Source organism: Ostrinia furnacalis, unplaced genomic scaffold (genome assembly GCF_004193835.3).
Source record: "Ostrinia furnacalis isolate ACB-3 unplaced genomic scaffold, ASM419383v2 OfSCF7157, whole genome shotgun sequence".
Taxonomy (NCBI): domain Eukaryota; kingdom Metazoa; phylum Arthropoda; class Insecta; order Lepidoptera; family Crambidae; genus Ostrinia; species Ostrinia furnacalis.
The window spans coordinates 185,028-402,148 of NW_021137396.1; the positions used below are offsets into that span (position 1 = coordinate 185,028).

Sequence of the window (217,121 nt, forward strand, 5' to 3'; positions counted from 1 at the left end):
CCTGATAGCCTAGTGAGGCTAGCCTGGGGAGGCTAGGGGCTCGTCCATATTGGAGAGCCAAATCTATATCTACTATATAAAAATAAGTCGGGTTTTCCTCCCTGACGCTATAACTCCAGAACGCACGAACCGATTTCCACGGTTTTGCATTCGTTGGAAAGGTCTCGGGCTCCGTGAGGTTTATAGCAAAGAAAATTCGGGAAAAGGGGGTAAAACAGGATCCACGCGTACGCTGCCGCTAGTCTATACTAATATCATAAAGCTGAAGAGTTTGTTTGTTTGTTTGTTTACTTGAACGCGCTAATCTCCGGAACTACTGGTCCGATTTGAAAAATTCTTTCAGTGTTAGATAGCCCATTTATCGAGGAAGGCTATGCTATACAACATCACGCTACGATCAAGAGGAGCAGAGCAATAATGAAAAATGTTGCGAAAACGGGTTTTCACGCGTACGAAGTCGCGGGCACAGCTAGTGTGAACATATTTGTAGTATTGTCAGATGAAATGAGCAGGTTTTTAATACAGAAGGTTTTGTCGGGAGCGCGATGGACCTGATAGCCTAGTGAGGCTTGCCCGGGGAGGCTAGGGGCTCGTCCACATTGTCGAGTCAAAATAATATTATTCGCATTTTGTCTTATAGATTACTAGCTGTGCCCACGACTTCGTACGCGTGAAAATCCGTTTTCGCAACATTTTTCATTTTTGCTCTGCACCTATTACTCTTAGCGTGATGGTATATAGCCTATAGCCTTTCTCGATAAATGGGCTATCTAACACTGAAATATTTTTTTAAATCGGACCAGTAGTTCCTGAGATTAGCGCGTTCAAGTAAAGAAACAAACAAACTCTTCAGCTTTATAATATTAGTATAGATAGTAGCGTAGCGTATTAATAATAGTAGTATATGTATGGAAAATAGCCAACGGATAGAGAATAGCCTAATGTGGCTAACCCGGGGAAGCTAGGGGCTTGTCCATATTGAGGACTCAGTGTCAGATGGAATAGGAAGGTTATTAAAGGGTGGCGTATGTCAGGAGCGCTATGAATTTGATAGCCTAGTGAGGCTGGCTCAGAGAGGCTAGGAGCTTGCCAACATTGGGAAGTTAAGAGTATGCGCACACCGTTGATTTTTAATTGGCCGATAGTTGTGCCCGATTTTAATTTGTATGAAGATTCGGCCAAATCGAATCGGCGTAGTGTGCACACTCCCATATGATACATGTCCATACTGATCAACTGCCCGACTAAACTATCAGCCGACGAAAAATCAACGGTGTGCGCCTACTCTAAATGTTAACTTTATATTGTCATGTGGAATAGGAAGGTTACTAATTGTGGTGTATGTCAAGAGCGCAATGGATTTGATATCCCGGGAAGGCTAGGGCTTGTTCACATTGGGGAAACAATGTGTCTGTAGTATCTACTTTCAAGGTAATTAAATAAGCCTATAAATTGTATAGGGTGAAGTATCCTGGGAGCGTGATAGAGCTGAGTGAGGCTAGCCCGGGAAGGTTAGGAGCTTTTCCGCACCTGTAGTTTATTCATATTTTGTCCCCTTTCCCCAGTAAATTAGTAAACAAAAAAATAACTTTTTGCACTGTAAACACATCCTCACAGCCGATCGCGTGCGGTACAGCCGAAGAGAACAAATAAATCGATCCCCATATGGTCTACGAATTAATTCGCTCTTCGTTGTGTGAATAATCGTGTCGCTCGCCACCGTGTTAGATTCGAAGCTTTCTAACGAGCTATTCTAATTAATGGTGTTATAATTAAAATTAACTGGATGCTGGAACAAGGGAAGCGGTGAGACAATCACTTACACGGCGCGAGTAAAGAAGCTTTGTTAGATTGTTTGGAGTAAGGAAAGTGGGTATTTAAATTAAATTAGATAAGCTAATTATCTAATTAAGACATCAATCTAGCCATCAGTTCAATTCAGCCATGTCTGATACCTAGGTTAGTTCTCAAATCTGAACTAAGTATCAACGATCTCATTTGTTAATTAAATGTAATAATGATATTTTGTTTATTTATTTCACTACACACATAAGTATAAACATACCTAACGGTTATGTCCTAATAATCTTTTTACGTATGTTTGATATGTCAGTAAGGTTCCAAATACGCCTAAAGTGTGTAATAAAAACTATTATTAGATAGTTTGTTGTCTACTTTACCTACTTTTGATGCTAAAAATAAATTACATTTCAAAACTGAAATTACGTCTGCATCTAATAGCTCAGACTTCCTTATTTCACAACAATCGCGGAGTGCATGCACAAGACTCAAACCCACATACCCTGAGGTGATACTCAAGTACTCACTCGGACCAGAGTAAATACAAATGAGTAGGTCATCTTCATAGAAACACCCGAGCGCAGTTTGTATGTGAGCGCGCCAATACGTATGCGGCGCGCGCTCACATACAAACCGCGCTCGGTGCATTTCTATGAAGATGACCTACCTACTCATTTGTATTTACTCTGCTCGGACTGCAGTACAAATATTAGGTTTGAAAGCGAAAGAGCAAATGTTTTTTGTCGCAACATTNCCCGAGCGCAGTTTGTATGTGAGCGCGCCAATACGTATGCGGCGCGCACGCACACACTGACAAAATTTAGCGTTGATTAGCGGTGAGGTGCCCCGAAATTTGTCAGTGTGTGCGTGCGCGCCGCATACGTATTGGCGCGCGCTCACATACAAACCGCGCTCGGTGCATTTCTATGAAGATGACCTACCTACTCATTTGTATTTACTCTGCTCGGACTGCAGTACAAATATTAGGTTTGAAAGCGAAAGAGCAAATGTTTTTTGTCGCAACATTGTTTGGATAACCCCAAAATATAGTTGCACACAAATATTGTTGTGGCGACGCGTGACATTTGTCTATGTGTGTTTTAGGCTTTAGTAAATTTAATTTTGGGTCCTTTCATTTGTTTGGAGAGATGTTCGTTTGTTTTTGTTTATTTTTAGCCGATCTAAATAGTACTACATACTAAGGCTGAGTTGCACCACCTAACATTGACCATAAATTTATCGATAACCGGTGTTTTTTGTATGGAGTTTGACAGATTTTTGACGTTTGTCAAAGTTAAAGTAAGATGGTGCAACCCAGCCTAAAACTATTAAATGAAAGAGTAGGTTTTTGTATGTGAGAAGAAAGCAATGTAAAGGGGGACATTTGTTGATATGACAAAGTTTTTCTTTAAAAACATACATCAGAATGTACTTAGGTACAACCTCGTACTTCGGAAGAACAACTAAAATTTTACAGAAACGACCCTCTCCCGGATTTCCTGTAAGAAAAAGCTTCCTAGCGATAATATTGCCTGGATTGTGTCATTCTATCATTGTGTCAAATTATTGTTTGTCTCATTATTATTAGTCTCATAAAGATTATTATTAATAAAATCAAGTTATTGAGTACGACAATGTTGCCATAATAAGCAAATTGAATTCATTAAGACGTTGATATATTTCAAATAGTTTTTTATCCTTTGCGGTTAATATAATCGGTGTTAACAGCCTCGTTTGTTAATGTTACCAGTAATAAAAAATGTTTAAGACACTTGGGGTGAATTTTTTACACCTTATTATCAATGATGACGACACTGAGAGCTTTATAGCCGCTTTAAGTTTTGCGTATCACTCTTGGATCGGTTTTAAAATGGTTTCTTTTAAGGCGAAGTGTTTTAACGACTTTTCGTAAAACGTAATTGGTTGTTTTTAGACGACTTAAATAATATTATATTAGGTTAGGTTCAGTTGTCGATTCTAATTTTAGCTTTTTTAGCTTTGGATAATAAATTACAACTCCTAATTTAATAAAGCTCGAAATAGTAAACAAGAAACTAATGCGTAGTAGGGATTTGAATCATAGGTTATTATCAGAGGGTATAAATTGACATTATATAAAAAAAAAAATAATAAAAAAAAAAAAAATTGTTTATTTGGCACAACACATTAAAATTACAAATTAAAACTTAAAACTAAAAATAAAATTGTACCAAACAGGTCCTCGCTCAGCATATGCCAAGGCACGAAGTACCTCGACGCTGATATTCTGCGAGCACCGTTTAAAGAGAGGGCGTCCATCCAGCCTTACAACAATGAAAAGACAAACTTTATAAAATTAAACAATAAACACAGAACAGAATACGTAAAAAACACACTCATATCGGTTTGCTCCAACATGCCATTGTTTCTTTTTATTTAATAATAAATTCAACAAATAATATAACTACTATATTAAATAACCTTATAATTTATACTATATTAAAGCATATTTTCTAATTACACTGCACAACAGCATTTCTGATGATTGGGTTATGTTACATGATATTAGTCCAATTTTTAATGACGATTTTAAATCTGTGATTGAAATATCTGTATCAGCTCTGGTTAAAAAAATATGACACTTGGGTCTTTTTGTAAAAAAACACTCTTTTTTTAGAGATGATCCTATTTTATGAAGTTGTTAAGTTGAAAAAACTTTCTTTTATTTGATTTCCTTGCTGATGCTGAAGGCAGACAGCTCTTCTGAATGATTCAACAGCAGTCAGCCATCATGTCTGCATTCCAGTGGCCCTGATAGCGTCCCTCTATCGTACGAAGGCCCTGGTGGATTTGCTCGCCATGTTCTTCACTTAGATCCTTAAGAGTTGTGATAAAATTGTTCAGGTGATTGCGAAGAGAGTGTAATTCGATGTTTATATTACATCCAACCAAAAAAACATGTTTGTAAGTGACTCATACGTTGTTCGATGTGTAAGAATAGTAAGATTTTTCGGATTTTCCAGAAAAAAAAATTAAAATGCCAAAATAACTCATTCCATGTCTTTTCGGAAGACTTGAAGATCCTAAATCTCTTAAACGATCATTTAAACCATCTTGGCTACATGGTTTTGAAAATTTCGGGTCACATTCAAAGTCTCTACCACACTGACAGTTTTCGCCTCAAAATCCTCATGTGAAGTATCAACATGAGGTTCAGGTGACTTCTTAGGGTTGAAAAGACGTCTACATGCCAAACGTATGCAAGGAATTACTATTTAGTTCAATATTTTTTGGTTAATACCATTTTTGTTCAAAAATAAAAATAACAGTCGTCGCGATGGTTCAAGGGTTCCTTTCAGATCATAGCGGTTTCGTACCTAAATCTACACATATTCTTATTTGTTTATAAACGTAAAAACTCAACGCATCTTTTCCACGCCTTTTGCGGAATTCAAGGCTTATCTTTCATTTCCACTGGGTCCCCAAACTANTACATTCGATCCAGGAGCAGTTCACCGAATCCACCATGCATTCTTGTATAGTGTATCTTATAAGAATGGGTATACAAAATTGCGTGGCATATTAAACAAGGTAGTGACGTGCTAATATCTAGACTTACAGATTACATACTCAAATACTAGTAGAAATGACTCGCATACATAAGTTGGAATAACTTGGATTGACCAGTCCCCGAAAGCAGCGCCTGTTCACAGACATGACGAGTGAACCAGCCATCGCTTCACTCGACCATATTAGAGGGAATGTAACATAAATGTAAAAAAGGAGAGCCAAATCAATACAAAAAATATGCTTGACTGTGGGCTTCGCCGCAAAAAGAATGGAGATCTAAATGAGTGCTAAGTTCTATGCAATCTAAAGGAACAAAATAACATTATGAATAAGTATTAAACTATATTTTTTTTGATTTATTGGATACCTAATAACAATTGCTGTTATTTAAAAATGTAAGATCGTTTTACTTAACATAGTTTTGCACAAAATAATACTTATTAAAGCAATACAAGATGTACAGGGAAATTCATTCCCGACTGTAGCAATATTACATTTCAGTATTGGTAATGGTAATACCCATTACTACGGTTCCATCAAACCACTACAATACAGTGCTAAAGTAATATAGACCAAGTTTGTTAGTCTAACTCAAAGCGAAGTTGTGTCCAGATTTAGTTTACAAAGTATCAAGTAACCTTTATTATTCCTGACACCAAACGCTATTACGTTTGCTATAAGGAAAGCTGAATGGCTGGCTCTGGCAGGTTCTCAGTTTGATAAAGTGAACTATCTTAAATTTGCATTCACAGACATGAAAATCAGCTGAAGTTTAGGATAGCGAATGAAAAATTTTACAGCTTGGAAAAGGTTTACGTCAGATTCAAAAAATTCTCATTGCTTTAAAAGCGTTTATCACGATTGGTCTCCTTAACACAACTCTTATTATCGTTACAGTCACTGTGAAGGTCCTAATGTCAACGTTCACTCAGTAGCTTTTTGCGTATCATCAAAAAAATGGTCCTTCGAGCCGGATCGACTGAACTTCGGCTCGTCCCTAACCACATCCCGATCATAGCGTCAGGTCGCTTTTGCGTCGATTCATTGCGAAGACGAATCGGAGGAAATTTCCGTTTATTTTGTCGACATATTACCCTCTTAGTTAACTAGCTAAGAAGGTTAATCCGGCCTCTGTCGGGTTTAGTAATTAGAGTACGTTTTACGGTGGGTTATCTTCGCTCACGCGTCGTCGTTCGACTACATTATTTACACTGATAGCTCGTATCAAGTCTTAATATGTGTAAACGAATTGCTAGCGAATGTTTGGCTATTAGTTAAGTTTACAGCGCGAGTGAAATGTGTAGTCAGTCGTTAAACTGTAACAAATGATTCATCGGAATAATGTTTAATTTGAAGGAAAATTGGTGGAAATACGAGTAATTTCAACGATGTGCTTAGACGTAATTTTCGTAAGGAAATAAGAACCATTTGGCATGTGTATAAGATTTCTACAATGTAAGAGGTTTCTTAGTAAAGGGTTATTCGTTTCGACATAAGTATTGTTTGTCTGTCTGTTTATGCAAATTATGTTTTGGATTAAATATCCAATTTCAATTTCGATCAGTCATATTATTCATATAAGTTGTTTTAATTTATTTTCACCATGTTTATTTTAATATCAGCACCCAGTACAGAAATAAGTATTAAGCAAGTAAACAATAAACCAAAAGACGTGCAAACAAAACTGAGCCTAATCAAAGCCTGTAATTTCAACAGCGTAATCTTGTTAAAGCTACTGCAAATTTATACCCTGATTGTAAACAACTTAACAAAATTTCCAGTATGAAAGAAATCCGGGCCGAAAATTATGAGAGATCTAATTTATTCGTGGAACGTCCGAAAAGAATTATCCTGGCGAAATAAAATGGCGTCGATTTAACAAGTCTTTGCACTTCGTACGATAAATACGAGTTATAAAATTGTTGGCGGCATGTTTCCGAATCTGTTATACAAGGCAAGAAAGGACAGAGGGACTGTTACTAACTTACATGACCTTGAAAACGTCATACGTGCCAAAAAAGAAATCTGAAATACAAAGTAGACATAAGAAGGCAAAACAGTATCTGTTTTGATGGCAACAGTTGTGTCTGTTTTGTTACTATAGTATGGTACTACCACAAGAAGAACTTATTACGATGAACCGAACATCTTTAATATCCTTTGGACAATTTCAAACAGCGCATCTAACCCCAAAGTAAGCAACTAATATGTACCTATAAAATTACCATAGGTATTACCTATTACTTGGTGTAGTAAGCAAACTAATAAAAACATACCCTCCTTCTGGCGCAGTGGGGTAAAAAGAAGACTAAACGCATTGACTTTAAGCCATGTATCACACATTGGCTTAAAGTCAAATCAGCCCTTAACCTTAGACCATGCCTTAATTTTTATTTCACTGATTAAACTCCCTTCCACAGTTACAGACTCTACTGCCCACACGTGTATTGTATCTTCAGTGTAAATACTGTCCCCCATAATGATTATTTGAACGAACAATTAACATCGGAAGGCCGTCCGACGCGCGCTGATTCGATTAGCCGTGCGTGCGGCAAACAGACGCCGCCTGTCTGTCGTGCTCATTAGCCAATAAAATGAATCGGTTTAATTACGTGCTCGTGTGTGAGATTGGTTGATGCTTTTTTGCACATTGTTGTTTTTTGATGTTTAAGGCTGCGTTGATTTCAAGGGACATTGAAAAGTTTTCCTACACGAATTTTATAAAGAGGAAAGATTTGAATTGTTTGTATTGAATAGGCCTTAAAACCATTCAACCAACCATCCTAGACTGCATCCCACTTAACATAAGGTGCGATTGCGGTCAAATACCTGCCTTGTTTTGCATAAAAAAAACTACTAGACCGATTTGAAAAATTCTTTCAACATCTTACATTACTTCTGATGAAAATCGGCGGAACTTCGTTCAGCTAAGTGTAAAATAAAGCCTTTCAAAGGTTAAAAGTATTCTTAAAAGATATTAACACCAATTCATTCCTGTTCATTATTGCTCGATGTGGTGTTGTGAGTTGTGAAACAACCCAGAAGGGCATTAGTTAAAATAAAAACAAGTACTTACAAGTACGCTCCGTATTTTATTCCAGTTACATTCCAATACCATTCAGACTGTCTCGCGATGGCTCAAAAGACATTATTAAACAACTCGTCTCGTACGCTGCATTTTAAAAGACAAGTGAATTGCGCTTTCTCGCATTCCTCGGATGCCTTCCTTTGTTTACTCGTAGCTCACATGAGAGCACTTTGCTCAGCATAAACGAAATCAAGCTACCGTGGGATCGACGCTTCTACTAGCTTATAAAATATTATAGAGAACACGTTCGATTAAATGGGGGCAGGATTTTTGTCTCGAGGAGGCACTACTCTATGAAGCGTAGTGTAAGCTCTATGTAATAATAATAATGTATATTTAGTTTTTTTTATAATTTACATTGTAAAAAAAATATTAAAAATAAGAAGGAAATTGAATAAAGAGATAATAATAATAAAAACGTTTATTTGGCACAACACAATACAAATTACAAATTAAAACTTAAAATTAAAATAAAATTGCACCAAACAGGTCCTCGCTCAGCATAAGCCAAGGCACATAGTACCTCGACGCTGATATTCTGCGAGCACCGTTTATAGGCAGAGAGGGCGTCTAGCCTTACAAAAACAAAAACAAACTTATAAAATTTCAGAAAATGAAATAAAAACAGAACACCTACGTAAACACAAAATATTTTCGAAAATATATACCATACATACTATATTAAACGAACATCTTTCTAATTATTTACAATTATTATTTATTATTAGTTACAATTGCACATTATATACGTAATAAATATACCTATAGATCATAATTTTATTCGGATTTTTGCGTCTCCACCAGATGTCTTTTGTATTTAATTTTGAATGATCCAATGTGCGTGCATTCTCTGATGGGTGGAGGGATATTATTCCAACACTTTGATGCTGAATATTTAAAACTGCCCCTAAACGCCGCTNGCTGTCGTCATACTGACAAAGTGACAACCTGACAACATTTACCATGGCTAATTTATCCATGGTAAGAGCTAGCGGGGTAAAGACGAATACGTCACTCGTTACGAGTCCAGTGGTTTATTCGTCCAAGGTCACGCCTCATCCTCCCGCGAGTGTGCGTGTGCACACGCGGCTCGCAGACAACTCACACATGCTCCGCTCGCGCCACCCTTCGCTAACCGAATGCAATACGCTTTTAATATGCATGGACCCGTGTTAGGCTGAAGGCACACTGACTGGCCACCCAGTGAGTGTACTTACCAGATGGCCACTTAACGCACCCACTTAATCGCAACGTTTGCTCGTTCACCGCTTTAGAAAAACAAAATATTCTGTCAAGACTCCCAGCGCTGCAGCGTCCCAGATGATATCTGTACAATCAAAGACCTATATTTAAAATCGACTTTTAATTATTACGACGCGTCGCGACGTTATCTTCTGTTGCCTACGCAATCGTTGTAAGGCTAATTAATTACCTACTTACAATGTAGAAATAGCATTTATTGAAGGTAACATAATCGCATGTATGTCTTCAGGATAGTATTTTTAAAACCATCTCGTCATAATCAAGTAAAATTCTTGATTCCCTTTACATTAGAGTGAACCCATCTGATTTTTTTTGCCTAAAACAATACAATCTATCATATTATGCAGAACGTTGACCAATCCCAAAGTCATATGCTAATCATTGAAAAGTTTGGGAACCAAGCACCATATTATATAATAAAAATAATAAATAAAAATAAAAAATTGTTTATTTGGCACAACACATTAAAATTACAAATTAAAACTTAAAACTAAAAATAAAATTGTACCAAACAGGTCCTCGCTCAGCATATGCCAAGGCACGAAGTACCTCGACGCTGATATTCTGCGAGCACCGTTTAAAGAGAGGGCGTCCATCCAGCCTTACAACAATGAAAAGACAAACTTTATAAAATTAAACAATAAACACAGAACAGAATACGTAAAAAACACACTCATATCGGTTTGCTCCAACATGCCATTGTTTCTTTTTATTTAATAATAAATTCAACAAATAATATAACTACTATATTAAATAACCTTATAATTTATACTATATTAAAGCATATTTTCTAATTATTTATTATCAGTCCCTGTGCTATGACATATTATCAAATAATTATAATTGCACAATATTATATACCAAATAAATAATTATAATTGCACAATATTATACCTATACCAAATAAATACATAAATACCTAATTATTTTATTCGGATTTTTGCGTCTCCACCAGATATCTTTTGTATTTGATCTTGAATGATCCAATATGCGTGCAATCTCTGATGGGTGGAGGGATGTTATTCCAACACTTTGATGCCGAATACCTAAAACTGCCGCGAAACGCCGCTGTACTGTACGTTGGGCACATTAGTCTATCATTCATGCGAGATTTTCGTTTAGTGAACTGTAATTTTTTAAACAAATATGACGGGTTCCCCTCTTTTATAACACCAAAAAGCAAAGTTGCAAAATGTAGCTTACGTCGTGTTTCCATCTTCATCAAATTATTGCTGTTTAGATACGGCGTTATGTGAGATCTACGGGGTATGGAGAAACAAAAACGAGCGCAAGAATTTTGAAGACGTTGAATAACTTTTTTTGTACGGGCTAGTAGACACAGTCCAATCAAAGAATCCGCATAGTTCATCTTTGACAGTATGAGCGATTCGCAAAGGTAAATTCGCATCTCTGTGTTCAGGTACTGCCTTACCTGGTATAAAACTCTCAGTCTATAGTAGCACTGCTTAACAACAGCACCAATATGCCTTTCAAACTTCAGACCGCCATCCATCCAGACACCGAGATTCCTAGCTTCGTCTACTTGTTCAATGTTGGTGTTTTTCAATTTAATTTCTAAAGCACAAGTATTGATTTGGTTGACTTGATACTTTGAACCCAAAATCAAGAACTTGGTTTTATCCGGATTCAACACTAAGTTATTTTCTTCAGACCATTCAGCTATATTTTGAAGTTCTTGGTTGATTTTACATACGGCTTCGCTAGTTTCCGACGGCTTAAAAGAAATGTGTATCTGCAGGTCATCTGCATATAAATGATGTTTGGTATGCATTATTGTTTGTGGCAGGTCAGCAGTATAAATAATGAAGAGTAAAGGTCCGAGTATGGAGCCCTGTGGGACACCCCTATTTACAGGGGAAGTACTAGATACATGTCTTACACCACTACTAGATATAACTTCTACTTGCTGCGAACGATCAAATAAATAAGTTGAAAACCACTTAAGTGCAATATCGTCAAATCCGTAGTATTTTAGTTTTGCAATAAGCAATTGCGTGTTAATAGTGTCGAATGCCCTGGAATAGTCTAACAGCACCAAAGCCGATCCCCGCCCTACGTCCTGTCCTGCCAAAATGTCATCAACAACGTCAAGTAAAGCTGTCACCGTACTCCGTCCTTTACGAAAGCCCGACTGCTTCTCTGGTAAGATGTCATTACCACGCAGGTACTCATTAATTTGTATGTTTACTGCCTTTTCTACTATTTTCGACATGAATGGTAAAATACTAATTGGCCGAAGATCTTTTAGTTGTGTGGGATTATTGATTTTAGGTAGCGGCTTAACTATCGCATTTTTCCAAGTATCTGGGAAAATACCTGTTTTAAGGGATTTATTTATGATAGCAGTAATGAGGTTCAAAGTACGCGGTAAGGTTAAAAGTATCATGTTAAGCGTTATCCCATCCACACCTTGAGCGTTGGTCGTGATGCTTTTTATAATCTTGAAAACCACTTCCTCATGCACTTGTCCAAATGAAAATACCGAATCGTTAAAACGCTGAGAAGTGAAATATGCAATCCGAGAATTATTAACCCTATCATCACCGGGGACATTCAAAAAATGATCATTAATGACACCATTGTTCTCAAATATCAATGATTTACATTCTTATTGTATTCCTTACAAGACTGACAAGGAAAAGCGGAATGTTCATTCTAAGACCTAATTAAAATCCTTCAAATACTCCTAATAGTATTTTTAAGCTCTGCCACAGTAAACGCTCTACCCACGAACTATTTAATGCCATCATAACACAATGAAATAACCGCTAGGCATTTCTTTTCAAGGAAAGATCCTGTAAATCAGTAATTTCCGCAATCAGTTCCTTATAATAATTGAATGCAACAAAATTCGAAAGTGCAATAGAAGATGTGAATGAACCAGGAAATTTCGTAACGTAATTCTCATGAAATTAATTCTATAGCCACTTAACAACTTATAAATGTAATGACAAACTGTCGTCGTAGCCATTAAGAGCTGCTTCCATGCGGTAGCTGCACTCGGGAACATGTCATGTCACTGAACTTCTTTTTGCGCGAATACGATACTTGAAGTCTAATGAGTTGTGTTGATCGAAGATTAAAAGGTTGTACAAGTAAAATGATGTTGGACATGGAGGAGTTCATGTCTACAAATTAGCAACTTTGCCCGTTGTAAAGAGCATAATAAAGGTGGCCAGAGTGTAAATGACTCGAGACTTCCGTAGGAATCTTTGTGATGGCTCGTTCATTAGCGGCGGGCCCTCGGGAAAACAAAGGACGGTAAACAAAACAATGGTACATCGAAGCAGTAATTCGAGGCACGTCGATTGTCCCCACAGTGAACAGTGTTGAGTTTCAGCGGTTAGCCGGTCGGGTGCGCGGCGGGCGATACGACTGACAAGTGCACATGTTGTGGTATCGATTACCGAGATTGTTCCGAGATTGTTACGATCTAATGCGTTTGCGCTGATCTGTTATGGCGCTTGAAGGATTGTACCTACTTTGAAATAATAGCGTTTATAGAGCCAGTTTCTTCTGTTAAATAATCTTCTTTTGAAATTAATTATGTTTTTGATTTTTTCTCAACGGATATCTCTACCAATTCAAAGACTCCACTTTGAGCGAAATGTGATTGGTTTCTCAAAAATATTGTCTATCAAATCCGCTGTTTGTTTATACTTCGTACTACAGATATTGTCCGTTATCATTGCGACCTTCCAGCCCAGTGGCCTAGTGTGCCCTTACATAAGCCACTCAAGACTCGCTCCTCCGAGTGCAGTCGAACATGCGCTGCGAGTGGTGCGCGATAAGGCGAGCGTCACCAGCGCAGCGCCGATTACGGCTGCAATAATACAATAACAATACTACGTGACCGCCAATAAGGTTTCCTTCCTTGTTTTCATCTTTGTGTCACTTGTTTCAAAATGGTCATAATTTAACCGGAAATTTCATCTCTATCCAAGCCGTAAAAAGGCATTTCTTATCTTATTTAACTACCTTTAAAAATGCAAGATGATTGAAATCATAAAACGTGTCTTTTTTAGATTTTCTCAATAGATGTCGTAAATGGTCGTATGTTATCTTTTATACCTATCATGATTTTAGCGATATCCTAACTTATGGGCTTTGATAAAATCTGTGGGTTGATACATACAAAGTTACATATTCGCATAATATTTCCTACTATTTTTTTTGCTATATCCCAGTACACATAATCATGCCTTCTCTAAAAAAAAATTTTTCCCTAACTACGATTTTCTTTTCAGCATTTTTCTAAACCGAGTAGGAATGCCAACGTGTTGCTTTATACATAGTATTTATAAGATTACTTGGAGACTGAATCATGCAATTCCGATCATCTTACAAAAAGTAAAAAGCATGTTGATAGTCGTCCAATTATGAACGCTCGCAGTCCGAAAACCTAAAATACCATTCATACTACGTAATAGACATTTCATAATAATGGTCCCATAAGTGAAATTCATAACAGGATATGGTACATGGAAAAAAATTGTGCTAAGTAGCCCTTCAAACTTAATAATTGTACTTATAATAGGTAAACATAATTTTCTTTATAGCGATCATTCGCGTGGCATTGCTTGTTTTTGATGTTTATCAAAATTACGTGTCTAAGAATAACTTGGGCAGCTACCTATCTAATCTATAAATGTTACGCATATTCAAAGTCCGGCTACCTATTTACATTAAACACACATGTTGCTCAGTGTAGTTGCAATCAAGGGTCCGCATTCAAGGGTCAATCTGTCCAGTATGACCGGTGTCCCGTAATATTCCGAATGCATTTATGAACCTTGAGGTTTTCGTTCCCAGAGAAATGCTCGCACCAACCTGAAAGTAAAACTAATGTGGTGTCGTTATCGAGGCGCACGTGCGCTGTGTGAGCACGCGCACGCGCAAGCAAACGCGTCCACACGGCGCTCGTGTAAACATTACCATTTCGGGCCAACCACAGACACATGTGTCATTCAAACGGCCCCTGTTCCGAGGAAGTTGGTATTCTTGGATTAATTGTAGGAACTGTTTACATTATGAACGCTCGTAGCTGGTTACGGACAAATCATTAGAATTATGAAAGAAACTAGCCAAGCTAGTGCACGGATTAGCGCTGGCGATGGTGGATACCGGCGGAAACCAATTTAACTCTACCAATCACTTTCTGTTAACTTGACCGCTTATTACTGAATTGCGTTTAAGGATTAAAGCTGTAGCTTCATAATACCTGTGCTAAAAGTCGAAAAAAGGGAAGGTTTTAAAATCGGTACATTATGTGTAGGTATTGTGCATCAAAGTTACGACTTTGTTTATTTACTATTACTGCGCTTCCGAAACATCGAATCGGAATGTCGACTCTTATTTGACCAACTTACCGTGCTGGGTTTCCGACATACTTCTTCGAACGCCTCGCTGGAACGAATTGACGCATAGGCGGAAACACCAACTAAATGCTTCATTGGACACAGTTATAACTTTTCTGGCTTACTAATTATAACCTAATTTATTTTCCACGCATTTGTACACGTTTGTTTTCAGAGTCCCACTAACGGCCAGTTCATAAGCACTACATTTACGACTACTTACTCATCTCGATTTAAGCCCTATCCATTTCAAGACTAGCCTATGCCCACGGCTCCACTCCACTGGCGTGAATTTTGCTCACAGAAACTATCGTGCATACCAGATGCACATAATAGTTTCAATTAGTAAGGAAATGTCTATTTGGTGATTATCACGATGATTGAAATAACAACGTTAGAATTTTTTTGTTCTTGTGTCGGTAGCATTGGGCGTAGCATCGTCACGTCAATTCCATAAGTGTTATCTGAATTTTTATAACGGTAATCCACGATAGTGTTCGTTCGCGTTAATCCCTGATTGCGGTAATGCGCCCGCGCAGCCCTCGCCAGTGGCCCGCGCGAGGCTCGTCGTTGCCGGCTGAAATTGCTTTCTTGTGCCTACAGTGATATATGCGGTTATGTTCACTGTAAGATGTTTCTCGCGCGATACTCATCGTTTTTCATGCAAAAGGTACAGTTATTGATTTGGATTGTTTAAGCTTGCCACGCTGACTGAAGCGCTGCTATCGAATCATTTTTGCCTCCACTATAATTTGTATGTCTGAACTAAGAGCAGTGTGTAACACAATTTGAAGATTTCGATGCTACCGATTCCACTGGCTTGACCTGACAAGGTGATAATTTCTCACATAAAGCTGTCTCACGTAAAACACTCGATGCAATATAAGATGCGCGGGCGCAGAGAGTGCTGGCAGCTAATTATAGCCGAAACTAATGATGCACGGCAATTAGCCGATCGGACGATCACTTGCTTATTAATATAGAAAACGCCTTTTAATAATGCGAAAATAATCACCAACAAGAGTGGCCAGTGTGAAATTATTATGACAGAAGTGGAACGGAATAAAGAGTTAGATGGTAGAGAATATAGTGGAGACGCGATTATTGCTAAGCCAACAAAGCCAGTCAAGTCACGTCACAGCACAGCAAAAGGCGGTAGAACTATATTTTGACTCGCATATCTCCTCGTAATTTACGTAGGTCCCTTTTGGATATCCAGGGTGGACATGCGCAGCTGTCTGTACATATATTTTTCTGAATCCTGCAGATATAACGCCTGGAATGGAACAGGCTTGCCACCTTCAATATCAGTTCAAATGAGTGCGAAACTTTCTACTTTCAATTCTAATAGGTAGGATACGCTCTTATATTTCTGATAATAGGAATTTTCTGGTAAAACAAAATAATAATCCCTGACAATACCGATTACAAAATCGTTACCTAAGTTATATAAACAATGCATCGAAACAAACCGGCTCTAATATAAATATTATTTTATACCTACTGTCGTTTATTTTATAGTTATTTATATTATGAACTAGCTTTCCGCCCGCGGCTTCGCCCGCGTGGAATTTTGTCTGTCACAGAAAAACTATATCGCGCGCGTCCCTGTTTCAAAAACCGGGATAAAAACTATCCTATGTTCTTTCCCGGGACTCAAACTATCTCTATGCCAAATTTCATCAAAATCGGTTGCGAGGTTTAAGCGGGAAAGCGTAACAGACAGACAGACAGACAGACAGACAGAGTTACTTTCGCATTTATAATATTAGTTGGGATAATAGTTGCTGAACTCGAATTTAATCCCAATAACAACCGTAACCAGGACAATGCACTGTAAATTAATTATCATGAGGAAAATTGCAATAATGTTTAAAATATTCCTCTTCTATTAATGGAACTATAACGTTAGAAATACCAACATTTGCCCGCGTTACATTTAAGCTACGTAAACAGAACTATAGTAATTGCACAAGTGCGCATTCCTCTTGGCGGATTGGACACACGTAGCACATAGCTCTTGCTTACTGTTCATTTGTCCTAGATAATGAAACCTTCCGGCGATTTCATAAAAAAACGATAGTTACACGAGTTGCAGCTCTGTGTTTTAATTGCCATAGATTCTGATCTGATTAATGATTAAACATGAAAAATAATTATTTATTGAGTTACCTTTTCCCTTGGTTAGATCTTTATAGTCTTCAGTAAAAATTCAGTTGGTTACCACTAAAAAATTATTTTTTCGGTACCTTTGCTAGTCATCTACCAATACAATATCTATAAGCTGACTCAGAGAAGTTTGCTATAAATTCTTGTTTTATTTTTTGATTATCATGCTAATAAGTTTACCTGTATGTTTCTCCCATGGCGCGCTGTTATCGAGCGGACGTCCACTGAGCGATCGTGATTCGGCGACGACAACGACAACGACCGTCTGAATTATCGAGCATCCGGTTTCCACGACGTCGATACCGTATGATACACGAATGTGGTGAAAGAACGTTGTTTGCCCATCTCTCATGTTTCCAAAGATAACAGTGTGGTCATATCCTGAATGAATATGATGCCAAAATCACGGAAATACAAAAAATATTACGTGATTAGAAAGGTTTTGAGAGGTTTTCTGCTTATAGGAGTAGGAAATTCATAGTATCAATATTCTATGCTACATACTTCTATACGATTATCTGTATATTCCGTGTCCCTGTGGACAATTAATATGAGTCGTGTGCTATAGGTATTTATTTGAAATCCAAATACAGGAGTGCAAACGACTATACCCAGTTGTTTCTTCCGCCACTTCTTCTCAGCACCAGCCCATATGTTGTCCCGAAGTGGTAGTAGGGCAAGCAATATTTGGGACGTGTATAAGCACCCTGGAAATGGCCTTGTACTGAATAAACTATTTGATTTGAGTAATAGAGAGTTTAATGTTGTGTTATGGTGTTTCCAGGCCGGCGAGCCGGGCGTGGTGGTGCTGAACCCGGAGGCGCTGGCGGCGGCGGCGTCGGACGAGGAGTGCGAGTGCGACGGGCCGCCCTCGCCCTGCGCCGTGCGCTTCGTCAACGACAACGTGCTCATCAACGGCCGCTCCTCCATGCCGCCGCGCCCCAACCGCGACCGCATCGCCAAGGTACGGAGCCGCTAGCGCCGTCATCGTAAGCTCTTTAGTCTCCACAGGAAACACAAAGAATTACACCGAACTAATTCCACCAGCCCCCTTCCATCATCGGGGAACCAGACGCAGGTTAGCGTACCATCCCTATATTGTAAACATTCCACCAGCTCGCACTAAGCGTTTCGATGACTCTTTAGGTTAGGGACTGGAATTCGCTGCCTGCTGCTGTCTTTCCCGAAGACAGACTATAATCCGGGTCTTTTCAAGGCGAGAGAGAATAGGCACTTACAGGGCAGATATGTACCATCCTAGACTGCATCCCACTTAACATCAGGTGCGATTGTGGTCAAATACCTGCCTTGTTATGCATAAAAAAAATTGAAAGATGGACTAGCTAATGTCGTCCACTGATTGGACAAGCCCTTCCCCGCAGTTTTCCACAACGACCGGTTCTACGTTGTCTGCGCCCAGATGCTTCAGACACCTTAACCAGATCGTCAGTTTACTGAGTGGGAGACTAATCTACAGAATTGTCAAACTTGGCTCTTAGAACTGATAGCGATCGAAACAGAAGAGTTCTCGACCACGTATCAGAAAATGTAGCGTAAGCAGGATTAGCTCGTATTTGGTATTTGACAAAATTCACCACAATACATTAACGCTTTCTTTTAATCCCAATTTCAGCTGAAGCTCCAGTTCGACGACTCGCTGACGTGCACATTTGAGTACCCATCCGAGACGTCCCTGTGCGAGGAGCCCGAGGACGCGGCGCACGCTGGCCAACCCACGCACGCCTCGCTCACCTCCAACACGCATATAGGTAAACTACTAAATACTCTTCAAAGCTGCAAGTGAGAATAGCATAGTAAATCCAGGCTTTAAGCTTAAAATATTTATTCTTGTTTTTCAACAAATATTATTTTAATACTGTGTAAGCGCTCCTGCACACGACGCCGCCGCCGCGCCGTCAAAGCCGGACCGGTGAAATTATGCTTTGACGGCGCGGTGGCGGCGGGCTTTACGCGGCGCGTATGAACAGTAACTAAGGGAGTTTATATCGAATATGGATACTTTTAGAATGTAGCAGGACACTTGCGCGAGTTGCAAGCGAAAAAAGCCATTACTTTGCGCGCAGGGGTACTTAATGAGGCTTTCCCGCAAATATATTTTCGTGCATGTGACTTAACGCAAGTGTATCAGAGGGCTTAGTGTGAGATTGATGTAATCTCGTCACACGTCGTCACTAGTGAGCGCGTAAAAAATAACATTAAATATATGACGGATTGTACAGCGCCCCTAGCGGAAACTTTCAAGAACTAAAATTTTCATATATTTTTTTAACGCGCTCACTATTGAGGAAATTTGATGTACACTCACACTAAGCCCTCGGAATCATTTAAAACGTTACCATTACTTAATATTGGTGGTCATTTACTGGTACAAACCACCTACCACCAATAACATGAGTTTGGGAACCGTCAGTGTACACCCGGCGCGTGCGCCGCCGCATCCTATTGCGAGCGCCCTCCGCGCCCGCGCCGCCCCCGCTGGCCGAAGAGCTGGTGCCTGACGAGACCTTCGTCTAGCGCCCCGAGCTAGACCATAAGGCTAGCAGTATTGCGTTGTGCCAAATCCTTGCTAAAGCCTGGTCCGTGAGCACGTAGAATTTTGTCCAATGACCCCAAGCTACCCATCCTTATCGCTCGCGCGTAATTATCGCTCGCACACTCACTGCGGGCGCCCGTCGCACAGTCGCGACAGCAATATAATTACGCGCGAGCGATAAGGATGGGTAGCTTGGGGTCATTGGACAAAATTCTACGTGCTCACGGACCAGGCTTTAACAATGATAGCGAGAAACTCCACAGTCAAGCTACTACTTTAGTTGAAGGAGTCTCTATCGTGAATTTAAGCTAGCTTCATACATCTCTAAAACATTAAAAATATCTGTCTACTACTAGCACCGCTCGTGGCCTAGCGGTGATCCAACAAACGATTACTTGGCTAGACTCATCATAATCGACACACATCAGTCGCGAACAATCAATCCCAACTAAGCTACCCTCTCTTTGCAAACAGTAACGCTGAGTTTGGCACGCTCCGCCCCACTCAAGGAACGTCCATATCATCTATCGGCCCTTCAGTTACCTTTCACGTGGACACTCGATTGCCACTTCACTTGTTCATCCTATCTGCTATTACATTTCGATATTTCCTAGCTAGAAGTATTATCAGTACCTATAATAGATTCTTCAAAAGTGACAATTTGTGTCCATCAAACATATTATTATCAGTAAAATAGACACTAAGTTGTACACGTGTTTTCTCTTCATAACGGATCGCCAGTCACAAACAATAGGAATACAAATTATTCACTTATGCAACATTTGTTCAGCTTTAGCCAAATGTGATAACGTAATCGTATTTGAACTGATCCACTGCCAATGAAACGGATCTTTCTCCAATAACACCAAATTTAATGCAAAAATCGGTTATGAATTTTATTAGAAAATATGAAAGTCATATCAATGTTATGCCGTTCCATCATCTCACTCAGGCAACTTAGGTCGAGTAGTTGTGGTATGGAAAATTTTTCATTTGTCTGTCCAACTTGTAACATAATTAATTTGTCATGTAAGATTTACCCTTGCTATGTCTATTGGCCTGTAGTTTAACTGAGCTTGTAACAACGATCAATATTCATTTGATTCATTTGCAGATGTCAGATCACAATTTTCTTCGTCACTTTGTAATTATTTACGCTCTCGAAGATAATTTGTATATTTGAGAAGATATCAATCGATCGACTCAGTTAGACTATAGACTCCTTCAGTTGTTACTACGAACGATTCAGTAAAATGAAGAGAATGATGAACTTAATATTATTCTCAAAAAGTTGCTCACAACAGTTGTAAATCTATTCTAACTCAAACATCGTCATTGGTTGAATCTCGCATCATTCTAATCAATTTACCGACTCTAATTTGGGGCCACGAGGATCATAGTGGCCTAACTAATTTTTTTTACATTTTTGTGGTTTGTTTCTGTAAGTTTTTTGCCACCCTCATCCCCCTGGCCCCAGTAAGCTGGAGCGTAGTGTAGTGTAGTATAGCGTAGTGTAGTGTAGCGGTAGTGACGAGTAGTGGCGTGTTGTAGTGTCGGCGGCGCTGGCGCGGTACACGCCGCACAAGACCGTGGCCGACGCCTTCCAGCTCGGCGTCACCAGGCACTCCTGCGCTCCAGGTATGTACACTTTGCTTTATACCATAGACTAGCGTAAGGACAGGAAGAAGCACTTAAATAGCCAATTCTCAAAGACGCTCCAATAAATCGAATTTGCTGTATTGAAAACCTAGTACAGATCCTAGATTCAAGTTCCAGGTCCCGGCCAATCGAAAGGTCTCCATCGACAGGTCGGCCGATTCCGACCTATTAGATTTTATTTATTTATTTATTTTATTTTATTCGGATAACCAACAGCAATACAATACAAATAATGAGCCTTGTGCATTGCTTCATATTTCCATACGTCGTCTTCTGTGTTTCCATACGTCATATGACGCGACTACGTTATATCTGGCAACGTCAACGACTGGAGCTAACTTTTTTCAACATAAGTTTTCGTTTCACATAATTACTTAGTGCGTTCAGATCACGTTTAGTGGCCTATCATGCACGCTAACATGTCTCGCGTCGTGTCCGCAGCCCCGGAGGCGGTGAGCAACGGCAACGGGTCGGCGGCCGACGACGAGGACGCGGGCGACGCGCGGCCCTGCCAGCCAGCCAGCGCGCGCTCGTGGAGCGAGGCGCGCACGCTCACCACCGACCTGCTGTTCTAGCGCGAGGTGAGTCCAGGCCCGGGCTCGCAGCAGGACGCGGGCGACGCGCGACCTTAGTACTTAAGTCGCTTAAGTGTCTTCGTGGGAAACCCTGCCAAAAACCCCTCAAATGGACGAAACTGGAGGCAAGTTTCAAGCCCTTCGGTTCAGACTGCCCATCTCTTGCCCAGAAGCTAGATACGGCCATGTCTTGTAGTATACGTTCTAGATTAGATTTTCAGTGTAACTTATCTTTCCAGGTCGGCGCAGTCCCCCGAGCGCGACCCGCGCGAGCAGCGACTACCGCCGTTGGAACGGACTATTGGACACTGCTCAAATTATACAGTCCCCATTTAGAGTAAGGAGATTTACATACGAATCGACCTATCAGCCTGATACCTAAATTTTGTAAAGGTTTTGCAATTTTTTAAACAAATGCAACATATTTTTGGAAACTTTTCCGATTTGTGACATTATTGTATTGTAGATGCATTTTGTAGAAGTATGTACTTAACTGCGATTACTTAACGTGGATATGATGTAAAAATTGACTGGCTTTGTTATGAATGTGGGCGTATACAGAAACTTGCTTAAATTCGTTCCTTTTGACTTTCGAACATGAGTAAACTTAGTGCCTGGCCTTATGATGCACGGACTCATCTCTATCGACAAATCTGGTCCACTTTCTCATAGAAAGGTCCGTTCACATTCGTAAGAAAGTCGCTCGCTATGTAATTTAAAAAATTTGACTATTTTATTTAATGTACTGATATTTCCTGTCATATCCGCAGACTAACGAAGCTCGACTGATTAGCTGATAAATTGATAACATAACTTTTGATAATGTTTTAGCACTTGACTCGATAGACGATAGACGAAACACGTGATACTATATACTCATTCCCCAAATCATTCCTATATGGCAATTAAGTGAATTATGTGTTTTGGTATACTTTATAAATGAAGTATGACAACATTGACAACAAGGCTGAGCATGTGTGAGCTCATTGAAGCCCTGAAGGCGTGTAGCCTCGTAAAGATAGAATAGTTGTATATGTTATTTTATATGTTGCGCGCAGGTGCGCTATAATCTATGGAAACTGGATTTTCATTCATAATAATTTATTGGAAACGTTTGTTTTGTATTATACAGGAAGCCAATGTTGAAAACGACACGTGTGCGAAAGAGAGTGCTCTACAAGTTAATAATTAATTTTGTACAGTGCCCTCTCTTTCAACGTTACACAAAATAATAATGGGTTATATTCACTCAAATAGGTAGGTTTTAGTGATCCTGACACGCTTGCTTTGAGTGTGAAGCGTTCCGCGTAGTTATTAATGTTGTGCTAAGTGGCTGCCTCCCTCGCGGACGGCCCGCGCTGCAAGCGGGGCCCGGGCGAGGAGGCCGCGGGGCCCGCGGGCCCGGGCGAGGCGGCCGTGGGGCCCGCGGGCCCGGGCGCCGGCCCGTAAACAATAAGTGCCTGTGGGTGGCGAAGGAGGCTCGTGAGCATTTATATCGAGTAGTGTAAGTTAGCATAGCTGATCGTTCCGGCACGCTGTAAGAGTGTCATATACGTTCGTACTAGCGGCACGCCCACATGCGCGACTGTTNCGGTCGGGGTTACTTATGTCTTCCGGTAAGTCTGCAAGTTCAGTTTTAAAATCTACAACATTTCGTTTAATATTTTTCCAGAGTGTGCGGGGGTCCTTTAAGTTTTTATTTATGCAATATTGATAATACGCAGTTTTTTCACGATAGATGGCCTCGTTGACTAAACGTTTCAGTTCTTTATAGTAGTTCTTATCACTTTCAAGCTTTGTTTTACGACTTTTGGATTGTGCTTTATTTCTTAATACAATCATGTCTTTTATGGTCTGTGTTATCCACGGGTAGCTTTGCTTCTTTATACAAATCTTCTTGACTGGGGCATGAATATCGAATAGTTCTATGATTTTACTATTAAATGCAGCGACGGTGTCGTTAACAGAGTCAGAAAGTAACTGTTCCCAAGCTATATCATCTACATGTGTATTAAAAAGATCTAAATCGATATCCTTTAACGGCCTATACGAAATAAATTTAGGCTTCAGTTTCGGCTTTTTTACATTAATTTGATAAGAAATGAATGCGTGAGCACTAAGTTCCGGTATATGATCCACTACCAAATTGGTTACTTTAATACTACTGCAAACTAAATCTAGCAGCGTTTCAGAATGCCCAGTAAAATGCGTTGGCTCTGTCACATATTGAACCAAATTCATACTATTGAGCAAAGCTATGAGTTTCCTTGAGTCCGACTCATCTGTACGCAGCATGTCTATATTCAAATCCCCCATTACAATCACTTGATCAAAAGTTGAAAAATATGTAAGCGACTCCGCCAACGCATCCAGCAGTGTATCCACAGACTGCCAAGGCGGTCGATACATGGTACCCACAGCAATTTTAATGCCCTTTAACTTGATACCAAGCCACATTTGTTCCACCGCGTGGTCGGCGGGGTGGTCCACCCGTGCATAAAGACCTCTTTTCAGGTAAAAGCCTACACCTCCACCACGTGATCGTACATCTAAAGGGCGTGGTATATGTAATAATTTGTAACCTGGTGGGGTAGGCGCCCGCTTCTCCTCACCATCCCTAAGCCATGTCTCGTTGATAGCCATAACATCCACGTCATGCCTTTCCAATGCCACTAAAAATTCGTCATGGCGGGTACCCAGCGATCCCGGATTAAGAAGTCCCAATGTAAGGTTTTTGTGAATTACGAAGCGGAGAGCATTCGCTTATAAAATATCAATATAATTACAATTGTTAAGATACTCCCTCAACACGGTTACATGGCGCCGACTAAGCTTATATATAACAAAAATAATAACAATGTACACATAAGATAAATCCAAGGATAAATACTGTGGTAATAATTTATAAATATCTATGTAACTACTAACAACAAACCTCGTGGTTATAACAATAATATTTTGAGTTTCTTTNTATACAAAGTTATGTCGTTACTTTTGATGACAGCTGTCATTCTAATCAAGCTATGTTGGATAGACTATAGTATAGTTTTGGTGCAATTTTGACGATGTTTTTATACGAGATACGAATGTTTTTGTACGTTATCGGTGCGCGTGTGCACAATAGAGGTCCGCTCAGTAGGTCCCCACAGCTGTGCAATATAGACCTGTTCAGTTGTAGTTTTATTCCGCACTTTACAAGTCGTAAACCATTCGCAGTCGTCTAGAATAAATAATTGACGCGAATCAAAAATCTAAGTTTAGTGGACCTACTGAGCTGCGGCGTGTGGGCGCGACGCGGCCGCCCGGCCAACACTTGCCAATGCCTAGTTATTATACTTATGCATATTATGACTATTTAGTGTACGTTAGTGACGGAGTATTGTAATTCAGGTATGTAAGATTTGTATCGTTAAGTAGCCTGCGCGCGAGTCGAACGAAATGCACACTCTTCATTTATTTTCAAGAGGATACTACCTATTCGCGTAGATTTCAGTTTGCAAATTAACTGTATAAGTTCATCGCCGATGAAATAAGTAGTTTGCTAGTTACCTCGAGCAAAGCGATTTCTGATGACATCGTACAAATACTCACCTGTCTACTCGCGCGCAGGCGATGGAAGAATTGCGGCTCGCGAGTGCCGCGTTGTTGGTACAAATACAAGGTTAGCCGGCTTTAGCGCGTGGACGCCAACGGTTCCCAAGCGCAAGACAGTTGGGAATATGGGAATCTAGACACAACATTAGACGATAACAATAATTTATTATGTATTCACTCGGCTCGAGTCTGTAGAGCACCGTCTCTGTCAAGTATTCATGACGTATAACTTTTGCATCTCTACTGTTTTTGTGGATGTCGATGAAGGAATTAAAGACAAACATTACGGAACTAATGCTACGATATATGTTAGTATTATATTACAACTTGTCCCATATTCACTATCTTGAAGGGGAATACCCATACTGTTACTACTAATGTAAAATTGCGATGCACAAGTTTGCTAGTCCTCAGTTGACTATAAGCGTTTATATTACTGAGATTGCGCCGATGACCCAACGATTGTTCTACAAACTCGGCTCTTGTGCTCTCTGATTTTTACTCAAGTATCCTTTGTTGCCGAGTTCTAATTTGTGTTAAACAATATTTATTGTGATGATGATAGCCTATAGGTACTTATTTGTCATAACTTAGAGGTTATCAAAAGTATTATGTACTTACGAACTGAATTTTTAGTGGCCGAGACATGACAAAAACATTCATCTACATTCCTTTGGACTAAAATAAATATTACTTTCATTTCATCTAAGTACCTATTGAATAAGGTTTCCCCTTAAATTATTGGGAACCGGTGGTATTAATTTAAGCCCCGTCAAACGCCGTAACGCGTGCGGTGTAAACACCACTTAGCCGTGTTTGTCTATGGTTATACTACCGGGTGCTCAAACTGGTGCATGACTACCCCCGGCTATAGGTAGCGGCCAGGTATTTAAATTCAATCTAGCAACTGTAGTGTATCCTGAGGATATGCGGTCACTTTTTGCGCGATTGTTGCAGTCAAACTAAATACATTCATAATTTTAACAATCCGAGTTTGAATCGATATCCTTAGTACTTGGTTTGACGGCCGATGTCGTATAATCGTGACGTGTAAACGCCGCGCGCTCCGGCGTCGCTTCGCAGCTTAGTCATTGCGCTGCGTTTAATTTAATTTAATACTATTACTAGATGTATGCTGAAGTGGCAATAAAATATACACAAATATTGATGAATTTGTTTTCCTTCTTAGCCTTTACCCTACTCCTTATTATATCACGCCATTTTAATGTTTGGGACAAAGCAAACCAACAACCCTCTCATTATGGTGTCCAGTGCAGATATATTTTGTTAGGATAGAACCTCGATAAAATAAAAAATAACATTTAAATCTTGTAACATACAGGTTGTCCCAGAATGGGTGAATCAAACTGCTAGGGGAGGTAGCTCTACTAATGTACTATCCCTAAAAAACATTTAAAAAAAAATTAGTTCGTTTTTTTTTAAATAAAGTGCTCTGTACCTCTAGTAGGAAAAACTTTCGAGTTCGTTTTTTCGTACTAGAGGTACTAAACTCATAATCTACTCATTATTTTCAAAAGTTTGTTTACAGATAAACGAAGCGATCATGTACATACAATTAATATTAGTAAGAAAAAAGTACAAATAAACTCCAAACGCAGCAATTATAGCCAGATACTTAGGCAAAGCTGATTTATTTTAACTTTTTCAAAAAAAAAATTGTTTGTGTCCTTATGCGCTTAATTTTTTTTTCATATTTTTAGGGATAGTACATTAGTAGAGCTACCTCCCCTAACAGTTTGATTCACCCATTCTGGGACACCCTGTATATAAATTATACTAAATAATAAATTTTTCAATGGGCTAAATAGGTACGGATCATGCCACAACACAAGTATACAATAGCTCTAGCTTTACTTATGATGCGAGAAAGTACGCGTTCTACTTTGATTTAGAAGTCATATAGGATTCTTGAGTGCAGCTCTTATTATGTGTTTTCAGGCCACCCATATGGACTTAAGGAAATAGCATTAATTCGGAATTTCTATCATTCAGTCCTTGCAAAAGCCTTTTTTTTTTAAATAGGTCACAATGTTACACCACGCTGTTACCACACTGTTACTGCACAAAGGAGGCATAACACCACGCCTGCGCGCTGTATATAGGTCACTCATTGCACGTACAGGCGCAGTAGGCACCTCCTCCCACAGCCTTCAATGCAGTGTCAAATGTGATTAAGGAAGAGTGCCACCAAAGCTCTCACGATTTTAAATTAAACAACAATTTATTTGCTATCAATAAGCAAAACTGTGGAGTAAGTATATTGGTCACGCAACGAAAGGAGGTGAACAAATACTCAAAATGATGTAATATTTGAATACAGTACCTCTAGTAGGAAAAACTTTCGAGTTCGTTTCGTTGCGTATTCAAAGTGTCATCGAAAAATTTTGTATGAAAAATTAAACAGCGCCCCCTATATTATAGCCGCCCTAGGGGGCGCTGTTTAATTTTTCATACAAAATTTTTCGATGACACTTTGAATACGCAACGAAACGAACTCGAAAGTTTTTCGTACTAGAGGTACAGAACATACAACAAATTATTTTGTCCCCACTTGCGGGAATTTAATTAATCAACTAAGTATTTTTTATTATTCCCGCTTCTATCCCCACCCGGCCGTCGAACCTTAGACCAGGCATACGGTGATACGGCTAGGCAATGTAGTCGTGCAGGAGGATACAAGGAAGAGGGGCAGCCACAGTTAGAGATNCGCAGCAACCGCAGTTAAGGAACGGCTGGGACGAACAAGGATAGGCGCATCCAGCTCGTAAGCCTTGATAGGGTTACACTGGTTGAGGCGCTCCTTTTCAAGACTTGGAAGCCTGCGGGTAACGAGCCATTGGACGTGGAGAGGGTCATTAATTATACACATATTTTCTACTTTGCCGAACATTTGCACGAGAACGGTTTGTTCAAAACATATGAATTTGGTCTTATTTAATCCAGGATTAAATGCCCTTCAACCGTCAGGAAGACCACTTTTCGATAGGGTAAGTCCTTTACGCGGTATAACCGGAAAATCGAAAAAGCGCCCCTTTCGGGGGCCCCCACCACTTAAGCACAACTCCGTCGAAGTCGAAAACCTAGGAGAGTCTTTATGGGCAACTAATGAAGCCATTAAAGCACTAAAATCTTTAGTAGGAAATATTTCCGATTTAATTCAATTTTGTGTTTAATTCTACTGGCCTATCAAGCGTATATAGATACGAAATTATTCGCTTGTGTGATGTGATGACTCTCGTTGAGAACCTACTGATCCTAGAAAGTATAAATTGTTTGTTTTTCAATATACAAATGTTGGTTTCCGTAATTCCAATACATAATAAAAATTATTTCGAGAAATCAAAATTAAAAGCCGCCGCTACGGAAACGAGACTTAAAATGTCTATGGTTAACTTTTTTATTCTGCACAGCGGAAGTTATGTCAGACGCCAGTCAGCTGAGCATGAAAGCTAACAAAAATATTGGAAAATAACCGGAGATCCAAAAAAATTGTGCTTATCAATTAGAACTGCAGAATCTACGAGACAGTGTTAATCGATCAAGTAAAGATTAGCGGAGTTTTCCAGCAAAAGCACTGTAGTGCAGTGTTAACGATTTACATCACAATAAAGCAATAATTCGGTGCCATTTCGTTTCGTCACAAAATGTGAATCAGTGTGAAGGTCAAACTCGCCGCTCCGTTGCCAATTACCGATACGATAGGGCCGTCAGTAACCAAGAGGTATTTACTCGCATCTCTAGGTCCGAATATTTACGTAACCCGAAAGCGAAACGCACTTTTGAAAAACTCGATCGAATACCAGTGAAAAGTTCCCGAAGATGTTGTCCGTATGTACGAAGACCCTCCGCGGGGCGCGCTCGCTGGAACGGGCCGCGTCGAGCATCGTGGAGCTGCCGAAGTTCCAGGACTTCGGCGTCCAGAACGAGCCCATCCTCGGCTACCGCGAAGGCAGCCAGGAGCGCCGCGAGCTGGCCGAGGAGCTCAAGCGCACCGCCGCCGTCACCGAGGACGTGCCCATCGTCATCGGCGACCAGCTCATCAAGGAGGGCGACGTGCGCTACCAGGTCATGCCGCACGACCACTCGCGCAAGCTGGCCAAGTTCTACTACGCCAGCGAGAAGACCATCCAGAAGGCGATCGACGTGTCCGTGGAGGCGCAGGCGCGCTGGGACCGCACGTCGCTGGAGGAGCGCGTGCGCGTGTGGCAGCGCGCCGCCGAGCTCATGGCGGGCGAACACCGCCAGCGCCTCAACGCCGCCACCATGCTCGGCCAGTCCAAGTCCGTCATTCAGGCAGAAATTGACTCCGCCGCCGAACTCATCGATTTCTTCAGATTCAATGTCTTCTTTTTGAAGGAAAACGCCAAGTACCAACCTATTTCAGAAGACCCATCAGTCACGAGAAACTCGCTGAGATTCCGTGGAATAGATGGCTTCATTGCAGCTATAAGTCCTTTCAACTTTACGGCCATAGGAGGCAACTTGGCTTATACTCCTGCGTTGATGGGAAATGGTGTTGTGTGGAAACCATCTGACACTGCTCTTCTTTCAAACTGGCGCATTTTCAACATCATGCGAGAAGCTGGTCTGCCGGCCGGCGTGGTCAACTTCGTCCCTGCCGATGGTCCGACGTTCGGCCGCACCATAACGGCCTCCCCTCACTTGGCAGGTGTTAACTTCACTGGTTCAGTTCCAACTTTCAATTGGATTTGGAATGCTGTGGGTAAAAACCTTGACAAGTACCGCAACTACCCAAGGCTGATAGGAGAATGTGGAGGTAAAAATTACCATTTCATTCATCCTTCTGCTGATGTACAATCTGTTGTAACGTCAACAATTCGCTCAGCCTTTGAATATTGTGGTCAAAAATGCTCAGCCTGCTCAAGAATGTATGTTCCTAAATCACTGTACGAACCAATCAAACAAGGCTTGCTGGCAGAGAGGGCTAAACTGAAAATTGGTAATCCTATAGATTTTAGTGTTTTTGCTGGTGCAGTGATTGACGATAAAGCTTTTGCAAGAATCTCTGGTTACATTAAAAATGCCAAAAATAATCCTAAGAATAAGATCTTAGGAGGAGGTGAATGTGATGACAGCAAGGGCTACTTTGTACAGCCGACAATAATTGAAACATCAGACCCTCATGACAAGCTGATGACAGAGGAGATTTTCGGACCGGTGCTCACTATCTATGTCTATGAAGACCGAGATCTCTTAAAGGCACTCTCCCTGGTTGGTTCATCAACCAAATTTGCATTAACTGGTGCAGTTTTCTCTCAGGATAAGCAGTTCCTTGAGACAGCTTTAGAGGAACTTAAGATGACAGCGGGTAACTTTTACCTAAATGATAAGTCCACTGGGTCAGTGGTGGGGCAGCAGCCCTTCGGCGGAGGCCGCATGTCGGGCACCAACGACAAGGCTGGCGGCCCCAACTACGTCATGCGGTGGACCTCGCCCCAGTCCATCAAAGAAACATTTGTACCGCTGAGGGACATTGACTACCCATACATGAGAGATTAAATTGGTCACTGTTGCTGGGAGTTAGTTCCTTGAAATAACATCACACTAACAATATATCAGTACAATAATAGATAATTCATAATGTATGTCACCAATAAAGAATTGAAGTAATGCTTGTTAAGATAATATCTACTTGTAAGTAGTATAATTAGTTATGATAGTCACAATGATGTAACTTTATTATATTTTTGTGATTTTATGTATAAGTTTGCTTCTTTGTACAGATAGGATTTAAAAAATGTTAGACATTTTGAGTTCAGTGGAGTTCAGGCTCCACCATTGGATTTTGAAGAGATTTCTACATTACTATTATTATTAATGTTAGAAAATCATAAAAAATATTTATTGAACTCAAAAACATAATAATTATTTCTTGTTGTAAACAATAAGGTAGATTAAAAATTCAATGACATTAATGACTTGGTAAATAGCTAGTTGTTAAAATTTAAAATGATGTGTAAAATCACTGAATAAGCATAAATTTAATAATAGATAACCAAGTCAAATGGATTACCTATGTTGTAACAATAATTTATGTAGTTGTATGTTGTGAGATGTTATTTACCTTGAAGCGATAGGGTAGTTACGCCTAGGATGATGTAGTCACAATCGTGATGAATACTGTTGTTATGGAATTTATTTTAATTTGTAATATGCTAACTGGCGTGTCCTCTGCCCCTCAGTCCAATACTAGCACTTATCTGGTATTTGCTTCCCGCTTATCAACGCCCGCCCTTATCAGCCGCGCGCTCTGTCTGGCCGGCCTGCTCTCTGAGACAACTTGCTGCATTTAAGCCTATATTTTAACACGTTATGTTTATAAGTTTATCTCGTATTGAGCGCAATATCTTATCATACTTTTCAAGTGTTTAACTTTTATGTTTGTATTATGTTAGTCTGACTGACAATCATATTTAAATTCCATTATTAATAATAAAATAAGTTATTAAATTGATTCGTCTTTTATTTACGGCTTATCAAATTAAAACAGCCCCTTCCGTGGAGGCAATATCTCTGGAATATGACTTCGAGCAGATGGATAAGTCATTAAGTCCTCAAATCTCCTATTATAGATTAGAGAAAATTCGAATAATTTACTTATTTGCATAACATTCATTGAACAGAAATAGAAGCTGTAATTTATATTTTCTGTTTGATTTTTGTGATGAATACAGCAGTGATGGAATTGATCTTATTGGGACTACACAATTCCACATACTGGAAAAAAACCATTACTTGCTCAGTGATACTGGACTGTGTACTGGACATACTCTCTCATCTGTGGACTACTCTACCCACATTTCTGTACCTACCTCGTCTAGCACAGACGCCTTGTTAATAATAAATAAAAATAATATCTGATGGTCAGAGCGCTAAGCAATCATATATGGTAAGGAGTTGCTGAACTATCTTTCCTAAATATCTACATTTTTTTAATAACGGTGGAAATTAAGTTTACAGTTACGAGTTTATTCGTATTCTGCATAGAAAGAAACTTGGTGCGAAAGCCAAAAAAAAAAAGAATCTTGGCGGGAGGGAGGAGTTTGGCGCGGGAAGCAAAAGTTTAAAGGGCTATTAGCTTTGTGTTTGTGGATCAATTAGTTTTTCTGGGTGATTATTGTGATTGTGCAGTGGAACAGTTACGTAACAAAGAACATTAAAGAAAAATCAGAAATACAAAATATACTTCGGATCGATGTTTCTGCGTAAAACCTCTCTGGTAAATCTCTCTAGCATTGAAATACAATCGTAATTCGTAATTTGATGAGTGATTAAGTTTAAGTTAGGATAATTTAACTGAGTGTATACTTATTCATTAATTTATTTATTTAGGTACAGCAACAGAATACAAATTACTTTTTTGAATAAAAAAATAACATTAGAAAAAGATGCATCAAATAAATTAGCTGTATTATTGCATTTCAAACCGTCGCGGCCAGTAAATCGTCAGGTAAATAATAATTAACACTAGCGTTCGTTTCAAATTAACTCAAAAAATTCTACTTTGTCGTCTTGTTGTAAGGTGTATGCTTAGATTAATAAAATCTAAGCGTGTATGACATCATCATCATCATCTCGAGCAAAAATATCAAGGTCTGGGTGTTACTATGTATAGCCTGACCAGAGCCCCGATTACGGTAACTTTTAACGTCAACAATCCAGACACGCTTCTCGATTCTGCGATACGATTGGTCGTTCAACAGCGTACGTCAGCTGTTTTGACCAATCGTATCGCAGAATCGAGAAGCGTGTCTGGATTGTTGACGTTAAAAGTTACCGTAATCGGGGCTCAGGAACATANTAAAAAATATATAAGTAGTATATCCGTAAGCTAGCACCCATAACACAAGCTTATAAGTTGCTTACTTTGCAGCTTTGGTTGGAGTGGAGCTATCTGGCGCTGTATGAAAATCGTATAAAGATACCGACAGCAGCGCCACCTACATTGTTTTTAAACCATACAAGTTTCAATTAAATCGGTCCAGCCAAAAGGAGTTAGGAGACAAACAATTTACAGTTTTTCTCTTCGTAAAATAATGCAACACGTAAGCTTAAAAATCTCTTTTTTATCTTTTTACTTGACAATGGCGATTGGCTATATGGCTTTGTGCAAGGGTTTTTTATCTTGATTGAAATTTGAAAAAAGAAAATGTCAATAAATGTGATTGATCGTGTTCTTATTCTCCGACCCTGTCCCTAAGTTGATACCTTCAATATCAAAGCAGTAAATGTTTCATAATTATACTAAAATTGTGAACATTCTATGCGCAAGTGTAAGAGTTATAAAACAAATTTGAAGATACTAGAATATTCTCGACAAAACAGGCAGGCCGGAGGTTATGTTTATATCTTTTGTATTTTCTTTGGGTAAACGTAGTGTTTTCTTATAAATAATCTAATCATGTCGAACGTATTCGGTTTGCTAGTGTCTGGGAGACTGGTAAGTGTTTAGATTTGGCAGATTTCAGTGATGTTTTTCGTATTCGTTGCGGTATATCTGTGGTTGCGGTCGAAGGTCCGGTGTTAGTGAGTTGCATTTTTGGTGATCAGGTGCAGACGGACTTCACGCAGATATCGGAGACGCAGTTCCTGGTGACGATCCCGGAGGCGGACGCGATCAACCACGCGGCCGTGTTCCTGACGGGCGTGTCGCCGCTGCCGCCGGGCGCGGCGGGCATGGTGTACTGGAGCTGGCCCGACCCCTCGGCGCCGCCCAACTGGCAGCTCCTCGGGCACATCTCCAACTCGAAGCCCTCTGCTATATTTAAGATAGGAAGCCTGAAAAAGTTACATGAACTCTCAGGTAAGGTCCCGTGCCTCTTACAGAGTAAATGCCGATTCCTTACTTTGTACTTACGAATCTAGCTCGAAGGCTCGAATCAATAGTCGAGATTTAATATTATATTGTCTACAGAAATTGCTCTTTCTTTGCACAGACTTTTTATAATCTTTTCCTTTTGTAATTTCAGAGGAAAACAAATTCAGCAGTACATTCGGAGCACAGAAGATTTGTCATAATGCCCAGATTGGCATCTCCATAGAACCAGAAGACAATATACAATTATTAGCTTCTTCAATTGTAAGTATTTGCATATCAAAAGGACATCAACCTGTAATATCTGTTTTTAATATCTGTAAATGTTTCTTGACCTCTTCTTTTCAGGCAATTCAAACAAACTCTAATATAACATTTGCACAAAAAATGTTAGAGAGCTTAGTAAACTACGTAGCCTCGTTCTCCGTGACACAAGACCAGATGACCCCGACCCCCGGCGTGTCGTACATCCCCCTCAACACGCTGCAGACGTGGTACCAGAACTTTGAGCGACGGCTGCAGCAGAATCCCAACTTCTGGAAAGACTAACTTGTTTGTAATGTAAGATTTTTTAAGTTGAATTAAGCTTATTTTTAAGAATGAAATGTTTTCCCTAAATTATTTTTCACAAATAATACCCTCATTGTGATGTGATAAACAGTTTATAAGTTTCCAGGGTTGTGACCTTGTTATGACCCACAGAGTTCCATCAATAGACTAGTTACATTCCTCGTTTTGTATCCCGAGAGGAAATATTTTAACTTCAAATTTCTTGATACATAATATTTTTTAACCTGCTGCTTCCATCAGCATTGCAACCTATCTTAAAAAGTAATGCCTTGTCTGGAAGAAATGTTCACCATCTGCTACTGCTCAGGGAAAAATAATTGTAGACTCTATGAATCTTTTCAGCAGGAGATAATGGATTTTTCACTTTTGTCTTGATTGTACCATTTAAGGTCACAAGCTTTTATTTGCTAGCAAGACAAAAATATTTCAATGTCATCTCTATGAATTATGGCCTCATTAATTAAATACAGGGCCATACTTGTGCTTATGTATAGTATTGATTTTGTGTAGGTAAATTGTATCCATAAGTCTAATTTGATTTCATGGATGAATCTTTTGTGCATAATACTTCAAACTAAACTAAGAGCTAGTTTAACTAATTAGTCTTCGCTAGTGTTTCTACTGAGAAGAATACATTAAGTTTTCAAAAATTTTTTCGAATTTGTGACATTATGACATTTTTGGTTATATTTATAAATGTTAAAGACTGCTTATATTTTAAACCAAATTATTAAAATAAATCGTTAAGATTTTTAAACTGGGTTTAAATTACTTACCTATGCATGTATTGCAAATGTAAAACCGCTCCATCCAAGGATCTATTCATCCATCCATCCCAGTCATGAACACCAGAAATAGAACCTAGTAGTCTATTTAGAATTGTATTTATGATGATAAATCGCCTCCTGGGACATAAACAAATTATATGTTTGTCTCTCTTGGAGTTTTTATACAATATTGTGAGTCAGGCGCGGATCCAGCCCTCAAAAAAGGTTGTGGGCACAGCCACCAAAAATTAGCAAAGTGAGAGTTGGATCACTACATGCCCGGACATACATAGATACATGCCCTTACATGCCAATCGATCTTATCAATAGATCATAATTAAAACAAGCAAATCAGGGTTGTGGGCATGCCCACAGTGCCTACAACGGTGGATCCGCGCCTATGAGGTAGAAGATAGAAATTAAAGACTTAGTTGCAAAAATAACAGGTATGTTATTAATTTATTGGTTAACAATGGTAACAAAAGTTCTTAATTCTGAACACAGCTTGAAGGCACTTAATAACAATTTAAGGTCAGCTAGTGCCGGGCGGCTTAAGATAAAGTCTTGGCCTGTAGCAGGAATAATTTTGAAATCAAGCTTCTGTACACTTGTTTATAAATTCTCATTATTTCCTAAAACAGGAGTAGCGCTGATAAAATTTACCTTAGGTTTACTGTTGGTGCAATTTACTCATGCTACAGGCTCGGTTACTAAACTACTTTGTACTCTTTACAATAAATAATTGAGATCCTATGCGCAAGAGTGGACGCGTAGGTCGAGCGTCCCTTCAGTGAGGAGCCCGACTAGAGCTGCACAATAAAATGCACATTGGTTACAATACGCCTACGTAGAGTAGTCTACAATGAGTTCTAAAGCTCAATATATTTAAATAAGATTGGCTTCACAGAATTGGATCCAATGTGTATTATTACTGTTAGTCTTTGAAAAACATTACACAAAGCATTTATAAAATTGTAAAATGAAAATAACATTTATGAACGAGAAAAAGAGACAACAGATCACAGAATTAAGTTACACCCTAAAATATTAACTTACTTTGGCAACACTTGTTCATTGTTCAGTTTGTAAGATTTAGGCGAGCTCTTTATTTAAATGTATAGTATTACTACACTAGGGCGATATGTGATAAATAGAATAATACTCTTTAACTAAGACTAACGGGGTAACCAAAAAATCAAAGCTGAGTGGCAGCTGTGTGTAATTTATACCGACAAGAAGAAGCAAACTTGCATATATCATTTTTATACTAAATTCATGTGCTGTCTCAATCATGACATGACCAATTCATCAATATTTTGAAATTAAACATTCGAATTAATGAATGGTGACTGTACGTAAATGATTAAATAAAATAAGATGTTTCAAATACCTCATTTGCATTAGACTGTAGAGTGGCATGGAAGACCGATAATGTTGCTTATTATTATTAATATAGATCTTAATTTACCACAGCATAAAATTTCATTGATGTACTCAGCATCACCAACTCTGTAGTTATTGAAGGTGTGATGATGATTTAACCCTTAACCAGGCCTAAAAAAAGTTATTGATTTTCAATTGTATCTTCACGGCATAAAGTTCAAATTGATGTGGGCTCTGTGGATACCAGAGCCTGGTTAAGGGTTAAGGCAGCACATCGCGTCGCGTCACTTTTCTATCTGCAGCGCAAGCTTAAAAGCACAGGGTCCAAGTTCGATCGACGAACCATAAATATGACACTGGTCCTCTTAATCGAGTCAAGCACAGAAGTCGTCGAACGCGATCCTACAATCGTATCGAAGCGGTCAGAATCATGTTTTACGTCTCTTTTGTTGTGTAAAGGAGAGACAGAGGCGGCTAGCGTGTGTCGGCGGCGGCGGCGGAGGGCCGCGCGGCCGGCAGCGGCTGCAGCAGGCTGGGACTAGCGGCGGGCAGCGGCTGCAGCAGGCTGGGACTAGCGGCCGGCAGCGGCTGCAGCAGGCTGGGGCTAGCGGCCGGCAGCGGGCGGGCGGCCCCAGTCGCGCGCCAAGAAGGGGTGCTGCAGCGCGGCGGCAGCGGAGGGCCGCGCGGCCGGCAGCGGCTGCAGCAGGCTGGCGGCCAGCGCGAACGCCGCGTCCGGGAACCCGCACACCCAGCGGCCCTCCTCGAATTCCCACGCCTGCCGGACGCACCACAATGTTGCAACGTAAGGCCCTTTTCACACGTCCCGGTTGCCGGCTAACCGGCGCCGGGTACCCGGTCGTGAAGTGTATGGGCATAATGCCGGATTAATTACGCCGGAACATGTGAAAGCTACGTACCATGCCCATACACTTCACCACCGGATACCCGGCGCCGGTTAGCCGGCAACCGGGACGTGTGAAAAGGGCCTTAGGCCCTTTTCACACGTCCCGGTTGCCGGCTAACCGGCGCCGGGTACCCGGTCGTGAAGTGTATGGGCATAATGCCGGATTAATTACGCCGGAACATGTGAAAGCTACGTACCATGCCCATACACTTCACCACCGGATACCCGGCGCCGGTTAGCCGGCAACCGGGACGTGTGAAAAGGGCCTTATTGTTGAACAAACCACTTGACAGGTAAGAGCTATGAAGTATTATTTGATTTTAAAAATATACGCGGTGGAAGAGATTGAGAGCCACGGAGACGGGCAGGACACATTTATTGCACGGATGGTACACGATCGCTGGGCCAGAAAAACCTTGAAGCGAAGACCCCGCAATAACACCCGCGGCAGAGGAAGACCGCCTAAAAGATGGACAGATGACGTCCGGCAACAAGCCGGAATAAACTAGATGCATGTGGCCAAGGACCAGAAGTCGGTGGAAGGTTGAAGAGGAGGCCTAAGTTCGAAGACGAACCCCAAAGGCAGATAAATGTATAGTCTGGTCTGAGAGCACGTAGAATTTTGTCCAATGACCCCAAGCTACCCATCCTTATCGCTCGCGCGTAATTATGTTGCTGTCGCGCTCGCACACTCACTGCGGGCGCCCGTCGCACAGTCGCGACAGCAATATAATTACGCGCGAGCGATAAGGATGGGTAGCTTGGGGTTGGGGTCATTGGACAAAATTCTACGTGCTCACGGACCAGGTTTTAGATGCATGTGGGACAAGAAGTCGGTGGAAGGTTGAAGAGGAGGCCTAAGTTCGAAGACGAACCCCAAAGGCTGGTTTTAGTTTCACGCGGACCGTCCGGTGCGGACCCGCTCCGCACGGCCAATCTGTATGAACTTCTAGGGAGCGTTTTAGATTAATGCGGTCCGGAGGAACCGCTCCGCTCCCTAGCAGTTCATACAGATCGGCTGTGCGACAGTCCGCGTGACACTAAATGACACTAAAACCAGCCAAAGGCGGTTAAAGGTAGACATAGTTACATAGTTATAGAGTGCATACTTTTTTCCCGTCGTCCCGGCACAGGCAGGCGGCGCGCGGCGCCTGGCACGGCCCGCAGCGCTCGCCGCCCGCGCCCGCCGCCGGCGCGCCGCCGCGCAGCCGCTGGCACAGCTTGCGCAGGCACAGCCCGCGCCGCGTGCTCGACGCGATGATGCGCCGCCCTGGAATGGTGCAACAGTCGAGTGAAGACTTGGCGACTGAAGTAACTGGAATATCTATTGAAAACTACTGCGCTCGTCGATAATGGTACTCGATACTTCTTTTATAAATTCCAAAATCGTATGGGGAGAAAGCGACACATCTCAATTTCCTAGTCAGTCGAAATTTTTATTCCGTACTTAGGCTGTGCTTATATGCGTCCCAAATATAGCTCGCCCTATCACCACTTCGGGACAACATTATGGGCCGGTACTGAGAAGAAGTACAGATAAATGTGGTGAATAAATAAACGGTCGATGTTCTAGAACTAGATATCAAAAGAAAGAATAATACTTCATACATACTGTCTTCAAATCCAGCTGCTTGTAAAATAAAAAAAAATGTGTGTAATTAAAATCAATTATTTTAAAGTCGAACACCAACAATCCAAATTCAATATTGTTTTATCAAGTCAATAACATTATGATCCTTCATCACATTACGATGCATGTATGTTATCGTTCGCTGTGTATGCGCGGATTCGTACGAATCAATAGCCGAGCGGGTTAAGGCCTCCGCTACACTAGCGCTTCACGAACGTAGCCATCTTGCTAGCGCCGGCGTAGCGTAGACGCGGTGCACCAACTTTCTTTAAACTAAATAATGTGACGCCAGCGCCGCGTCCAGCGTTCGACAGGCGCCCAGCATTAGCGTCGCGGCGTCACTACTAGTGTGGGGAGCCCTAAGGAGGACACTAACCCAGCTTGGCGGCGGCGGCCTGCAGCGCGTCGGTGCCGAGCAGGTCGGCCAGCTCGGCCAGCGCGGCCACGTCGTCGGGCGCGCGGAAGAACGGGTACCGCGCCGTCAGCGCGCTCGCCAGCACCACGCCCGCCGCCCACATGTCCACCGCCGTGCTCTGCGCCGGCGACTTCAGCAGCACCTGACGCACATAAACAGTCTTAGGACCTTCGCCCACGGCGACTTTTTGTAGCGATGCATTCGCGCTTTTGTGGCGCGTTGGCATCACTTCTGTAGTGACTAACGCGCATTAGTAGCGATGCTGTCGCTCGTTTACGAAACGCGCGACAAAAAGTCGCCGTAGTCAAGAGCTTTTATATCCAGCTAATACTTCGTCTGCACGGTGGGCGAGCAGTCCGGGCGGAAAGATCCACTCTCTTTTCGAGGTATCACAGTTATGAAGTTCAGAATTCATTTCTTACAGTGCAAAGTTGAAGTGTGTAAACAATAAACAAAATATTAAAAAAAAAAACACTAATTAACTATTCGTTTCATCCACGAAGTGGCGCCTCACCATTTTTTGTCGAAGGAAGCGGGACGTTTTATCCGAGTAATCTGAGCATTGTAGTGTGCGTGTGCACTCATGGATATTTTAGCGTGTACCGATAACACTCAAATGAAAGAGAATGATGGGGCGCGTCTTCATTCATAAAACGATCTATAATACATTTCACTTATCATACTTCCGTCTCAGCTCAAAACTGGCAACAGTAAAAAGAACGACGAATTATGTTATACAGTGTGAGTCACGTTAATTTTTTGAGATTTTTTTTAAATTTTTTATAGAATTTTTTTTCTTCCAATTACTTATTGTAAAGAAAACGTAATAACTTTTAAACTAAGCAGTATATCCTGATAAAATAAAAACAGTAATAATGCTAAATAACAGGGGATACTAAAAAAATACATACAATACACAAAAAATGCCAAAAAATAATAAAAAATGATACTCTTTGAAAAAAATCTGCTTAAAAATTCGTGTTTTTTTGGTTATTTGATAAATTTCTCCGAAAAATGCCCCTATAACAGGAGGTTTTTATTATTTTGTATTATTCTCTATTGTATTACCTTTGTAAAACCAAAAATTGCATGTCTCTATCCCTATCACAACATTTGCTATGATCGTTTGAACTAAGCCTCTCCGGGCGCGCCATTCAACGCTTCGTTAACAACGAAACTGAAAATGGCTCTAGATTTGTAATTTTGATAAAGACAAGCCCCAGCACGCGCCCGCCCCGCCCGCGACCATACCTCCGGGGGCCTGAAGCCCTGCGTGCCGGCGCGCGGGGCCCGGGCCGCGGGGCGCGCGCTGCAGCCCGCGCACACCGCGCCCGCGCCCCAGCACGCGCACGCCGCGCCCGGCGCCCCCGCGTTTGTACCGCCCGCGCCCGCCGCCCCCGCAATCGCCGCCATGTTTCTCTACAAATACAAACAGTTTGTTCAGTACATAGGCCTTTTCCAGGGCACTTATACACGTCCCAAATATAGCTTGTCCTCCCACCGCTTCGGAACGAACAGTCTCAGCCTCTTTTTCAAACAAATACTGTAATTTATAACTTGCATGACTCTGTATACATAGTTTTACCTGAGACATCCACTGTTAAACAAAGGTTTACATTGAATTTTAAAGAATGTTCTAAATTTTGATGTTTCGTATTCAAATTAAATGTAAGTAAGAATATTATTGTTATAACAAAAACTTGCCTTCGGCACGGAGACCCTAGCGGTGGGCGCGGTGGCCCTCGTTATGGGCACGGTGTGCGTGGGAGCCACGGCGCCGCCGGCCACGCTGGCGACGATGTCGGCGGCCACGCTGGCGGCGCTGTCGGCGGTCCGTCGGGCGGCGGGCGCGCGCAGCGACAGGTCCAGCGCCGAGCGCTTGGCCGACGGCGGCGACCCCAGCTGCCGACACAACACGGTCACGGCACAGCCGAATACGACTTACAAACTAGTAAGGGTTCGGACAAACCAACGCGATCACAGCGCGATCAGCCGGCGTGCAGCGATGGCGACCAGACCTAAATGCATTGATCGCCATCGCTGCACGCCGGCTGATCGCGCTGTGATCGCGTTGGTTTGTCCGAACCTTAAATGATAAGTAGCGTTTGGGACAGACAAGTTATAGACATGAGAGCGACAGGAGACATTGAAGTGTAAAAGAGCACTCACGTCCTCTCTCGGCCTCTTGCGCAGCCCGTTGGAGTGCGCGGGCGGCGGCGCGGTAGGGGCGGGTTCCCGCGTGCATATGCGCTGCGCCAGCCCGAAGTCCACCAGGAAGTAGCTGCCAAACAAAACCGTACACATTACCAACCGTTGACAGGCAACAACCACACAACTGTGTCTGGCAACCCAGACACAGACACCGGTCTTGACGTTTTCGGTGACAGCCTCCCTAAATTTAAGTCAAAACTCAAGCCTGTATTCGGAACGACTTAGGCACCGAACAAAATGAACAATTACTAAATCCTTTATATTGTTCGGTGCTTAAATTCTAAACTCTATTCAATTGATTTTTGTTTTTACTAGTGTATAATTACCCTAACATTGTAAAAAGAAATGCTGTGTATACCTGTAATTGAGGTCATATACGTATCATGTGTTAAACCATGTTAAAATGTATGAACTGTATTATGTATGTGACTTTGTTGGTGTACCTAATAAATAAATAAATAAACACGACAGTTTCTCACGGCTCGTACTCACTTGTTCTTCTCCCGCTCGTACAGGAAGTTGCTGGGCTTGACGTCGCGGTGGATGACGCCGAAGGAGTGCACGCGGCGCAGCGCCGTCAGCAGCGCGCGCATGTAGCGCTGCAGCTCCGCCGCGTCCATCGCGCCCACGTACTCCTGCCGGCACACGCACCACGTCACGCTGGTGGCTTGCTTACATTGCTTAACATGCCAGACTAAAATTTGCTCTTTCATACCGGTTTCATGCAATAAATAGTGGTTGTTGTGGCAGTCAACTTACGGAAAACTTTCTATGAGGTATGTAGGGCATTATAAAAACGATGGTGTCCAAATGACGAAGACACAACTCCACATTGATGACATGGTCTTTCCCTCTGAAAGCAATAATCATATTTAATTTTCATAATATTAGACTTATTATTAATTCATAATAATATTATGAAAATACTAAATAAAATTACGACCACGAGCTGGAAGACGTAGCGTGGGCAGGCCTCCCACTAGGTGGACCGACGATCTGGTGAAGGTCGCGGGAAGTACCTGGATGCAAGCGGCGCAGGACCGGTCTTTGTGGAAATCCTTGGGGGAGGCCTTTGTCCAGCAGTGGACGTCTTTCGGCTGAAACGACGACGACGACGACGACTAAATAAAATAATTTTTAATTTCAATTAAGTAACTTATTAAAAATGACCCCATGTCTTGCAGACACCGCAGCTCGTGCTCTACGCGGGCGGGATGCGCGGTGGGTACCAGGTGCTTGATGGCGAACCATCTCTTCTCCGAGTCGTCCAAGTGGGCATGCTGACGCAAGGAACCCAAGTACACTGAACTGAATGTGCCTTCCCCAATCTTACGGTGTACCTCAAATATTTTATCAAGTTTTGGCAGCTTCAAGAGTAAATCACTTATCTGCTGTCCTGGAAAAGTATATACCTTAATTGTTATAATCTATTTTAGAAAAAGTTGTACAAAATAGGTTATTTTTGCCAATTTACACATTATTACAATTCTAGCAATACTCAGGATGGACTAAGCAAGCAACCCAACTTATAAATAAAGGCTGCATTTATTAAAATACATACTTTCTATGTCATCTTTGGACCTGGAGGACTGATCGCCATTGCAGGCAGCTCTCTTGGCGATGTCGCTACATCCACTACGTGTTTGCAGTGCATCTTTTGGCGCCCGAGTTTCAATTCCTCTAATTCTAGACATTCCTTGTGAAATCCCTAGATTAATTTCATCTTCTACGTCAGCCTACAAATATAACATAACCTTTCTCCATGAAAGCAAAAAGGAAAAAACCGGCCAAGTGCGAGTCGGGCTCGCGCACAAAGGGTTCCGTAGCAGCAAATATAATAAACTTATTATGTCAATTTATACACCTGGTGAATGGAGCCTAAACTCTCCCGATATTTTGCCTTGTACTTTTATGTATGAATATTAATTTTATATATGTATTTATAAATATTCCGAGCTAAAGAGGTGGCAAAAGCAATGGCAAACAAACCACAATCAATAGTATTCGGTTGTCGCTGAACACTTGGAAACTGAATACATGACTCCGATAGATACGGAAACAAGGCTTTTACATATATTTTTTGCGATTTTCCTAGAACACCAACAAGACTATCGTACACACGCAGTATTCCATTAATGTAATAAATACAACTCCAGTGCCCCACTAATCCCACGTCACCGTCATAAATTACTTGAAGGTGCGTCTCATTTTTAGGTACAGGTTCAATCAGTTCAGGGTGTTGAAATAATTCTAGCTCACGCGGTCTAAATGATGTGCACCGAAGTAACTTTTCATGAAATGCGCGAACCACATCATCTTCGATAGGTCATAAAGTAGCTTTAACAACATTACCAAAACAAGTATCAAAATTACGTAATTAATAAAAACATTTTTTTTATCGATTTTTAAAGTCAATAAGTTTAGCAATGATTTACCCTACAACGGGGAAATTTTCAAAAAGCGTTAACACTCTGTCGGCGCGCGGCTTTTTTTAAGACGCTGGGGGTCATGACCTTATGACGTCGCTACGCGTGCCGGCGCATCTCTACCCCTCCCGCGTACCCTCTACACTGCAGTTCGGATTGCCATGTAAGCTTTTTTATTTTTGTAAATTTTGTATTTATTTTTCATGGGGTATTTTTTTTATAATATTTTATGAAAATTATTACACAAATGGAATCTTAACTCGATACCTATTAACACCTTAATGGATCGGACGGTGTTTCCGTTACACATTGTAGAAGCAGCTGAAAATTCATTGATTGATCAGCTGATTTTGACATTGACATATTTCCGTTCTACTTTCTGAAGTTTCAGAAAACCACAAAAACACTGTGTGACGATGTTTTGTGAACATTAAAATTAAGGGTCAGAGGGTAAAAACCATTGATAAAATAACGTTATTTTTGTAAATATTTGTAAAATTCCTCAAAGTGTGATGTTTATCAAAAAGCTGGCTAGAGCTCTACGAAGAAACTTGGTAAATAGATAACCACAATCTATCGTTTACTTTTACATGACTACTCATCATTTACCTACTTATACTCATGGTCGAATAAAAACTTATTAGGTATATTATGTAATTAACTAGTTTTTACCATAGCGAGTAACATAGTAATATTATGTAGTTTCAGGTAAATTATGGGACTAAGCCCGACATTCCAAATGAGGTTGTATCAAAAACAAAACCATACAAGGTGATGCTTGAAATGGGTAAGAAATACAGCTGGTGTGCGTGCGGCCACGCCAAGACAGCGCTGTGTGACGGCACACACAAGGATCAATCCCTCAATATTAAAGAGAGGTAATAACATCTTGTTTAAATCACTACAAAATGATAAACAGCTACTAATTTATTCATAATATTGTCTCATTAAATAAGTCATTATAATCAATATTGATAACTTTCTTGTTTTTTAAAGCTAAATATTTAGCTTAAAATTTATTTACAAGAAAAGCATTGTTGTAATATCCTGAAATTCAAACTTGCTTAGCACTTTAATAATATTATGCTTTTATAATATTTTTCTGTTTATTGTTGATTATTTAATTTTTTTTTGCAGGCCCATTAAATTCTCAGTAGATATGTCTAAGGATTATTTTCTGTGTACCTGCCGAAAAACTAAAAATATACCATTTTGTGATGGTTCACATAAAACAATTAATGTTAAGAACCAATAAGTTGAAAAACATTTTTAAAATCATCATTTTGATGCAAAAAAGCTCCCATTTACGACGCCACAGTGTAGTATAATTTGCTTGATTGCTTTTATTTTAAAGCCTTCATTAGTTGTTGTAAAATACTTAGATTAAGTTAAAAAGTGTTATTAGATTTATATTTTTATCTTATGTTATTGTTGAAATAAACCTTGGACTTTGAAATATAAGTTTTTTTAAGAATATTAGTAATTTGGAACCCCTCGCTAATAGTACGAGAGCCCACGACCAAAATTATTGTCTCATAGCAATACGGCCAAAACCGCATCAAATCGATAGATACGATTATCCTGAACTCGAAAATACCAATATCAGACATTTTCCGCGTAGCGTTTGATCTGACCGAATTTTCAAAATTGTCAAAGAATTTTACCGAACTGCATCATAGCAATATGTCTGATTTGCAGACTGTAGTTGAATGATAGTTCTGAGATACCGGAAACATTATTTTCAGACGTTAGTGGTGTAGCGCAAACCCGTAAAATCACTTAAAAAAATAAAAAATGAGACAAAAAAAATGTCTCATAGCAATACGTCTGAAAATCTTTTTTATTAGTAAATTTTGGTTATTTGATGCGAACAAAACAATTTTCAGACGGAAATGTGAACGCATTAAATTTTGAGACCGTTTTGAAAATGTTAACAAATTTTACCGATCGGTATCATAGCAATATGTCTGAAAATTGTTGGACATGATAAAATAAGTTGTCCACATGTGCAAAANTTTCACTCAAGTTTTGTTCCAACTTTGCCCTCCATTTTTATCTGTAGCTTTATGACTCAAACTCACTCCTTTAGACATACTCTCTAATGATCTAATCTGTGACTCACTCACTTGACAGCTGTCACTGTCACGAATGTGGTCACGAAAGAGCGATTTATTAAATTTGTATTTTCCAAGTTATTTACACAAATAAAGAATATTTGAAAACAAAAGTAATGTTTACTACAAGGCTTATTCCAACACTCAAGCCATATTCCCTTCAAAAGGTATTTGATTGATGTTTTTAATGAACATAAGGTTAAAACTCTCCAAAGTGATTTTTCGATTATTTTATTGTTTTGATAATTTTCAAGCCTTATATTAGCTTTTGAGTTTATATATATGGTATAAGTAGAATAATGATGGGGCTTCCAAAGGTCAGATTAGATTTTTTAATATGTTTTCATGTTGTAGGTTAACTATGTAACAAAAGCGGCCAAGCCGGAGATTCCGAAGAATCCGCTTCGCGATGTTTACTCGGCGTCGAGCCAGTCGAGCAACGGCATCGTGTATGACCGGAAGCCGTTCAAGGTGACTCTGGAGGCCGGCAAGACCTACAGCTGGTGCCTGTGCGGCCGCTCCAAAAACAATCCGCTCTGTGATGGCACACATAAAGATATCTACCTCAAAGTCACGCAAAGGTATAATATTTATATACTAGCTTTCCGCCCGCAGCTTCGCCTCGGGTTTTCCCAGCTAACTTCTCGCTGTAAAAACCATCCTTGAACTTCAACAAACATTAAAAAAAAGGATTGGTAAAATTGGGCCAGGTGTTGTTGACTTATGCGATTACCAACACATTTTATTAGTTATTATTTCTCAAAATTATTTACTAGCAATATTTTCTTTCAGGCCAATTAGATTCACTGTGGAGAAGACAAAAGAGTACTGGCTGTGCAACTGCAAGCAAACCAAGAACAGGCCCTTCTGTGACGGCACACACAAGTCCAAAGAGGTGCAGGAAGCCACCAATGTCAAAGTGGGCTAGCATGCATTGCATAATTTAGTAGAATTTCTTTTAAGACCTAATGTATTAAAAGATCATCCTAGTGCTTAATTTATAAAATAGATAGAATATTGTGAAGATTGTTATTATATTGTTAAACATACACATCTGTAATGTTATTTGGATCCTGTGTTAACAGCAAAGCAAGTAATATAGCCTGTGTTGAGCATTGAACAAAAAAGGGATAATCTTTGGAGTTCAGAAAGCTTTCAAATTTTGAAATAAAATAAAAGCTCCATAGTCATAGATCCCCAAGTACTACCTGTTGATATTAAACTAATTTATGAGATACCTAGGTACTTTAGTTTACCAATTATTAGCCTATAGTTTTGGAGCCTTATATGACGAGGCGGTTGAGCTCTTACATGGAGAAATCATGGAATTTGTGACCTATAATGACATTAATGACCTAAGTGATTGTTTGCTATATTTCAATTTTTTTATATTTTTTAATATTAAAGTGATACTTATCAAGTATTAGTATAAGAACTTAATTATTGCTAAATTATCAAGAATACAATTATTTTTTACATATTACTAGGTATTTGCATTAACTTATTTATATCGATTATTCAATTGCCTTCTAATGTATTAATGGCCAATGGCCATTCTATTAGAATACACATCACTAGCGGTTACGTCAAATTTGACATCGTCAATAGCATAGAGAAAAGTAATACATAGGAAATAGAGAACCCTCTCTGTCAAATTTTTGAGCCTACTAATTGACAGCCTGGTGTTAAATTCGCTGTACTTAACCTACGTACGTAACGCTCACATACACACATAGTACACGCACACATACATACATAAAGTCCACGCACACTAGGCCCTCATAACCTTCAAAGAATTATTGTTTTTATGATGTACAATGTAGAATTTTNTTCCTATTGTTGATCTCTTTATATTTGATTTTTAATTAAACTATTCAATTGATCTCACAATATTATGTTCAGAACATGTAACTTCATCTTGTCAAACTAGAATATAAAAGAAATAAAATTATTTTTATAATAATTTGCAGCATTTTTATTTACTTACAAACAGTCGACCCGAAAAACCCGAAAAACCCGAAAAAACCGGTTTAGTTCGGTTTTTAAAAATAAAAACCGAAAAAACCGGTTTTTCCAAACCGCTCGGTTTTTGCATGCCCTATTGCACAGTCATAACTTATGGACACTGATTGCTTTTGATTCACTGCTAATAACAATAATTGTGGAAAAAATATTCTTTTTCTGTTGCTTGTTATTTTTAAAATAGTTGGAATTGTACATAAGATATTACACAATTTATTAATCCGACACTACAAGTAGGTACATTGGTGATAAGAGGTCATGGAGATAACTGTGGAGTAGTAAGTAATTAACATGAGCACTTAGTGCTCATTGAACACACTGATTTAGGACCTATTGTAATTATAGTATAGAATAATTGTTTATTTGCATAAAACATGGTATACAGTAATAATAATAAATATAATAATAGTATGCTAATATCATTCAGTTAATATTGTGAGAAATAAGAAGCAAGTACTTTACTATTAAAGTTATTTTAGTAATAAATAGTACTTTCCTTAATAATGTCATATACTTTTGTGAAAAACATCTTCTCAAAAGCATCTCAACAGAAATGTAAATATCTTTCTGCAAAAACATACAATGAAATAAAGAAGCCAATAATTTATAATATCAATGAAATAATAATTTGTTTTAGAATGTAGGTCACCCTTTTTATGCAGGACAAGGCAAGGATGAAGTCTAGGATGGTACATATTGTCTGCGTAAAATATTTTAATTTAATTGAAATATGTTACAAATAATAATATTGTCATTGAACTTATATCAGCTGCAATATGAATTAATTAATGTTCTAACTCAGTGGTTCTTAACCGGTGGTTCCTGGAGGCATTCCAAGTGGTCCACAAAGACATCGTAATAAACAAGTGACGTGACGTGATGAGTTGAATCAACACAACGCAAACGGCGCACAGTGGGAGAGAAATCGACCTCCCCTTTCATAGGATTATGAAAAAAAAAATAGTGGTCCCTGACAAGACAGAAATTTGGTAAAATGGTCCCTCGTGACTTATAGGTTAAGAACCACTCTAACTAAAGAATACAAGCCTGTTGAAGTTTGAGTTGAGAACAACACTACCTTCCCAATATTTTCAAAATTCAACTAGGTATACCTATTTATTATTATGTCCCATCACTAATATCTTTATTATTATCCTTTTATGATAATAATAATGTTTACATTTATGGCAGACATTGCAAAATAAAAAAAAACATCAGATGACATTAGGGCTAATAGACTTTGAGGATCAAGTTATTAAATTATTTATCCATCTAAAGATAATAAAAACATTATGGGCCTTATTACAAATAAGGTAAACACACATTTTAAACAAGTGATCAAGGCCCTATGAGACAAAGTATTAGGATCTGTTTGCTCTGTTAATTTTTTATTATTATACCTACACATATTATTGCTTTACAACAATATGAATTTTGTTCTGAATTGTATCTTTTTGTAAGAAATCTTTAAATTGCAAGCAGATGTACAGAGACAGCACATTAGACTATTCATTTTTGTTGCAAAATCGCCTCCATTACAAATGCATAAGATCCTTCAGTGTTTAGCTTAATGTGCTGTGGTCTGTACATGAACTGTGTAAGCACATTTTTTTCTCATGTTTGTTAGACTTCAATTACCATTATTGAGGTCAAGTTCAACAGCATAGTCAAGTAATACATATTTTTGGGTCTGAGAGGTCTTGAGAGCCACCACCATTTTGATAGACACAAATACTTATTAGAATTATCTAAACCGGCTGTGATCTAATCAGGATAGAAGTCTGCCATTGACTGTTTTGAAGCTCGAAATTCAGGCTTGCCTCGCGCCTAAGGTGCCTTCAAAGTACGGCATCCCGCATGTGCGCTATACACGCACGCGCCACTGAAAGCTATGGCTGACAAGAACAACAGTAAAGATGAGACTACGTGCGTCATTGTGAAAAAAAAAACCCAGAGATTCGAAAGACAAAGAATACTACAGCTTACGACTTACTACAAATCACTTAAAATATCATTAGCAGGACACATAATTTGTGAACCATTACTTAATTAACCAACCATAATAAATTACTCAATTAAATTCGTAGATAATAAAATCGTTAAAAATAATCGAATAATAATTGATTTATAAATTGGAATGTTAATGTTAATTAAAATCAGAATGATAATTAAAATTTTCCCCCAGCAGAAGTGAAGCAGCCGCTAGCCACCCCCAGGTGACTGACTGAACAAATTAGTTGTTAATACTCTTTAGTGGTCGGTGCCGCCGTGGGCTTCGGCCACTTCACTTAATTAGTTACGCTGCTCTATGATTGATTAGTCATGCATTACGTAACTTTATATTTCCGAAGCAAGAGTTATCCTCTTACATTTTCAAAATATGTAGTAGGTAGTTTAAGTAGGTATTTGTTTTAAATTCTAATAGCCCTCGACGGCCCAACGGTGCCGCGGTGTCGACATCGGACTGCTGGCTGTGCCTGTGATTGAGAACGTTGACAGTTGATCTATAATTAAGTCCTTTTAGACGGATTTAGTAGGAGGATACACTATTAGGTTTCATTTTTGGCTAGAGTTTAAGTATGTGCTTTTAGGTCACCGCGTTAATAGTTACGTTTTTTTTTTCATTTAACAATTTAATTTACATATTAGATTACGTAAACTCGTTAGATATCGGTTTCCGAGGTTTTTTTCTAATGCCAACGTAAGGCGCATCGTCGTCGTTAGCGCGAAGTTGTAGCTTTCTTTTTGCCTGATTGGATCAGACGAATTAATGTTCAAACTAACTAGCAATTACCCACTTTTCATCTTCTTAACGCTCAATCAAGAAGACACATAAACTTCATCTGCATCTTATTAGATCGAATTGTTTGTGATCGTGACTGTGATCCGATATTGGCAGGTTTTATAAAGGAATGTCTATTCACTGCGCCCCTCGGTCGGGGAGGGATGGAATTTCTCATTTAGCGGCGGGGGCAGATATTGAATTATGCAGTCCTGCTAAGTGCCGGCATTCCGGCGCGATTGTCGCTGCGTTTGCGTCACAGCTCACAGCAACTCACGCCCTCGTTCAAATTAGAAGTAACTGACACTGTCGTATTTCTCCATCCATAACTTTGGCTACTTTGCGCAACTCAATGAGACCCCGCCCTAAATAGACAAAAGCAAATTCGTTTTATGCAAGTAGGTACTTCATACTTGAATGGGTTCGGGTTTGGTCCAGAAAGAAAACATTGGGTCATAGGTCATAGCCACCTCCGATCAATAAATGATCGGCGAATGAACGTAGATTATGTGGTCCATTCTGTGTCATCCAAAGATTTAAATTTAACATTATTTAGATTTTCTTCTTATTCTTTACGCTCTTGGCAGAGCGGTCGTGGTCACGTTGAGGCGTTGTTCACATCGGTTGTAGAGGCGGATACAACTCTCCGCACGATCTCCCGCCATCTCTCTCTATTGGCAGACTGTCTGGTGCAGTACTGCAGTCACATACACCGTCTCCCACTGCCGATTTCACTTGGTCGGTGCAGCGCATTGGTGACCTGCCACGCGATCGGGTTCCTTCGACTTTTCCTTGGACAACCAGTCGTTCTATGGAGTTGTCATCCCGCCTTGAAACATGTCCGAAGTATTGCAGTATGCGCGACTATACTACGTTTGATAAACGCTGAGTGACACCGAGCTCCTGGAGTATGGACACATTGGTACGGAACTCTGTCCATGATCCATGTCCATTTTGATTTTACAGCTTTGCAAAATTGCGATCAGTATACTGCGAAGAAAAACAACAATACAAAGTTGGTTTAATCATCGCTCCTATCTGCACTGAAGTCTTGCATAGAAGAATCAATTACCTACCTACAAAACCAATCAATTACGACAAAGGCTATTAATAAACAATCTGATAAGTATTAATCGAGGCTGATAGTTGCTGGTTATAAAGTGATTTCCCAAGTCATCTATCTGTAAGTCATCTGTCTGTCTTTGTTTAATTTAAACATGTTTTTAATTAAACATGATCAACTTATAATCTCATTCGCTCTGCTCAGTTCGGGCTGCTCTCTGAAATAAAAATGCTTTGATGAAACAGACAAAAAATTGTCACCATTAAATTTTATCATTTTGCACGTGAAATCGACAACTTATGTTTAAATCTCAGCGGGCGCGAGTGATTGCGCAAACACGTGGCGGTCAACCACACGGAAACGTGTTCGTGTGACGCAGCGCGCGGACTTTACTGCTGATTTCCTCATGACCGCCGATTTGACCAAATTACCTATGATTATTTTGATTTCATTCTAGCTTATTAAGATTTACCATCATTCACGTAATGGAATAGAATCGTAGTTCGTTCTTAAAACAACTGAAAAGCTAACAGCACAACAAAGTTAAAGTTACGTATGGTTACGTGCATATTTCTAGTGTTTTCTTTATCCACCGCTGACACAGCGTCAATGACAGCGGATAAGATCATGAATGACGCAGGAGAACCTCCATTTTATCTTTAGCTGAAGTCAACTTTTTGTGTATTTCACCTTGACCCAAGTACCTACAACAACAAAATAATACTATGTAATTATGTGCATACCTCACCATTTTCAAGATGTTAACACATGTTTTTAATATTTCCTTTGATGTCCGACAGCAGTTTTTCATCCAATAGTAAGGAATATGGACCCAGCCGGGCACTCGGCCGTGGCCGTGTAAAGAAAACAGAAGAAGCGTGTGTTTGAATTCCGCCGCGGCTGGTTCTATTCACTGCGGTGAACCCACTCATTACACAAGCTTATTTAGCCTACTATGAAGGATTAACAGAACTATTTAAAAAATACAAATATGACTTAATAATTGCCTTGGGCGCGGCGCAGAGAAGATTTGAGGTGGTCGCAAATCGCAATCACAATGTCGCAGGTCATTGCCAATGATAAAGCATTTTACACCCCGAGGTCAGATAGCGATCTAATTTGTCTCGTTTTGTCGCTTTGTAGATACTTGTGACTTGTTAGTGTCTTTTTTTACCTTCGAATGATTTTTTATTGGAGTGATGTTTAATGTTGTTGCTGTGCCTGCGATTTTGTCTCTGCTGGTATGATTTTCCAGTGGACTTCAGTACCTATTCACAATCACCTTCTGTACTCACTTAGATACTTAAAGGCGAATAATTTTTGACACATAAAAAAATCCCGTTCGTAATTATTTTCTAGCATTAATGAGGCTTTTGAAAGGTTGAATTTCAACCTTTAGACCATTCACAGGACAGACTAAGTCTACATTTAAGCGTTGTTTTGTAATAAGGACATTTCGCATACTCAATCGTTTACGAATGGCGCAAATTCGCAAGCATTGGATCTCGAATTGCTTGAAAAATACATCGCAAAGATGAACCGAACCATTTGTGGCCGTGCCAAGAAGTAAAAAGCTAAGGTCACTGGGCCCACTGACAAAGTCAAACAATTCGTCAAGAACCGCACAGATACAGAACTCTAGATTAGATGTTGATGATAATAGCGCGACGATTTACAGTTAACACAATAATTATTGTGGCAGTAAAGACAAAAACCAAACTTGGTTCAGTTTGCGTAATTGTCACCTAAATACGAGTTGTTCTGAAGGACGTTATGTTTAGTAGTTGATTTCTGTTGATTCAATGCGTAATCGCTATTGAAATCGCAGACTGAAAGAAAAGATTCAATTGTTGGCCAACCGACCCGAAATAAGTTTCAAACAGGTTTTACTTTGGCTTGCTTAGTTATGTGAAAACAACAGCTAATGTTATTTTTATACTCCAACAGCACCCGGGCGGAGAAGAAGTCTTGCTGGAGAAGGCTGGACAGGACGCCACGGAGCCTTTCGAGGACGTCAGCCATAGCTCCGATGCCAGGTGAGCTGGATAGCATATTTTCTATCTAGAAATCTTCAATTAGATTAGACGACGTGGTTACTTGGAACTACGAAACACAACGAGCACAAAGTGATCACCCAGAGTACCGTGGAATCTCAAACCTCAAAGATTTTGAAGACGGGCAGCAGAACACTTTTCTGTACCTACCCTGAACTTTTCCTGTTATCTCATTTTCTTTGTCTTGCCCATTTGTTGAAACCAAACTTTTAATCAGAACCTCCTACATTATACGCGCAAACAACGTGTACTTTTCTTATGACAAAGAATAACTGTTATTCTCTTTTCCAGGGCCTTGATGAAGAAGTACAAAATCGGCGAGCTGGTGGAGGCGGACCGCACGCAGAGCAAGGCGGGCTACGACGCCACCTGGAGCAACGACCAGCCGCAGGAGCAGGGCAAGTGCGTACTCGCGTAACCCGGTAGCGTGTAGCGTGCGGCCGGCACGTAGCGTGTAGCGTGCGGCTGGCACGTAGCGTAGCGTGCAGCGTGCGGCCGGCATGTAGCGTAGCGTTCTAGTCGTAGCGCGCTAAATCCTAGGCACAGCTTTGTTCAGTCCTGCTGATGAACAGAACCAATCAATACAATAATGATTATTCACTTGATTGATTATACTTATATTTAATAGATAAAAGGTTATAATAAGGAACTGCTTAGAGTAGGATTTTGCGGTGGGTACTTGTTTCCTGAATTTCATATTTTTATCGGCTATTTTACATGTTTTATTTAGTTTTTAGCTAACTTTAATGAAAAAGAATAATTTACATTCTTATCTGATAATAGAGCCAGACTGAATTAATTAGATAGCGTAATTTTTATGATAACAAAATTTACCGGCTGTTTTCTATTGTGTAGTTTTAAATTTTTTATTAGATGTGTGCCAGACGTTGAGGCGTCGTTAGGCTAGCCAATAGATTCTGTGCATTACTGCGAATACGATCGACAACCCCAGGATGGGAAAACGTTTCACACAAATCAAGCAACCAACCACCAATTTTACTGTTTGTGATCTTGTGAAATGATCAATTCTTTCCGATTTTTGAGCTCACCTGCCGTGACATCGGAATATCAGATGCCTATAACAAAGGACTGTTCTACATTAGGCGTGTTACGGTTCTATGCCGTACGTAACACTTACAGTTCTTCTCACAAACATAACACCTTTCATCAGTTTCATCATTGCCCACTCCTCCATCAGTCTAAGTGAGAAAGAATCATTTCAATATCGCATTCCAAAAGTAAATCCAAATGAGAGTAATGTTTTGTTTACTATGCTCTATTATCAATCGTTTTTCTTGCACTTTTTCATCACCTTTTAGTTTAGGTAACACTTGCACGTAAGCACATGGCTCTGTGTAATGAATAAGCGCTTAAATGATAAATTAGATTGAAAATATGTGTGATTACCTTTTAGATCTGTGTCTTATTCTATTTTAAGCAAAAGCCACATGTATTCTACATGTTTATTAAGTTACATAATATACGATCTCTATTATGTATGAATATTTGGATTAGGTAGGTCTATAAATAAAATTGTTCCTTCATATTTTTGTGTACACTATAATAAGCTTAAAATAGATGCACAAATTGTTTTGGTGCTAATACATAATTTTCTTAGTTTGTGCACATAATTATTTGAATTATTTTTATTAAAACATGCTACAGTTGTCATCTTGTTTAATGTAAATTAAAGTATTTTTATTTATTATTTTTTAGCACAAACAGTATAAAATATAAATCTTTAGGCAGGCAATACATTAGATGTAATAAAAATATTTTCCCAAAAAATAAGTACTGTAGAGATATCGCCTAGTCTATTTCGGTGCTTTGTTTTCTATATAACAAGTATTTTTACGCTAATCGATGTATATTGTGTGTTGATCAATAAATCTCATTTACTGAAAATATTGATTCCTCATTTTATCCGATACCCCTTTTTGGTTTACATTACACAGACCCATGCGCCCTCCATTTTTTCACGTCATGTATGACATAAATATCGTTTCATAGGGTGTAAAGGACACAGTGATACACACGCTAAGTGCTAACCTATAGTGAAATAGGATCATAAATTCAATGTCTCTTTTCCATAAATAAAGATTACCAAACTCTACATTGAAAGGTGTGATCCCTTACACCCTGTACTCTCCATCCTATATTAATCACGTGCATTATATTTATTTTTACTGATAACCCGCATGCAGCACATTTATTGACCAGATAAGGAATTTGAAATGAGTAGGTATCGAGTGAAATACTCGTACGAGCTCGTGACCAGTTGGTGGCGATAACTAACACTGTGGTTAAAATCTAACTACTCATTACAAAAATTTAATATTTGTCATGTTTTATTTTTGTAATGAGGAAGTGTCAGTATCACACATAGTAATTAATTTTTCATTGAAATAAATACCTAACAATTGTTGTTTGTTAAGAACGTTCAATATAACAATAAAGTCTCGAGCTCTATATGTATGTAAATTTGTAAATATTTGCATAATATTGTCAATAACGTGTTCACTGTATGTGTAGGATATATGTAGATAGACAGCACATATCTGATGTCATTCATGCTTAATATTCCTGAATATATTCAGGACATTTACATGCCAACTGCCTTCCTTATGCTGACTACATAACTAACTCTATATTACCTACATACAGCCTGTAGAGACACACATACACACGCAGTAATGTGGAGTGCACGCAAATCTCCGCACACAATATAACCAACCTTAATTCAACCTATCTTTAAATGTAATGTGAATGACCAATGTTCTAATAATCTAATTGGTTAGCCCTGTAGGTTATTTATTACCCCAATCGAATGACGAACCTGGGTCAAATGTTACATTAGCCTAACCAGTATAGTGGTGGATGAATCGGTGGTAAGAGCTGCAGTCATCGAGGTCATGGGTTCGAGCCCATTTTTATGTTTGCAATAATACACAGGGCTTCAGGAACCGACTAGTGCAAACAAACACCAGGAATAAGAGTTCGTTTTAAAACTAGTTGTATATTTTAGCGCTATTCTTAGCAGTTGAGAAATAATTACCAATACAATGTGTCGACATCAATCCAACAAAAGAAAAATGAAAAATATACTGTGTGGGTGTACCATCGGCAACAGTGTTAACTATCCATTGCCTGTCATGTCGTCTCGTTCTATCGCAAAGAGCAAAAACGGAAATGGATAGTTAACAGTGTGGCCGTGTGTTCTGTGGTGCTCCTCACCCTATAATACGTATACCCTTTAACAGAGTGTGGTAGCTGGATATTGTGTGTAATAAGGGCTATGTTTACGCAGCGCGTGGAGCTCGTGGCTGACGCCGCTGCTGCTGGGCATCGCCGCCACCATCATCTACCGGTACCTGTTCGCGTAGTGCCCCGCCCTCCCCCGCCGCCCCGCCGTCCGCGCCCGACCGACCACCTGCAGACAAACGAAGTCGCCTCGCTTCTACTCAGCGCTGTATAGTTCTGAAGCAGAAAGGTTTGGTTACTGAAGTCTACCTTTAATTCTTGGAGCCATTACAGCTAACCGAAAATGTAATGTTTTTGTAAATAGAGAAGAAAGAAGTCGCCAAATTAACAATTATACACAGCAATATACTGCTATAACAAGACATTTTATATGTACACAGTACACGGTACACCCTTAGATTAATCTACGAGTATGTGTGTACTTACAATATTAGAATGTCGTCTATGTACGGTATAGACGACATTCTAATATTGTATTTTTCATCTTTAGCAAGAATTTTTGGAGAGATGCTAATAAATAATAAACTAATATTTTTATGATAGCGCTGGACGTAGCAATCTACATCATCATTCTCCTTTATAATAAAAGTTAGCATAAATGTAATTGAACTTTTTAAACGTCCGTATGAACTACTTGTGATTATTATATAATATTTGAGGGCTGGAGCCGAGTTGCTTAGCAATAATTACACTAAACTATAGCGAAAAATTGGAAATGTAGGTGGCTTGGTGCCTCTGGATGGAAAAGTGCCTCGCGGCGCCAGCGCTTGCGTGGCCGCGCTTAGTTGAAGTATACTATTACATAACCAGTAGAGATAAGCGGACCTATTAATTTAGTTATACTACCCAATAACTTTCTAATGTTAATTTCATATTTATGACTTAAGATATATTTTACGTGCATTTGCACGTTGGATGAGGGTATTATAGGTGCTCTTTTGTGTGGAAATCGCCAGGAGTGTTAGTCAATTATTATGATTCTATGCTGTCTTATAATATTGTTTGATTGTGTTGATATGATATTTTGTACTTTTAGCACAAATCTTTTTTTTGATGTCTGATGGCATGGCACTCTTAATTAATATTAATATGGTACAAGTATGTATTTTTTTTGTTTTTGGTCTAAATGTCAAGTTATACTTTAGCACAGGCGTAGGTTGTGGAGCTGAACATACATAATGTATAAATGTATGGTGGAAATAGTACAAGTGTCCCAGCTTGCAAGCGACGAAATGAATGGCCTCATTGTTGTGATTACTGTTATTGCATATTTGTACTTCAAAGAGCATTTTTTAAATAATTTTATTTATTTTGGGCATTAATGTATGAAATATTATGTTTTCAGAACTGAACAGGCTAAACAATTTGTTATATTTTATAAATAAAAGACATGATGTGTGTAATATTTTATTTTATTTACCAATTATTTTGAGCCTTCTTAGAAAACCTTAACTTAAATAGCTAACAGTCTTAGTAAAATCTTATAAGGTAACAACAAACATTTGTTAAATAATAAATACTATATTTTATTTCAATTTAAAACAGTGCTAAGCACTTCCTCAACCATAGCAGGAGACACATATCTTGGAGCCCTCAGATCTGGAAATATTAAAAGGATTATCTCTTAGATGGTGCAAAATTAGAATAATATTATAAATTAAATAACTGTTACATTACATACCAAGTAAGTATGTAATATTCATACAAAAATGTGATAGCTTTATTTGATCTGGAACCCTATTTGTAGTTTTTCTAACTCACCCTGTAAAGGAGCAGCAAGAGCAATCTGGGGGCACGGCAGTGCCCCCGCCAAGTCGAGCGCGAAGCAAACACTGCCGTACCATCCTTTACTGGAACCATTTCGCCGCATTTTCAGGCCCCTATTTGAGAACCTCTGGATAAGACCAGAACGCAGAAATTTTCGTCATCTAGTAAGCTATAATCACATACTTTAAATCCAAAATTTCAAGTCTGTAGGTCATTTAGTTCCGAAGTTAAGCGAAAGCAAAGTTTCGCATTTACGACACTCACTCACTCACTGATGATCATCAAAATAGAACTAGTACTTCCCATTAACTCAGAGGGCTGAAATTTGGTACAGAGTTAGGGTTTAATGGCCACATAAAGGGAAAACTATAAAAACTAGGAAAATCGAAGATCTGGAGTAACCACATTCATAANTAGAATTTATCGCAGCACTCGCAGAAGTGGCGGCACTCCGCGCACAGCGCCTTGTCGCAGTACGAGCACGCGCTGGCGGCCGCGACCCCGCAGCCGCACTCCAGCGAAACAAGCGAACTACTCTGTGCCTACAAAAACATTCCCATAAATTAATCATTTTAAATACGTCAATAAATAAATATATTTTTTGCTAAACTAACTTATTTACCATTGTTCCGGAGTGGATGAGTGAACCATCCTTCCCAATAAACAACTGTTTCATTTTTTCCTTGCTTTCAGGCACAATGTTAGGAAGTTCTGAACTTTCTTCTATTGCGCACTGTTTCTTAGCGCCTTTATAGAGTAAGTTCAATGTTTTTTCTGAAAAAATACATTTAAAAACAGAGTGAAAACGTAATAATTATTATAAGTAAAAGATTTTTTATTTGTAAACATGTTGTAAACATACACACCATACACTTTTTTAAGTCTATCTTCATTGTTGTTGAACTGCTTTGCGCCAATATGAACTTTACATTGTGGCATGAAGGCATCAGTAAAAGGATTAGTTCTTTTAGCCATTTTTACGAGTAAAACAATAAAGGAAATTAGATTTTCTTGATAAAAATTCAAAAGTAACCTCACATTTTTTACATTTTGACATTTGGCATCACATATTTTCACGATTCAACGTCAGGTGTTTGTGACAGTAGAGGGGGCGCTAATTCCAAATAAAAAATGCATTGACATTTATTATATTATGGGTCGTGCTTACATAAAAAACATACGTGCTTAGTACACACGGCCACAGTGTTAACTATCCATTTCCATTTATGCTCTCGCTCTCATCAAATGGTGATTCTTTGCGATAGAACGAGACGACATGACAGGCAATGGATAGTTAACACTGTTGCCGATGGTACATAAAGGATTTGGGAAAGGAACATGGCCGCCGCACGCAATATAGGCTAGGCAATCAGTCAGCTCAGCAGTCCCTTCTACTACACAAGTGGCAAAATCACAGATAAGAGAGTAGGTATGTGGGCAAAATGTAACAGTTGTAATGTCGAAAGATGGTTGAAATGGTTGAAAGGCCTTTTGAGCGATGTAATATTCTTTGGATTAATATTCTTTGGATGTAACTCCATCATACAAAAAAAAACGCCGGAGCTAAGGCATTTTTGCCACTTTTCTAGGGAGGCAGCTGTCAAAGATCAATAGGCGATCCATGAAGCTAAAGATAAAATTCGAATACCTACTTGAAGCATAACCTATGTATCACTATCTCGCTCTCTGTGGGCAGACTCTCTCTTTCTAAATAAACAAAAAATATAAATTTGCTCAAAGTCAATCAAACTCAATGTAAAATCTTTATTTCTTGACATAGGTATCATTAAATAATAAGTGTATTATACTGGTAAAACGTTTTAGAAAGAAATTACTGTGAAAAATGTTTACAATGATCCAATGTCGGAAATCACGAAATAAACACTTACGCGTGAAATCTTAAGTCACTTCGGGGACAGCACGTACTACCGCAACCACGCACCACAAAATTTTGCACCATTTCTTGTGATAAAACAATGATTAGGTCCTGTACAAAAACATAGTAAACAAAAAAGTAAACAACAGCCATGATGGGCTGGATTGGGCCGATGTTGCCACATGGTACCGATTCCTCAGGAATTGGGATTGTAATTCCCTAATTCGCCAACACATTAAGCCTAAACGGCCGACAATTTTGTGATTTTTAATTTAACTAGGTAAACGTAGTTCATATTTTAATTATTTATTAGTGTAACTTCTGATTTGGTTAGTTAATTGGCTATTTCGAAGAATTTACTAGGAGATTAAAATAGGGTATTTCGCCGAAACAGTAAATTTTCTGTGTCCAGGCAGGCGAACACATGTTTTTTTATATCTATCTGTATAAAACTATTTTTATGAGAAAGTTCATCAAAAGTTTTATTTGTTTTTGCTATTACAATAGCAGAGACTACAAATAATACCGTAGAAAAACTTAATCAAAAGTCGTTTTTCTAATTTCCTTGAAATGTCCATTACTGTTGTTTGCCAAAATGAAGGCTCATTATAACAAATTGAAGCGTAATTTAATTCTTATAGCACTCTCTTTACATTTGAGAAACGTTTGGCTATCGGAAAATAAAAACTTTAAATGTCAAATACTTATAGGAAGAAAATAAAGTGAAGTTAAGTTCTTGTCCAGATCAAAAGTATAATTTCCCTGGGTCTTCGTTTCGACCATTGTTGTAACGAAACGAAAAAACTTAGAATGTAACGCACTGCACCACTGCACTCGGCCATTTCGTCCCAAGAGGCCATTGAGGCAGGACAGCACGTCGTTGATCAGTTTCGCGACAAATCGCATAAATAGGTCCCTCCTTGGGTTTTTGTTTACTAAAAAGTCAATTTCTTTGGACGGTTTTTTGCAACTAAACAATGGATTAATTTTATTGTTTATTTACACAAATGTAGTGTCTGTAGGGGTAAACCCATGATTTAAATAGTAAATGTATAGGGTAAATAGGTTTTTGTCTGTGGTGTCTTTTAGGCATAAATCTAATTTCTTTGGTCCTAATTTCCTTGTTTTCCGTGGCATAAAATGACCTAGGAAATTATAAAAGACCATTAATAATTCGGCGTAAAGTCAAATTTTGAGTATTTCTTTATTGGAATAAGTTTAATATTTAAATTTTAAGAAATAGGTATCAGAATAGATATAGAAAAACTTGTTTTTAACTTTTAACTCAATCTACTGCATTTATCTTCCTTAGTTGTGTAAAAAGGTCGTAATGATATAATATTCATTGGCATGTTTGCTTGCGAAAGTACACAAAAATAGGTCGAACAAAAAAAAAGCAAACCACAGAAGAAAACTTAGAGAAAAAAATATTTATAATAATTTCCTTGGCTACCAAAAAATTATGACCTCATAACTTTGTTTCTAAAACGAATTATGACACCCCTTCTAGATATATTAGCTTAGTTTTTACTACTTAATGCAATGGGAAACTAAAAATAGTTAAAAACAGAAATAAAAATCGTGCCAAGGAAATTAGGCAAAATTGACCATTTTTGGCGAAATACCCAATAAGGAGATAGCAATACTACAGTCCATACTGAAAAGAGAGGTCGGCCCACAGAGAGCGAGATAGAGATAAGTAGGTATTTGACTCAAGTTTTTGTTCCAAGTATGGCCTCCATTTTTATCATTAGCTTCATAGGCGTCTCATTTGGTAACTCCATGCAAAAATGTCAGTCTTTATTTAATGTGGCGCGTTCTGGCTTTAAAATAACGCAAATTTTCGTTCGTACGTTCGTCTGTACTCGGAATTAAATAAAAATTATTTAATTTAATTAATTTTTCGTTATTTTTATGCTAAAAGGAAAATTAAAATTAATTTTTGAAAACAATATTGTCACATGAAAAAAATAATAAATTAGTAGCTTAGTTTCAGCATGGCGACACTGCCAACAGGGCACCTTCGATCGATGGGTTGCTGTCAACAATTTCTTTCTAAAATATTTATGAAATAAAACCAATATCGACCGTGGATAACTCAGCTAATATCATAAGTGTAACTGGTTTCGTATCCAAGAATTAATCCGGTGGTCAGCTCTGTGCTAAAATTTTGCAAGCAGTGAGAGTGAAAGTGTTCGATGTGTCTCTCGATTCCATGATAGTGACGAGGCTATTCGCAGCATATGTGAGCGGTTTCCTCGCGAATGTTACGTAAGCGGTGGTAGCCGTCATGTCGTGGATGAAGCGGCCGCAGGGCGGCGCGGCGCCGCCCGGGCCCGACCCCCAGCCCTTCGCTGCGCCCCAGGTGACTGCCGCATAGGTTACATTCTCTGCGATACAGACGTAAACAATGACGTGGTCCAATCCATACAACTAGCAAATTTCGATCATATGATTGTAATAAACGTCTACAATGTCTTACCTTTCAATGTAAACACACCATAATGTTTTTCTACAAGATTAAAAAACTGTTATGTTTTTTACTTTCAGACATTCAGTAATCCGCAAAATATGTATGGGAACTATCAAGGTGGCACTCCTGGAAATGCCCAGCCACAGCAGCAATTCTGGCAGATGCCAGCTCAACAGCAGCCGGTGTCTCAGCCGCAGCAGTACAACCAGCAGTACGGGCAGGTGTACCAGCAACAGGAGTATGCCGCCAATGCCAACCAGTACTACCCACCACCTGGACCGTACCCCCAGGGCTATAACCAATCCTATGCCGGACAACAAGGATACCAACAAAATTACTACCAAAATCAAGGAGTGCAACCGAACTATCCTCAAAACAAAACAAACACAGATGGCTGGGAAGACAACTGGGACTGGGGGTGGGATGACTCGTCAAAGCAAGGCCAGAAAGCTCCAGGACCCAATGCTGCTCCGTTGACGGCTCCTCCACCGGCACCGCCGCAGACGCAGGTTTTTAATAATGCTAATGTGATTGAAGAAAGTTTTGCAACCACTGATAGTTGGAACTGGAACACTGAGGATAAAAAAGATTCAAATGACTCGCAACATGCTCCTGTCCCTCCGCCTGAGAACAGCCAAATGGCCACACTACCTGTACAAAATACTCCCATTGACAATAATACTGAAAATGAAGCAAATGTACATAGTCAAAGAAGTCCTAGTAGTAATTCAATACACCAACCTACAGAAGAAATTAAAACTCTCAATGACAGAGACATAGTTAAGGAACGTTTACCTAATTTGGCTCTAGGTAAGCGATTCCATTTAGACAATTTAACTCCTCAGTGGTCAATAGAATCACAAATGTCACAGGAATCTAGTGACGGGCCTCACACTCATTCTGAGGGCACCTACAGAAGTGAAAACCAATCTAGAAATTCTAGTAAAAGTAGTCCAGGTCTGAATACCGAAAGTTCAAACTTTAATTATTCTCAATCTGGTATTGAGGAATTGTATCCGCAAAATAGTGAGTGGTCAAAACATTCAACGGAAGAACCCACTTTAGTCGACCAAGCACCAAGCGGCAACAGCAGGCGAGAGAGTCACGACGAACTCTCCAATTCATTACAAGAAATGAGCATAAGTAATAGTGAGAATCCTGCACCTGATACATCGTCTACGAACAAGGAGGTGGAGTCAAGGAGCTCACAAGATAATGTAGGAGTGACTTTGCCTCCTCCGCCTTCCATGTCCCCAGCAAATTTTCCTCCTCCTGCACCATTAAGCCACCCTCCGCTGGCGGCGTCCTCGGCGCACGCGGTCGGCGCTGCTGCCCCTCCTCCAACTTCATCCTCCTCATCATTGCCTCCACCTTCGAGTTTTCCGCCTGTGTCATCTCAAAACCCCTATAAACACGCAGGACCATTCTCACACAAGAATTTATCAAAAGTTCCATCAGGTACTCCATCTCCAATGCAGCCGTTCCCTCCTCAGCCGAATTTAACATCCCCGGCGGTAGTTAGTAAAGCCTCCCAGCACAACAGAGTGCCCGTAGGATATGGGGCTAATTTAGAGACTACCCCTGATAATTCGGAGAGGCCCGACCAGCCGCAGGTTGCACCCTTTAGACCGATGCCTGTGGCGCCGCAGGTCCCCGACAACTTGGAAGTGGCACCTCGAAATGATAGAAACGAATATTTGCAAACTGCACACCTGTCGAGCGGAGACTACGGCGAAAATACCGACTTCAGTCGCAACGCTCCACCACCAGGCTTAAGAAGAATGGTAGTCGGCCAGCAGGAATCCGAATATAGCCAAAATATAAGCCTAACATCTGATGAACCCCCACCGGGTTTCGCGAGGATGGTTCCCGGACAGCAGACCGAGTCTGAGAGTTCATACAATCAACCTAACGATAATTATATGGATCGCCATATTGACGGCGGACCGATAGAGGGTCCCGCACGGCCCTACAGGCAGGCCGAGGGTCAGCAATCAGACGTTTACACTCAACCTCCTTCCAATAGGAACAACGACAGGAGACCGATCGGGTTGGACAGAATGGTGCCCGGGGAGCCCAGCAACGACGACTACTCCCAATACCAAGGCGCGCCGTACGCGGGATCCAATGAGCAGAGGGTCGTGACGGGACTCGACCACGAGTACTCTGTGCCCGCGGAGCCCGGTCCCTCGGACGTCAGGGAGCAGAATATGGATGGGTCGGACTACACAGAGCAAACCGTAAGAAACCCGCCCAGAAGCGTGATCGGCGCGCGGGAGTCGAGCAACGACGTGTCGCCCGATTACGGGAGCAGACCGGAAGAACAGCAGAGGGAAGTCGTGATGGAGGGTGAGAATTTACAGGACTTGAGCGTCATATCGTCCACGGAGCTGTCGTTCTCGCGGGAGCCGACCTTCGACGGCTCGGACGTGCCGGCGCTCGACGCGAGCTCCGACAGGAAGGCCGACGCGCCCGAGAGCTCGGAGCATTCCAGGAGCGGCTCGAGGCGGCAGTCGCTGAACCACGCGAACACCTCGGGGGACGACTCCGAGAGGGACAGGCTGCTGAAGTCGTCGCCGCGGAGGGACAAGCACAAACCCTCGCGGGACAGGGACAGGGACAAGGAGGGGAGGTACTCCAGAGGGGACAGGAAGTACGACAGGGAGTCCGAGAGAAGGTCGGGGCGAGACGAGCGGAGGTCGGAGCGGCGCGAGCGGGACGAGCGGCGCGCCGCCAGCCCGGACGCGCGCCGCACGCGCCGCAGCACGCGCGAGCGCGACGCCAGCCCCGACGCGCGCCGCGCGCGCCGCAGCACCAGGAGCCACCGGTACGAGACCGACACGGACTACTACAGCGACAGGGAAAGATACCAAAGGTATTTCATGCATGTTGACATTACAATCCTCACTTCAGAGTTTTACGTTTATGAATCAGGATTTATGACCACTACGACGCGTTTCAGTTTCAGATTTACGATTGAATGAGTGACGTTGTCTTACGTTAAACTCGCATAACCTCTTGCAGACGGCAACGCGAAGGCTCGTACACCTCGAAGCCCCCGCGACACGACGGCGAGCGGCGCTACCGCGACGAGCGCGACCGCGAGCGCCGCTACACGAGCGACCGCCACCGCGACCGCCACGACCGCGACCGCGACCGCTACGAGACGCACTACCGGGACATCGACCCCTCCAGGAAGTATGGCAACTTGCGCAAGGAGAGGGAGGACGACAGAAAGAGAGGTGAGCCAACTTGGAATAAAGTTACGGTAATAAGAACCACATGTGAAGTTACTGTAAACAGAATTAAATAATTAAGTTCGAAAACAATTTCTTTCTGAGATGGCAATCGAAACAAAAAAAAAATAAGACGAGCATAGTTATTTTATTGTGTGTGTCCACACATAACTCATAACTCAACTGGCAGTCTGCTTAATTTTTGCACAAACAAATCCAAAAATATGTAACCTTTGTCATAATGTAAGTTTTAATAGGAAGAATACAAGAAAAATCCGGATACACATTTATTCAGTCCACTTTTTCAGATACATGAAATTGCTCATGAGAGTGTTCTTTCATTCACGCACTTTTAAAACTGCCAGACCTAGCTGCTACCAGTATAAAGTTGGTTTAAATAACATGAAACATAATACACTGACTACTGAGAGATATCAATCAACATGCTTGGATTTATCTTAAAATTAACTATTTATTTGTGATGGGTTTATCGTTCCTGCTGCGAGCATACCGACTGACGCCATTAAAATTTGTTTTTCAGTTGTGACATTCTCGAGCGATGCGAAATCTAGTGATAGTAGTAGGAAAGAAGGTACCACTTGCTGTACTAGAATGCGTGCCATGCCAGCACATGTATGATATGCATGCCACGACCGTAACACGCAGGACTTGCTACATGTGAAATGCTTTCTTTAAAAAATGTGTTATTTGGATTTTCTTTAAACAAATAGCTTGAAACTCATCTTCCGGCAATCATTATCGTCCGATGCACTCAATAATCTACAGATGTGGCTCAGGTGTCTCAAATACATCACACTATCAGTCCATGGTTGTCTCGCTATCGACAATCTCATGATTTAGTTGCGATAACAAATAATACTTACTATCTTTTTCATTTTCGGTACATTCTCACTGTGGTTTCTTAATGGTTTGTTTTTGGTCTTTGAATAATGTCGTCAGAATGCAGAAAGTCTCGGAAAACATTTGCCATATTTTTTATGATTATTAACTGAGTTTAAACTTAGGCTGGGTGAAATAGATATTAGAAAAACATAATAATAGTTTTGTTGTCTACTACAGGCCGTGTATTTGATTACAACTGCTTTTTAACCTACTGAAATTATTCCTTTGAAAGATGCTTTTTAAAAGACGCGATAATTGTTTACCATTCTCCATGTTAATGTTTATACTTTTTGCGGCAAGCCCGTTTAAGTTCAGTGGCATATCCTACTTGACTCGTGTTGGTCCTACTGCTCAATTCTACTGGGTAGAGAATTAAAAAAAAATACATGAAACAATTTTATCAAAAAATACTTCATTATAATAACTGTATAAATGTTGTTACTTTTCAATTGACTGTAAGGTAAGATTTATTTAGCGATTTTAGTTGCTTTGAAGTCAATACTTACATTGTTAGTCAATTGAATTCGCGAGCTCTTGACGTCGTAAGCCCATAAATTAACAAAAAAGTTTCGAGTATTAGAGATACGAGAGAGTTGCGTTTTGCTCACAAAAAACATGCTAATGAGGGCTATCGTTTTAGCGCTCACCAGTTAGCGCCACTGTAGAATAAGGTCCTGTCACTTGCTAGTAGCGAAGACAGTGGCGCCAACTTGTGAGCGCTTAAGTGGTAGGAGGACTATCGCATTTGCACTCATCAAGATGGCGCCACTGTAGAGTAAGGTCCTGTCAATCGCCAGGGGTGCCAACTGTTAAGTATAAAAACGATAGCCCTCATTGGATAGCGTGTCTACTACGTTCTATGATATTACCAGTAGAACTGAGCAGTAAGGCCGCTCTCAGCGCAAGTTCCATGGTATTGAGATGGTTGTGTCGGCAGGCGAGGCGTACTCCCCGTCGCGCGCCGAGTCGCGCGAGCCCACGGCCACGGACGACGAGCGCGACCCGCGCCGCCGCGACCGCGACCGCGACCGCCGCTCGCGGCACAAGCGCCCCGACCCCTACTACGATGGTGAGGACCGATGCTCATGTTGCTCTAGATGGCTTCATTAAAGTCCGGTCGCCGAGCAAATAGAATTTCGTGCAATGACCCCAAGCTACGCATCACCTTATCGCTCGCGCGTAATTATATTGCTGTCGCGCTCGCATACTCACTGCGGCCGCCCGTCGCACAGTCACGACAGCAATATATTATTACGCGCGAGCGATGTAAGGACGGGCAGCTTGGGGTCTTTGGACGAAATTCTATCTGCTCGGCGACCGGACTTTAGACAAGTGGGCACAGGATCGTAATAACCTTGAACATGAGGCTTAATAGTTTTGTTGTGTTCCAGTGTACGGCAGCGGCGGCGCCGGCGGCTACCCCGGCGACCCGTACCTGCTGCAGCGCCAGCAGTACGAGTACTACGAGCGGCTGCGCGCCACCGACCCCGCCGCCTACATGCAGCTGTACAAGCTCATGGCGGGCCAGCAGCCGCCCGACTACATGCACGCGTACGAAGGTGAGCCGCCACCGACCCCGCCGCCTACAGGCAGCTGTACAAGCTCATGGCGGGCCAGCAGCCGCCCGACTACATGCACGCGTACGAAGGTGAGCCGCCGCCGACCCCGTCGCCACCGCCGACGCTAACTGCACTACGGGAACTACAAGATTGAACTTGTATTCATTTTCTTACAAATAACACATGGACATGTATGTGTGACGATTCACAGCTTTATTTAATATTTACGTAGTACCTTAGCATACCGATACCAATACGTATTGGCCGATCGGTCGACGTATTGACCGGCTTAGGGTGAGTTTACATCAAACATTTTCGCTAGCGACTGCGTAAAAAAATAAATTAAATGTATGACAGATTGTACAGCGTGCCTAGCGGATACTTTCAAGAACTAAAATTTTCATATAATTTTTTGACGCGCTCGCTATACACTACCTTCAGTGCAAACATGCACTAAGCACACTGACCGAGGTATAACTACCGTAGAGTGTCAAAAAAGTTATCGCTCGCCCAATGACACAGTATTAATATCCGCAGGCTACGGCGGCGCGGGCTACGACAGCGCGGGCGCGGCGCGCGAGGAGCGGGCCAGCGTGCACTCGGGCCGCTCCAGCACCGCCGGCCTCAAGGGCAACGACACGTGAGTCATCCCCGCCCCCCACCACACCTCGCAGCGGCCCCTTCAATGGGAACCACTGCGGTTCATGCGCAGTACCACAGAACATAGGAAGAGATCCTCTTTCTATGTTGTGTGCGCAGTACACTCGCTTGCTTTGTTTACACATGTTTGAAAAAGCTTCATTGTAAAGCTCGGTCTCCGAGCACGTAGAATTCTCACTGCGGGCGCACAGTCGCGACAGCAATATAATTACGCACGAGCCATAAGGATGGGTAGCTTGGGGTCATTGGACAAAATTCTACGTGCTCGGCGACCAGTCTATAGTAGGGAATAGGATTAGGGAGAATTTTACCAGAACATTAGATAAACTCGTGTAATGGGTCAGCTAACATAAGTTGACAGATCTTGTTTTAGTTTAAACATAAAATGGTAAAAATGCTTATAAATAGACTTTTATAGAAACTAGCTTCAAATAGAATAGTTGTTGCATACTAGTCTAGACTAAACAACTTATAATGAGCTGCCAAAACAGTATTCTACTTATAGATTTTGCATCGCAGAGATGACGCCACTTTTTTTCCGATTGAATTGATTTATTTATTGATGTCAAAGTTCTAAAAAATCTCATTCTACTTAATTGGAAATTAATTGGTCTCGAGAATTGGAATTTGGGATTCTCTTCGATTAGTTGTGCCTTGAAATTATTAGTTAATGATGTCACCTGCCCTAATGTTCAACTTTATGGAGCTAATGGATTAAATAGTTATTCATCATCGACCTTCTTTATGTGATACTTTTTTTTTTTTTTTTTTTTAATTTATTGTCTCATAAAAGTTACATCGATTTTACTTAATACTAATCTGCCAAACTGCTTAACAGTTTGTCGGCAGTCGTTCTCGTGCTAACTGTTATAAATGTAACTTATTGTAACTAAAGTTCTGCGATAGTATGTTTCAATAACATTGTTCTTTCAATTAACAATCTATTGTCTGTGTCATGTTTACACAGTGTGTACACTGAGGTTGAAAATATTTAGAATGAAACAGTTCAGAAGTGGCACAGCAACTTACTTACGTCAGGGCCTAAAATGCAAATGCTACCGGCGCAACGTGACCCAGTTCCGCTGACCGGTGAGAGTGCCACACATTGTTATTCGCCTTGCGCCACTCGAATGATTATTTAGCGATCAATATGGATTGCGATGTTCTGTCTGTATGGTAATGAGATTGGGTTAGGCAAGGCATTATTAGTAAAGACCGTTTGCTAAAACTGGTTAGGAAACGCTCCGGAGTTCAACACTTTGGTTTTTATATGGTTCAATGATTTAAATATTGTTTGAGCACTCTTACACATAACATTGCGGCAAGACACTCCGCAGTGGCCGGTTTTGTAATTTGAACAGTTATTTAAGATGTATTATAGCTTTATGGTATATGCACATTACGATATGGCGGGCGAGAAACGTTATCCTGTTCTCCCAGCATAGCAAAACCCAATCGAAGGGAAAATGTATGAATGATCTAATGCAAATAATATTTACAAAAAGTTTCTTAGAACGTGACACTTTCGTTCCGCGCACCTTCTGTCGTAATGTGATTATACTATCATACTTGCAAAAGGCAAGCTTTTATGCGACTAGCATCAATCATAGTGTTATCAATTGTATAAATAAAATGTGTACTGGGAATATATTTTCATCGCTATTCTTTGCGCCAAATGTAAGGATTAATCTACAAACAGTATTGATTTTTGATCCAGTACGATTTATTATTTACAAACTATCTTTTTTAATGATATACGATATACATAGAAATCAATACTCTGTATTTTAATGTTTATTTCGCCTGGGGCGTAGCTTCCATGCCATTACTACTAACACGCTTGAAGCACCACACCGAGCTTCACGCGCCGTACGACCGTGCACTCGCAGGAGGCCTTCCAATGAGAAATATACACATAATAAACCACTGTAAATGTTAAACCTTGTATCCACTTGAGCATGCTCAGGCGAATGAGCGGCTCGGCCAAATGACCAAGTGGATATGATAACGTGAAATTCTGAACTCCGTCAGTTTATAATATAACTCGTGAGATTGTAAACAGTGGATTATTTGATTAATGCTTCAACCACACCAACGCGTGCAGATCGCCGATCGCTTGCGCGATAATAGGAAAATGACAAGTCGCGTGAACTGTCATGGGTCGCGCGAACTGTCATTGGCCATTGATCGCGTCGGCGATGGCGATCTGCACGCATTGGTGTGGTTAAAGCTTTAGTTAGTAACTACGGTTAGATTGTAATCCCATCCCTATCGCTCGCGCGTAATTATGTTGCTGTCGCGACTGTGCGACGGGCGCCCGCAGTGGATGTGCGAGCGCGACAGCAACATAATTACGCGCGAGCGATAGGGATGGTAGCTTGGGGTCATTGGACGGGATTCTACGTGCTCACGGACCAGGCTTTACGTCAGATTTTAATCTGACGGAATTCACAATTTTGCGGTGACAGATACAAGGATTTAATAGTCAAAATTTTAAAAACCTCACTCCAAAGTCAATTGAAACATTCTCAATGGAAGTCCCGTGCACGGTGGTGCGGCCACCTGGTCACCTGGTCACGCTTGGTCCCGGTTGCGGCTGTAGGTACTTCGCGCGCGACGCGCCCGCCTCGCTGCTGGACGCGCCGTCGCTGCGCACCGACGTCTCCGACAGGTAACACGCACTACTCACACGCACACTGCTACTGTACAACATTGAACTCAGCTTACAACATACAGCCACACAATAGCCGTGCAAAGCAAGAAATGAAAAAAAAAAACAGGCCTAAGCTTTTGGTTTTTAAATCGTCTTAAGGTGCGTACGGATTGCGTGTACCCTGGTACGCGTACAGCAACTACTGTCATATTGTAACCGACCTAGTATCAGTATAGAAATTATTTCAGGGGTAGATTTGTTGTTTGTAATTTTGTATTATTGCTTGCCAAGTGCGGAATGCACATTGAGTAAGCTTACCTCACTGAAAGCTATAATTATTCTATAATAACCAGTTCACTCACCACCACTAAACAGTTATCTTTATACACTTTACATACATTCCTAGTTTCTTTCAGATGATCTGTTTTGATGTATTCTGGTTGATGTCATAAATACCATATCCGTTACATTATATGGGATTGTTTCATATCATTAAAATACTAACAGCAATGATTCATGATCATAAATCATAGGTTTAAAAAAGTCCTCAAAGTATTTGGTCTAAGTTTAAAGAATGTGTAGTCCATGCTACTTGATGAAGCTTTAATAAGGCTCTGTTCACGATTGCCACAATAATTTGAACCTACAATATATGAATAAGTGAATACACTTATTGTAAAGTTGAAAAAAATGAAAGTTAACAGCTGTTCTGGCTACAGGGACTTGAACACGGACGCGTCGCTGAATCTGCAACTGGAAGAGTCCACCGTGCGGTCGGAGCGCATGACGCCATTCCGCTACTCCACCGCGCACATCAAGGTACACTATTATACTCATTGAAATGTACAAGAAAGTCTCTTTTTTCTTAACAAAATTAAGGAACTTTGATAAGTTGTATAAACTGCTATATCCATTGTAACTGTGAATTTGAATTAGCTTTAATTTCTGGAGGTGAACAAAGATTTGAGTATGGAGTCTAAGCGCTCCTGCACACGACGCCGCCACCGCGCCGCACCGCGGCGGCGTGGTGTGCAGGAGCGCTAACAGCTTAAATCGCTCTCCCTTTGCAACGTAGATAAGTATTTCCAACATTTCGAACTCCTATGTTTTATTTTTTATTTTATTTTTATTTATTATTAGGCATACACAACAAGTAACAATCAATAAATAATAACAATATTCTTTTGTTTGAATAAATTTTCGTGTGGAGTGGTGTTAAAAAGTGGCGGGGCTGACCCCACCTCTTTCTCAAGACTAGCCTTGTATAACCTACACTGTTCGCGTGTACTATAGCTTTTGGTTTGAAGTAATACTCGTGTCCACAGGGCAGCATCTCGTCGCGGCACCTGGTGGTGGTGTCGGCGGCGTACCCGGTGGACGGACGGCCGGCGCGCGTGACGCTGGCGTCGCTGGCGGCCGCGCTGGCGCACACGCCCTGCGCCGCCGCGCTCGCCGCCTACCCCGGCCCGCTCGTCAAAGGTGGGTGCTAGCTTGACCACGCCCACTAAGGGCCTACGATAAAACTTGCGGGTACACTCTGGTCTTCAGTCCAGACGTTCCGCGGCGTGCGCCCGTCTCGTGCTCTTTTGTAAACTCGTCGCACGCATCAATCAACAATAAATTCTATTTACTAATACACTACATTTGCAATACACTATTATTAATAAAAGTTACACCCTAGTTGAACTCTGGTTTAAATTGTCAATGGGCACGTTTGGCCGGAAATAGCGCTTGTTAGAAATTTATTAGCAAAACCAGCTTTTGCCCGCGGCTTCACCCGCGTGATATTTAGTGTCACAGATCGCCATAAATTATAGTCTATATGTTACGGTCAAAGTGATAAATGTGAAAATTATGAATAATCGCCGGTTATTATGAATAATTACCGCATGATTTGGTAAATGTGATTAATATGAGGTCATTTATGTGTGTATAAAACTAAATAGGCGGCTTAGAGGGCCACCCCCGCCGCACCTTAACCTATTTTTCACTTTAAATCAAAACACTATGTTATAGGCGTCATGGAAAAGTAATATTATGCATGAAACATTCAAAAGTCATTATGCCAAATTATATTAATACAGTGTGAGTCACGTTAAAGTGTACATATGAAAATAGATGAAACTAGACCTATTTTTATCGACAAAAAAGAGGTCAAAAATTTTTTGAGATTTTTTTTTAATTTTTTATAGATTTTTTTTTCTTCAGATTACTTATTGTAAAGAAAACGTAATAACTTTTAAACTAAGCGGTATATCCTGATAAAATAAAAACAGTTATAATGCTAAATAACAGGCGATACTAAAAAAAATACATAAAATACACAAAAAAGGCCAACAAATAATAAAAAATGATACTCTTTGAAAAAAATCTGCTTAAAAATTCGTGTTTTTTTGGTTATTTGATAAATTTCTCCAAAAAATGCCCCTATAACCGGTGGTTTTTATTACTTTGTATTATTCTCTATCGTATTATCTTTGTAAAACCAAAAATCGCATGTCTCTATCCCTATCACAACATTTTCTATGATCGTTTGAACAAAGGCCTGCCACAACATTATTCTCCGCTACAGGTAGAAACAATTTTAATTTTAACTAAAATGCTTATTTTACTTCGAAATCTTTTGTTTTTATTTGAAATCTACCGTGTCTTTATCAAAATTACAAATCTAGAGCCATTTTCAGTTTTGTTGTTAACGAAGCGTTGAATGGCGCGCCCGGAGAGGCTTAGTTCAAACGATCATTGCAAACGTTGTGATAGGGATAGAGACATGCGATTTTTGGTTTTACGAAGGTAATACGATAGAGAATAATACAAAGTAATAAAAACTACCAGTTATAGGGGGATTTTTTGGAGAAATTTAACAAATAACCAAAAAAACACGAATTTTTAAGCAGATTTTTTTCAAAAAGTATCATTTTTTATTATTTGTTGGCCTTTTTTGTGTATTTTATGTATTTTTTTAGTATTGCCTGTTATTTAGCATTATTACTGTTTTTATTTTATCAGGATATACCGCTTAGTTTAAAAGTTATTACGTTTTCTTTACAATAAGTAATCTGAAGAAAAAAAAATTTATAAAAAAATTTAAAAAAATCTAAAAAAATTTTTGACCTCTTTTTTGTCGATAAAAATAGGTCTAGTTTTATCTATTTTCATATGTACACTTTAACGTGACTCACACTGTATATGATATCAAAACGTTCAAAAGTTTGGCTGTACACGAGCTCGTACACAAGATGTTGTTCTCTTTTATGAAATTTGTTAGTACTAAGGTTGAATTATTGAATAATCACTGTTAAATGTGATTAATTTATCACTTTTACCGCGACTGTCGGTAATTATTCATAATAACCGGTTATTATTAATAATTTTCAATTTATCACATTAACCGTAACATATACATTAATTTGGGTTACAAACAATAATACTGTAGTTTCAACAAAATCCGTTTAGTAGTTTTTGCGTGAAAGAGTAACAAACATCCAGACATAAAAACTTTCGCATTTATAATTTTTTCGCATTTAAAATTGCCATAGCAACCGTCGACATTTTTGCATGTTTTCGGCGAGGACACGTTTGCTAAACTTCAAAAGTGACGTTTCCTATGCATTTTTTTGACAGTGACAGTACTTACCACTTAAAGGACGCCATTTTTCTTACTAGCGCTAGCTAGCACTATTTTCTGCCAAACGCGTGTATTTAGTAAAGAAATATCATTTTAATGTGTTCATCCCAGGTGTAACTTTTTTTATTAATAAGGGGATAAAAGACAAGATAAAGACGTAGGTATGTTAAAATGTAATCATATTGTGTGGAAATTAACGTCTTTATGTCTTGCAGGTGTAACGCACAAGAAAAGCGTGATCGAGTACTGCGAGGCGCGCGTGCGCAGCGCGGCGGGCGCGGGCGGCGGCGACCCCGTGGGCTACGCGCTCGTGTGGGACCTGCTGGCGCTGCTGCTGCGCCAGAACGGGGTACGATACTTCTCATCATCATCATCTCAGCCATAGGACGTCCACTGCTGAACATAGGCCTCCCCCAATCATTTCCATATCAAAGTCAAAGTCAAAATTTCTTTATTTGTTTAGACTAATTAAATTAGTTCTTGCAAATCGTCAAATGCTCTTAAGGAGCCTATACATGTCTTATTCTTTTTTTGCCCTACCAGCGCTTTGAGACAAACATTTGGCAAGTGCTGAGAAGAAGCGCCGCAACAAACTCAGTCAACTTCTCATCATCATCATCGTTTCAGCCACAGGACGTCCACTGCTGAACATAGGCCTCCCCCAATGATTTCCATATCGCCCGATTGGTAGCGGCCTGCATCCAGCGCCTTCCTCCCACCTTTATGGGGTCGTCAATCTACTTTGTGGGTAGACTGACGCCACTCCTGCTGATAGTTATTTTGTAGTATTGGCTTGCTTGAAGCGAGCTTGTACAGAAGATGTATTTTCAGATATTAGGACTGTAACGCCCCTGGGTCTGCGGGTGTCTATGGGCGACGGTAATCACTTACCATCAGGTGATCCGTCTGCTCGTTTGCCTCCTATCACATAAAAAAAAAAACTTTATCATTCCGATCTACTAGTGTTGGAACTTGTTTTTTTAGAGATTTTCTGGGTCTAAGGACTAATTCATGCGCACGCATATCAATGCGGCGTGTGATTTTTTTTCTAGTTTTAAGATAAAAAAATGTAGTATCTTGTATTGTTTTATCAAGCTTACCTATCTATCAAGAACAATCATCAGTCGAGTGTCACGTCCACTTTTGAGCTGCGTGTCAAGCTCGAGTGTGTATAAATGCAGCCTTAGATAGCTAAAATAAATGTTATATTTATGCAGGTGGTCGTGGGCACCGATATCGCCGAGCTGCTGATGAAGAATACGCGCGAATATGAATACCAAAAGCAGTCCGACAAGTCGGCGAGACTTGGTACGCACACCTTTGATTTTTTTCTTTTTATTCCGTCTGAATTTTGTGCTATTACATGTAAGGTCCAGCCTTCACAACTTCTGTGACTTGTTTAATGCGCTGCGGATATCCTTAACTTGTACTATTTTTTTCTTTTATGTACTTTCATACCTGTTACATCTGCGTACAACGGCGTATGATCTAGTGCGTAACTTTTATTTGGTCAATGGCATTGAAAACAGGTCATCTGATTTGTTTGTTGACGGGGCACATCTTGGAATTCCATCTGCAGTATTTTCTTAATTAATTTTCAATCCTAATCTAAATGCATAAAATTCGAAATACTGAAGGTATCATCCATTGGTAGAGTTAACCCGTTGGCGACCACTATCGTGTCAGATCATACGCGGTGTAGCGAGTAACAGTGTGATTTAATTTCTGCTGGTGTATGTGTTGGTGTCGCTTTACGTGTGTCCCGACGTGTCCCTAGACTCGCGGCGGGAGTCTTCGCTGTCGGGCGCGCGCGACGACGAAGGGCCGGAGGCGTCGGACGCGAACGTTCCACTGCAGCTGCTTGAGCAACCTCGTGAGTAACCATATAGAGTAACTGGGTGACAGAGATGACATACAGAGTAACTGGGCGACAGAGATAACAACGATAGGAAAAATATTTAAATAGGCAACAAAAAAACATTAATTTGACAATTGACTTGATAAAGAGATGGATATTATTAATGTTTTTTATCACATTTTGTCACTACGGGCGTGTGACAAACTTTGAGTTATTCATATTGCTAGTTATCCTAAGGGACGTGTATTATTTGCCGTGCAGGTGCCGAATCGGCGTCACCGCGGGCGGCCACGGATGAAGTCGCGGCGCTCGACAAGCTTCGGGAGTACCTCACGTACGGAAACAAACAAGAAGCACTAGGTAAGATACTCCATTTCTATTTTTGACTGAATTTCATGACGGTCGAAAAACTTTTATTTGAGGGCTCCGAGTTTCCATGTACGACTCTAGGTTAAGTTTTATTTTTGACATTTTGTGGCGTCACATCTGGGGGTTGCTTATGGGCTCTTAGTGTCCACATTATGGCATTTAAGAGGTTAAGCACTCTCTGTTTTTGACATTGACTTTACATTTTTGGGTCCAAAAATGAGCTATCTATCTATGTCAGCCTTTGGGTTCGCCTTCGAACATAGGCCTCCTCTTCAACCCTCCACCGTTTTCTGTCCCTGGCCACACGCATCCAGTTCACTCCAGCCCGCTGCCGGATATCGTCTGTCCATCGTTTAGGCGGTCTTCCCCTGCCGCGGGTGTTGTTGCGGGGTCTCCACTCCAGGGTCTTTTTGGCCCAGCGATCCTGGTTCATCCGTGCAATGTGCCCTGCCCATCTCCATTTACGGCTCTCAATCTCCCACCACGTCGCTGATCCCCGTCTTTTCTCTAATCCACTCGTTCGTTTTGTGCTCTTGTAGGGAGACGCCAAGCATCTGTCTTTCCATTGCTCGTTGTGCGACTCGGAGTCTCTCAGCAAACTTGCAGACCAAAAATGACCATGTCCATTTTTTTTATAGTATATTTTTTGAATTAACTTTTACAAAAATGTATGTTTGTTGTGCGCAGAGTTCGCGATGAACAATCACCTGTGGGGGCACGCGCTGCTGCTGGCGTGGTACGGCGAGCGGCGCACGCGCGCGCACGTGGCACAGCGCTTCGTGGGCGCGCTGCCGCACGCCGACCCGCTGCACACGCTCTACGCCGGCCTGGCCGCGCGTCTGCCGCCCGTCGCCACGGTGAGGCGCTGCTGCTACGTGGTCCTTCGAGCCGGATATCGTCGTCGTTTCAGCCGAAAGACGTCCACTGCTGGACAAAGGCCTCCCCCAAGGATTTCCACAAAGACCGGTCCTGCGCCGCTTGCATCCAGGTACTTCCCGCGACCTTCACCAGATCGTCGGTCCACCTAGTGGGAGGCCTGCCCACGCTACGTCTTCCTAAGCTCTTCGCTAAGAATCGAGCCGGATATACGATACAAAAAATAAAATCATTTATTCAGTTTAGACCACAAGTGGCACTTATGAACGTCAAAAAAATAAAAAAATAAAAGGTAGCCCTTATGGGGCACTTTACATGTCTCCTTATCTTTTGGGCCCTACCAGCGCTTCGAGATAAACATATGGCAAATGCTGAGAAGAAACGCCGGAACAAACTCAGTCACCACTTATTGCGAGTAATTATCAAACATTGTTTTGAAGTCAGATAGCCGAACGGTGAAGGGGTCGGACTGGCCATCTCGTGAACCGGGGAACGCGGGTTCGAATCTCGCCGCCGCTCGACTATTGCGGTGAGCCCACTCGTGACATAAACATTTAGCTTAGTACGAGGGGCTAACGGGACTATTAGTAATTTGTGCAATACAAATTCCACCTTAGTTTCCTTCAGTGGTCAATCTACATATTCCACAGATGAATCTGTCAAGCTTAGCTTAGCTTCACATTCTTCTTTGATTTCGGAACATTAGAAGAAGGAAATGTGTTTATATTTGTTTTTGTTTTAGTGCGTGTCAGACGAGAACTGGGGCGACTGGCGGCCGCACGCCGCCATCATCCTGTCCAACACGTCGGCCAAGCCCGAGCAGGACCGCCGTACACTCATTCAGCTCGGTAAGTTGACCTTAACCATATAACATTATTTAAAAAACTGCATGTCAAAAAAAAATATTATTATACTTCCAAAACACTGAACTGTCCTATCCATGACATTGACAGTGGGGCGCCACCGTCAATACCGGATCGCTGGTTCCGATTTTTGCCATGTTTAAAACCATATAGTTGAACGATAGTAGCGCCCCCCTGTCATTGAGTTTGGTGGGACAGTTCAGCGTGGGTCATCTATAACATAACTGACACTCTGGGGTTCTGACTGAAACAGTGCCTTATACGTTTTTATTTTAATCTTACAGTACAAACAGGTAATCGTATAAAATACTGCTGTTTAATATAGCTAGCCGAGTTGGGGTATTAAATAAATAAAATGAATATCCTTGGACATTTTACACTGTGCTTCTAGTCCCAAACTAAGCAAAGCTTGTACTATGAGTACTAGACAACGGATATAAACATACTTAAATACTTATACATACTTATCATATATAGAAAACACCCAGTCCAATACAAACAAATATGTTCATCGTTCATGCACACAAATGTTTGTACTGTGCGAGAATCGAACCCGCCACCTCCGGAATAGTAGTCCGTTTCGAACCACTACACCAAACGGCCGACGATTAAAATTTAATTTTTACGTTGCGACGTTGAATAAAGTGCCCGATTAAGCACCCGCTACGTCACCCCACAGGCGACACGCTGGCATCGCGCGGTCGATCTACTCGGCGCAGTTCTGTTCGCTGTGATCTATACTATAATATTATAAAGAGGAAAGATTTGTACCTATTTTTGTATGTTTGTAATGAATAGGCTCAAAAACCATTGAACGGATTTTGATGAAACTTTACAGTATTATTGTTCATAATCCAGAATAACATATAGGCTATAATTTATGACGATCTGTGACAAACGAAAAGACAATGCCGGAAATTGGCGTCTTCTTTTTTTCGCGCGGCCATCGACCAAACTTTGTTTTTTGATGCTTTTTGCGCGCAAAGTTTTGTAAGAAATTGCAACAAACTAGTGAGATTGTATGTGTAAACAAACAAAAATATCTATTATAGGCTCCAGACATCAGTATGGAGCAGAATCAGCGCAATAAAAAAATAGCGCAATATTTTGTTGCAATTTCTTACAAAACTTGCACACAAAAAGCAAATCTAGTATGAAAATCATCAAACTTCTAATGCTCGTAACTCAGTTCAGACTGAGTTTAGAGGTATACATGCCATAGTAAGTTTGGTTTGTGTAATACAGTGTGAGTCACGTTAAAGTGTACATATCAAAATAGATGAAACTAGACCTATTTTTATCGACAAAAAAGAGGTCAAAAAATTTTTGAGATTTTTTTTTAATTTTTTATAGAATTTTTTTTCTTCCAATTACCTATTGTAAAGAAAACATAATAACTTTTAAACTAAGCGGTATGTCTTGATACAAGAAAAACAGTAACAATGCTAAATAACAGGCAATACTAAAAAAATACATAAAATACACAAAAAAGGCCAACAAATAATAAAAAAATATACTTTTTGAAAAAAATCCGCTTAAAAATTCGTGTTTTTTTGGTTATTTGATAAATTTCTCCAAAAAATGCCCCTATAACCGGTAGTTTTTATTACTTTGTATTATTCTCTATCATATTACCTTCGTAAAACGCAAAATCGCATGTCTCTACCCCTATCACAACGTTTGCAATGATCGTTTGAACTAAGCCTCTCCGGGCGCGCCATTCAACGCTTCGTTAACAACAAAACTGAAAATGGCTCTAGATTTGTAATTTTGATAAAGACAAGTTAGATTTCAAATAAAAACAAAAGATTTCGAAGTAAAATAAGCATTTTAGTTAAAATTAAAATTGTCTCTACCTGTAGCGGAGAATAATGTTGTGGCAGGCCTTTGTTCAAACGATCATAGCAAATGTTGTGATAGGGATAGAGACATGCGATTTTTGGTTTTACAAAGATAATACGATAGAAAATAATACAAAGTAATAAAAACTACCGGTTATAGGGGCATTTTTTTGAGAAATTTATAAAATAACCAAAAAAACACGAATTTTTATTCAGATTTTTTTCAAAAAGTATCATTTTTTATTATTTGTTGGCATTTTTTGTGTAATTTATGTATTTTTTTAGTATCGCCTGTTATTTAGCATTATTACTGTTTTTATTTTATCAGGATATACCGCTTAGTTTAAAAGTTATAACGTTTTCTTTACAATAAGTAATTTGAAGAAAAAAAATTCTATATTAAATTAAAAAAAAATCTCAAAAAATTTTTGACCTCTTTTTTGTCGATAAAAATAGGTTTAGTTTCATCTATTTTCATATGTACACTTTAACGTGACTCACACTGTATTTTGTAATCAAAAAACAAAGTTTGATCGATGGCCGCGCGAAAAAAAAAAGACGCCACTTTTCATACAAAATCTGGCATTGCCATTTCACGCGTGCGAAGCCGCGGGCGGAAAGCTAGTGTTGAATAAAGTTAAGCACATTCACTTCCACAGGCGATACGCTAGCGGCTCGTGGGCTGATCTACTCGGCGCAGTTCTGCTACATCTCGGGCGGCGTGCAGTGGGCGCCGCACCCGCTGGCGCCCCTCCCGCCCGCACCCTCCCCCGCTGCCCCCGCCCCGCGCCTCACGCTCCTGCTGGCCGACCCGCGCGCGCAGACGTTCGGCCAGCACGCGACCAACGAGGCCATCTTTGCGACGGAGATATATGAATATGCGCTGTCGCTCAACCAGGACTACGTTATTAAGGAGTTACAGGTCAGTTTAATTTACAACTATACGTTTGGTTGTGGGGCCGATGGAGCTGCAAGGTTCTGGAGTGGAGGCCGCGTACCGGAAAACGTATGGGAGTAGTATGGAACGTCGTATGGGATGTCTGTTCACAAGGTGGCCGACGACATCACAAGGTGGCAGGAAAGGTCTATGTTCAGCAGTGGACATTCTACGGCTGAATTGATTTGGTTGTGAAGCCCAATGAGGGCTATCGTTTTTATACTTAACAGTTGGCACCCTTGGCGATTGACAGGACCTTACTCTACAGTGGCGCCATCTTGATGAGTGCAAATGCGATAGTCCTCCTACCACTTTAGCGCTCACCAGTTGGTGCCACTGTCTTCGCTACTAGCAAGTGACAGGACCTCACTCTACAGTGGCGCTAACTGGTGAGCGCTAAAACGATAACCCTCATTCCATTTTCAAAGTCTAAATAAAACATGCATGTTTGTCCTTAGGTGTACAAACTACTGCTGAGCACGCGTCTAGTGGACGCGGGACTATACGAGCGCGCGCTAGCGTACACGGAGCAGGCCGCGCGCGCCGTCACGCGCTCGCCGCGGGATTACTCGCCGGCGCTCTGCCGCAGCCTCGCCTCGCTCGCTGACAGGTGAGATAAACCCATAGTACACAATAATAATGTGTACTAAAGCCTGGTCCGTGAGCACGTAGAATTTTGTCCAATGACCGCGCGCGCTCGCGCGTAATTATATTGCTGTCGCGACGGTGCGACGGGCGCCCGCAGTGAGTGTGCGAGCGCGATAGCAACATAATTACGCGCGAGCGATAAGGATGGGTAGCTAGGGGTCATTGGACAAAATTCTACGTGCTTACGGACCAGGGCATCTACCATCAGCTGATCTGACATTAGGCATAGTCTGGCTTTGTTATTCAATTTTCAACTGTATTACCTTGACAATCAGTTCAAAATTGATTACTAGAAAATTATTTGACAGACGATTTCTACTCTCGACAAATGCATTTGAATTAGCCCCCAGGCTTTACATACAAAAAGATTTCTTAACGAAGATATTTGAAAAAATGTCTACTCAATTTCTTCAACAATATGGTGCAATTTGGCTTGCCTCAGAGTCAAGCACCGTTTCGTTTACATACGTCAGTGATCGGTACTGTACCCATGCGATAAGGATGACTGCTACAAGAAGCTACTGATGTGTCGCCATCTAACGCACCACACGCGTTTTTTTTTTCTTTCCAAAGTGAATATTTTACGTGCGCGCGCTCGTACCGTAGTACGTCACTCACTACTCGCTCGTGAATCCCTTGTGGATTATACCCGCCGGCGGGTACGCCACGCGTGTTTTGTTTTCGTTGGCTACTCGGGGAGACGAACAGGCCTGTGGCCTAATGGTCTTATTTTGACAGTCAAGATCTCGTTGATGACGTTCAGAAGTCGTCCCATTGAAAAACACTTCTAAATTCGTTTTCACAAGGTCATAGAACGATTACTCGATAGGATCGGAAGTTCGGAACTCAGCGATTTGTTTTCATTGAAGTTTTGTTACGTCGTCCCATTGAAAAACAGTTCTATATCCGCATTCACAGGGGTCATTTTACTCGATAGGAACGCAACTCAGTGTTTTGTTGTCGTTAAAGTTTTGTTACGTGAATAAGGCCACTGGGCAAGCTGTGATGGCAGTGGTTAATGGAAATTTGTCGCAGGCTACGGTACCACGACCCGGTGCTGCAGGAAGACCCGCCGCTGGTGGAGGAGGGCGGCGACAGCGAGCCCTCGCCGCGCCACCAGCAGTGGCTGCACGACGTCACCAGCGTCGCCGACGCGCTCACGGTCAGTACACAATTTATAGAAGAATAGCATTTTGACAGTTCGTGATAAGGGACCCCTCACCTTAGCGCAGTGATTCTTAACCTTTAAGTCATGAGGGACCATTTTACCAAATGGCAATGCCAGATTTTGTATGGAAGGTGGCGTCCAACCTTTTTTTTTATTACAAAATAGTGTGATAAACCAAACTTACTATGACATGTATTGTAACTTACTATGGCATTGTCTTTTCTGTCTTGTCAGGGACCACCTCATAATCGGTCAAAACCAGTTTGACTGCAAAAACCAGTTTAAAGTGGTTTTGACCAAGGTGTGCAAGTGCACATCGTGGACCACTTGGAAAGCCTCCAGGGACCACCAGTGGTCCGCGGACCACCGGTTAAGAACCACTGCCTTAGCGCCTTTTGAGCGTCGTCGACTTGGCAGCGGCCGCGCAACGTCGACGCGGCGTGTTTTATTTTTCGGAAAAATCACGCAATCTCCCTCGCTGCGCGCTTTGCTCAGCGTTGTCGACGCTGACCTAAGCAATAAGCATGTCAATTGATTGCAGCGGTCGACATTTATAAGTTTTGCGTTCAATCACAAAATTGTATTATATGCGCATTTTCTGTTTATTAACCTGACTATTAATTTGAATGAACACTGTGTGTCGTACTCGTACGTAACCCAGCATGTGTAGTGCGTGCCCTAACCGATATTCGTGTACTAGGCGGAGGCGTCTGCGCACAACACGCCGCAGCACAGCGCGCCGGACGGATACTATGCGCAGCAGCAGCCGTACGCGTGGCAGGAACAGGTGAGCGAAATGATGTTTATGTTGTTGTGTTGTAATTGATATATTTTTTATGTAAGACAAGACAAGGCAGGTATGTGTTTTAGCCATATTTTGAAAGGATGTTTTACACAAATACCCCCACTTTGAAAAAAGTATTTTCATCATCATCAAGTCATTTAGTCTCACTGCAGGACAACTTGCCCTAACTTACAAAGCCAAGTGAAGGATTTGGTCTTCATTCCGCACGCGCTGGTTAGATTAGATGGGATGGCCCCTTAGTCGCATATTTCTCCCGTCGCCTTTTACTTTAAATAATATACTATTCCAGGCGCAGCAACAGCAGCAGCCATTCCAGCAGCCCGCGGCGAGCTTCCCGGAACCAACCGAGGAGACCGCGGACTACCCGAAGTACTACGGCCAGGCGGACTACAGCCAGGCGGACTACAACCAAGCGCCCGCGCCGCCCGAGCCCGCGCCCTACCAGTACGGCTACGAGGACAACGGCTACTGGCAGCCCGAGCCCCAGCCCTATGCTTACGCAGAGGTGGGTGCCGCAGCTCCCGGGCGGACGGTGACTTTCTGTGGCAATGAGGAAGGCTTACACAATTTATCAAAAGTTTTTCCTTCCTTTATATATGCCTTCTTATCGATATTTTTTGGGAGGAATTTTTATCAGAGATTATCGCTCATGTATAAATTATAATAATATACAGTCAATGCTATCATTATTGCTACAAAAAGTCACTGCAATTCTTAGTTGAACACATTTTTATTAGAATTAAAATATTGTCACACTTCATTTCGTATCGACACGTTAATTTATTTAATGGCAACGTTTATCTTGCTCGACGTGGTGATGGTGTTTTCGTAGTTGATTTAGATTTATGTATTTTTTGACATTGATGTTTTAAAAGTAAAATTAAAAAGGAAACAAAGTAAAACACTACATTCCTGAGATTATACAAAAGCGTCTTTTTTGTCGCTCATTGTCCGCATTTGCAGCTATTCAGCTGACGTGCTCGTATTTACATACAAATCGGAAACCTCGCGCGGAACTAATTCAGAAAAACGAAGTCGCAAGCCGGCATCTCGTTCGAGCACAATCGTCAATTTCACACCTCACACGCGCGCGGCCGCGACGCCGAACGACCGTCCATTCCGAGTCGATCCGCGACGAGCGATGCGCGACCGAGCCGCCGGCAAGTCTAACGCAGTGTTGTGGCGGCGGCAGGAGACCGCGCGCCCCGACGTGCTGGCCCCGCCCGCCCCCGCCCCCGCGCGCCGCCCGCCCGCGCCCGACGTCCTCCACGCGCCCGGCCTCCGCCGCCGCCCGGGGGCTGCGGCCGGGGCGCGCCGCCCGCCGCCCGCCGGCCGGGCCACGCCTGCAGCGCGTGCTGGGCTTCCTGCGGCGGCTGGTGGCGCGCGTCAAGCCGCGCGAGCCGGCGCGGGAGAAGCTCGACTGAACGAGTCGCCTGACCCCGCCGCCCCCGGGGCGCCCTCTCTCTGAAATGGCCCCAGAATAACCGATGACCTCCCCCGCTGAGAGTGCCCGTGATACCGAACCGATCCTCGCTCGAGTGTCCCGATATCGTGAAACGAATTAACCGATGAATTAATGACTGTACTGTTTAGTTGTAGTGCATATACGTCCCGCGCTGTGCTAATATTTATTTTATTCGCTGTGATATCTATGAGATCTGAATTATTGTTGTTGTCGATGACTTTATTGATCGGCATAAATTATATTGATGTCTATTCGCTAACGCTTGTGTCTGTCTGATCCAGAATATTGATGTTGTAATAGTTCAACTAAAAATACTAAGTGTCCATTTATATCGAACTAGAACTACCTACTAAAAAAACTAGAATCTCTAAACTAAAACTACTTCTAAGTATTCTCCATTCTTCTATGGTAATGTATCTTGCTTCACCTTCGGCTATAAGCTATAAGTATCCTGATGATTTGCGTGCCACGGGAGACGAGAGGGCTCTGCGAGAGCCATTCGATGTGGTGTGCGGGAACTGAAAAATAAAATAAATTGTAAGACCTATTAGCCGTAATCGTACACCTCCCGCGACACGTACTTCAACAGAATGGTCTTGTGTAATAATTTCAGCAATACCTACTACTAAAACTTAATATCCATTTAAAAGAAACAGTTATTTAATTACTTTGAAATCAAATAAATTGGCTTGGTGTTTCTTTACCTGTTGATTCACCAACTATTGCAGGACAATAAACAATCATTCCTGAAAATGTTCACAAATCAGGCATTTGACGCATTTACAAGACAAACTAATATTGTTGTTAATTTAATATCATTCATACCAAACATAGTTAATTATGGATATGAATCTATGTGAGATTGAGATATACAATTATTCAAAATAGTTTTTGTGGCATTAGTTAGATCAATAATGCTTCGTTGTTACTCGATATTGTGTCCATGTATATTACTGTTCACAAATAAATGTTTAGTTGAAAATATACTTTGTTATTTATTTTCAATAATTTTTCGCGGTTATTTTGTTAGACGCACTATTCACTACGGTACCGGTTCACTGTGTTGTTGTTGTGTATAATGAGTTTTACGTCGAAATTAATTAAAACGTTATGACGCTATAAACTGCGAAGAGCCTTATCAAATCTATACCTCTTTATGGAAACACTTTTATGTCATTCTGGGAACAAATAATAGAATACCAGCTTGATAATGTCGTAGCCCCCATGCAAACGGATACATTACTACACGACTTATGTGTGTGTATATGTATAAATTTGAGGTATGTAAAGAATATAAAAAGTAGTATAATGTTTAACAAAAACGCGTAATTTTGTGATTTGCGATTTTTGTAATTTAACTTAATTTTATTTTTCGCTGGTTTCGGCCCTCTGTCGGTCTTTCTACTACTGAAAGCAGCTTCATTCAGCATACGACTCATGACTTATAAAATTACGTTCACCTGGGAACCCAAAACGATAGGTATTATCGTCAGTGGACTGCTATTCTCTCGTGTGAATGTTTCCTGGGTATAAAAGCAAGACTTGAATAGTCCGTTAGTTATAAAAAAATACTCGACATGTATTTTTCACTTTTTCAAACTAGTGAAAATTTAAAGAGATAAAGCGCGCCAAAGTTCAAGAAAAGAGGAACGTTACGTCAAGGAGTTCTTAAAAAGTAGCACAGTGACCTCACGCGGAACTTCATCGCACCATAACTTTGTAATTACTAGTTTGATTGACAAATTAAAATATACGTGTCCAATATTTTTTGATAATATAATTGATGAACTTATAAGTTTTTCAAATTCAATTCAAATTTTTATTACATGAAGCACGGTACATAGGTTGGAACACAAAATTGATAATACAACTAAAGTACGGCCAACTAGCAGCGATACAAAAGGTCGATTCGACTGTCAAACTGACAATCTATTCTCTCTTCCCATCTTGTGTATTTGTCGTAATGTCTCGTTCTCCCGCCAAAATATGTCAAAGTCAAACCCCTGCTATTCCAAATGACCATGACTAGGTTAGGATTAGGATAGGTTTGTTTACATTTGGTATCGCTTCTCGTTGGCCGTACTTTATACAGTTCTCTTCTTTAGGAAGTTATTTTCTTTAACCTTTGATATGTTAGTAGTTAAGCAAGCCAGTGTTGTTTCTAGCAGCCGGGCGGCGAGGCGGGCGGGGCGGCGGGGGAGGGCGAGGCGGGCGCGGGGGGCGGGGGCGCGCCGGAGCCGCGGCCCATGATCACCATGCCGGGCGCTGCCGGCGCCGGCCTCTACGCATACGACGACGACCGCCCGCCCAGCCAGGAGGTGAGACACTTGTACCAGGCCTGTTCATCTCCGCGAGTTTACATCGAAAACAAAACACGCACGATGGCCCACAAGCAGGATACTATTCGACAAGGCCTCACATACGAGCGAACGTTGACTCACGCACGCGTATTCTTGTGTATGATGGAAGAAAATAAAGAAAATGCTGTACTAAATACTGTGCAGTATTTAACTGCCTAAATAATAATAAAAACACAGAATGTACTTTTTTAAGTTGCCTCAAGACACTGAGAGGTAAATAAGTAGTTAATATTATTCATGATAATTCATGCTAAATCATGTATATCCCTCCGCCATTTTCCGCAGTTTGGCACCTCACGTCACATCATTTTACCGAAGTCAGCCCTATAGCTTCGGCGCAGTGCCGATCACTGACGTTTGTCAACAAAATGGTGCTTGACTCTTGAAACAGGCTAAATTACACCATATTGTTAATGACATTGAGCATACATTTTTTTAAATACCTTCGCGAAGTAAAACTTCTGTACGTAGTACTTATTATTATTCTGTGCTTGTACTAGCACCGATGCACTTGTGTAGTAACTTGTTTACATGTGTCACTAGGATAACATTATTACTGCTAAAGGAGGCCTTTGTCCTGTAGGCCTAAGATGCGCGCCGTGATAGGCGGTTATCACGCCATTTTATCGATTTTACCCATACAAATTGACGTCGATAAAAGTTATCACGGCGCGCATCTTAGGCCTACAGCAGTGGGCGTCATTTGGGAGAAACGATCGAACTGCTAAGGAGGGGTACCGACCTGCCAGTGTTTAGCCAAACTTTACCGAATAAAAATATAAAGAATATTCATTTTTCAATGTATGAGTGTTTAATAATATTTGCGATTAGTTAACGAACAATTTAGTCTTAATTTAATGTGAGAGGAAAAAGGTTATTACATCTTTCACTTAGACGTTCTTTTCTATAGTCTGGTCTGTGAGCACGTAGAATTTTGTCCAATGACCCCAAGCTACCCATCCTTATCGCTCGCGCGTAATTATATTGCTGTCGCGACCTAGCGACGAGCGCCCGCAGTGAGTGTGCGAGACAGACCGGGCTTTTGTCTAAATCAAGTAGAAACACGTGGAATTTAAAATGTTACGTAGACGTTTCTATGATAGTAGACGCAAAAACTTTAAGAATCAATAACTTACGTCAATTTCCCTGCAGACTGACCGCGAGACGGACACGCCGAAGCCGAGCAAGAGCGCGGACAAGCAGAAGGAGTCCGGCGACAAGCGCTCGGGCTGGCTGGGCGGCATCCTCACGCGCCTGTCGCTGCGCGCGCCCAACCAGATGATCCTGCCCGACGACAAGAACCCCACGGTGAGTCGCGCTCGCCAAGCCCACGGCAGCTTCGACATGCCCACGCTCTTGTGAGCCGGCTTTTAGGCTTGATTTCTTCATAAGCTGACGTCTGTGACGAAGCACCGTACTGCAACGCTGTTGTCAGTGGCAGATGATTACATAGAACTAGTGTAAATCGTACGCGCCGCCGACGTCGGTCACCAACCTCAGTCTAAGAGGAAATCAAACCTTAGAATCGCGCTGACCGCTCGCTGATCGTCGGCGCTGACAGATCGATATGTATGTAATTAAAGGAAATGTTCCTGAGTGACCCTGATCGCTCAGCGCCAACTTACATTTCGGTTGTCAGCGTGCGTCAGCTCGATTCTAAAACCAGTCTAATTTGTGCTTGCCGCAAACAAAAGCACTTACAACAACTTTATGACACGACTTGTTCTGATTCTGGTATGCACGCCACGATACTAAATGATGTCCTAATCGATTTTAAACGACAAATGCTTTGACTTATTGCCTAAAATCGATAATGTCACTCGATAGGATTATATCCTAGCGCGTATCGTAGTCATGCAAGTTTCAGTTTTGAAAATGTTAAGTTTGCAATCGATGCCATCATCTCAGTGACCAAGGCGTGGCCTATTAAGTCCATGCCCATTTTTAGCGAATACGTCATAACCATTAACATTGCGAGTACTTTTGTAAAGAATGCACCTTAACTCGATGTTCTTTCCTTCTACTATACTCACATTTAAGTTTCCCCGGTTTAGCTCATGTTTATTTGTATATCCTGCTGTATAACGATTGTATGTATTTTATCCTAAAGTGTCTATTCATAACCACCCACATTTGTTAGCAAGAGTTACCTATTTTGTTTTATTACTTGAGAAATATTATAACTCTCATATGTTTAGTTTATGTATGAAACTCATTTGTTTATTTATGTATATTGGAAAACAAAAAAAAATTCTTACGAAAGTTGTTGGAACAGGATTGTTAAAAAATATTATTATGTTTATTTATATGTTATATTTTTTCTTTGCAATAAATTTTTGTTATTATATTTTACTTCTGTTTGGAATAAAGGCTTTATTTGGTGTGGGTCTTTTATTTCGATAGCTTCTATTCACACAACACACGCACGTAGTTGACACGCAAATGTAGGTAGGTATACCGTTTGTATTTGATTTTCAGAGGTGAGTGCGAGTGTGCCTTGTTTCATGTTTGCTGTACTGATTGTGATTGTTTTTTGGATTTTGATCACTTGCAAATTGCTTAAGTTTCTCAATCAATTAATCTTTGTGACTTAAGAAATACTTTTTATGAGATTTGAGCTTAAAGATAAACATTGTAGTTTGTTAAAGCGTCATTGATGATACGGATATCATTTATTCATATCATGAGTGTGGTTTTGTGTTATCCGTTTTTGTATGACTTATACGAGTGACATAAATGACAAAACTAACTATGTAATTTCTTTAGTACACCAATGTTGCCAAACGGCACTTAACGAGAAACGGACGGTGGCACATCAACCTAAACACTGTAGCATCTTATTTAGTTGTAATAGGTGCAGTTTTACAACAAAAATTGTAGTTTGATGTGCTGTCGTCTACACATTTTGCCTCTAGTTGAACATTATCCATCGCGTGTTCTGTAAAAGAGTATTGTTATAACATTGGGTTCTGTGGGTGTCCGCAGATCGTGTGGGACGCGGAGCACAAGCGCTGGCGCAACCTGGACGCCGACGACGACGCCGCCGCCGCGCCGCCGCCGCCGCCGCCGCGCGCCGCCGACCTCGCGCCCGCGCTGTGAGTCCTATTTACCAAAACATTTTGCTCGCGACACACTAGGGTCACAGAGCTGAATTAAAAAACTGAAACAGCATCATGTTAACGCATAGAAACTACCTCTTGACTGGAGGAGGGGGGCGCGTCTCAAATAAGTTTGGGAACCAATGACCTAGAGGATCAGGAATTGGACACACCAGCCAATGTGACTGATTCTTTTAGAAAGAAAGAAAGAAAGAAACATTTATTGCCATGGACATCACAGAAGACAAAGGATGTAAATAATAGAAAAAAAAAGTAAATAAGACATAGGTGACATAAAATAATACATACAATGAAAGTGAAAGTAAAACTGAGCAGTGCCACCCTGTCGCACAGCGATGTCCATCGCAATGGGACCCCACTCAGCATATGCCATGGCCCCCGGTGAGGGAGGCCACGACGCTGGTTTTCAGTGTGCCCCATGCCGAGTGGGAGNAATACCTGCATGCCAAATTTCAAGCGTCTATCTCGCTTTCATTTCATGTACGGAAAAAACATTTGTATGAAAAAATCTAAACCGCGTAGGTTTAGATTTTTTCATACAAATGTTTTTTCCCGCTAACTCCCGTTTCCATGGGAATTTTGAAATATCCTNCTTATGTGCTACGTCGTGATTACTTTTAATGATAACGTTTTAAGAATTATGAAAGTTGAAAATGGCATATATTATATGCCAAATGCAGTTTTCACAAAACTTTCATAATTCTTAAAACAGGCAGTTTAGATCATATTATGATCTAAACTGCCTCATCTATTACATTATATGCTGTTTATATTTCACGAAATGAATAAAAAAATGATGTATTATGATAGTTAACAAATGTCAGCATGACTATCGTACGTTGTTCGCAGGGCCGCGACGCAGCCGGCCGGCGCGCCGCCCGGGGGCCCGCCCGCCGCGCCTACCTCCAACATCTTCAAGATGCAGAAGGGCAGGCGTGAGTATCCCTTCTAATTTAGTAATGGATGAAAACTTTTTCGTTCATTCTTTCTTTCAGCCACATGACGTCCACTGCTAGACAAAGGCCTAAAGTTCTACGCTACCCGCATCCAGGTTCTTCCCGCGACCATTACTAGACCGTCGGTCCACCTAGTGGTAAACTGTTTATATTAGTCATATTGACTACATATATCTCTTGACCACCATCGGTGAAGACAGGCCCAACTGTGGAAAACGTCTTTATTAAGAAAATGACTACAAAAAAAAAAGAATAAGCTATTCTCAGCAGAACTAAACTTTGGGACTCGGATAACCAGTGGATGATATTGAAGTATTCCACGTTTGACAGTCGTTATAATGTCACCTTGCGCTTGCAGACATAAAGAAGTCGTACGTGGACGTGTTTAACCCGTCGGGTGCAGCCACCAGGCCGCTGCCGCCCGCCGCCGCCGTGCTGGGGCCGGCCGCGCCCGCCGCGCCCGCGCCCGCCTCGTACTTCGTGCCGCAGCCCACGCACCAGGTAACGCCCACTAATAGTCTAGGAGCCTGTGAACTTTTGTCTCCTCTCATCAATCCACGAAAAATGTCCCCCACCGATCCTATCGCAGCTCCAGGTCTGAGGAGTCAAAGATATTAGCGTGCCATTCCCATAATGGTGCTAGTACACTATGCAGGAAGTTGACTAGACGAAGCGCGAGTCTGTACCCTGAAGTATGGGCGACGTCCAGCGAAATTAACCGAAGTGCATGTTTACACTACGTTTCAATCAATTTCCCGAATAGTGTACTTGCGCCATATGGGCCATTCTAATGCGAGCCACTGCGTCGAACTGAAGATTTTCTAGATCGCTCTATCGTAGCCAAAACTATCTGACTGCCGACTGGCTACAATTAATTTATAATTATTACCTTTTCTCCACCAGTATTATGGAGATCTAGCATATTATCTTTTTAATCCGACTGACTCGGTTCAGTAACAGTATAAAGAATAAAAATAACACAATATTAAAGCTCACCCAGCCCTAATTCCAACTCAGATACAAATAGAAGTGTTGTCCACTCCCCGCGCCACCCCTCCCCCGTCCCTCGCGCCCTTCCCGGACGAGGTACCCCTAGTTCTATTCAATTTTTTGTAATTTTATTATATTCAGCGTCCTCAGTAGTTCATGAACTTGTTATTAACTTGTTTTAATGTTGTACACGCTGCCTAGGAAGTAGAGAATATTCCTAATGGACACTAGCAGGTATGTAGTAGTAGTAGTAATAAAGTAGTGATATTAGTAGTAGTAGAAGTTGGATAGCTGACACCATAAGCACCAGCTGTAACAAATAACTTTTAACTGACATAACTTTTTATGATCTGATTTGATTTTGTGACTAAGTTAAATTTATTTTACAGTTAATTTAAAACTAATGAAGAGTAGTTATGTTACGGAAAGGTGTCAACTACCCTATTTAGTAATTCGAACTGTAAAGAGGTGTACGGCGAGATGTAAACTCGTGTAGTCATGGGATAGCGTTAGTTTTATGGCCGTTGTCTTTCTATATGTTTTACTGAGTTTATAAATAACTAGCTGACCCGGCGAACTTTGTTCCGCCTTAATGGCAATAAATAACGGGATAAAAAGTATCCTATGTCCTTCTCCTGGCTCTAAACTATCTCTCTGTCAATTTTCAGCTAAATCGGTTCAGCCGTTCTTGAGTTATAAGTGGAGTAACTAACACGACTTTCTTTTATATAATAGAAGATAAAAATATTGAAGTGTAAGGTAATATTTTATTGGATAGCCATCTCAAAATAACTGAAATCGTTTGCAGAGCGGCATCTACGACCCGAACCAGACGGCGACTGAGGACGACAAATTCACCTCCGGCATATAGCCGGCCCCCCAAACAACAAAATGACCTCTCCGGCTCTACCCATCTCGCTCACTCACAGCCACATCCCCGAGCGAGTGAGGGAGGCGGACAGAGCCGACGCCGACGTCCTTCTGTGGACCGGACCAGTTGATCTCGCGACACGACTCACGACTCATTCCGCGAAGACGCTCCACATTTGTACTTTCATACACCTCATCGCAGGTCACATAGTGACACTTACAATATTGTATTAGTAGTCCACGGGAGCGCCTTAAGGCCACACCGAGCAGCTTAGCAACTAAGTGACGTTAGTTGTGATGTAGTGACGACCGCGGGGCGCAGGCTGCTGCGCTCTCCCGCCATTTTATTCCCGAATCAGTTTTTTCTTGACTAAATTATAATGAGACGCGTATTCCCTATTCTTCACCAATTTTGCAATAATCGGCTGTTTGATAATTTAGTGTGAAATTTTAATTATCGGAATTTTATTTATTTTATTTTATTCCTGTGGTAATGGTTTAATCATTTGATGTATTTTCTGACTTCGTATTATGTATTTTTTAAATTCTATTGATAATTATAATTATTATATTCTTTTATTGCAAAATTTATATGTAATCTAGTGTTTATTCTATTTTAGCGTAACGTGATGAGCATATTTACACCGTTATGATAGAATCTTTTCAGTTTGTTTCTCTTAGTGTTATTTGGGTGCAATTCTTTATTTTTCTATACTGTAGACAATAATATCATCAGATTTATCTACTTATCTCGAAGAGTTTTATTATCTTTGCTTTTCATTTCCATGTTATTAGGTAAGGTGTACAGATAGATAGAAGTGTAAAGGCGGTAGTGGTGGATAGTCAGGTTGTATAAACTATGCCTTAGAGGGGCGAGCGTGTCTGTATATGTTGCCGCGGGGGCTCGCTCGCGATGTATTCGAAATGTATTATATTGATTCAAACTTACGGAAGATATTTAAATAAACTGTTTACGTTAATGCTTACATTCGTTTTATTATTACTTTTTATTTGTACTACCCTTCATTACTAAAATACACGTGACAAACGAAATCACTACAAGCGACATCGCTAACAAATAAAAGCATTAATAAATATTCTCAACGGCATTTTCACGTATCGCACGGCACGTAGAGACAAGCACATACAAAAGATCGATTGCAGCACTATAACGTGTTATCACGGCGTATGCAAGCGCCGCTGATTTCTGTGTAAAGCCTGGTCCCTGAGCACGCAGAATCCCGTCCAATGACCCCAAGCTGCCCATCCTTGTCGCTCGCACGTAATTATGTTGCTGTCGCGCTCGCACACTCACTGCGGGCGCGCGTCGCACAGTCGCGACAGCAATATAATTACGCGCGAGCGATAAGGATAGGTAGCTTGGGGTCATTGGACGGGATTCTACGTGCTCACGGAGCAGACTTTAGGCCCCTCGTGCTACCGATGCGGCTAGGCGTCGTAGTCCTCGGCCTTGCCCTCGGCGCCGGCCAGCAGCTGCAGCACGGCGGCGGCGACGGTGCCGGCCACGAACACGCCCATCACGATCGAGCCCGCCAGCAGAACCTTGTTCATGGCTCTTAGTGTATCTACGTTTATGTATAATTATTATTCTGTCTAATGGCTTTGAAGCACACTGGTTTTGCCAATGTAGAGTGTTTAGAGAGACACGGTGGACAGTGGAATTAATGTATTATTTGGGTTGTTTAATTGAATTGTCATTGGTGAAGTGATTGAAATCTAAAGGTGACGGTTGGTGACAGAAGTATTACGCCCAGAAACCAGAGTATTCACAGAGTAAAAATCTTTATTTCTGGGCGTTGTTTTAGGCAAATTAACGGAGCATGGATTGGGTTTTCGTTTTGTGTAATTCGTAGACGCATCTTGTAGGTCCTAGCGGCGACATTAGCCAAGAAAACAAAGTCTCATTGATTTTCCGTTTATTGCATTAAATTAGATTAAGTTTGGTCGTCCCCCGCGAGCAGCGCGTCGAGCCAGGCCCGCGCGGGCGCGAGCGGCGCGTGCGGCGCGGGCTCGCAGTCGCCGCAGCGCGCGCCGGCCCGCACGCCCAGCACCAGCCGCGCGCGCACCAGCGGCGCGCCCGCGCAGTAGTTGCACGCGCCGCCGCGCGCGTACAGCGGGCCTGCGCAGATCTGCACAGTGCACACGCTTCCATTCACACGTACTTCTTGGGTAAATGGATACTGAGGCAGTAGCGGCGTAAGAGGGGGGCGGTGGGGGCGGTCCGCCCCGGGTGCCAAGCATTAGGGGGTGACACAAGACGCGCAGATTAGTACTCACTGGCACATCTGTATGGCAAAATCTGCGGTCTATGTAATGATACGGGGGGGGGGGTACGATTGTATTTCAATCTTCGAATCAGTAGGTAACGGTACCAGGGGGTGCCATAGGACTTATGACGCGGGGACGGGGGGTTGACCGCCCCGGGTGCCAACTCATGCTACGCCGCCACTGAGGCTCTATGACCAAAATTACATAAAAGTACGTAGGTACTTCAAAAATAATTTCCTTTACGACATTATCTTTAACCAACACTACTTATTTATTAGCAGAAACAACGGGCCATTGTGCGCAATTTGTGGTTTATCTTCCTACTCCAACCACCCTTGGGATTTGCCCCCAGAAAGCAAGCAGCCTATCTAGGCTGCCACAGGCCTCCTGCAGCGACTGGGTGGAGAATTTGAGCCCGTTGTTCTACGCTTCTGCCTTTTCCTTCTTCTTTAGTGTCGTATCATCAAATAGAATTCAAGATAAGTACCGGTCCGATGGCGCCGGCGGCGGGCAGCGCGGCGCCGGGCCGGGCCAGGTGGCGCGGGCCCTCGCCCTCGCACGCCTCCGCCGGCAGCGAGTACACCGCCGCCGCGCGCACGTGACGCTCCGCCGTAGTTTCCTCGGGCGTCCTAACGATTAGGCGTTTGTTAATATACGTTACAAATGATAATATTGCGGAACGAGTTTAGGTAGGCGATAGGTAGGTTTAAATAAGGTCATTCATCATCATCATTTCAGCCATAGGAGGACGTCCACTGCTGAACATAGGCCTCCCCCAATGCTTTCCACGTTGATCGATTAGCCTGCGTCCAGCGCTTCCCTGCTACCATTACGATGTCGTCGGTCCACCTTGTAGGTGGACGTCCCACGCTGCGTTTTCCGGTACACGGCCTCCATTCCAGAACCTTGCTTGCCCCATCGGCCGTCAGTTCTGCGTATTATGTGCCCTGCCCATTGCCAGTTCAGCTTGCTAATCCGTCGGGCTATGTCAGCGACTTTAGTTCGTTTACGTTACTTTTAGTTAAATAAGCTGCTGTTATGTAATTTTTCGAAGCGAGCGAACGAATAAGTCACCTGAATTTGCCATATCCAAGCAGAGAGAACCGTTCTCCTATCGTGACGAGCGAGTGGTCCAGCACGGTGGGCAGCCGCGGCGCGCCCAGCGGCCCGAGCCCCAGGGGCGTGTCGCTGCGCAGCGCCGCCAGGTCGCGCGCGCGGCCGGCGCGGGCGTAGCCGGGGTGCACGCGCACGGCCGCCACCGCGTGCGCCGCGCCGCGCCACGGGCCCGCGCCCTCGCACATCGCGAACGCGTCCAGCGAGTCCGCCTCCTCCACCGCCTCCACGCAGCTGGCCGCCGTCAGCGCCCAGCGCCGCGACACCGCCGTCAGCGCGCAGCCGAACTGAGGCTCGTGCGCCGGCCGAATCTTCACCAGCGCCAGCACGAAGCTCGCCGCTCCCTCGTCGACCTCCTCCCCGTCGGAATCCTCGGTCGCGGCCGGAACCTCCAGGCGCAGCGGGTTGGGCTCGTCTGCGGACGCGCTGCCGGGCGTGCTCCCCGCCCCGGCCGCCGGTGCCCCGTCCTCGTAGTAGTGCGTCGTCGCCGCCGTCTTCTGCGACGGCTTCCACGTGCACTGCACGTCGGCGGATAGGGTCGTTCTCGTTGATTTTGAAACGGACGACGAGAACGATGGGAACTCAGTTGGTGGAATGGACACTTGACGGATCTCCGGTTCGGAACACGCCAGATAATGCATGATCAAAAATGTCAGGAACGCCACGAATACCGACAGCAAGATTGCCTCTAAAATCGACAAGAGGGCTTCGGTTCTCGTGAACGATTTGCACCATCCTCTGAACTCTTTGCAAAACACATTGCACATCGTTTTTGAGCCATAACATTATTTACAATGACTGATGTATCATGACCTACTCGATTTTATGTACTGTAATTGTAAAGACTGAAAATACGGATTTATGGTAATAGTGTTTATTAGGATATAAGAAAGGGTCTCCTGAAGGGTCGGTCCCTGCAGCCGAAGCGCAGCTGGCCGGCCTGCTTGCGGCCGCCGAAGCCGCCGCCCAGCCGGCGCGGGCGCCAGCCCCGCAGCCGCCGCTCCGCCTCGCGCTCCACCAGCACCTCGGCTCCGTCAATATACTCCTTGTGCATTTCCCGTAAAGCTTTCTCCATGCTGCTGGACGACTCGTATTCTACAAACGCGTATTGTTTCGATTTCCCGGTAACTATGTCTTTTACTAGGCGACACGACAAGACTTTACCAAATTTTGAAAATTCTGCCAATATTGTATCCTGAAAAAGAAAAGTACAGTTTTGAACTTTATTTTAAACTTTATTATGGAATAGGTACATTATAATATTCAAACGAATGTTTTGTTATGTGAAATACCTGTGTAGTTCTAGGATTGAGTCTGCCGATGAAAATCGTGTAGTGTTGGTCACCTTGTACCAGTTTATTAGGCGTGTACTCCGAGTTCAGCGCCCGTACGATGGCTCGGTCGTGAGGCTCCGTATCAGTGCCTAGTGAGTGAGGTAACATTTAGGTATTTGAAAATTAATGGATTCACCAAACATTATTAAATTATCGTTTAATATGTACAAATAGAAACAAAAATTCAAATATTATACGCCCTAATGCAGTCTTCATGCAAGGACTTCGTCGTAGTGAGGCAAAACTCATAAATTAGGTCATCGTAACGTAAGGAGAATTAGTTATTAAGTACTTACCATCTATAGAACCAATTTTGATGGGGTTATAGTCAACAGCATATTTTTGAAAATCAATATCATCTTGAGCTTCCCGAGACATGTCTTTAAACACGGATCTGTTATGTAATTTAATGTAATTAAATTATTTTTTACACAAAATTAAATGGACGTGGAAAATAAAAATATCAATCGGCCTACCAGCTGTAAGATGTTTGTTTGTTTATGAACTGTCACCCATAGAGAAAAGTAATACATCTGTCACCCAAAAAAAAAAAAAAAAAAAAAAAAAAAAGCTGTCACCTGTCACATAATGACATTTATAGTTTTTTTTTTAATTAAGTGCTGTAAAAAACCGGTAAAATCAATTGGCGAATGAAATAGTTCTATGAATGAAATTGAAATATCGATTTGTAAATGTACAAAACCTAAACCCATTTTTTGTCAATAAATATCTTACAGATACTTACCTAAAAACACGCAACTTTAACACGAGAAAACCATTATAAATTCCCAACGCCCAGAGCGGAGCGAAAAAAGACTTGTCGCGAGTTCTAAACTCAAATCCCATCGCCAGTGCCTAAGCATAAGGCTCGCCATACGCGGACAGCTTGAAGCAGCTAGTATCAACAGCTTCGATCTGCCGCAGTATAGCACAAATTACAATATTCTACGTAGTACACATACACGGAATCGCTCGAGCAGTTGCTTGCGATAGTTGCGATGCGACTAGAGTTGCGACTGTTTCGGGCGGTTAGCAGCAGAGAAGACCATGAAGTTGAAATTTTTACACACGATGTATATTTCTGTTACCACTCTAACAATAACTACTAAACACATCCAATACAAGCAACAGGTTTGAAATATTCACAGAATATTTAGTTGTATATTCACTTTAGATATTTATGAGATGGCTCATGAGAATGGAACCCCTCGTGTGCGAATCCGACTCGGCAGTCGACCGGTTTTAAGGTCCATGGTCCATCTTACTAATATTACATGCGAAAGTTAGGATGTCTGGATGTTTGTTACTCTTTCACGCAAAAACTACTGAATGGATTTTGATGAAACTTTACAGTATTATTGTTTAGAACCCAGAGAACATCTGTGACTGACTAAATTTCACGCGGGTGAAGCAGCGGGCAAAAGCTAGTTTAAGTGAAAGAAACTCCTTCCATAAAAAGTCAGCATACACTGAGCGTATTTTGGTTTAGATTAAAAATGCCCATGCTTAAAATTGCTTGAAAATTGGAGGGTAGTATGGATAAACAATAAATATTTGCTGTTGAATAAAAACCACTTTATAGTTAAAAAAGCATGTTACACTATTTATGTTATGACTAACTGAAAATATATTTTATAATTATAATCTTTATAATGCGACACTAATGTGCACAGCTATTTTACATGAGTTTGAAAAATAATATGTCAATACATAAGTGTATACTCAAGTACAAATTTTGTACAAACCAAAGTTAAAATACATTATTTATTTAAAATCACATTTTTTACAAGTTTCACAAAGGATCGTTGTTGGATCTGAAATCAAGAAGTTACTAAAAAATTAGGAAACAAAAAGAGGTGCCAGGAACCAAATCAGTTGTTGGTGATTGTAATGAAAAGAAAGAAAGAAAGATACAAAATTCATGAAGTCAAATGGTCTCATTGCATTCAAATATTGCTTTAGGATCCCACCATACAAACTACTTGTTGACAAAATATTTCTCTTGTAATCAAAAGTAACCATTTTTTACAACATACAAATTGATATTCTAAATATCTTCTATCCAATTTTTATAAAATAAAACTGTATTACAAATGTTGGTTCTACCACTTTTTAGATTTAACAATGATACAAAAGTAAATTTCCTGAGATTGCATGGCTGTTTACTGGTACAGTAAGAGGTACTTTTAAAAAATTATGAGAGCTTGTAAGGAAAATGGGGAGGCACTTAAGGAGGTAAAATCATGTAAGTACACTAATGCAAAAGCCTGCAATAACTGAAGAACAATTTAAACATGATCACCTCGTATAATAATACTTGGCAGAGCATACTAATATCTCTCACTCTTATGAAACAGCACAGCGAACAATAAGTTAGCAGTTCTATGTTTACTTGATGTCTGCTACGTCTAAGTGGATGTTAGCAAGGCCAGTGTTCATGATGTTGGTGCTGTGGGTTAGGCGACAGTGGCAACCATGACCATTCATATCGAAACACGATATATACATTTAACATAATTTTTTTTAAGTCCAATTAGGTATAGATATAATTTGTGTCACAAATTTCAACAATGGAGTTGGCTATAAAATACCATTAAATTTAACAGTTTTCACATCCGCAAGAAGCTTATTGCTTAATCGATCAGATCACTCTCTGCACAGGTAGTCCGCCGAGCTAAACTAGCTTACCCGACTTTAAACTAATTAATCCTATACAAAATGATATCATATCACTTCTAAGAGGTCACCGATTTATGCAAAATAGCTGCTCATACCAGTGCAAAGACTTCCACATGGAGCCCTCGTTTTCCGATACAATTTATACATAATACAATAAAGTAATGGAATTTTCGACACATTTTTGACATCCAATGTGTGTTTCGATACTTCCTCACTGCGTCACAGTACGAGTTCAAAGTCAAGGGTCGTCAGTGGGAGGCGGGGGCGTGCGCTAATTGAGCGAGGGCGAGTGGCCGTCGTCCCACACCACGTCGATGCTGGGCCACTTGGTCTGCAGGCACGTCAGCATGGCGTCGGCGCTGGCGGCGCGCAGCGGGCACTCCAGCAGCGCCGCGCGGCCGCCGCGGAAGCGCACGCGCGCGCCCGGGTTGGAGCGCGCCAGCCCGTTGTAGTGCTGCAGCGGGAACGTGTCGGGCGCGCCGCGCTCGCAGCCCGGGAAGAACTCGTCCATGAACGAGCTCAGCAGGATGATGCCCAGGTTCTCCGAGTCCAGCTTCCGCCGCATCAGCTCCACGTACTCGGGCTCACTCACCAGGTCCGCCGCGCACAGCACGTCTTGCAACGCCGCCGACGGTATGAAATTGTTTCCTTCCGGATCGAACGACCGGAAAATACGTTCGGCCGATTCACCGGCGGTCTCGGGTGCGGCGAGTCTTCGTTCGAGTGAAAACAACACTGTTAGATGTGTTTCGGAAGCGAGCACCCATACGGGATGTTTAGGATTCTTGTAAAATGAGCCCACCGTGCAGTATTGCATATGTTCCATTATGGTCAAGAATCCGATGTCATTTTGCCTTTCGATTCCTCGCAATCTCAGTCCCCCGACGACTTGGTCGTGGTCCCACACGTGAGCCACGGCTCGGCCCGTTAGCATCAAATTGATGAGTCCCTGAGATCCATAGCCATAAACGGAATGAATGAGAGGGTCCGACAGCTCCGCCAACTCTGCTTCCACTGTTCCTACACCCTTACTAAGAATGACACTATACAGCAGTAACAGCACACCATATTTGTCTTTCAAAATACGAATATTTCTTGTATAGAACGCTTCCACTTCAGATAACGTTTGGAACGGATGCACCTCAATCCTTCGATGGAACTGTTCAATGGCGTCACACGATTGTTCTTCTACACTGACATTGTGGTCGCTGCTGGATTCCGCATCGGTTTCATTCTTCCTATACACGGCCACATTGTACTTAGGCGCTAGACACTGGCTTAATATAGTACACACGGCCCTAACAAGCAGAGAGTTGCATTTCTCCGAAGTCAAGTCCTGAAAACTGTGTCCGGGCGTTTCGGACAGCAGGATCTTGAGCAGGAAGCCCTGCACGGGCGCGATGGCGGCGCACGGGCCGCCCTCCTGCTGGATGAGCGCGCTGGGCTCGTCGGCGCTGAACACGAAGCCCTGCGCCCAGCGCCGGAACACGTCCTCCTTCACGCCCGCGCCCCACAGCAGCCGCCGCGCGCCCGCCAGCTCGCTCTCCACGCGCGCGCTGCCGGCGCTCATGTTGCGATCCGAGAGCGTCGAACTGTCGAGGATGTCGTTGGATCCTTTCAACATTTGCATGAACGGCCGAGAGATGTCTGTGCCACCTGGAAATTAACGTCATGCGTTACGACCGCACAGGTACACGATAAAAATAATCGAGCACGTAGAAATAGATTGACGATGACGATACGTAACGGGAAAAAATATTCGATCTGCAAGATTCTAACCACGTAGTACTTACTACAATACGAAGTGCATGACTCTCGACGTCTGATAGTTATCTTATTGCTTTGTTTATCAGGTTACCCATTGGGATTGCTTCAAAAAGCATTATAAATTGTCCGTAAACTGGTAATAAAAACTTTTTATTACGTTTAGAAAAGAAAAGCTTACGACATGAAGGCTGCCATTTTTAGGAAAATAGCAGCATATTTTTTTTCATTTTATGTAATTAATTTTTATTTTTATTGTTAGAATGCCGTAAAATATCATTGCGCGCGATTAAATGCACCTTTTATTTTAATTTAATTAAATTTTTAACCATAAATGCAAGCTTTATAAATTATGAAATTAACTCAAAGCAGTAAAATATTTTGTATAAAATATGTGTAATGCATGAAATGAAACGTTCTCCATGTTTTTTTCTGTCTACTAATTTCACAGATAAAATATAACGCAGATTGTTTATAACGGTATGAAATAACGCTGAGGATTTGAAAATTCCCCCTCGATCGGGCCCACTAGAGTGAGACCACCGTGTAGGTTGGACTTTGGTCCAACACCGCGGTGGGCAACCGTCTAGTTGGGTTCGCCACTGATCGGGTCGGATCGCGAAGCCCACACTCGGTCGCGTCGGCTCGCGCACCGACGATCGCCAAACGGCTAGAGTAACTTCTGTACTCGCCACTCTACCCGGTGAAGCTGGAAAAGCTCTTCAAGCTACCAGCGCGCTTCCCTTAAAAAAAAAATAGAGGATTTGAAAGATGAAGCTTGATAATCCAACCAATGTTATAGGCTTTATTGTTGATGGACTGTTCCCAAACCTGTGTAGCTGCATAAAAATAACGAAAGGTGAGGTCAGCCGTAACGTAAGGCAGGAATTAAGCAAAAGTTGCATCGTGAAATCGTATAGTTCCAAAATACTGGACTGTCCTATCGATGACATTGACAGTGGGGCGCCACCGTCAATACCGGATCGCTGGTTCCGATTTTTGCCATGTTGAAAACCATATAGTTGAACGATGGTAGCGCCCCCCTGTCATTGAGTTTGGTGGGAGTTCAGCGTGGGTCATCTATAGTAACTGGTAACGGTATTGTTGTAACGTCCACGAAAGCAACATTCATTCGTTCCATTCATTCATGGTCCTCCTCCGTTTTTCATTCATTCAATCAATCAGTCAGTCATGAGCTGTGCAGGGTGAAGTGTCGCAAACTTTTTTTATTTTATTGTTTGTAAAGCTTTGTGTTTTTCGTATGATTTCGTTTATTTTATTTAACGTTATTTTGCCACAACCAAGTGAAATATGTTTTAGAAAACTTTGAGTGTTAATTTGATGTAGCAGTTTGTTTATGTGTGTTTTGATTATTTCGACATAAATGAAGGTGGACATAGTTTGGAGGCGACGCGCTGCCGTTAACGTCGCAGGTAAGTCGATTTTACTCGTTTTCACGAGTTTCTGCATTCACTTCTGCCACTGGTTGAACGTTGTACCTGAAAAACTGTAGTACTTGCAGTAAAGTGGATGTGCAATGTGCAGCAGTAAATGGGGCGTCTGTGAAAGGGCGAGGTGAAGGCAGGCAATTATACACTGACTAATAATAAAAACTTTGTGTAAAACCTCCTACTAGTATTTGAGTAACTAGAGCAAAAAATCAAACGATCAAATACAAAATTCTTAGGGAACATTCCTGGAACATATGATTTAGGGTCAATGCCCTGTCAAACTAAAAAATAAGTGATTTCTGATGCAGAATCTGTATCTTAGACTGAACAACAACTGTGAATCCTTGTTTTAAAAGTAATATTATATTTTTGTTTGATTACATTGCACATAATGTTTTTGTTATTTAATAAATAAATGCTTTAAAAATATTGTTTCTGGAGAGAATTAAGAAACTTGTAACATGTAGTCATAAAGTATTAGAGATACACAAATTACCTACCTACTTTTATTTAATTTCTTTATATGTAGTACCTATTAACTCACAATCATAATTTAAAAATATATCAGTAAGCATCCATAAGAGATTTATCACACACAGGTGTACTAGTTCATTTTGAATATACTGTCATGCTTGTTGACTCTCATTTGGACTAGATAGCATGTGCACAGCGAAATAATTTACAAGTGTGGCAAAAGTGAAACCCACTGGCTTGGCTCTCTCAAATGAAAGCACTCATTGTTGCTTTGGAGCCTCAACAGCAATGGAAAGTGTTTTGTTTCTACTAATCTTTAACACTTTCTGGTACTACTGTATTTAAAAAAAATAAACTACACCACCAACTACTTGCTGAAGACCTTTTGACCAATTAAAGAGGCAATGCATATTTTTTGGAAATATTTTTAAATATTTTTAATGGACTTGCCTTGATCTCTATCTTATCCCAGAAATCACCAATTATAATTTGAAAAAGTAGCAAAACAGAAAAAATATTAAAATGAAACATGATTAGAACAGATTGATAAAAAGTCTGTTAGATGTTGTAAGATTGATCTTGTGTGTTAAAAATCCATAATTATTATGTAATGTAATTACTTATCCATAAAACTTTGATGGTACATAATAATTTTGATACATAGTGCAGGTATTTATTTGTGGATTCTCGTTTTCATTCACACAGGTTCCCTCGAAAATGTTCCTTGTTTTATTCAAACAAACTTAAAAAGCCTGCAAGTAGGTACCCATCCAATCGCTGTACCGCGCGATCCCGGTATCCCGTGACGTCGTACAATACGAGATTTGCGATACCTACTGAAGGAAAGTACCTACATAGGAACTGGGTCTTGATTGAATGCTGTGGTATTTTAGAAGCCCACAAATCCCGATATTACCGTTATCTTGTCGATGTTAAGCCATTCTCGTTTCACTCCCTCTGCTCACTGGATCTCCCCAATAAATAATATGATTGAATGCTGCCTGTAGCTACTATCTTTGTGACTAGGAATAAACATTGCTTGTCCAGTTGTATATGAAGTAACATTTACAAAAGCCAAACCTCTCTTCTGGCAAGGTCAGCCATTATGGGTTGCGCTTTTTTCTCGGCCTATTGTATTCCCGTGCCTGCTCTGCCTAAAAGGGCGCGGAATGCGAGGGCAGGTTTCACCCACCTGCAGGCGCGCGCCATAGCCAGGTGTCGCCGCCAGTCGCAAGAGCAGGCCCTGTTCCAGAACAATCGATTTCATTCATATTCTAGGTATTTTGGGAAGGCTCAAGTCGAATCGGACTCTCGCATCTTTTTCTTTGTTTGGTTAATTGTAAGCTACGGTAGTCGGTAGTCGGTAGATTTGATCATGTCGTGTAGCAGATTACGGTCTTCATTCTGAAACGAAGCTTTAGAATAATATGACACGCTAAGAATAAACTCAAGCCTGTTTAAGCTTATCAAGAGGTCAGCCGAAATACGTCCTTATTTAAAAAGTCACCTGTTCATATTCGATACGATAGCAAAAAAGAAAAATAAACTAGGCAAGAAAGAAGCCTAGTTTGGCAAAGTACGACAAACGACAAGTAATTACAAGGGATTCAAGGTTAGCGTAATATAATTTTGTTGATGCAAATTGGTCTCCAAGCAACCCGCCAACCAAGCGTGACGTCAGCGCCTGCCTGCACCCCTTATTACTCATTAATCTTTGATTTTGGGTGTATTAATGCTGCAAGGAGAACTTGAATACATAATTTAGTGACACCACGTAGTTCGTTTCATCAATCTTGTTGTAAAGAATCATAAACTTGTTGGCTCAAAAAGATTTAAAAAATCGTCACTTCGTCCATTCCCGTCAGATTATAGAGATTTCTCCACCGCTACTTTAATCTGCTATTGCTATGAATTGCTCCACGTTGACTGCACAGGGTGCGCCGAACTATAAGTCATTCATAACCGGACGGTCCGAGTAAATATTCTAACTACATTATCAACTCTTAAGTCTAATCTCTTCTAACCGTTACATTCTGTAAGGTAGGTAGTAAAGCACTAAAATAGTTGTAACCAACTGACTACTGAATAATATTTATTCTTAGTTCATCTGCTCTTTAGATTCTAATGTTTACTGCAGACAAACTTCATTTTCCTTGAGCTACTAGGTATACTGTATACTTTATTTATTACGCGGAATTTTATACCACTTTGTCAAAAGCAACACCTTAGATAGAAGTAGGTATGTTCATAACTTCATAATTACCTCGGTGACCTCTTCCAGCATGAGCAAAATCACAATCATTTGGTGGATACGTTTGCGTTCATAAATAAACAATGGACGTGACGTCGCGTGTGCCTTGCGGAGTTTCACGGTGAGAGAAACGGCAGTTCTTTACCACTCTGAGTGTGTTGGGTTACAGAAACAAGAATTAAATGTTTAGTTTACTCGAAGACCTAAATGAAAGCAACTCGAGCACATGAATAAGACAATGGATTGCCAAAACGGACATTGTGTAACTTATTCGAGCGTCTGCGAACTGGTTCTCCGCCGGTTAACGAGCTGTAGTGCATTCTGCTGTGTATTCGACTAGTGACTAGATGCATCTTACTTTGACTTCCAATTAACTCTATAATGAGCTGCTAATAAAGTCAATTTAGAAAAGTGCACGAACTTGTCGTGTAAAACAAAAAAGTCGTTTCCTTCCCGTACATGGGAAAGATAGCTTGTTTTGAGAAAAAAAACTTTCATCTTTAAACATAAATTCAAAATGCCAAAGTATTTGCTACATTAAAGCGTCCCATAAGTCGTTAAGTATAAAAATATTAATATATCGTGAAAACTAGACAAGCTAATTTAAAAAGTCATGGTTCAAGTGGATTTTGTTACAGGCGTTACGGCTGCCGGCACTTGACATTTTTTTCCCTAATGAGTTTGTTATGTTCTTCTTCTGAGAAAGCAGTTATAACGGCACTGGATGGGGATTGTGATTTCACGTGTGTCGAGCGATAACGACGAGATCAACGTACTCGAGTGCGGCATCCATAATTCCCTTTAGCATCCACTTCAAACTCATAAACGTCATGAGAACCTTTTCTACTTGAGTTCCTCCTCATGATTTGCCATTGTTACTTGTATGGTTTATGCCGCTGCTATAGTGTTTCCAATTATTTTAATTGTCTAATGTCTCGGAGCGTATTTAATTTGAGTTAGAGGCGAGGTGGAAAGCGTGTTATTTTCGGGGCCAGCAGTGCCACGCGGGTCGACCTGTACTTCGTAGTAACGTTGTACTAGCTAGCTAGCACTAGCCTGTGCTATGTAGAGGCCAGCCAAACAGCCCCGCCCTGCAGCCGGTGCACCGGCCGGGTTCCATGGCGGAACAATATTATTATATCGCGTATTGATTTCCAGTGCACTCTGTTTTGCCTGGTGGGACTGGATCTCCGCTTTCACGTGTAACGTACAAACAAGCCTCATGGTTTTCTATTTGTGCTCTGTATTGACTGAAATCGTAAAATATTCTCTCGCTCGAGAATTTATTGATCAAAGTTGCCGTTTTGTTTTGTGTTTTAAAAGGTCGCCAGTCAAGTATTTTTATTTTTTACAATATTTTAACCAATAATAGTCCAGTCATTATAGTAAGTTCACCTCGGAATTCGAGATACCCAGCTGTAAGTCTGTAAATACGTGTATATTGACACCCTAAAAGTTGTCTCAAAACCTACATATGGTAGGGTGTAAGCAACTATTAAATGGCAATGCCAGATTTTGTATGGAAAGTGGCGTCTTTTTTTTTTCGCGCGGCCATCGACCAAACTTTGTTTTTTGATTACAAAATAGTGTAATAAACCAAACTTACTATGGCATGTATACCTCTAAACTCAGTCTGAACTGAGTTACGAGCATTAGAAGTTTGATGATTTTCATACTAGATTTGCTTTTTGTGCGCAAGTTTTGTAAGAAATTGCAACAAAATAATGCGCTATTTTTTTGTTGCGCTGATTCTGCTCCATACTGTTGTCTGGAGCCTTTAATNCGCTTATAATAAAAATGAGACCGCTCGGACACCGAGCCCACAGCGTGGTAGGGGTGGGGTTGCCCGCTCTTTTGTTTTTTACTACTACTACGCTGAATATTGTGTGCGGATTGGGTTGTCGTACAGGGGTACTACATGGTAAAATAAATCTCGGAGGCGAAAGCAGGATAATAGGGTGTCAATATACAAGTATTTACAGACTTACAGCTGGGTATCTCTAATTCCGAGATTCTTACCTAATTTAAGCTTAAATGACTGGACTATAATCTATGACAAATTGTTAGGTTTATACAATATCTCATTATTCGTACACCATTGTACACTTTTTCCACTTGTTTCATTATGAGACATTATTTGAAAATATAGACATCCCAACTTATGAATAATCTAAAGTAGCTTTATCGGTTTAGTATAAAAATCCCACCAAGAACCTAATTATGTTAGTGGTGTTTCTACTGAGTGAGACCAACTACATAATTTTAAATTTCTTTGGGTTTGGCAAAGTCATCATCAGCTACATAAACCACTAGGCAGCTCAGACATATCTGTGGTCAGTAGTTAGTTAAGAATGTTAGCTTCTACTTCTATGGGTTGAGTAAGATCTATGGGAGTACAATCTATTGTTTTACTTCTCGAACCGTAAGGAACAGTGCATGAGCACTGCGATGGTGTCGCGGCGACAGACTGCGAGTCGCGCAACGGCACCGCACTACCGTTACATTAGCTGTGGCCCACGACAAAGACATTGGATTTGCTCTGACAGAAGAACTGGTTAAGCAAATGTAGCTAAAAATACAATAACCCTAATAAGAGATTGGGTCCTACTCGCATGAATGCTGTTGATTGTCAGGGTATGTTATGCTAATGAGCTTCTAATCTTGCGGCTTTCCAAGTCATGTCTTTTCAGTTTCATGCGATTCAAAATTTCTTCACCATTCTACCAGATTTTGTCACCGTATATAGCTGGATATATCTAGCAATAGATCTATCCAGCTACTTCCAGCAACCATAACTTGCTGCATGGATACGTCCACATCTTAAGATATTTTATAATGATATTGTTGGGATCGCTACCGCATCAGTGTTTGACTTGGAAGTTGGTGTTCGTTTTACTCGAGCACACTCTTTCCACGATTGTTATTTTGCTCCAAAAAGGAATGCAGTTTGTCCGCGTGTTGTTTTATTATTCTGCCTACCTACCTCTTGTTGTATTGTTGACAACCTCAAATTCTGTAGAAATTTTTAATCGAGAAACATCAATGTTCGTAGATTTGGCGGGAGCGTGAAGGCCGCTATTATGGTGGATTAGATTCGCTAGATAGTGGCTGTGTAGTAGCCAATTTTAGTCATACAGCGTAAAATATGTCCAATTGTGGGCAAATGAAAGAATTACATTAGAAAGCTGTTGGTACTGAAAATTTCAATAAAAGTGAGTACGGTTACGGAACTAATATTCCGTTCTATGAGCTCCATTGCCTCCGTATTTTGTCACTTATTAGCAGTTGCTGTGAAAGTGGGAATGCCCGATGTGAACTCTTAATCAGAGTCCGTTAAATGTAGTCATTGGTTTCCGGAAGGCGAAGGCACAGGCCGGTGACTCACGCGCCGGTGTGCGGCGCTACCTGCCTGCGTGACGTCACCGCGCCGCTATGCGCATGACATGGGCGATGAATGACTTGAAATCGACTTGCCCGATAAACTTTTATTGTGTGTGAGAGATACTTAAAACTGCATTATAGTATTCTTTTGTCGATAGCTTTTGTAGATTCTTTAGTGGAGGGTTTTCCCAATTTGTTTACGTCCAGTTCAAATCAGCCGAATCGAGACGTTCTACAACGGCTGAGGTTGTATGTAACGGCCTATTGTTGTGTCGAATAACAATAGTATCTTATCAGCCTTGCGTGTGTGGCAAGAGAGTTCACTTTGGCTGGTGGTACCACATTACAGTGGTCGCGTTACTGCGAATGTCGCAACTCGCAAGTGCAGCCTCGCTCGCGTCGGCGCCTACGCCGGCTGCGGCGGCGGAGCGGAGGCCTAAGGCTGACAATTCTATTAGCGGCCCGCTACTCCTCCGAATAATAGAGGTTCACGGCTATGTCGCTGGGAATCTGAAAACAATTTGCCTCTGTTATTTTGCTTACAGTTCTTCGCTCCAATTTTGCGCTTTGTTATCGTTCCTGGCTAACGGTATCGGTATTACACGAGTATGAATGACTTTACTTGCCAGTTTCATTATGAATACATTCCAGCTTTGAACTCAAGTATCTTCTAAGGCCATATTTTTTGTTTATTTTTGAAATAACTAAGAACGCGTTTGCGATTCATAGTTCCATGACGAATGAACTGAGTGTGCAAAAACCGAGTTCTCAATAGAATACATCAGTACCTCTTGACAACCACACATCCGCCCGTTGTTCTAGCTAGTACGCTGCTAAAACTTCAAAACTCTTGGTCACTGGTATATCTCCATTTTGGTATTATTGTACTGTGTGTAATTGTCTCAAGAGTAGATGATACACTGTTCCTGTCGTCTTCAATTGGTAATTGTTCGTCTTCTACCATTGATAAATTCGGTTGCATTGCATCAAGCATCGGTTGGCGGTGCAGTCATTGACAGCAGTCGCAACAGCCGCGAGCGTTGCGTGCCAGCGCTCGCGCAACGCACGCGTGTCGCTGATATGCCGTGCAATTGCATGCAGTCGAGAATTTTATTGACACGCGATTAACATATCCCACGGCTCGATAGACTGGTTGTAGACTTGTTTTTGCTATACATGTACATGAATGCATTAGATTAATTGCAACGTCTACAGAAGTTGTGGCGAAAGGTAGCTAGATTAGCTTGTGCTTGTATTTTTGATCTATTACAGAAAGTACCTAATGCATACAATCTATGTTCATCTTCTAGGTCCAATAGCCCCTCGTAAGAATCCAAACTAAATATTCGCGTTATCCTTGAGGCACTCATTTTTTGACTAACGGATTCATAAAAAAAAAAAACATACGGGTCGAATTGAGAACCTCCTCCTTTTTTGAAGTCGGTTGAAAAACTTACAAATAAGTTTTCAAGCGCTTACATAAAATGATGAACAGCCGTTGAAAAAATATAGCCGGCTAAGTGGCTCTACTATTAAAATGCTCCCACGACTGAAACAGACTTCAAAGATTGTATAGGACGGATCTTAGACATTGTTAGTAATGATACAGTCATCGCATTTAATTAAACTTGCCGTTACTTTGTCTCTTTAGTTTTAGAAAGATACGGTTAAATTAAAATTGGTGGAATTTCTGCGAAGTGATAGTGCGGTACCATGCAATATACTGCACAGTTATGGATTAGACACGGATCGACGACAGACTCGACGTTTTCTAATCGATAAGAGCTTTCATCGCTTGTGAATTGAGTTGCGTGTATCGATGTTGAGCGGCGCGAATCGATCGTAACTCGATTACGCAGGTGCTGTGGTGTCCCTAATTGGATTCCTGGAGCATCACCGGAGTCAAGGAACTGAGTGACATTGGCCGCTGGCCAGCTCTATGCAGCCGTCGTAAGATTTCTACAAACTAAATTAAATACCCTTTGTACAATTTAAACATGGTGGTCACTCTGCTATACTAAATTAGTTTTCTCTAAACTTCTTTCACTTAAAGGTTCTTGTTAACATGCAGTATCAGATATGTAATTAAAAACCTACTTATTTGAGACTTTAATGATGGTTTATTTCTTAAATATGAATTTAAAACTTACTATTAAACATTTTCAAACAAGTCTACTAAGTCTATCCCGTGAGTTTTGTTTAAGTATAGTCTTTGGCTAGTTATACATAGTTGTTTAAGCATAAATGCACCTTCCGATGTTATAATGTGGTATTGTTGTGGTGACAGGTATCGCAGTAAGCAATAATTAATTCTACGCACGCATACATTTTGTTCTTATGGGTACAACACACATAATATAAAGTTTAGTCACCCAGTACGAATTTGGTGATGGTAGTTCATATTGGAAACAAGACATCGCCAAACTACAGGAAATAGAGTAATTCAATGTGTGTGCAAACATGAATAACGGATTAAATATTTTAACTAGGTATTATAGTTATGTAAATGAATGTGGGAGACAAAGCCTGTTTATATTTTTTTTTTTGGCATGTATTTAAATGATCTTTTTTAATTAGCTAAAATGGCAAATAAAAAAATCTAAATGGTCATCTATTTTAATGATTGATCCTCTTTCTTTGAGACATATAATAAATGAAATCGATCGATATTTTAACCTCTTTTGAACTACGCAAAAAAATTTTGAGACGTAAAAATTATATCTGATCGTTACTTGTTGGTCCTCAAAAATAAGAGAAATGAGCACCAAATATTCAATATTGTGATACTTTTTTAAATAATTTGATTTGTATAAATTATTTTTTTGTCTATATCAAATAATCTTCAAAATAATTATGTTATGGTACTTATTTTTATTAAGTTGTAGTCAAAGGATGGAAACTATTTAAAGGCACCTGATGTTCAAAGATTTATTTTTTATTAAAAAAGCATACTTAACACGTTCACACTGCGTTATCGGGTCGAATTGACCTTAGGTGCTGGATGCGTTGCTGCGGGATGGATATATTCGGTCTTTTCAGTAGTACGAAAAATAAATATTGTTTTGCAATTGTTTCGTCAAACACAGTAAATATTTGGAAAAAAAACTTATCAGGTCCTTACGACCCGATGTCGCACTAAAAGTAAAAAAATATCGTTTAGTACTTTTATCGGGTCTAATCGACCCGTTGACAGATGACTCTATGGTCACTGATCACGGTCGAGATCGGTATACTAAGAGAAAATCACCCTTGCGATTTGAAAAAATAAATAAAGAGGTAAAAATTATGATGTCAGGTTCAGGGATGCCAGAAGTATAAAATTATTTTACATAGCGCTTCTAGTCCCAAACTAAGCACAGCTTGTAATTTAAACAAACATGGCAATGTACCATTCTGCTTGCTTATTGGCCGCTAAGCCCTTGGCCAACTCAGTAAACGACCAATGACGGACGATTGTCACTCAACCACAAAGTACCGAGTAAATTAAGAGATATTTTTTAATTAAAAATATTAACCAATAATATTTTTAGTTAGATCAAATATATTTTATAGTTAAGTTATACTTAGATCGAAATGTATTTATTAGATGATCAATATTAAAAGGCAAACTTGATATAAAAATCATCAAATAAATAAAATTAAAGATCAATAACTAAAAAAGAGGATCAAATATTATTTTTGTTTACTAAATATTAAAAGAGTATGTTAAACATAAATATTATGTTACCTTAAATGAAGATCATTCATAATTTATCCGTAGATCAACTAATATAGACCCAAACATTATTAAAAAGATAAAATATAATAAAAAACATCATTTATTTTTAAAAGTGCACATACAAAAAAGATCAATTAGTTTTTAGAGGATCAAATAATATTGTCCCTTTTTTTTTTATGCATAACAAGGCAGTTATTTTACCACAATCGCACTTGATGTTAAGTGGGATGCAGTCTAGGATGGTACATAATTACATATCTGCCCTGTAAGTGCCTATTCACTCTCGCCTTGAAAATGCCCGGATTATAGTCTTCGGGAAAGACAGCAGCAGGCAGCGAATTCCAGTCCCTAGCTGTTCGCATTATATGTAGGTATAAAAGAGTCATCGAAGCGCTTAGTGCGAGCTGGTGGAATGTCAACAATATAGGGATATTTGGTTTACCTAACTAAACTTAGGTGATACTTTCTGTGCCTTTCAATTCTAGAATAGAATCATGTCTAGAAAGTTATTTAAACTTTACTTATTAGTGGTATAATACAATCATCATCATCATCATCATCATCATCATTTCAGCCATAGGACGTCCACTGCTGAATAATACAATATTATACTTATGAATTCATTCAAAAATGATTAACTATCTTTTTATTAAAAAAATATTACAACTTGAAACATTAAAAAACATGCGTGTGTACTGTAGGAATAAATTAATACATATTTTATCTCATGTTACTTAATAAGTATTTATTATTTAATTTAATTGTTGAGGACAAGAATAAGGAAAAATTAACAATACAATTCAGGAAAATACACGGTTAAATAATTGCAAATCAGAATTAATAAATTGGTAATTGATATGATTACGTAATTTATCAATTTGGTACGTATTTACCGAGTTAGAAGTCTTTATTATCCTGTTACCAGTAAGTCCGCTCGGAGGCTGCGGTACTGTTGCAAGATGCGGGTCTCACGTTGTGTTCAGCAGCAGTAAATCCTTAACCTTAACCGACTAACAATGTAAAATAACTCGTACTGCGTAGGTACCATGTATCTTTATACAACAGAGTCCACTATTCCCCAGTCGACGAAGCACATGATGTCGTGCCCTGCTTGCCCAAATAACTGCACGCAGGAAGATATAATGAAGGCTACTGACACCGCCACTCTTGTGGCAGAGTTTTGGGCTGACGCTGTGTAGGTTTGTTGTCGACACGACAAGAAGAAGAAGAGTCCACTATAAAAAAATAATGAGCACATCGTTAACCTGTGTTCGTCATTGTTGCAGGCAGCTTGGCGCTGCTGCTATGGGCGGCGACGGCGCGCGCGGCGGACCCGCTGGGCCCGTCGGACCGGCCCGAGGCTTACTTCAACGGCAGCTCCTACATCCACCTCTCCCGCCCCATATCGCTCAAGCAACTCGTAGGACTTAGCTTTAGGACTTGCGTTGGTGAGTATTGTAGTCTTCATTCAATTAGGTTTTTGCTGGTTATAAAATTGTATGATTGACAAATGAATATGGCTACCAATAACTTGCTCTTGTTTGAGAGACACTTGAAGGCATCAGGTAAATGAAATCACGGGAACTGAAAGCGATCATAGGAAAATGGCGGTTAATCAGACTTGCGTATGTAACTACCTGGACGTAGGCACACTTGTATTTTTAATCCAATTTATCATGGAATTGATTGGACGTTCAAAGAGGGCATAGCGGATCGGAATTTGATACCTACAACGAAGCTGGCAGTTGGCTCGGACAGTCTTTTATTAGGCGTATTTCCAAAATCAAAACAAATGGACTGGCAGTAATGTAATTTCTTTGGAATAATCTCGATTCTGGTGGCCGCTTTTCCATAATGATTTCCATTGGCCACCAACGTCCGTGGTCCTCCAACTCGTCACGTTGTGCAATCGGAAAAGTGTCCGCCGACCACGGCCTCTAACCGCAGCCAGACGACCGCCAACGGTGCTGTGATCGACTCAATTCTAGCGGCACGTAAAAAATGCACCGCTCGCTCTGACATAACTTCAAATATTTGCTATTATAATTTAACTGCCTTCCTTTTGTAATGTAACTAACTAAACACCATCATGTACCTACGTACAATCAGCGTTGTATGACTCATATTCATTAGTGATGTGATAATTATAGCAATTTATGGCCAGACCAAATGCAATTACTAGTAAAATCACGCTGATTGCTATTAAGTTGCGGCCCAAAGCAGTTGTGGTTGTATGATATTTTCTGAAAAGAAAAAAACTTATAATCTCATCAGAACGAGATGTACCTTGTGGCCTTAAAGTTTAAAAACAAATGTGACTTTTTAAGCGGCACAAGTGCGAGATGGAATTGCATTGCAATGTACTTGACTCGGACGAGTTATTTCCACTAATTTGGAAACACCCAGACAACTTTTTTCCTTATTACAATGACTATAAGGCATACGGGTCAAAATCAGACTTTCTGTTGCCAACGTACACAGCCTTAGCCAAAGGTCGCACGAGGCTTGCTTTCATTTCACGTCACAAAAACTATCGCGGTTGCGGTGTCGCATCTCGGAAGTGAAAATATTCACCCCCTCCCGCCACGGGATTCCTTACAAGGACAGATTAAGGCGATNCCTTAAGAGCTCTACAAAATTTCTGATAATACAATCACCTTCGACGGTGACGTTGGCCCTGAAGAAAATCCATCGCACCATCAAAAAAATATCAAAATTGCATCACGAGCCAGTTGGAGCGGACATCAATCAAATTGTCGTGTCTTGAAACTCATTACGAGGCTGCATCTGCGATTTTTTGCTGATCAAGCGCATGCGTGCAACTAGCGCTACTGCACGGCCGCGGCGCCGGAATGCCGCAAATGAGAATATATCGGCATTCATTTGACACTTGCCCTACTCATAAATACGTACTATTGAGGTCATTAACAGAATAATAGTAACATTGCTGGCTTTGCTTTGTTTAGGTAAACAGCGTTATTTCAGACCATCCAAAACTACATGAGTAAAATAACATACGAGTGCAATAATATGTATTATGTACCTTTGGAGAATGATTGTGATAACATTTATTTAGAGATTTCCATCAAAATAACACACTTAGTGGACTATTACATAGCACATTACTCCAACCTGAAAATTGATTTTGAACTCCACTAACCCCTTGCCGTTAATGTAAAATTGATAACTTTTACAGTTGAATAACAGCACTGCGATGCTATCTGTTGAGAGTTGAGACCTCAAACCCAGCGACAACTTAGAATGTGTGCAGTTGCATCATTGCCTGGTGCGCAAGTTCAGATTAGCCGGAGCCGGCTCGGGCCGGGCCCGCGTCGGCGTCGTTACGTCACTTGCGTCACGCTCGCGGTGCGCGCGCGCCTGCTCGGCTCACCGTAATCTGCTGGGAATTATGTCGCATACCAGTTATTGAACCGCACATTATCATAATATCGCTCTGATATTGAAATATCTGTAATGTTTCCAATCGGAAACCCGTTTCAACCTCCAATCCAGCGTTAAATCAACTTACGTTTCTCAAATTACCTTTTCGATAAGCCCGTGATGCAACGCCATGCCTAATGCCTCAGATAAAAGCAAATTATTGTTAGCACAAGGCTGATTTGACTATTATTACATGGCATATTAATTCAATTAATTCAACGCGAATCAGTTTCGCATGATAATACTCGTAATGTCGATTAACATTAATCCGATGTGTACCTACTCAACCGCATGTTTCATTTCGCCACGCATTTCATATTTCATTTTGCATTATAGAGGACTCGTGCAACTCATCATCGAACATAGGTACTTCAGCTTACATTAACCCGCTCCACGGTGTGGCTTCCGTCTTCCGAAGAAGTAGTAACCGTAACGATACCTTGAGGTCGTTAGGGATCACTACTGCTAGTGAATTGCCATTATTACCAGCTGACATTTATTTTGATAACCGTGAAGAATAACGAGAAACTTTCGCTGTGGTGTTATGATGTTATTTGAGACGGCATCAAATATTATATTACCGACCATTATTGTCCATGCTCTGAATGTTACTTGTCAGATGTTTTAGTCAACGTAAAAGTATCGATTACTACTTCTTTGAGATATTGGAATACCTTAATTGATACCATTGTCTCACTGACGCATCCAGTCTGTGTTCCAGACACCGTCCATTAGCCGTAGAATAGAACCCGCCCACTAATTACTGCATTCTAGCAAAGTATTTTGTTTTACCATACACGCCCATTGTTCTAAGCCAGTGTTGATACAAACGACTAACGTTTTCCATTATGTTTCCGAAGGGTCACTGCTAGTCACCTCCCTTCTAAGTAGGCCATGTGATGATATCTTCACTTTCATCATGTACGATGTTTGTTGTAGATGACACAGCTGTTGTTTCAATAAAGTGACACGAGCTATAACAAATTCACTGCCTCACATGTGAGACTAATAAGAATTATTCGTGCTTGATCATCCTTTGTTCTAGCGAGTATAAACGTTTATGGCGAAAACTTGTAGTACTCAGATACTATTCAAGTTCCTTTTGTTATTGCACGTGCCCATTTTTATTGCGAATAAATTGTCACCTTCATGACATTTGCGCATTTATGACCATGTGTACGAGGGCGGCACTGAAAATTTCGGGAATCAAGGGAGTGAAACAACATTACTATTTAAAAATGTATTTATTGCTTTTTAAAGTATTCTCCGCGAAATTTGACACATTTTTCCATACACGAAACCAATCATTGAAGCAACCACTGCATTCGGAAGTTTGGGTCTCCAAAATGGCCGTTTTGTAGGCTTCCACAGCTTCTTCAGGTGATGAAAATCTCTGACCACGCAATTTATTCTTTATTTTAGGGAAAGTATAGAAATCATTAGGGCTTAGGTCGGGGCTGTACGGCGGATGGACTAATAATTCTATGTTTTCTTGCTCTAAAAACTCTTTTGTTCAGTGCGCGGTGTGAGAACTCGCATTGTCGTGATGGAGGATGATGCGGCGGTTGCAGTTCTCTTTACGGAGTTCAGAAACGACCTGTGGCAAACAAATGCTAGCATACTAATCTGCATTAACCGTTCTTTGTCCCCCAAGAGGAATAGTCGCAACATGGCCGGTTTTGGAGACAAACGTGGCCACCATTTTTTTTGCAACACTCCGTGAACGAACTATTTTTGTTGGCTTTAATTCATTTTCGAACACCCAAACTCGTGACTGGTTTTTTTTTTTTTTTTTTTTCCTCTTAATGTTAATTAGTCAGACTACTACGGATTACTTCTTCAAGCTTCGACGTACTTGTATTTTAAAAGTGTTTTTTGAGCAAGTAAACAGATCAAGATTTGATAGTTTTTAGTCAGCACGCGAACGGGTTTTGACTTAAGTAGTTGTGTTATGAACGATGTTATATGGATTTATTTTTTAATTTGAAATATAAAGTAAAAACACAATATGAATATTTAGGAACTCTATTGAATCACTGTTACGTATTAAACTTAAATTGTATTTATTGTTACGTAAGCTTTGTATAAAATTTTATAAATTAAGTTTTGCTCAATAAAAGAGAATTAATGATTTTCAACAACAAAATTATCGATTTTGTTAGACATAATTGAATCGAATCAAGATGTAACAAACAGATTTATACGTAATTTCTACTTTCACTTCAGCTGCTTGTGAATTTTGATGAGGTAGTTCAATCAACTGCAGAAGTCTATTGTTCTGAGACATTTTTCGATCTCAGATAACTGTACAATACATAAATACAGTCTAAAAACCAGGGATAGTAGATTCTAATTAGCTCTGTAACTAAACTAAGTAAGGGTAATTTAGCATTGCTTAAACGTAGCATTAGGTTGTGACTTGTGACCTGACCTGACCGTAGGTTTGCGGTGTGCAGTCCATCTTAGACTTGTACCTTAATTTTTTATTTGCAATATTTACATATTTCAAAACAAAATAAATTCGTATCACAAGCGCTAATTAAGTTGCAATATTTAGATATTCCAAAAAGAAGTAACTGTGTATACCTGTGACTGAGTTAATTATACGCACCATGTGTTTTTAACCAAGTTAAAAATGTATGCACTGACAAACATGTGATTTTGTTGGTGTACCTAATAATAAATAAACAACGTGTGTGTGCGTAGGTGATCTCGAACGTGACGTGGAACCCGGAGCTGCTGTCGCCGGAGGCGCTGGAGGCGGGCGGCGCCGTGCTGCTGGTGGGCAACGTGTTCAGCGGCTGCATCCACGAGGGCCCGCAGCTCGAGTTCCACGCCGCCGCCGCGCAGTTCCGCAACGTGCACTTCGGACACTGCCCGCTCACCACCGACGAGTGTCAGTATACTCATTCAACTCATTTATTTTCAACCGACTTCAAAAAAGGAGGAGGTTCTCAATTCGACCCGTATGTTTTTTTTTTTTTTCTATGTTTGTTACGCGATAACTCCGCCAATTATGAACCGATTTGAAAAAATCTTTTTTTGGCGTATAGGTAATACCTCAAGGGTGGTCCCATTTAAATTTAATAATAGAAAAAACAACCCCCAAGGGTGGAAAATTGGGGATGAACTTTTTTATACGCAATATCTCCGCCGATTATAAATCAATTTGAACGATTATTTTTTTGTTGAATAGGTATTATCAAAAGGGTGGTTTCATGCGAATTTGAAGAAAATATTTCACCCCCAAGGGTGGAAAATTGGGGATGAACTTTTTTATACGCAATATTTTCAATTTTTAGTTTTTTTTTGTGTTCACGCATTTGAAGTCGGTTTTATTTTTTTAAAAAGTTAATTATTGCAAGTAGGCTTTTAATACTGTTAGGGCTATATTTCACCGGGACACCATGGCGGCGCAACCAGTCGCCGGCTACCAACAAAATGTATGCAGCTTTGCGCAACCAAACGGACACCAGGTGAGTAACTCTCTATAGAGCTGCATACATTTTGTTGGAAGCCGGCGACTGGTTGCGCCGCCATGGTGTCCCAGTGAAATATAGCCCTTACACGTTCCAGTATTAACCCTACCATTACAATTGCTTCGGGACAATAAATGGAAGCAGCGCAAGAAACTCAGTCACTATTATCCCTTCGTGTCAATTAATGAAGTCCACTGCTGGACAAAGGCCTCTCCCATTCATTTCCACAACCACCGATCCTGCGTTGCCCGCATCCAGATATTTCCCGCGACCTTTACCAAATCGTCGATACAACTCTGCTTGTACTTGTGTCTGTCTTGTTGGTTGTCCTAAATAAATAAATAAAATAAACCTAATGGGAGACCTGCCCACACTACGTTTTCCGACTAGCACTAGTTAACATTGCTAATCTGCAATTAGATCTTGCTCTTGACCTTTGGTGATCTTTCCTAATTACATTAACACTTTTTTAAATAATTGACAAAGCTTCTGATCAACTAGCTAGTCTACACATGAGTTTATGTTTCATCAGCTGCCCGCCCAACTAGCCGGTACCCGACCAATTTTGTACCCTGCCTCTCATATGTAGTTGTAGATCTTTCTTTAATGCCAAATGCCATTGATGTAGGTTCAAAAGTACGTGTGAATTATAACGGTTTTTATTTTGCAGGCAAAGACAGAAAAGACGTTTTAAGAATCCCACCTAAAGACCACTGTTACAATGAACCCTGCTTGCGACACGGAACGTGCATATCACGACATGACCGGTGAGTGTTATCTACTAATAATTGTTCCACTAGCAAGGCAAGAGCTTGATTTAACAATTTAACTGTGAAAATTATTTTACTTTATTAAAATATTTTTTTTGGATAATTTTTATATTCGCTAAGTGTCTCATCGTATTCTATGGCAATGTGTTCTTATCTTTCTTGACGTTGGCGTTGTTCGCCAGATGGTCCTTCGAGCCGGATGAGCGTGAGTGCATATCCCGAGTTTTGACTTATTTGTATATTATTTCAGGTACGAATGCCACTGCACAGCGCGCTACACAGGCAACAACTGCGAGGTGGACGCGGGCGACCCGTGCCGCTCGGCGCCGTGCCAGCACGCCGGCCGCTGCCTCGAGACGCCGCGCGGCGACTACACCTGCAGCTGCCCGCCCAACTACCACGGTACCCGCCGCTCTTGTACCCTGTACCCGTGGAGTAAGGGGAGATAGGGGAGAACAGCAAATTCGGGAAAGCTTTGATACCAGCTCAAAACCCAACTCCTATCGTTCATTCGTTTGTTTCAATGACGTCCACTGCTGGACAAAGACCTCCCCCAAGGTTTTCTAAAACGACCGGTCCTGCGTTGCCCGCATTCAGGTATTTCCCGCGACCTTCACCAGATCGTCGGTCCACCTAGTGGGCGGGTCTGTCCACACTACCTCTTCCGGGCTGCGGTCGCCACTCGACAACTACTTCTCCAGTGATCATCAGCTCTACGAGTTATGTGTCCCGCGCACTTCCACTTGATTCTAAACTCCTATCACCGGTGTCTATCTGTGAAACTTATTACTGTGTTTGAGTGAGCGTTCTTTGCTCTATGTCTATGAATGTACTGAATGGATGTGTCTCCCGCAGGCCAGCACTGCGAGCTGGAGGTGTCGCTGGACCCGCTGTGCATGGAGGGCCCGTGCCGCAACAACGGCAGCTGCAGCGTGCCGCCCGGCGCCACCGACTACGAGTGCGCCTGCCAGGAAGGTAATACCAGAGTAAATACAAAATGAATGTTGGGAACCGATTGGTGGACCAACCTCTTTTTTATATTGTCTATGTTTTTTATACTTTTTTTTATTACTTTTGATACCTTTTGTTTGGTTTGAAGTTGATGTTTTTTGATAGCCGTTGTGGGCATTTATTTGCAGGAATACATCTTCATTTTAATCCGAAGGTTTTTCTTATTTCCGCACGCCCGAGCGGCTGTCCGCAACAATGAAGATGACCTAATCTTCATAGAAACGCACGGGCGCGGTTTGTATGCGGCGCGCACGCACACACTGACAAAATTTAGCGGGGAGCCAGTCGTGGTTGCGCTGAATTTAGTCAGTGTGTGCGTGCGTGCCGCATACGTATATTGGCGCGCTCACAGACAAACCGCGCTCAGTGCGTTTCTNCTCTGGTAATACACTTACCCTGCTGTTAGTTAGCTACCACTATCTAGGAGTTACAGACATAATTTAGATTTGATGGAGATATTAAAAAACTTGTCTACTGAAATTAAACCCATGTTCGCAAATAAAAATGATTAGATTTTTTTTGATTTGACATTTCTATTCTAGTCTAGACTAAATGAAAATGAAATTCTGCGACACAAAACAACGTGGTGTCGAAAAGGACACCACGACGCTGAGCTTCCGTGGATACCTAGTATCTTCCTGCACAATATTAAATGCTGTTGAAACATTGTTAAAAAAATAAGATAAAAAAAAACGGACGGGGTTAATAAACATATTTTTATGAGTTGTCAGAACGAGACTCTCCCATAGATTTTATGTGGTAGGCCTCATAAAGCTTCAAAGTGAAGTGTTACATTATTGTTGTTGTGTCGCAGGCTACACGGGGCGTAACTGCGAGATAGATGTTGACGAATGCGCGAGCGCGGCGGGCGGCACGGGCTGCCTGCACGGCGGCCGCTGCCTCGACGCCGTCAACAACTTCACCTGCGACTGTACTGGCACAGGTGAGCTCATCAGATACTTGTCTCAAGGAAAGAAAGAAAGATACATTTATTACAATGGACATCACACAAATACAATGTTTGACATATGGCTTAACCGAGGAGCTACTTGTAGTACCTATGTAATCTAAGTTTTAACCTAAGTATTTTTAAAAATTTTATATAATATAGCAAATTGTTAATTTATTTAATTATTACTTAATTACATAAATTTTACGTGTGAGCTTTTTTCGCCTGAAACACAGGTTTTTAACCTAGCTCAGGCTACAAAAGACTATTGAACTATATGTAAACTCTAGCATAATAAGTTCTTATAATGTTCTTATTTTAATGAATAAATTATTATATTATATTATTATTATTATTAAATACAGGCAATTACATAGACATGACAGTGGCACATGATAATGGAAGAAGAAAAAAAAAACATAAAAACAAGAGTAAACTGAGCAGTGCCACCCATTCACCAACAAGATGCCCACTGCAACGGGACCCCACTCAGCATATCAATGTTTTAATGGTCTAAAAATATTTTGTTACACAGCTGTAGCGGCAGCATTTGGTGAAACCGCGCTAGTGACAAACAACTAACTCAGTGAGGGCTATCGTTTTTAAACTTAACAGTTGGCACCCTTGGCGATTGACAGGACCTTACTCTACAGTGGCGCCATCTTGATGAGTGCAAATGCGATAGTCGTCCTACCACTTTAGCGCTCACAAGTTGGCGCCACTGTCTTCGCTACTAGCAAGTGACAGGACTTTACAGTGGCGCTAACTGGTGAGCGCTAAAACGATAGCCCTCTTTGCGTTAACGTTCGATATTAAGGCGGAGTCCGCACTACGGTTTTTCCCGCAAGCGGAAAATCGCCAAACCGCGAGACCGCCGGAAACGTATACGTGGGAAAAAGCCGCAATGCGGACGCTTGCATTAGTTTTATTTGGTTATAAAATTGGTGGTTTAGTCGTAGTGCGGACTCGGCCTAATGTTTCTACATTTCAACATATTGATCAGTAATTTTGTATTGTAGGTTACACTGGCGCGCGCTGCGAGGTGAACGTGGACGAATGTGCGGAAGACCGCACGGTGTGCGGGCACGGCGTGTGCTACGACACCTACGGCGGCTTCGTGTGCGCCTGCCAGCCCGGCTACACTGGCGAGCGCTGTCATATCGTAAGTGCACATCCGGCTCGAAGGACCATTTAGCTTACGATACATCCGATTTTTTTTGTGTGGTAGAATTCTGATAGACGATAGAAATGTAAAAAAGACATTATTTTTTAAAGAATCCCGCTGACTTCTCATGGTAATCTAAAAATATGTTTGTGTTACGATTGGGTTCACCACAATAGTCTAGCGGCGGCAGGGATCGAACTCGCGTTCCCCGGATCACAAGTCCACCAGTCTTAAACTTTCATCGTTCGGCTATTGTTACCACTAAATTGGTAATAGCATTTTTTAAGTAACCTAATGTTGGTCCTGTCTATGAGCGTTGACGTTTATATCAGTTTGCTAAGCGCCATAATGTTTGCAGATGTCAGCGTGCGCGTCGGGCCCGTGCGGGCTGGGCGGCGCGTGCGTGGAGGAGAGCGGCGGGCTGGGCTTTCGCTGCGTGTGCGCGCGGGGCTGGGCGCCGCCGCTGTGCACCACGCCGCTCCCGCCGCCCGCGCCCGCCGCCGCCCCCGCCGCGCCCGCCGCCTGCGCTGACGTCACGTGCCCGCCGCGGAGCCACTGCGCGCCCGCGCACGCTGCCGGTGAGTGCTCGCTGCTACACCCCGCACACTATGCGCCGGGCGCCGCCGCTGTGCACCACGCCGCTCCCGCCGCCCGCGCCCGCCGCCTGCGCCAAGTTTGTCGCCATAACAACAATGTTAACAGCATTGTTGTGTTCCGGCAGTTAGAGGTAAGATAGCCAGTTGCTCCGTGGTTGAGGATTCCGGGCGAAGCTCGTTTCCACCTTCGGGCTGATCATCACTTACCATCAGGTGAGATACAGGCCAAGAGCTTCCTCGTTGTGTATAAAAAAAAAAAGTCAACCTTAAATTACTCACCGAAGAGAAATGGATAATTCTAAAATTTAACACTTCAAACAGGATTAAAAATGATGAAATTTAAAGCTAAATTAAAATAACCTCTTATTTGGCAAAATGCATTTATTCATGTTACTTTGGTCTGGTATTAATTCGGTACTATTTTGTTTCAGGCATGCCAACAATGATGACCGGCGTGGTGTTGAAACAAGTCACTTGCGTTTGTGATGTTGGATATTTTGGTAAGAATTTTACCATGTGGTTTCCTATTCCTTGATTTCAATATTAGTTTCATTCAAGACCAGTAAGGTTAATCAACCACGTTTGAACATTTGTTCAAACGTGATTGAAAGAAGGTATCTAATGCACAGGGGGTAAAGCCTGGGTCCGTGAGCACGTGAGCGCGCTCGCACACTCACTGCGGGCGCCCGTCGCACAGTCGCGACAGCAACATAATTACGCGCGAGCGATAGGGATGGGTAGCTTGGGGTCATTGGACGGGATTCTACGTGCTCACGGACCAGGCTTTAGATTGTGGCGTGTTTATCAATCACAAACAGGGCCGTCTTTAACCTACTTGGGGCCTGGGGGCGTAGTGTGAATCTACTTCAAACGCATTCAATATCGACTGCGTAAAAAAGTGACATAATGTATGATGGATTGTACAACGCCCCTAGCGGAAACTTTCAAGAACTAAAATCTTCATATATTTTTTAACGCCGTCGATATCGAATGCGTAAACTCACACTACGCCCACTGATCACAAAATCGTTTTGTAATGTTTCCTTTAGACCTACAAAGTTTAGAAACTTCATTTTTGTTGTATCAGGCGCCCCCGGCCCGTCTCCGAACTGCAGCACGATCGAGGCGGCGTGCGAGGCGGGCGCGTGCCTCAACGGCGCCACGTGCGCGCGCGCCGGCGACGCGCTCGCGTGCGAGTGCGCGCCCGGTTTCAAAGGTACGGCACACTGGCTGTAGGCCCGGCTTTGCACGGTTTCTCTTTCTATTAATGTTGTTGTTCTTTTTTTCCTAATTAAAAGTTGTTAGTGCAACTATAGGTCTAGCGCTTAACGGAGTCAGTGCCTGAGGTATGGGAACGGCGCGGGAGGGTATTTTTATGACGTCAGTGACACTATAGTCTGGTCCGTGAGCACGTAGAATTTTGTCCAATGACCCCTAGCTACCCATCCTTATCGCTCGCGCGTAATTATGTTGCTATCGCGCTCGCACACTCACTGCGGGTGACAGTCGCACAGTCGCTACAGCAATATAATTATGCGCGGGTGATAAGGAGGGGGTCATTGGACAAAATTCTACGTGCTCACGGACCGGGCTTTAGATTTCCTTCAGATTTCTATGTGACCCCTCTCGTGCTGCTTCCATACCACATGCATTGATTCAGTTATGCGATAGACTAGAATATTGTGATTTTGTTGGTTTTACTATACTCTTAGGATTTTTTCATGCATCTGAAATTTGCTTCGAGTAATAAGTTTAATTAATTAGATTTTTTCTGTACTCATTCGTGAATGTGGCATTTTTGTTGACATTAATTTCTAGCATTCTGAGATTACCTAAAAAAATATTTTTGTTATTTGCCCTGCATGTTTTGTTTTCCCGTCCCGTGTATGCGTGTTTGTGGCTCAATGTTGTGCGGACAGGCGCGTACTGCGAGCAGGCGGTACCGGCGCCGGCGCCGGCTGGGGCGGGCGCGGGCAAGGCGCTGGGCGAGCTGAAGGTGGGCGGGGATCGCTGCGCCGCCGCGCCGCCGCCCTGCGTGCACGCTAAGGCCTGCCACGACCTGGTGAGTAGCGCTGTGGCTTCTAGTGCAGTGTAGTGCGGTGTGTTGTAGTGTTGCTCCCGTCACGTTTCACGCTGTATCACCCCAGTTTTACATTGTACTCAATACGCAAGTGTTTATTGCATTTCACAGTGTGTGCGAGTCTTACATATAATTTTGAACACTTACAAAAAAAGTAGTTTTTTATTTGCTCAGATATAAGTAAAAATAAATTCAGAACATGAAACTGAATCTATTTTGATATTACACTTAAATACTTGCAATCACTTCTTTTGACTATCGTTTTGGCACAAAAACAGACACCAATTTTGTGACATGCACTGGATCTTTGTGCATTTATTACCATTTCTAGTCAGTTATCATTACGACATTCTCAACAGCCGCTAGGCTTCCGCTGCGAGTGTGAGGCGGGCTGGACGGGCCCGCGCTGCGACGTGGCGGCGGCGGCGGGCGAGGGCTGCTTGGCACGGCCCTGCCTCAACGGGGGCACGTGCCGCGAGCCCGACGCCGCCTGCGAGTGCCGGCCCGGCTACGAGGGCGCCGCGTGCGAGCTGCCTGCCGACTGCCGCGCCGCGTCCTGCCCGCACTACCAGGTGTGTATAGTGCCGCGAGCCCGACGCCGCCTGCGAGTGCCGGCCCGGCAAGACAACTTAGTGTTCACAAATGCAGTTGGATTCATTAATGACTAATTTTATTTTAATCTTTTTAGTTAAATAACATACATTTTTGTAAGCTACTTAAAAAGCCCTTTGTTTTTTTGATACCCTACTCGATAGGCTTTGAGAAAAGAACTTTTTTTGAAAACATTATGGCGCCTAAAATCCGCCCTTTTGATTTTTTCCAATTTTAATCCAGCCAGTGTCATTCTCACGATTAAGACGAATCTAACGACACCTCTCACGCTAAAATCGGTTTAGCCGTTTAAGCTGTAGCCCGTGCCAAAGAAATATAAGGGAGAGTCCGCTAATTTGGACCAGTTTTTTTCAATCCCATTTTACACATAGTTTTCTTTTGTTTTTGCTAATGTCCATGGTATATAATAAAAGATACATTATTCAATTTACTATTTCATAAGTATTAATTAACATGATTGTTGTATATTTAGCACAAATCAACAAAGTACGAGTTCAGAGCTTCGGTCCAATTTAGCCAACCGGTTCGATAATTTGTACCACAGGGTTACTAAATTGGATTTCAATAAATTTCAAGACTATAAAAAAACTATGGCAAAATATTATACGATACATTCTTAACAAATTAGGAAACGAAAAGGAACAGTAGTTAATAACATAGACAATCGATATTGTTTTACACGTTATCACGATTTTGAGTACAAGTTTTGTAATTCCAAATTATCGTAACGCACACTTGTACCTAATCTACTTTGCCAGTCTTTTGCTNTAGCCTGACCAGGAACATAAAAACCCTGGCATAGAGGCGCGTCAATTGCATTTGATAGTGCAACACTGAGTACAGTCGTACCTGTGTTAAATTAATAGGCTAACTTTATGTATCAGGATTCAGGATTACGGGCTAATTTGATATTTTCCTAAATTAACGAAAAAATATTATTATAGGTAACCTGTTAAAATAAATTAAATGAAACCATCAATCGAGCTAGTAGGATTTATTTTATTATTCATCAATAATCAAATTCAGAACTTGAATATTCAACTGCAATGTCTGCTCATGAACGCTTCAAACTCGGTACTTCTTTCCCAATTCCATAAAATTCAACACTTAGAAAGTGACTAAAAAATTTAAAATTGGTAGTTGAAATGAAACAAACCACAGCTAATTTTCATAGTGGACTGTACTATACGATAAACATGTCAGTCAATTTGACAAGCTTTGTCGGAAACATTATTCAATGAAAATATTGTCTGAACCCTTAGTATTTCTCTTCGCCAAATACTTTAACACATTGTGAACCACTTTTCTTTCACGACTATAAAAAGATTTTAGCAATTTAATTCACAAAATCAATTGCGCACATTTAAAATAAAGTTTGTTTACACTTTGACAGCGATAGACTGACATGCAAGGTGACATGTCAATGAAGTTTTCAGTTACTGTTGCCATTAAAAGAAATTAGTACCATTAGTTTTCCGCAACATGGCGAGGGTTTTTATGTTCCTGGTCAGGCTATACATGAAACCAAGAATAGATAAAGTCAAGAAGATTCTTAGTAATATTACACTCCGAAAAGTTAAAAAAGTATAAATTTCATCCCCACTCCTCTGTTTTTTTTTACTTGACTCGGCTAATATCCGCATAGTGTAACAGCAGCATAAAACTTGATTTCTTTGCCCACAATTTTTATAATCTGTGACCGACTTGAATTCAGGTAAAAAAAAAAACTGGCCGGCCATTTTTTTCCCGCGTCAAAGTTTGGTATGCTCGTTATTTTTCACCAATGTTTTTCTCAAGCTATTTTTAAATCTTAATTTATTGAAGAAATCATTCTTTTGTTTTAAAATTATCAAATAAATAGTTATTCATTACATCCTTCGGGTTCTACCTGCACGTCGATTTCTCAGCATTGTTCTCAAATTAGGCTTCGGCAAATAACTTGAATTTCATCGTTCATGAGGTAATTTTGTCTTATTTCGTCTTTGTCCGCCTGATTGTAGTCTTATTTTGAGATATTTCGGCATATTTAGTGCAGAAATTGTGTGATTTATTGCAATATTTAATTTTGTAATAAGGCGGTAGTTGCAAACCGGGCGTGTCCTGTGTGTGATTTATTTTGCATTTGAGTGCTATTTAACCTTATCGCCTTTAAGTATTCTGGTTTCAGTTCCTAGCTTTTAGTTACAACTTACAAACGCGAAATTTCATAAAAATATAATAAATTCTTCAGTCTACATATTATGTTTGTCCCTAAGTTAACAAGCATTTGTTTTTTCCTACATTTACTAAAATAATTCCGAAACAGCGTTGTGAATTCCCTAGGTTTTTAAAGTAAAGGGTTGTGAAAATGAACAAGTTTTCGTGAATATTTTGCTTGTGTGCAGGAATGCGTGGAGCAGAACGGCGCGTGGCGCTGTGCGCTGGCGCCGGCTGAGAGCGCGTGCGCGTCCTCGCCCTGCCACAACGGCACCTGCCTCGCGCGCGACAACACCTACCACTGCCAGTGTCCGCCCGGGAACACCGGTGAGTCCACGTGTTATCACAGCATGATCTAGGAGTGTGCCGGGATGAAATAGCGTAGTTACGAACGTCGCTGATGGAAGAGCAGACTTTAACCCAAGCTAAACTTAATTTCTGTATCTAAAATACTTTTTTGGTAAAATTTAAAATAAGTGCAACATGATGTAAATTTAAGATTTTTATTTATTCAACTACATAGTAGGTGACGATTACAATGCTACTTAAGAATTTATTCCCCAATGAATGGCTTTCCCACCATATACGCGGGAGTGTCGCGAACTCTTTTCCCTTTCAAGTTGACGGCATAAGGTAGCAGGGAAGGGTATCTTCGGTGTACGCCGCGTGCGCCGGGCGTCCACGCGATGACTCTACAAATAGACCCGCCCTTTGCCGTCACCGACACCCAAGCCACGGACGATAGCACGATATCGCCGCAGCACATCTTTGGTCCCTCTCCTTCGAACTCAAAAACCTCCCTTTTCTTCTCTAACCCCGGCCAGTTGCTCAGTCTCTTTGCTCCTCCGGTTGGCACCGCGAACAACTCTGTGCCCACGAAGCTGTCGTACAGCTTGTCCGCGTCCTCGGTCCTCGACACGGTGATGGGTAAGCTCTCCGCGCAAAAGATCGTAAACCGGCATGGATGCAGGCATTCTATATGATCCAACCGAGCCAAACCACCAATCAATATTGTATAACCCTGATGCAGGTAGTAAGTCTGGGGCTTGATAGTCTGTTTCGGAATGGTGAGCAGTAATTCCTCAGTGCTGAGGAGCGACAACATCTGGTCGGGGTGAATGACCCCGGGCGTGTCGTAGAACCACTTGCTGTTGACGAACATCTCGTCTCTCTCGTCGAGGCCCATCATGCGGCGGTGCCGCTCGGCCACGTCCGCGCCCTCGCGCGCCGGCGGGCCCGTGAAGGAGCGCCCGATGTGGCCGATGAGCACGGGCGGCTCGGCGGGCGGCCTGCCGTTCGACAGCGAGCTGCGAATTTCTTTCTCCATTTTTATCAGCTTACGTTCGGTTTTCAATCTCTTTGTTCTGGTGTATATCTTCCAACCTGAAGGTCTGTTGATGGGAAATTTCAACAAGTGCAGTGTTGTCCCGGGCCATCTGCTGACTGTGGCCCTTTTGACGATGTCCACGGCGTGCACCTTGCAGTAATCTGACTGCAGCAGAGCGTTGAATAGGGAGCTTTTACCGACATTTGTGCAGCCGACTAGGAACACATCCCCCTTGTACATCCACTCCTTGAACATGACAGTTATTAAATCTTCCACTCCATAACCAGTTTTGGCAGAAATCAGAGAAACATATTTGATATTTGCTTCTGCAAGTTTGGTTTTATTGATTTCTGTGAGGAGAGATTCTCTTACTCTTTTCAAATAGCCAATACTGTCCCCAGGCAAAAGGTCCACCTAAAAAAGAAGCGCTCATAAAATATAGGTTTTAGGCATATGACTTTTGTACAAAATAACAGTTTATATTTGTTTGTTCTCACCTTATTTCCTACGATTATAATAGGTCTCTCTGTGCCAATAATATCAACTATCCCAGGCCAAATGGAGCATGGGAAGTCTAGTAAATCAACCATAAGTACTACTAGTGACTTCACATACCTGAAATGAATACAAATATTTTAAATAGGTTATCCAGTGCCAAATGTTGTGAATGTAAAAGTAAAGTATTATGTCTTACCTAATAGACTGTAATAGCTTTTCATATTCTTCTGGTTGCACAGTTACATCTAAGGCAATATTATACTCCTTTAGGAAATGGCATCGCTGGCATTCCATGCTTTTCAGTTCTTCCTCTTTCCTATGTCGCAGGATTTCACTTGGCAAATATCCTGGTATAGAGGGCTCGCTGCAGTGCAAAAGTGCGCCGCAGCCCCCGCACGGAACCTGGGTGATCCCTATTCTGGGGTCGGGAGTCCCATACCGTAGCGACCACTCATCATCTGAAGTTTCAAACTGAGTATCATCATAATGCTCATAGTTTATCATCCACTTGTCCACATCGCTTTTGTCAAATTCAGAGTTTTCTGAAGTGACAGGTTTTGAAGTACAGCTTTCAGATTTTGCTGCAGAGCTTTCAGTGTCATCTTTTACCAATTCAAGTGGTGTAGTTTTAGCAAAAGGTAATTGAAAAACTTCCTCGCCTGGTTGCTCTATTGGTTCACTTTCAGCTTCCAATAACTTTTCTTTATCCACAATGTATTGTAATGCTACTGGTAGAGGCGGTAGACTCTTCTTTATGTGTTCTTTTTCACTCTCAATTTTAGCAGTTTTCAAGGTTTTTAAGTGATATCTGAAGTGACCTAGTTCTAACCTTTCATGTTCTAAATACGAGTTGAAGATTATTTTATCCTGATTTTTCTGTAATAATGTCTTGAAATCCTTCTCTTCGCTGCTTTTCTCGGCATTTTCCTTATTATTTAATTCACTTGTAACACGAATATGGTTTAGTCGTTTCTTTTGTAAAATACATTGTGTTCGACATAACCTCAAAATGCTACGCACTGAATATATCATACTGTTGACTCACACTATAATTGTAGCCCTTTATTACTTTTTCTACATTGTTATTAAATTAATACTACTCGAATAATTACATTAGCCAAACAATCTAGGGCATTGTTGTGACAGAAAATAGGGAACGCCAAAATGAAAGCATCGCAGTAAATGACAGTGACAGCTGACGTGAATAGTGATGTACCTCAACCGGTTTTAAGTTAGAACATAAACAATCGTATCCGGTTTTAGAATCGATTAGCAATCGATTACATGATACAATGCAATGTTTTTATTTGAATTTTAATTTATTGCTTGTTGCATTAGTCATGAAAGGCAATTGCTAATCGAACGTAAAGCACTTGAAACAATAATGTATTCGAATACCTATCCGATGAAGTGGGACAGAGTATCTCGCGCGACGGACGGGTTTGGATGTACACTTGAGTAAACTCCTCTGCAATACAATGTGACAAATTTTATTTTAAAACTTATTTAACAAATAACTACACATTAAATGGTATTATATTATTATAAGCTAGACATATTTTAAACATGACGAATCCGCGTCGATTGTTGATTATTTGGTTAATTTTTATTGAAGGTGAGATAATTAAGTAATTATTGTAGTTTTTCAGTTTTGTTCACGACTGAAGTGCATAATGTATTTGTTCTTAGGGAGATTGTGTGAGTTGGACATCGATGAGTGCGCGCGGTCACCGAAGATCTGCAACAACGGCGTGTGCGTTAATGTGCCAGGGTCGTATCAGTGCTACTGCCGGCCAGGTAACGTGATCATAAAGTTAAAAACTTTTAATACACATAAACGGTACATGTTCTGTTTACATGAACTATGTTTTGTTAATAGGGTACACGGGCGACAGCTGCGAGCAAGACATCGACGAGTGCCTGTCGTCGCCGTGCAAGAACGGCGGCACCTGCCAGAACCTGGAGAACAACTACGAGTGCACCTGCTTGGAAGGCTTCGAAGGTCAGTGCCGTCTGCCACCTGAACCGGCCAGCAGTCATTGACGACTGTCGCTCACGCGTGTAATTACTCGCCAATCGATTTCGCACGCTTTCTGCGATGGAACATGAGAATTTAAGTACGAATAATATCTTTTTAATCATCGTGGAAGTTAATTGTTGGTGTTCCTCATCGAAGTCGAAGTATTTGTTTCTATGGGTATTTAATTTGAGTATGACGTGTAATGACCTACTGACATCGATCGACGCTAAAAAGTTAGTTTTAATGTTTCTAGCACATAAAGCAACACAAAACTAAATAGACAATAGGTGAAAAGAAATGTGTGGTCTAGTTTTGCTACCGTTGTTTTTTTTTTTTTTTTTTTTTNATGGTGGATAGGTGTTTTGCAAAAACGTTGGCTTTTTCTTTACTTGTCCTAGTCCAACCAACCTGTGCCCTTAGGGGGCATTTATATTGCTGTGGCCTATTCAACTCCTTTGTAAACTTCCAGAGAGAGTACTCTGTGGATTTTGTGGCAGTTAAATTTTCCAGTTTGTCCCTCAGTGTGGCATCATTTATAATATCTATTGAGTTTTTCAACTCTCTAATGGCTTTGTTTAGTGCAGTCTTGTCACTTTTATGCCCAGTTTGGTGCCATATCCTACGTAGTTTTCTCTTCTCTAGTATTTGGCGTTTGATCTCGAGAGGTAAGTTCCCACCCACTTTGCAATTTGGTTCTTTTTTTAGGGGAGTGTTGATCCAGCAAGCCCTTTGTATTAGATTAGTAATATATTGGGTTGCGTCATCTATCTCGTCTGGTGTTTTCAGGGATACTTTTATCTCGATGCATTCGTCAATGTATTCTCTGAAGCCTTCCCAATCAGTGAGGTTGTTGCACAAGGTTTCAGATTTCTCATGGCTAATGATAGTCGTACTAATAGTAAGAAGAACAGGAGTGTGGTCGGAGCTACTGTCTAAGCTGGATTCCGCCTTCATGTAATTTGCCGAAAGTCCCTTTGTCACGAAAAAGTTAGCTACCGTTGTTTAAAACGAATATTTTGAGTGACAATATAAATTATAAAATGATCACGCGTTTCTCTTGTTATTTTTAAAGCAGGATCTTGATGGTTAACACGTTTGGCGCCATATAGATATTTTAATTATCACATTACATAGGTACGCAAGTCTCGCGTGCACTTCAAATTCCATACTTGGTCTTGTGAATAATGATGGTGGAGTTAATGTTGACCAATTAATTCACCTTAGAAATGTTGTGAATTACTTTTTCCTCGTGACCTGATGCCCACATAATGTGCGACGCAAGGCTTCTAATACTCATCGACCTTTAGAAAAATGAGTCATTCATGAGCCGCCTATGATTTTGCTGTCGTAAAAGTACTGGATGAACAATCATACATTATATCTTACATAATAGGTAATAATATGACGATCTGAAGTAGAATATAATTATTCCTTTCGAGGTGTTCGTAAATGAATTAACACAATTGGAATTTATCCAATTTAAGTTATTAGTCACAGGTCAAATGTCATTATGCCATGTTCTGATTTTAGTTGGTATTTCAAAACCTTACGTATGGGCCACACTTCCAGCTGCTCATTTCCAGTCATGCATGTTGTCTCTTTCTATCACAAAGAATCGCCATTTGATAAGAGCGGGAGAAAAATCCGAGATGGGTAGCTGGAACATCTGTTTCCGTAGCGTATTTGTTGTGGCTCGTTCTAAGCATTCGGCGCGGGGTCATGTCTATTGGGGCCAATGAACACCACGTTGTTTTCAGGCGCCGTACCGTCGGTCACACTTCCAGCTACTCATTTCCAGTCATGATGCTGTCTCGTTCTATCGCAAAGAATCGCCATTTGATGAGAGCAGGAGAAAAATGGATAAAAACGCGGTGTGCCTGGGCCTTTAGTGTTTTACGTTATGTGCAGGCAAGGACTGCTCGGTGAACATCGACGAGTGCGAGGCGCAGCCGTGCGCGGCGGGCTCCACGTGCGTGGACGGCGTGGCGGGCTACAGCTGCGTGTGCCGCGACGGGCTCACCGGCGCCAACTGCGAGATCGACATCGACGACTGCGAGGTATGGATACAGGGTGAACCCATTGATCACGTGACCTAAGTACACCCTTTGACTCATCCCGCCACCTTCCCATGGCCATTCCAACCTTGCTATTATAACTGGCCGAATCGAGGAGTGCGTGGAGCACCGCCGCATCATTACTTTGGACTGTAGCAGTTTGTCTAGAGGTAGCCTTTCAAACTAAGCGTCACAGACGCAGTGTCTATAACTTTGGTCTTGTGCCACCAACGCCGCGTCACTAACTCGCTTCGAAAGGCTTACCTTTTAGACCGAAACTAAAGACGCTGCGTCTGTGACGCTTAGTTCGAAAGGCTACCTTTAGGGCTTCCGCTAAACCTCGCGCGCCCGCACGCGGATCAGAATCAAAGTTATTATGGGACGCCGGCCGCGGGCGTGTTGTTCCATCAACTCAGCATAATGTCAGCGATTTGTTAGACGTGTATTTATCAGCGTGATGTGTTGCAGTCTCAGCCGTGCTTACACGGCGGGCGCTGCGTGGACGGCCTCAACGGGTACACGTGCGAGTGCGGCGGCACCGGCTACAGCGGCGCCGACTGCGGCACCAACGTGGACGAGTGCGCGCCGCAGCCCTGCCGCCACGCCGCCGAGTGCGTCGACGAGCTCAACGCCTACCGCTGCGTGTGCCGCCCCGGCTACACCGGTCAGTGACCCCCCGGCGGCACCGGCTACCCTAGGCAATTTAGTCCGATGACCCCAAGCTACACATCCTTGTCGCTCGCGCGTAATTATATTCCTGTCGCGACTGTACGACGGGCGGCTGCAGTGAGTGTGCGAGGTCACAACTCAACGTCTTCGCATTTTTTTTTTTCTATTTATTTGGCACAAAAACAGTCATTACAAATATCACTTCTAAACAAAAACAGTAACTAAGCAAAAAGACGAGTGCCCAAAAGTAAATAGTAGAATACCTGCATAAGAATAATGACCCATGCACGTATCTAAGACACTTTTTATCCATTGTATTCTTAATAACAAAATCGCTAGTTTTCCTCGTACGCATCCGTTATTTGCAATTAATTTTATTTATACACGTACACCATTATAATAACTTAAATCAATAATAAACATACCTCAATGGCATGTTCGCGTAAGTTCTTTACAAAGTAATTACAGCCTATTTATTTGCTGTTCTCCTATTGTATTAAATTTATTTATACATTGACTCCTTTAATGGTGTTATTAGAAATAGTTGCATTCGTTATTAAATCAATTTTGCACATGATCACGTGTTATTTGCGATTAGGTAGAATCGATTTTCCATTCATGTTCAGTAAATATGTTTGTAAAATTTTCCGCTTGTAACAAAGCCGATTAATCTGAGGGCTGAGTGTGTTTACATCAAACGCGCTAGTGAGTGAGTGCGTAAAAAAATGACATTAAATGTATGACTGATTGTACAGCGCCCCTGGCGAAAACGTTCAAGAACTAAAATGTTCATAGAAACATTTTTTAGCGCGCTCACTAGTGAGCACGTTTGATGTAAACTCACACTCAGCCCACTGATACTTTCCTTAGTCACTTGTTGACATTCGTCTATAAATTGAAATGTGACATGCAATAAACGTTTTGAATTTGAATTCGATTAACTGTCGACTATTCCCCACAGGCAAGGACTGCGAGATAGACATAAATGAGTGTGAAGGTGAACCTTGCAAATATGGCGGCATTTGCCTGGAGCGCTCCAACGCCAGCCTGTACCGGCCCGCGGACGCCCCGCCCGTCGAGGTGGGCCCGCAGCCGCATATGCTGCTGCCCCGGTCCTTCTACCAACCGTTCTCGTATGAAGATGCTCAAGGGTGAGTCTATCAGCTAAGTTCAGGCAGGCAGTCGCTCAAGTATGGCGGCATCTGCCTGGAGCGCTCCAACGCCAGCCTGTACCGGCCCGCGGACGCCCCGCCCGTCGAGGTGGGCCCGCAGCCGCATATGCTGCTGCCCCGGTCCTTCTACCAACCGTTCTCGTATGAAGATGCTCAAGGGTGAGTCTATCAGCTAAGTTCAGGCAGGCAGTCGCTCAAGTATGGCGGCATCTGCCTGGAGCGCTCCAACGCCAGCCTGTACCGGCCCGCGGACGCCCCGCCCGTCGAGGTGGGCCCGCAGCCGCATATGCTGCTGCCCCGGTCCTTCTACCAACCGTTCTCGTATGAAGATGCTCAAGGGTGAGTCTATCAGCTAAGTTCAGGCAGGCAGTCGCTCAAGTATGGCGGCATCTGCCTGGAGCGCTCCAACGCCAGCCTGTACCGGCCCGCGGACGCCCCGCCCGTCGAGGTGGGCCCGCAGCCGCATATGCTGCTGCCCCGGTCCTTCTACCAACCGTTCTCGTATGAAGATGCTCAAGGGTGAGTCTATCAGCTAAGTTCAGGCAGGCAGTCGCTCAAGTATGGCGGCATCTGCCTGGAGCGCTCCAACGCCAGCCTGTACCGGCCCGCGGACGCCCCGCCCGTCGAGGTGGGCCCGCAGCCGCATATGCTGCTGCCCCGGTCCTTCTACCAACCGTTCTCGTATGAAGATGCTCAAGGGTGAGTCTATCAGCTAAGTTCAGGCAGGCAGTCGCTCAAGTATGGCGGCATCTGCCTGGAGCGCTCCAACGCCAGCCTGTACCGGCCCGCGGACGCCCCGCCCGTCGAGGTGGGCCCGCAGCCGCATATGCTGCTGCCCCGGTCCTTCTACCAACCGTTCTCGTATGAAGATGCTCAAGGGTGAGTCTATCAGCTAAGTTCAGGCAGGCAGTCGCTCAAGTATGGCGGCATCTGCCTGGAGCGCTCCAACGCCAGCCTGTACCGGCCCGCGGACGCCCCGCCCGTCGAGGTGGGCCCGCAGCCGCATATGCTGCTGCCCCGGTCTTTCTACCAGCCGTTCTCTTATGAAGACGCTCATGGGTAAGTTGATCAGCTAGGTGTTTTCTGCGTCGGAACTTATGTAGAAGCTTATTTTTTATACATTCCTAGGTGTGAGTTACGAGCGTTTGATTCTGGTCATATGTCCTATTTGCTTCTGTGATTATTATGTACTCTAGCAAGTAAATTATTGAATTTGAATTTATTACAAGTATAGTGTTGTTTTGATTGCGTAGGTTCGAGTGCGTATGCGTGGCGGGCACGATGGGCGCGCGCTGCGAGGTGAACATCGACGAGTGCGCGTCGAGCCCGTGCGGGCACGGCAAGTGCGTGGACGGCGTGGGCGCCTACTCCTGCGACTGCGCGCCCGGCTACGAGGGCGCGCACTGCGAGACCGAGGTCGACGAGTGCCAGCGGTGCGTACTGTGTCTATGTCCCGTGAACATCGACGAGTGCGCGTCGAGCCCGTGCGGGCACGGCAAGTGCGTGGACGGCGTGGGCGCCTACTCCTGCGACTGCGCGCCCGGCTACGAGGGCGCGCACTGCGAGACCGAGGTCGACGAGTGCCAGCGGTGCGTACTGTGTCTATGTCCCGTGAACATCGACGAGTGCGCGTCGAGCCCTCTGTCTGTCTGTCTGTGAGCTCCATCAGTTCTTCCCGAAGGTGGCCGGTGGGCTCAGCGTGCGCTGGGTCCGACCGGACTATGTAACCTCGCAGATACTCACTGGACACGGGTGCTTCAATAAAAGGCTGAGCGACATGAAGCTGCGAGAGGGGAGTATGTGCGAGTGTGGCGAGAGTGAGGAGGACAGGCACCACGTTTTGTGGTACTGTCCTTTGTATGAAGACCTGTGGAGATGCTGAGCGGGATAGCGCTTTCGGAGGGTTATGCCTGCATGGTATCCGGATCTGGTTGGCTCGGAGGCGAACTTCGCGCGGCTGCGTGAGTTCGCGCACGCGTGGTATAGCAGGCGGAACAGCCAGACGCCTAGCGGCCAGGCACCGGACGGTGCCCCAGAAGTAGAGTCCATGCCCCAGAAGGGGGAGACGAGTGGCAAATAGGGACAAATGGACGAAGAATAAAGAACTTGTAGAGAGTCGAGCGTTGCGCGCGGTGGAGTGCAATCTGCTCTAGGTAGCCGCAATGAGGGCTATCGTTTTAGCGCTCACCAGTTAGCGCCACTGTAGAGTAAGGTCCTGTCACTTGCTAGTAGCGAAGACAGTGGCACCAACTGGTGAGCGCTAAAGTGGTAGGAGGACTATCGCATTTGCACTCATCAAGATGGCGCCACTGTAGAGTAAGGTCCTGTCAATCACCAGGGGTGCCAACTGTTAAGTATAAAAACGATAGCCCTCATTCCGCGCGCATTTCTCAAGATTCGGCCACAACAACCGCGAGGTTGGTATGGCCATGGGTGGTGGTGGGATTTGTATCTATGTATGTATGTATCCGCAGTGCGTCACATGAGTCCCTGTTAGAGATGGGTTATACTAGGTAAATTTGATACTAGGTGCACCTGTTCCGAGTATTTATTAATACTCGATCCAAATACCTATTCCACCTAGTACGTAGTAATTTAGCATACTTGACGCGACTAGTGCGGACTAATCCACGTAATATGACTTTAAAATAAATTTTTTTTTTAAAGATACAATGAATAATGCAATTTGAAATTGAATAATAATTACTCCCTTCATACTTCAACAGGCTTTGGACTGTCAACTTAAAAGTTGGCGTATTTTAAAGATATCAATTTCATAAAAATATTTACATATTTTTTCTTATTTACATGAATATGGTTTGACTACGTTTGTGTGCGTTTGCTTCGTCGCGCTCAAATTTGTTCGGTCAGACAGAGACGGAGCGAATCTCTACGTTCGCACATAAGCTTAGCGAGAAATACTAGGTGCGCGTAATACACGACTACGGATTACGCAATAATAACCTCTATTACTTTGATGGTAGGGTCGGAAATCGTGTAATTTATAAAATACTAGGTGGATCAAGTATTTAAAAAATTGGAATAGGTGCCGCCTAGTGCTGTAAAATACCTAGTGTGTGGATCTGTTCTAGTAAATACGTGTCATCTCTAGTCCCTGTGCAGGTACCAGCCGTGCGCGCACGGGCGCTGCTACGACGGGCGCGCGACGTACTACTGCTCGTGCAGCGCGGGCTGGGGCGGGCGCAACTGCTCCGTGGTGCTGGCGGGCTGCCGCGACCAGCCCTGCCGCAACGGCGGCGCCTGCCTGCCCTGGCTGCAGCACGAGACCAAGCACCTCTTCAACTGCTCCTGCACGCCCGGCTACCACGGGACCACCTGCGAGCAGGTGCGTTGCTTGTCTGACACTCAGTTGGAGCAAGAGTGATAACACAAAATTACATTTTTGCTTGTCTTTACAGAAATCCTCTCTGTTAATGCAGAGTAAATACAAAGAGTAGGTAATTAAATAAATAAATGAGTAGGTCATCTTCATAGAAACGCACCGAGCGCGGTTTGCAAAATTCGGCGTAACCACGACTGGCTCCCCGCTAATCCCCGCTAAATTTTGTCAGTGTGTGCGTGCGCGCCGCATACGTGCTGGCGCGCTCACATACAAACCGCGGCCATGCGTTTCTATGAAGATGACCGTGGCATATTGGACGTGGAGAGGGTCATTAATTATACACATATTTTCTACTTTGCCGAACATTTGCACGAGAACGGTTTGTCCAAAAAATATGAATTTGGTCTTATTTAATGCAGGATTAAATGCCCTTCAACCGTCAGGAAGACCACTTTTCGATAGGGTAAGTCCTTTACGCGATATAATCGGAAAACCGAAAAAGCGCCCCTTTCGGGGGCCCCCACCACTTAAGCACAACTCCGTCGAAGTCGAAAACCTAGGAGAGTCTTAAAGGGCAACCAATTAAGCCATTAAAGCAATAAAATCTTTTGTAGGAATTATTTCCGATTTAAAAGCTAATTCTACTGGACTAATTGCAATCGTTTTTAATCCCTATCCCTGCTTCCAGATAACAACAATGTCTCTCGAAAAGAGCAGCTACGTGGAAGTGAACACGAGCCGCGAGGAGGGCTACGACATCTCGTTCCGCTTCAAGACGACGCTGGGCTCGGGGCTGTTGGCCATGGGCCGCGGGCTGACGTACTTCATCCTCGAGCTGCTGCACGGCCGCCTCAACCTGCACTCCAGCCTGCTCAATAAGTGGGAGGGCGTGTTCATCGGCTCCAAACTCAACGACTCTAAGTGGCAGAAGGTATGCTTCGGTGTCACTAACTAGAAACGAAAAGTCGACGGTAGACGATACAATGAAATGAAATCAGTACATAGGCCCTTTCCAGGGCGCTCATACGCATCCCAAATATAGCTTGCCCTACCACCACTTCGGGGCTGGTGCTGAGAAGAAGTAGCGGAAGACAAGCAACGTCAACTATGATAACCGCTATCGGACACAACGACTGTTTCCTGAAATGGAGTGTGATGTCGACAACAATACTTATCTACGTTCTGTTTTAAGAGCCCGCCTCTTATCAGATAATGATCTGGTCTGGCCTGAAGAGAAAATGACTTTCTAAAGTCTGAAGAAATATTATGTCTGGAGAAACACTATAATCCGGGCCTTTTCAAGGCGAGAGTGAATAGGCACTTACAGGGCAGATATGACCATCCTAGACTGCATCTCACTTAACACCAGATGCGATTGCGGTCAAATGCTTGCCTTGTCATGCATAAAAAAAGGATTCCTGATAATATCTATACTAATGTTATAAATGCAAAAGTAACTCTGTATGTTTGTCTGTCTGTCTGTCTCGCTTTCACACCTAAACCACTGAACCGATTTTGATGAAATTTGGCATAGAGATAGTTTGAGTCCCGGGAAAGGACATAGGATAGTTTTTATCCCGGTTTTTGAAACAGGGACGCGCGCGGTGAAGTTTTTCTGTGACAGGCAAAATTCCACGCGGGCGAAGCCGCGGGCGGAAAGCTAGTAATAAAATATGTATCACTTTACTTCAAATGTAAATTTCTAATCTGGAGAAATACTAAAATATCTTTTATCAATGAGGGCTATCGTTTTTATACTTAACAGTTGGCACCCCTGGCGATTGACAGGACCTTACTCTACAGTGGCGCCATCTTGATGAGTGCAAATGCGATAGTCCTCCTACCACTTTAGCGCTCACAAGTTACAGGCAAGTGACAGGACCTTACTCTACAGTGGCGCTAACTGGTGAGCGCTAAAACGATAGCCCTCATTGGGCCACTTTTTGTGCAGGTGTTCGTGACCATAAACTCGTCGCACCTGGTGCTGGCGGCCAACGAGGAGCAGACCATCTACCCCATCAGCCAGAACGAGGCGTACAACTCCAGCGTGACGTCGTTCCCCACCACGCGGCTGGGCACGGCCGGCTCGTCCTACGCCACGCTCACGCACGGGCCCAACTTCTTCGTCGGCTGCTTCCAGGACGTCGTCGTCAACGGGCAGTGGGTCAGTGACATATTTCATACTCATTTATTTATTGAATTACATATGTATGTACAGTAAGGTCTTATAAAATAGGTAAGGTAAACATGTGGGCCCAGCTAGGGGAATTGCAATTAAATTACAAAGATATGTACCATCCTAGACTGCATCTCACTTAACACCAGGTGCGATTGCGGTCAAATACCTGCCTTGTCTAGCATAAAAAAATAACTAAAGATTCTAGTTTCCATTTGGTACCTGAGGAGCTGAGGAGGACTCGGAAACGCTGCTTATGTAATTTCGGGTCTGTCTGTCACCGTCGCTCATTGTGGCTCCTCGCTTTGCATGAGAGGAACGGCAACATTCGAACTTCGGATTATGTATTTTAAGAGTAGCCTCGTTGGATTTGGGCAGCACAGGACTAGTTGTTTTGGAACTTCGTTGGAGAGGCTTGTCCGGCATTAGACGGAATTCCGTTGAAAGGACCGAATATTATGTGCAGGGTTCGAAAATATCCTTATTAATATCCGATATACAGGGTGTTAGGTAAATGGGTATATGAGCTGACACCTAGCCCATGTTAACATGGGCATATAAATGGTATGGTGAAGTCAGAAATTTGAAATCATCATTTTTTTTAATTTTCATACAAAATAAATTTTATAAAATCGATGGCTCCTACGTATAAGGGCGAAACTGCCGCTTACGTCTTTTTCCAATTATTTAAGCAATTATTTCACTTTGCTCTAATCTATAACATCAGTAAGAAAAAATTTTTTTTTTTCCATTAGNTACGATTTGTAAGAAAAATAAAATAATTAAAATGAAGATATCAATTTTCTGACTTCACCATACCATTTATATAACCATGTTAACATGGGCTAGTGTCGGCTCATATACCCATTTACCTAACACCCTGTATATTGGATATTTATAATTATATCAGATATACAACGTGTCCCAAAATTCAAGGATAAGCCGACGCCACAGGATGGAGATAGTCATGACTACTTTAGGAAAAATAAGGAAAAAAATCTATCTTAATTATTTTTTAACTTACATAATAAATTATGGAATTTGACGAAAATTTACACCCCTTATGATATTTTACATTACCACGACCACAATTTTTCAAATATTCCTGTTTTTCTGTTTATATCGGCAACTTAAGTAGTGCTGCTGTTCACCCCAACTCTTAAAACCCCCAGAATCCTTGCAGTTTTTACACAAAAGTTAATCAAAATATGTTATTTTCTTAAAATTTTGAACGATTTTTACTTTCACTCCACTTTGACTCATCGTTTTGTAAAAAAAAAGTATGAACACTACTGCGGCAAGTTCTTTATAAAGTTGACGCAACTATCCAAGATTCCAAAATGGTATAATACTCTAAGAAACCTAGTCGCAAAAAAGATATGCGTACCATTTTTATAAGCACTTCGCTTGTTAGTTAGTATGGGATAAATCTTGCAACTGAATTTAAAACCAGTTCTCATTGACCAATTGAGCTGAAATTTGGTATACTTGTGTAAGTACGATGACAATGCAATATTATGGTACCATTGAGCTGGATGGAGTCTGAAGGTGGCCATAGGAACTCTTAACGAAACGGCGGAAATGCATCTAGTTTGGGTTCGTTGGACTTGTCTTTTCGAGCACTTTAGTGCTAGATGATGTCCAGGGTCCTGATGATGAAGTCAAGAGGTGGCAGGAGCTGGCCATAGGAACTCCTAAACGAAACGGCGGAAGCTTATCGAGTTTGGGTTCGTTGGATTTGTCTTCCCGAGCCCAAGTGGCCATGAGATTGAGAAATAACTAAAAAGTTTAAAATAAAGTTGTAATAAAAATATTTTTTTTTAAAAACAAGCTTGACTTCGTTTGGAAATTATAATTGACTTCATCATCAGGACCCTGGACATCATCTAGCACTAAAGTGCTCGAAAAGACAAATCCAACGAACCCAAACTAGATGCAATTCCGCCGTTTCGTTTAGAAGTTCCTATGGCCACCTCCAGTCTCCATTCAGCTCAATGGTACCATAATATTGCATTTTCATCGTACTTACACAAGTATACCAAATTTCAGCTCAATCGGTCGAGGAGAACTGGTTTTAAATTCAGTTGCAAGATTTATCCCATACTAACTAACAAGCGAAGTGCTTGTAAAAATGGTACGCATATCTTTTTTGCGACTAGGTTTCTTAGAGTATTATACCATTTTGGAATCTTGGATAGTTGCGTCAACTTTATAAAAAACTTGCCGCAGTAGTGTTCATACTTTTTTTTACAAAACGATGAGTCAAAGTGGATTGAAAGTAAAAATCGTTCAAAATTTTAAGGAAATAACGTATTTTGATTTACTTTTGTGTAAAAACTGCAAGGATTCTGGGGGTTTTAAGAGTTGGGGTGAACAGCAACACTACTTAAGTTGCCGATACAAACAAAAAAACAGAAATATTTGAAAAATGGTGGTCGTGGTAATGTAAAATATCATAAGGGGTGTCAATTTTCGAAGAATTTCGTAATTTATTGTATAACTTAAAAAATAATTGAGATATATTTTTTCCTTATTTTTCCTAAAGTAGTCATGACTATGTCCATCCTGCGGCGCCGGCTTATCCTTGAATTTTGGGACACGTTGTATATCGGATATTTTCCGAATTTATGTACATTTTAGCGCAACATTATTGCTTGATGTTCCCTCGTAAGCTAACTTCAACCACTATTTTGCGACAGGTCCTACCTGAAGACACGAACAACACCAGCTCAGAGACCACAACCGAAGTATCCAGCTCATCCGGCATAGAGGGCGAGGCGGGCTTACCAGATGACGGCGAGAGCGGAGTCGCGCGCATCTTGCACGGCGTGCAGGCGCACTGCCCGCGCACGCCGCAGTGCAGCCCCAACCCCTGCCAGTCCGGCGGCGCCTGCGAGGACCACTGGACCACCTTCGTGTGCAGCTGCCCGCGCCCGCACCTCGGCGGCACCTGCCAGTACAGTGAGTGTGGTGTACACGGGCCCTTAGCGACATGCGTCATGGGCGTCGGTGACGCGACAAAACGCGTGCGCAACCAATAAAGAGCCAGGGAGACGAGATAGGGAGGGGGTGCCACGGTACGATGACGCTGTGACAGACAACGCAACGCATAGATATCCAACATGGAACCGTTCCAGCGATGACATTGTCAGGAGGGCTCCACAATCAATACTTTATTATTCCGATTTATGTCACGTCGATATTTATAGGAGAGCGCTACTATCAATACTGGGTTGTTAGTTTTTGATGTTTGCATTTTGATGTTTTACAATCGTGGGACTAAAGCAGAATATTTTTAAAATATCGAAGGTGACAGCTATCAACAGCCAGTCGCCTGGGACTTTTCTCTGTACGACTGAAAAATAGATGTGCTTAAGAGTAGGCGCACACCGTTGATTTTTAGTTGGCCGATAGTTGTGCCCGATTTTAAATTGTATGAAGAATCGGCCGAATCGAATCTGCGTAGTGTGCGCACTTCCCATATATGCCCAATTGCCCATACTGATCAACTGCCCGACTAAACTATCGGCCGACGAAAAATCAACGGTGTGCGCCTACTCTAAGGCCCTTTTCACACGTCCCGGTTGCCGGGTACCCGGTGGTGAAGTGTATGGGCTTGGTACGTAGCTAGCTTTCACATGTACCGGCGTAATAAAATAATACTACAGGACTAATTTTGTGATACAACTAATACACTAACGTAAGCTGAATAACTTTTAATGGCGCTCTGGACTGTAAATAAATACTTAAAATATAATATTATACTTACCTACAAAATAAATAATTATATAGCATGCATGCAGCCCTCCAAAAAATTTGCAATACCTAAACTAGGTTACTAAATTTTAAGCACTGTATTTAGTTATAAGACCTTATGTACCTACACTTAGTGAGCAAATAAATGAATATGAATAATTAATCTGGCTTGCCCATACACTTCACCACCGGGTACCCGGCGCCGGTTAGCCGGCAACCGGAACATGTGAAAAGGGCCTAACAGTGCAATGTTCCTCCTCAGACTACACGGCGGCGACGTTCGGGCAGGAGTCGGCCAAGCCGCGCTCGGTGGTGGTGGTGGCGGTGGGCGCGGCGGCGCGGCGCGCGGTGCACGCGGCGCTCGACATCTCCATGTTCATCCGCACGCGCAAGTCCACCGGACAGATCTTCTACCTCAGCTCGCTGCCAAGGTCGGTGCTCGCCACTCTCTGCTCTGTAGGCCTAAGATGCGCGCTGCAATAAGCGGTTATCACGCCATTTTATTGATTTTGTCCATACATTTTGACGGCGATAAAAGTTATCACGGCGCGCATCTTAGACCTACTGGACTTATTTTGGAAACGTTTTTCGAAGTGTACAAAGTTGTGGGCATAGTTGTATTTAAATTTCTTTGACCATTGTGTATTTTGCCAGTGATGACATCGGAACAGAGACGTGGTCGTTTACTAAGAACCTTATGACTTTATAGCCACGAAAGCCGAACGGAGGAGTCAGAGTGGCCGACGCCGCTCGACTATTGTGGTGAGCCGACTCGTAACACAAGCTTATTTAGCTTAACACGAGGGGCTAAACGGGGCTATTAATAATTTGGGCAATACAAATTGCCAATAATCTTTTTTTTTTTTTTAAAAAAGCTCAAGGGTAATGGAACGAGATATACTTGGAGTTTCCCTATGTGATCGAATCAGAAATGAGGAGGTTCGTAGGGCAACCAAAATAATTGACGTAGTTTTCGAGTGGCGACCGTAGGCTGGAAGACATAGTTTAGGCAGGCGTTCCACTTTGTAATAAATGATCCGATGAAGGTTGCGGGAAGTATCTGGATGCGGGCAACACAGGAGCGATCGTTGTGAAAATCCGTGAGAAATGTCTTTGTCCAGCAGTGGGACCAGCATTTGTTTGAATCAAATCAAATTAAATCAAATATAATTTATTTGCATTAAATAGGGTTTCACAAAGTGGGTGTTATTACATTTTTAAGTTATTATACTTATGCCTATTTAGCCATACTTAATTACAGCATGCAAATTTTAAATTTTGTCCTACATTAATTAACTAAAATTATAATTTATTTTATTACAATGTCCTATTTTTAAGAAAATCTCCTATGGAGTAAAAACATTCCTCTATTAGCCACTTCCTTAACTCCATTCGAAATCTATTAAAAGGGAGTAACTTTATTCTCTCAGGAATCTTGTTAAATATTTTTGGCCATCACATAACCATTATTATTAAACCGGATCGTTTTTGGTAATAAAGCATTAATGAATAGTTTTTCGCGTGGTTTCAGGGAGGGCCAGGAGGAGACACAAGTGAGCGCGTCGCTGTTCGGCGGCGAGCTGCTGGTGCACCTGCGCTTCAACCAGACCTCCGAGAACTACACCGTGGGCGGCACGCGCCTCGACAACGGGTACCTGCACCTCATCGAGGTAACGTTCACAGCCCTGCCGCACTGGCGGGTTACAAGCGTTTTCAAAGCAGAGCGACGCGCGACACTCCCACTTGACACTTGGTCCCTCTTCTTAACTCGTCCCACACTCACATGAAAATGGCACAAATCAAGTCGGCCTCGACGAGTATTGCCAAGAACAAAAAAGAAGAAGAAGACGCGACACTCGAGTATATCGTACGCCACTCACTCGAGGCGGAAACGTTATTTATCCGAGGTTCTTTCAAATTAGACGTTTGAGCCGGACGTTTGTCGTGCGTTTGCAAGACGGAAAAAGTTTTTTTTTTAGTGAGCTCGAGACCATACCACCATTTAAAGACTTTGTTCATGTTGTTTACTAATCGTTCGGTCCAAATTAATCCATTTTCTGTATTTTCTCAGGTCGTGAGAAATGCCACTTTGGTGCAAGTGAAGCTTAACGGTACCGAATACTTCCGCAAATCTATATCGGCTGCTAAACAACTCGATGCACAGGTAAATACATCTACGACTATCCACGGAGGCCACACAATGCATACATTAGCCCTCCATAAAGCACGTTAGGCTCTATTTCCTTTTATGCTGACGTCGGTGACCTACGTCGGCGGCACGTGCGTACGAATATACACTAAAGTCTGTTCGCCGAGAGTTGATAAAAAAAATTAAATATCAGAGGTTCTAAACTCATTATAAATTGCGGCCCGCTAATTATTTTTGTCGATATAATGAAAAAGTTGGTTGATTATCATTATTATCTCTTTTAAAGTTACGGGAATTATTCCGTTTAGGGTATACGTGGGGATACGGATCAAACACGTGGCGTGCATGTGTTGGATAAAAAGTATTTCATTATTATCAAGTGGCTTATAGTGTATCCCAATGTTGGGCAAAGCCCTACCCACTGTCATACCATTCATTTCGGTATTATGTAAAATAAATCTATTCAGTTTCACACATTGCGGCCCGCCGGCCAGGGCGCTTGACGACAGCTGCGTGGCTCGTACCATGGTACTCAGTGCGCGTTGTGACAAACGACGCCCGCCATACAGAATGCGATAATTAAGCGACAGTCGCTATTGCAAGACATTTCATAATATTTATCAACTCTCGGCGAACAGACTTTAGTTCTATGTAATCGTCTGCCGTTGACGAACTAGTGTATACTCGTACGCACCGCTGGCGTTGGTCATCGATGTCGGCCTAAAAGGAACATTGCTTTTCAACTTTATGATAAGCGAGTAAAGTTCAAAATAAGAAGGCATAGGTTAAGAGCGTTTACGCCGTTTGGCGCAAAAACAGTACTTTTTCAACCCGTTACAATCATTAACCAATTACATTACAAATATGTTATAGGCAGGCATAAATAATTAGGCAATTTCGTCGTCTAAATAGTCAGTTGAGAAAATATTTCGATTAGTATAGTATTTGAGAATTCTATCAAGATAAGTCCACACAGGTTTTCAAATTTCCACTTTAGCGTCAGTTTACAAGCTGAAATTTTTATAAAAATACTGTGAAAACGATATAACAAACATTTATATCCTATAGCATAGGTCCTTAGGCAAATAGTTAGTTGAGAAAATTCTTAGATTTAAGCATTTTACAATGAGAAATCACAAATTCAAAGAACGTGAAAAACCCAAAAATCAAAGTGATTTTTACACCATTATTGTTCTTTAATTCAACATAAAAATAGCTTAATATAATAAAATAACATCTTCTTTAAAATATTTACTTTGAAACGATATATATTTCATTGTTATTGTTTTGCTATAAACATTTGAAAAGTATTAAAAAACGCCGCGCGCGAATCATTTCCAATGATGCCCCTTGAAACGCCGCGCTTCGCGTAAACTATCCTAATGAGGGCTATCGTTTTAGCCCTCACCAGTTAGCGCCACTGTAGAGTAAGGTCCTGTCACTTGCTAGTAGCGATGACAGTGGCGCCAACTTGTGAGCGCTAAAGTGGTAGGAGGACTATCGTATTTGCACTCATCAAGATGGCGCCACTGTAGAGTAAGGTCCTGTCAATTGCCAGGGGTGCCAACTGTTAAGTATAAAAACGATAGCCCTCATTAAACGTTGTTTCACTCGCAGGTGCTGTACCTGGGCGGGCCGCCGCCGGCGGACGCGGCGGCGCACGGCGCGGCGCCCGGGCTGCCGGCGCCCGCCGCCTCCTCGCCGGCGCCGGCGCCCGAGCCCGCCGCCGAGCCCGAGCCCGCCGACGACGCCGCCTACTTCAAGGGCGTCATACAGGACGTGCAGGTGACGATTTGACCACATTTATTTATTTATTAATAGATACAGTTACAGTATTGTAGAATAAATAATAACTTTATTTGTCCAAAACACAATCGTGATGTTAAATAAGGTACATGTTAAAAATTTATGTAGTACATTGGTAGGCGAGATTGACAACTACCCTGCGCGCTAGTAATAAAACTGTGTTGCGGCAGAGTAGTGACAGCACGTCGTCCATGATAGCCACATAGCACGATCAAAACAGACAGTACACATTCGCTAGGTTTACTCGAATGTGCAATATTTATAAACAAATTATTGTGATAAAATAAAATATTGTATCAACCAAATGATGCAGTTTATGAGCAAAAGGATATAATGATAAAATGAATACGTCTTATTTAGTAAAATACAAAATTATTATTAACCAAGTCATACCAAAAAGCAAATTCGCTAAAAGGACATCTATGTGATATTACAGATTTATTTCTCTGAAATCTTAAAACTCATGTTTCTTCGATAGTTCTTATTTTTATTGTGACATGACAACTCTAATGCACATGACAGACGAAGAAAAATAATAAACATGACAAAGAGGTTTTAACGACTTGAACAGAACAAACGCTAAACGTTAAAGCTAAACTTTACAATTACTGTAAAATTATACAACTTTATCGCATTGACATCTCTAAATACTTACCCCTTATTAATACGTTCGTTGAATAATATTTTAAAGTAAAATGTAGTATGGAAATGACATTTAAAAACAATGTTAGACCAGTGTAACTTAGGGTTTTGGTCATTTAAGGTGGCAAATGTTACGTCAACATAATATAATTATCTTTGACTTGGAAAATCTATGGAACAAGCTCATTATGTCGATTAACTTCGTGCTGTCACCTATTATCATATTATTGTGAGTGTAGAATATTGAAATATACTTTGAAACGTATGGTATCTCAGGTGTCGAACGGCGTGAACGTGACGATCGTGGAGTTCTTCCCGCTGCAAGTGCCAGGGCTGTCGCTGCCGCCGCCCTTCGGCGACGTGTGGCTGGATCCTGCCGGCGTGCTGGCTGGCGTGCATTCCGACGATGCTTGCGCTTCACGCCCCTGTCAAGTGAGTGCTCTGCTCCTAATCTTTTAGATTTAAAGCTAGGCTGGAGTAAGTACCTAAAATTATGCAAATGATTGGAGTGTGGGAACGCAACGCAGAGAAAAATAACTAGCGCGACTGAGCGGCTGAATCAAAACCCACTACTGGCAGCTCAAAAAATTCGTCGCGTGCTCGCTACCTAGCTCCATTCTTCGAATAATAGTTCACAACTTAGTTCTGAATTTCCTCTTTAATTAACTTTTTAATTTGTGGACTCATCTTTGTATTATTTGCGCAGCACAACGCGTCGTGCAGCAACACATGGAACGACTACTCGTGCGCGTGCCCGCGCGGCTACAAGGGCAAGCAGTGCTCCGACGTGGAGTTCTGCCAGCTGCAGGGCTGCCCGCTCAGCTCGCACTGCCGCAACCTCGACAACGGGTGAGACACGTTACTTATTGCCTTACCTCCTCTTCGAGACAACATATGGGCTAGGTGCTAAGAAGAAGTGGCGGATGAAACTCTGTCACCTTTGTCAGCCTCTTTTTAATCACTAAAGAAGAACGGTCATCTGTGACCCAGGCCCGACAGAAACGAGACATACCTCAGTTTTTTGTCATGTCTTAATTAGTTAAATTGTGGTGGGTGGGTGGGTGGAAACGAGAAGTTACAAAATCCAAAAAATCAATGTTACCAGCTTCCATAATCTGTAACCTATTATTGGTACCATTTGAAAGAGCTCGTGAAGCACTTTCAGAATCAGTAACTAGTTGTTCGATATCTTGTATAGTTTAGAAATAATCGAGTGAGATCACTTATCGTTCCATATGTATAACCACCCTGTATAATCCGGCTGCATCTCCAGGTCACCGAGATACATTCCATAGCAGCTGTAATAGACATTTAGGTACATACATTTACCAATTTTGGTGATAAATAGGCATTTTGTATTAGTTTTTGTATAACGCCTGAACAAAAACAAAGGGTAATATTTTGGTGTTATACATAGATTTCGATTATAAAAAATATGTAATTTAACTAATTAAGACATGACAAAAAAACTGAGGTATGTCTCGTTTCTGTCGGGTTTGGGTTTTTTTTTGTATGGGGCGTGACCGTTCTTCTTTGGACTTTAAATGAGTTTTATTATGGCTTTTTGTTAGTGACGTGTTTTATTTGGCAGGTACGAGTGCGTGTCGGACGCGACGTTCGACGGCGTGAACACGACGCTGTCGTACAAGATGCGCGTGCCCACGCCCATCGGGCTGGCCGAGCCGCCGCCGCGCCCCGACCCGCCCACCTCGCTCACCATCACCTACAGGTATGCCGGTGTTCTCTAATCTAACAACCCTATCAAAGATACATATGATAAGTTTCTGATAGCTTGGAAGAAGTTAATATGAAAATTACTAATCGACGGTTTTTATGTTAAGGAAAAATTGGTGTTAGTGATAGACAAGTTACGGGTGAGTGGTAACAGCATCCTAAGAATGTTGACAGAGGATTCGCATGCTTTATTATGTTATTAAGTTTTATTTTAATGATAATCGAAGTAGAGCGGCTCCTTCGGGTGTTGTCCGTATGAGATGTCTCCGAGGTACATTACTATATTTAAAATTAAAAAACCAAAATAAAACAGTGTAATTTTATTTATTATTATTTTAATAATGTAGCAATTTTAGTTATAATAATTCCATGTATGCGTGTTTGTCTTGTTTAATTAATTTTTTAATTTGTGTTGAGCGGCTATTCTAGTTCAATAAAGTCCTAGTATCACTGCGACCGTTATCGATCTATTGTGATCGCCGCTGTTTTCCTTACAGTTCGCCTCCGAGTCCTGCATCCATTAGGAAGTGCAGTATCTTTTGAGGGGCGATATGTTTTACATCTTGTGGGCTTAGGATGTGTTTGCCCAGGTGTAAGCTCCGCTTGCGCATCAGAGGTCCGCAGTCCGTGAGCATGTGTAGTGGCGTTTCATCTGCCTCTTGGCACATCCTGCACGTTCTTGTTTCGGACAGTCCCATAGTGGACAAGTGCTTGTTTAAGCTGCAGTGTCCAGTGAGGGCTCGAACTAAGATGCGCATTTTGGTCCTACTCAGTCCTATGATCTGCTTAGAGCTTTTTCGATCATAGGCTTTTATGAGAGCTTTGGAATGAGTTAATCCTGGCGTGTCTGACCATGCCATAAAGGATTTGTTTAAATAGATGTTCTCCAGGGTCATTCGAGCGAGACTTTTGGGAACACCACAAAAGGGTTCTGGACCATATTGTGTTCCCTCCGCTCCCGCTCTGGCTAGTTCGTCGGCATTTTCATTGCCCTCGATTCCCGCATGACCTGGAACCCATCTCAGCGTTACTCTGTTTCGTTCTCCTAGAGTATTTAGTCGACTCATGCAGTTTTCTACCAACTTTGAGGTGATTAAGTTGGAGTTTAAGGCCAGCAGCGCGGCCTGACTGTCTGAGTTAATGTAAATTATGTGGTTGGCATAATTTTTTCGCAGGTTAGCTTCCGCACATTCAATAATGGCGTAGACTTCTGCCTGAAAGATAGAGGCAAATTTGCCCAGGCTTTGAGATAGCCTAAGCTTCGGCTGCTCTCCATACACGCCAAAGCCTACGTTAGGGCCCATTTTTGACCCATCAGTAAACCATATAAGGCTGCCCTTCTCACAGGTGACTTGCTTGTTCAGCCAGTCCTCCCTGTGTGGTATTTCCACTTTGTAGTTCTTTTGGAAGCTACAACTTGTCTTGTTGGTTGTCCTAATAAATAAAATAAAATAAAATAAATTAACAAAAAAGGTTCTGTTTTATGTGAAATAAATGTTTTTACACAAACATTTTATGACCTGACTTATGTATTTACCTGTGATTTCACAATAAAAACAATTTGAATTTGACTTTAATTGAATAACCACAATTTGTGTCGCAGGACCAAAGTGGGCGGCACATTATTCCACGCGGAACTTCGGGACCCAGCCGGCGGCGAGCCGATGTGGTTCACGGTGTCGGTGTTCGGCGCAGTTGTAGGCGTTCAGTGGCGTCTCGGCGCGGGCGTGCCGCGGGTGGCGCGCCTGCGGGCCGGCGCGGCGGCGGGCTGGACGTCGCTGCGGCTGCGGCTGGCGCGCCGCGAGCTGGCCGGCTACTTCGTGGACGCCGACGGCCACGAGGAGCTCGGCATGAAGGCGCCCGTCGACGCCGCCGCCTGGCAGCGCCTGCTGACTGACGGCGATCTGCACCTCGGCGGCGTGGGGCCCGCGCCGCCTACGTCTGCGCCGCCTACTACACTGCCGCCGCAGGTATTCAACTTTTACTCCATTAACACCCATTTATAGGTAGAAAATACCTACTGATATTCTATCTATATATACAGGGTGTTAGGTAAATGGGTATATGAGCCGACACTAGTCCATGTTAACATGGTCATATAAATGGTATAATGAAGTCAGAAAATTGATATCTTCATTTTAACTATTTTATTTTTCATACAAATCGGATTTTGTAAAATTTATTTTGTATGACAATTAAAAAAATTAAAATCATGATATCAAATTTCTGACTTCACCATACCATTTATATGCCTATGTTAACATGGGCTAGTGTCGGCTCATATACCCATTTACCTAACACCCTGTATATATAAAAGACAGTCGTGTTAGTTACTCCACTTATAACTCAAGAACGGCTGAACCGATTTAGCTGAAAATTGTCAGGAAGGTAGTTTAGAGCCAAGAGAAGGACATAGGATACTTTTTATCCCGTTCGAAATTAAAAAAAAAGTCTGCTTATTTATTGCCATTAAGGCGAAACAAAGTTCGCCGGGTCAGCTAGTATTTCAATAATGGAAGCGAACTTATCACTCAATAAAATGGAGCACACTGAAAACCAGCGTCGTGATTTTCCTCACCGGGGGCCACGACATATGCTGAGTGGGGTCCCATTGCGATGGGCATCGCTGTGCGACAAAGTGGCACTGCTCAGTTTATTTTCTCTTCCATTGCATATTTTGTTACCTCTGCTGTCTTGTTTGCTTTTTTTATTTACCTCTTTTGTCTTTTGTCATGTCCAAGGCAATACATGTTTCTTTCTTTCTTTCTTTCTAAAGTTAATTTAAAAAAATCTTTCAACATTTATCATGCATACAAGTAATTATATTTTTTTTTCTAGATGGATAACACAACGGACCCCACTATGTGGGAAAACTCGGAGGGAGAAGACTTCGCCGCTGATAACTCTGTTGGACTTTACTTCAAGGTATTTCTATTTATTTTCATTGTAAAAATAAGCTGATAAATATTTAGTATTTGTATTAGTAGTAGTAGTAGTTAGTATTTAGAATATAGTGCAGATTAATAATCTCCCAAATCTGGCATGGCGCCACTCCATGACGTCACTACATTTAGTAATTGTGCGCAGGGCTGCATGGGCGCGGTGCACGTGGGCGCGCTGCTGCTGCCGTTCTTCACGGAGGAGGAGCTGTTCGTGGGCGCCGCCGCGCAGCTGCTGGCCTCGCAGCCGCACTATGCGCTGATGTGAGTGTTCTATAGTCTGGTCCGTGAGCACGTAGAATTTTGTCCAATGACCCCAAGCTACCCATCCTTATCGCTCGCGCGTAATTATTCGCGACTGTGCGACGGGCGCCCGCAGTGAGTGTGCGAGCGCGATAGCAACATAATTACGCGCGAGCGATAAGGATGGGTAGCTTGGGGTCATTGGACAAAATTCTACGTGCTCCCGGACCAGGCTTTAGATGCTATGCGTCTGACAATCAACCGACGAGTCTCGTGACGCGTAGTGTCTGCATGTGTGGCCTACTTTATAACGTGTCATGTTCCTTCCTCAGGTCCGGTCGGCCGTGGGGCGCGGCGGAGGGCGTGGCGTGCGCGCTGTGCCTGGAGCAGGACTGCCAGCGCGGCGGCCACTGCGCCGACCTGCGCAACTCCTACGCCTGCGCCTGCCCGCCCGGCTACAGCGGCGACTACTGCCAGGTAACTACAGAAAACAGCAGTTGCAGCTGCCACAAAATCAAAAATATTTTATTCAATTTAGACCACTGGTGGCACTTATGAACGTCAAAATATAGTAATAAAAAAAGGTAGCCCTTATGGGGCACTTTACATGTCTCCTTCCTTATACAGCGCAGGAAGCCGAGCAGCCTGCGTTGCGTGCTGTTCCACTCATTTTATTGTTACTTTCGTGTCCATGTTGACCAACGATAAGCTCTTGGCCTGCATCTCACGAATGGAAAGTGGTGATTAGGCCGAAGGTGGAAGCGAGCTTCACCCGGAATCCTCAACCACAGAGAAACTGGTTACCTTACCTCTAATTTTTGTCACTGTCACTCATCAGCTACATATGACAGTAATATTTTGTCCTGTATTCTACAGATCGACATAGATGAATGTGCGGAGAACCAGTGTCAAAATGGAGCCACGTGCCAGGACGGAGTGGCTTCTTACACTTGCCTGTGTCCCGAAGGCTTCGACGGAGAAATGTAAGTTACTTTTGTCTATTTAAATTAATAAACTTACTCTTTTGTTTTCGATATAATTTACTTGTACTTTTGATCGTTTCGCTTGTCGATGCCGTCAGCTTGGGTTAGCTACGTTCGGGGATCGTTATCGCCCGGGTTCTTGTAGATGAGTAAGTGAGGTTTGTGCGCAGGTGCGAGCGCGACATCGACGAGTGCGAGAGCCAGCCGTGCCTGAACGGCGGCGCGTGCAGCGAGCGCGCGGGCGGCTACACGTGCGCGTGCGGCGCCGAGTGGAGCGGGCCGCGCTGCGCCACGCCGCGCCACCGCTCCTGCGCGCACCGGCCCTGCGCGCCGCACGCGCTCGCCTGCCGCGACCACCCGCCAGGTACACACGAGCGTGCAGCGGCGTGCAGCGAGCGGGCGGCTACACGTGCGCGTGCGGCGCCGAGTGGAGCGGGCCGCGCTGCGCCACGCCGCGCCACCGCTCCTGCGCGCACCGGCCCTGCGCGCCGCACGCGCTCGCCTGCCGCGACCACCCGCCAGGTACACACGAGCGTGCAGCGGCGTGCAGCGAGCGGGCGGCTACACGTGCGCGTGCGGCGCCGAGTGGAGCGGGCCGCGCTGCGCCACGCCGCGCCACCGCTCCTGCGCGCACCGGCCCTGCGCGCCGCACGCGCTCGCCTGCCGCGACCACCCGCCAGGTACACACGAGCGTGCAGCGGCGTGCAGCGAGCGGGCGGCTACACGTGCGCGTGCGGCGCCGAGTGGAGCGGGCCGCGCATACGTACATACCGATACCGCATATGTACGGTCAACAGCACGTCAACGTAAACACTGTTGTATCTTACGTAGTTGCGATAGGGGCGACTTTGCAACGAAAATGTATAGCTTGATGTGCTGTCGACTGTACATACCGAGCCATGTAGCGGCGCGACACGTGGCGTGACAATGTAGCAAAGGAAAATATGGCGCCGGAAGATTAATTTTTCTTTGCAGGTGGACGTATTTCTCATACAGGATGTCCCTAAATTAGCACGTCACACTGACACCAAAGGTAGAAAGGTAGGCTAATTTAGGCCATGCATTGAGATGCAGTCTACAAAGAAATACCCGCCGACCCGCCGACATGAGTCGTTGACACTTTGTCAAGTACAATGCGTCGACAGTTTTTGAAATAAAGTCACCTACACTAAGCCGCCGCGAGCTGTCAGCGGGCTTGGTGTAAAGGCATAATTCCTTATCCTGTGTTATAATTCGTACGCACTTTTCACCCACCGTGTGACTAACGTTTATTCTTGTGCGCAGAGCCGGCGACGGGCAACAACTACACGTGCGTGTGCGCGGAAGGCTGGGAAGGCGTGCACTGTGAGGCCGCCTTCTGCGAGCTGACGCCCTGCCTGCACGGGGACTGCGTCGTCGATAACAATGTGAGGCGCTGTTCTGAAGTGGAATTGTGTAAAGCAATCTTAATCATTTGACAGTTCATAACGTACGAAGAAGTCAGTTATACAAAGCGTTTGACAGAATAATCGTACGCTATGAACTGTCAAATGATAATGATTGCTTTACACAATTCTACCTCTGTACTTTAATGACAAGCCATAAAGTACATTATGTAGATGCATATTGTGAGAGTATACTACGGACCTTTCTGAGCGTGCAATTTAATAGTTTAGAAGACGCCCGTTTTCACCATCAATCCCTAATTTTTAAGTGACCCCTATGAAAACCAAATTCCTATTATGTGTTACCGTAAAGGTCATTTAAAAATTAAGGATTGATGGTGAAAACGGGCATTAAACACTCAACATTGCGTACTTTGATAGACCTTTTTCCGGGCAAATACAGTCTTTAAAATATAATTCAATAATTATATATTATATAACGATAAATAGTAATGTTGATGACCTCTCTTTAACCGCAGCGAATCTATAAAACGATTATGAGGAAAATCGTAACTTTAATGCAATTACAATTAAATATTTCCTCGCGTTTATTTAGACATCAATTGAAGGTTGAAGGAAGACTACATTTGCATAAGGGTGCACGTGTACCAATCTTCATTTAAGCCATGAAGCAAACTTGAATCTATGTTTTCGTATGGCATACAACCTGATCGAGCTAACTGTATACTTCGCTGGAATGCGATTCTCCCTGTCATTTACCCGTACATTTCCCCGCGTTCGCCCCGTCCGTACCAGATCGTCAATGTATAGCCTGACCAGGAACATAAAAACCCTGGCATAGAGGCGCGTCAATTGCATTTGATAGTGCAACACTGAGTACAGTCGTACCTGTGTTAAATTAATAGGCTAACTTTATGTATCAGGATTCAGGATTACGGGCTAATTATATATTTTCATAAATTATTGGTTTAAATAAATTAAATGAAACCATCAATCGAGTTAGTAGGATTTATTTTATTATTCATCAATAATCAAATTCAGAACTTGAATATTCAACTGCAATGTTTGCTCATGAACGCTTCAAACTCGGTACTTCTTTCCCAATTTCATAAAATTCAACAATTGGAAAGTGACAAAAAATTTTAAAATAGGTAGTTGAAACAAACCACAGCTAATTTTCATAGTGGACTGTACTACGCGATAAACATGTCAGTCAATTTGACAACCTTTGTCGGAAACATTATTCAATGAAAATATTGTCCGAACCCTTATATTTCTCTTCGACAAATACTTTAACACATTGTGAACCACTTTTCTTTCACGACTATAAAAAGATTTTAGCAATTTAATTCACAAAATCAATTGCGCACATTTAAAATAAAGTTTGTTTACACTTTGACAGCAATAGACTGACATGCAAGGTGACATGTCAATGAAGTTTTCAGTTACTGTTGCCATTAAAAGAAATTAGTACCATTAGTTTTCCGCAACATGGCGAGGGTTTTTATGTTCCTGGTCAGGCTATAACGTTACGGTCGCAAGGTACGCAGTTAACTCGACCGGGTTGTAATTAATTCGACTTTGGGCGGTGACACGAGACACGAGTGGCACAAATTGTCCTCGGGAACACTCACGGCCTAAAGCCTGGTCCGTGAGCACGTAGAATCGCGACTGTGCGACGGGCGCCCGCAGTGAGTGTGCGAGCGCGACAGCAACATAATTACGCGCGAGCGATAGGGATGGGTAGCTTGGGGTCATTGGACGGGATTCTACGTGCTCACGGACCAGGCTTTAGCTGTGCTTTGGTTTATGTGCTATTGACATGTTTGACATTGACGTCTGTTTCGTGGCAGACGGTGTCGTGCGTGTGCCAGGAGGGCTACAGCGGGCGGCGCTGCGAGACGGAGCGCGACGTGTGCCTGGAGGCCGGCGCGTGCCTGCACGGCGGCCGCTGCCTGCCCGCGCGCCGCGCCGCCCACCGCTGCGACTGCGCCGGCACCGGTGCGTATACGGACCCGCTGTAAAACGACCGAAGTATCCCATATAAAGTCTGGTCGCCGAGTTGCACAGTCACTGCTAACGCCCGTCGCACAGTCGCGACAGCAATATAATTACACGCGAGCGATAAGGATAGGTAGCTTGGGTTCATTGGACGAAATTCTACGTGCTCGGCGACCGGACTATAGACGTGTTTATTGACAGTATAAAGCCGGGTCTCCAGCGCGTTTTTGCCCTACACAATCAACAAAAACATGTCAACATTTTTGTAGGCAATTTTGTTGAATGTTGAGATGTTTTTGTTGATTATGTAGAGCAAAACACGCACTGGAGACCCAGCAAATAACTAAACATAATTTATTTCGAAATCTAAATATCACACCTAGGTTCTACATCTGTTGTTGGGTATTTATTTCATTGAGCAGTTAAATCGGAACACTTCAAAAGTCGATATTTTGACTCTTATCAAAAAAGCATCACAAAAATGGTTTCATCAGCCCAAACACAGAATGCGTGTCACGAAACAATATGCGCGCGTATGTTATCAACGACGCGTCGCAATCTTATCGCCATCGGCCGTGATACTGGCCGATACTGCAGATAGCAGCGCCACCGGCTCCCAAACTGGGAACTAAAACCAATGGTATTACTTTACTGTAGCATTTTCCGCTAAGATAAAATTGAGGACACGCTACTTTATTATCTTTTTTATGATAATTACTTTTGTCAGTGTCATCCGACAATACTATGATTCACTTGTGTTGAACAATGTCTAAGAAATAATATTTCTCAATTTTAAGTGTTATTCTCAAAGTTAATATTGTTTGTGCTTTCCTGATTGTTATAACATTAACCATTAAGTAAACAGACACATATAAAATATGATTTATTCCGACTAGTAAACAGTAGCGTAATGTGTCACCGGGGAATATGAATGAGTGAATAATCGCTGACGTCAGCCGATATCTCCAAACCCGCGGTTTGCCAACCGCTGGCCGCGAGGTTACTGGGCGTGAGGCTTCGGCTCCGTGTGTCACAGTGTCGCAGGCGGAGCGTCTGTGTGTCAGGTGTCTAGTGTTATCACCTGGATCGTGTCGGAAAGTGACTGTGTCAACACTGAAACTGTGTCGGTGGGACAAGTGGAGTGGATAGATAGTTCGAAGGAATGTGATCGATTTAGAACATTGGGATAGTGTCATTGTTAGCATCCTAATTAAACACTGCCTACGTGACTATGATTGCAATGCAAATTGAATGTTAATTAGTTGTTGTTTTCTTGGTGGCTGTGCCCGTGGATTTGGTGTGATAGTGGAAGTGCAGGGACGATGATCACAAGATGGCAGGAGCGACGACGATATTTATTGCTATTATAGTTTTGGGTATTAAGTAGTTTTTTTTTAATTAACGTGTTATATGATACTCAATATGAAATAGTTTTGTTAAATTTCTTTTATCATGAAAATACAGGTAGGCAGTAGTCATCACAAGTGACATTGATTCGATAATTTGTTTAGATAAACCAGCCGATAATAGCGTATAAATTGAAATTGTAACACTATCACTTCATGTTAACAAAATTTGAGTTACCATCCTTTGTGGTGGTATGACTAACTTGAAAACTTTTAATATGTGGATGTGAAATCCCCAATTAGGGCAAGATTTTCATTATGAATCACTCTGTCATGTTCACACAATTAGAAAACCGATTTTGTCCGAATATAACCTTGATTTCTAGAGACGTATAATAGGGACCGTCGTCGTAACTTTATTGTATCGCCAGCGCCTGCGCAGCGTTTACGCGGCGGCTGCTGACCGTCGAATTTAAGGTCGTCTTTCGAAGTAAGCGTCACAGACGCAGCGTCTTTAGCTTTGGTCTACGCTGCGCTGGCGTCGCTGTAGCTGTATTTAATATTTTTTTTAAAGTTTCGTGTGTCACGCTGCTTAGGCACTGGTGATGTGGGGATTCCTTATATTTTGTAATACTTTATCAATTAAATTCAGATGTATTTTACAAGCTTTTATTATATTGATGACTGTGTAATCGGGTATTGTTGTGGTTGCAGGCTGGACGGGCGCGAGCTGCGAGCTGGACGTGGACGAGTGCGGCGCGGGACTCGTGAGCTGCGGCCCGGGCGAGTGCCTCAACCTCGAGGGCAGCTACACGTATGTATCATTGAATTGTAACTAGTGGCCGTGGTACATGCGAGAGGAGAGTAGTTCACATAACCGGTAAACTCCTTCACTGGGCATCATACATAATGTACAATAGTATGTTCTAAAAACCCTTACCCATGTGACCTGCAATAAATTATTTAAATTTGAATTAAATGGACATACTTTTTGGGAGATGTTAAAATGTGACATTCAAAATCGCGAATCTTTCATAGATTTTGTATGGAAAAGATAAACTACCCCATCACTTCCTCATCAACTCAATGGACCTTATTGTGCTTTCGAAGTTACTAAAACCATATTTTGCACTAAAATAGAAAGACACGGTTCTTAACGCTAGTCTGCTTGAGACCACGGCGGCAGAATAGCAACCGAAACGTCAAGCCGTGAGTACATAATGTAACTCATTAATATTTTAAATGTCACGTTAAGACCCGTGTCTTTCTATTTTAGTCGAAATGGAACGCGAAAATTAAAAATCTTATTTTGCAGTCATTCAAAATGATTTTTGAGAGCTAGCTTAGGCAGAATTTAGGCTAGAATTGAGTGTAAAGTACGGCCAACTAGCAGCGATACAAAAGGGGTCGATTCGACTGTCGAACTGATAATCTATTCTGTCTCTTTCCATCCCAAATTGTGTAATTTGTCGTAATGTTTCGTTCTCCCCCAAAATATGTCAAAGTCAAACCCTTAGGCTGGGTTGCACTATCTTACTTTAACTTTGACAAACATCAAAAATCTGTCAAATTCCATACAAAAAGCACCGGTTATCGTCATAGTTACCGTTAAAGATATAGGTGGTGCAACCCACCCCTACTATTCTAAATGACCATGACATTGGGTTTGTTTACATTTGGTATCTCTTCTCGTTGGCCGTACTTTAGTTTAACGGTCTACCACCCAGACTATAATATTATTTTCATGTCCACAGATGCATATGCGCGCCGGGCTTCTGCGGCAACGAGTGCGCTTTACGCGACCCGTGCTTCGAGCCGGCGACGGTGACGGTGACGGACGAAGAAGCCGGCGGCAACACGTCGCTCGGCCCGTGCCGTCACGGCGGCCGCTGCGAGCAGCGCTGCACCGCCGCCGCCGCATACGTCTGCCACTGCGTCGACGGCTGGGGCGGACACAACTGCACGCAGCAGGTCGGGAATAATCATTGTTGATGTGTTGTTTGTTGCTTTGGAGGGATGTGCTGTTGTGGATAGAGATAATTCATAATTATTATTGAAAGTTTGTGGATGGGAGATAATGGCGAAATTCATAATTGAAAGTTTTTTCTGTCTGTTATGAATTTACAGACCTGTAAAGATCCAAACGTATTATTCGCTGGCTTTATTGGATCGACAAAATAATTACTAATAAATTAACAATGTATTACATATTATGGCTACGATACGTTTACAAAACAAAGCAAAGTATACATTTTACAGTGTCATTAGGAATGTTGGTTTAGCATGGTACGAAAGATGACCTGTAAGGAGGACCAACGTAGGTACTATTTTTGTGGTGACGTATTTGGCCAATGGAATCAACAATCTAATGTATTTTTACGTAAGTAAAAGTGCTTTTCTAAAGCCTATATGCATAAATAAATTAGTTTTATGAGTATTTTGATAATATTACTATTTTGAAGATGGAGGAGAACACCACTGATTTTCGCGTAATGTTTTGATTCCCGGCTTGACAAAATATTATGTGTTACAGGCGGTAGCAGCGGGCTCGGAGAGCGGCGCGTCGGCGCCGGTGCTGGTGGGCGTGGGCGCGGCGCTGCTGGCGCTGGCGCTGGTGGGCGCGGGGCTGGCGGCGCTCGCCGCACAGGTAACTACGCTCCATTACTAGGTCTTAGGCGGGCTTTAGAATCGCGCTGACCGCTCGCTGATCGTCGGCGCTGACTGATCAATATGTATGTAATTGAAGGGAACGTTCCTGAGTGACGCTGATCGCTCGGCGCCGACGCTTCATACACTTCGGCTGTCAGCGCTGACGGTCAGCGTGCGTCAGTTTGACTCTATAACCAGCCTTAAGCTGCAATCAAACCAATGTGTGCAGATCGCGTCGGCGATGACGATCACTGCGCATGCATAGGCCAATGACAAGTGTCGCACGTTCTGTCATTGGCCTATGATCGTCATCAACGACGCGATATGCACGCGTTGGTAAGGCTGAAAATTTATCTAGCTGTAGCGTTCGATTTGCGATCAGATTTAAAAGTTATGGCACAAAGGACAGTCGACTAAAGCCTGGTCCGTGAGCACGTAGAATCCCGTCCAATGACTCCAAGCTACCCATCCTTATCGCTTGCGCGTAATTATGTTGCTGTCGCGCTCGCACACTCACTGCGGACGCCCGTCGCGCAGTCGCGACAGCAACATAATTACGCGCAAGCGATAAGGATGGGTAGCTTGGGGTCATTGTACAAAATTCTACGTGCTCGCAGACCAGACTATAGTCAACAGAAATCATGACAGATTTAATGTTACGTTACGGCAACTATAATGAACCCTACTATTTATAAATATTGTTTTAGAAGTAACATTTTGATTGTTATATCCAGGCGCGGCGCAAGCGCGCGACGCGCGGCACGTACTCGCCGTCGGGGCAGGAGTACTGCAACCCGCGCGCCGAGATGATGCACCACGCGCTCAAGCCGCCGCCCGAGGAGCGCCTCATCTAGCGCGCCGGGGACACGCGGTCGAATCAAGCCGACGCACGACATGTAAGGCTTACTGATCTTACCAGGCCTGTTCATCTCCGCGAGTTTACATCGAAAACAAAACACGCACGATGGCCCACCTACAGGATACTATTCGACAAGGCCTCACATACGAGCGAACATTGACTCACGCACGCGTATTCTTGTGTATGATGGAACAAAATAAAGAAAATGGTGTACTAAATACTGTGCAGTATTTAACTGCCTAAATAATAATAAAAACACAGAATGTACTTTTTTAAGTTGCCTCAAGACACTGAGAGGTAAATAAGTAGTTAATATTATTCATGATAATTCATGCTAAATCATGTATTTCCTCCGCCATTTTCCGCAGTTTGGCACCTCACGTCACATCATTTTACCGAAGTCAGCCCTATAGCTTCGGCGCAGTGCCGATCACTGACGTTTGTCAACAAAATGGTGCTTGACTCTCATAAAGTTAATATTCCTTCGGAATAGAGCAACAATCACGAGCTGTCAAACGAAACCAAAAATGAGATGTCATATGTGTGTGTAAAAATAAATATGTGTGCATGTCAGTGATGTATGTATGTCGTTACTTTTCACATGAATATCGATATCGATGAAATATTAATTAACACCTAACAGTAATAATATTAATAGAACTAAGAAAATAAAAAAAAAACTCAGAAGATTAAAATTATTAAACTTATTATATTTGAAAGAGTGATAGTTACAAACATCAAGACATCCATACAAACTTAAAAAAAAATAAACAGGATTTTACGATATTTTTATAAAAAACTATGAATTGAAATTTTCTTTGTGCCTCTTAGTGTCACTGTCTGTCAAATCTTTTGCAAAAATGGTTCTATTGACGTGACGATGACAGCATCACACATCTCTTTTTATCACACAGGGTTGCAGATAGTGACATCTTGCTCTATTCCGAAGGAATATTAACTTTATGGTTTAAATAGCATTTGTTATGTTCCAAACCTACAAGTTGGTCAGCGCGACCTTAAGGTGGCTCCTTCCCCGAGCGTGTGTCGGCTCGGCGGCGACGAACAAAGCGACGTCGGCGGACGTCCACTCAACCAAATGCTGGTGTACTTGTGAAACGTGCGAGTGTAATATTTTATACGTGTGTGACTGTGTGCGTGTGGTGACTCAACTCGTAGGTTAAGGTCGGAGCGGGCCCGTCGCAAATAAATTCGCAGTGAACGGCTGCGAATCGAAATCGGTGGGCCCGCTCCGTTTAGTACATAAGAATAGACAAATTTATATACTGACAAAAATAATTTTATTAGTATCGAATCTTTGCGCACTCCGTGCGACCCGTAGTACATAATATATCCACTCGATCATGTACCGATTGAACGATGTGCCTGAAATGCAAAATTTTAAATTTTTACTTATAATTGTAATGTATTGTGATCGTATGCAAAGCTGCGACTATGAAATATTAGTGTAACGTAAGATAGGGACGGGTTTATGAGATGGTAATATCAGTCGCGGTGAATACGGGGATGAGCGTAGATAGTAAGGCGTCGGTGTTCTGTACACGCCGCGCCGGGCCCGCGCGGACCTCGCTCCACTACTGCTGCCAGCGTTGCCAGACGTCCCGATTTTTAAATCAAATTTAAATGTCCCGCGCGGGACAGGCTCGATCCCGCTTTTCGGAGAGAGACACTTCACCAGATTATTGTTTGAAACGCCATATTATTCTAAAGAATAAAACTTTTTTAATTTCTATTTTTGAAGACGAATTTAACGATAGAGTAAATCTGATTTAAAATATTATTTTTTTGTTAAAATACATTTTCTATGGCTACTTTTGTTATCTATTGTCACATAACGTAATTTTAAGTCTAATAAAAAGATAAATATTTGAAAACCTTTGATTATATACGTTTTTTTACTATCCGCTTCTGACGGAAGAATCCCGCTATTTTCACTCAAAAAGTACCAAAGTCCCGCCTTGGCGAAAAAAAAAAACTGGCAACGCTGACTGCTGCGGAGGCAGCTCGCGCCGACAACAATACTCTGTGATAGCATACATCATAAGCGCAGGCCGCCGCGGGCCCCGGCGAACTTAGCCAGTAAGTTAGCTGTAAGGAAACGAAAAAGCGTGCAACATTCTAAATTACATTGTAGTGAAGGCGGCGCCGCACACGCCCGCGCCCCGCCCGCCCCGCGCACATCTGCTCTGCTGCTCTCATACTTGCGCTTCTACTGTTCTTAAAATCTAAGCCGACATTTATTTATTGCGACACTAACTTGGGGGTTTTCAGTTTGAAACCAGCAAGCTCAAGTGTTGAGAGCATCACTGTATTAAGGGCCGATTCTACAATTCTAATAGCTAATCACTGAAACCTTCTATGGGACCACTGTTTTAATATTACTTGCATAATTATCATAGGTGTAATATTGTAGTATTGGTAGTGTTTCGTCGGCCTCCTCGAAAGGTTTGCGGGTTGTAGAAGCGGCCACGCGTGCGCGGCGCGCGGGCGGCGGCTGCCCGGCGGCGCCGCTAGTGCCTTAACCACAAGTCTGTATATTGAGAGTTCTATACACTTTTGTAATCACTTTAGGCCTCGCGGCACTCTCTAGTTCGTAAGTACACTTATCTGTACAGTAAATTATGTAGACTCGTAGGGTAAGGCGAGGAGGTATATAGAGGACATATTTACCCGCGTAACCGAGAGTATTATCTATGAATTTGTACCTTTAAATTTGCTCAATCGAGAGTACTTATGCATTCCGACTTGTGAAGTTTTATTTAGAGATCTCCAATGAATTGTTTTTAAGTGACAGATTTTTTATATTGTGATATTATGTTTGAGCTGAACGGACGGACTATACGCGCCAATAGACGTTGGCAACTTTGCAAACGAGTAAAGCATAACTTTGTACTTAGTTATGTGTATTAACTTATTTCTGTATAAATCTTAAGATCACAATAATTCTATTTAAATAGGATTTTTTCATATTATAATTTTAAAAAAAGTCTATTGTCGAGGACTATACTTAATTATTATATTTCTTGTGTAACCTTTATATGCATTTATTTATTGTAGCCTCTTGTCGGTTATTTTCTTTTTTGTATATATTTTACTCATTGTACCTTTCAGTTTTACAGTTACTAGAAAAAATAATGGAATAGATTTAACTGGCCTTGTTCAACGAGGTTCATGGTATGTACTTAATTATTAGTAATTGTAAATACTTTGCCTTTTACTATTCTGCAGATGTATAAATATTATTATCAAAGTACCTGTAAGCCACAATAAAAGACTATTCGTGCAAGATTACCATGTAAGATTTTAATAAAAGGCGACGTAACAAAGTGTCGTCAAGAGAAATCTTGCACTAATAGCACATAGTAAACGTAGTAATCCTGGCACTGCGTCCTCTTGCATATAATTGTACAATCAATAGTTCGTAGAGTCTGTGTGACATTTGTGTCGGAATTGACCCATCTGCGGAAGAGGCTACTGCAAGCAATGTTACCGTCCACGTACGTAGCTCGATGATGTGTGTTATTGCACCTGCCTATTGGCGTTTACTCATTAAAGGACATTCTGTACAATTATTGTCTATTTATTGATCAACTGTGCACACAAAGGGTTTGTAAGGATCGAGCTCGATCCAGAGATTATTTACAGCGCAGATATTGAATATTTTTTCTGCGATAGGAAACATCTGCATCGAGCTCAATCCACGAAATAAAAGCACTGCATTTTAGTTCTAAACACGTCCTTTATTCAAATACTGTACAGGCTGTATACATAGACATATGATACAATAACAACGCGTGCCGAGTTCGCTCGCCGAGTATCATAAGTTCCTACAACTAGCTACGATATCACAGCGTCCACAGGGGCGCCGGCGAGCCAGCGGGGCACCACCAACCGACACAGGTCGGTGGCGCAATCGTTGTGCTCACGGATATACCAATATAACATATGCCGATTCGACTGGTCAGTTTCTTTGATGATCTCTATCGATCACTTACATTTCAGTTAAAATCCGTAGGCCCAAAGATGGCAGCACCGCTATGTCGCCGAGTGGCGGCCGCGCGCCCCTCTCATGCGCCTATCGGTATACAGGTCGGTCAACGGCAAGCCACGCGCTCAAGCTACCAAACGCAAAGGAATGACTTAGATTTACCCCCACTTTGAACACCTACACTCCGAGCGACAACGCGCCCTCTTTTGGCACCACGCGGAACTGTTACGTAAATCTCGCGGAAAACATAATTATGGAGGGACTCGGGAAGTATCTGTTATCTAACGTTAGACTGTCGCGTGGAGCCGAAGACGTGGACATATACAACGCCCGGGCCCTCGCGGGCGCCGGCTTAGCACCAGTTTGTGAGCACTTCATTGCGAATTATTTCTAATGTAACGGAAAGAATCTAGGCGTCGCACTAGAGCGGCGGGAAATAAACGATAGTAGAGGTACTCTGATGCCAAGTGTCGCGCTAATTATATCGATATACTGGAAGTACCGGGTGAGAGCGAGAGGTAAGACGTTTCATAAGCATCGTAAGGCCGCGGTCGCTTCGCGGGGCGCGCGTGTTGCATTCATACATATCGTTCGTTTAGAAAGATATCAACTTAACCTACAATAAATAATATAATACAGCAACACGCTCGCCCGCTGCGGCCGCGGCGAGAGACAGGAGGAAGCACTGACGCTACGCAAAATATAGGAACATTCAGTCGTCGTGTAGGTCGTTATTACAATTGAAAAGTTTCCTACTTACATTATAAATAAAAACATTGTAAATCATACAAAACCGATTGCACGAGCACAACCGTTCCTAAAGAATCGCTAGTGAATAATAATAATAATCAACATTATTAAGTTACAAATTGTAAAACAATGTATGGCATAATTTATATAATAAAAACAATAAATATGCATTGTTTCGTCGCCGAGCGAGCTGCGCCGCGGGGGGCCGCTGCCTACTCTCACGCCGTTGGCTACCTGCGGGCAACACACGAGTCAATCACTTGGGTGTAACACATGGAAGAACATGTTCAACAAGTTATGTAGCTTAGGATGCTGAAGTGACCGCGAGCAAGGCACCAGTACGGTCACACGGAATAGTGCTTAAAGGGTAACCTCCCGACTCAATGAGGGCTATCGTTTTATATTTTAACATTGGCACCACTGGCGATTGACATGACGCCATACTAGAGTAGACAGTGGCGCCATTTCGGTGTGCGCAATGACAGAGTCCTCTTATCGTTTCAGCGCTCACCAGTTGGCGCCACTGTCTTCGTGATTAGCAAGTAATGGTGACCTTAATCTACAGTGGCGCCATCCTGGTGAGGGCTAATATAACAGTTCTCCTTTCCTACCGCTTCAACGTTCATTAGTTGGCGCCACCGTTTTCGTCATTAGCAAGTATAGATGACCCACGCTGAACTGTCCCACCAAACTCCATGACAGGGGGGCGCTACCATATGGTTTCCAACATGGCAAAAATCGGAACCAGCGATCCGGTATTGACGGTGGCGCTCCACTGTCAATGTCATGCATAAGACAGTTCAGTATTTTGGAACTAACAGTGATCTTACTCTACAGTGGCGCCATCCTGGTGAGGGCTAATGTGACAATCCACCTTTCCTACCGCTTCAGCACTCACTAGCTGGCGCCACTGTCTTCGTCATTAGCAAGTAACGGTGACCGTAGTCAACAGTGGCCTAATGTGATAGTTCTCTTATCGCTTCAGCGCTCACCAGTTGGCGCCAGTGTCTTCTAGCAAGTGACGTGACCTTTACAGTGGTCCTAATTGGTGTGCGCTAAATCGATAGCCCTCATTGAATAGAAAATGTTATTCCCTGGGAACGAACCCAAACCCTCGGGGTCTGCAACAGGTGGTTACAACAAGATGCAGTCGATCCCGACTGCCTTTAGACGGCCGAGCTCACGCCTGCAACAGTCCGTCGTGTATAGTCTGGTCTGTGAGCACGTAGAATTTTGTCCAATGACCCCAAGCTACCCATCCTTATCGCTCGCGCATAATTATGTTGCTGTCGTGCTCGCACACTCACTGTGGGCGCCCGACAGTCGCGACAGCATTATAATTACGCGCGAGCGATAGGGATGGGAAGCTTGGGGTCATTGGACAAAATTCTACGTGCTCACGGACCGGGCTTTAGTAAGTAATACCTGTTGTCGTGCGGGTGCAGCACGACGCGCTGGTAGTCGCGGCGCGCGAGCTGCTGGCGCTGGCGCGAGCCCAGCTCCGCCGTGCCGTCGCGCGAGATGAACAGCTGCAGCCCCGACGCTGCAACACACAAACACGTTATGTTAATGAGGGCTATCGTTTTAGCGCTCACCAGTTGGCGCCACTGTAGAGTAAGGTCCTGTCACTTGCTAGTAGCGAAGACAGTGGCACCAACTTGTGAGCGCTAAAGTGGTAGGAGGACTATCGCATTTGCATTCATCAAGATGGCGCCACTGTAGAGTAAGGTCCTGTCAATCGCCAGGGGTGCCAACTGTTAAGTATAAAAACGATAGCCCTCATTAGCATGGCATAACGCACTAAGTTTTTTGTCACTACAAAAAATACCCCATGAATTTGCTTTGCACTCCAAAACTAAAGTTGCAGTTTATTTTGTTCAGTTCGCACCGATGATAACACATTATTTACGTCACTTGAACCGCTTACAATACTATTTTCGGCCAAACGCACGTTGTAATGAGGATAATCATTTTTATACTTAACAGTTGGCACCATTGCCGAGTGACAGACAGGACATTGACAGGGGGCGCCACCGTCAATACAGGGTCGCTGGTTCCGATTTTTACCACGTTGGAAACTTTAATAAGTTGAACGATGGTGGCGCCCCCCTGTTTATGTCACGGGTGGGACAGTTCGTTATAGTTCATCTTTATCTTACTCTGTAGTGACGTCATCCTGATATCAAAATATTCTTTTTGTAAGCGATTAACAATGATCGAGTACGTACTCTCAGCGGCGTCGTCGACGGCGTGCTTGAGGTCGGTGGCGGCGAGCAGCTCGTCGATGAGCGAGTCGGGGTTCACGCGCGTGTTCTCCACGCGACACGACGCCGTGTGCTGCGAAACAATGCAATGCTATCATTAGTCTGCTCACATCTGCAGCAGGAATTTAAATCAAAGTTTAGTTACAAAAATTCTCGATGTTGTTTGGATACATAGATTTATGCTGGTTTTCTTTATTCAATCCTAATCCAAATTCGTCCGTCAAGTGTCAAATTTCAATATGTTTTTCGAATGTTGCCATCCCTCTCACACGAAGTGAGATGTTAGCATGAGCGACGCTGATAGATAGACCCGAAACTACGTAAACAGCGTTTCGGACTAGCTCTGCAGGTCTCGGGGTCACAAAAAATAAATAAGTAAGTAAGACAAAAATTATGACAAAATGAGATGCATCTTTTCGGTACAGCCAACGGCATATCTAGCCAAACATTGTGGTATCTTTTGTAGTTCTAACAGGATCAGAGGTCTTAGTGCGAGTTTACATCAAATGTCCTCACTAGTGAGCGCATACAAAAATATATGAAGTTTCCGCTAGGGGCGCTGTACAATTCGTCATACATATAATGTATTTTTTTACGCGCTCTCTAGTGAGGACGTCTGTGATGTAAACTCACATTAAGCCCTTGGGAATAATGTAGACTTTAAATATCGGCTGTTTGAACCAAGACATAACAAATGTGAGTATTATAAAACTATCACTTCACGGGATTTTACAACAAAACTTTTATGACGGTAAATAAGATATTTTATTTACCCTCCAGATAGTAAAAAATGCAACATAACAGTTTAAGGCTGGTTTTAGAGTCACGCTGACCGTCAGTGCTGACATGAGGCGTCGGCGCCGAGCGATCAGCGTTACTCAGGAACGTTCCCTTCAATTACATACATATTGATCTGTCAGCGCCGACGATCAGCGAGCGGTCAGCGCGATTCTAAAACCCGCCTAAAATATGAAATGTGAGTGTTACCAGGCCTGTTCATCTCCGCGAGTTTACATCGAAAACAAAACACGCACGATGGCCCACCTACAGGATACTATTCGACAAGGCCTCACATACGAGCGAACATTGACTCACGCACGCGTATTCTTGTGTATGATGGAAGAAAATAAAGAAAATGGTGTACTAAATACTGTGCAGTATTTAACTGCCTAAATAATAATAAAAACACAGAATGTACTTTTTGAAGTTGCCTCAAGACACTGAGAGGTAAATAAGTAGTTAATATTATTCATGATAATTCATACTAAATCATGTATTTCCTCCGCCATTTTCCGCAGTTTGGCACCTCACGTCACATCATTTTACCGAAGTCAGCCCTATAGCTTCGGCGCAGTGCCGATCACTGACGTTTGTCAACAAAATGGTGCTTGACTCTTGAGACAGGCTAAATTACACCATATTGTTAATGACATTGAGCATACATTTTTTTAAATACCTTCGCGAAGTAAAACTTCTGTACGTAGTACTTATTATTATTCTGTGCTAGCACGCTAAATAAATACTCCGCTCAAGTTGCTAGAAAGCATTAGCGGGTCGCGAACCGCGGGACGGTCAAGTCCGCTGCGGCACACTAGCGCGATCTGTTATCACCAGTAGGCAACAAACGAGCCAGAGCTTTTTCAAGATTTACGTCGGCCACATTTCGAGTATGGGATGATGCATCTGTACTAGTATTATATTATCTGTGGTATTGCCATCTGGCAGATTTTTCAAACGAAGCGAAAACCCTCATTGGAACTTAAATTAACACAAAAGATGCCACAATGTTTGGCTAGATATTTAAACCAAGACATAACAAATGTGAGTATTACCTGCGCGTCGTCGGGCGGCAGCGGCTGCGGCGGCGGCGGCGGCGCGGGGCCCGCGAGCGGCGCCTGGTGCGCGGGCCGCAGGCGGCGCTCGCGGGCCGCGCGCGCTCGCTCCAGCGACCCGCCCTCCGACGCCGACGCAGACGCCGACAGCGAGCCCGATGACGGGTTCCTGCAACCATAGTAGTTCTAGTGATGCGCTCGGATTACAGCTAATACGAGATAGGGAGATTAATTGATTGAAACTGGATATAGACAATGCCAATGAAATTAATTGATTCATATTCAAAAGAAAAGTCAATTTTTGATTTCCACCTTAGAAAACTTAATAAATTAACAAATTAATAAACAAAATTTTGAAACGATTCAAAAGTTAACTATTGACACATTATTAAAATTAGATTCTTTATGAATGTACGCTATTGACTGATCAAAAAATTTACAAGAGTTTCTACAATTTCTCAAAATCACAAAACAGATATTTTGTTAAAAATAAGCACAAAGCATAGTTTTCACCTATTACAATAATTTACATTATGCGAAAGTGCAATAATCAATAAAATTAGGGATTAGAAAATGTTTAATTAGGGATTAGAAAATGTTTAGCAGTCATTACACACAAGCAAACTGTGTTGAAAAATGCATAAATAGCGGTTATAATTAAAAAATCTTATAATTTATAAAAAAAGATTTTCCATTTATATTATTGCACTTACGGAAATAAATATGTTTATATTACTTTTAAATAAAGCGTAGCGTAATTCATCATGCAAATTGATAACCCGAATATATTATACAGACATGCACTCTTCATACAAAATATACAAAAGCGTTTTCAGAACTGAAATGAAGAATGATTAAACCCATGCACAATATAATAATATGTATTTCTAAACAATACAGCAGCGTTTGTACTTATAAACTATGTACAATATCAAAACAACGAAAAACAAACACTAACGAACTCCAATTTATTACATTTTATAATAAGAAGTAAACAACAATAAATAAATTACTTAAACTATTTAGGCATTTATAAAAACGACAAAAGCGAATGATTTAGGGACCATTAGTGGGAAAATTGGAATTTTTTTTTTACAAAATGGTCTCTCAATCATCAATATCACAAAGTGTATCATTATTTTACAACCAATGTTTGATTATACATTTCAAATAATACATCCCAATTCAAGTTTTTGATTTGACTATTGTGTATCACATTACAATATTTTGTTTCGTGTTTTTTCTGTTATTTAGAATTTGACAAGTTTTTCCGAAGACCGAGTGTGTATTTTGTGTGATACAACTCTGCGATAGATGTAGGGTGATGTATAATGCTTGTATATTGATAAGGAACATTGATACGAGACAACATCTAAGTTTTCATGCGATTCGGGACACTGTATTTACGATTCCTATGTGCAATATTTTGTCTACTTTTAGTTTGCGAATTTTTATTCTCACTCGACTTAGTCTGATGTTGTCTTTTTTACTACAAAACCATTTTGATTAACTTTATTGTAAAGCAACTTCTATATTATGCCAAAAACTTCTTCCATCTGAATTCCTGAACAATTGTTTTTCCCATCATGTTTACAAAATGAAGAAAGTGAAGGTGCCAAATTAGAGCCAATGAGGGTTTTCGATCCGCTAGATGGCGGGACGTAGATGTGGGGTCTGACTGCTGCGTGATTGGTGGATTTTGACATATCTGTCAATTTCATGTCAAAAATAACCAATCGTGCAGCATTTGGACCTCGCGTCATCGTATTGCCATCTGGCGGATTTTTCATACGCGAAAACCCTCGAATAGAGTTCAGTAAGTAATACGAGTATAGTCGCGATCAGTGTCCCGAACCGCGGGTGTTACTGTATGGGCTGTGGACTGACAGCGCCGAGCTGGGCCGGCGCGGCAGCGAGCCCTCGCGCCGGCCGCACGTGCACGCCTCCGCCGCCGCCGCCGGACCCGCCGCCCTGTCGGGTCACAGCTTAGCCACGGGCGGACAACGCACAATGCAATACACCTTGCGTCACCGACGAGAAATACAGGGTGATTTTTGTATCAGTATCCAAATTTTCAGGATCGACTCTTCAGTAACTTAATTGATTTACGTAAAGAAAACAAAACTTTTTTCTCCATAATTAATTATTTTCATCCGCTGCGCGCGGTTTCCAAATTGACTCACGTGGAAAATTTGCTTCGTTCATGGAAAAAAATGTACACACAGTTTACTGCAAAGCTTAATAGACATAACGGTGAGCGAAAATAAGCAATAACCTTTAAAACTTAAAATATGGGCACCCGCGAATTAGACTTTCAATTTTTTTTCGCGAAAAATACCACAATAAAAATAATTACGATAAAGTTGTATTGTCAAATTGTTCTAACGAGCTTATTAAAAAAACTTGGATACTGATAACAAAGTCACCCTGTATTGCGAAACAATACGCGTAGTATATCTCGTAAATTATACCAACTGACTACATCTCCCGTTGAAGGTATATTCTCAGAGGCGTGCGTCAAACGAGTGAGGTTAGTATGTGACGCACTTATAATACACACAAATACGCATACGCATAAATACGCATATAAATACGCATTCATACAATGTCGCAGGTATGCGAGTCTCAAATAAAATAATTTATTCTGATCACAAAAAGCAACAATACAATGTGTAAGAAAAAAGTAACATATTGTTGCTTCACGTACTGTTCAAGCGTGAGGTGCAGTCAGTGGCCATTATTCACCAGCTTCTATCTTAATACTATTTGAACGCAACATTATTTCATAGCTTATAGAAGTTTATGAACGAGAAAAAACGTGATATGCTAAAGTTGACCCAGCTCTCTCACCTGTAGACTGGATCATGGTATAAAACAAACGTAAAATCCAACGATGTGTTGTTGTATAAACGGTTTTAACCCAACGTTATGTATAAATTGCACTCTCACACACATTGGTTATCACAAAAACACATTAACACTTGATATTCACATATTTCACCACACGATAACTTAAACTCCTTTAAAAAATATTAATACCCACATTTTAATATCACAGAACACAAAACATTTCTTACAACTACCGTCACCCATATGGACAGAAGAGAGCGAGACAGAACAGAGGACAGAGCAGCCCGACCGGTTAGTGCGAGGCAAGCGGGAACGCACGAGTCGAGTTTAGCCGCCATTCAAATTTTGAATATAAATAAATAATTAACTTAGGAAGAAAAATATATTTACAGGAACAAAAAAAAAACACTAAAATGATTAAAAAAATATATTAATAAATGAATTAATATAATAGTTGACTGGAGAAGGCAATACTCGGCACAAGGTTTGCAGTTTTGAATGCATTTTACTGCCGGCAGTATCGCCTTTGTTCCCAAGTCCACTATTATCTCACGTTGCCAAATTGATTCTTAAAATTACAAAAATTACACACAACACTGGTCCGTATGTAAATTTTTCTTCCACATCATCGCATCGTCGTGAGTAAGAGATCAGTGATCCACGGCTAAATTCGAGTGTTCGTGGCGGCGCTCACCTGGCGTGGGCGGTGTAGCTGTGTCGCGCGGGCGCGTGCGGCGTGGAAGCGGCGGGCCGCAGGCGCGCGCGCAGGTCCTCGGCGGAGCCCCAGCCGTCCAGCGACAGCTCGTCCTCGAGGCAGCCCGACAGCCGGCTGGCGGCCATGGCCAGCGAGCTTTTGCGGTGCGCGAGCGGCGTCAGGAACGGGAAGTTGTTGAATAGCTCCTCGTTCTTGCGGCAGCGCTCGAGCAGCGCCGGGATCGTGTTCAGCGACTTTTGCTTGAGGATGTGGAAGTTTGTGAGAGGTTCGGCGGCGGGCGTGGGCGGCGCCGGCGCTCGCTTGCGGTCGAAGTATGTGGGCATCGTGGGCACGAGCGTAGCGTCTGGCGTGCGATACTCGTCCGAAGCGGGCGAGCAGGGTTCCGGACGAGGCACGACGTCCGGCACGAGCGTGCAATTCGGCGTGAGGAACACGTCGGACGCGTCCGAGGGCCCGCTCGGGGGGGAGGGCATGAAGAGGGAGGTGGTGGTGACGACGGTGGTGCGCTCGATTCGCACGCTGCGCGCGGGGAGGGATAAAAACATAAAACGAAATTAATAAAGCGTAGACGGGTCGGACGACTGTTTTTTGGCACGGTTCTGGCCCTAACACGCTTTTTAATATGATGTGAAAAGTATGAAGTATGATAAAAATGACTTCCCAAATATCAATATGAAAATTAATTATTAACGCAATTTTCCCCAAAATGTGAAAATGAAAGCTTGTGTACAAATCATCATACAAACAATAAAATAAACAAATCAGTTGATGAAGCACCCTGAGTGCCCACGCAATTGCACACAGGAGGATTTAATTAATGCTGCTGACAACGCCATTATTGTAGCAGAGTTTTGGGCTGATACTGTGTAGGTTTGTTGTCGACGCGATAAGAATTAAAAAACTAAATTAAAAAAAAGCAGTCAATGTTGCACATGATGTCATGCCCTGAGTGCCCGAGCAACTACACACAGGAGGATTTAATGAATGCTGCTGACATATTGTAGCGGAGTTTTGAGCTGACACTGTGTAGGTTTGTTGTCGACACGATAAGAAGAAGAATAAAAAAAACGTGCAAACAGCATTGAAACTACCCGTAGAAATCAGGAATAATGTTTTCAATTTACAATGCTCAATAATCATCTTAACCTCTTTCTTATTTCCACAAGAGTAAGAGTGATCAGATACTATACAAAAACCATTTGTTATTTTCAGATGATAGTCCAAAAAACAGTTGACTGACCCAACTACAGGGCGGTAAAATAAAATAGGGTTAGTGACGTGCGGGTGTTGCGTCTGTACAGTGCGCCGCGGGCCGGGGCGTCGCGGGTCATCGCGGGTCGTGGTGGGGTGTTGGGGGGCGTCGCGGGTCGTTGCGGGGCGTAGCGGGGCGTGCGGGCTCACCTGTTGTGGTGCGGGCGCGCGTCGGGCTCGCCCTCGGAGCTCTGCCGCGAGTGCGCCGACGCACCCGACGCGGAGCTGCCGTAGCCTGACGCCTGGAAGGAAACCATTCAATTGAGATGTTGTACGATATGTCCTGTATTCCGTATGCGACTTGTCGCCACTCGTGGTAGCTATGTTTTAAAGTATTACGAGCTGCGTCATCTGTTGGTGTGATATTTACATTTCCTCGTGGATTTAAAAGTTTGGGACTACGAAAATCTCTGATAAAGTTTTATATTTTAAATTACACGCTAATTGAATATACTCAAAGTCAAAGCTTTTCCAGGGCGCTTATACACGTCCTCAAGTATTGTTTGCCCTACCACCACTTCGACAACATATGGGCTGGTGCCGGGAAGAAAATATGGCGGAAGAAACTCTGTCACCTTTGTCAGCCTCTTTTTTAATTAGATACAACTGTGTACAATTTCATCTCCCGTCACTTTTAACTAGTGTTCAACTTTCGTTCGAGTTTCAATTATAACTCGACGTAGACTCAGGGCAGGCGGGGCCATAAGTAATTTTTGAAACAGAGATGCACACTCGCCAATATTTTATTAATTAATTAGTACGTATTATAAACAACGCTATGTTCATTGCAGGAATTTGAGTGACGTCACCCATAACCAGTGTGTGAGAGAAAATGTGATATGCACTGTTTTATGTTACACCGCCTGCCACGAGTCTTTGCGTCAAATGAAATTAGGGATTAAGAAATTACTGTTAAAAAAACTGATTCTGTCTCACTACAATTTAATAGGCTGATAACTAGTTGTCCAGGCACGTACCTTGCTGCTCATGTCGCCGGAGGTGTTGGAGGAGTTGCGCGAGTGCGTGTGCGCGCACGACGCGCACGGCGCCGCGCCCGCGCCCGCTACCGCGCCCGAACCCGCCAATGCTAACGCCGCGCTCGCTGCCAAACAAAAGAAAACAACGTTATGGATGTCCACCACTGAACCGTCCCAGCCACTAAGAAACTAAAGGGAGATGTGACTAGGGGGCGTGGCCGGTGTCGCAGCAATATGCCCAAAAACAGAACACATCTCTCGTGAATACAACAATGATGACAGCAGCGACGTTATAATGTAAACAGTTTACATTGCTTGCGTAGTACTAAAGATTATTCGAACGTGGAGTACTGATACTGCAGTGGATAATGAGCGCATATTTTGATTACTTTGTGTGCGTGAATTTCTAATGCGACACTGAGTTTCAAACTCAACGCATTAGTTGGGATCTCTCTATATCTATGGTCCCAGCTATGAAATTGTCAGGAGGGCGCTACTATCTAGACTGGGTTGTTAGTTTTTGATTTTTGCCACTTGACGTTTCAGAATCGTGGGACTATATTTAGAGTAGAATAGGGCGACCTCCATTCTTCCAGCGGGTGTTATAAGTGGCGGCTGAGGGAGAAATATTATGCGAACATTAGACCCCCTAACCGCAGGATCTGTGTAAGGAGTGTAGGTCAAAACCTCCTTTTAGTCTCTGGTAAATTAATTTAGAAAGGGTCGTCCTCCGGATAATGTTACCCTAGAATTCATCTATTTTAAGTAACATGTATTTGAATTGAATTTACATGTGACGTATGAAAATGTCTGTTAAACAGCTGGCGATTACCACTAGTACATACTGGCATAAAAGTCATCATAGACTGATTTCGTACATTTTAATTTTAGCTTACATAGGTAAGCTAACTTCTAATAAGCAAGATAAGTTAGCTAACATCTAGTAAACTAGTCAATAATGGTTTCTTAATAAAATAAAAGTACGTTACCCGGCAAGTCGGGCGCGGCGACGGGTGAGTCGTCGGCGTCGGGGGAGGGAAGCTCGCACGACGGCAGCGACGACAGCGGCGCCGAGTGCCCGCCTTCGCCTGGAAATTAACCAAGGATTAAAGTTAGTAACCATTCAGTAAAGTTGCACACAATGTAAAGCATATCTATTACAAAAATATTAGTGGCAGTAGGTACTGAAGTATTTGTTTAGTTTGTTGAATTCTTCGATTCAGACCTGTAGGTAATATCACACTGCCTGCACTTCGCAAGTGTTTACACATCGTAGATCCAAAAAAAGTACAATACAACTTAATATCACCTCCAAAAGATCAGGACTGAATGGCAAAATGGTATTGACTTGTAATAGCAATAGATTGAAATCGGTTCCAACAATACTATGACTATTAGACTAGAAAAAACTTTAGCTACAACAGGAACTGACCTGCGGTCTTCTTAGTGAGCGAGCCGAAGCCGGACGAGGCGGTGGACGATGCAGCGTCGTCGTCGGGCGCCGCGCTCTCCGACCCGCTGTCCTGCTTCGGCTCCACCACCTCCTGCTTCCTCTCGGGCCTGGAAGACGAAACACACTAGTTATACACAGCTTGCAAGTAAAACTCGTTTTATGGAACAATGCTCAAACAACAGAGACAAACTTCACCTTCACTGGTTGGGTTTTTATCTTTTTATTGGCAGTTAAGCTGTAGATCCTGGCTATACAGGAGTTGCAGCGGTGGGAACGGAGGTGGGAATAGTCAATTACAATGCTTAAAACTCTTTTCTAGGTTTGTTGCTACCAATGTCGTGTGAAGTATTTGATTACTAGCTTTCCGCCCGCGGCTTCGCCCGCGTGGAATTTTGTCTGTCACAGAAAAACTTTATCGCGCGCGTCCCTGTTTCAAAAACCGGGATAAAAACTATCCTATGTTCTTTCCCGGGACTCAAACTATCTCTATGCCAAATTTCATCAAAATCGGTTGCGAGGTTTAAGCGGGAAAGCGTAACAGACAGACAGACAGACAGACAGAGTTACTTTCGCATTTATAATATTAGTTGGGATGCGAATATACACCAACTCCAAGACAAAATAAAACGCGGGTGTTCTAGTTCTTTTGCTTTGGTTTAGTTCTATTCCGCGAAGTATTCCCGTTTATGCATGTTCCACGCTAACGGTCCCAAGCGAGTTGTCCACACGACGAATCGCTTGTCACCCGATCCGCGATTGAATTCGAAATGTCTTTTTATCACTTCACTAGGTACACGTTTAAAACACAAAATAACAACAGATTTGTACAATAAAATCTAATAAATGAATCAATTAAAATCATTGGAACGAATCGACCATGCTATCCTTTCAACTACCCTCCTCCACAGAATATTGAATCGAACTTTGAGCGTCGTAAGAAAGATGGCGCTTGCCGGCGGGCTTCATGAATAGAAATGTACAAGTCACGCCATTCCTTAATTGATACTCGTATGATATTTTATTATTTGCTGAAATTAAACAGGTAATTCTTTTTTTTTTCATTTCTTGTACCATTGAATGAAATTATTATAATTCTAATGTTGATACGAGAGGCACATAATAACCGGCTTTCAGATTAATTTATAAAATTCTGTAAAACTATAAATTCTGAAATAGCTAACATAGGTAATCAGTTACGGCACAAAGGCGATTACAGAACAATTCAATTTAATGTGAAACATTTTTATGCGAATTCCCGTAATAGTGTAGTCCTCAGATCATAGAAGGGAATAGATGTGAAACGGGGGCGTGGCGCGTGTCTCCGCGATATGCCCAGAAACGAACATCGCCCGCGACGCCAGGTTAATCGCGATTCAGTCGTACTGAGGAAATGTTCTCCGATATTGTTGGATAATGCGTCGTAACGTGCAATAACATAAGTGAAACGAAGAACTACAGGAACAATGAAGTCATTTACCACATGTAAGTATTGCAAATCCATTGGTATTTTGCTTATAAATAAAAAAACTAAACATTTTTACGAACGAATTCAGTGCCGTGACATTTACTGCGATATCGAAATTAGTGGTGATAAAAATTCAAACACGTTGTACATTGACGATTTAGTTAGCAACCACTTTATGTCATGCGTAACTACTGCGCAATGTATTTTATTTCTTCCGATATCCACTGACGCGTGAAAATACACAGTACGGCCGCATGTGCCGGTCGTAACATAGTGCAGGGCTCGTGTTCTAATACGGTTTCCTATTATCGATAAATAGAAGTAAATTATTATTTTCTATTTTCTAATTTTGAATGAAAAAATCATGAGTTGCTTGCGATTTTTAAGTTTTTACAAAAACAATAACAATAGTAGAAGGGATTAGTAACTGTCAACTATGTAATTACTAGTATTTCTATACTGTGTAGCTGGAAATTGTGGCGGGAGCTCTTTGACGCGCTGTTTTCGGCGAAGAATTGCGCGCGCAGATTTTGACAGCGCGAAATACCTACTTTAGAAGAAATACCAAGCCTTAAACTATAGGAAAAAAATCCCTAAATCTCTAGTTTTCCCCTAATTTTCTAGTTCCCTATCCTGCAGCATAAATATAAGATAAATAAATATATTTATGAGTGAGGGATGTCTGCACCGTGAGACCTAAACCTAAGGTATCAGACGGAATGTGACGAGGAAGAAGTTGAGGTGTGATTTCAGAGCTATCTGCGGCATGGGGCGGTGCGGCGACGCTGCGGGCGGGCGCGGCGCGCGCGGCGTCGGCGGGCGGCTGGCGCGCGTGGGCGGGCGGCGCCGGCGCGCCTGTTGCCCTGGCTGCGCTGGCCGCCGCGCTGCAGCCGCCGCCCACTGACGCCGACGACGCCGAGCGAAGGTACGTAGTAGGTACCATGATTACGTTTATCTCGTGTGTCAAAGCGAACGAGCCCGGAGCAGGATAAAAATATTTTTTTTCTTTCAACTTAATTTCAGAGTCGTAAGCTCCTTGCAGCAAGCAGCGGAAGGTGACTGGCCACCGGCGGGCGTCGCCACGGGACTCGCGGTGGTGGACCGTCTCGACACCTACGTCGCACTGGCTACGTGAGTGACTATGACACTGTTCAGAGTATACATTTTATTGGATTCTGAAATAATTTTATGTACTGTGAAGTTCATGCTAATTTTCATAGATTAATAATACATAATATATGTATAGTATAATCTAAGCTCATGTTGCTATTTCAGAGGTCTATCAACGCCGTTCGGTTCGGGCCCGGTGACCGCAGAGGGCTGGACTCGCGACGAGCCCGTGGCGCCTCTGGACCTCGCACCCGCCATCTTGACGGATGAACACATTTGCGGTGAGCGAGGAAACGTGGAAACCACCACATTGAACGAAAAATATCACACAAGCGCTTCTAAGTCTCGCCTATTACTACAGTACGGGCGAGCCATCGTGCATAGCGTTCAGTTAGTTTTGTACACAGGCACCAGGTACGTGGTGGGCGCGGACGGGTCGGGCGCGCTGGCGCAGGGCGCGGCGGCGCTGGCGGCGGCGGGCGCGCCGGGCGCCGTGGAGCGCGCGCGCGTGGCGGTGCGGCGNACCAATATTGTAAATACTGGTAAAAATCGCAAGTACCTACTTAACCCATGACTTTTCATACAAACTTTGTCAGTCTATAACTTCTATACTCCATCGATAACGACATTGAGCTTTGGTTGGGGTAAATTAATATAAGGTAACTTCATTTAGTCCCAATAATTGATTCTGAGTTTTTCGTCCATACAAAATGGAACTGACTCCTTTATGCAAAAATCGTTAAAGAACATAATAATAACGTATAATAATAAAAAGGTTTTCATACAAGCATTTTTTAAACCAATTTCGAGCCTTGCCCCCAGGATTTAAAGTATCGATATCTTATCGACTCCATTTTATCTTTCTTCTCTCTAATTGCTTTTTTCAAAGTGTGCGTCACGTCACGCGGCCATTGATTGGCCATAAGGCACGCCTTCTGGCCAATCACAGCACTTTTAAGCCGGTTGCACATGTTGTGGTAGACTCTCAGTCGCTTTGTTTTTACACAGTTGAATGTGTGTGTGGGAGCTGTGGTGGGGGAAATGTGGGGACACTGGTTCTCGTTGTAGTTACGCGCGACATCATATCTATTCTCTTTCTATGATCTGAGGTGTAGTCGTTAGTGTCGTTAAGGCGCACACACACGCCAGAGCGGCCGAATGTTGCGTGTAATAAGTTTCGCGGCGATTCCTTGCGCCCGCGCACTCCTCGTAAGGTCATATTCTCGTCACGCAGACTGCGGTCATTTAGCGGCACGTGCGGTTACACGTCACACATGACACTTGACACTCAGCAGCAATATTATAGTTCCAAAATACTGAACTGTCCTATCCATGACATTGACAGCGCGGCGCCACCGTTAATACTGGATCGCTGGTTCCGAGTTTTGCCATGTTGGAAACCATAATAGTTGAACGATGGTAGCGCCCCCCAGCCCCCTGTCATTGAGTTTGGTGGTGGGACAGTTCAGCGTGGGTCATCTATATTTGCCCCACTTTTTAGCATTACAGCGAATACAATAAAACCCATATTGACAACTTATTTTTCCTTTCAGCTGTACCTACATGAATCATGTCTACGGCGGTTTTTAGCGATTAGTTCACCTGTATTTTCAGTGTAAATGTCAAGTGGCGGCACGAACATAAAATGCAAATGAGGTTTGGGATTTTGCTTACGAAGTCCTGAGCCATCATTATTTTCATGTGACGCCACAAGTTTGGTTTGGCTTTGTGTCGTAATGACGTCAGAAAAGTTTACGAAAAAAAGGTATTACAGACGCACGATGCAATTGACGTCACATCTCAAGTAAAGGGGAAAAAAGCGTAGGAGTAGTGTGTACCCGTTTTGCATAATTTAATTTCGCACTGTGATTATTACAAATACAGCGATGTTTTCACGCGTCTAAAAGACACTTCTATCACTGAAGTGCTTATTGTGTATTCATGTTGAAAGAATGTAGTCGCTTATGAGAAGATAACATACGAAAAAATGTTATCTCTATTGGAATACCTTGAAAGAAAAAAAGATTTATTGACGCGAAAGCAAACTTACACGAAATACTTCACGATTTACTTCGTGGTTTTCTTCATAATGAAAGGTTGTTCGTCACTCAGCATGGACCAACGCGTCGTCCTACAAGTGCTATCACTAGCGCGGTAGTATTGCTCATCAAGCATCGTTTGCAGACTATACTCTGTCGGCTGCGGAACATTTAACCGCCTCTGTGGTCTAGTGGTAAAACCACCTGCTTCAGACGCAGAGGTCCCGGGTTCGATTCCCAGTGGGGGCAGATTTTTCTGTTCAGTTTGGTTGGTGGTAGGGCTTGTTCTAAGTCCGCCTGGCTAGCTTACCACCATCTTACCTAAGTCTGTCGCCATAACAACAATGTTAACATTGTTGTTTTCCGGCACTTAGATATAAGATAGCCAGTTCCTCCGTGGTTGAGGATTCCGGGTGAAGCTCGCTTCCACCTTTGGCCTGATCATCACTTACCGTCAGGTGAGATACAGGCTAAGAGCATCCTCGTTGTGGATAAAAAAAACTAGTGAACGGTGGACTCACACTTTGAAGAGCGGGTCGCCGGAGATCATGTTCATCTTGATGCGCAGGCGCAGCACGGAGTTGTCCTGGCGCCGGCGCAGGTCGTAGCCCTCCAGCAGGCAGCGCCGCGTGGCCTCGCCCGCGCCCGCCAGCTCCGCCAGGTTCACGTCGCAGAAGCCCAGCTTCTGGTACGACCGACCGCCTGCAACCATCACGCAAATGTTGCACTTAATGTATACCCTATAAAGTACACACAAAGTCAAAGTCAAAGTCAAAATTTCTTTATTTGTTTAAATAGTTCTTACAAATCGTCATATGCTCTTAAGGAGCCTCTACATGTCTCATAATCTTTTTACCCTACCAGCGCTTCGAGACCAACATTTGGCAAGTGCTGAGAAGAAGCGCCGCAACAAACTCAGTCACCACTGTCAACTATCCATTTCCGTTTTTGCTCTCGCTCTAATCAAATGGCGATTCTTTGCGATATAACGAGATGACATGACTTTCAATGCAGTAGCGGCGGTCCGCCCCGGGTGCCAAGCATCAGGGGGTGACAAAGTCGCGCAGATTAGTACTCACTGACGCATCTGCATGGCAAGGACGGTCGTGATGTCATGACAGGGGGGGTGCCATTCTGGGGTGCCTTAGGCTATAATTTATATTATGACGGTGCCGCTCCGGGTGCCAACCTATGCTACGCCGCCACTGTTTCAATGGGCAGTTAAAACTGTTGGCGATAGTACATAATCGTGTCGTGTCACAACAGTAAAGTAATAGGAATATCATAGGAAGTACAGAAGGAGGCCAGTGTACCGAGCCCAGCTTCTGGTACGACCGACCGCCTGCAACCACCGCACAAATGTTGCACTTAACGTAGAAGATATAAAGAACATAGTGACACAAAGTAAAGTATAGGAATATCATAGGAAGTACAGAAGTAGCCCAGTATACCGGGCTGCTGAAGTGTCATACCCTTATTCACAATAATGCAAACATCTTATTAAACCTATCTCTCTCGTTCCTACTTGGCGCTGTCATATAGATAGAAAGTGACAAAACAGTGCAATAGTTAAAATAGGTTTATTATGCTGTTTGCCTTATTATGAATAAGGGTACATATTAGTCTTTATAGGTGGTGCGAATTGTTTTCACATCGCAATGCATGTTTTGTACGACCGACCGCCTGCAACCACCACAATGACGTCACAATTAATACGTTTAAAGACTACTGCAATGGCCATGTACAGTCGCGGAATGAAAAGGTTCGTCACCTTAGTGTCGGTTTTCGCTTGCACTAGGTACTGTAAGAGTCAAACCTGCCAACATAACAGTGCTAGAAACAGTGCTGCTAACATTTAAATAAATATGACGTTTGCTAACGAATAAGGTTTTGCTTGTTTATTTTTCTATCCCATCAGTGCAATGCAATGATGACATTGACCAATTGACAATAGTTTTTTTTATTTGATAGAAATAATAATGGCAGGTTGAACCAACAAGAAGGTTTTATTTATCAATCATAATAATCTTCTTGACAAGATAAATCGTCAAACAACTTTGATCTGAATAATTTTGTACTTTACTGACGAACAGTTAAAGATTATTTTTTCTAACTCGAGATTATTCTGTAACATAGTTTCAAAAGGTAATATGTGCTCGCGATTCGTTGAAGGAATCAATTTGAAAACTGACGAACTTTTTCATTCCGTGACTGTACAACTACTGGACTGGACTACTAAAGTGTTAGGTTAGCCCTTCACAGGCGGTGACAAATAGTTGTCACCATGTTTGTTATGGGTTGACGCAATTCGTCCCATTCATTTGTTCAATGGTCCGTTTGCGAATGGACCTTCTGGGACCAATTGAAAAATATATCTACGTACACTGATTAATGGAAGCTCAAAACCATTAATTTTCAGATGGACTGTTGAAAACAGCATCAAATTAATTTGAGATCTACTTTTTCAATTTGGCGAGAAGTTGATTGATAGATGTTTCAGGAAGCCAATTTCCGGCCACCTGAAAACGTTAAAAACATTCAATATCAGTTTAACAAACGTAGGCGTTTGATATCAGCTTTGGAATCGATACAGCTGAAATTCCGTACATTTTGATGTGAAATTGATTGGTTCAACTAGATAAATAAAAGATTGATAAACTTGTATAAAATTATTAAGTCTTTCTTTAGTTATCATTCAATGTATGTAGATAATAAAAGGCTTGTTCTGTGAATCATTATAGTCTACAATTAGTCATATTTTCCTTATCACTAAATTCACTTCACATACATGTAATTTCTACATACTTACTGCACAGATTTATAAACCAATCAAAAGAATAAAGTAGCAATCAATTCTATTTTGATTTAAAAGAGAGCAATGACAATCTTTTCTAGACTCCGGCATTTTTATCAACTACCGACTGAGGAAATAAAGAACAACTTATAAAGTGGGCAAGTTTAAATTGATGGCGATCCCGAGGGCGGGCGGAGGCCAGCGCTCGCCGCCCAACGAGGCTTTATGCCCGTTAGCCGACTAACGGCCGCCCGCCCTCGCAAGTGACATTTTAAAACTTCCACTATAAAGAAATCCAGCTGAGCCGCTCATTAGTTACACTAGCTTAACAGAGTTAGTTTTTTGGCACAGTTCGCGCAATCTGAACTCGATTCGTGCAGATTTGCAATATCGTGATTAAGCGTAATGCAATAAAATTGTGTAGTTTCTGAAAAAATGTAAAGGATTGCATAAGCTGGAATATAATTGAAATTTAATAAATGTAAAGTTAATTAATGGATATCGTTTTGCGTAATCATTTCCTATCCCAAAGTTACTCTTACATCTGATGGTGTATGAGTCCTTGTTAACTCATACATTTATCTTGATAGTGAACAGGAAAACACTTGATGAAGCTTGATAGGTTTATTATTGATGTGTGCACACAGTGACAATTGAACGTGAACTAAACTAAAAATAATTAGCAATTAACATATAAGCAAGCGCCTACTTAATCTAAAGCGTTGACGCTGCAATGTTCGATGTAATCGTACAGATGGTACGTGTAACATTTATAACAATACATAGTTGTTTGTGAAATCCATAATTTATGAAATGAAGTTTTTACATAGTGTTTTGATTTAGGGCGCTATAAAGAGATTGTCAACACGCAAACTAATTGAATAAGTTTGCGGCAAACACTGCGTAGATTTATGGGCCTGTTAATTTGCACGTTTTGGCTCGGGCGCCGGTGGAAGCCCTGATTGAGTGCGCCATTCATTTTGCTACACATTGTTCAACAAAGATGTTCTCGGATATAATATGATCAGTTCATTTTTAAGAAAAACTTACATTGTAGATATAAGATAAATTTCACTGAATTTTATCAAACAATTATTCAAATTCAAATTAAATGAAACTCAAGATACAGAAGAAGCTTTGAAATAAACTCTACGAAAAGCTTAGATTCTTATCATAATAATGATTATGAAGCCATTAGCTTCATAATATGCGAAATACCAAGTAACGTATCTAACTCAGATATTCATCTAAACAAAAGTTATATTGTGTATTATTTTCAACACTGTAGGTTCTCTTTTTTGAGTTGTTATTATTTTGTGTAACTTATCCTCTCCGAGAGATTATTATCCAATATAACACTTCCTATATTGACTAACGACTTGACTGCAACACAATGCGCATGATGACAATACATTTTGCGTTAAGTTCGTAACAGCTTGCATAAATATTGGCGGATCAAATAGTAGGCTAGTGTGACGCGGGAGGTGAATACACGATACAGGGACAATGGAGGCGCGCACAATGCAGTGCAGTATTTATATGCAGACTTGCCTTTAGAGCTCGATAGACGTGGAAAACCTCTTTATCATTGTCACCCAACGCTGTAATTCAAGTTAAATTGATTTTGTGGTGACAACCACTCAACTGTGTACCTAACTCAATCTTTATGCTGCCATAGCTCCACATATTAAACGCGCTACGTAAACCTGCATCGCGGTATAAGTGTCTGACGTCTGTTGTTACATGTGACACCTGCGTTAGGCTGCATTTTCACCAGAAATATGCGAGAATGCGTAGTGAGGAATGTGTTTGTAAAGAACCAATAGAATCGCTTCATTTATCGAGGCGAGGTAAATCGCATCCTCGCACATCTCTGGTGGAAACGCAGCCTAAAGCCCCTGGGACATTGTGAGCTGATACTAATAAAATAAAGGTTACCTTTACACTCCTTGCGTACGGAGACGCGCATAAGCGCCGGCTCCAGCACGCCGGTGTTGGCGTTCGCGCACATCTTGCACACGAACGAGAACTGCGCGTTCCACCGCACCGCGTGGTTGCGCACTTCTTCCCTGCAACAAATACAAACCATCAACAAACGTTTTAAAATCAAACAATGAAGGCTGGCGAGTAACAGGACCTAACTCTACAATGGCGCCACCCTGGCGAGAGCTAACGCAAAAGTCCTCCAACCATTTCAGCGCCAAGAGTTGGTGCCACTGTCTTAGTCACCTAGCCTAGCAAGGACCTTTCTCAGGCGCCTACTGGTGAGCCCTCATTAAAATATAGCTCATTGGTATTAGTCATATTGGTTAGCGAAATAAGTCTAAAATAAGTAAGTAGCGGCTAATCGCATTTGCCGCAGACCCCATTTTGACAAAAAAAACGTGGAACGCCCTCCATCAAGATAAGACGATACACGGAACGTTGCCGCGTTGCCAGCAACGGATAAAGATAATAGGGCCCGGTGCTTCACGTCGCCACATGGCCTTAAAATTATAAGTCTTCTTTTCGAAAAATATTTTACGATTATGAGTTTCGAAGAGCGCAGAAATAAAATATACTCGTATCAGCACAAAAATTGGAGCATAATATCTTAACATCTTACGTGGATACAAGAGTAATACATTATTGAAAGATTAAAACAAGTTTTCAAAGAAATCTTAACCTTGATTCCAGAAGCTTTCTCGCTGTCGAAGCTTTAAAGCCGTCGTCAAATTCTCGAGTTAGCGACTTGATGTTCGACGAGAGTTTAATAGGCGGGTTGCTTCAAAGGAATGGGTAATTACAAAAGAGTTAATACTTCTAAAAGAACAAGAAGTCAGTAAGTTTGTAATTGGTCTTGTTTTGTTTTGGATTTGTTTGGGATGTAGGTATCCGTAAAGATGTGAAATTATTTATAACTTTTCTTCCTGGATAACCTCCATCATCGATGTAAACTTGTAAAGTGTAAGCAAATGCAAACGACGCGTATCACGTCTAATATTACGAACTATCCGGTAAAGGTCAGTGTACCGCCGCCCACGGAGGTCGCCTGAGTCAGCGGCCGTGACTATGATGCCCAGCGCTAGGTATTATGCATAACTGGGGCTGCCACGTCGTCCGAGATTCTCCGGAATTGTCCCAGTTTGTAGCGTCCGGGGGCGTTAGAACTAAAATTTCCGAATAATTTTCGAGCAATACAATATTCGATATCCGTTTATCAACTGGAATATGATTTTAGTGATAATATTTTTCCTTTCTGTGGAAGTCGTGTATAATGTTATTGACAAATTATAAGAGTTTGTGAAATTAGGATTTCAGAATCTATTCAGCGACAGCAATTTTGGTTATGAGATCCGTATAAATATCTGCCACTTCGATAAAGAACGTGCTCCAAATTTTAACAGCCTACCCTTGTTTGTACAATATTTCACCATGTTCAAGACAAAGGCAGAAAGATTAAAAGCGATTACACACCCGCACCGATCGTCAGAGACAAAATTTTGGAGCGTCCCGAATGTGCCAGCATCTAATAAAGACGAATTAGGAACACGAGAGCAACGGCTCCTAAAAGGGCATTCAATCAAAATCAAAATCAAAATCAAAATTATCTTTATTTGTTTAGACTAATTAAATTAGTTCTTGCAAATCGTCAAATGCTCTTAAGGAGCCTATACATGTCTCATTCTTTTTTTGCCCTACCAGCGCTTCGAGACAAACATTTGGCAAGTGCTGAGAAGAAGCGCCGCAACAAACTCAGTCACCACTGTCTGACGGTTTAAAAATAAAAAAGTAGGAAGTTACATACATTCAGAAGCAAGTTACTTACCACGCGCTCCCGTTGATAGAAGGTGGCCTTTAAGACGCCCATCTAGCACGAGACCGCGTGGCAGTTTTGAATAAATTTCTTTAGTGCCGTGCTAATTTCTAGGTTAATTGTTGCGTTTTGATACATATATTTTATGTCAGGTATATCTTTCCTTGACCAGTCCCCGAAGGCAGCGCCTGTTCACAGACATGACGTGTGAACCAGCCATCGCTTCACTCGACCATATTATAGGGAATGTAACGACCCGCCTCACACGCCACTACCCCAGAGACATTTTAGTGAGCATGACAAGTCTAAGATATCCTTCTGGCTAAGTGCCAGATATAAAACTATTTAGGAGACAAGGCAAGAAAACTCTAGAGAGAAAAGCAAGGCACCATAACAAAACCGTGTGGTAGTTTTAAATAAATTGTATATACTTATATTTAATGCCGTGCCACTGTCAAGTTGATTGTTAATTGTTATGTTAAAAAATTTAAGGTAGGTATATCTTGTCTTGACCAGTCCCCGAAGGCAGCGCCTGTTCACAGACATGACGTGTGAACCAGCCATCGCTTCACTCGACCATATTATAGGGAATGTAACGACCCGCCTCACACGCCACTACCCCAGAGACATTTTAGTGAGCATGACAAGTCTAAGATATCCTTCTGGCTAAGTGCCAGATATAAAACTATTTAGGAGACAAGGCAAGAAAACTCTAGAGAGAAAAGCAAGGCACCATAACAAAACCGTGTGGTAGTTTTAAATAAATTGTATATACTTATATTTAATGCCGTGCCACTGTCAAGTTGATTGTTAATTGTTATGTTAAAAAATTTAAGGTAGGTATATCTTGTCTTGACCAGTCCCCGAAGGCAGCGCCTGTTCACAGACATGACGTGTGAACCAGCCATCGCTTCACTCGACCATATTGTAGGGAATGTAGCGACCCGCCTCACACGCCACTACCCCAAAGACATTTTAGTGAGCATGACAAGTCCAAGATACCCTTCTGACTAAGTGCCAGATATAAAACTAATTAGTAGACAAGGTATGAAAACTCCAGACAGAAAAGCAAGGCACCATAATATAATAGAAAGAGATGGCAACTAATGTATCTATACAATTAATTAGGTACATTGTGAGAGCCTGAGAGACTTATTTCCAAGGTAATTTATCATTAAGGTAATCATTTGTAGTGTAATAAGCTTTTTTTAGTAAGTGTTCTTTAACTATACTTTTAAATTTATTAATGGGTAGTTTTTTATAGTCTTCAGGAACTTTGTTATAATAGTGAATACTCTGTCCCATAAAAGTACCATATACTTTTTGAAGTCTAAGATTAGGTATAGCTAATTTATTTTTGTTTCTCGTGTTAAAGTTGTGAACGTCGCTATTTTTCAAGTATTTATTTATATTTTGGTGAACAAATATAATACAATTTAAGATGTATTGTGAGGCGGCCGTGAGAATACCAATTTCTTTAAACTTCTCCCTGAGGGATGCTCTTGGTTTCAATTTATAAATGGACCTAATAGCTCTTTTTTGTAGGATGAATATAGTTTCAAAATCAGCTGCCTTTCCCCATAGTAAGATTCCATATGATAGCAGGCTATGAAAGTAACTAAAGTAAACTAAGCGAGCTGTTGGAATATCAGTTAGAGATCTTATTTTCTTAATTGCAAAAGCAGCTGAGCTAAGTCTACTTGCTAGAGCTGTTATATGGGGTCCCCACTGAAGTTTAGAGTCCAGTGTAAGTCCCAAAAATATCGTCGTATCCACAAGCTCAATTGTATCATTATTCAATATTATTTGGGTATCAACAGATTTTACGTTGGGCAGAGTGAATTTAATACATTTTGTTTTTTTAGCATTGAGCTGCAGATTGTTTGCGGTGAACCAACTTAGAACTCTTGATAGTGCATCATTTACATCGTCAAAGTTAGCCTTGTTTCTATTAATATTAAAAATCAAAGATGTGTCGTCGGCAAATAATACGATTTCACAGGAGTTCTTTACAAATGATGGAAGATCATTTATATAGATGAGAAATAATAATGGACCCAGAATGGACCCTTGAGGAACTCCCATTTTTACGGGTGACCCACATGAAATAGTTCCGTTTATATCTACTCTTTGAATCCTGCCACTGAGATACGATAGAATTAATGAAAGTGCTGAATCCCTGACTCCGTAATATTCTAGTTTTCGAATTAGCGTTTGATGTTCAACACAATCGAAAGCCTTTGATAGGTCGCAAAACACCCCTAAGGCATTCTGAGAATCCTCCCAAGCCCCAAAAATATGTTTGAGGAGAGTAGCACCAGCGTCGGTAGTGGAACGACCCTTAGTAAAACCATACTGTTCACTATGAAAAAGTTTATTTAAAGTGAAATAGATCGTAAGCTGTTCTTGTATAATTTTCTCAAAAATTTTACTTAAAGCTGGTAAGATTGAAATTGGCCTAAAATTACCAGGGTCGAGCCTGCTGCCAGACTTAAAGAGCGGCAGAACTTTGCTATGCTTCATAAGGTCCGGGAAGACCCCCTTATCCACACAGTTGTTAAATATAATCGCCAACTGTGGGGCAATGATGTGGATAATATGCTTGACTACCTTCACAGAGATTCCCCATAGATCAGTAGTATTTTTTACATTTAGCATATTAAAAGCTTTTATAATATCCAAAGGAGTGATGTGTTTAAAGGTAAGTTGTGAGTTACAGGGAGCTACATGATCTTTAAGGATTAATTCAGCCTCAGTAGAAGAGGAGTTCAAGTTTGCAGTGGTAACAAGTGGTATGTTAGAGAAGAATTTATCAAAAGCGTCTGCTACTTCTTTGTCCGTATTAATTGAACAATCATCTATTTTGAGTGCAAATTCACTGTCACGCGGCTTAGTTTTGCCAGTTTCATGATTTATTACATTCCATGTCTCTTTTATTTTATTATTGGCATTGTTTATTTTATCTCGTATATACAGAGATTTAGCCAAGTAGCAAACTTTTTTAAACATTTTAGAATATTTTTTGACATGGTCTTTAAAAGATAAACTATTATTGTACCTTTTCATACCGTATAACTCATATAGTGTATTTCTGCTCTTGTGTATACCTATAGTTGCCCAGTCACTAAATTTCGAACGTTCCTTTGGTTGAATTTTTTTCGCAGTAAAGACTTTCTTGTACTCATTTTTGATGCAGTCAAAGAGATTACTGTAAAGTGCCTCTGGGTCACCCTCGGTGTATGGAACAAGATGCACTTTATTAGCGGTGAACCAACTTAGAACTCTTGATAGTGCATCATTTACATCGTCAAAGTTAGCCTTGTTTCTATTAATATTAAAAATCAAAGATGTGTCGTCGGCAAATAATACGATTTCACAGGAGTTCTTTACAAATGATGGAAGATCATTTATATAGATGAGAAATAATAATGGACCCAGAATGGACCCTTGAGGAACTCCCATTTTTACGGGTGACCCACATGAAATAGTTCCGTTTATATCTACTCTTTGAATCCTGCCACTGAGATACGATAGAATTAATGAAAGTGCTGAATCCCTGACTCCGTAATATTCTAGTTTTCGAATTAGCGTTTGATGTTCAACACAATCGAAAGCCTTTGATAGGTCGCAAAACACCCCTAAGGCATTCTGAGAATCCTCCCAAGCCCCAAAAATATGTTTGAGGAGATTAGCACCAGCGTCGGTAGTGGAACGACCCTTAGTAAAACCATACTGTTCACTATGAAAAAGTTTATTTAAAGTGAAATAGATCGTAAGCTGTTCTTGTATAATTTTCTCAAAAATTTTTGTACTCATTTTTGATGCAGTCAAAGAGATTACTGTAAAGTGCCTCTGGGTCACCCTCGGTGTATGGAACAAGATGCACTTTATTACTTAAATTATTCTTGAAGTTTTCTAATCTACCACTTGTAATAGGTGTACAAATAATTCGTTTTTGAGTATTATCATTATTTAGAGTGGTACATTTTAATGAAACTAATTGGCCACAATGATCAGAAGTTAACTTGTTAATAATTGATTTTCTTTCGGGAACACCATTACAAAANAAAAAAAGCACTGGTTTCCTCAAGGAGCATTGAAGGTGAATGTCACCAGAACACTGGGGTTCAAAGTCTCAACATTGAGTTTTTTGTTAACAAGTTTAATCAAGGTCCAGCTACATACAAGGCGGGAATGATCCACCGTGCGATACCGGACTTCGAATTATTTGTGAATATGACAAATGAACAATAATGAACTAGATGTTAACAGTAAACTAATACCTGGCTTATAGAGCCATGATTATGGTCCAAGAGATAATGATACCTCACATATCAAATATTATATGCACAAAATCATTTCTTCTATAGTTGGGTACTTGGGTAACTATCATGTTTTTCTAACGGCCTTCCATGTGGCGTAATAGCAAAAGGAATGAAGTCTACGACCAGTTATAGCCTCTTGTTCGTCTTGATAACCCCTCACTATCCATGATTTATCGACCAAAACAAAAATTCACATCAGAACGGAAACAAACACGATTTGTTTATGTAAATTGTTAACGCAAACAATGGCCGGTGCAGATATGATCAACAAAACATATTGTTAATGTTATTGGTGACCTCACTGTATGAAAACATGCTCTTGAAATCAGCAAATTGAAAAAGCGTAAGGTAATATTAAATGCTGAAATGTTTTTACAAACACTCCACTTGAGTGTTGGACCAAAAGGTCGAATTTCTTTTCACAACATCCTTTTATTGACCTCACTCAGTGGCAGGCCCATTAACAAGCAGTACCTAACATCAGCTCAACCCTAATTCTAATTGCCCGTAATCTCTCCCGACACACAAAGGACATTCGATGACATTACCACGTGTAACGACACTCGTTGGTGTCTTCAGGCAGAGGCAGGAACATTTTATTTGTATTTGCGAACCAAGAGGTCGAGCATTTGCTCTTTTTGCCTCAAACTGGTTTCCTCAAGGAGCTTTGAGACAGGTTACTTTTGAACAGAAATCAATTTGGAAATCATAACGAAGTTTCAATTTATTTACCAAGACTTAAAGGATAACAATGTTACTAACCCCGATAATTTTTTTCTTTACATAGAGACGCTAGATTGTGCTTGTTTTTGTAATAATTATTATCTGAGAAACACAGTTGGATCATTACAGATCATTATACCGCGAATAATAAATTATAGCTACAGCCTAGCATGTGTTACGTTTTGCTACAAAGTGTACCACATGCTTAGTGCATCTTATGTCCCGGTGCTAAAGACTATTCTGTGGGCGATTACATCTCAGTAAAACACTTGTTTACAGTAGAATGTGATGTAGCAGACTCAATGTTGAATAGATTTAGAAGCGAGTTTTCAAATGGAAATACGTAATACTGGTAGATCTACCAAATTGCAGCAGCGATATATGCTAAGCTACTGAAAGCATTGGAAAAATCAAATAAAAATCTGTAGGTACACATTAATCAGAGTAATAAATTAACTTTATGAATGAACAGAGCGTATTGAGTAGCGTCCTGCGTTCCCACATCATTGCCCAATACAATTAACAATAGAAAACAATAGTTATACTGTTCCTTGTATGTGTCGGCGGCTGAGCCCGCCAGTTTTATTTTAGTCGCAATTACACCTTTAAAGAAATCACATGTTTTACTGTTCCAACCTTCTGACGTACGTTTTGTGGACCTAACTTATAAATTGGACATTACTTATAAGTGGACAACAACAATAATATACCTGAACATCCAGAACACCTCAACGACAGGAATGCTCAACTGTGAGAGGGAGAACAAGCCGATCGGGTCAGCGCGACGTGAGTATGTCCCGAAAAAAACCAAATTGGTTATGTTTTTATCATCACCGTTACCGTGCTAAGGCTGTGAAGTGCGTCGAGCCTTGCAATTGGAAGTGGGCTAAACCGACATCTACGCAGGGAAACTAGACGCGATACAGCCGGTGGCGGGGGCAAGTATCGAATCGCATAATAACCGCCTTTGTGTTTTCGACCGAAATAGCAGACTAAAGTTTTTAATTGATACGGGTGCCAACGTATCTGTGATTCCTGCAGTTAAAAAGTGTGTTTCTTCGCTTTCAGATGATTGTAATTATAAGTTATATGCTGCAAATGGTACTGAAATTAAGACATATGGTATGCGTACTCTTGTTTTAAATTTAAATCTAAGGAGAGCATTTAGATGGACTTTCATTATAGCGGACGTAAAGCAGCCAATTATTGGGGCAGACTTTTTAAGCCATTTCAATCTGTTAGTTGATTTACACGCGCGAAAATTAAGGGACCAAGTTTTAACAGGGTGTCAAAACATTAGTCTATGCTATTGTGTTTCTACCAACATAAAATATACTCTTCCTTACTAATAAAAGTTGAATAGCTAGTTTTTCCGAAAGTTCAATTACTGGAAATTGGTGCGTAACTATTCATCTGATATTAAACGTTTAGTAATAAAGGGGTAGGTCAGGTAAATGGAAAATCCACCAGCGGTCGCTCGATGACACTTAGACAAATAGTTTTATAAAACGTCAACTAAGTTGGTTAGGTATTTGTATTGTAGATACTTATACAAATGAACGTATAAAATGAGTTTATTTTTAAAAGTATAGGTACAGGGTGGAAACGATAAGTGATTTTACTTGATTTTTAATTATACAAGATATTGAGAAACTGTTTACTTTTCCTGTAAGTACTTCAAGAGCTCTTTAAAACAATAACAATAAATAGGTCAAAGAATAAACTGGATCTATGCGAAAATTCAATGTTTCCGAATTTCATACTAAATGTATGCCGCCAGCCATACCTACCATATTNAAAGTAACGGCATGATTGAGCGGTGGCATAGAGCACTTAAAGTGGCTTTGATGGCACGCTTACAACGCAACAGTTCTTGGGTAGACGAACTACCAGTTGTATTGTTAGGTTTACGCGCCGCTACTAGAAGCGACAGCGGTGTAAGCGCAGCTGAATTAACTTACGGCAAATCAATTCGATTGCCAGGCGATTTTTTTGAAGATACTAAATTTTGTGATACAGATTCAGAATATTTGCAGAAACTAAGAGATAATATACGTAACCTGAATCCGAGACCATCGAGTCATCGTAATTCACGTTCTTTATTTGTTCCTAGTGATTTAAGTACTTGTAAATATGTGTTTGTTCGGAATGATTTAATGCGCAAATCTCTTCAACCCCCATATGATGGCCCCTATGGCGTCATAAGTCGGAGAGGCAAAACATTCGTCATTAAAATAGGAGAAAAAGAAACTACTATTTCAATGGATAGGTTAAAACCCGCGCACATTCTCAGTGACCATGATTTAAACGATACTTGTGATTCTTTTACTAATTCTAGTAGTAGTGATAACTACGGTAGTAAGAATACTAGTACTAATAACGCAGACACTTCTAGCAAAGTTTTAATTCCAAAAACAACGCGAAGTGGCCGCGTTATCAATAAACCGGTGCGTTTTGACTTGTAAGTTTTTTTCTTTCTAAGTAGGTAGAGCGGCTCATCGTTACTTACTTAGGATAAGTTTTTATAAATACAATGTTCTAATGTTTTTACGAAACATGTAAACTATTATGCGTATTATTAATTAGCTATTAGTTTATTAATTTAATATTGTATTTTTATGTACTTACTTTATACATGGTTTTATGATTTTGTACTTTACTCTTTATTCAAATTGATTTAGTTTTGTATTTTGTTTGGCAAAAAATTTTGTTATTTTGTTTCTGAGATGTTTATTGATGTTTAGTAATTTGTAATTGACATTTTTATATTATATAATGATAGACACATACAACTTTCTTATGTTTTTACTGTTTACTTAAACTTGCGCATTGCTTGTATTTTCGCAATGGACCAAGTGTACAATTTGATTGAGCGTATTATGTCTCTAGATATTTTTAATTGACATAGAATTTTGTTTTATAATGTTGTTTCAAATATTCATTATTTTTGTTATTTACTCAATCAAGTGTCATTGTGTTTTATTTTTTGTATAAGGAGGGGGATGATGTAGGTACACATTAATCAGAGTAATAAATTAACTTTATGAATGAACAGAGCGTATTGAGTAGCGTCCTGCGTTCCCACATCATTGCCCAATACAATTAACAATAGAAAACAATAGTTATACTGTTCCTTGTATGTGTCGGCGGCTGAGCCCGCCAGTTTTATTTTAGTCGCAATTACACCTTTAAAGAAATCACATGTTTTACTGTTCCAACCTTCTGACGTACGTTTTGTGGACCTAACTTATAAATTGGACATTACTTATAAGTGGACAACAACAATAATATACCTGAACATAACGTTTATTAATATAATTACGTACATCGGGTATATAAAAATAACGTACAAAATCAAAAATACTTTATTCAATTTAGGCCACTAATGGCACTTATGAACGTCAAAATACAGTAAAAAAAAGGAAAAGGTGGTAGCCGTTAAGGGGCATTTTACATGTCTCCTTATCTTTTGGGCCCTACCAGCGCTTCGACTCAAACATTTATGGCAAGTGCGCAAAATAAACGCCAGAACAACCTCAGAGAGAAGAGACTACGGCGGGCTAGGTGTCATAAGATAGAAGAAGCACGAAGCATAGCAAAATTGACGATACACAGTCAATATTTCTTATAGTAAGGGCACTAGGACAGAACCTACGCGTCCTAAGTGAGCTTTGGAGTGGTTCAGGGAACATGTGATCAGCCCAGCTGTGAGCCGGCAGCGTGGGAACGTCGCCGAGGCTAATGTTCCGCTCGCTCGCAACCTATTCCTGGAGCCACATGTGCGCGTGAATTCTATTTCGCGGCTAATAGCTTTTATATTGGGCCTATATTAAGCTGTACTACAATCGTCAATCATGTTTTATTAGCCCGAATAAAGTGATTTTACATTGGTATTTGGAACGTGTTTGTGAACAAACGTTTGTTAACACGCATTGCTGATGCTATTCAAATTGTAGCCCGGAATAAACAAATGCCTCAATTAAATTCTGAAACGTTTGAAATTTTAACAGGTTTTACGAAAGCAGCAATTAGTTTTTTCTTTGTCAGTAGCGTTAATTCAAGCTAAATCATTTTACTAGTTAATAATATGTCTTCCTGGAATCCATGTAAGCTCTTTATTCTAATTGATTATTCACAAGCACGTTCCTAGCCGTGCGGACGACCTAGCTCAATACTATACGTGTTGTATCGTGTTCTGATCAACCCTACTTTAAAGGTAGGTAATCGGTAACAAACAATGAGGTACAACAAGAGAAATATTAGTATACCCGTACCAAGTATAACGAATTTGTAACACACTCGTGTTAAGATTGATAAGTCAAGCCGCCAATCTGCAAGACAAGTGCAGTTTCGTGCGGCTGCGCAAGGCTTGCGTCACCGCTATCGTAACCGAGGCAATATCATCATATATCATTCATCTGGCTGGTTTCTAGGCCGAATCTAGAAAACATTAGGTTTTGCCATATTGGAATGAACACAAACACTCTCACTGACTGGATACATAAGCTGAGTAGGAAGGAAAATAGTTGTGAAACAGATAGGTATTAAGAAAAGATAAATAGAAAAACCATTTTAGGAAATAGACTTCGACATTTGTCGACAAGTATTGTGTAGTATTTTTGTTGCATAACAATTAATAAAGTCTATTATGAAAAATAGTGTCTAAATAAATACCATTTCTATATCAATTGCTTACAAATGGAATGTTGAACTCTTGCTTACATATCAAGTATCAATCTTTTGTATTGTTTGATAGAGCTTTTTTTCGTCTTCTATCGAGCATTTTGTAAAAAGTTTGCATTTTCTTTTGACTTGGCATGATTTTTCGTACTATCAAACTTAAGTTGATATGAGCCAGATATGTCCCAACAATAGAGCACCACAAAGGGGCCGTCCATAAATTACGTCATCGATTTTTTCAGATTTTAGACCCCCCCCCCCCTACAATCATCCTATCGTCATTTCTTGATGACCCCCCCCCCTCTCCCAAAATTGACGTCATTACCAGTTTGACAAAATTAAAACATTGCAGATTTGAGAAAAATAGGGTATTATAAAATATGAATTAAACACTTGGTTATAGAATCACTTTTTATAATTTTTTTTGTATGTTTATTATGAGTTATTTTAGTATTATACGCGCCTTAGCCGCCTCTCACATTTGGAGTCTCACTTACTAGGTGTGCTGGAAGAAATTTCTTTTTAGAAATAAATTTAAAAAAAATCTTTTTGTACGTGAACAATAAACTATAAATAAATAATAAAAAAAATATAAAAATAAATCTTTGGACAATGAGGATCAGTACTGTTGTAGAAAATTCAATAAAACTACGTTAATCTTTAAGACATAAGAAAGCTATATCTTTTTGAATTATCCAAATCGGGGTATGTAATACCCAGCTTCTGGCCGAGGGGGAGTCATACCCAGCTTATGCTTATGGGCTGGGGGGAGGGGCTAGCCTTACCCAGCTTCTGGCCTGGGGGGGAGGGGGGGGGTCAAGTCATACCCAGTTTCTGGCATTTCTCGCATGGGGGGGGGTGTCATATCCAGCTTCTGGAGAAGGGGAGTTATATCCAGCTTATGCTTATGGCCTGGGGGAGGGGCAAGCCTTACCCAACTTCTGGCCAAGATTAAATAGATTTCCAAGAGGGAGCAGCTGTTCTTTCCTGCAGCAGCTGGCCCGCCCATGGGAACGGCGAATAGATAGGTAGGTACGTAGGTTTAACTCAGAAAAACTAAATAACAGGTAGGTATTGCGTGTACATCGAAATTATCTTCATAGCAATGTCTTGTAGCCTAGGCAGAGTGTATCTGCCTTAGCTATACCTTATTGTTGGAAGTAAATAAATTAATACTTATACATTTTTTTATTTTACTTGGAAGATGATATGACTCTAACAACACTTATGAACACTTTATTTGAATAAATCGCCAAATATACCACCGCGGAGACCCCAATCGCGTCTCTGCGTTCCATTTAATCGTATGAGCGTATGGATTTTTTCCGTTATTTTTCACAATTTCTATTTTTAAAAATTACCTATCGATAGCTTACTTTATTCTGACGAATAAATGTCATTACAAGTTTTTCCTAAAACTGATAGTTTGGCTAGAAAAAAATATTTTCTATCCACGCAGTACGCCGGCAGCGTTCGGATCGGATATAGTGACGTCATCGTCCCCGCGCCGGGCGGTCAGTGAACTTTTTTAGTAATTTGGCCATAACTTCGTCAATTTTTGTCGTAGAACAAGTTATGGGTGCTAGCTTAACGGATATACTACTTATTTTTTTTTTAAATACATACATATTATACATAAATAAGAATGACGTCAATTTCGAAACACCCCCCCCCCCTATCTGTCATTTACCGTCATCCACAGACCAACCCCCCCCCCCCCTAATTTTGAATGACGTAATATATGGACGGCCCCANGACCAACCCCCCCCCCTAATTTTGAATGACGTAATATATGGACGGCCCCAAAGCTTCTTAATCAATCAGACATCAGAGCTTGTCCAAGCTTTAAAAAAGGGACATCATTAGCCATGGCCTACATGCGTGGCCCAGTCGCGTGCCGGAAGTGGCCCGCGCACGCACTTCCGCCCCGGCCCCATAACCAGCCCCGTAACACCAAAAGCCCGCGACACCTTACGGGTTGGCCGACGTTTGGACAACAAACGACTGTCAACTCTACTCAGATACATTTTTAAAGAGCTTTTAACCTAATCTATAAAGGGTTCAATGATAAATGAATAATAAAACCAAGAAACCGGGTAAACAGACGAAGAATTTATTTATACCACTCAGCCTGTGGACACATGACAATGTAATGGGATATTAAAACTTTGATTAACACCAAAAATAGACTTGGGCCTAGTGAGCCACTTTGGAATGCAAATTGGAATTCTCCAGCTCCAGAATAATTTCCAAGTTTGTGATATAGCCGGGCCTAGCCAATGTGTGATTTTTCACGTAATACGGTAAGTTATACCAGTTCCTTCATAAATTATGTATGGCTTATTTTAATGGCAGAGGAAGGTTCTCGTACTATGTATTAACTCTATCTCTACATTATGTAAACCGGTTATGTCATTGACATTATTCTTTTATTATCAAAATAGTAATGGGTTAGTCAAAATGGTTCCTTAATCTAATGACAGTAAAAAATGTTCTCAGAATCTTAATTATTTAATCAATTAGTTGGACGTTTTATAGTAGTTCAATTAATTTCCGGTTTAAGGGAATGTTAACATGCTGTTAATTATCTTTATCTTTACTATAAATATAATTACGAATATTTAAATGAAAATTTTAACCAAAGAAATGTATTCACTACGATGCTTTCCTAGGGCTGCTGTCATAGTGTTTAGTCAGAGTCAGTCGTAGCTACTCGTAGATTAAAAAGACCGCGGTGTAATAAATGTGCAAGTTTCACCGTCCACCTGCACACGAACATATCAAAATGTACTTAATTGAGAACATAATATTGCTTCTTACAGCCTATTCAAGTCGGCGATCCCAGCAAGTTTCCTTTACGCTGGTCTTTAGTTAGTTCATTAGAAAGTGGGCATCTCCGAAGAGTTTAATTATAATTAGCGGTCAGGAGATGTCTCCGCGTCGTTAAGTGAAAGGAAGCTATTAGGCTTCGGATACTCTTCCACTAAGTACAAGATTAATTTAAACTAACTTATTTTATTATGATTGATGACTTTAAAATCGCAGTAGTTTTAGCGCCTTGATAATTTCATATTTTCTATATGCATCACCTGCATTTAAATTATATACCCCAGCACCGATTTAAGGTTCCCCCTGCTCATGAAGTGGAACTATCGGGCGCCGTAGGTGCACGCGTCTAGGGCCATTCATTTCTGGTGGATATCCATAAACCTTCGTGGCTGGGACCTCTTGGCACGTGTTAGTATATTTATATGTACATACCTGATTTATATTAATATTCCATGGTAAAAATGTATAATTGGTACACTATTTAACTTGTTAAACACTACACACACAAAACATTGCACAGCCGCCATATTAACTGACTGATTAAAATTCAGATTTATATAATTCGTAAATTAGAATTTATTGTAAGGTTTTGGGGTTTTTAATAATTCAGAATTTAATTAAGATCACCGATTCTAAATATGAAAGATAATATTACCCTATTTTTAATATATTGTAAAATGAGAAACTCCAACTTCCGCTTCCGAATAAAAATAGTTATAAAATCCTGTGCTGTGATTGGTCGACTGTTCTGATTGGTCGTTTTAAGCCGACCAATCGGAGTTGAGTAAAAAGAGGGAGAATTTGGTTATAAATAGATGGAATTTCTCATTGAGGGGCAGTCTGGACGGATCTTTGAGGTGATGCTGACCAAAGTTAAGTATACATTGTTTATTGGTACTATTATTATGCTTGTTGTGTAATTGTATTGTATTATTGTGATATTGTATTAACACCTGGCTATGTGGCTGCGCCAGGCCTATTATATTGACACCTGGCCAATTGATGGTGACATGCCACGGGGTCGGGTCGGTAGTTTGATGACCAGTATAAAGAAGGACAATGCTTATAGTTGCCGGTTGTGTTATGGTACAAAACCTAAGTCGTAACCTAACCTAAACCTAAGACTTAACGTAACCTAACTTAGAACTTGTGTTCTGTGTGTTTGATTATAAATACTGGTTATACAGAATACCGTCAAAATGTTAATAATAAATAAGACTTAATTACTGCTAGATTACTCATTTTTATANTAGGGTAAACCGTATAGCTATTGCCCACTTAAAGATATCAAACACATTGAGATGAAAAATTAAAGAAAGTATTTTAATTATCGACCATTTATGACTTTTTTCTTATAACTCAATAAACTGTTAAACAGAATATTAACAGTTTTTAGTTCAAAGTTACGTAACTTAGAAAATATTGAAATAAATTTAAAATCCTCCAAAAAGTACAGTCATTGCCCATTACTTACACTAATTGCCCACATCAAAGCACAGTAATTGCCCAGTATCTTAAAACAAAATAATCAATTTTAAAATGACAAAATAGGCTTTAAATAAACAAAACAAAACAATAAACTTAAATTCTAGTAGTACAGTATTCAAAATTTCAAAATAAAATGCAAAACATGTATGTTATCAAATATTTCTTGAGCTGATGTTGATGAGTCAGAATCGGTAGAGACAGAATCATCTACTTCAAAACATAGATGACGCAAAAATTTGAATTTTATATGTAAATTTATATGTATTTATTTTTTTGTCTTCTTTGATATCAGTTCAAGTGGTTTTGCTCAGAANATTTTAAATATAACTACTTTGGTGTCGATTATAGACTAAATACAAAACAATTGTGTAAAAAAAATATATTTATTTGTCGGCGTTTCGTATTAAGTTAAAGTATGTTCTTCTTCATTCATCTTTCTCTTGTTAGTAGTTAGAATAGAAATGAACAAACGTTATTATTAAATCAGGAAATAAAATATTCACATTAAAATCAGGTTACTTGGTTATAACATTGTTTACATAACTTTATTGTTTAATAACATAACTAAACCTCACTTTTTCTAAACTTTGCTAAACTCCGTATAATTTTGAGTAAGGATCTAGTTATTTTAAGACATTATTCGATACCATTTTTGTCTCTTTAGAAAGGGGCCCAATATTATATGAAATGGTTTAAGTTTCTTTTACACGGCTTTCGAGACCTAATAATATTCTAACATTACAAGAAGGTGATTTAGTATATCTACGTGTCCCAAGACCATTGGTTAAAAAAAAAGTTAGGTATCTTCAATTCAAAGGACCTTATTTCATTTGTAATTTGAGAAATAATATTGTATATTGTGGTCCCTGTTTACGGACAATTGTTTTGCTCTGAGAGGAATGAAAATTAGCATTGATTATAGTTGCTTAAGAAAATTATCGGTATTGGCCCAAGGAAATGATTGATAGAGATAAGATGTCAGATCTGACCGAGAGATTGAGGTATTTTATGATTTACTACTTTGTAATGATTTTGTGTAACAAAACGAATGTACGATAGAAACTTAACCAATCGTTAGTTGGTTCTAAAATGTTTGTCATTTAGTAGTTTGTCGTTTCTTTTTCTTTAAAATGATACCCATTACACAAATCGTATAAAACTATTTATATATCTGCTGGTTTATCGTGTATTGGTGCCAATAAGTGATCATGGGCAGCAGATGATTGCGAGGGTTGGTACTGATTCGCGATGGGGTAGGAGGTTTTGTTGAAAACCTGGACTTGAGGAGACTTGAACTGTGACTTTTGTGACAAAGACTTTCCTGAACAAAGGTTTGTAGCGATCCTACCTACCGGACTTCAGGAGCCTTCTGCCTCTGGACGGTTATTTTATCACTCCTCGTTGGAGTCACTGGTCAGCTAGATCGTCGCGGCAGGGGCGTGCCGAGGTTGACGCGGTGGATAAATTAACCAAATGTTAGGTCAGACTTACGACTAGACTGTAATGTTTAAGACTGGTTGAGGCCAGGTAAGACTGGTTGAGGCCAGGTAAGACTGGTTGAGGCCAGGTAAGACTGGTTGAGGCCAGGTAAGACTGGTTGAGGCCAGGTAAGACTGGTTGAGGCCAGGTGACGGATCTTTGAGGTGATGCTGACCAAAGTTAAGTATACATTGTTTATTGGTACTATTATTATGCTTGTTGTGTAATTGTATTGTATTATTGTGATATTGTATTAACACCTGGCTATGTGGCTGCGCCAGGCCTATTATATTGACACCTGGCCAATTGATGGTGACATGCCACGGGGTCGGGTCGGTAGTTTGATGACCAGTATAAAGAAGGACAATGCTTATAGTTGCCGGTTGTGTTATGGTACAAAACCTAAGTCGTAACCTAACCTAAACCTAAGACTTAACGTAACCTAACTTAGAACTTGTGTTCTGTGTGTTTGATTATAAATACTGGTTATACAGAATACCGTCAAAATGTTAATAATAAATAAGACTTAATTACTGCTAGATTACTCATTTTTATATAAGTTATAAATTGTTGTAACTGGTTGGAAAAGAGGCTGACAAAGGTGACTGAGTTTCTTCCGCCACTTCTTCTCAGCACCAGCCCATGTTGTCCCGAAGTGGTGGTAGGGCAAGCTATATTTGGGACGTGTATAAGTGTCCTGGAAAAGGGCTTTATACTGAATAAACCATTTGAATTTATAATTGGATTTTTAATTTGGAACTTGCTTATTTATTAAACCACAGTATTATAGTCCTATATATTTCCACGGTATAATACGATATGATAGGAATATAACGTAAAGTATTTTATGCTAGATTTTGCTTATTATTATTCTTCTTTTTGTGGTAACTTTATTAATTAAAGAATCTGCTTTAATACATTAATATTTCCTAATTTACAAATGACTAATGCCCAAAAATCTAACACACGCTATCACTTGGAATTAACTCAATTTTAAACTTTATTCACCTCGGATCAGAGTTGTATTTGAAGGGGAAAGACGTTGACAGGCACGATAACGACCCCTATGCGCCGTCAGGTCTGCTTGCTGGGGCCTTAGAAGCCTTACTTCCAACTTTTTTCAACGTATGTAATTATTTTGGGTGTGTCTGAAATATTTTATTCTAATAGATTTATTTGGGTTGGGGACTACCAGTTTTATTGATAGTTAAGAATGCATGTAGATAGTTGATAAGTGAGTTTATGTAATAGCACATTAAGTTTTTGCCACAAAGACAGCAGATGTATAATTGTCCCGCGGTTCATTGCACGCGTGTGCGCACGCGCTGCCCAAGGTGCATGACCAAAGGGGGCGCTAGCTATGCGGCAGGTGCCTGATATTATTTATAACGCCTTCGCTTTGTACCACACGTTAGGTATTAGCTCTTCGTTTAGTCACGCTGGTTGCCCTCCAGTGGTGATGCATACCAAACAACTATGCATCACATTTTTTTGCTGCAACAGCTGATCTTGACAACATAAACAATATTTAAGATGCTTTCAATGTCAGTAGCTTGCTTCCTGATGATTTTCCTGTATTTTTTGTGGAATACTATAAAGAGTACATCTACCTATGTATTGCTTTATGATCATGTCGCGGTTATGCTATATGGAACCACAGAAAAATTCTTAAATGAAAATAAAAATTGTTTATTTGTTATTATCACAAAGTTTATTTATTTATATAAGTTGTCTGCAATATTGCAGATATAAGTCCTCATGTAATATTTATTCTAGCATTACGTACATTAAACCACATAATTAATCTCGCAGTTTAATAAATCAATCTATAATTACATTTCACAATGGCGACGAGGCGAGCACCTGCAGCGATTGACCTTTATCTCCATTAAATCGATAAAATGATTAACATACTCGAGCTGTTCTCTAAACAACACATATCATAGCGACCCACTAACCTAATCATGGCGATAATATGTTAGAGTATTTGCCATGTAGTAAGTTTGACATAGGGGACAGGAAACAAAAGATGTTTGATAAAGTACAAAGACAGATCATACATGAGATCTACTCCTCAATTCATGGAGGATTATCATTATCATTGGTTAATTCTAAAGCGATACTTTATGTCGATGGTTTCGGTCCCCAGGTCCTGTCAACAAATTTTTATTTATTTAATATTTTATGATTGTGCATCCCATACTGATCTTATGTCCCTAAGTATAATCTATAGAGGGGAAAGTTTGGCCAAAACACCGTTCGTGTGCTGGTGCTGAACTGCTGAACGTCCTCGGGGCACGTCTAATCCTCATGCACGTGGACCGGCAGAAGCCGCCGCAACTGGGGCGAGGCCGGGCCAGCGGTGTCGGATGTCACCAAATATTTCTGCGAGGTTATTATTTTCACATACTTAGTCTCTGCTAATCCTTTTTACTGTAATTGTCCACCATCAACGATATTCATGTCATTATAAGATTCCGTTCATCCTATACTTTTCTTTTATACTCGTTATATTATTTTGTTGTTTGTTTCTAAAGGTTCAACCATTCATAAAAGCTTACCTCTCCTTATTACTTTGTTTTGTCTTTTGGAACAGCTGTGAACCTTCCCGGTCTATTGTTGTAACTGGAACTTGATTTGCTAGGCGCAATTTGTAATCGCAAACCAGTCGTAAAATGGTCGGAACGGCAGGGGGGCGCCACCGTCGTTCAAGTAAATAGTTTTAACGTGGCGAATAGCGGAACATGCGATTCGGTATTGACGGTGTCGCCCCCCTGTTAGTGTCTCGGGTGTGGCATTTCTTAATACATTAGTTTTTAGTTAGTTTAGTTTTTGGTTTTTGATTCTGTTTAGTTTTGTGTTAATATTGTTTTCTTTTTTTGTTTTGTTTTTTTTTCTCTCTTTTTTTGTGATCACCGTCCATAACGCCCCCTGTTGCGCGCCTTCTTGACTGGTAGCCTCAATATGGTCCCGGTCAAGAGGGCGCGCAATCCGCAATCTTCATCGTGTTGGTTCCCGCTGAAAACCAGCTTCTCGACATGGCGCTTGTTATGTCGCGAATATAGCTGAGCGGACGCCTCTTCAGCATAACTTGTAGTTTGATGTTATATGTACTGTATTTTTATTTTATTTTTCTATGCTGAATAAAGTATTCTTATTCTTATTCTTTTTAACCGTCCTAAGTGTCCCGTTTGCGAGGACGACAGGTTTATCTCCCTTTGTGTAAGTGGCAGAGTAATTTTGCAGCTAATTTCGGTTAGTTCTCAGCTCCTTTGCTCAAGGTTCTTTGTTTCATTGTTAGTTTTATTTCATTTCTGGTCGTACAGCTAATTCATTTAGCGCTGCCGCAAATTTTCACTTCGCTTCATCCCTTGTTGCATATTTTAAAACTACTTTGGAAGTTGTGTTAAATGACACTTAATGAACTTTTATATTTCTAACTATAGGTATGACACTTTTAGTGTAGTATAGTAGATATAAAACTTTCACATATTAAAAGCAAGAATATGCAACAATAGGCTTTAAGCGCAATGACGTCACACGCGTCATTTGTCTCACAACCTGCGGTCACGGCGCGCATCCATCTCGGATTCGGTTCATTGCAACCGGCGCAAGGGTAGGTGTCGGGTTGCGCCATGTGACGTGGACGTGGACCAATTGATCGTGGGCGAGTCCAGATAGCGCCGATTAGCGTAACCAGAGCGAGGTCGGCTGACCACTGACCAGCTGGGATGGACGGTGTCGGATATCTCCAGAATGCTGAGCAGATGGCAGGCGATTGCTATACAAAAATATTAAATAGTTTAACAGGTTATTTGTCCAATTTTGAAACTAATGTACCTTTTCCATCCAAATTGTATGAATGTTCTACAATATACGTAAATATTTACGTTGAACCGGCTCAACAAAGAGTCCAGCGCAGAATTTTATAATGGTACTGGTAGAGCTGCTTCTGACATTAAATTTTCTATAGTACGTCAACTGTTTTATGTTCCAAATTATCCGTCCGTTCCGCGCGTTAAAAGATTCGCTTCATATTTTGGAGCAATTCGCGAACAAAGGTCACCGTGACTTTGACAGATAAGGATGTTAGCGAGAGGGTTAACGATAATGCGCCGCGCCAAGGACCCGCATCGCTTAATTACGGCGGGTTACCTCGCGATGAGTGTAATGTATTACCGGCATTGTAGCCATTGTAGGTAATAGAAGTTGTATGTAATTAAAGAATGGACTTTTTTATATCAAAGTATGTACAGAACGTTCGTAATAGATGTAAATATGAATAAGTGTATTTGTATTCGTTTCGTAGCTTGTAATAGACCCTGCAATGTATAAAGAAATAGCGTTAGAAATAGACACAGAGATGTATGTTATTTGTGCAATAAAGATAAGCTAGGCCAGAAAAGTAGGCAATTGTTATCTTTATCTGTCATTTTTTTGAATTGTATAGTGTTCTGTTGTATGTCGCTATCAATTTCTTGAGCTTCACATCCTTGTAAGATTGTGTTAAGTCATTTTATTTGTACTGTGTTCTATTGTCTTTTATTTGTGTCTTTATATCGTGTTTATTGTTTGTGTCTATTTTTTGTATTTGTTAATTGTGTATAATTAATCGTTATTTGATATTTGAACATGTAAATTGTATTGTATTTGGATATGAAAATAAATTAACTTGTTGTTGGTGTTGGCTTCATTTAGAAAGGGACATATAGGTAGGAAAAATAGGTAGTTAGAAAAGATAGGCAAATAGGTACTCACCCTCCGACGGAGGACAGAGACAGACATATCGGAAATAGAGCCGTAATCGCTTTACGGTATTGCCTTTTCGAGAGAAAAGGCAAGCATTTGTTGTCTCGCTCCCACTAGAGGCCCTCGCTCACACCGTACTGCGTCTCGCTCGCACTCGCTCCGTCCTTGTCGCACGGAGGCACGCGATACGGCGTTAGATTAATGCGTAGGCGTCACTAGTGGAGAGTGGCATGGTGGGCCCAAATATAGCGGCGGTCCGAGCCAAAAACACAGTCCACTTGAAGATAGCTACGAAGTAACAACTAAGAAACAAGAAGTCCCTAGAAGCCAACAGCAGCCAGTACAAGCCCACTCAAGAAACAAGGGGTTGTTATTTCACTACACCCCCTCCCCGCTACCCCGCTACGTGAACACCGGCGAGAGAGAGACGGCGACATCTCTGCATCGGGCGCTTCTTCTTCGAGCCTTCAACAACTCCCAGGCGCAACTCCAGTAACCCGTGGGGCGTACCCCACAAAGTATGTATAATGATCTACCACTGCCATTTTTTAAAAGTTGCTAATATACATATAGCCTCCCCGTAAATAATCCATGTAAATTATGTTTTTAATTACACGATGTTTTCTTCTTTGCGTCACCAAACTACATGTGACACATGCAGAATCAGATACGGATTTCGTAATATACGGAACCCTAATTAGGATCGGGCATGTTTGAAAACATTTTCTCGTAACCAGCTGCCGAGACTAAATTTACATATGTACCTATGTGGATAATCGTCCGTCAATTTCCATTGAAGCGGTACAGCGAAACACTCGCGCATTGAATAGGTATCGGCGCGGCGTTGGTGGGTAGTTTGACAGGCGTAACGATCGCGATCGCTGGCAGCGCGTGTTTACAAACACCGTACGTTTCCGGGGAAGTGTTTGGCGCGGCTGCGGCTTCCTCGCCGAACAATGTTTTGTTTCGTGGCCGCACTCGCTGAATACGGCCACGAGCGGACGTGGGAGCGAGAGCGACTTTATGTCTTCATTATTTCCTTCTTTTTAAGGAAATCATATTTTTTATGAATTA

General features: G+C 41.6%; 15 protein-coding genes and 2 long non-coding RNA genes across 23 annotated transcripts; 9 read left to right on the plus strand and 8 right to left on the minus strand.

Moving 5' to 3' along the window:
* Positions 1 to 15,615: 15,615 nt before the first annotated feature.
* On the plus strand, positions 15,616 to 22,852 carry bif (protein phosphatase 1-binding protein bifocal). Its single transcript, XM_028319215.1, has 6 exons — positions 15,616 to 15,748; positions 18,032 to 18,211; positions 18,881 to 19,016; positions 21,353 to 21,439; positions 21,902 to 22,041; positions 22,275 to 22,852. Exons 1-5 carry the CDS (start codon positions 15,710 to 15,712, stop codon positions 22,033 to 22,035), a joined length of 576 nt encoding a protein of 191 aa, XP_028175016.1. The 5' UTR covers positions 15,616 to 15,709; the 3' UTR covers positions 22,036 to 22,041; positions 22,275 to 22,852.
* A 6,198-nt stretch (positions 22,853 to 29,050) lies between these two features.
* P5CDh1 (delta-1-Pyrroline-5-carboxylate dehydrogenase 1) lies at positions 29,051 to 31,661 on the plus strand. The gene has a single exon (XM_028319214.1). It carries the CDS (start codon positions 29,470 to 29,472, stop codon positions 31,168 to 31,170), a length of 1,701 nt encoding a protein of 566 aa, XP_028175015.1. The 5' UTR covers positions 29,051 to 29,469; the 3' UTR covers positions 31,171 to 31,661.
* A 1,886-nt stretch (positions 31,662 to 33,547) lies between these two features.
* LOC114363488 (protein OPI10 homolog) lies at positions 33,548 to 35,776 on the plus strand. Of its 2 annotated transcripts, none has more exons than XM_028319218.1 (4): positions 33,548 to 33,716; positions 34,222 to 34,474; positions 34,641 to 34,750; positions 34,835 to 35,776. In XM_028319218.1, exons 1-4 carry the CDS (start codon positions 33,708 to 33,710, stop codon positions 35,033 to 35,035), a joined length of 573 nt encoding a protein of 190 aa, XP_028175019.1. In that variant the 5' UTR covers positions 33,548 to 33,707; the 3' UTR covers positions 35,036 to 35,776. The 2 variants fall into 2 exon arrangements, with proteins under 2 accessions (XP_028175019.1, XP_028175018.1); XM_028319217.1 differs by lacking the exon at positions 33,548 to 33,716 and adding an exon at positions 33,835 to 34,111 and having other exon boundaries at positions 34,835 to 35,775.
* Positions 35,777 to 36,263: 487 nt separating this feature from the next.
* LOC114363490 (uncharacterized) lies at positions 36,264 to 39,306 on the minus strand. The gene is made up of 2 exons (XR_003656785.1): positions 39,220 to 39,306; positions 36,264 to 37,981 (listed from the first exon to the last, which is right to left on the minus strand). It is a non-coding gene; the product is annotated as an uncharacterized LOC114363490 (long non-coding RNA).
* On the minus strand, positions 39,307 to 44,150 carry Cdc7 (Cdc7 kinase; the record flags this gene model as incomplete). The annotated part of the gene is made up of 9 exons (XM_028319216.1): positions 43,928 to 44,150; positions 43,537 to 43,762; positions 43,126 to 43,219; positions 42,859 to 43,001; positions 42,325 to 42,436; positions 41,860 to 42,057; positions 41,407 to 41,574; positions 40,117 to 40,297; positions 39,307 to 39,380 (listed from the first exon to the last, which is right to left on the minus strand). Coding segments are annotated over exons 1-9 (1,329 nt in total), but the record flags the coding sequence as incomplete, so codon positions are not given.
* Positions 44,151 to 45,179: 1,029 nt separating this feature from the next.
* LOC114363510 (CDGSH iron-sulfur domain-containing protein 3, mitochondrial-like) lies at positions 45,180 to 46,283 on the plus strand. 3 transcript variants are annotated; one of them, XM_028319243.1, is made up of 3 exons: positions 45,180 to 45,346; positions 45,495 to 45,670; positions 45,930 to 46,283. In XM_028319243.1, the coding sequence occupies exons 1-3, from the start codon at positions 45,305 to 45,307 to the stop codon at positions 46,045 to 46,047; spliced, it is 336 nt and encodes a 111-aa protein (XP_028175044.1). In that variant the 5' UTR covers positions 45,180 to 45,304; the 3' UTR covers positions 46,048 to 46,283. The 3 variants fall into 3 exon arrangements, with proteins under 3 accessions (XP_028175044.1, XP_028175045.1, XP_028175046.1); XM_028319244.1 differs by having other exon boundaries at positions 45,501 to 45,670; positions 45,930 to 46,102; XM_028319245.1 differs by lacking the exon at positions 45,180 to 45,346 and adding an exon at positions 45,398 to 45,416 and having other exon boundaries at positions 45,501 to 45,670; positions 45,930 to 46,102.
* Positions 46,284 to 46,917: 634 nt separating this feature from the next.
* LOC114363504 (CDGSH iron-sulfur domain-containing protein 3, mitochondrial-like) lies at positions 46,918 to 47,957 on the plus strand. Its single transcript, XM_028319237.1, has 3 exons — positions 46,918 to 47,073; positions 47,261 to 47,487; positions 47,699 to 47,957. The coding sequence occupies exons 1-3, from the start codon at positions 47,023 to 47,025 to the stop codon at positions 47,832 to 47,834; spliced, it is 414 nt and encodes a 137-aa protein (XP_028175038.1). The 5' UTR covers positions 46,918 to 47,022; the 3' UTR covers positions 47,835 to 47,957.
* Positions 47,958 to 50,819: 2,862 nt separating this feature from the next.
* LOC114363496 (cytochrome b5) lies at positions 50,820 to 59,397 on the plus strand. Its single transcript, XM_028319228.1, has 4 exons — positions 50,820 to 50,838; positions 54,647 to 54,809; positions 55,119 to 55,229; positions 58,135 to 59,397. The coding sequence occupies exons 1-4, from the start codon at positions 50,820 to 50,822 to the stop codon at positions 58,208 to 58,210; spliced, it is 369 nt and encodes a 122-aa protein (XP_028175029.1). The 3' UTR covers positions 58,211 to 59,397.
* Positions 58,961 to 60,966, minus strand: LOC114363481 (apoptosis regulatory protein Siva). Its single transcript, XM_028319208.1, has 5 exons — positions 60,722 to 60,966; positions 60,478 to 60,629; positions 60,270 to 60,397; positions 59,850 to 59,873; positions 58,961 to 59,687 (listed from the first exon to the last, which is right to left on the minus strand). The coding sequence occupies exons 1-5, from the start codon at positions 60,828 to 60,830 to the stop codon at positions 59,648 to 59,650; spliced, it is 453 nt and encodes a 150-aa protein (XP_028175009.1). The 5' UTR covers positions 60,831 to 60,966; the 3' UTR covers positions 58,961 to 59,647.
* A 2,748-nt stretch (positions 60,967 to 63,714) lies between these two features.
* Sec16 (endoplasmic reticulum export factor secretory 16) lies at positions 63,715 to 96,954 on the plus strand. 4 transcript variants are annotated; one of them, XM_028319249.1, is made up of 28 exons: positions 63,715 to 64,096; positions 64,282 to 67,079; positions 67,229 to 67,446; positions 67,982 to 68,032; positions 69,281 to 69,412; positions 69,735 to 69,843; positions 69,933 to 69,991; positions 70,440 to 70,542; positions 73,165 to 73,233; positions 73,935 to 74,034; positions 74,541 to 74,694; positions 77,059 to 77,192; positions 78,061 to 78,151; positions 78,621 to 78,716; positions 78,963 to 79,061; positions 79,758 to 79,927; positions 80,689 to 80,794; positions 83,310 to 83,572; positions 84,046 to 84,197; positions 85,271 to 85,397; positions 86,104 to 86,190; positions 86,498 to 86,713; positions 89,842 to 89,991; positions 91,183 to 91,341; positions 93,019 to 93,128; positions 94,002 to 94,087; positions 94,467 to 94,609; positions 95,907 to 96,954. In XM_028319249.1, exons 1-28 carry the CDS (start codon positions 64,022 to 64,024, stop codon positions 95,967 to 95,969), a joined length of 6,120 nt encoding a protein of 2,039 aa, XP_028175050.1. In that variant the 5' UTR covers positions 63,715 to 64,021; the 3' UTR covers positions 95,970 to 96,954. The 4 variants fall into 4 exon arrangements, with proteins under 4 accessions (XP_028175050.1, XP_028175051.1, XP_028175054.1 ...); XM_028319250.1 differs by lacking the exon at positions 69,933 to 69,991 and having other exon boundaries at positions 69,735 to 69,902; positions 91,186 to 91,341; XM_028319253.1 differs by lacking the exon at positions 73,165 to 73,233.
* Positions 96,955 to 97,898: 944 nt separating this feature from the next.
* On the minus strand, positions 97,899 to 101,184 carry LOC114363509 (uncharacterized). Its single transcript, XM_028319242.1, has 5 exons — positions 101,001 to 101,184; positions 100,663 to 100,793; positions 99,332 to 100,565; positions 98,745 to 98,886; positions 97,899 to 98,118 (listed from the first exon to the last, which is right to left on the minus strand). Exons 3-5 carry the CDS (start codon positions 100,135 to 100,137, stop codon positions 97,924 to 97,926), a joined length of 1,143 nt encoding a protein of 380 aa, XP_028175043.1. The 5' UTR covers positions 100,138 to 100,565; positions 100,663 to 100,793; positions 101,001 to 101,184; the 3' UTR covers positions 97,899 to 97,923.
* Positions 100,248 to 101,082, minus strand: LOC114363497 (U11/U12 small nuclear ribonucleoprotein 35 kDa protein). The gene is made up of 3 exons (XM_028319229.1): positions 101,001 to 101,082; positions 100,663 to 100,793; positions 100,248 to 100,565 (listed from the first exon to the last, which is right to left on the minus strand). Exons 1-3 carry the CDS (start codon positions 101,080 to 101,082, stop codon positions 100,248 to 100,250), a joined length of 531 nt encoding a protein of 176 aa, XP_028175030.1.
* A 1,312-nt stretch (positions 101,185 to 102,496) lies between the features above and the next one.
* Positions 102,497 to 105,370, minus strand: LOC114363493 (ubiquitin carboxyl-terminal hydrolase MINDY-3 homolog). The gene is made up of 2 exons (XM_028319225.1): positions 105,177 to 105,370; positions 102,497 to 105,039 (listed from the first exon to the last, which is right to left on the minus strand). The coding sequence occupies exon 2, from the start codon at positions 105,011 to 105,013 to the stop codon at positions 103,655 to 103,657; it is 1,359 nt and encodes a 452-aa protein (XP_028175026.1). The 5' UTR covers positions 105,014 to 105,039; positions 105,177 to 105,370; the 3' UTR covers positions 102,497 to 103,654.
* A 967-nt stretch (positions 105,371 to 106,337) lies between these two features.
* crb (cell polarity complex component crumbs) lies at positions 106,338 to 168,509 on the plus strand. The gene is made up of 47 exons (XM_028319231.1): positions 106,338 to 106,580; positions 117,709 to 117,866; positions 122,570 to 122,759; positions 124,013 to 124,109; positions 124,363 to 124,514; positions 124,968 to 125,087; positions 125,938 to 126,066; positions 127,092 to 127,234; positions 127,596 to 127,815; positions 128,265 to 128,333; positions 128,921 to 129,049; positions 129,753 to 129,895; positions 130,273 to 130,485; positions 132,910 to 133,048; positions 136,236 to 136,343; positions 136,426 to 136,548; positions 138,475 to 138,623; positions 139,089 to 139,284; positions 140,251 to 140,440; positions 140,648 to 140,800; positions 141,008 to 141,093; positions 141,166 to 141,340; positions 141,715 to 141,894; positions 143,585 to 143,807; positions 144,493 to 144,735; positions 145,756 to 145,968; positions 148,680 to 148,941; positions 149,999 to 150,167; positions 151,268 to 151,406; positions 151,808 to 151,900; positions 153,503 to 153,670; positions 154,610 to 154,765; positions 155,040 to 155,182; positions 155,925 to 156,062; positions 157,671 to 158,037; positions 158,906 to 158,992; positions 159,155 to 159,270; positions 159,582 to 159,726; positions 160,126 to 160,232; positions 160,403 to 160,568; positions 160,615 to 160,912; positions 161,517 to 161,638; positions 163,471 to 163,618; positions 165,679 to 165,778; positions 166,719 to 166,935; positions 167,498 to 167,611; positions 168,348 to 168,509. The coding sequence occupies exons 1-47, from the start codon at positions 106,532 to 106,534 to the stop codon at positions 168,465 to 168,467; spliced, it is 7,365 nt and encodes a 2,454-aa protein (XP_028175032.1). The 5' UTR covers positions 106,338 to 106,531; the 3' UTR covers positions 168,468 to 168,509.
* On the minus strand, positions 133,213 to 135,734 carry LOC114363516 (nitric oxide-associated protein 1). Its single transcript, XM_028319255.1, has 3 exons — positions 134,743 to 135,734; positions 134,546 to 134,663; positions 133,213 to 134,462 (listed from the first exon to the last, which is right to left on the minus strand). Exons 1-3 carry the CDS (start codon positions 135,576 to 135,578, stop codon positions 133,275 to 133,277), a joined length of 2,142 nt encoding a protein of 713 aa, XP_028175056.1. The 5' UTR covers positions 135,579 to 135,734; the 3' UTR covers positions 133,213 to 133,274.
* A 3,700-nt stretch (positions 168,510 to 172,209) lies between the features above and the next one.
* Positions 172,210 to 194,082, minus strand: LOC114363479 (protein FAM102A). Its single transcript, XM_028319207.1, has 11 exons — positions 193,917 to 194,082; positions 189,706 to 189,886; positions 184,550 to 184,677; positions 184,107 to 184,205; positions 183,118 to 183,242; positions 182,291 to 182,382; positions 180,869 to 181,408; positions 177,325 to 177,493; positions 175,457 to 175,565; positions 174,654 to 174,771; positions 172,210 to 173,462 (listed from the first exon to the last, which is right to left on the minus strand). Exons 1-11 carry the CDS (start codon positions 194,065 to 194,067, stop codon positions 173,459 to 173,461), a joined length of 1,716 nt encoding a protein of 571 aa, XP_028175008.1. The 5' UTR covers positions 194,068 to 194,082; the 3' UTR covers positions 172,210 to 173,458.
* On the plus strand, positions 187,157 to 187,633 carry LOC114363480 (uncharacterized). Its single transcript, XR_003656784.1, has 3 exons — positions 187,157 to 187,166; positions 187,311 to 187,426; positions 187,553 to 187,633. It is a non-coding gene; the product is annotated as an uncharacterized LOC114363480 (long non-coding RNA).
* Positions 194,083 to 217,121: the final 23,039 nt, after the last annotated feature.

What these genes read in the sequence shown, in the direction of transcription:
- LOC114363488 (XM_028319217.1), top strand. Translation starts at nt 34,073, where the DNA reads ATGTCGAACGTATTCGGTTTGCTAGTGTCTGGGAGACTG. An exon ending in TGCTAGTGTCTGGGAGACTG is followed by an intron (nt 34,112 to 34,221) that starts GTAAGTGTTTAG and finishes TTTGGTGATCAG; the next exon opens with GTGCAGACGGACTTCACGCA. An exon ending in AAAGTTACATGAACTCTCAG is followed by an intron (nt 34,475 to 34,640) that starts GTAAGGTCCCGT and finishes TTGTAATTTCAG; the next exon opens with AGGAAAACAAATTCAGCAGT.
- LOC114363504 (XM_028319237.1), top strand. Translation starts at nt 47,023, where the DNA reads ATGTTTACTACAAGGCTTATTCCAACACTCAAGCCATATTCCCTTCAA. An exon ending in AGCCATATTCCCTTCAAAAG is followed by an intron (nt 47,074 to 47,260) that starts GTATTTGATTGA and finishes TTCATGTTGTAG; the next exon opens with GTTAACTATGTAACAAAAGC. An exon ending in TACCTCAAAGTCACGCAAAG is followed by an intron (nt 47,488 to 47,698) that starts GTATAATATTTA and finishes ATTTTCTTTCAG; the next exon opens with GCCAATTAGATTCACTGTGG.
- P5CDh1 (XM_028319214.1), top strand. Translation starts at nt 29,470, where the DNA reads ATGTTGTCCGTATGTACGAAGACCCTCCGCGGGGCGCGCTCGCTGGAA.
- Sec16 (XM_028319249.1), top strand. Translation starts at nt 64,022, where the DNA reads ATGTCGTGGATGAAGCGGCCGCAGGGCGGCGCGGCGCCGCCCGGGCCC. An exon ending in TGCTGCTGCGCCAGAACGGG is followed by an intron (nt 77,193 to 78,060) that starts GTACGATACTTC and finishes ATATTTATGCAG; the next exon opens with GTGGTCGTGGGCACCGATAT. An exon ending in ACCGCCCGCCCAGCCAGGAG is followed by an intron (nt 89,992 to 91,182) that starts GTGAGACACTTG and finishes TCAATTTCCCTG; the next exon opens with CAGACTGACCGCGAGACGGA.
- LOC114363479 (XM_028319207.1), bottom strand. Translation starts at nt 194,067, where the DNA reads ATGGTTTGTATTTGTTGCAGGGAAGAAGTGCGCAACCACGCGGTGCGG. An exon ending in AGCTACACCGCCCACGCCAG is followed by an intron (nt 177,494 to 180,868) that starts GTGAGCGCCGCC and finishes CTATGGTTGCAG; the next exon opens with GAACCCGTCATCGGGCTCGC. An exon ending in CGTCGACGACGCCGCTGAGA is followed by an intron (nt 174,772 to 175,456) that starts GTACGTACTCGA and finishes TGTGTGTTGCAG; the next exon opens with CGTCGGGGCTGCAGCTGTTC.
- bif (XM_028319215.1), top strand. Translation starts at nt 15,710, where the DNA reads ATGTTTCTCGCGCGATACTCATCGTTTTTCATGCAAAAG. An exon ending in CATCGTTTTTCATGCAAAAG is followed by an intron (nt 15,749 to 18,031) that starts GTACAGTTATTG and finishes TGGTGTTTCCAG; the next exon opens with GCCGGCGAGCCGGGCGTGGT. An exon ending in ACCGCGACCGCATCGCCAAG is followed by an intron (nt 18,212 to 18,880) that starts GTACGGAGCCGC and finishes TCCCAATTTCAG; the next exon opens with CTGAAGCTCCAGTTCGACGA.
- LOC114363509 (XM_028319242.1), bottom strand. Translation starts at nt 100,137, where the DNA reads ATGTGCAATGTGTTTTGCAAAGAGTTCAGAGGATGGTGCAAATCGTTC. An exon ending in CTTGGATATGGCAAATTCAG is followed by an intron (nt 98,887 to 99,331) that starts GTGACTTATTCG and finishes CCTAATCGTTAG; the next exon opens with GACGCCCGAGGAAACTACGG. An exon ending in CCGCCGGCGCCATCGGACCG is followed by an intron (nt 98,119 to 98,744) that starts GTACTTATCTTG and finishes TGCACTGTGCAG; the next exon opens with ATCTGCGCAGGCCCGCTGTA.
- LOC114363510 (XM_028319243.1), top strand. Translation starts at nt 45,305, where the DNA reads ATGTTTATCAAAAAGCTGGCTAGAGCTCTACGAAGAAACTTG. An exon ending in GAGCTCTACGAAGAAACTTG is followed by an intron (nt 45,347 to 45,494) that starts GTAAATAGATAA and finishes AATATTATGTAG; the next exon opens with TTTCAGGTAAATTATGGGAC. An exon ending in TCCCTCAATATTAAAGAGAG is followed by an intron (nt 45,671 to 45,929) that starts GTAATAACATCT and finishes TTTTTTTTGCAG; the next exon opens with GCCCATTAAATTCTCAGTAG.
- LOC114363496 (XM_028319228.1), top strand. An exon ending in AGCCATAGCTCCGATGCCAG is followed by an intron (nt 54,810 to 55,118) that starts GTGAGCTGGATA and finishes TCTCTTTTCCAG; the next exon opens with GGCCTTGATGAAGAAGTACA. An exon ending in CAGCCGCAGGAGCAGGGCAA is followed by an intron (nt 55,230 to 58,134) that starts GTGCGTACTCGC and finishes ATGTTTACGCAG; the next exon opens with CGCGTGGAGCTCGTGGCTGA.
- LOC114363481 (XM_028319208.1), bottom strand. Translation starts at nt 60,830, where the DNA reads ATGGCTAAAAGAACTAATCCTTTTACTGATGCCTTCATGCCACAATGT. An exon ending in TAGACTTAAAAAAGTGTATG is followed by an intron (nt 60,630 to 60,721) that starts GTGTGTATGTTT and finishes GTATTTTTTCAG; the next exon opens with AAAAAACATTGAACTTACTC. An exon ending in TCTTGCTGCTCCTTTACAGG is followed by an intron (nt 59,688 to 59,849) that starts GTGAGTTAGAAA and finishes TAATATTTCCAG; the next exon opens with ATCTGAGGGCTCCAAGATAT.
- crb (XM_028319231.1), top strand. Translation starts at nt 106,532, where the DNA reads ATGAAGGTGGACATAGTTTGGAGGCGACGCGCTGCCGTTAACGTCGCA. An exon ending in TCGCTCACCATCACCTACAG is followed by an intron (nt 156,063 to 157,670) that starts GTATGCCGGTGT and finishes TTTGTGTCGCAG; the next exon opens with GACCAAAGTGGGCGGCACAT. An exon ending in TGGCGGCGCTCGCCGCACAG is followed by an intron (nt 167,612 to 168,347) that starts GTAACTACGCTC and finishes TGTTATATCCAG; the next exon opens with GCGCGGCGCAAGCGCGCGAC.
- LOC114363497 (XM_028319229.1), bottom strand. Translation starts at nt 101,082, where the DNA reads ATGTCTCGGGAAGCTCAAGATGATATTGATTTTCAAAAATATGCTGTT. An exon ending in CAAAATTGGTTCTATAGATG is followed by an intron (nt 100,794 to 101,000) that starts GTAAGTACTTAA and finishes CTCACTCACTAG; the next exon opens with GCACTGATACGGAGCCTCAC. An exon ending in TCAATCCTAGAACTACACAG is followed by an intron (nt 100,566 to 100,662) that starts GTATTTCACATA and finishes TTTCTTTTTCAG; the next exon opens with GATACAATATTGGCAGAATT.
- LOC114363516 (XM_028319255.1), bottom strand. Translation starts at nt 135,578, where the DNA reads ATGATATATTCAGTGCGTAGCATTTTGAGGTTATGTCGAACACAATGT. An exon ending in AAGCTATTACAGTCTATTAG is followed by an intron (nt 134,664 to 134,742) that starts GTAAGACATAAT and finishes TATTCATTTCAG; the next exon opens with GTATGTGAAGTCACTAGTAG. An exon ending in TTATAATCGTAGGAAATAAG is followed by an intron (nt 134,463 to 134,545) that starts GTGAGAACAAAC and finishes CTTCTTTTTTAG; the next exon opens with GTGGACCTTTTGCCTGGGGA.
- LOC114363493 (XM_028319225.1), bottom strand. Translation starts at nt 105,013, where the DNA reads ATGCAAATGTTGAAAGGATCCAACGACATCCTCGACAGTTCGACGCTC.